Below are 250785 nucleotides of genomic sequence, written 5' to 3' on the forward strand. Positions count from 1 at the left end.
AATGCAAATCACAACTACAATGAGATATCATCTCACACCGGTCAGAATGGTCATCATCAAAAAATCTAGAAACAATAAATGCTGGAGAGGGTGAGGAGAAAAGGGAACCCTCTTGCACTATTGGTGGGAATGTAAATTGATACAGCCATTATGGAGAATGGTATGGAGGATCCTTAAAAAACTAAAAATAGACTTACCATATGACCCAGCAATCCCACTACTGGGCATATACCCTGAGAAAATCATAATTCAAAAAGAGTCATGTACCACAATGTTCATTGCAGCTCTATTTACAATAGCCAGGACATGGAAGCAAACAAAGTGTCCATTGACAGATGAATGGATAAAGAAAATGTGGCACATATGTACAATGGAATATTATTCAGCCATAAAAAGAAACGATATTATTTGTAGTGAGGTGGATGGACCTACAGTCTGTCATACAGAATGAAGTAAGTCAGAAAGAGAAAAACAAATACCGTATGCTAACAAATATATATGGAATCTAAGAGAAAAAAAAAAGGTCATGAAGAACCTAGGGGTAAGATGGGAATAAAGACACAGACCTACTAGAGAATGGACTTGAGGATATGGGGAGGGGGAAGGGTAAGCTGTGACAAAGTGAGAGAGTGGCATGGACATATATACACTACCAAACATAAAATAGATAGCTAGTGGGAAGCAGCCGCACAGCACAGGGAGATCAGCTCGGTGGTTTGTGACCACCTAGAGGGGTGGGAGGGAGGGAGACGCAAGAGGGAAGAGATATGGGAACATATGTATAACTGATTCACTTTGTTATAAAGCAGAAACTAACACACCATTGTAAAGCAATTATACTCCAATAAAGATGTTAAAAAAAAAAAAGAAGCGTCAGGTACTACTTGTTTCTACCTGTAGGCTTAATTGACTCAGAAGCGCCCTCTAACCCCCTCCTTTGTCTTTACCCTCCTGTCACACTTTCCCACTGGGCTGTGCCTGGCGACTGCGTTGACCGGGGCAGGAGCTCCTCGTGCCAAGTCTGGGTTTGTAACTCTGGGGACAAGGGGGAGGGGGAAGGGAAGATGTTAAGAGGTCCTTAATTGGGGAAAATGTCTTACAAATCTGAATTCCCATGACACCTGGGATTCTGATCAGAGCTGTAAGAACTCAGATTCTTCCCACCAGAAAAAGATGCAGCCCCTCCAACACCATTTACCATGGGCTCCACTCCAGCACCAGGCATCTGACTCATCAAGGCAGGTGAGGGGTTAGAGGTTAAAAAAAAAAAAAGAAAAAACCATAAGCACCAGACTTAGTGATTTACCAGGGCTTTTGCAAGGGTGATCTTTAGAGAGAAATATGTCTATGTAGAGATTAAGTATGTCATTCACTTATAAAAGAAGAGAAAGGAAAAAACCAGAATCCTATGAAAATTTCTTTAATTTTCATCTTCTGGAAATACATTTTTCATTTTTATTTCCACGATACAAAAATGTTAAATATCTAACAATGATCTATATGAAGCAGATCTACTGAAGTAGATCCACGAGATTCTGTCCCTGTTGTGATCTGTTTCAACAGAGAAAGGGCTGGTACATGGTGTCGATTTGTCATGATTTCACACACATGCACACACGCCACCTCACCCCCAGACACCACCAAACAGAGAAGACACCAGGCTAAGATACTGAAAACTGAAAGCAGTGCTACATGGGAAAAGAGAAATTAACTTTTCACTCGTACACTCCACCATGAGAAACTCACATCTTAGGGGAAAAACTCTAAATAAATATGCCCCAAAGATCAAGGCAGGTGTTGACAGCGGTAGACATTTTCCTACTGGGAAAATAAGCTTGAGAGCCTCATATTTTCAGGCAGCGATGGTGGAAAGCTGGCAGATGCAACCGAATTCTCTACTGAGAGACATACCCGCGCGCTGGGGCTGCCCCCAGGCCTGAGTGTGAGATGGTGGATGAGAACCTCTCAAAGCAGGAAAGAGTTCAACCCCAAATTCAGGATCACAGCACCCAAGAGTGTTGGCTCTTTCTGTGAAATCTCACGGCCAACCTTCCCCATCAGGTGGATTCTTAAACACAAATTCATGACAGGAAGGGATTCACATGAGCAACAATTAATGACCTGGTTAATTACGTACACACGACAGCCGACGACATGCTGAGCGCCAGCAGACAGGTGATGCTAAAGAGGAAGGAACACAGCCTTGACGATAAAAACTGGGATTTTTCAGGAGACACACACTTGGTTTCAAACCCCTCCTGCACCACATTGGATTCAGTTAAACACAGTATGGCTTCCAAAAATGCCGGCTGCTTCTTTCCTTCTCAGCAACAGCACCAGCGGTTTGTTCCACTCAGGTCTTGGTTACCACGTGTCAGGGACCTCAAAGAGCTTGGCTGAGCTGTCTGAGATGCTTCCTGGTGGGAGAGGACAAAACAAGGTGAACAAGGAGAGGACCACTCCGGGGGGAGAACAAAAAGTCCAGCTGCAAAGACAGCTTCTACCAGGGCCAGGGCCGGGCGGTGGCACGGCCACACGGGGAGAGAGTCCACGGGTGGGCCTTGCCTACGGAGAGCAGTGCCCAGCAAACAGAGGCCACACTGCAGAAACATCACGGCAGGGCTGAGTAAGCGCCTCCCTGCTTGGGTGCCTCTCTTGATTTTACAGGAGTGACAGTATCTCCTCTCAGTGAGAACACTCTCTGTATTCTTTGCTAGCCAGCATGCTGGGCACTTAGTTCATTTAATCTTCATAAAAGCCCAGTTCAGGGGTACCAATATCCCCATTTTACAGACACAAGACATCTAGCGAGTGGCTGAGATGGGGTCTGGATCCTTCCGCAGCACCAAGGTGGCTGGGTTCCTCTGTGCCGTGGTGACCGGCGCCCAGATGAGAAATCTCAGGGGCTGGTGGCTAGACAGTGGCAGGAAGCTGACCAGTGGGAGTTCAGAGATCCCCAAAGGGGCAAAAGCAGCTTGTAGCTTTTTCCAATTTCAGCAACACTGGCTATAGTCTTCTCAGACTGAAGGGTCTCTTCCGTTACAAACAGTTTCACCCCGAAGTTAGAAGCCCTTCTCCATTCAGCTACTTTCTGCCACAGCAGCAGCAGCAGCACTGGATCGGGGCCTGGACCACAAACGTCCAGATCCAAGTGAATGGGAATTAAATCAGGAAACAGCATGTTCACGATGGAAAATGCACAACCGGGCATTCCCGTGCCCGTGGTATCATGCATTATTTAAGCCCTAGAGCAGGGCTGGCAGGGAAACGGGCAAAGCCAGCCCCAACTGCTAACACTCCAAGAGTTCAAAAGGGGAGAGGTCTGTGATGATGCCTGAAGTGGAGAGTAACTTCTAAAAACAGAGGGGAACTCGCTCAGCTGGCAGTGGCTACTGCCAGTGACAGGAATGACTAAAGGTAACTAGGTCCAAACACATGAAATAACACAGGGAATTCCACTAGAGTGAGAATTCCCACTTCTGCTCATTTATTGAGATAAAGTCCAGAAAGACAGGATAAGAAGAGCAAGCGAGGGGTCATTTGAAGTGTTCTGCCCCAAGTCTCGTGGCTGTGTTGCACATGCATCTCTTGGCACTGCTCCTGAGAAGTGAAGATGGGCAGGAGATGGTCCATGTGACAAAGACTCCCATGATCCAGTTAGAAAAGGAATAAAGGTTATTGAAAAATGAAACAAAACACAAACACAAACACTCCCCTCTCCAGAGCAACTAAATACTACAGATGGCCCATGGTAAGACTGAACCAGCCTGACCCCTCCTCCACTACACATTCACACAACACCTACTTGTAGGGAGGAAAACAAACATCAATAAGGGCATTTTTACAATTCACATATCAAAGAAATATTACAGCAGCCAATCTGCCATTCTAAAGGTAAAAGCCACAATGCCAAATGTGGGGAGCTGAAATAAATTAAAACTAGCTGAGAGGAAAAAAGATAAATGGCTAAAAGCAACTGCATTGTGATTTTTTTTTTTTTTTTTTTTTTTGCGGTACGCGGGCCTCTCACTGCTGTGGCCTCTCCCGTTGCAGAGCACAGGTTCCGGACGCGCAGGCTCAGCGGCCGTGGCTCACGGGCCCAGCCGCTCCACAGCATGCGGGATCTTCCTGGACCGGGGCACGAACCCGTGTCCCCTGCATCGGCAGGCGGACTCTCAACCACTGCGCCACCAGGGAAGCCCTGCATTGTCATATTTATAATCGCACCTGCGGTTGGCTGGATGGGAGTATATGTGAGTCTGGTGGTACGCCATCAAATGCACAGGAGCGACTCTGTGAAGAGCTAGTGAGAAATAACAGAATAAGCAAAAGTTGGAAGTGAGGCAAGTCTTGCCTGACCATCTCATTAGCTGTAAGACTCCAAGCAACTCTCACTGCCTCATCTGTAAGATGGACTCGATGCTACTTTAGGCCACCCAGGACTTCTGAGATTCAGCCAGGTTCCTGGCACAGAGCAAGTTTTTAATGCACGTTAGGCCCCTTTCCTTAGGGATAAGGTGGCCCAACACTGAACGTGGTGGCTGCCCAGGAAGCCAACAGCCTTGCACTCAGAGAGCTGCCTAAAATGCGCAGCTACTGAGCAAGAATGATGTGTACAGAGGAAACAACTTTACGACATCTAAAGGAGATCCAGACCAGAGGGGAGCTGGAGGTCACTGCTGGTGTTTGTTCTAGCACCTTCCAGAAAGGGAGAGCTGTAGACCGTCGAAGGATACGTCTCAAAGCTAATGGATAAAGAGCTACGGTCGGTTTTCTGGGGAACTCACTTTCACAGCCCTGTTTCGTTACTAGAGTGCAAAGAATTATTCAGGAACAATTTTTCTTTTTAAACAGATACTTCAGGACATCCGCCTCCTGCTATGATGGACCATACCTTGCATCACATACAAAGATTAACTCTAAATGGACTGCATGTCTAAATGTAAAACCTAAAACTGGAAAACTTCTAGAAGAAAACACAAGGGAAGATCTCTGCAATCGAGTAAGGCAAAGATTTCTTAGATATGACAACAAAGCATAATCCAAGGGAAAAAATTGATAAATTGGATCTTGTTAAAATTTAAAACTTCTACTATTGAAAGATACTGTTAAGAGAATGAAAAGAAAAGCGCAGTCTGGAAGAATCTGTAAAACACACAAAAGGACTTGTATCCTGAATACGTTAGAATACACAAGAACTCTTAAAATTGAATAAGGAGAAAACAAACAAACCAATGAAAAAATGAGCAAAAGATTTGAACAAACGTTTCATTAAAGAGATTTAAATGGACAAATAATCACATAAAAAGATACTTAACATCATTAGTCATTAGGGAAATTCAAACCAAAGCCATAATGAGATACCAGTACTCATCACCAGAATGGCAAAAAGGACAATACCAACACTGGTGAAGGTACAGAGCCACCGAGCCCTCATGCCCGGCTGGCGGGAATGCAAAATGCTGCAGCCACTTTGGAAAACAGTGTGTCAGGTTCTTACAAAATTAAACATACACTTACCACGATTAATTACTGGAATTACCAGTAATTCCAGCCTTAGGTATTTTCCCAAAGAAATGAACACTTAGTTCGCACAAAAACTTACACACAAATGTTTATATCTGCTAGATTCTTAGTTGCTAACAACCTAAATTTCAACAGGCAAAATGGATAAACAAACAGTGATATGTCCATAAAATGGGCTGCTACTCAGCAAAAAGAAGGAATGAGCCAGTGACATGGGCAAGAACACAGACAAACGTCAAATGTGTTACGCTAAGTGCAAGACTCAAGGGGTTACTTATTGAATGATTCCATTTAAATGACCTTCTGAAAAAGGCAAAATTACAGTGATAGAAGGCAGATCAGTGGCTGCTGGGATCTATGGATGGGAAGGGGCTGATTGCAAAGGGGCATGAGGGAATATTCTGGAATAACTGTTCTATTTTTTGAGCACAGTGATGGTTATATGACTGTACACATTTGTCAAAATTCATCAACTTGTACACCTAAAAGTAATGACTTATATTGTATGTAAACTGTATCTTAATAAAGCTAACCCTGCAAAAGGTATGAGGAATGTTGTTTTAAAAAATCCAATAAATTTTAATATGAAATATTATGCCGATAATTAAAATTATTTGACCAAGAGTTTGTTTTTTTTTTTAATGGGGGGAAAACAAGATACTAAACAACATATAGAGTATGATGCCAACGATGTATAAAAATGATAGGCAGGGCTTCCCTGGTGGCGCAGTGGTTGAGAGTCCGCCTGCCGATGCAGGGGACACGGGTTCATGCCCCAGTCTGGGAAGATCCCACATGCCGCGGAGCGGCTGGGCCCGTGAGCCATGGCCGCTGAGCCTGCACGTCCGGAGCCTGTGCTCCGCAACGGGAGAAGGCCACAACAGTGACAGGCTCACGTGCCGCAAAAAAAAAAAAAAAAAAAAAAAAAAAAAAAAATAGGCAGAGTGAAATAGTTGTTAACAGAGTATCAAGTAACTGTAGAGTTTAATGTTCTTTCTAGCTTCCTTCATTTTACTGAATTTCATAGTGAGCACATTATTTTTATTAACAGAAACAACAAAAGAAACTAAAAAGTGGTAAACACAAAGAGTGATTGTTTCTGCTGATTTACCTTTCACTTAACTAGAGTTGAAAGGGAGAAACTCTGAGCACTAAGACAGCTCTTCCCTCACGTGAATCTGAAAAACTACACAGCACACTGGAAATCTGCCATCGTATCGTTTCCTACAGAGTGGAACTCTGTATAGGGCAAGATCCTTTGGGGTGCCTTACAGGAGTTTAAGTAGGAAATGCTCCAAAGGGCCTGGTCGTGGGGTGGTATCCACACCAAGAAAGCAGGGCTCCCCTGGATGGTGTGTGGGGAGCCCCCCAGGTCTGCCTGGAGGAAGAAGAAGGCGCAGCGAGTGTGCCGCCCCACAGGGCAGCGCACTTCTCGGTTAGGCTGAAATCTGCCTTTTAATTGAGGAATTAAAAAGTTCTTTGCGGGGGCTTCCCTGGTGGCGCAGTGGTTGAGAGTCTGCCTGCCGATGCAGGGGACATGGGTTCGTGCCCCGGTCTGGGAAGATCCCACATGCTGCGGAGCAGCTGGGCCCGTGAGCCATGGCCGCTGAGTCTGCGCGTCCGGAGCCTGTGCTCCGCAACGGGAGACGCCACAACAGTGAGAGGCCCGTGTACCACAAAAAAAAAAAAAAAAAAAAGTTTTTTGGGATGTCATTGGACATCCCTAGCCTGGCCGCTCAGGTGACCAATAGCACCAACTGCAGATCGTGTTCCTGACTTCAGGAGACCTCCAACAGCACAAGGAGACCACTGTTCTAGGTAGACTCCCTACTTTTATACTGTAACCCTAGGGGTTTAAGCTGGAAAGGTTCAGCAGATTAGTCAAGACTACAATAAAACCTGCGGCTCTTGGCAACCATGTAAAGCTCTAATGTGTTGGGTTTTTCTTTTTTAAAATAAATTTATTTATTTTATTTTATTTATTTTATTTTTGGCTGCGTTGGGTCTTCGTTGCTGCACACAGGCTTTTCCTCGTTGCAGTCAGTGGGGGCTACTCTTCATTGCAGTGCACAGGCTTCTCATCGTGGTGGCTTCTCTTGTTGAGCACGGGCTCCAGGCGCGTGGGCTTCAGTAGCTGTGGCTTGCAGGCTCTAGAGCGTGGGCTCAGCAGTTGTGGCACATGGGCTTAGTTACTCCACAGCCTGTGGGATCTTCCCAGACCAGGGCTCGAACCCGTGTCCCCTGCATTGGCAGGTGGATTCTTAACCACTGTGCCACCAGGGAAGCCCTGTGTTGGATTTTAAATGTAAAGTGGAAAGGAAACTTGGCACAACTCTATCACGTGACAAAAAGTCACGAGGAACAGTCCACAGCTCGGCCCTGTTCCGTGAACACTGTCTAACAGGCACTGCCGGAACTTCTGGCTAGTGGACAGTCCATCTTTATTTTGAGACTGGCCAGTCCGGTCAGTATCAGGCCACTGGAACACAATTCACTTACTTAGCAAGAGCAAGTGTGCTGTGGACACCCATCCATTGCTGTCTGAGGAACATTTCTTAGACATTTACTCCAGCATAAATGGCACACAGAGCTGTTTCCTTTATGTACCAACGAAGAATATACCTTGAATGCCCCAGTGGAGAGCAGACAGCATTACCAACCTACACTAACTGCAATAAATATAAAGGGAGGGGATTTATATTATACATTTGCTTCCTGAAAATAGGATAGAAACAACTACAGTTACGAGAAATATTTACTAAGTACATAACATGTACATAGAAAGCTCCAAAAGAGAATAATGTCTCAGACTTTTACTGCATGACTTCATCACAAGAAAATCCAGGTTGGCAGTTGTTTCTGATCTAGAACAGATGCCAGAAATATTCACCTTTGCAAAGAATCCTTTGTTTCCTCTAAAGTTTGGATAAACTTCACATTTTGCAGAGTGGTACAAGGCCTTTGCTCTGGATCAGACAGCCCTCCCTGCCACCCCCAATAACAACTGCATTTGACTTTGCATATTTGTGATTCTGTGAGCCTTGGTTTCCTCTCTATAAATTAGATATAATGATATCTACACCTTACTCGGTTTTTATAACGACTAGACCATAAAGGACATTCCTAGCACAATGTCGAGTATATAATATCAACTCAATAAATGGTCATTTCTTCTATAACTTAAGTCATTTTGTTATCTGGGAAGGTGTCCAGAACTTAACTCTTAGTGTATCTTTGATATTAAATTTTATAACTAAGAAAAATGACACAGTTTTGTGTGGGATTTATCAAGCATCAGTGTCCTGGGATTGCTACCGTACATGATATTCTATGGCCCTACTTTTTGCTACTTTCCCCTTGGAAAACAGAACATTTCCTACAGGTGGAATGCTATCTTTTATGTTTCTCATGCCTTCACTAGCAGTGCACTGGGCACCCAGCACACCCTAGTGAATCATCTGAGCACCTGTCAAGATACTGTCCCCAGTAGGAACGCTCAGGCTAGATGCCTTAGAACCCATCTGTGCAGGACAGACAGAGCCACACTGTACCAGACACTCTAATCCAGTCCCTGCCGACATCAGTCCAGGCCCTCTCTGCTCCTGGGACACTCTGAACCTTTGGGAGGTTCATACAGTCCCTTTAGAGTCTGAACTTTGTACTGTTGCTCATTTTAGGACCTCCTTAAAGTAAATGAGCGATCAAATTCAGATGACTTACCAGGTCCAGCACCCGATATCTCGACCTACATCCTGCTGATACTATTAGGACTACATGCTTAAAAAAAACCAGCTAAAGAGGATATAGGAAACTTCCAGCCTTGTGTCAGAAGGTCTTAGTGAATGGTGCTCCAGAAGAAAACTCAATGATCTCAAGTTCTCTGATTCAATTAAAAGTTGTCAAGATGCTTCTCTTTCTTTTTTAGCTGGACTGACAAAGAAGTATAAAAATCTATCTTTTTTTTTTTTTAGCTCAAATCTTGTGGCAGTGACAGCTTTACTGTCAATGGGAGGAAAGAAAAAAAACTATTTTAATGATGGTATTATAAATTACAAACCCCAAATAACTCATAGAAAGTTTTCACTTAAAATGATGAAAGTTATAAAAGGAGCTAATCTACTGATGCAATCTATTATTAGGTATTTTAATACCTTTGAGATTGTGCTGAGATAGAAGGGAAAAAACCTAAAATCCTGTCCCTGAGAAGTAATAGCTAAGTGAAAAAATTAAAGAGAGTGATATGAAGGAAAGCTATACAAGAGGGGAAAAGCGCCCCGCCCCCCACCATGCTTGGGGTGAGCTCTGAAAGTCATGCTAACATTTAATATTTAAGATTTGTGAAGCAGGTACAATGTGGCAGTGGTAACAAGTTATCAAAGATGAAGACTAAGTATGTTACAGATTAAAAACTTCTCTAATACTTAAATGAGGGAAAGGAAGGGAGACTCACAGATTCAAGAGACAGCTAAAATACACGACCCAGACTTCAAACAAGAGTTTAAGTTTTCAGTTAAAGTTAAGCTTTAGCATAATGTGTAAAAGGCATCTGTGACATTTTTGCTGCTTCTTTGATTTCATTCATATCAATGAGATTCAGAAAACGCCCTGCAGGCAGATCGAGCCACATGTAAAAAGAGGAATTAACTGAAACACAACAGATTCTTGGCTTGGGTGTGAATCAAGTTCCAGGCTTCCACTCCCATCCTTTGATTTGACTGTAGGTTCCACTAAAAGGGGTGACTATCAGGAAGCGAGATACAGGAGAGGAGTAATTTTGGCTTGCAGGCATCCCCCTCATCACGTAACTCTGCTTAAAGGTACCCACTTTCTTGCAGGCCTGACTTAAGGGTTCTGTGATCTTGGGCAAGTCACATAACCTTCAGGCCTCAGCTGTTTCCTCACTCCTTTTCTTTTCTTTCTTTCTTTCATTAATTTTTTAAAATCAAAGTATAGCTGATTTACAGTGTTGTATTAATTCCTGGTGTGCAGCAAAGTGATTCATTTATATATATATTCTTTTCCATTATGGTTTATTACAGGATATTGAATATAGTTCCCTGTGATATACAATATGACCTTGTTTACCTATTTTACATATAATAGTTTGTATCTGATAATCCCAAACTCCTAATTTATCCCTCCTCCACCCCCTTTCCCCTTTGGTAACCATAAATTTTTTTTCTATGTCTGTGAGTCTGTTTCTGTTTTGCAAATAAGTTCATTTGTATCATATTTTAGATTCCACATGTAAGTGATATCACATGGTATTTGTCTTTCTCTTTCTGACTTACTTCACTTAGTATGATAATCTCTAGGTCCATCCAGGTTGTGCAAATGGCATTATTTCATTCTTTTTTATGACTTTGTAGTATTCCATTGTATACACGTACCACATCTTCTTTCCATTCATCTGCTGATGGACATTTAGGTTGCTTCCATGTCTTGGCTATTGTAAACAGTGCTGCTATGAACACTGGGGTGCACGAATCTTTTCGAATTAGAGTTTTCTCCAGATATATGCCCAGGAGAGGGATTGCTGGATCATATGGCAACTCTATCTTTAGTTTTAAGGAACCTCCATATGGTTTTCCATAGTGGCTGTACCAACTTACATGCCCACCAACAGTGTAGGAGGGTTCCCTTTCCTCCACACCCTCTTCAGCATTTGTTACTTGTAGATTTTTAATGATGGCCATTCTGACCAGTGTGAGGTGATGCCTCATTGTAGTTTTGATTTGCATTTCTTTAATAATTAGTGATATTGAGCATCTTTTCATGTTTCTGTTGGCCATCTGCATGTCTTCTTTGGAGAAACGTCTACTTAGGACTTCTGCCCATATGTTGATTGTACTGTTTGTTGTTGTTGTTGAGTTGCATGAGCTGTTTGTATATTTGGGAAATTAAGCCCTTGTTGGACACATCATTTGCAAATATTTTCTCCCATTCTGGAGGTTGTCTTTTCATTTTCTTTACAGTTTCCTTTGCTGTACAAAAACTTGTAAGTTTGTTAGATTACACTTTCTTCTCAAGTGCACATGGAACATTCTCCAGGATAGATCATATCTTGGGTCACAAATCAAGCCTTCATAAATTTAAGAAAACTGAAATCACATCAAGCATCTTTTCCGACCACAATGCTATGAGATTAGAAATAAATGACAGGGAAAACACTGTAAAAAACATAAACACATGGAAGCTAAACAATACATTACTAAATAACCAAGATATCACTGAAGAAATCAAAGAGGAAATCAAAAAATAACTAGAGACAAATGACAATGAAAACATGATGATCTCAAAACCTATGGGATGCAGCAAAAGCAGTTTTAAGAGGGAAGTTTATAGCAATACAATCCTACCTCAAGAAACAAGAAAAATCTGAAATAAACAATCTAACCTTACACCTAAAGCAACTAGAGAAAAAAGAACAAACAAAACCCAAAGTTAGTAGAAGGAAAGAAATCGTAAAGATCAGAGCAGAAATAAATGAAATAGAAACAAAGAAAACAATTGCAAAGATCAATAAAATGAAAACCTGGTTCTTTGAGAAGATAAACAAAATTGATAAACCTTTAGCCAGACTCATCAAGAAAAAGAGAGAGGACTCAAACCAATAAAATTAGAAATGAAAAAGGAGAAGTTACAACAGACTCCACAGAAATACAAAGCACTGTAAGAGACTACTACAAGCAGCCCTATGCTAACAAAATGGACAACCGGGAGGAAATGGACAAATTCTTAGGAAGGTATAACCTTTCAAGAGTGAACAAGGAAGAAACAGAAAATATGAACAGACCAATCACAAGTAATGAAATTGAAACTGTGATTAAAAATCTTCCAACAAACAAAAGTCCAGGACCAGGTGGCTTCACAGGTGAATTCTATCAAACATTTAGAGAAGAGCTAACACCCATCCTTCTCAAACGCTTCCAAAAATTGCAGAGGAAGGAACATTCCCAAACTCATTCTTTTGAGGCCATCATCACCCTGATACCAAAACCAGACAAAGATACTACAAAAAAAGAAAATTACAGACCAATATCACTCATGAATATAGATGCAAAAATCCTCAACAAAATACTAGCAAACAGAATCCAACAACATATTAAAAGGATCATACACCATGATCAAGTGGGATTTTTCCTAGGGATGCAAGGATTCTTCAATATATGCAAATCAATCAATGTGATACACCATATTAACAAATTGAAGAATAAAAACTGTATGATCATCTCAATAGAGGCAGAAAAAGCTTTTGACAAAATTCAACACCCATTTATGACAAAAAAAACTCTCCACAAAGTGGGGATAGAGGGAACCTACCTGAACACAATAAAGGCCATATATGACAAACACACAGCAAACATCATTCTCAATGGTGAAAAACTGAAAGCATTGCTTCTAAGATCAGAAACAAGACAAGGATGTCCACTCTCGCCACTACCATTCAACATAGTTTTGGAAGTCCTAGCCCTGGCAATCAGAGAAGAAAAAGAAATAAAAGGAATACAAATTGGAAAAGATGAAGTAAAACTGTCACTGTTTGTAGATGACACGATACTATACATAGAGAATCCTAAAAATACTACCAGAAAACTACTAGAGCTAATCAAAGAATCTGGTAAAGTTGCAGGATACAAAATTAACGCACAGAAATCTATACACTATACACTAACCTATACACTAACAATGAAAGATCAGAAAGAGAAATTAAGGAAACACTCGCACTTACCATTGCAACAAAAAGAATAAAATACCTAGGAATAAACCTACCTTAGGAGGTAAAAGACCTGTACTCAGAAAACTATAAGACACTGATGAAAGAAATCAAAGATGACACAAACAGATGGAGAGATATACCATGTTCTTGGATTGGAAAAATCAATATTGTGAACATGACTATACTACCCAAAGCAATCTACAGATTCAATGCAATCCCTATCAAATTACCAATGGCATTTTTATAGAACTAGAACAAAAAAAACCTTAAAATTTGTATGGAGACACAAAAGACCCCAAATAGCCAAAGCAGTCTTGAGGGAAAAAAATGGAGCTGGAGGTATCAGACTCCCTGACTTCAGACTATATTACAAAGCTACAGTAATCAAGACAATATGGTACTGGCACAAAAACAGAAATATAGATCAATGGAACAGGAAAGAAAGTCCAGAGATAAACCCATGCACCTGTGGTCAACTAATCTATGACAAAGCATGCAAGGACATACAATGGAGAAAAGACAGTCTCTTCAATAAGTGGTGCTGGGAAAACTGAATGACATATACAAGAATGAAATTAGGATACTCCCTAACACCATACACAACAATAAACTCAAAATGGATTAAAAACCTAAATGTAAGACTGGACAATATAAAACTCTTAGAGGAAAACATGGAAAGAACATACTTTGACATAAATCACAGCAAGATCTTTTTTGACCCACCTCCTAGAGTAATGGAAATAAACAAAATTAAACAAATGGGTCCTAATGGAACTTAAAAGCTTTTGCACGGCAAAGGAAACTACAAACAAGATGAAAAGACAACCCTCAGAATGGGAGAAAATATTTGCAAATGAATCAATGGACAAAGGATTAATCTCCAAAATATATAAACAGCTCATGGAGCTCAATATTAAAAAAGCAAACAGCCCAATCAAAACGTGGGCAGAAGACCTAAATAGACATTTCTCTAAAAAAGACATAGATGGCCAAGAGGCACATGAAAATCTGCTCAAAATCACTAATTATTAGAGAAATGCAAATCAAAACTACAATGAGGTATCACCTCATGCCGGTTAGAATGGGCATCATCAGAAAATCTACAAACAACAAAAGCTGGAGAGGGTGTGGAGAAAAAGGAACCCTCTTGCACTGTTGGTGGGAATGTAAATAGATACAGCCACTAAGGAGAACAGTATGGAGGTTCCTTACAAAACTAAAAGTAGAATTACCATATGACACAGCAATCCCACTACCGGACATATACCCTGAGAAAACCATAATTCAAAAAGACACATGTGCCCCAGTGTTTACTGCAGCACTACGTGCGGTAGCCAAGTCATGGAAGCAACCTAAATGCCCACTGACAGATGAATGGATAAAAAAGATGTGGTACATATACACAATGGAATATTATTCAGCCATAAAAAGGAACAAAACTGGGTCATTTGTAGAGACATGGATGGACCTAGAGACTGTCATACAGAGTGAAGTTAAGTCAGAAAGAGAAAAGCAAATGTCGTATATTAACGCACATTTGTGGAATCTAGAAAAATGGTACAGACGAACCGGTTTGCAAGGCATAAATAGAGACACAGATGTAGAGAACAAATGTATGGACACCAAGGGGGAAAAGCAGGGTGGGGTGGTGGGGTGGTGGGGTGGTGGGGTGGTGGTGGTGGTGTGATGAATTGGGAGATTGGGATTGAAGTATATACACTAATATGTATAAAATAGATAACTAATAAGAACCTGCTGTATAATAAATAAATTCATTAAAAAAAACCCAGAAGATAAAAAAATAAAAGCATGAAGTGCAGTGCAGGGTCATCAGCAAGCACTTGGTCAGCAGTGGCTGGAATTTCTGTCACCATGACTGCTAGCTGACCAGGCTCAGACCCGATCTCCTGAGCAGGGCCTTTCACAGATGCTGGCTTCCCAGCAAGCCCCTTCCTTGCCTGGCACTCGGGTCCTGCAGAGGGTCTGTGCACCAAGGGCTGGGTTAGCTCACGGGGCCTCCACAGCATGTCCGGGGGACAGAGGGGATATGGGACTTGGTACACCTTCTCATTCTGCTCTTACTAGCCACCTGGACCTGCACGTTTCTCTGCCTCTCTGAGTCCAGACTTCTGCATCACTAAAACAAGGATGAGTCCCTATGTCAGGGCTGTTGTGAGAATGAAATTCAATCAGGAAAGAGAAGGCTCCAGTGTCTAGCACACAGTAGGCATACAACATGTGTTCATTTCCTATTTCTTTTGCTCCTTATATAATTCTGCTTACGAGAGAAATTCAGGCGGCCTGGGGTTTTGCTGGGAACAGTGAAAACTCTGCTACTGAAAATAACACATGTAGGAGTAGGCCTCTGTGCAAATTCACATATACATTTAAAATACTGAGGTGACTTTACATACATCAGCAAAACCTCTAAACCATGGAGGACAGAGAGAAGGTTACCAAAGCAGACTAACCATCTTTAACAAGGAGGCCCCCACCAAGCCTCACTCTATCAAGAGCCAGGGCTTTTCGGAGATTCCTCAAATTAAATTAAAATGCTCTGAAAAACATCTGGTCCCGTTTTAGCCTACATGGGCTTTGTTATCAACTGGAGCCCTGCTATAACCTCTCCCCCAAAATAAGAGTTTCTAGAGCATTAAAGAAGACACAGCTCTAGAACCTTAGTGAGATTCAATACACACCTGTCGGAGAAAGGTCCTTCTTCATCCTTTTAAATTTCTTGGCCTTTTTCCTTCCCTCTGAGAGGGATTCTGCACAGGGATCTGTCTGCTCAAGCTCAGTGTCAGAAATCTCCCCCGATACTCTGGCCTCCAGGCCACCTTCTGCTTGATTGGGACTCAGATTTCTCTTTCCTACTGTGCTGGTGGCTGTGAGACTGAAACGCAAGTGGAACAACGTGAAAGGTGTTGAGAGTAACTGTAAGACTAAACCTATAAAAATATTTTAACACTCTTAATTCTATTAACACTTAACTAGCAATCAAACAACATGGGTAGCTGCTGCCTGGAGGTGCAAGTTAAAGACTTTACTGTGAACTGAAGTCTAAAAGTTTACCCACAACAAGCTTATTCAGAAGAAACTTCTACACCAGGCTTGTGCACGGATATACACAAATCTAAGCTGTTCATAGTGTTTAAAAGAAAAAAAAATTTAAAGAAAATTCCTGGTCTTTATTTTGATAGAGCTACCCTAACAGAAGAGTAGAAGAGTAGAGCGACCATAACAAAATAACAGTCTGGATTACATTAAATCACAAGATAGCATTGTTACTTGCATGCTGCCGGATGGATACACAGTAGAGCATGAGAATTCTTGAGTCTGCTGGCTGTCACGCCTGTCACACCACTCGTGTATTTGAATACACTTAAAAGGTATACCCCACCTTCATAGAATTCTCTTCCATTCCAAAAACGTGACTTGTCAAGATTGTAATTAAACCTGGCTTCATTTTAAAAGCTTTATAGGATTTGACATGTTGAATTAGATCAGATTACATGTCCTGATTTTCCTTAAGAAAATATGTTCCCTGAATCAGAACTTGATAATAACAGAGACCACAGGGCCAGTGTGAGTCCTGTCTCCTCTAAATGAGTCTTATAAACAGGTTGATTTTTTTTATAGCCCCCACGTTATGAAAAGCATAAAGAATCTAGTCATTCCCCCTAAGGGACAGAGCGGGGTGCAGAGAGGGAGAGAGAGAACATGAGCAAGCCCCTGTGTCAGCCTTCCCTAGGAAGTGAACGCTTTATTTTTTAATATATTTGTAAATTTACTTTATTTCTGGCTGCGCTGGGTCTTGGTTGCTGTGAGTGGGCTTTTCTCTAGTTGCGGCAAGTGGGGGTTACTCTTCGTTGCGGTGCGCAGGCTTCTTCTCATTGCGGTGGCTTCTCTCTTTGTGGAGCACGGGCTCTAGGCATGCGGGCTTCAGTAGTTGTGGCACATGGGCTCAGTAGTTGTAGACTGTGGGCTCTAGAGTGCAGGCTCAGTAGCTGTGGTGCATGGGCTTAGTTGCTCCATGGCATGTGGGATCTTCCTGGACCAGGGCTCAAACATGTGTCCCCTGCATTGGCAGGCGGATTCTTAACCACTGTGCCACCAGCGAAGTCCCGAAGTGAATGCTTTAAAATGTTATATATCAAAAACTTGGGGGACTTCCCTGGAGGTCCAGTAGTTAAGACTCTGCGCTCGCAATGCTGGTGGCCGGGTTCGATCCCTGGTCAGGGAACTAGATCCCACACGCATGCCGTAACTAAGGGTTCGCATGCCACAGCTAAGGAGCCTGCCTGCTGCAACTAAGACCCGGCGCAGCCAAATTAAAAAACAAGAACAAAAACAAAAAACTCGGGCTACCCGATGATTCAGGTTCTGCAATGTTACTCTTCCCTGTTCTTACATCTTCCCTGTTCCTTACACTTCCTCACTCATGTGAAGAAGGTGGTGGTGCTCAGAAGCCATAGGAAGCAGAACAGAGAGAGCTCAGAGCAGATGGCCTGTGAAGCCTGGCTGGCCAGCCTCCCACTGTCATCTCTTCACCTGTGTTATATGCAGCTTTTGGAAACATCTTTTATTAAGGGGATATGAAGAAAAGGAGAAAACCAAAGGTAGTATTTTGGGGGGAGAGTTATTAGAAATTCATGCTAAAGTTTACTGTTTAAAAACTGATAATACCTTTAAAATTTTCTTAACGACTAAAACAATTTTCAGCTGGTTTCAGAAAATTTGGAAAATTCAGAAAGTATTAAGTAAGAAAGTAGTAAGGACACACCTTTCCACTGTGAAAGGGTAAGAGGACTAAATATTCCTCTGTGCTGTAAACCCTGGAACCTAGCAGCCTCTGAGATGTAAATGTTTAATGAAAACTCAGCTGGAACCATCAGCAATCAAAGTACTTCAAGAAATACAAAGTCCTGGGCTTCCCTGGTGGCGCAGTGGTTGAGAATCCGCCTGCCAATGCAGGAGACACGGGTTCGTGCCCTGGTCCGGGAAGATCCCACATGCCGCGGAGCAACTAAGCCCGTGAGCCATGGCCGCTAGGCCTGCGCATCCGGAGCCTGTGCTCCGCAATGGGAGAGGCCACAACAGTGAGAGGCCCACATACCACACACACACAAAAAAGAAATACAAAGTCCTGAAATAGCCCCAACACATAGGAATCTAGCAGATGATAAAGGTGGTATCTCAAATTACCGGGGCAGAGATGAACTTCCAAAAAAATGGTGGTGGGACAACAGGAAAAACATAAGTTAGGCCCATTCTTCACCCATAAAAAAGAAAAAAACACCAAAATGGATTGGATATCTAAATGTGAAAAATGAAACTATACAAATACTTAAAGAAAACATGGATGAATTCCTCTAAAACCTGGGTGTCGAAAAAGGCTTTACTATAACTCACAATCCAAATTTATAAGAAGATTTATAAATTTGATCACATAAAAATCCATTGCATGGCTATCAATAACATGAGCAAAGTCAAAAGACAAATGACAAACCAGGAGAAAATATTTGTAACATATATCACAGATAAAGGGCTAATGTCCCTAATACACAAGTAACACTCCAAACTGAAGAAAAAAAACCCCAAATCCTACAGGAAAATGGGCAAAGCTATGAATAAATAGCTCACCACACACACACACACACACACACACACACACACACACACACACACACACACCCCTTAAACACATGAAAAGATGTTCAACTCCATTCATGATGCAAAATAAAATGACACTGAAATATCATTTCTCACCCACTAGATTGGCAAAAATATCCAAAAGATTGATGAAATATTCTGTTGTTGAGAGTGGGGAAATAGGCACTCATACATTGCTGGTGACAAAGAAAAATGGTACAAGTCACTCTTACAGAAGGGAATGGGGCACTATTTAACAAAACTTTATATCCATTTACTCTTTGAGCCAGCAATCCCCCACTTCTAGGAATTCAGAAGATGCACCTCCAACAATGCAAAAATACTTATGTACCAGATTACTCATTGCAGCTTTATTTGTTGTCATGATATATTATTGCCAAGTTCCTAAATGTCTAAGCAGAGGAAATTGGTTGAATAAACTATGCTATGTACAGTTGATGTAACTAAGCAGTTAAAAGAAAGAATGAAGATCTCAAAGAACAGATATGAAATTATTTCCAGTGAAAAAAGCAAAGTGCAAAAGAGCAATTTATTCCAGTCTTGTGTGAAATGTCGGGGGGAATACCAAAAAAAAAAAAAATCCTGAACTATTTAGTAGGTTTGCTTCTGTAGTTGAACGAGTGAAGCAATTCTGATAATATTTGGATACATGATAATGCTCAGCAAATTAGTAAATGTATTCATGTAGTTGGAAAACAGATACAGGGGAAGGCAAGGGAGAACGCTGTGGGGATGTAATGGAACTGGAGATACAGGTCCAGGCTTGGGATTTCTAAAATAAGTATGTGTGTATGTGTGCACGTTTATGTGTACGCATATATGTAGAGAAGTATCTATGTATATCCATGCCCCTATTTCCCAGCTCTGCCCACTGAAAGGACCTAAAAAACAAAAACAAAAACCAAAAAACCCAATGGCCATAAGCACATCCAGTGTCCAGATTTTAATGTCTAAACCATACCCCACTGAAAAAACACAGGGCTCCTCGAAGAAGAGCTTGATTCCAGGGCTGGGGTAAAAGTTGCACAAAATGAGCTCGGCTGGGGTAAAAGAGGCACAAAATGAGCCCGGAATATCTTGCAATACCAGAAAGTAGGAACTGCTCAAGAAATGATGGGGCATGTCACAGGGATGTAGGAACCAGGTGGAAGGGGCTCCCACTGGCTAAATATTTGAGCACCAAAATAATTAAGGGGCAATAATAAATTCTAAACCATTGATTAAAAAACAGGAATCCATGGATCTATATCGATACATAATACAGAGAGACAGAGAGAGGAGGGAGAGCTCTTAGTTCTGGTTGAATGCTGACTAGGCAATGGTAAAAGTGGAGAGAGAGATGGAGTTGGCAAATCATCCTTTGGCAACCATCACGTGAAGAATGACTGACGCAAAAATCATCAAGAGGTGCTAAATCGGGAGATATTTTAATGAAGAGTAGGCTATTTGCATGGTCTTAAAGTGTCTCTCCTGAGACTGATAGCCTGAGAAAGACATAGCATCACTTTTGCACATTCTAGTCAGGATTGTAATAACCTGAACATAATCATGAAGAAACATCAGACAAACCCAAAGGAAAAACACCTTACTGAAAAAAAGTGGGGTGACGGGCTGGTGTCCTTCAAAAATGTTGTTGTCATAAAAAAGACCAAAGAGGGCTTCCCTGATGGTGCAGTGGTTGAGAGTCCACCTGCCGATGCAAGGGGACACGGGTTCGTGCCCCGGTCTGGGAAGATCCCACATGCCGCGGAGCAGCTGGGCCCGTGAGCCACGGCTGCTGAGCCTGTGCGTCCTGTGCTCCGCAACGGGAGAGGCCACAATAGTGAGGGGCCCACGTACCGCAAAAAAAAAAAAAAAAAAAAAGACCAGAGAGACATTGAAAACTAGCTGCAACACATGACAGACTGGATCTTATACTAGAGGGAAAAGCCATAAAGATAATATTGGATCAAATAATAAAACTGGGATATAAACAGGAGATTACAGTATTATATCAATGTTAGATTGCCGAGGTTGATAACTATACTACAGTTATACAAGAAACTATTAAGGACCATGATGTATCTAACTTCCTCTCAGATGGTTCAGAAAAAAACAAGTGTGTTGGGGGTTGCGGTACGGAGAGAAAAAGGGAGAGAAGGCAACACAGAGTGTGTATATACAGAGAGAGGAAGGGGAAGGGTGGAAGAGAGAGCGTGTGCACACAAAGCAAAAAACAGCAAAATGTTAACAATCAAGGTAGCCGGATAAAGAATATATGGGTGTTCTTTGTAATATTTGTGACTTTTATAGAGTTTGAAATTATTTCCAAGTTAAAAGCAAAACAAAACAAAACAAAACAAAACACACTGGAGGAAGCGCATGATGTTTAAACAAATAAGGAAAAGTAAATTTCATTGAGGATTATCTTCTTTTTTTTCTAATTTAATTTTTTTGGCCGTACTGCGCGGCACGTGGGATCTTAGTTCCCCAACCAGGGATTGAACCCATGCTCCCTGCAGTGGAAGCGCGGAGTGCTAACCACTGGGCAGCCATGGAATTCCCTCAAGGAATATCTTCTGATGCCTGCTTGCTGTGGCACAATCTAGGACTGAAGTCTGTGTGTGCTTACACATGACTGATAAGTATATCGCCAGCCTAGTGATACGTGGAAGAAGCTGCCTTGACCCATTAACAGAATGTCTCATCTGATACAACAGAGTCCCTTTCCAGCCAGCCAGGCTGGAAAGGATCCCTCAGAGTTGGCATCTATGCCTCTTCATTCTTCAGTGCCTGAGCTCGTCAGCTCATTCCCTCATTTAACCAGTATTCTACCAACATGATGAGCACCTCCCATGGGCCACACCTCCGAACGCCCTCCAGTCCTGCTCATTTTACTCTCAGCCACCATTCCAGCTCTTTCCTCACGCTGCTGCCGGGCGCTCTTCCTATCTTGCCCCTTGACTCTTAAAACAGGATTCTAATTGGCTAGCCCTCCCTGTCCTACTCTTCCCAGCCTCCCTTGTCCTTCAAACCCATTCCTCCCAGTGTTAGCAAACTTCTTCCACAGCAGAGATTTGATCAGATACTCCCAGCTGCAAGACTTCCACGGCTCTCTACCACCAACTTGAATTTTAACTGCTTGGCACAGCAACCAGGACCCTCTGCCATCTGGGTCCCCGTCGGCTTTTCTAGCCTCAGTCAAGTTGCAAAGACAGTATCTGTTCACCTTAATGAATTCCATGACATGCACTCATCCACCTGGTCCACTGTCCCAGCGGTGGGCTTATCAGCCCCCATACACCCTATATTTCCCATCGGACGTTGCTGCCCGTGCTCTGCAACAAGAGAAGCCACCGCAGTGAGAAACCCGTGCACCGCACTGAAGAGTAGTCCCCGCTCGCCGCAACTAGAGAAAGCCTGCGCGAAGCAACAAAGACTCAACGCAGCCAAAAATAAATAAATAAATTAATTAATTTAAAAAATTTTAGGGGTCAGCTTGGTAAAGTAAGATATAATAATAAATGTATAGGTTACTTTTTTTTTTTCTGGGCGTGGGCTTTCTCTAGTTGTGGCGAGCAGGGGCTACTCTTCATTGCAGTGTGCAGGCTTCTCATTACGGTGTCTTCTCCTGTTGCGGAGCACAGGCTCTAGGCATGCGGGCTTCAGTAGTTGTGGCTTGCGGGCTCTAGAGTGCAGGCTCAGTAGTTGTGGCACAAGGGCTTAGTTGCTACGTGGCATGTGGGATCTTCTCGGACCAGAGCTCAAACCCCTGTCCCCTATATTGGCAGGCGGATTCTTAACCACTGCACCACCAGAGAAGTCCCTGGGTTACTATTATTATGAACCAATATACTATGACAAAATTATATATTTTAAAAACATGTAAAAATAATCTCTACCTGATACAGACATTTGATAACAGAAAACATTAAAATAATAAAACATTAACACTAAATGGATGGCCAATAAATATCAGTTAAAAATTGAAAGATGTCACAGATATTTATTATTTAAAAGTTATTCTTAAATGAGATTTTAAAACACACAAGCATTAATATTTGTCACAAGACAATATTCCAGATGGAGAAAAGATTCTCTTATGTTATGCTGATGTTGATCAAACTGTTCCGAGTGTTTCCAAAGCAAATACAAGTTGGCTGTTAAACTACATATTGCTTTATATTAGCTCATTTCCTTTTTTTTTTCCATTTCCTTTTTTATTAAAAAAATTTTTTTTAGTTGTGGCATGTGGGATCTTCAGTTGTGGCATGCGGGATCCTTAGCTGCAGCATGTGGGATCCACCTCCCCGACCAAGGATCGAACCCAGGCCCCCTGCATTGGGAGTGTGGAGCCCCAGCCACTGGACCACCAAGGAAGTCCCTCATTTCCTTTTTTAGAGATGAAAATATTTTGTCTGCTTGCCTTGATTTTCATTTTGCTGTTAAAATTGATACCGCTTGTCCTAATTCAGATTTTAGATTGAATGATTTTAACACTGGAGTATTCCACAATGACATTTACATTTTGTCTCTGAATTTCGTCTGTAAAAGTATTTACCAAGAACTGTAGCCTACAGCAAATATTCAAACACTGAAACACTATTGGATTCTATTAAGACAACGTAACATTCGGATAACCTAGCAAGGTTAACAGTACATGTTTCAAAACTGCCAATTTAAGGATTGCTTCCAAAACTTACTTCTTGCAACAAGATTCGCAGGATTTTTATAAAGTGTACTGCTGTATGTAATCTTGTTAATATATTCTTATTTACAAGAATGATTCACTGTTAGTAGCAGACAAGGCCATGAACACACACTTAACAACATGGCAACAGTGACAAGCAAGAATGACTGATCTGATTGTGGCCCTTTCTCTCCTACCTGCTCCTGTCCTCATTTCAGAAATGTTGACCATAACCTTTGACACTGATTCCATGCTTGCTTTCAACTTTATGTCAGAGAATTCCTTTGAACTAGTAATGCCTATGCTGATGGTTAAAGTTTAATTCCCACAGATTTTGCCCCTTTATCTTAATTTCTCAAGATTTGGAATAACACATAAATGTTCCCAGAGATGCCAGGGAGGAACTGGTGAATGGCAACCCTATTGGAAATCAACTGACCACAAACTGGACTCTCTATTCTGTGTCATCATCTATTTGTCTTCCCTTACGCCAGCACCACACGGTTTTTAGTCCCGTAGCTTTAAAGTAAGTCTTAAAGACAGAATAAGTCCTTTAGTTGGCTGGGAAGTTCATGCTGCTGGATAAAATAATAACCACCTTTCATTTTAAAGGGCTGCCCAGTTTACAAAATTCTCTCATTTAATACTTCTCGATAATCATTTGAAGCTGAACATGTGTTTTCACTTCCATTTTACAGGCAAGAAACCTCATCCTCAGAATGAGTGACTTCCCCCAGGTTGTGTGGCTGGTCTGGTAGTTCTGAGGGTGTCTTCCAAGCCGAATACTCTTTGAAACGCTTCACAGACTTGCTCCCCACCCCATCTTCCCAGGGCAAAATGAACTGGAAAAATCTGGGGAAGTGGGAGCTAGAAAATGCATTTTTATTGTTTTCACAAACTCTCATGCTGAATTCAAATTCCATGAGCATGACTATTCCTGTGTTTTTGGGCATGGTCTGGATGGATGAGGGGAGGATGTCAGATAGCCTAGGCCCAATTCAGAAGGCAATTCCTCAGAGATCTCTGATCAACTGTGATTCTTATTTCTAATAAAGAAGTTGAGTTTGAAAAGCAAAATCAACATTAAGTACAGCATGTCTGTATGACAGTACCCAGGAATAAAGGACATCTCTTGTGGAATGAATGGTGGGGGGTGGAGAGAATATACAAATGTGTTGCATATGTGACTACTCAGTTTATTTATAAATTAGCCTAAAGGAGAGAAAACTTGGTTCTGGGTTACAAAGAAACCAGGGCATTCAATTAGAAAAACTTTTTACAAGAATGTGGTTTGAATCTGGTTAAACAATCCCTTATTGCTAACTCACTTTAATTCAACATAGAAAAGATTAATCAATAACAAACAAAAATGAAAATCAATAACAAAAAATAACAAAAAAATAACAATAACAAAAAAAATCAATAACAAAAAAAATGAAAGACATTAATACAAATTCCTAAATTTAAGAACCTATACTCAACATACAACTAATAGAAGCTGAATTCAGAACATCTGAAATTTTTAGAGGCTAGGATGAAATTTAATTTTGCAAATAAAATTTACTTTTGGCTCCGATGAAAGGATTTACTAATCATTCCAGTAATATATCAAACCAAAACGACTCCTCCCCATACCAAAAGCCCAACTACTTTAGAAAATAAACTGCTTTAAAAAAATTTCCAGGAAGTTAAACACGACCAATTGAACGCAGGTATTTATCTGTAGAGAGATAGAAATATCCTTACAAAGGCACAGAGAACAGGAGAGGCATCAGGAGAGGATGGGATGTCAGCTCACCTTGGAGACACTCTCTCTGGAGAGGACAAGTAAGGAGAAGAGTGCCAAAGAGTGTTGCATACAGGGGGAACAGAAATCTAAGTGCTGTATAAAAAGCTGGTGCACCCGATAGAGCCCTGCAAAGTCTCAGCAAATAACAGGCACCAGATCCCTGGAAGAAGCAGATGACAAGGACTGTGCTATGCCAACAGGGGGAAAGGCTGTCCTAGGATCCTCACCCCCATCCCTGTGAAGCCAGGGGACCAGCATTCCCCCAAGGCCAATAGGAGCTGGAAAGGAGGTTTAATCTCTGGAGAAACTGATCCCCTCAGAGAGGCACCAAGTCCAGCAGTGGAGAGTGGGATCAAGCAGGGCAATAAGAACTTTCTATCTGGGGAAGTAGCATCCTCCGCATACTGAGAAGTGAGGTCTCCAGCTTCCTTCCACCAATCAGTACCCAGAGCACCAGCAGTCAGGCTTATCTCCCCCAAGCTGCAAATCAGAAAATCAATTTCTAAAAGAACTGAGTCGTTACAGCTAGTATCATACTTAATGCTGAATGCTTTTGCCCTAAGATCAGGAACAAGACACAGATGTTGTCTCTTGCCACTTTTATTCAACACTGCACTAGAGGCCCTTGCCAGTGCAACAAGGCAAGAGAAAGAAATGAAATTCATAAGGTCCACTGGACAGAGATAAATACATTGCCTTTTTTTTACAGATATGATTGTCTAAACAGAAAATACCAGTCTACAAAAAGTTATTAGACCTAATAAGTGAATTTAGTAAGATCCAAGGATACAAGGTCAAAATAGATAAATCAACTGTATTTCTTTCTATTAACAGTGAATGAATGGAAATTGAACTTTTAAAATATATGACTTACAAAAGCATCAAAAAGTAAAATACTTAGGGGCAACTTCAATAAAGCATATGTAAAATTTGCATAATGGAAAATACAATACTCCGATATGAGAAATCAAAGAAAACCTAAATAAATGAAAAGATACACCATGTTCATGGGTGGAAAGACTCAACAGAGTTAATTCTCCCCAAAATGATATTATAGATTCAACACAATCCCCATCAAAGTCCCAGCAAACTTTTTGTACAAATCAACAAACTGACTCTAAACTTTTTGTGGAAAAGTGAAGGACTTAGAATACACATTGTTTTGGCTTTCCTAGTGGCACAGTGGTTAAGAATCCACCTGCCAATGCAGGGGACATGGGTTCGAGCCCTGGTCCGGGAAGTTCCCACATGCCGTGGAGCAACTAAGCCATGTACCAAAACTACTGAGCCCACGAGCCACAACTACTTAGCCCATGTGCCACAACTACAGAAGCCCATGCACCTAGAGCCTGTGCTTTGCAACAAGAGAAGCCACCGCAATGAGACGCCTGTGCGCTGCAACAAAGAGTATCCCCCACTCGTCACAACTAGAGAAAGCCCTTGCGCAGCAACAAAGACCCAACACAGCCAAAAATAAATAAATTTTTTAAAAAAGAATAAGCATTTTTTAAAAAGAAGAAAATGGTTGAAGGATCTACTATATGATTTCAAGACTCACTATAAAGCTTTAGTATAAATCAAGACAATGTGGAACTGGTCTAAGGAAAGACATATAGATCAATGGAATACAACAGAATCTAGAAATAGACAACATACAAATATGGCCAACTAGTTTCTGACAAAGGAGTCAAGGTACAGTAATTGAATAGGGAAAGGACAGTATTCTCAAAAAATGCTGCCAGAACAAATGGACATCTATATGCAAAAAATGAACTTGTACTCAATGCCTCACACTGTACATAAAAATTAACTCGAAATAGATCGTATACCTAAACCTAAAACCAAAAAACACTATAAAACTTATAGAAAAAAAAGAAAATCTTTATGACCCTAGTTTAGGCAAAGATTTCTTTTTTTTTTTTTTTTTTTTTTTTTTTGGTGGTATGAGGACCTCTCACTGCTGTGGCCTCTCCCGTTGCAGAGCACAGGCTCCGGACGCGCAGGCTCAGTGGCCATGGCTCACGGGCCCAGCCGCTCTGTGGCATGTGGGATCTTCCTGGACTGGGGCACGAACCTATGTCCCCTGCATCGGCAGGCGGACTCTCAACCACTGCGCCACCAGGGAAGCCCAGGCAAAGATTTCTTAAGTAGATCGCAAAAAGCACAAGCTCTAAAGAAGAACATAAGCCTCAGAGAAAAGATACATAATTACAAAGCTAGCTTCTCACCTCATCACTCTACAGAGCAAAACCATCAGTAAGTTCTGCCTCCAAGAACTTCTCATCCCTTTTTAGTTCTTTCTTAAACAACAGTGGATGCCCCCAAATAGTCACATTTTTGAAGAAAGGCTTCGAGAGACAAAAACCAAAACAGACCAATATTCAGAGAGGAAAAACTGAGGAAACAGAGACAACATAGAGAGCTGAGGAAAACTTTAAAAACAATAGGCAGTTCTTGCTTTGCACAGAGTACAGGACCATAAAGATGGACTAGACTACTGTATTTGCAAGCCAATGGATAAACAGAAAAATGAAGAAGTGGCAATAAGTACATTACTTGGAAACAAGGTAAATTATCAAAAGAAAGAGTTGAAAGTGGTTGCCTCTGAGGGACAGAATGTGGGTAGCAGGGGACTGCTGCTTTTTATTATAATTTAAAAAAATATTATTTGGCTTTAAAAAACAATGCTCGGGCTTCCCTGGTGGTGCAGTGGTTGAGAGTCCGCCTGCCAATGCAGGGGACACGGGTTCGTGCCTCGGTCCAGGAAGATCCCACATGCCGTGGAGCAGCTGGGCCCATGAGCCATGGCTGCTGGGCCTGCGCGTCCGGAGCCTGTGCTCCGCAACGGGAGAAGCCGCAACAGTGAGAGGCCCGCGTACCACCAAAAAAAAAAAAAAAAAAAAAAAACCCAAAACAATGCTCAAGTATTTCATTGAAAATATTTTAAAAGAAAAAAAAATGCCAAGGACTTCACAAAGATCCACTTAACGTGTGACCAACCACTATGCCAACAGTAAATCACTACTTGTCTGGTTATGTTAAATGGGTATACACAGCTTTGTTACTTAATTGGCTTTGTGACCTCGAGTAAGACACAGCTTCTCTGACAGCCCCCTCCCCAGTTCTCCTTTGTAACATCGTGGAGGGTGGACTAGATCACCTCCAGGTCCCTTCCAGCTCCACAAGTATATGGCTTTATCAAGTAACACTGTTGTTCACACAGTTATAGGTGCCGCTCATTCTTTAAAAGAATGTATCTGCTATTGTACATCAACTATATCTCAATTAAAAAAAAAAAGAATGTCCTACAATCTAGACTAATCTTCAGCCCCCACTTCCATTCACATGAATTAGTGCAGTATTACTGTATTCCACAGTTACTAGCATTTGTAAGTAGAAATGACACATAAGAAAAAAATTCAAAGACAATTACCTAAAGAACAACAAAATTTATAGCATGATAGCATGAGTATCTTAATCCTACATGTTTGGAAGACATTTCATCTCTTTGGAAATTGTCATCCTTGGTTGTTTCTAGTTTTCTCATAAACCCAGTAAACCCAACCTGAAAAGGAATAAACCCCATAATGTCAACTGAACAGGCTCAAATTTGGAAGTAAACTACTGTTTCACAAATGATGACAGAGGAAAGGGGTAGGTGGGGTTTTCTTACTCATGAAAGGATCCAACTCTCTCTCTCTGCTTGGGCACCCAAACTTTATCTGATGCCCACTGTAGCCAAATGATCTGTGCTAACGGAGAGAGAGACACTAGGGATGAAAGAAGAGAACAGAAAGAAACCTAGAGACCATGTGGACAAAGTTACTCTATATTCTAATAGCATCACTATATTCACTAATTTAGCTAACCTAAACGGACATTCACATTACATATTTAGTCAAATTAACGATGAGATGACAAATTAAAGACAAGACCCAAATCAAAACCTCTGAATTTATGCTTTTCAACTGGAAAGAATCAAAGAATATAGCTATGATTCTAAAGTAGCATCAATAAAGTAAATATTATTCTTATGAGTATTAATGGACTATACTGAAACAAGGTAAAATATAGTGCTCTTATTACTTGGTGAAGTCTTGCCACTGAAATCAGTCACAGATGTTTATCCTGAAAGATGCTACTATGAGGGTTGCAGGCTCAAATATTGTTAATGGTTATTCAAATTTAAATTTATGGTTGAATTGGAACCTGTGGACCGTTTTATAATATTCATTAGCAACAGTTTTTTTAAAGACACAGAAGGCTACTGTTTTAATGCAAATGAGTACGAGTTTCAAAATCATCTCCACTTAGTGCTTTAGCACTAACAATTTGATCTGACAAATCAACTAGGATGGCTTTACCAGGAGAAGAGAACAAGGTACTTCCTGATGGGCTGCTCTTGACATGGAGAAAATCATTTCAGCTCCCTGAGAACAGAGGACCACCTACCAGACGTTCTGACACCAAGAAACCACATGCTTCTTGCATCCTGGTTTGGCTTTTGAAGACCCTTCTGGGGGTAATCTGTGACTACAGCAAACTAGAAACTAATCCCTTCCAAGAATTTGGAATCATTCATTTCAGATGATGAACTAATGTACCTCATGGTCATTCCCAAGAATTCCCTGATTCTTTACATCAACTATTTGACAACTGATTAACACTCAAAAAAGGGTGGTCTGAATACTGATTTCTGTAGCATCACATGAATTTGACTTCCTTTAAAATTACTTTCCCTTAAAATATGTGATTAGGCAAGCATGATTGGACTTCTGACTTGAGATATTCCAAGGCATCCACAGTCAGTCTACTCCCACCTTCATGTGGCTCTTTCACTCTAAGTAGCAGGTAAGACAATAAAATCAGCTGGATGCTGGTATGATTATGAAAAGAATGTCATTCCATCCTGCCTGAACCTTAGCAAAGCAAGTGAGAGTATTCCAAGCACGGCCTTATATTGTTCAAAAGGGAAAAAGCAGTCTGCACGGCCTTCTCCAATCAGAAGCTGGATAGGAAGACGTGTTCCTAGTGTATTATGGGTTCTCTTGTTCACTTGTTTATTTAAACCTTTTTCTGAGTGACCATAAGGCATCATTTGTTAGGTGCTGGAACGTTAATATGAGTAAACAACAACTCCCAACTTTATCTTTTTTACTTCCTATAAGAGTCCCCAAGGCAAAGAAATCCCAAGGATTCCACGTGGCGTGGAAGGCATGTCAGAAGGCATTTCTGGTGGTGGGGAAGGATCACAAATGGATACGTGAGAAGACGGCAGGCATTCTGGAAAGAGCATGAATGGGATCTGGGATGAAAGAGAGATGAGGGCTTTAATCTGGGTTCTGTCATTTACTGGTTTTGAGACTCAGGGCAAGTTCCTTTAGCTTCTGTGAGTCTCAGTCTCCTCAATTATAAAATAGGTTATTGTGAGGATTAAATAAGAAAACAAAACAAACTAGTACATGTTACAGTGCCTGGCACATGGCAGACACTTAAACGCCAGTGCCTCCTCTGCTCCCTCCCTGTCCTGTGGTGGGCAAAAGGTTCACGTTGTTGGAGATGATGCTGAGCCCAGTCTTCAGAGGTAGTTGTCCCAATCTTTGCAAAGCATCAGGAAAGGAGGTGAGGAAGAGAAAGAAGAGTAGAAGGAAGGTGTGAGCAGCATAAGTAGGCTGAAGAGCATGGCTGTGATGGCTGGAAGGGTAAGAGGGGAGTGTTCCCACAGCCCCCTGGTGGGTGGGAGGGGTCGCTGGTAAGCCATCACCTAGACATCCATTTGTTAGCTCACAGGTGCCTGGAACCTGCAGATCATCAAGAACCACCCAAACTTCCCTGCTCTGTTGGAAACATACAAGGTTTCTAGAAGGCACAGTTCCATTTTCCCCCAACATTAGGAAAACATTAAATACACAGAAAAGTTTGAAGAATTGTATAGTAAACATCCATTTATCCATTGCTTACATTCTATAATTAGTTCTACATTGGAAGTGGAGATTTAAAAATATACAGCAGGTTTTAGTTCCTTTGCATTTGGGAAAAAGGGGCACAAAAGGCAGGATGTGAAGGCTCCTATCTTGGCAAGCATCTGACTTCTAAACTACCAGTGATGCAGCGGAATGAAATGAAATCTTTTCTTCAGTGATCCTTGAACGGACAAAAGGATGAATGTCAAACCTGTAGACAGTATTTAAACATGGAACTCCTATCAGTACAATGACAAACTTGGTGTTGGGTCACAGCAGCCACTATGCATCCTCACACCAGTCCCAAAAACACAAGCACACTTTGGCTTCGGCTGGCTTACAGTGTACTAGCAGAATGTTTTAAAAGCATGAAGTTGTCAAAAAAGAACTGCCAGAAAAATGAACTGCCAGATTTCTACACCTGGAAATTAAATACATGATTTACATATTTCATACTTTATTTTTGCTAAAACTATACTATAAATAGGAATAATCCTAACTGCACATGACCTGAGTACCTCAAATAGGAAATCTGTTTTGTATTTAGACATGTGAAAAATAGCAGTTCACTTCCCTATCATCTAAGTGTGTTGAGGTCAATTTCAATTGTTAGCATCATTAAAAAAAAATTATACTCTTATACAAAGAAAGAACATATAATACATCATTAGAAACACAGACAATTACTTTTAATTATGGTTAATTAAATAAATAACATGAAGCTATGGAAAGAAAACATTAATTTTCAAATATTACTGCTATTATAAAACACAAAAGCATCTACGACAGCACCAGCTCTGTGATCTGGAGCAAGACACTTCTCTCTGAGTTTTCTTATCAGAGAAACAAGACTAATAATGCTACTTAATCCACTTTAGGGTTCTTCCTCAGTCCTCTGCGAGGATAAAGGACCACTGCTTTTCTGATTATGGCATTTCATAATCCTGATGGTGGTTCCTACTGCCCTTTCCCTCCAGCTACTGTTCCAGGCTGAGTAGACTCAACGCCCCCGCTTCCTTTCATCACTAAGTCACTTTCTTCTGGATGTGCTGCAGTCCCTCTACTTAAAATCAACCAAACAATCCACCAAAGGCCACTACTAAGGGGGTGACCAGAGCTAAGCATCCTAGAAGGATGTCACCTCAGTACTTCTGATATTGGCTTGTACATCCCAGGGTCACTTCTGTTTCTTTAAAAAAATTTAGGGGGCTTCCCTGGTGGCACAGTGGTTAAGAGTCTGCTTGCCGATGCAAGGGACACGGGTTTGTGCCCCGGTCCGGGATGATGCCACATGCCGCGGAGCGGCTAGGCCCGTGAGCCATGGCCGCTGAGCCTGTGCGTCCGGAGCCTGTGCTCAGCAACGGGAGAGCCCACAACAGTGAGAGGCATGCGTACCGCAAAAAAAATAAATAAATAAATAAATAATAATAAAAAAAGTAAATAAAAATTAAAAAAATAAAAAAATTTAGGAACTTCCCTGGTGGTGCAGTGGTTAAGAATCCTCCTGACAATGCAGGGGACATGGGTTCAATCCCTGGTCCTGGAAGATCCCACGTGCCGAGGAGCAACTAAGCCCGTGTGCCACAACTACTGAGCCTGCGCTCTAGAGCCTGCAAACCAAAACTACTGGGCCCACACGCCACAACTACTGAGCCCGCACACCACAACTACTGAGCCCACACGCCGCAACTACTAAGCCTGCATGCTGCAACTAGTTAAGCCTGTGCGCCTAGAGCCCGTGCTCCACAACAAGATAAGCCACTGCAATGAGAAGCCCATGCACCGCAACAAAGAGTAGCCCCAACTCGCCGCAACTAGAAAAAGCCTGCACGCAGCAATGAAGATCAAACGCAGCCAAAAATAAATAAAATTATTTTTTAAAAAATTCAAAACCCAACAGTCTTACACTGATATCTATGGGACTAGATATCTAACAGTCTTATACTGATGATCTATGGGACTAGATATCTAAGCCTCTCCCCAAAGATATAAGTTTGAAATTCAGATGTTTTAACCTTAGGGTTTCTTCAACCTAGGATATTTTTGGTTTTGGTTTTGGTTTTTTAAAGAAAACTTGATTTATTAAAATGAGACAGCATCTTTTTCAAACATGCACACTCTTAGGTGTAGATGATGTGCCATGTTTCTAAGAGGCAACTTAATGCACTGGGCTATGGATCCAAAAGGTGTATAAGTTAGAATCCTGTGTAACTTCAGCGAAATTGTTTAGCTTCTCTGAGACTCAACTTTCTCATAGATAAATTAGGAATAAACCAAGAGTTTCACTGAGTTGTTAGAGAATTTTTTTAAATGATGTAAAGCTTCTAGCACAGTGCCTGGAATGAAGAATCTGCTTCAAAAATGAGTTTTCTCTCGTTTTTCATTGTTCTGCAGATATTTCAAAAAGCAAGCTGTGCGTCGGTGAGCTTTACATCTTTATACTGATGGAGACAGAGAAAGAGATAAGAAGATGAGAGAGGTTAAAGGAAGAATGATTCATCCGAACTATAGCACTGGTCATGCACTAATTTTTCACAAAGCAACTTACTACAACATTCATGAATTTTGCTACACGGTTGATTATTTAAACTAGGATTAAACACCCAGGTTTAGCTAGTTAGCATGTTTTATTAAGGAGATTGAAGAACAGTAAAACCATTTGTAGTGTAAGGAATCACATTTTAAGAGAAGGAGGCTAAGAGTAACTTCCAAGATACACAGCTAAAAGAGAAAAGGAAGGTGGGGAAAAGTACGTGCGGTCCATTACCATCTAACAAAAGGTGGGGGTATATATACATATAGATAGATAGATAGATACATAGTTGTTTATATATTTGTAAAAATGGAAGGATATACTGACAACAAAACTGGTCACCACAAGGCTGGGGCAAGGGTGGTGGGTACAAGTTGTTAGGAGGAGGCAGGGAGGGGGAGGCTTGGTAGATTTGACTCTGGAACCACATAAATGTTTTACATAATTATAAGGCAAAGTTAAATTTTTAAAAAGGTAATCATTAGAAGTAAAAATAAAACAAACCTAAGTGTTTACTGAGTTGGCAGCTTAACCACACAAAAAAGAATTATTTCAAGTGACTTTAAAATAAGGTAATTTGACTGTTCATCTCTATCCTCTAAGGACAAAAGTGACAGCAAAAAAATAAAATTCTTTCCAATAATTATATTATTAGTAATAATACTGAGAGTTATTTTGAAACTACTATATATGGTAGGATAAAACTATTATACATGGTAGTAAAGTTACAAATAAATAATTAATTTACTATTATTAGGAACCAAAATTTTCACCCTAAGAAAAAAGAGAAACAAAATTAAAAGAAGTTAAATAAGTCCTGGGGTCTACTGGAATTGGAAATATCAGTATAAATTTACCTGAAAAACAAAAAAGGAAGGGAGGGAAGAAGGGAAGGATGGAGGGAAGACTTTCATGCTAGCTCTTTTCATTCAAAAAGGCTGTAAACAATGACAAATCCAATATCAATAAACACCCTTTGAACCCAGATTACGGTTTCTAAATACAATTTTCCATCAAAAGGAACAGGGCCCTTGGAGAAATGGCTGATTCCAAATATAAGGTAGGAAATGTACAAAACGAGCCTGGAATATCTTCTCAAGAATATCAAAAGTCATGGTGGTCCAGTGGTGATCCAGTGGTTAACAATCTGCCTTCCAATGCAGGGGATGTGGGTTCGATCCCTGGTCAGGGAACTAAGATCCCACATGCCGTGGGGCAATTAGGCTCACGTGCCGCAACTACTGAGCACGCGAGCCACAACTAGAGAGCCTGCGTGCCGCAACTACAGAGCCCACACGCTCTGGAGCCCGCACACCACAACTAGAGAGAAGCCCACGTGTCACAATGAAGATCCCACATGCCGCAACGAAATCCCTCACAACGAAGACCCGACACAGCCATAAATAAATAAATAAATAAATAAAATTTTTTCTAAAGAATATCAGAAATCAAAGAAGCTATTAAAGACTATTGGGCTATTAGAAGACTCAAGAGACAACTGGAAATGGTTCTCACAAGTCAGAAACAAGATAATTAGAGCATCAAAAAGAATGGCAACTGTAATGTACTAAAATATATATTTTTTAAAAACCCATGACTCAAACAAACAAAACAAACCTCATTGCTCACCTTTGGAAGGTGCTAGGAAACCAGCAAATTTTTCTGAAAACAGTTTTAAAAAGGTGTTCTGGGGGGTGAGAATAAAGAGTTAGTTCTGCTTTTTCTATATGAACTATATCTGCAGGTAACCAAATAGATGATGATAAGAAATGTTTTATTTTAAATAAGAGCATCTGGAATAATAAATAAAGAAGTAACAAACTATAATATTAGCATTTTGCAACCCTTCATGAAATAATGAATCTAGCCATTGATCATTAATGGCTACTAAAACCATCAGGTGAAAAACTGCTAGGGGAACTTCATATTAGATGAACCAGGCCAGCAACATCTGAACCCACTTGATCAATCTTATCACAAAAATAGAGAAAGGAAGACTTTTTGTTTCACCCAATGTGATGCAACAGGAAATATACAACATCATCTAGGAAATAGTCTTGCCATTCAGTTCAGCCCTGAAGCTGATCAAGTGTACAGATCTAACTACCAGTTAATTACACAGTAGTAAGGTAACATGGTATACAACCTTACAAGAATGTTCCAGAATATGGGAACTTCTACAGAGAAAACAACTTGGTTTCTTAAATCTACTGCAAAGGAGTGGGGGGTAGGGGAGAATTCACAGAGAGAAGGAATTCAGCGATTAAGACAGAAATGAGGCACATCAACCAAATGTAATACGTGAATTTGTTCAGAAACTAGAGGTCATTTAAAAAAGTTTGTGAACAGAAAATCTGAACAGTGGATTAGCTGATATTAAAGAGTTGTTATTTATTTTTGTATGTGATAGTAGTACTATAGTTTTGTTTAAAAATGATTGCTGGGCTTCCCCGGTGGCGCAGTGGTTGGGAGTCCGCCTGCCGATGCAGGGGACACGGGTTCGTGCCCCGGTCCGGGAGGATCCCACATGCCGTGGAGCGGCTGGGCCCATGAGCCATGGCCCCTGAGCCTGTGCGTCCGGAGCCTGTGCTCCACAACGGGAGAGGCCACAACAGTGAGAGGCCCATGTACCACAAAAAAAAAAAAAAAAAAAAAGATTGCTTATCTTTTTTATCATGATCTTCAGACTCATGACTGAAATGATTTGCTGTCTATGATTTATTTCAAAATTATCTGAAGAGGAGAGGGAGAGAAGGAGTACTGATTAAGTAGAACTGGTCACACACTGACTGTTGACACTTTGTGATAGCTAGATAAGCCTTCATTGTGTTGTTTTCTCTACTTTTGTTTATATTTGAAATTTTTCTGTAATGAAAAGTTTTGGTATTCTTTAAAGCAGAAATTCAAAAGGGCCTCTCTTCTGCTTCCTAGGATATCACTTTTAAATGAAAAGACACAAGCTCTTAGATGTTTTCTTAGATGTGTAGTGATTACAGTTAAAACGATAGTCCCCTATTTGGCATGTACCTAGATGCAATCTGTTTGAGCACTTTCTTCCCTTGAGGATAAAGCTGTATACCAGACCTGGGAAAATGTATAGGGGGCATGATGGATAGTGGAAAGAACGGGGCTCTGCAGATACCCTGGTTTCAAGCCCCAGTTCTTTGTCGAGAATTGTTTAATCTCCCTGAGCCTCTGTGAAATGAGGATAATCTCACCTCCCTCACAGCGCTGCTATGAGCATCACATGAAAGACCTAGTTCAGAGACGGGCATTCAGGAGTTTATTCATTCATTAGTCACCAAACATCTGAGTACATCCTCTGGGTCAGACTCTAGGTTATGTGCTAGAGATATAAAGACAGAGAAAACATTGCACCTGCCTTGAAGGAAAACAGGAAAGTAAATCAATGATTATAGTGGTGAAAGCAACATATTTTAAGTTCTGAAAGGATAAAATTTTGGATCTAGAATTCTATATTCAAGCAACATTATCAATTATGAAGGCAAAATAGAGACACTGTTACAGAGTTTATTAATCATACACTATATATGCAAAAGAAAAAAAATCACTCAAGGAAAAGACTACTTCCCTCAAAGAAAATCTACACACAAAAGGCTGGGATATTTGGAAGATTCTCCTTTGGGTAGCAAAGCTTTAATAGCATAGGAATACATTTCCTTCTCTGTGGGCCCCATTATGCAACTTTTTCTCTTCAGAATACTGAATTTACACAGTCGTATTATAGATGATGTTGTATACCTGTTACCATCTCTTGGAATCAGGTTCTCAAGAAAGCACAAATGTACAGATACAAAAAAGTAGTAAAAATAAATAAATTAACAGCACTAACCAAAGAGAGAAGGGAGACAGAGAGAGACAGAATATATATGTGTTAAATTTTTAATGTTTTTTAGAAGTGAACAAGATATATTAGTCAAAGAATATGAGAAATAGAGGTATAATTTTAAAGTATAGTGATAATAGATAATGAAGAAAATGCAGTAGCTGCCACTGGGAAAGAGAACTGGGAGTGTGGAGCCAGGATTTTCCCCCCTTCATTTCATATTCTCCTGTACTATGTGAATTTTTAAAAAATTATGTGCATTTATCACTCCAATCGTTTAAAAAGTGTCACGGGAAAACACTTTTTCTGCTAAAATATATGTAACTCACAAGATCTACAGTGAATCTGCCAACACTTACTCTGCCCAAATACAAGAAAGATATTAAGGTAGCTAGACTAGATAATTTTTATAGTCCTTTCCGGAAGCTAAGGGATATGCAAATTGTGGAGATGTCATTTGGTTAATATAAAGACACAGATGTAAAGTCGGTTCCTAAGCTATAGAACCAAGAAGAGAGCAAGAACTAAAAAAAAGGAAATTTCCCCAGGAAAAGGCAGCTGAGAACCAGGAACAGAGCAGCAGTCAAAGCTAAATGGAGATTCCTGCAGTAGAACCAGGGGCAAGAAAAAAGAAACAAGGGAAGGTCAACACTAAGAGGGAGTGAGGGGCCCCCATGGTAAGAGGGGCGGGGCTCAGGCTGTAGGGAAACATTGTGAGATGGGGGGTGGGGCAGGAGGGGTGGGGTCTGAAGGTGAGAGGCCACCACTCCCAGTCACAGAAGCATGAAAGCAATGAATGTGCAAACAGGACCAAGACATAGAGGACAAAAAGGGCTGAGTACAAGTTTCTTCTGCTACAGACTGAGTGGTATCGAACCATCTAGAAATCATGGGGAGAAGGAGCTTCAAAGAAATTCTAGTATACAGATGGTAGATGGGAATTTGAAAGACAGTACACAGTGAAAGGGTCAATGATCTTTTCTCTCTTTGGTGTGTTTTCCTTAGTATTTCAGTGTAGTAAAGGGCTTTTATAGGTTCACCCAATCTTATTTTTATTATATACCTCTTAAGCAAAAGTTCTCCTGCTACAGGGATTTTCAAAAATCTAACAAAAAGGGCCGCAAGAGCTTGTATCAGTTTCCTCTTCAAGCCCTACACTGTGTACAGTGTAAAAACACTGGGAATTTAAGAGCTAGAAGGAACTTTAACATTCTTTCTGACAAAACGCCTCACCTAAGATGAGAAAACAGAGACAAATCCTGGGCTCTTGCTGGTATTCACTGAAGGGAAGAGTGAATGAGGTCTTTCCCAAGGTATCCTTGGGAAAGAACCCAAGCTAGAACCCTTGTTTGTCCAGCTGCCTAGAAATCAGTTCCCTTTCCATTCTGTGGCCTTGGTTGTCTCTACGGCATTTTTCAGTCGGAGGAGAGAAAACACTTGCTCCACAGGCCCATTTATGAACAAACGTGTAGGCAGTCTGACAAAGCAGTGGGTCCCGGAACACAGTCTGCTTCATCAGAATTCTTTGTCTCTAAAGGGCTCCCCCCACTGCCCCTATTTTCTAATGTAATATGCACATTCAATTACTAACTGCTAACTTTAGGTGAAAATTATATGAAATCTGAAAACCATAGGTTTGATATATGCCTTAGCATTTCCTACATAAGCAGGAATTCCCAGGAGCTACTACATTTTCAAGGAAGGCTGACATTTAGTTTTACAGAAAGGGAGCTAGAAGGAAGAGACTAACCAAAGGGTTTTTCCCAACAGCTGAAATAAGCCAAAGGGCACATAACCCCTAGACATGATTGAACAAATCTCTGTAAGGGCAAAGTGGCTTTGGAAAACCATTTTCTTTAATTATAGAACATCGTTAAGAAAATGAGAATGGTAATAGCATCTGTTTTTCAGGACTGTTTCAAACATCAGTGTTTATTTATGGGGACTAAATATCTATTAGTGAGATCTTAAATGTTTTTGCTTCCACTGTAAAGGAGGATTCTTCAAACACCATGCCAACCTGTACTTATTTAGAGCTCTTGCCACCAAACCAAATCTCCTTTTTCCCTTCTCAAGCAAATTTATGTCCAGCCCAGTTTCCCAAAGCCCTATCTTCTGTCCAGTAATCAACTATAAACTCCTTGAATATTCTGAATCTATTATAGAAAAGAAAAGAAGCCTGCTGCCACAATACCAATGCAAACAGCAGAAGAAATGGACATCCACCTCTATGGGCAACACTAACAGCCAACCCTAGAAGCTCGGCTGTTGTGACGTGTCTTCCAAGGTCTCAGATCAATCCTCTAGAGCCAAAGAAGTGAGTCAAAGAGCCAACCATAAGGGCCTTGCACGATCTTAACTGGATCCTTCTAATTATGCCTGAATTTTTATGTTTATACTTATGTCATCTCCCCCATAGTTTAGTCCCTTATTTTCTTAAGAGTATTAACTTTTAAAGAAAGAGAGAGAGAGAAAAGGAACAAAAAGCAACAACATATCAAGCTTACAAAATGTAGAAGCAAAATATGAGACAGAAAATCACAAAGGATGGCAGGGGGTTGATGGAAATATACTCTTGTAAGAATCTTACATTGTTCATGAGGCAATGTAATTTTTACTTAAAGATAAACTGTGATACATTAAAGAGGCGTATTATAATCTCTAGAGCAGTGCCTGGCCAACAGAAATATTTTGTGAGCCAGATACACAATTTTAAATGTTCTAGGAGCCACCATTAAAAAAAAATAAAAAGAAACAAATGAAATTAATTTTAATAATGTTTATTTCACCCAATATATCAAAAATATTATCATTTCTACATGTAATCAATTCTTCAAAATCAGGTGTGTGTTTTAAATTTACAACACATCTCAGTTTGGATTAGCCACATCTGAAGTACTTGTTAGGCCCACGTGGTCAGGGGCTACCACTGGGCAGAGTAGCTCTAGAGCAGGGATCAGCAAACTTTTCTGTAAAGGAACAGAGAGTGAACATTTTGAGTTTTGTGGGCCACACAGTCTCTGTCACAACTACCCAAATCTGCCATCGTAATGCAAAGCAGTCAGAAGCAGTATGTAAATTAATAGGCACTGCCGTGTTCCAATAAAACTTTATAAAAATATGTGGACCTGATTTGGCCTATGGACTAGTTTGCCAACCATTACCCTGGATCAATGACAAAAAATAACACAAAAACGTATAAGCAAAAAGTTAACAGGGAAGATAAAATGGGAGGCTATAATATCTGTAAGTACTAAATAACACACAATTCATCCAAAAAACGACAGAAAACAGAAGGACACAGAACAAGCAGGACAAGTAGGAAACAAACACCAAGATGGAAGACAGGCTCACCTGTATCATTCATTAGATCAAGTATAAAAGGCGGGGATTGTCAGAGTGGATAAAAAAGCAATACTCAACCATAAGCTGTTTATAAGAAACCTACTTTAATTATAAAGACAAATAAGTTGCCAGTAAAAGGCAAACACCTACAAGAAACAAGAGTGGCTATGTTAATATAGGACACGATAAACATCAAAAAAAGGTTATTTCTAGAACTGAAGAGAAATATTCTACAATGATAAAAGGGGCAATTCATTAAGAAGACATAACAATCCAAAATGGGCATATACCTATTAAAACAGTTTCAGGAAGCAAAAATTGATATAATTACTGGAGAATTAAATCCACAACCATAGTTGGAGATTTCAATACCACTCTCAGTAGCTGAAAGAAAAAGTAGACAACCACCCCCCCAAAAAAACCCCAACAACAACAAAAAAACCCCTAACCCACAATCAGTAAAGATATAGAAGAGCTGAGTAAAACCATGAACCAACATAACTGAAAATGATATTAATGGAATATCACACTCACTCAAGTCCACATAGAACACGTCAGTCCATAAAATAAGTCTCAATAATTGTCAAAGAAGTTCTAAATAACTCATGTGTTAAACAAGAAAGCACAAGAGAAATTAGAAAATATTTTGTAATAGATGACAGTGAAAAGACAACACATCAAAATATGTGGAATGCAGTTAAGCAAAAACTAAAGGAAGGGGCTTCCCTGGTGGCACAGTGGTTGAGAGTCCACCTGGCAATGCAGGGGACACGGGTTCGTGCCCCGGTCCGGGAGGATCCCACATGCCGCGGAGCGGCTGGGCCCATGAGCCATGGCCACTGAGCCTGTGCGTCTGGAGCCTGTGCTCCGCAAAGGGAAAGGCCACAACAGTGAGAGGTCCGCGTAATGCAAAAAAAAAAAAAAAAAAAAAACTAAAGGAAAATTCACTAGAAAAGGAGAAATGTAAAATCGAGGAGTTAAGTTCCCACCTTACAATGGGAGAATAACATATTAAATCCAAAACTATTGAATTCAAATAAGCAGAAGAAATAATAAGAGTATAAATAAATGAAAAAGCAAGACACAAGTATAATAGAGAAAAACCAATAAAGTTAAAAGTTGGTTCTTAGAAAGAATTAATTGATAAACACCTAGCAAGGAAAAGAGAGAAGAAACACAAATTACTAGTATTAGGAATTTTTAAAGGGACATAACTATAAATCCTACAGATACTGAAATTATCAGGGAGTTATTTTGAGCTAATAATTTTATGCTAACAAATTTGACAACTTAAATAAAATGGAATATTCCTTGGAAAACCAAATTCCTAAAAGTGATACAAGAAGAAATAGAAAAGCTAAATAGTCCCATATCTATTAAAGAAATTAAGTTCATAATCAAAAGCCTTTCCATAAAAAACTCTTATGCCCAGATGTCTTCACTAGTAAACCCAACCAATAATTTAGGAAAAAAAAAAAAAAAGTCCTATACACACTGTCACAAAATAATAGAAGAGGAACTTCTTAACTATACTAGTTTTATGGGGTCAGCATAATCCTGAACCAAAACTTGACAAAGATGTAAAAAAAGAGAAAATTACAGTCTAATATTCCTCATCCTCATGAACAAAGATAAAAAAAATATTTAACAATATATTCAAATCCAACATGTAAAAAGGATAATACATCATGACCCAGTGGAATTTCTCCCAGGAATGCAAATCCAATTAAGCATTCAAAAACCAATCAATGGGGCTTCCCTGATGGCGCAGTGGTTGAGAGTCCGCCTGCCGATGCAGGGGACACGGGTTCGTGTCCCCGTCCGGGAAGATCCCACATGCCGCGGAGCGGCTGGGCTCGTGAGCCATGGCCGCTGAGCCTGCGCGTCCGGAGCCTGTGCTCCGCAACGGGAGAGGCCACACAGTGAGAGGCCCACGTACCGGAAAAAAAAAAAAAAAAAAAAAAAAAAAACAATCAATGTCATGCAAAATACTTACAAAGGGCAAAAACCATATGACAATTTTAAAAGATAAAGGAAAAAGCATCCGAAAATATCCAACATCTATTCATGATACAAAGTCTTAGCAAACTGGAAATGGAGGGGAACTTTCTCATCCTGAAAAAAGACTTGTATGGACAACCTAAGAATTATAGTTCAAGGGGAAACACTGAACTAACTTCCCCTCTCTAATACTGGAAGCAAGGCAAGGATATCTGCTCTTCCCACTTTAACAATATACCAAAGGTGCTAGTTGGTACAATAAAGCAAGAAAAACAAATAAAAGACATAAAGATTGGAAAAGAAATAAAACTGTATAAATTAAAAACTCTGCAGAGTATTAAGAAAAAACCCAACCTATCAGAATAAGTGAATTTTAAAACGTTGCAGGATACAAGGTCAATATACAACAATTAATTATATGTCTATAGAGAAGCAGCAAACAATTTGAAAATGAAACTTAATAAACAATTCCATTTCTGATAGCATAAAAAGATAAATATTTAGGGAAAAATTAATATAAGACATATAAGACTTCTACAGTAAAAACTATAAAACAGGTCTAGTGAAGAAAGACAAGATCATTCTAAAATTTATGTGGAATACAAAGGATCTAGAATAGTGAAAACAATATGAAAAAGAACAATGTTGGAGGGTTTATGCTACCTGATTTTAAGACTTACTATAAAGTCAGAAAAAAGAAAGTGTGGTATTGGCATAAGAATAGTATAAAAATGAGTGGAACAGAAGGGTACAGAAATAGATCCAAACATACATGGTCAATTTATTTTTGACAAAAGTGCCAAGTTAATTTAACAAGGAAAGAAAAGTCTTTTTAACAAATGTTGCCAGAACAACTAGATATCCATATGGAATAAACTAAACCCTGACTCCTATCTCATACGAAATTAATTTGAAATGGGTCAGACTTAAATGTAAAAGCTAAAACTATAAACCTTCTAGAAGAAAGGTTTCTAGAAAATCATTGTAACCTTAGGTAGGCAAAGTTTTGGAATGGGGAAAAAACCCACTAACCATTAACAAAAAAAAATTAACAGGACTTCATCAACATTAAAAATATCTGCTCATCAAAATACATCACTAATAAAATGAATACACTACCCCAGACTCAAAAAACGTATTTGCAGCACAAAGGATGTGTATCCAGAATACATAAAAGAGCACCTACAAATCTACAGTAAAAAGACAAACAACCTAATTAGAAAATGGGCAAGTGACTTAAATATCAACCTCAAGCAGAAGATATTTGAATGGTCAAGAAGCACACAAAAAGGTGGTCAACAAGAGAAACGCAAATTAAAATCACAATGCAATACCATCTTATATCTTCTAGAATGGCTAAAAAAGACTGAAGGCACTAAATGTTGTCAAGGATGTGGAACAACTGGAACTTTCATCTAATACTGGAGGAGTATAAAATGGTACATCCACTTTGGAGAATTGTGCGGTTGTTCTTATATTAACATACATCTATCCTAAGAACCAACGATTCTAATTTTAGATATTTACTCAACAGAAATGAAAACATATGCCCACAAAAAATTTTTTACAGAAATGTTCATAGCAGCCTGATTTATAACAGTCCCACCTGGAAACAACCCAAATGTCCACCAACAGGAGAACAGGTTAAGGCTGTATATTCATACAATGAAGTAATACTAAATAATAAAAATTAACGTACTCGGGCTTCCCTGGTGGTGTAGTGGTTAAGAACCCTCCTGCCAATGTAGTGGACACGGGTTCAAGCCCTGGTCCAGGAAGATCCCACATGCCACGGAGCAACTACTGAGCCTACACTCTAGAGCCCGAGCGCCACAACTACTGAAGCCCACATGCCTAGAGCCCGTGCTCCACAACAAGAGGAGCCACTGCAATGAGAAGCCCACACACTGCAACGAGGAGTAGCCCCCACTCACCGCAACTAGAGAAAGCCCGCGCACAGCAAGGAAGACCCAATGCAGCCATAAATAAATAAATTTATTTTTTAAAAAAATTAACGTACTCCTGATAACACACAACATTAAGGATGAATTTCAAAAACAGGTTAAGTGAAAGAAGCCAAACATAATACCAAATGATTCCATTTTTTATAAATTCCAAGAATAATCAAAATTAATCCACAGTGATAGAAATTTGAAATAGTTGCTTAGGACAGTGGGGGCTTGGAGTTGCTTGAAAAGGGGCACAACAAAATTTTGAGGCGGGGAGATAGAAATGTCCTACATCTTGCTTTCAGTGGTGGTCACCTGTGTATATGTAACTGTTAAAACTCTCTGAACTAAACACTTCAGATCTGTACATTTTATTATGTTATAATATGAGGTATGTTAACTATACCTCAATTTAAAAAATCTCTAAAAAACCATTTAAAAAGTAGGGAGGGCAATCCAAAATATTAACAGTGTGCTCCTGGGTGGTGGGATTATGGCTAATTTTTTCTTTGTTAATTCACGCTTTTCTCTTCTTTACAATTTTCTATACGGATCTCCCACCCACCCACCCAATTTCTATACCTATGTTTTATAGTTTCACAAAGATTCTAAAATATCACCAGCATTTATCTTCTGAAAGTAGGAATACAGGTAAGTAAAGGAAGTGTGTATCAATTTCTCTTTCTACAGCAGGCATGTGGTGCAGCATCTACGTATATGAAAGGGGTTCAGAAGCTCAGCCAGAAGCAACGTGGCAGCCTGGGAAGAGGAAGAGATCAGACAAAAGAGTTCACCTCTGACCCTGGCTTTCTTACTGAATGGTGGGCAAGTCATAGAGCCCCTGTTTCTTCACCCCTAAAATGAGAATAAGATGTATCCCCTTGTCTGCCTCATCAGGGTTTTGTGACTGTTAACTGAAATGGTCTATACAGCACAGAAGAAATTAACGGAGTAGTAACTTCTGATATTATGTGAAAAGTTAGAAAAAAGTCTTTCTCACAAGTCAGATTTACTACTTACAGTCCTATAAGAAGCAGCGAGAAGAGCTTTGCTAGAATGACGCTGCCCTTTCAAATAGACAGCCAAGAACTCTTACCTATTGGCGTGGTAACAGTGATTCTGCAAAGCATAGGAAATGCACTGCGTGTTTAACCGCTTTCTCTCAACCTCCTTCCAACTATCTTCTGTCCACTTTCTCTTGATCTGCTTCTCCTCATGCTTTGTCCCCACATATTCAGCATAGGTCTGGATCCGATAGCTCTCTGCATATTTGCTGGTATTGACAGCTACAAGGAAAAGAAAAAATCCTTATCAAAGAGTCTGGCCTAGCCCCAGGGATGTCACTTCGGAAAGACGAAAGACGGCCTGAGGTAGTCAAAGGAGCCCTGGGGTGAGGTCTGCACTCCCAACCCCGTTCTGCCATTTAGAAGCCAGGTGGCCTTGGGAGTGTCCCACAGGCTCTCCACATCTGAGTTTTCTCACCTGGAAAAAAGACAGTCACTGCTCCTCAATCTCCCTTACAGTGTGAAAATGCTCTGTAAACTATTAAATAACCAGAATGATGTAAGCAAAATGTTAATTTTCAGAATATCTGCAGGTAACATTACAGCCTGAAAATTACTCCTTTTCAGAGTAAGAACATGAAAAACAAAACCAAACTACTAAGGGAAAACCGTAATACCCTCACTTATTTTGTTAAAAATAAAGATGACAAGAAAAGCAATACTGACAGCAGTGCTGATCACTGTGTCAAATACCAAAGGTCTACCATACGCCTATGTCCGGTGCTTTGCATACATGATGTCTAATCTTCACAATGCACTTGCAAGGGAGAATTGTCTTTATTGAATATGAGAAAGCAGGTGCACAGAGGTCGGGGGGATTGTTGCAGGCCGCACCGTGGGCCAGCGGCAGTGCTGGGCGGCAAAACCAGGCTGCTTCGACCCTAAGGCCAGGGCCCTGCCTGCCGTTCCGCACTTCACTTTGGACTCTGCAGATTCAAGATATTCCCACAGTACTTGAGACCTGCCTCTTCCTCCTTCTGCTTTGAAAGCCTGCTAATTCTCTGTAATCTGCCTCTGGCAGGAGTCCCTGAAAACTAGAGCTTGCTCCCTCTTTGGTGTTAATGCCTGACTAAGGCCGGGTCCGTCTTGCTGCCTCCTTCTCGGAGGGTGGGGGATGGAACATGAAGGTGGCCTGGGAGTGAGGACCCACAGAAACCGGGAGGATGGGCCCCCATGTGCTGGCTCCAGCTTCTGCAGTGTGAGCACACACTCCCCGGCCCACTATCACTGCCACTGGTTATTACCCACACTAGCAGCAAGACCGTAAGGGCTGGGCAATGCTGGCAGGGGCTGCCAGACTTGGGACCCGGGCAGCTGCAAAAGCACCGTGACGTCTGAAATAGAGTATACCCACTTCTGCATACCCATTTCTGCAAAGTTCTTGGATCAGAGTAGTTCCCAGTAAATATTATGTAAATGAAGCATGGTAGAATGCAGCAAGAGGTGATGGACACACCAGAACTGGACAAGGGACTCCAGTACTTCAGAGACCTTAAACCACAGGGGAAAGACAACCGGATGAGAGGCAGATACTCCCCACATACCCAGCCCCTGACACTTTCATCTTCACTCCAAGTGGACCGGATCTGCCTAAAACTTCTCAGCACAATAGGAGTTTATAGAATGTCACGCCCTAAACGTTTAGCCATCTAAAGAGAAAAGCAAAATAAAACAACAAAAAGAAAAATAAGAAAAGACACCCACTCTTATCATGCACCCCAATGTTCACTGCAGCACTATTTACAATAGCCAGGTCATGGAAGCAACCTAAATGCCCATCGACAGATGAATGGATAAAGAAGATGTGGCACATATATACAATGGAATATTACTCAGCCATAAAAAGGAACAAAACTGGGTCCTTTGTAGAGACATGGATGGACCTAGAGACTGTTATACAGAGTGAAGTAAGTTAGAAAGAGAAAAACAAATATTGTATATTAACGCATATATGTGGAACCTAGAAAAATGGTGCAGATAAACCGGTGTGCAGGGCAGAAATAGAGACACAGATGTAGAGGACAAATGTATGGACACCAAGGGGGGAAAGTGGCGGGGGGTGGGGGGGTGGGATGAATTGGGAGGTTGGGATTGACATGTAGACACTAATATGTATAAAATGGATAACTAATAAGAACCTGCTGTATAAAAAAATAAATAAAATAAAATTCAAAAAAAATTTTTTTTTTTACTAAGTTTGCTGTACTTTTCAAATATTCACTCTAGAGTTTAACAGGAAAAAAAGAAAAGAAAAGAAAACAACCCTAAGGGTATTAAAGAACTTTCACATTATCCCAAGGAAGCAGATTGAGTTAGTGAAATGTGAGCTCAAAAGAGCATACGCTCTGACTCACTACAAGGAGGGAAACAGAAAGTACCCAGCTCTGCAGATACACTATCGACCAAAGTCACTCAGATCAGAGAACCAAAGAAACAGGATCCTTTCTTTAAAATCTTATTCCTCAGGACAGTTGCTCTTCTTGCTTTCAATGGACTACACTTCTGACTTTCTTGGCTCATTTATCTAACCACCCCACAATCTGTATACCCAACAAACATCATCCATCCGTGCCTCTGTCTAGCAGCTGCTCACTGGGTGTCCGTCCCAGGGACGATGCTAGACATTTGGTAAAACAAGACACAATTTCCACCCTCTTGAGCTCACCCAGTCACATGCAAGCTTTATGCAGCTTCCTGTAAGTTTGAGACTACCCACTAAAACAGGTTAATCTATCAATGCGATACATGAGAACCCACAGATTCTACATGATTATTCTGTCCTGATCGTTGGCAAATGAGCATCTCCTGGATTTTCCTCTTTAAGTTTCATTCCTTACTCTGGCAGGTTGATTTGGATGTGTGCCCCACAGGGATGACATGTGCAATAATTCCTCTCTCGAGTTTAATTTGGATTACCAAGTAAAAGAGTAGGCTTGAGTCAACATTCCTCCTGAAAGCAGAGGTGATGATAGGGTCATAAAGGAGCCAAAATGATCTACTTAGCAGCATTTGATTGTTTCCAGTAATTTAGCTCTCAGCCCCATGGACAAATGTTTCAAAACTTCCCTAACCATGGTGGAGAATTTATCTGAGCACATTTGGAATTAGGATCACTTAAAGGGGGAAACAAATAACAATCCACTTTCCACGGCTGGCCTTCACATGGCAATAATTTACCAGCATTCCTTCAAGTCCCAGCAGCTTTGCAGCTCTCGGCCTTTAATCTGGAAGCCAAGCTCTGGCCCAGAGCCACCCTTCTAATGGATGAATCAGCAAAATGAATTGGCTGTCAGCTGTGTCCTCCAGTGATTCCAGCTTGCCTGTCAGAAGCAGCGTGGCACAGGCAGCTTGGTAACACTAACCTTTTCCAAATTTGTCAGGAAAATGATTCAAGGCCATCTTTTGGCCATGCCACTTTGTGAAAGCCACTGCAAAACCAAACACGGTGAAGGCCCTTCCTGGTTCCTTGTGGGTGAGTGAGATTAGCTCCTCTCCCACAGTCTCACCCACCCATGGCTTCACTGTGCCGGGTCCGCTGTCTCGACACTTTGTGCATTTAATCTTCACAACCACCCCATGAGGAAGAGATGCTCTAGTCATCACACAGATAAAGAGACTGAGCATCAGGAGAGCCGAGCAGCTTGCTTATGGTCTCATAGGGTGAGCAACAAGGCTGTTATGGAACCAAGAGGTGACTTTTTTCTGAAACATAACACTGCCACAAGTATGATATATATTTGTGTATATTTATGTGTCTGTTTAGATGGACGATTATCTTATAAAGTGCTTCCTTTAGAGGAGTTTTAAAGAACTACTTAAAATGTTGAGATTTTTTTTCTAAAAATGTAGACCCTTCCGTTACTGTCAAGAAAAAATCTCTCCAACTAAGTTGAGAGATACATAATGTTCATGGACAAGAACACTTAACATAAGACGTAGAGTCCTTCCTAAATTTATCTCTAGATTTAATGCAGTTTCAGTTTAAAAAATTCCAACGTTTTAATAAAACAATGAAAAAATTTCAAATGAGATTAAAAAAAAAAAATCTCAACAGAACACAGAGCAGTGGTAACCAGGGACTGGGGCAGGAGGTCAACCGCCAAAGGGATGAGGGAATTCTGGGAGTGATGGAACTGTCCTGTATCCTGGTTGTGGTGGAGGTTACATGATGATGTGCATTTGTTAAGGTGAAGACCTGGGCAACAGAACAGTGTATATTTCACTGTATATAAATTACACCTCAATTATTCTGTGGAATTTGAAAGGTTGATTCCAAATTTTAAAGGGAAGACAAATGGCCAATGATAGCCCAAACATTTCTGAAGAAGAATAAGGAAGGGGAACTTGCCTTGATAGCTAAAAAAGCTTACTGTCAACCTGTAGTACTTAAGACAGTGTAGTAATGGGACAGAGATAAACAAACTGACCAGTGGTACAGAAGAACCTAGAAACAGATCTATGCATCTGTGAAACTTTGATTTTTGACAGAGGCAGCATGACACTGTGCAAAAGGAAAAGTTGGAAAAATTGTTTATCCACAGGAAGAAAAAAAGAAATTGGATTCTTACTCACACCAGGCCAAAAAATCAAGTCCAGATGGATGAAGCACTTAAATGTCAAAAGCAAACTTTGAAAACTTGAAAAGAAAACAGAAGTGAATATCTTCCGGAGCTTGAAGTAGGAAAGAATTTATGAAGATACAAAAAATGTTAAGCATTAAAAAAAAGATCAATAAGTTTGGCTACATTAATACGAAAACTTTTGGCCACCCAAAGACACTTTAAAGAGAGGGAAGACAATCTACACACTGGGAGAAGATATTTGTGACACATACAACTGATGGAGGATTAGCACCAGAATACATAAAAATGCCTACAAATCAGTAAGAGAACACCTAACCGAAAAATGGGCAAAAGACACGAAAAGCATTCATAGTCGTTTCACAGAAAAGGGAGCATATAACGCCAATAATTACATAAAGAGTTGCTCAACCTCAGGCAAAGGCAAATTAGGAGCCAATAAGATATCATTTTGTAGATCTGCAGAGGGAAAGGGAGAGGGAGGGGGAAGGGGGATGGGGGAAGGTGAGGGGAAGGAGAGAGCGGGGAGAGAGAGGGAGAGAGAGAGAGAACCAAAAAAGCAAGAAAATGATCAGCATGACTTTGAGAAGAGTGACTGCCACCCACAGGGGAGGAACAACAGGTAAATGTAATTTATTAACAATATTTTAGCTCTTTGGTTGAGTGGTGGTTTCACAGATGTTCATTACATTTTAAACAAATTGTTTAGTTTTGCTGTTGTTTTACACTGTCCAACTCCTAAGGGCCATTTCTGAGACTAAGTTAGAAGGGCTCTGTAAGACGAGGTAAGAGTTACTTCAGTTTCAATGTCTTCAGTGATAAGGAGGTGTCCCTGAATGGTCCGTGTGCTGCAAACAATCACGGGTGCTGAAACGCCAGGCTTCTCAGACCTTCCGAGGGAGGCTGAGGACATTTGTGCAGCCTGGTTATTAAGTGGCTGCAATCACTTTACTGCAGCAACTGCTGGAGGGGGTGGGATGGGGGGAACATCAGGAAACTTCAGAAGCAGTCACACACCATTAGTCCTGTATTTTCTGCAGTGGCTACCCTCAGCCAACATCAGGTTCTCAGTCAGTTTCTAAGGGAATTACCTATAATGCTTATCAATCCAATGGTTACAAGAAAGAGAAATATTTATTGGTTACTTATTCTGCCAGGTATGGAAAAATCCTGTAAGGATTATCCTGACTCTATAGATAAGGACAATGAAGCTCATAAGAAGTGACCAGTTCAAGGTCTCAAAGATGACAAGTGTTGCGATCCAAACCAAAGCTACATGCTTTCCATGACACCATGTGCACTGGAAGGGTCCCAGACCGTGTCATTTAGAGTTAACACAGGCAAATGCCTCTGTCTGCAAGAGACTCAGGGTCTGTCCACCTCTCCATACAACAGTTATGTAAAAAGCAGAAGGAATCTCTCCATGATAATCTGGTATGTTAACTGCCCACCCGAAGTGACGTGTGCCGACAGTGGCCTCTGCCAGCTTTGCAGACCCAAACCCTACACCCTACCCACCAACGTGTGCTTTAACGCTCTATGGTGCCCACTTCTGACACCCTTCATGACCTCTCCTGACCCCTCCCTCAGCTGCCAGCCTGGGGCCCTGCACCACTGTGCCCTCATTCTGGGTTTTCACCCCACACCAGGAGGGTGCCAAACATCGCTTTGTGTTTGCTTGTTTATTTACATGTGAACATACCAGATTCAGAAGTTTTCTCATGTTCCATATAATTTGATCGACTTTGGGTTTTCAACAGCATGACCATTTTTTGACTTTTACCAGAGAGAGAATGGAGGGTTTTTATCTCGGATTCTACAGGAGAACTAACTTTACAAAAACACTCAACCCTAATAATGGTCAGCCCTATTTTACCCTTGCCAGTCCATCCTCTTCTATAAAACCCTACAGAGTCAAGTGCAAACCTGCTAGAGGACATCAGGGCCTTTAGCTTGGTCCAGCCCTCACTTTAACGCTGACTCTTTCCCCACGTTTACTCAGGCGCTCTTGGAGGGAAGGGACCTTAGCTTATTCATCTGGTACCATTCATCATGGTAGCGCCTGGGCTCTACCATGGTACTTTGGCAGGAATTTCATCTGACATTGTGGAAGGAGGGAAGAAATACAGCTTTTGTACCTGCTGTCAGCTTGTTTCTACTCAAGAGAAGAAAGCCAGAACCAAGATACATATACACAACATCTTCAATGAAAAATTCCATGAGGAAGGGTGGTTCAGCAGATGAAGAGCCCTGGGCTGGAAACAAGAAGAGCTGGCTCTGACTCTGAAAGGCAGGCTCCCTTGGGCAGGAGCAGTCTGTGCACATTGCCACACCTGAGCTTCACAGCAACGCTGGGAAAGAAATGGCAACGGCCCTTGATAGCAGACTTGGTGAGGCCAATGTACCTGCCCCGGGCACATGGTCATGACCCAGGGCTTGTGATTCCTTGTCCCTTGTTCTTCATACACTGCATACTTATCCAATAAAGGGTTGCTTGTTTGTTTGTTTGTACAGTACTAAGGCTAGGGAATTCCCTGGCGGTCCAGTGGTTAGGACGCCACACTTTCACTGCTGAGGGCCTGGGTTTGATCCCTGGTCGGGGAACTAAGTTCCCACAAGCCTTGCACCACAGCCAAAAAAATAAATAGAAATAAAAAAATAAAGTACTAAGGCTAAAGAGTGAAAACTAAGGCACATGAAAGAGATCCAAGCACTCTAAAGAGCACAGCAGAAATAATGGAGTTAAGAGGCAGAAGGGAACTGGGTTTATTCACTTCTGCTTTCCCCAAGCCTCTATCACAGTACCTGACATGTAGGAGACACTCAGGAAAGGAAGTGGACTAAGGCCAAGGGAGCAAGCTCAGGCCACGATGCTTAAAAAGATGTGAAGGGCAGAGTATGAGAGCAAGAACAGCTGAGCGTTCACAGAACTGGGCTCGTACCCACCCCTGGCACTGGGTGGTTGGTACCGTGTGGGCAGGTGCTGTGAGCCCTGTGACGGATAAGGACCAGAGCAAACTCAACAGGCGCCCAGAGAGGAAGTGGGTCCCGTCCTGGTTCCACCACATACAAGTCACGCCTACGACTCCGTGCCCCCTCCACGTCACCCCCTAATTCTGCTCATGGCTCCCACACCTCATTTCACCTCACAGTCTCTAATTAAGGCCAAGGAAGTGGATGGGGATTCCCTGGAGGTCCAGTGGTTAGGGCTCCACGCTCTCACTGCCGAGGGCTCAGGTTCGATCCCTGGTTGGGGAACTAAAATCCCACAAGCCATGCTGTGTAGCAGAAAAAAAAAAAAAAAAAGCCAAAGAAGTGGAGAAGAAAGCACTCTCCATAAACTGGACAAAGGCTGACATGTAGACATGGTGACATTCACTTAAAATCTACGCAAAGGGAGGCAACGAAGTCAAGTGGAAAAACCACAGGTTCTGAGGCCACAGTGGCCTAGGTTCAAATCCTGCCCCCGATCTTAACTTGCCTGAGGCAAGTCACCTGCCTCCCTGGGCTTCCCTTTCTTTATCCATAAAAGGGGCATATCTACCTACCTCAGAAAGCTATCAGGAAGGGCAGAGAGTACGTACACAGAGCTCTCAGCACAGGGCTTGGCACACAGTAGGTGCCTAAGCAATGAGGCTATAGCTGTTAGATCACAAAACATATAGTTCAGACTAAAAGAATGGCGTCTAAGCCACATAAGATATTCTACAGTGAGACAGATTCAGCGAGCTGTATAGCTCATCACACACTGGGGGGAGAGAAGTGAGGGGGGCCTCACAGACCTGAGTCTGCAAAGCTCACGTGACACTGCTACTGTTTAGAATTGGGGTCTTTCCCACGCAAAAACGTGGAAATAATGTGGAAAATACAGGAACCGATACGTCAACCATACTGGACAAGTACAAAATCAAAAAGTCTGAACTATAATTTTTAAAAATTGAAATGAGGCTAAAATTAGTCAATTAATTTTCACTAACTCTCCTGGCAACACCATAGTCCGCTTCTGAAACGTGCATTCATTAATTCATTCCACAAACACTGGCTCCAGGTACTGTGCTGGGCACCGGCGCGTGGAGGAAGGGAAGAGACGGTCCCTGCCCGGAAGAAGCTTACAATCTAGAGGAGGAGGAAAGGAACAGAAAGGATTGGTAGGGGAGCACCAGGGAGGCAGGAATTGGGGTGAGAAATGATGACTTCAGCATGAGGAAGAGCAAGAGGTTGACTGTGGGAAGGAAGCTGCTGCTTAAGCTCTCGCTCCCATGGCCTCTGCCACCTGCCTCCACTTTACTGAAGGATGTCACCAAGGAGCAGTGCTCGCATTAACCAGCCTGAGTGGTTTTTTTTTTTTTTTTCTTTTTTCTTTTCATGGTTCCCAGCTGAAAAGTCGATTAAGAAGAAATAAAGCTACCATTTATTGAGTGCTTACTATATATAAGAGCTGTGCTGACTGCTTTACAAACAGATGTATTTAGTTCTCGCTTGTTCATTTATTCACCCTTCCACCTGTTTGTGAACACGGACACTAATGTATGAAATTCTCACTTGTTCATTTATTCATCTATCCACTTATTCATGAACAAACACACCATCTTCTATGCATGGGCAACTGGGGCTGAATCAGAGACCTGGTCCTTGTATTCGCCAGGAGGGAAGGACAGGGCACAGAGCCCCACACGTGTGCTGAGGGTTAGAAAAGCGCTCTGGAGTTTCCAGCGGGAGCTAGCTGGTCAAGCCCAGGACACAGGGACCGTTTCCCTAAGGAAAAGACATTCAGCTTTTCCTGAGACTGAAGGCTGGGAGAGCAGACAGTGTCAAAGACACTGGGGGTAGGGAAGCGTGTGCCAGGCAGAAGGAACATGGAGTGAGGAGACACAGTCTTGACTGAGGAACTGAAACACGACCGTAACAGTGAGACTAAAGAGGGAGCAGGGAGGACCTGAGGTGAAGCCGGAATGATGGACACACCCCCGAGGGCTCCGGCTACGTGCAGAGGGAGAGCCACCATGGGGTTTTAGTCACCAGGAGGGTGCGAGCGTGATCGGATGTGTGTTTCTACAAGATCACCGCGATTGAAGGGGAAAGCGGGAATGGGAATGGAGAAGGCATGGAGTCAGAAAAGAAGTCCTAGTGGAACTCTGAGGTACAGCAAACATGTAATCACCTTACAGATGGGGAGGAGCAGGCAGGGGAGCCTGGGACGCTGTGGGCCGAACAGGAGGTGACTAACTTAGAAAGTCTGGGGCTGTGGAGCCCAGGAAGGAAGGATGGGTCAACGTACTGAGCAACCAGGCAAGAGGAGACAAGGGCTCAGGGGCTTTATGGCACGGAGTTCACCAGGGACCTCAGCTAAATGAGAGGGCATGATGGCTAGGGTGATGAATCCAGACCGCTGGAACTTGCAGAAGGAAAGAAGTCACGGGGAGCAAAGGGAGCTGGGATCCAGAAGTCTTTTTGAAAAGATGGATTCGATTCAGCAGGTTTTCTCACTGTTGGAAGCAGCAGCAGGTGGGCCTGGGGATAAGGGACAGCAAAAGGCCTGGAGAGGAAACGAGGCTGAGAGCACACGTGGGGACCCCACTTCTGAGAGAAGGGAGAAGCAGGTGCAGAGCTTGATGAATCTGGGGTAGGAAGCCCCACCCGGAAACCGGCTGTTTCCTGGGTAAAGGGAGTGGGTCTTCCTGAGAGCCCCAGAGCTGAGGCCGGGAGGACGGGAAGGGCAGAAAAGGCTGCAGAGCTGTGACTTATGAAGACCCAGCTGGAGACAGCGGCCTTCTAGGCAAAGTTACCAATCAACCCGTGCTCTTTTTCTCCTCAAAGCAACCCCACAAGGTGGGCAGGAACTCTGTTTTTACAGACACAGAAACAGAGGCTAAGAGAGGTTGAGTAACCTGCAGAGAGGGCCAAGATAATGAACTGGCAGAGCTGGATTTGAATCCTCACCTCCCTGGCTTTGATGCCAGGCTTCTGACGACACTTTTAACCTGCCCCTCAAATCTGTCAACACAGCAGCTGCTCTAAACCCAAGCCAGACATAAAAAGGTTTTCACAAATGCTGACATAGCTCCTTAAAAGATGGGGTAGAGAGGGGCTTCCCTCATGGCGCAGTGATTGAGAATCTGCCTGCCAATGCAGAGGACACGGGTTCGAGCCCTGGTCTGGGAAGATCCCACAGGCCGCCGAGCAACTGGGCCCGTGAGCCACAACCACTGAGCCTGCGCGTCTGGAGCCTGTGCTCCGCAACAAGAGAGGCCGCAACAGTGAGAGGCCCGTGCACCGCGATGAAGGGTGGCCCCCGCTCGCCGCAGCTAGAGAAAGCCCTCGCACAGAAACGAAGACCCAACACAGCAAAAATAAATAAATTAATTAATTAAAAAAAAAAAAGATGGGGTAGTGATGTGCAGGAGGTAAGAATGATTTTATGATGGAGTCAAACAGGAGCAGATGGAGTTCCAAAAAGTTTAGAATTGAGAGTCACTTTTAAAAAAAGACAGAGAATGCCTGTTTGTGTTTTTAAAATAAAGATGAAAACACACAACTTAAAATAGGGAGCTGGGAAGCAATTCCATACTTAACGGTCTTGACGAACTTGACAGACAGCTGAAAGACCTAAGGCAATTTGCAACATTCTTCACACTTCATGGGAAAAAATTAAGATTGATGTCTCAATTACACAGGAATAATTTAAAGTAAAATCAAAGATCTCCTCCTAGAATGTGTGAAATGGCAGATCCTAAATGTCAGGAACACTGAATAAATTGTACTCTAGGGAAGACTAAACAGTACATGTTTTAGTTATACTATTTTATAACAGTATCTTTAAGGTCCACATATATCACAAAGGAGTACAAATAAATAATAATCATGGTTTACAGAGAGGTTACCATGCACCAGATGCTGTATTAGCTCTAATCCTAATATATTACCGTATGTTCTGTAATATCCTAATATATTAATCCTAACATACACTCTTTCATCTCTAATCGTACCTCTACAAAACAGCCCTATTTTGAGTATGACAAAACAGAGACCCAGATAGGTTAAGCCCCTTGCCTGACATCACAGTGCTGGACAGTGAAAAATGGCCAGATTTAACCCACTGCTGATACAACCTCCCCCTACACGGGTACCTTTCACGCTCTAAAGGCAATACAGTGCCCAGAAGGTTTTAAGTTGCAACAGTGTCACCAAACAAGACCTATCTTTTCTAGGCAACGCACTCTGATGTTTCCTATTCTGTTTCTTTTCTCTCTTCTTTTTTATTCTGGCGTCAACTAGCACTGATTTTCTGACCCACTGATGGGCCATGACTCGAAGTTTGAAACAAGCCACAGCTCACTGACACCCACCATTCAAAGTGGCATTTCTGTGCGACAATGCGCTTTGTGTTCTAAAAGGTTAATCAACAAAAGAACTTTTAGGACACAACCTATTCACCAACCAGAGCCAGTGTGTAAACTGAACTGCTGGCTCGAGGTAGTGGCCGGGTCTGCAGTCAGAGTTAAGAAGGGTTCACTGGTTCTCGTTCGCGATGTTTCAGATGCCAGACACAAATATACACCAAATATAAATGTCCCCACATACACCAAGACAACACTTTTGGACTATTAACCTTGTCAGTTTGAGCTGTTTATGAAGCATTAAATCTGCCACAATATTAGTGCTATTGTGATAACACATAAATGCACCAACTTTTCTCCACGTCCCAAGACCATGTTTACAAAAAGCCTCACAGAGCAGCGTATTTTCAGACTTAAAGGTTTCCATAGGTGAAAAGCTTAAAGTCTGTTTGTATACAAGCCAACCAGATACGGGAGATGCTGTACTGCAATATTTACACTTTCATTAAATGTCTCTCTGTGGATGTTTTGATGTGGTTTTCATTTGATAAAAGAATTTACTTACAGCTCATGACTAGGCTTATTCATTAACCAAGTGAAACCCAGGAGGGAAGGAGGGGATGTGGGGAGAAAATGAGAATGACAGGCCTTTATCAGCCAGGCAGGGCTGAGCTATCTTACCTGCAGGGTGAGTCATTACCCCTGGGAAGGAGGGTATCAGTCCCCAAAAGCAAAGTGGCCTCTCCCAACCTAGTAAGAAGGAGTCACAGAAATTCCATATAAACTGTCCATACAGACAACTCCGTCTATGGTTCTCGTTAACCCTTCTTTGCCACGCTACCAATCTGGAACCTTTCAGGGTTCTCATGATGGCACCATGATGCTACCTATGAAAAGAACCGTCTTCCTAGTCCTGCCTTGTTCTCTACCCCACTCCATCTAGAGATGCGGAACCCCCTGAAATCTACATCAAACGTGACTCGTCTCTTCAGTGTCTCCAGGACATGCGATCTGTTACCACCAAAAAGGTGAGGAAAAAAATGCCAACACAACCTCCTTTAACACTCAGGCCAGCCTCCTTGGTGCCTGCATGGAGCCTCACTGGCACTGTGTCCAGCCTCTATTGAGAGAGAATAGATTCATAACAAAAGCAATGAAATCTGCTCTTCAGACCACAGGGTGCCTTGGGACAATGCAAGGTATTCGTTATAACCGGCAATGTCTGACTTCAGAAAAGTATACAGAAAGAATCACACGCTTCTCCAATGAGGAAATAAAGAAAGAATGACGAAGTAAGCCTTATTTTCCACATCAGTTTTACTCTTTGCCTTTGCTGACACTATGTGCCCAACGACTAATTTATTTCACTGGTGGGTTCTGTCTGTAGACCACACAGTAAAACCCTACAGATCACCAAACAGGCCAAAGGGCCAGCACAAAACTGAGTAAGCATTACTTTGGTTTTTAAAGTCCCATCCCATCTTGGCTTTTAACACATTCATTCTACACTTGTATTATTTTTCTCCTTTTCAGTCACCAAACCATCTCCCTATAGGCTTCAGGACTTTAGGAGACTAATCCATCTCTTCATTTTCTTCTTCCTTAAGTCTGTCTCCCTGTTATGGGACGTGGTCGCTGCCGTCATCAGTGGTCAGACCTACAGGCAGCATTCGGGTCTGACACAAGCATGTTAAGCTGCCAAAAGCAGCGGAAGCAGCTCAGTGTCAAGCACATACATACACAGGAGAGTGGGGGATGGAAAGATAGGAGAGAGAGGGACAAGAGAGGGACAGGGAGAGGAAGGGGGAGGGGAGAGCATGCCTTCCTGAGAGGAGGCCAGAGAGTGAGCTTCTCCCATTCGGTGAGGAAGTGCTTTTAGAAGATGGCAACCCCCCAAATTCAGAGAAGTAACAAGTTTTTCACCACTCCTGAACATTTGAAGAACCTGTGAAAGAAATATTGTGTCAGCAGAATAAGGCAGATTTTCTTTTCTTTTTTTTTTTTTTTTGCGGTATGCGGGCCTCTTGCTCCGCGGCATGTGGGATCTTCCCAGACCAGGGCACGAACCTGTGTCTCCTGCATCAGCAGGCGGATTCTCAACCACTGCGCCACCAGGGAAGCCCAGATTTTCTTTTTTAATTGATACTGGAATTGGTCAGCTTTCCTGTCTGAAGTTGTTAAGGTCTCTACATTGTTCTGAACAGTCATTTTGTTTTCTACATCCTAAGGAGAAGTAAATGTAGAACTTTTTGTGTGTTTGGACATCCAATGGAAAATCGACTGGTTAGAAAAAAAAGAGTCAAATGTTACATTTAAAAACACTTATATGAAAAAAGAAACTGAATACAGTGGTAAGTGTCGTTATACTGCTACACTTTAAAGCAGCGGTCCCCAACCTTTCTGGCACCAGGGACTGGTACTGGTTTCGTGGAAGACAATTTTTCCACGGCCGGGGGTGGAGTGGGGGGTATGGTTCAGGCGGTGATGCGAGCGACGGGGGGCAGCAAACGAAGCTTGGCTCACTTGCCTGCCGCTCACCTCTTGCTGTGCCACCCCTTTCCTAACAGGCCAAGGACCGGGGACCCGGGGACTCCTGCTTTAAAGTATTTTATAACATTACATCTTAAAATTCCCAATGGCTCAAGAGCTTCCGACAACATCAAAATGCTTAACACGAATTAGGAAATTGAAAAGCAACTTTTGAAAGTCATGTATGGGTAGAGCAGAACACAGAATGCTTTCTGATTGATAACAGAGCATTCAGGGATTTTAAAGTACTCTCTTACTTTTCCCTAGAAAAATATTATCACCCTTTAAATGATAACTCTTCAGTCCCACATCTAATGCCTCTAACATAAGTCAAGTCTCATCTTAAAGAAGGTAAACTTAAGTTTAATGAATGAATTTACTTATCCTGCCTTTGCACAGCATTATGCTATGATTTCAATGAAGAAAAATATGAGTATCTGATAGCAACTTGCATGGGACAGAGCTGCAAAGCTCCACAAACCACGTTTCTGCAGGGCACTCACAGACAGACTGGTCCCGCACCAGGTTAGGGCAGCAGTTAGAGGGCTTCGCCAACAGGAAATGCACAAGCCATGCTTGCTTCTAAGGCTACAACTGGATCGTTTTGTCAAAACCAAATCAGCAGCAGGGAGGTGCATGGCTATATACAACACACTCAGTGAAACAGTCCAGGTGTCTGACTCACAGATGAAACAATTTTGACTAATGTGAAAAAAGAACATGTTTTCAGTAACGAATCCCCCGCAGGGCTTGATTTGGGAGGCAAACTGTCCAGCTTCTACCTTTAAATGATAGACAAATGAGAACAGAGGAGAGAACAAATGTTAAGATTCAGGCAGAGGTGTGAAAAATAAAGGAGAAAGTCGGCTTGCAGAGCCAAGTTTATCTCCTACTCCGCCCTGAGTAGTCAGCCAAGAGCTGATAGAGGGCTTTTTCCTGAAGTAGGTAGAAAAAAATCCCCACCAGCTGGGGGTTGCCAGGCAACCTGCCACATTTTACTAAAGCAGGAGCAGTGAGAATCCCCAGAGGGCAGCTGGAATGCTGCGTAATACCTTCTCCCAAGATCCAGGTGCACACTTGCCCCACAAGCCCACCCTGGGGCGGACGCACACATGGGGAACAGCTATCTGAGTGCGGCCTGAAAGTCACAGACATGGTGCAAAACTCACTCCAATCTCGGCCCGTTCTTCTCCAGCTCAGGCCAGGGCGCAGCCGGGATTCACTGCTGTTGCCAAAAAAAGCACAAGCAGACCCTGTAACTTGGTTCTCTAGAAGTCTGGACTAAATGCCGTTGGGTTTTTTTTTTAAGCCGCACTGTGTGGCTTGCAGGATCTTAGTTCCCTGACCAGGGATTGAACCCAGGCCACGGCAGTAAAAGTGCTGAGTCCTATCCACTGGACTACCGGGGAACTCCCTGTTGGGTGTTTTTTTAAAATTTTATTTAAATTAAAAAAAATTTTTTTCTTTTTGAGCAATTCGTGATTTAAAAGATTTTAATACAACTGTAGGAGCAGAAAGGCCTGATGGAATGAGTGTACGCTCTGGGATTGGAAAGTCCTACCACTGGGCTCCCCCTTCACCTCTCTGGGCAACTGCTGCCTTGTCCTTGAACTGAGGTGCTGTCCACAGGTCATTTCAGGGAAAGCACCTAGCACGGTGGAGTTGCAACAGCGTGTGTGCAACCGTGTGTCTGTGTGGAGAAGACCGGCAGGGAGGCTAAACGTGAAAACCACATTTAGTCAAAGTTACCCTTGAAAATTCCCTCTGAAGGTGTCATGCCAGCATCCAACTTGGCTGTTTTTCCCTCCAGTGTCAGAGCACTCCGCTGCTTCTCCTCTTGCACATCAGGCTTGCATGTGACGACCAGGTTACTGAAGACACACATGGGTGATCACACTTAATTTCTAATCGGCAGGGGTCACCTGATAGGCGGAACTTGAGAATGGATATTCTCGTGGGAAAAGCAGATCCCTAGCTCCCATTTCATCACCGACTCACTCACTTTCACTGAGTGTACTGACAAGCAAAACCAGTCTCACTACTGAGAAAATAATTTCCCCAATGAGTACACTTGAATTCATGCAAGTTTAAACATTTTATGATGCTTCTCTAGTTGCAACCGAGTGAATACATAATCCAGGCCTTTGTGCCTGTCCTCTGAGCGCACAGATCCCAGCTAGTCCTTCTAAATAGGAACATGTTCCAGTCACTTTATGTCACTGCTGATATTTCTCCCAGAGAGAGTATCTAACACTGCTATTTCTCTCTGCTTCCCAGCAGCCTGGGACTTGTGATGATTTCAAGCCACTGAATAACCGTGGCTTGACGTCCCAGAGCATGGATTTTACTGGAGAGCAGGGAGGAAAAGTTAAATAATTAATCTGGTCATTTAAAACATTTTAATATTAAAATAAAATGGATGTATTATAGAGTGGAATTTTTCAAATTTGCGAGGATGGTTTAAATAAAACACGAGCCTGCAGAGAAATGCCAACTCGTGCTCCCCCCCGCGCTCCCCTCCTCTCTCCCCACTGCACTGCCCCTCCAGGTGCCCTTGCGCATCCTGTCCGCTCCCCTTTGGTGTTAGGGGTACTTTGTGGAGTTTAAGAATAGCCTCCTCCCACAGAGGCCCTTCATAATAAATATTAACTGAATGAACGACCCATTCTTTCTGGTGTAGTGAGAGCATCAAAAGGGGAAAGAAACCCCTGCCTCCTCTACTTGGCAGCCAGGTGGTAAATGTCATGTTCACAAGTGGTTTACACAAGACAACTCATACTCTCAATGTGCACACGACACTCACGGACCTGTTAGTTCTTCGTGAATAGGAGCAATCCTGGAAAGAGCTGACTGGTGTGAGAAAAGGGTAATGCGGTTCTCTATTTTCTCCTGCGAAGGTGACAGAAATGGATGTATCATGTATGAGCAAGGAAAGACGAGGGCAGCCTCAGGTGAGAGGGTGTGCTCTCCCAGTTCAAATCAATCTGTCTGAAAGGGGTGATAATACCCCTCTTTCTCTGCATACCTGTGGTCATAATGGGAAGGTGGGAATCCTGTCCTGTAAGCTCACAGTGTGACCCTCGTTCACCTGACAAGTATTTCTTGGCCAAAGTGAAGTGGTCACCTTGCATCCGTCAGCTCATCTACCAAATGATCTGGACCAGGGACTGGGTGAGCTTCGAGCAGCACAGGCCACCTGCCCCTAGAGCTGCAGTTACCACCTCCTGAGACTACATCCCATGTGGTACCCCCGTAGGCTCAGCTACCATCACTGTCTAGAGAAAACGGCAATCTGTTGAATGACTTGCTCAAAGTTCTACAACTAGTATAAGGAGAGGAACTGGCATTCAGACCCGAGGCATCTTGGTCACACTACCAACCAGGAAGAATGATGTCAAGGAAGCCACCAGGCACTCGCCACCTGGTCTGCTAGCTGTTCTCCGAAGCAGGGAACACAGGCGATGGTGTTGGTCCCTTCCATGTGCCATCTTCAGCAGACAGGTCCACTGACTGTCAGTGGGTGTTCTGTCTGAATGTGAGGGGCGCACCCTTTGACCTAGTATTACTCTTTTAGGAAACCAGTCTATGAAAACAATCTGAAATGAGGACTAATTTTTAATGCACAAAGATGTTTAAGGATAAAAAACATATATATATATATATATATATAAAACCACAAACATAAACCTCCAAAATGTTCAACAGTAGTGGAATAGCTAAATAATTGCACTATTCAAATTCATCAAAAATTACACTTTTCAGGGGGATAAGAACCAAGCAATAAATAACCAATAAATTCTCTCACTAGTTATTTGGACAAAAGTAACCTGAATGTCTACCTAACAGGATACATCATTGAGTCATTCAACAAATATTTGCTGATTACCTACTATGTGTCAGGTACTACTTTAGGCATTGAAAATACATTGAGAATAAAAATCTTCGCCCTCCTGGAGGGTGGTTATATGGGTGTGCTCACTTTGAGGTAATTCATTGAGTGGTATACTAACGACACGTGCACTTTTCTATATGTATGTTAAACCTACGTTTAAAAGTTAAAAAAAAGCCTGGTATCATGGAGTTTATATTCCAGTGGTAGAGTGCAGACACTAAACAAAAAAGTAAAATACATTGTGTATATATAGTGCTATGGAGAAAGAAAAGTGGGGAGTGCTGAGATGGGGGCTGCGATTTTAAATAAAGTGGTCAGAGAAAGCCTTACTGATAGGATTGCCAAATAAAAATAGAGGACACCAAGTTAAAGTTGAATTTCAGATAAGCAACAAATCATTTTTTAGTATAAGTACATTCCATACAATATTTGGGCCATGCTTAATTTAGGCAAAATCTGGCAACCCTACTTACTGATAAGATGGCATTTGAGCAAAACTCATTCCTAATGGATTTAATACTTAATGCTTCTAAATAGGACACCAAAGGCAAAAACTATAAAAGAATAAACTGATAGTTGTTACTATGATAATATGTAAAGCTTTGGGGTAGCAAAATAGACTATATTAAGACGTATACAACAAACTGGGACAAATATTTGCAAAATACATAACCCAGCATTAGTCTCTCTAAGCTTCAATTTCTTCTGTAAAATGAAGGGGGAAGATGGTACCTGCATTTCATAAAATAGTTATGAAGATTTCAGAGCAGTGTCTAGTAGCTAATAACTAATGGCTTACTAAATGTTAGAAATGAATAATCATCATAATAAAAGTATACTCACAAATCAATAAGAAAAGCACACAACACACAAAATGAGAAGAACCAATTAAACTTCTCAAAATGATTCTAGTGTGCACTTTGCAGAACATAAACTAAAATCTGAATGGCATCCTTGCACAAGTATTACCCATAGAATACTTGTTACTACAAAGGGGGAGAGCTACAATGGAGATTTCTGAGGCCACCATTTAACAAAATTATCAAACAAAACATCAGTAATAATGGAACAAATAGACAGTGTGTGTCCCTCAGTGTGACGTGCTCAGAGGACATCACCTATGTAGCCCTCCTGTCAGACACGTGTAATCCCAGGAGACAGACAAACCCGAATCGAAGGATACCACAAAACAACACCTTGTCTGAACTCTTCAGAAAGTGTTAATGTTATAAAAAACAAAAACAGGCTGGGGAACTGTTCTAGATTAAAGGCGATTAAAGAGCTATGACGACTCTACTAACTTAGAAGATGAAGGAAGGGGACCAGGAGCCAAAGAATGGGGGTGGCCTCAAGAAGGTGGAGAAAAAGCAAAAAAACCGATTCCCCCCTCGAGCCTCCAGAAGGAACACAGCTTTGCTGACACCTTGATCTTAGCCAAGTGAAACCAATTTTGGACTTTTGCCCTCCAACTGTAAGATACTCCAACTAAACTGTAAGATAATCAGTTTGTGTTGTTTTAAGCTACCAAGTTTTTGGTAATTTGTCACAGCAGCCATTGTTTTTTTACAACCTGTAGAAGTTAAATTGTAGAAAATTGAGAGAAATACAAACGCTTCCTGTCCCTAGTTATGCAAATGATATCTGTTCACAGAACTGTAAAAATACATTGTCTAGTGTGTTAAATTCTCATTTGAATTGCTTTTAACATCTTATTAGTTTTTTCATTAATTAACGAGTTGAATAAAATCTGACACTTGTTTAAAAAAGAGAATTATGATGACTAAATGTAATATATGATTTTGACTTGATCTTGGATCAAAAAATAAAAAAATGTAAGAGACAGTGTTGCGACATTTGGAGAAATTTTATTATGGCCTAAACATTAGATCATATCAATATCATAAATTTACTTTAATAAAAAAATAATAATACATATATACGTGCTTATACATATATATATATTACGGATGCGTGTGTGTGTGTGTGTGTGTGTGTGTGTGTGTGTGTGTATGTAGAGTGAGGGGGAGATAAAGTGAGGGGGAGATAAAACAAATGTAATAAATGCTGCCATCTTACCTATAGGGTTATAGGTTTAAAAGTTTTCAAAGTAAAAAGTTAGAGAAAATACCAAAAATAAAATGAAAAGAACTGCTGATAAGAACAGTTTTAAAAAGATAAATACCTAACACTGGATGGATTATAAACTGATATAACCTTTATACAGGGCAACCTGACAATATATGAGAAATTCTAATTTTTAAACCAATTCTCTGGCTCTATCATGTTATAGACAGAGGCTAAGTGAAATTCCAGAGATTTTATAATTTTGTATTTGCAGTTCCTCCTTTCACACAAAATTCTTCTGCCCAAAGAGGTTTGAGAGTGTTGTTAAAATTAAACAATGCATTAAAAATGAAAAATCACCTAAAAATTCTATAATAAGAATATTATTGAGTAAATTATGGTATATCAACTTGATGGTTTATTTAACTAATGCAGCCAGTTAAAATTTTTTCATAGAGTTTGTAGGGGAGCAAAATTTGCCTCCCCAAAACGTGTCTATTTAGCATGAGGATTATTTTAAGCTGATTATTTTTAAGAAACAGAACCCTTAGGAAGTCTTTGTTTTTAACCCCTTCTCCTCCTTTAACTGCCTAAAAGAATTTGGATAAAGGGCCTGATCTAGGAAGAGCACTACCGCCAGAGATGTCTGCAAAGATATGGGCAAAGTGAGGGGAACTCAGCAGGGCCTGGAGACCACAGTCCTGTCTGTGTCCCATTGTCTCTGCAAGGCGCAGCAAACTTTGCTTACCAAACATTTATTTTCCCATCTCCATGTGAACTGCCTTCCTCCCCCTTTGAAGTCTCAAACCCCTACCCCTTTCTCCTCCTCTCAGAAGGCATATAAGCCTCAACTGCCTAACTTATCCTAGGGTCTCAGGTTTCTTAGGGAGCCTCTAGTATGTACGCAATTAATTTTGTTTTTCTCCTGCTAATCTGTCTTGTGTCAATTTAACTCTTAGACCAGCCAGGAAGAACCTAGAAAGGGTAGAGGGAAACTGTTTCCTTCCCCAACAAGCTTAAATAACTTGAGAAAACTTCTCAACAACTATTGTTAAAAATAGAAAAAACTAAAGCATGCACAATTATACCCACATAAAATAAAGAGGCAAAATACCAAAAAAAAAAAAAAAAAAAAGAAAGAAAGAAAGAAATCAACAGAATGTTATGATGATTATTGATTATTTCTAGGTGATTTTATTTCATTTGTGTGTATGTTTCCCTCCAATTTTCTGTAATGAACATGTATTCATTTCATTTTATAAAATACTTTTTAAAAATAAAAGAAAAAATTTGGCATTCTTAGACTTACAACAGAGTGGAATACTTTTGTTACTGTAGTTACCCAATTAGACAACTGAAAGCTGAGTGCAGGGAACACAGGCTCATAGTCCCACAGTGCTGTGTCCTCTGTAATAACTAAAAGACAGCCCTATTCAAAAAGAAAACTTTTAAACTGACCATGGATAGCAAAGTTTTTGATAATTACAGAGGAAGGTTATGAGCTATGAATATGTTTACACTTTTTCTTTTTTTTTTTGCGGTATGCAGGCCTCTCACTGTTGTGGCCTCTTCCCGTTGCGGAGCACAGGCTCTGAACACGCAGGCTCAGCAGCCATGGCTCACGGGCCTAGCCACTCCACGGCATGTGGGATCTTCCCAGACCAGGGCACGAACCCGTGTCCCCTGCATCGGCAGGCGGACTCTTAACCACTGAGCCACAAGGGAAGCCCTATTATTTTTTTATTTTTAAAATATCTTTATTGAAGTATAATTGCTTTACAATGGTGTGTTAGTTTCTCCTTTATAACAAAGTGAATCAGCTATACATATATATATATATCCCCATATCTCCTCCCTCTTGTGTTTCCCTCTCACCCTCACTATTCCACCCCTCTAGGTGGTCACAAAGCACCGAGCTGATCTCCTTGTGCTAATGCATACTATTATTAATACGCTGAAACTGTTATACTCAAAAGGCCTGATTTGATGCCAGCAAACACCAAATAAATTTTCTTTGAGACAGAGCAGTCTCAATATTTTATTTAATTAATTTGGTGTTTGGCTATAGCTCAACCTCAAAAATCCTAATCTAAGGCTGAACCAAAATTCCACAATTCATTTCATTTTTAACTATACGCTTAAGAGGACAGAGTTATCACAAACTAAACAAAAATCTCGATATCATTTCTGAATGTAGGCAAGTCAACATCTTAAGCTGACAACTTTCAACGTTCAATAGAATTTAAAAATTATTCTTGAAAGTAAAGTGTTCTGAGAATAATAAAATTATTCTGAGAATCCAGAACGTAATTTTTTTTTTTTTTTTTTTTTTTTTTTTTTTGTGGTACGCAGGCCTCTCACTGCTGTGGCCTCTCCCGCCGTGGAGCACAGGCTCCGGACGTGCAGGCCCAGCGGCCATGGCTCACGGGCCCAGCCGCTCCGCGGCACGTGGGATCCTCCCGGACCGCGGCACGAACCCGTGACCCCTGCATTGGCAGGCGGACCCTCAACCACTGCGCCACCAGGGAAGCCCCAGAAGGTAAAATTTTTAAAAGGCAAAATTTCCAAAGAATAAGCTAAATTATAAATAAATAAAATTATTCTGAAATAAGTAAAATCATTCTGAGAAATAAAATAATCCACTTAGAAGACTTCACCTACCTGGAATGACCTCTCAAGACAGCCATCTCCATTGAGAAAGGAACCTCTCCTACAAGGCTACAATCTTCCAAAGAGATGTAAACAACATATCGATCTGCTTATTCGACCTTACTGATCAGCCCCTGATGTGGCTTCCAGACAAGGTCCCCACGCACGGATGGGCACTCCAACTTCTAGCCTGCATCTTAGAATACTCATTCAGATGGCTCTGCTCCCTCACAGAACGCACAAACAGTGCACTTAAGAATTACCGAATTGAGCGTGGAGAGAAGAGGAAGAGCGAGCTTAATTCAAGAAATAGGACTTTCTGCATGGTTGTTTAGTAATTTTTTCTCTGGCTATAAGTAAACAGATTAAAATGTTGTCAGGGCTTCCCTGGTGGTGCAGTGGTTGGGAGTCCGCCTGCCGATGCAGGGGACGCGGGTTCGTGCCCCGTTCCGGGAGGATCCCATGTGCCGCGGGGCGGCTGGGCCCGTGGGCCGTGGCTGTTGGGCCTGCGCGTCCGGAGCCTGTGCTCCGCAGGGGGAGAGACCACCGCAGTGAGAGGCCCGCCTACCACAAAAAAAAAAAAAAAAAAAATGTTGTCACAAATGACAAAACAGTGTAATTACCAATACATTTTTTAAAAATTGTATTGAAGTATAGTTGATTTACAATGCTGTGTTAATTTCTGCTGTACAGCAAAGTGATTCAGATATACATTCTCTTTCACATTCTTTTCCATTATGGTTTATCACAGGATACTGAATATAGTTCCCTGGGCTATACAGTAGGACCTTGTTGTTTATTCATCCAATATAAAACAGTTTGCAACTGCTAATCCCAAACTCCCAGTCCTTCCTTCTCACCACCCCACCCCACCCCAGCCCTGGCAACGGAATCTGTTCTCTATGTCTGTGAGTCTGTTTCTGTTTTGTAGATATGTTCATTTGTGTCGCATTTTAGATTCCATATAAAAATATCATATTTGTCTTTCTCTTTCTGACTTACTTCGTTTAGCATAATAATCTCTAGATCATCCATGTTACTGCAAATGGTGTTATTTCATTCTTTCTTATGGCTAATATTCCACTGTATATATGTACCACATCTTTATCTATTCACCTATTGATGGCCATTTAGGTTGTTTCCATGTCTTGGTCACTGTAAATAGTGCTGCTATGAACACAGGGGTGCATGTATCTTTTCGGATTATAGTTTTGTCTGGGTATATGCCCAGGAGTGGGATTGCTGGACCATATGGCAACTCTATTTTTAGTTTTTTGAGGAACCTCCATACTGTTTTCCATTCCAATGTTTTCTTATGAAGAGATATTTGGGGGATCAAAATTTTAAACACTATACCCCATCCATCACTTAAGAGAGCTATCAACTGTATAACAAATAATAAAGATAAACTTATATCATCATCATTATTGTTTAAAACCCACAAATATGAAGCTCAAATACTTGGTCAAATTATCACTAACATCTAAGAGCATGTGAAAAGCGTTTTTATATGTAATATTAACACAAGTGTTAGGGCAAAATGTATTAAATCATAGAGATTTTTATAGCTGGAGGGGAAAAAAAGCCTACAGAAGCAATTGTTTCAGGTAGAATCTTGCTACATGAATAAGTGCATTTCCCAACCCTTGGGGGAGGGTGTAAATATTTTTCTATTCTTGAAGGAATAAACATTTTGGCATCCTATTTCTTTAGTAAAGAAGGAAGAATATGGTTAAATGTCCTTGTTACTTCTAGTCTCTAAGAAATGGGTTTCACAGCTCACCAGAGTTGAGATATATAACTTATCCTGCTAACATATTCCTAACAGTTTTCTTTCAGAGGAGAGTTTAAATCCTCACCCAGAGCCAACAGACAAACAAAAACACCCCAACAAAACAATGACAAAAACAACTGGTGGAAACATTCCACTTCAGAAAAGATTCCCAGACACCCAGCAAATAAATTTAACCTGCTCAGTGTAGCTTCAGGCTTTTCAAGCATCTCTGCAGCTGAAGACTCTACCCACAGGGGAGAACACAGGCAGAGGGTTGAAAGAATGTGTTCATTTGTGAGGAAAAGGAAAAGGTCAGGGCCATTTCCAAAGTATGGGGTAATGAGTTTCACCAAACAAATTTCAACAAAGGCTGCAGGAAAACCAAGTGAAACAACATATCCTCCTAAAGCTGTAAACTGCCATCCAGGGTAGCTTTTAAAATCAATACATATGCAATAGCCAACTTAACCAGTACTGTATTTTTCTAACATTTTCACAAATTCTTGAAAAAAATGAAGGCTGGGAAAATGATCTACTTAGAGATAATTAAGTGCCTGTACAGAACCACAAATTATGTAGGTTTTATAAAAATGCACTTTTTTAAAAGCACAAAAAGAAAGATTAATCTTTATGATATGAAGATGATCAAGGCCTTAAAGAGAAAGGAAACAGCTGCTTAATCAAAATGACAAATAAGGAAACTGAAACCTTGAGCTGGACTTAGTTTCTTAATTTGTCATTCTGCTTTTCCAAAGACCATACCAGGTCACTGCATTTTAAACCCAGGTCTTCACTGACAACCACAGAAGCACACAACAGCAGACCACCTAGCTACCACCATCCTGGCACATGGTGTTTTGACTTGCTATGCAGACAATGCTTATCTTCTAGCCAAGCTTGCTCTTCTGCTGTGCTAAACCAGGAAGGAGGAGAGACAGAAGAAATCTAGACAGAGAGCAGAAAATGTAGAAAAGAACTGAACCACAGAGGGGGAAAAAAAAATTCACCGATGTCAAAAGTTCTGAATGCCACCCAATCATGGGGTTGCTCAATAAAGGTAGTTTCTGGAGGGAATTCCTTGGCAGTCCAGTGGTTAGAACTCTGCACTTCCACTGCAGAGGGGCCAGGTTCAACCCCTGGTTGGGGAACTGAGATCCGGGCAAGCTGCTTGGTGTGGCCAAGGGGAAAAAAAAAAAAGGAGTTTTTGGATCATTTCCCCTTCTTACCAGTCCCAAGGACACACAAAAATCAGATGACAAGTTCTTAACTCTTCTATTATCTCCAATCTATACACATATTTCCTGTCAATTGTACATTAGTTTTCCCTTATTTAAAAAAAAAAAACAAAATTAAAAATTCACTGCTAGCTCAAACCCTAAAAGCACACAGCTTGCTTATCTCCATGAGTTGACACAGATGATAAGTCCAAGGTTCCATTATCTGTTAAAGGTCAAGGATGAAACAGCGTGGCCTGTTCTAGGGACACAGCCTATAACCCACACCCCTAATGCCCTGCTCAGAAGTGAATGCTGTTGTTCACAAAGGAGAGGGAAAGAGAGTCCAGACACATTAACAGAAATCCTCTCCAACTCCTGAGAAAACCCCAAGCCACATCCTATTTGATGGCTCATTTAAAAAAGGAAAAAATTACTTGGGAAGTGCTCAAGCAGCAGACGAATTCCAACACTAGTCAGAGAGGGAAGCTAATAATACATCACACATAACGTAAGTTTGAATCACCATGCTGAAATCAGGACAAAACTATGAGACGAGATATCTTTGGCTCTCTTCTGCCTCCTGAATTATTAGGTTTAACAGATTCAAGTTGAGATCCATATACTCAGAGGGTTAAATGCATCTAAAAAAGTAATTCTGAAAAGCCTTTAAGAGCTAAAAATAAGTGATTTTTCTTTTCTCCTCCTGGAAGGCATAAGTTAAAAAGCCACTAATTGTGTATAAAACACAGTAAGACAAATAACATTATCTTCCACACTAGAGGCAGAGCTGCCATGGAGGGGAGCACTTCCTAAGCGCCAGGCCTGTACCAAGTGTGGTACCAACAATCCTCTCAACTCGGCCTCATCCATCCTGGGGGGCCGGCAAATGGGGTCTCCGTGAGGAGGAGGCTTGCTGACTTGCTACAGATGGATGAGCAAAGGACTATTTCAGCTTCATTTTCCACAGGAGGAAACCTAGGCTCAGAAAAGTCGGGATAAGTAACTGGCCAACACTGGTTAAGCGTGTTAAGAACCAGGCCCCGGAAATCAAAGTGAGGCCATGACACACCAAAGAGGCCTGCTCTTTGCACTCTGCCTTACGGTCTCTGATATCTCTTTTTATCCATAGGCTTCTACAAAACTTTACCTTTCCAGGTGAAACTAACAATAAAAGCACTCATCTTGTTCATTTTAAAGAGCTGTTTTTCTTTCCTCTTTTTTTTTATCTTATAACTAAAATAAATGCTTCTCTTCCAGGACCACCTAAAACATACTTACAGAACTTCAGCAAATATACTATTGAAAATAAAAATATTACAGAACTGTAACCTTGTTAGTAAATAATACAAATATGGACTATTTATTATATATATTCATTTTATCTGAGGTCTCTCAAAATCGCTATGAGGGAGCCATTCGTAGGCCATGACAAATGGGTCCCATCATTAATCATTCTAGTTCCCTGCTGGATATCCTGTAAAATCCTGTATATACCATATATACTGTGATACACCACACTGTCTTGAGTTATGACCCAATCTTTGTGGCTGTGACTGGTACTACTGTTTAGACAGCTCACTAAGAACAAAATCTGTAACTTGGCCTAAGGCCCTGCTTGATGGGACCCTGCCCAGCTGCCCAGCTGCCCGGGCACCTCTTCCCCACTCCCGCACAGCGCTGGCCTTGCTCCCTCTTGCTGATAAGCCTTTGAAAAAGGTGCTGCATCTGCCTAGACTGCTCCCCACCACAAAGCTCCTACTCACTACTCCTTCATTTGTTAGCTCAAAACTCTCTTTCTTAGGGAAGCCTCCCCTAGACTAGCTCTGTTTCTCCTGTTCTGTGCTCTCATCTAGCACTTTCCACACTTTATTAAACTAATTTCTGCCTCTCCCACTAGACTCCAAACTCCACGGGGGTGGGGTATGTGTTGCTCACCCCCTGCATCCTCAGCACCCAGCATATATGCACTAATTTGATAAACTGTTGAGAGCCTTGTGTGTGCCAGTAACCGTTCTAGGCACTGGGGATCTATCGTGGACCTCTGATTCTAATAAGGGGAAACAGACATGAGGAAGTGTACAAACTAAATGAAAAATCAAACAACCACAGTGCTTTGGAGACCAGTAAGGCAAGAAGTAGGGGGAGGTGGAAGAGTGACTTTCAAATGGAGTGGTAAGGCAAAGAAATGTGGGGCAATGGTGTGACAGAGGAGAGGTGAGGGAGGGTGAATCACTACATATCTGGGGAAAGATCATTCCAAGTGGGGGAAGCAGCTTGTGAAAAGGCCTGCAGCAGGAGTATGCCTGCAATGAGCAGGCATATAGTGGGCACTTGATAATGATGTTTTGTGTAAATGAGATGGCACAGAAAAGCTACATAAGATCAAGCTGTTAATTATCACAGATGCCAAGGGGAAGCTAAGTTTTCATCATATAACTTCTCTGTTGGTAATAAAACACCATGTGGTCCACAGAACAAACACAGAAAGCATCTTTACAAATTCCCCAAATCAACACTTACCTGTTCCTTACTGTCTCCTCAAACCAAACTTGCCTTTGTTACTGTGTTGGTCAAATTCTAAAATATATACTTGCTCCTGTCTCTCACAGCTCAGCCATAAGCAACTCATACAAAACTTGAACCTAAGTACTTGGAGATGTTAACTTCCTTTTTAAACCAATGTCCCCAATACAAACATGAACTGGCTTTAACTCATCTCAGGTAGCAAATTCTATGGTATGCTGCATTGCCATTAAATCACTAGGACTGACAAGTGAACTCAAATACATATACATGAAAATATTTTATTGCCAACATAATGTTTCTCCAGAGGTTTTAATAGTTAAAAAAAAAAAAAAAAACAGTCAAAATGAGTAACAGAAAAGGATTGTGTTCAAATCCCATAGGAAGTTATTAAAAAAGAAGCAAAAAAATTATCCCTATGGCCAAAGAAAGCATGCCAGAAAGACATGCCTACAAAGGGGATGAAAGCTGTGCCTAATATTTTGAAGTGAACGGTAAAAATTTAAGAGAATGATATAATATATGTGAGAACAAAATCAGAACTAGAAATACTCAGAAATGAGGGGATGATACTCAAGAAAACATTAGAACTCAAGAAAGAATTCGATATGAAAGAAATCATTTTATAAATGCAGACTAAGTTAGAAAGAATACAAGAATGAATAGATGCAACATGCCTTAAGAAACAGAGATGATGAAAAAGAGGAAAAATTTTAAACCCAAAAGAAATGAAAAGGTTAAAAATGATTAGAAACTAAGTGACAGAAGACAAGCAAAGAAGATTCAAACAGATACAATAGCAGTTCTCATGGACAAAAACAAAAGCAATGAATAGAACAATACTGAAAGTTAAAATTCATGATAGGGCTTCCCTGCTGGCACAATGGTTAAGAATCCACCTGCCAATGCAGGGGACGTGGGTTCGAGCCCTGGTCTGGGAAGATCCCACATGCCGCGGAGCAACCAAGCCCGTGCACCACAACTATTGAGCCTGCACTCTAGAGCATGCGAGCCACAACTACGGAGCCCATTAGCCACAGCTACCGAGCCCACGTGCCTAGAGCCCATGCTCCTCAACAAGAGAAGCCATAGCAATGAGAAGCCCACGCACTGCAACAAAGAGTAGCCCCTGCTCGCCACAACTAGAGAAAGCCTGTGTGCAGGCAGCAACGAAGACCCAACGCAGCCAAAAATAAAAATAAATAAATAAATTTATAAAAATAAATAAGTAAAATAAATTTCATGACATGACAACTTTGAAGTAACCAACCAAACAAACAAACAAAAAACAACAAAAAAGGCAATACTGCACACTGAAAGGACACACCACATACCTGGGAAAACTGATTCAAAACGACCAGCCTGAAGACATATCCTAGCAAAACTAGTAGACTTTAAAGCAAAAAATCTTTGGGGCATCCGTTCAAAAAGAGCAAGTCATTTAGAAGGGAAAAAAGTCAGACTGCCTTTGAGAGAAGTACTTCAAGCCAGGAGAAAATGGAATATCATATGTAAAATACTCAAAGAGGGCTTCCCTGGTGGCGCAGTGGTTAAGAATCCGCCTGCCAATGCAGATTGAGCACTGGTCTGGGAAGATCCCACATGCCGCGGAGCAGCTAAGCCCGTGCGCCACAACTACTGAGCCTGCGCACCACAACTACTGAGTCCACATGCTACAACTACTGAAGCCCACACGCCTAGAGCTCGTGCTCTGCAACAAGAGAAGCCACCGCAATGAGAAGCCTGTGCACTGCAACGAAGAGTAGCCCCCGCTCGCCGCAACTAGAGAAAGCCCGCATGCAGCAAAGAAGACCCAATGCAGCCAAAAAAAATAAATACATAAATTTATTTATTTATTTTTAAAAAAAGACAAAAAGAATTCCAGAAGCATTCTTCCCATGACTTCCTAAAACATGTACTAGAGAAAAAGCTTCAGACAACCAAACTGGCTGAAGAAACATCATTATAAGTACTGATAGTGAGCATTAAATATACATTTACCTGTAAGACTAACACTAAATGATGGTTATAAGGGATAGAGTATAGTGCATATGGCTGATGGCTCTGACAATGTAGATATTAAAAGAGAAAACATAAGAATAAGGGAGGCATACAAGAATAGTAGAATGTGCTGCCTTCTTTATGGTTAGTAACGGTGAGTAAAAGGGTATTTCCTCAAATCAGATGCAGAGGAGAGGGAAGGCAAGGAAAATAAGAGATTATTTGCTAATTTCAATATTGCTCATATTGACAGGGAACCAATAAATAATGACTAAAAATAGACAAGATTAAAATATTATATAATGTTAGTTGTGGCAGACTACAAAATGGCCAAAAATTCTTCCTTCTTTTTATGTACACCCTTTGCAGTGTGACTTTTCTGCTCTTCCCATCAAGAGGTGCAGTGAGTTTACTGCTCCCCTTGAATCGCAGATTGACATGGGACCTGCTTTGGCCAAAGGTGTTTTAACAAGCACAATGCAAACAGAGGGAACTAATGGACAGTGAAAAGGGGCATGGCTAAGGTATTACATAATGGCATTAGAATATGGTAGCCCTCGGGACAAAAATGTTAAGTTGCTCTTAAAAAAAAACAAACCCACAAAAACAATAAGCAAAACTTGAAAAAACATACTAAAGGGGAGAGAGAATAAATAAAAAAGACATACAGAGAAAAACTATCCATATAAAAGACTTTTATACCTACATATATACTATAAAACAATGACAGAACCAAGGCCAAGCATTACTGGTTATATGAATAAATTTAAATGGGCTTAAACTCACCTATTAAAAGAAAAAAACTGATTGGTTAGCAAAGCAAAATCCAACTCTGTGCTGTATTATTGTGGTACTACTGTGATGTTATCTCCCAGATATCTTGGGAAATTAAAAAAGCAAAGTTGAAAAAAAAGTAAATATAGATTACAATTTATCTAAGAAATAGAAGAATATAAATATGTCTATTTACCTGTTTATATTAAGAAAAACAAACAATGGAAGGATAAAACACACACTTTTAAAAAATAGTTACTTATAAGGGGAGGGAGAGAACAGGGTAGAGGAGACTGGGATAAAAACTAGACTTTTCTGGATACAGGTTATCTTGTTTTTTAAATTTGACTTTGGAACCATGACAATATTTTAAATAATTACAAAATAATTGTATTTTGTAATTGTATTAAAAGAGATCCTAAGAACTAAAAAGAAAACAGATGAGTCTAAATGTATCCAGCTTGGGGCATAAACTCACAGAGAGGGAACTAATCCAAAAGGCTTTAAAACAGCTATCAAACTGTACATACCTCAAGGGCAACAGCCCAAGCCAAACAGAACTGCAAAAGTCTGAACTGCTCTCTATCACACTGGTGGTGACTGCACTGGTTGGTTATTCAGAGACTGCTGGGTATATACCATGAGATAAAACAGATGAATAATTATATGATACTCTATTGCCACCCTTCCCAGTATCACTGAGAACCAGGATTCTTGGTATGCGAGAAAGAAGATATATGTAAGACCAAAGAGGTTAAGTAAAAAAACTTTAGTCCTGATGTTGAGTCAGAAATGCCAGTTTGAACTCATGATGTATTTTTATCTGAAAGAAAGGAAGATGTTTTTCTTAGCTCTGTCTATTGTAAAGGCTCAAAAACAATTGTCAACTAAACACAATGAGCACTCTGGCACCCTGACTGTGGTCTTGAAATACCGTTTTCCATGAAAAGTAACCAGAGCTCCTTAGAGGAGTGTTGACTCCAGGCCTGGGGCAGAGCATGTACCAGATGAACCTGGAACATCTCATCTATCACAGGGCAGGTCAAAAGGACTTGGCCAATCTCAAGAGGCTCTCACTTGCAAAGCTGGGAGAAATGGATCATTAGTAAGGGTTAAAACTGCACCTGGGTGAATTGCATTGTAGGTGTTTATGTGCCATTACGTCCATGAGTTCACAGTGATAGCAAACCAAAATAGCTAACCGACTGGTCACCACTGGACAATTCTAGTACATCAACTCACTTTTTAAAAGAGCAATAAATGAAAGGAAAGAATCAAACACATATTCTGCTTTTCCTATACCAACTGTAAACCACATATAGCAGATAAGTGAGAGCTCCTCTTTATGAATGTATTCCAACAAATAAAGGAAACAGGAATGCCAGAATTACAGTATCACCCTATTGCAACCTCTAATGAAATAATGGATCTAGGTTAATCATTAACAGCTGTCACATCACAAAATGAGAGATACCCAACACTCCATGGGCTTCCCAATGGACGAACACAATGACAGTTATGAAGCGGTCTTACATCCTGACCAAATCAAATCTTATTTGGATCAAGCCTCTAGATTTAATAAGTAGTTTACAGGAAACAGGAGGACAGAATAATATATAAGACAATACAAGGGGATACAATCAGTAAAATCAGAGCTGCTAGAATCTCTACAGGACAAATGACCCTGTTCCTTCAACAAATGAGAGAAAGAGAGCTACAGAATAAGAGACATAATAGACATTTCAACAATCACAGTGTGTGGCCCTTATGTGGATCTTGACTCAAATGGAAAAAGAAAAACTCACGACACTTGTGAGATAATTAGAAATTTTAACAGTAAGTGAATATTTGACGATGCTAAAGATTTATTTTTTAAAAAAGCAATAATAGCATTGTGGCTATGTTTTTTTTTAAAAAAGAACCTGTCTTTGAGAGATACACTGAAATAAGAACCAGTGAATATGATATGGTGTCCAGAATATGCTTCAAAATAAAACAAAAAGGGAGAGAGGAGGTATTGGTGGACATGAAATAGGACTGGCTATAATAGTGGCTGAAAGGGGAGGGGGTGAGTACACAGAAGGATTCATTATATTCTTCCATCCTTCCTGTGTATCTTTAACAGTTTTCCTCAATAAAAAATGCAACCACTGGACCGCAGGAGCCTCTCCCCTCCCCCACACCCCTCAGAGAGCCAACGTGAGTTTACCGTGGCCTGAGACTCACCATGGTATTCCCCTGTCTGGTGACTATGCCACAATGGGTTACCCTCTGGTTTCCTAGCCTGGCTCCCCAAATGGCTTAATGAAGGTAAAAGATTTAACATAAATTCATTTCCACTTCCATTGCTTTTCCAGCTTTCTCAAGCTGCTATAACAATACACTTTGACAAACCTAAATATGCCCTTTTCTTTTTCATATGGAAAACAAAGTAAAATAGAACATCTGACATGCCATAGACCAAATTCCTCTATTTTTTTCCCCCAAACTCCTAATTTATCTCCCCCCCTTCTTCCCATCCCCCCAGCCCCACTATCCCCTTTGGTAACCATAAATCTTTCTATGTCTGTAAGTCTACTTCTGTTTTGTAAATAAGTTCATCTATACAATTTTTTTTAGATTCCACATGTAAGTGATCCTGTATTGATATCACTTATATGTCAAATTCCTCTAATTTTTTTTTTCTGGGATAATTAAGATGAGGTCTAAGCATAAGCTAAGACATCTCGACCAGAATTTGGCCCCTTTGGAACTTTCATTCTCATGGAGAGGAGGAGTTCAAACAATAAACAGAGCAAAGATATCCCCAAACTCAAGATTTTGTGGCTGTTCTCTGAACGCAAACCAGGGTTGCCAAAAAATTCAATGACCCACAGGTCCCATTCCCCCACCCCCAATCCTCCAGCCTGGCAAACATCTGACACGTGGTATAATCTGGACAGAGTCACACATCAGTAAATGAACACAAGGAACCACACCAATCAGTTCACACCAACAGAGAAATGTGTCTGCCTTCCACTTGAAATATGTGTTAAATAATACAAAAGAGCTAAGTCTGAGGTAAAAGTAGTCCCCCAGGTAAAGACAAGAAAGGCCTAACACCAACATTACAGAAAGATCTTCAGCCACAGACGGGTGGGGGAGGGTACCAAGCTGGTGCAAAAACGCAGAGCCTCCTCCCACTAGAACTGCAGGGAGCACTCAAGAAAGGAAACCAAGACTTTTTTTCTTTTTTTTTTTTTTAAATGTACAGCTGAGCTTAAAGGGACGAAAAAGAAATCCTCAGGTGTCAGAAATGAGCAGGAATGAGCGAGAACTTGAAGCCAGGGGTTAAGAACAAGAGCGGGCTGGGGCAGCCCCCAGGGAGGATGAGACCTGGGCACAGGCCCCAACAGCAAGAAGCCAGAGACTCAGACACTGTTTCAGGCCCATGTGGGGCAAGAAGCAGGACTGAGGGCCCTGCACAGAACTGGGCACATAAAAAAGACTCACTAACTGACCTGGAGATGTGGCAACCAAGTCTGTCCCTGCCTAAGGCTGTGGGTGGGAAGGGAAAAGTCTGTAAGAGAAATCACAACTCAAGCCTGCTCCACAAGGGGGTGCTAAGAACAAAGAAGCAAGCGTGATGAATAGCAAAGATAACTTGACCAAATTCACCATCTAAAAGACAGAGATTCTCTGACTGAAGAAAAGCAAGTGTGCACCTCTTTGCTATTCACAAAAGACACATCTAAAGCAATGCAGAAGGGTTGAAAGTAAGAGGCTAGAAAAGATATGAAGCAAATACTAACCAAAAGGTGAAAATCTGGGTCTAATTAAGTTATATCAGACAAAACTGAGTTCAGGGCAACACCAACAAACCACTAATTAGAACAATAAATGCCCCAAACCAAAAACCAACAGAATTATAAGCCAACAATTTCAAAACCACAGTAGGAGCTCAAAAAAACCCCAAAAATCCCAATTATAAACTTATAGATCAAGCAAAGGAAAATAATGAGTAAATAAATAAAAGATTAGAATCACATATTTAACAAGCTTGATATGGACGTATGGAACCCTATACTTCAAGATCGGAAAACCGTACTCTCCTTTCAAACACACTTGGAATATTTATAAAAACTGACCAGGTCACAGAGCAAGACTCAACAAATATCATGGACTATCTTAACCACATTCTCTAACTTCAGTGAAGTCATAAAACCAGAAACTCTACGGTGGGGACTGGGGTGCAAAGAAAAATAATCTCCACTTTCTGCCCCTTTCCTCTGAGCACAGAGAATCTACCCTCCCACTAACCCAAACTTAATACTGTTATGTGTGTAGGGAGTGAGCTGGCTTAGGAAAAGCTATACATTTCTGGAGAACATGGAATGATTATGCCACTTAATATCAAAGACAGAGTAGTAGCTAACTGCCTGGCCAAACAGAACCTGCTTGACGCTGTGTGCCTCCTGGGAGTGATGTAAGGATTAAGGAGATAAAGGACTAAGTCATTCAGGGGAGCCCAGATACAACACGGTAGTTGATTCTAACCTGTGAGTTTTAGTTAAGTTCTCTGTTTTTTAGCCTAAGAAATTGAAAACATTTCATGAGCTGTTGTTTTCCCAAGGCAACTACCTAGTTATGAATTCTGTTTGGGTTTGTTTTTCCTCATCAGTAAGTAAGCTCTCAAAGAAGAGCTGGGGCCTGAGGGCAAACCAGTATATTATCATACCCTTGGTCCACCCCTAGCAGTTTAGATAATCAAGATTCATTACCAGGTACACTTTCCTGTCCAAACATGAATTATGAAGAAAGATCTTGACTCTTAGGGGCAGCTGTTTGCTGCTGCTACTAAATTGCAGCATTAGGAGTATTCGATTTATCAAGATAAGGAAACAAAGATCAAGCTCTAACATAATCACTTTTCAAAATACTTGCAAGCATTTAAAAGGGGAGGGGAGGGGAGGGGAGGGGAGGGGAGGGGAGGGGAGGGGACAGGACTTCCCTGGTGGTGCAGTGGTTAAGAATCCGCCTGCCAATGCAGGGGACATGGGTTTGAGCCCTGGTCCGGTAAGATACCACATGCAGCAGAGAAACTAAGCCCGTGTGCCACAACTAATGAGCCCGCAAGCCACAACTACTGAAGCCCACATGCCACAACTACTGAAGCCTGTGCACCTAGAGCTCATGCTCCACAACAAGAGAAGCCACCACAATGAGAAGCCCACACACCACAATGAAGAGTAGCCCCCGCTCGCCACAACTAGGGAAAGCCCGCATGCAGCAACGAAGACCCAATGCAGCAAGTCATTATAAAAAAAGGTAAGGGAAGGACTAGACTAGGAGGGATAAAGCTCCCTTTACTCGAATTAGAAATCCAATGAAAATTTAGAGGAAAGTCTTTAAATGTACCTAAAATACTTTACTGAAAACATTTTATCTCCACTTAATATAATTTTCCAAACAGCATTCCATTAAAGTGTTTCTGTAGCAATACTAAAAATGACTACCAACTGCCTGTAGAGTTCTCTAAGGAGTTAACATCAACAAAATATAGCCATCAGTGCCGTTCAGGTCCTGCCCCGTGGTTTTTATGTGTATCTTTCCTCATTCAGATGCATTAAATCTTTGTACCACCAGATATCATAGTAGAATCTTATACATATATATAAAAACTGAAACTCTTACTTTATTTGTATATCAAAACGAATCTCTCCTTTAACTATAACCCAACACAGTACAAGTACAGGCAATGGGGAGGAAGGAAGATCCTTCCTACATTAATTCTCAGTAATTTCATGAGAAAGAAGAGGATAATTTAAAGAACAACAGATTTTTAAAAACAGTCTATGATAGATATTTTCCAGAACAAGTACTACTACTCCTCCTTAAAAAATGTATATGTGTGTATACATGGTGGTCTCAAATGAAGTATTTCCTTGTTTCTGCTTGACTGAAGTTGTCCAGAATACTTAGAGATAATCTCACTACGGAATTTCAGTTGAAAGATTTCTCAGAAAAACATGCAGATGAAGTTCCTCTGCCACTCTTACTAAATGTGACCCTCTACAGATGAGGAAGTAAAGGCACCAATGGATAATAGCTGTTCTCTGCCAAGAAATGAAACAGATGACTCCCGCCCATCTGAAAGATAAGGATGTGTCTGGAAAGTGCAGGAAGCCATGTCTGAAGTTGTCCAAGACCTGTCAGTTTCTGTACTTAATACTGATACAGTCCCGTCAACACAGCGGTCACAGAAGAGGATAAGCCCTATGGGCCAGCAAGGCAGGGCATCCATAGCTCTCAGCCTGACGTAGGGCACACACCCACCCACATGAAAGTCAGAGTGGCCGTGTCTATGCAACAAGCTCCCAGGCAGGTATGTGACAGTAGCAATGTGCCAGCCATGTGATCTGCTAGGGCACAACCTGTCCACCACATCTACTGCTGCCTGTCTTCACTGTCACCCAGCCATGAAGGTGTCCCTATACCAAATGACTGGTCAGAGCTGCTCAGTGAATCCAGGGATCTGATTAGCCTAACAGATCTAAAAGTGACACTTTCCTTAACTGTGGGCTCCACTTGGGAAAGACTGGACTCTATGTGTTACATGTACAGAGGTGAAAAGAAAGACTGCGTAATGGGATGGCAAGTGCCCTTCAACCAAATCTGCTGCACGTTGCTTTCTCCAAGTACCTGCCAAAGGCATTAAGTGAATCTTCCATAGCTTTTTACTCTTCTCCCATCCCAGGCCCCTTCTCTTCTAAAGGGACCAATATGCAAGTTAAATTCTCCTGAAATGAAGAGGCTGCCAAGGTGAACCCACATATCCTGGGTTTTCTCAAACCTCCTCATACAACGGAAAAGGTAAGATGGAAATCTACAACGAGAGGATTCATCTGCAGAAATATGGTATCAAGAAAAAGAAGAAATAAAGACAAATCACCTTCAATGAAAGTCAAATTCAACAGCTGTAGGAATTATAGGCACAGATGTTCAACATACAACCAAATTTAACCACCCTCGATCCTTTAGCCATACAACTGTAATAATAACAAATGCCCAAAGTCACGATAAACTGAGGAGACGGCTCCTGGTTCTCATCTCACCAAATGAAGCTCCTCGGTCTCCATCCACCTAATTATCCAGCACTTGGAGAAGCCCACCGCCCCTGTGCCAGTTACTGCCCGGGCTGCCCGCTGGGCCAGGCAAGGCTGGGAGCCCTGCAGCAGCCCTTTTCTGCAGCAGTGTTCCTATCGGGCAGGAGCCAGGACTCTCTCGCAGCTCTCCCTGAAAAACAAAGTAGGCAGCCCAGAATCCTTTTGCCTAAGGGCACTGGGTGGAACACCGAGGAGGAGAAATGAAGGCAGAAAGGAACAGAGTCTCAGTATTCACGCTCCTTACAATGCTTTATCAAGCATCCTCCAACACTGAACCACTGCTCCCCAGGGGAGACTAGAGCTAGGTTCCTGCGAGCCTTCGGCCACAGCACTTTCTTAAACCAATCAACATACACTCTTGTTTTACGGGTACTTCTGTTTAAAGATACCTCATTTAACATACTGTTGCTGACTCACTACTACTGAACTCAGCAACAACAGACTCTAACTCATGCCTGAATGCGGCTTCTCTAACGCGTTTTCTCCGTAAGGCACATCGGTCTTCTCGTGCTGGAGAACACAGACAGCACTTTGGGCCCATGGTTGGGGGGAGGGGGCATTTCAAATGGCAAAAATCGCCAACAGAAAGCACAAAAATGTGAAAAAAGTGGCAATAAATAGACTGTGAAAAGGACCCTTGTTTACAGTACAAACTGCAATGAGAAGCATCGCCTTGTTCAACCTCAACTGGGGACCGCGTGCGTTGGGAGACTCACATTTCCACCGCTCTGCGCATGTCCAGGAACGACCACAAAGGCTCCGTGAGTGCTGATTTTGAGGTTACGAAAAAATTTTAACGAGTAGGTGAATTCACAAACACAGAATCTGTGCGTAATGAGGACTGACTGTACTTTTAAGACCATGTCCAAACTAGCCTCCCAAACTGACTCGGAATAAATCCATAGACCGACCTTACAGCAAATCTTACAAACTTCTGTGTCTGTGGAGTCCTGGTATTACATGCAAACCTACTCTAAAGCTGACCTCTGTAACAGAAAGAGGCTCCAGGAACTAGTGAAGTGGGAACCCCGAGTGGGCTCCAAGGGAGACCCCTAACGGCAACTGATAAACGATGAATTAGAAGAGCAATGGAGGAAGCCATGGGAAAGTAAAGGACAGACAACTAAAAATCATTTTGGCAGCAGTTTTGGTCTTGTGTTGAAAAGGTGCAGGTGTTGAAAAGGTGCAGGTGGGAGAAGACTTTAACTGGAGGGCACTTCTATCTGAGGGACACATCATTCTACGAGGTTTACACCACAGTTTCCACGATGCTTCAATGCACGCTTTTTATAAAATCAATTCGGTAATGCTATTTTAATGTCTGGATTTCTGAATGGGGATGGGATATGGCAAGAAGTGCACGTTAAATAAGCAGCTAGTGCCAGGCATTGTGTGAGAACATTACCTTTATTACCGCCACCAATTCTTCCCAGCCCTGACAAGTGCATTTTCTCACCTTGATTTTACAGCTGCAGGTTCAGAGAAGTTAAGCCAAGCACCCAAGATCACACATCCAATTTTACTCCAAGTCCATCATACCATCCGGGTTTCTTCCAAACGGCTAAAACAAGCTGGGACGTTGCTTGGGTAATTCAATTAATTGAGTATCCAGTGAAACATTGAATTGAGCACAGTATTTCTGGTAAACTTTAATTCATGAGTTTTCCTCTAGGTACTCAGATCTTTTCCAAAAAGAAAAGAGGAAAAAAAGTTTTCTCTCTATTCATAAATCTTCAAACCAAATCATGGAAGACTACACATAGATCAAATAGCCTGACTCCTACAAGAGTGTCACTTTACCCTGAGTGCAAAGGTGGCCCTGAGCAAGCACCTAACGGAGACCCTCGTGGTAGGTTTCTCTAGGCTCCAGACTCTGAAGGTTTTTGATCCCGCAAATGTTGCTAACTGCTGCCTACTGCATGAGGTTTACATTGTGAAAAGGGCATGCTCTAAGTGTCCTCATTACTTAGCATTAATAAGCATTTAGATGACAAGTTTTACTAGAAGAGGGAAAGGTGGATTCGTTGCCAGCACGACAGCACCATCTTCTGGTCAGTGAAATGGAACTAAGACAGAGAAAGTCACACTTGGACTTAAAGAAGCACTTCAACAGTTTAGTAACACAGAAGAGGGGCAAGCTAGAAAATTTAGGGTCTGCAAAATCCAAATACTGTCAGTAGTAAACAAACAGCCTCACGAACCAATCACAGAACAGAAAAAACTTTAACTGTAGGTCATTACTGGTTGGCATTCTACTTCTGGAAACAGTGCAGCCATGGCCAGCCTCTCAGTTCTCCCACACTGCAGAACCCATCATCCTTACGAAAGAAATTCCTTATCATGTCATCACTCACACTCACACCCACACACCTCTGGGTGCATCAAAAGGCTCTCTCTGCTGCTCACACACAAAGTTGAAATTTGATGAGGCAGCGATCAAGGCCCTCAGAATCTCATCTTTTCCAACCGTATCTCCCACTAGTACCAGTTGGCAGTTAGGGAGCATCATCCTCTCTTATGCGTTGTAACAAGTTGTTGGAAATATGAAGGAACTGATGACAACACAGCATCATCTTTATGTTCCCCCAAAGCATAAGACCCCTTAGTAGATTGTGTTGGAGATGGATTTGGGGCCTGAGGCCCAAACAGGGCTACCTACCATAGCCAATACCACCCCTACAGAAATCCAGACCAGGAGACCCCCATCAGTGAAAAGACCTGACAGTTGCAAGAAGCCTCTAAAATCTAAACTATTTCCCAATCTCAAGATTAGGAAGAGACCCCAGATGCTGGTTTTCTGGGCCTGCCTTCTTCAATGCAGTGACCCCACCACTGGTCAGAAAGGCCCTCGGGTGTCAGCCTCTTCCTAATTTCACCCATCAGATCCACCATTGGCCTCCTTCCATGAGGAGGACCAAGCAAGGGGGATGGGGGTGGGGGTCAGACACTTTAGCCAGAGTGTTCCTCTCTGGGTGAGAAGTATGGATGTCTCCTCCTGGTCCACGGAGATGGAAGAATGAAAGAATGAGCACTCCTGCCAGATGCTGCCCACACAAATCCCCAGCCCCACACTGGTCTAGAGATAGGAAGCACCTGAGGATGGAGATCTTTGTCAGTCTCCTTTACTTCCTCCCTACTGCTAACACCTGCCACAGTGCTCTGCACAAACAGAAGACTCTCCATTACATAAAAACTTTACCTGTCTCCTAAACCATCTGAATTCAAACTTTTTTGACCATGAGCTACAATGATACATTTTTATTACAACCCAGTACACATACATGTATTCCTGCATGTACAGATTTATACCTGGAAAAAACTTAACATTAAAAAAAGCAAACCTGGGCTCCCCTGGTGGCGAAGTGGTTGAGAGTCCGCCTGCTGATGCAGGGGACGCGGGTTCGTGCCCCGGTCCGGGAAGATCCCACATGCCGCGGAGCGGCTGGGTCCGTGAGCCATGGCTGCTGAGCCTGCGCGTCCGGAGCCTGTGCTCCGCAACGCGAGAGGCCACAGCAGTGAGAGGCCCGCGTACCGCAAAAAACAAACAAACAAACAAACAAAGCAAACCTGGGCTTCCCTGGTGGCGAAGTGGTTGAGAGTCCGCCTGCTAATGCAGGGGACGCGGATTCATGCCCTGGTCCGGGAAGATCCCACATGCTGCAGAGCAGCTAGGCCCGTGAGCCATGGCTGCTGAGCCTGCGCGTCTCGAGCCTGTGCTCCGCAATGGGAGAGGCCACAACAGTGAGAGGCCCGCGTACCGCAAAAAAAAAAAAAAAAAAAAAAAAGCAAACCTAAGCTCTCAACACAAGGGTTTGTAAAAAAAGAGAAAAAAAAAAGCGCAAACCTATCTTTATTAGATGGGACTCACTCTGACATTTTCTAATTTTTTCCTTTCATAAAAAAGCTGGTCACACTCACTAAAATGATTTCACAGCCCAGTTAGAGGGTGAGCCAGCCTGACAAATTGTGTCATAAACATCCACTTTCCTGCCCACATCGGCTCTGCCTGCACCATCATCTTTCTTCTTTGCTAACTCAGAATCAGCGTTCTCTCAAGGACCCCATCAAGGCCTCTTCTCAAAGCCTTCCCCAACTCTTCCCAGCACTGTCCCAAATACCAAGGATGTAAAATAATGACTAAGAGGCAGTCCGCACTTCAAGAAGTCAAGTCTCCTGGATGGGACAATTGAACACTATATGATAAGGCCTAGGTAAGCCATCTTCCCTTCCTCTGAACACAGAACACTTGCCATCTGTATGCACTGATTCATTTATTCATTCGATTATTCTCTCCCACCTTGTCTTGCTCCAGTATCATTTGTGTAAACAACATTTATGTGTTTGTCCAAAGATGAATCCATCAAGCAGGATTTCTTTTCTTGAAATCTTATTTGTCAAGGGATAATTTTTGTGAACTCTAAATTAGGAACTGAAGTGCACTGTCACCGATTCTTGGAAGCCAATGGCCCATTTATTATTCTGCATAGCATTTATAAATATGGCAGGTTCCCAGATAAATTCAGTTTGGCCTCAGTCTCTAAGAGAAGGCTCTGAACTAGAGTAAATGCAAACACCAACCTCCTAGACACTTAAAAATAAACGGAACCTGCTCGAATATATCCATCGATTTTTGACCCTGTGCTACAATGCCACCAACAGACGTGGAAGAGTGCCATCCAGGATGCCACCTCTGACAGCAATCAGGCTTACAAGAACAGCTCAAGTTGACAAACTAAGCACTCCATACCTGGAAATTCCTTTGAAAGCCTCAGACTTAAAAGAAAACCAGTGAGATGCAATATATTATTCTGAAACTTGAATTAAAAGACTACCCCAAATCAACATTACAGAAGGCTTGTACAAGGGATAAGATGCAAACTCCTAATTTTAACACATACATTTCATGTTTCCACCTTCTAACTTCCTCTCCAGCCACTCCACCACATGTACCCCCTGTTCCAATCAAACCAAAGGATGTGCTGGTCCCACTCTTTTTTTGTGTGTGTGTGGTACGTGGGCCTCTCACTGTTGTGGCCTCTCCTGTTGCAGAGCACAGGCTCCGGACACGCAGGCTCAGCGGCCATGGCTCATGGGCCCAGCCGCTCCGCGGCACGTGGGATCCTCCCAGACCGGGGCACGAACCTGCATCCCCTGCATTGGCAGGCGGACTCTCAACCACTGTGCCACCAGGGAAGTCCTCCCACTCTTTATCAGAGCTTTCTCAGGCTTCTTCTACTAGGCTAACTCCAACTCATTATTAGGATCAGCACAGGCACCACCTCCTCCAGGAAGCCTTCCTTGTTAACCCTCTTCTGCGTCTCCATGTCAGCCTGAACTGGTTCTCCCTCTCTGAGCAGTGTACCTTATCACAGCCCCCAGCATGTACTGATGCACTAGTTGTCTAGATACCCGTCTGCCTCACTAGATCATGAATTCCTTGAGTGCAGAAATGCTTATTATTTCATCTCTATTCCCCATCTAAATTCAGTCCCTTGGTTCTTCAACAGTAGACAGGCAAATATTTATGCAAAGATTAACACTGCAGCTTTCAAATGAAACCCCCCCCTTTTTTTGGTTGCACCACTCGGCTTACAGCATCTTAGTTCCCCGACCAGGGATCGAACTCATGTCCCCTGCAGTGGAAGCATGGAGTCCTAACCACTGGACCACCAGGGAATTCCCAGAAACATATCTTTTTAAAAAAAACTTGTGAAATACCTCATAATTATTCTCTTCTCTGTTGTTACTGTAAAGAACACTGAACATAAAAATACAAGGTACCTAGCAATACACATTGATAAATTAATAAGGCTTACATCCATCTGGACCTATACTTACAAAAATGCACACCTAAATGTGACCTTGCTCACACTATAATGCAATTCATATTTAGGGAAACAACAATTACTAAAATCAGTAGATGTCCTATAGGTAGCTCATACTTTTTTGCTAAATAATCTGCTATAAAATTTTATTTCCTTTTCCTTTAAATTATCTATATAATGCCAATAAAGGATTTGTGAGAAAAAAAAGTCTCAGTTTCAAAGTTTTATTTTCATGTGTTGGTGTCTTTTCTATGTTCCTTTTCCTTAATACCGTAGCAGTTTGCTCCTCTGCCTTTGAAGCAATTAGAAAACAAATCTCTATGATGTTCCCCACGTTACTCCAATTCACATTAAGGAAGAACAAAAGACATTCCTACTAGTTGGACAGCGTAATATAAACCTTATTACTAAACAGTTATTTTAATCCATGCTTGCTTTTTACAATCATGAAACCTAAAAACACTCTTAAATATCTAGATATGTTGACATGAGGTGACATGAGGTGTAGAAGTTAAGGTAAAACCTGGTCTGAAGTGCTAGAGTAACCACCACCTTAACACTTCAGTGGTCTAGCATTTTCTGGCATTTTTGCTGAACATGATGAAGTGACATTTACCCTGCACTAAAGTGATGTTTGGGCTTCTTTCCAGGATAAACAAAGACAGGTTGCAAAAATACTCAACAGTGGAAATATTATCAACAAACATCACAAATCAAAAATGTTTCATATCCACCTTCCCAGAATAACAGATTTAAACCAAAAAGTTGAAGAAGGAAAATCCAGAGAAACTAATTCCATAAATTTCATGATTAGAAAAAAGATAACCATAAAATAATTACAGTCAACAATATGCTAGACGTCTAAGCATTTCAGAAGCAGGACGTTTCCTTTTGCTGTGCCCCTGCACATATAAAAAAGAAAGTACTATGACTTTATTCTTAAATTTAAATATTTTAGTACATACGTAATATCTGTCCTAAAGAAAAACAGAAGATAGAAAAAAAAAATACACGAAAGTAAAATTTTCCTGTAATTTCACCACCCCAAGAGATTCGCTGGTAACATTTTTTGTAACAATATAACAGCCACTGAAGTGGTCCAAAATCATTTCACTTATAGTATTTCAAATTTGCTAATACCAAATTTATTTTATTTCTTTAAAATAGTAAGGTTGTAGACAATAGGAATCATGTCTGAGAAAACAATGCTAACATGTAAAGACTAACACAGCTAGCCTATTTAATCAACCTGTTCATTATTTCTGGTGACAAAACAACAACAAACAGCATTTGAAGCCTCAAGAATAAGAATCAGAGACGCAGGATCTGTGCTGAATTCTCAAACTTAGTTTCTCAGTGGCCTAAGAGCAAGCAGGCTGATTAATCTCACTGCTTCAAATTTCCTAAAACCACCAGCATCCTAAAATATTTCCCGAGAGCTGACTATGGCTGTGGTACTAAATCAGGCACAATGGAACCTGATTTCCAACTTACTCTGCATAATCTTCAAAGGTATGTATGATAAAAACAACAAGAACAATGAAACATACAACTACATTCAAAGATGCACAAGGGCTTCCCTGGTGGCGCAGTGGTTGAAAGTCCGCCTGCCAATGCAGGGGACACGAGTTCGTGCTCCGGTCCAGGAAGATCCCACATGCCGTGGAGCGGCTGGGCCCGCAAGCCATGGCCGCTGAGCCTGCGCGTTGGGAGCCTGTGCTCCGCAACGGGAGAGGCCACAACACTGAGAGGCCCGCGTACCGCAAAAACAACAACAATAACAATAACAACAACAACAACAAAAATCAGATGCACAAAATTTTCTGAGTAAATGAAAAGATACATATTTCTGGTCATAAAGACTGAATATTTCTAAATAACGATGTCAATGGAATTAATTTGTTAAAATAGCAGTGAAAAATCCCAGTGGGCTTTTTGAATGACCCAGACAGAATGATTCTAACACTCAATACAAAGAATAAATAAAAGCTTATTTTGAAAATAAAAGCTTATTTTAAAAGTGTTTAAATTAAGTGTTCAGCAAAGAACTGGTTAAATAAATTATGATACCTTCATATGATGAAATGTTATTCAACTAAACACAAAAAGAGAGCTTATTACATAGACATGAAGCACTGATAAGTTAAAACAACACACAGTAAAACAATGTGCAAAGAATAAAATATTATAAGATGAAATATATACTTAAATATAATATACACAGTTGAAAAGTAAATCTCAAATACTATAGCAATTATCTTTGTTAATAAAGAAAGGGGCACTAAGCAAACTTTTAATTTTTTGGTACTTAAAAATTTTTCCATTAACAAAAATTATCACTGTTTAATAAGAGGTACAAATGAGTTGTTTCAGATTTTTTTTTAAGATCATCATTATGGACCCAATGATTTCATGTCTTCAGAATTTATTTTAATAAAATAATCAGAGATATAAAGAAAGACAAAGATGCTCATTAAAGAATTAACTTAAGAACTTCCCTGGTGGCACAGTGGTTAAGAATCCGCCTGCCAATGCAGGGGACTGGGGTTCGAGCCCTGGCCCGGGAAAATCCCACATGCCGCGGAGCAACTAAGCCCACATGCCACAACTACTGAGCCTGTGCTGTGGAGCCCACTCGCCACAACTACTGAAGCCCACATGCCTAGAGCCCGTGCTCTGCAACAAGAGAAGCCACCACAATGAGAAGCCAATGCACCGCAACAAAGAGTAGCCCCCGCTCACCCCAACTAGAGAAAGCCTGCACACAGCAACAAAGATCCAATGTAGCCATAAATAAGTAAATAAAATTTTTAAAAAAGAATTAATTTAGGGCTTCCCTGATGGCGCAGTGGTTGAGAGTCCGCCTGCCGATGCAGGAGACACGGGTTCGTGCCCCGGTCCGGGAAGATCCCACATGCCGCGGAGCGGCTGGGCCCGTGAGCCATGGCCGCCGAGCCTGCACGTCCGGAGCCTGTGCTCCGCAACGGGAGAGGCCACAACGGTGAGAGGCCCGCATACCGCAAAAAAAAAAAAAAAAAAAAAAAGAATTAATTTAAAATAGTAAAAATTTGGATATAACTTAAACATCCAAAAGGGATATAGTTAAATAAGTTACATGTACCTATACAATGAAATATAATGCATCCATTAAAAGGAAACTCTTCTAGAAAAATGTGTAATGGCATGGAAAATGCTTGTGACATAATGTTAACTAAAAAAGCAGATCCAGGCTTCCCTGGTGGCGCAGTGGTTGAGAGTCCACCTGCCGATGCAGGAGACACGGGTTCGTGCCCCGGTCCGGGAAGATCCCACATGCCACGGAGCGGCTGGGCCCGTGAGCCGTGGCCGCTGAGCCTGCACGTCCGGAGCCTATGCTCCGCAACGGGAGAGGCCACAACAGTGAGAGGCCCGCCTACCGAAAAAAAAAAAAAAAAAAAAAAGCAGATCCAAAAATGCATTTAAAGTCAGGTCTCAAGTAGTATTAAAAATGTTATGAAAACACTCATCTAGACAGAGTAAAACAAGTGACAGGAAACACTAACCAAAATATTGTTAGTATTCATATCTACATGGAGAGACCATGATTGAATTGTTTTCTTCTTTGTAATATCAAATATTTCTCACGTTTTCAACAGTGAGTTTAATTTACTTCTAAAACTGGAGGCAGGAGACCATCACAAAAGCAATTTTTTAACAAATGACATTAGAACTAAATTTGATAGGTTTTCTGAATATTCTGACAAAGCAAACATTCTTAGATCCAGATAACATGGCCCCTAAAACACAAAACACAAAAAGTCAAACCCAATCCTTTGGACAACAAGCAATTTAACAGAATATGAAGATTCAGCCTCTGAAGCACAAACACTGCATTTCTCCCGGTTACATTCTAACTGCCACAGGACTCTTCCTCATTGATGCTTTAATGCTGGCAGTTACATTAAGAACCCGGGAAGCCTTATCTGGCAGTCAGGAAGTTTTCTGCCCCATTCTCACACCAGCTAATGCCTTAATTAGGAAGAATACAAGTTACTGTCACGCTCTTAAATAAATCTGCCTGATACAGATTTCATAGCAGAGATGCATAAAGCTGCTAATTCTCACGATTAAACACATAAGGGAATTAGTAAAACAAGAAGGTTCTTAATAAATATTATTTAAAATTTCCACAGTGCCTTTTGGGGATTAAGCAATTTAGAGAGGGAAAGAAAAGAATCAGTTGCTCTTACAAGTTTTCAAATGAGAAGATATCTACACAAAGCATATAGACATGTATGCTTCTCACTAATAACGATTTTCCTTTACCAAACTAAAGTACTCCATAAGCCAATACTATAAAAAAAATCTTGTCTATATAAAAACAAATATATTGTTTCCAGGTTTCAGTACTTATAGAATAAAAATCATGTAGCATTTTAACCTACAAGTTAAGTCACCCATTGCCTCTCTCCCAAACAAGCTTTTTATTTAAAAAGTCATGTCATAGTTGAACTCATTTATTTATTGCTATAAATTTATAATTAATATAATTGTTGTAAGCCAACTCTACATACAGTTTAAGATTAGGAAAATTAACATGCAAGAAAAAACATCATTTGTTTTTTGGTTCTTTCTTGACTGTTTTGTGCATTTCCTCTCCGACAAGAATAAATATACAGTAACACACTAGCCAACTATGAATAGTAGCACAGATGGAAACAAAGCACCAAATACTTTGTCAGGATATTGTCCCTCAGTATATATGTGTATTTGAAAGGAACTGAACTTAAGTCACTTTTAATTGGTTAAACGAGGTAAGTAGCAGGTTTTTAATGAATTAACATTAGATTTTCTTAAAATGTTATTAAACAGAGAAAGAGGTAGTACAGCATGGTGTAATACGGCAGGAAGTTTTGTGTCCAATGTAGATACTATTAGGGTAACAACTAAAAAGCAAAGGTAAGGCATTCCACCTCCTAACAAACTGACCTTTCCACTGATGACAACATAAGCTCTGGAAAAAGATGCTAAAAACAAGTATCAAAGGGCTCTGGAACAGAAGCAGAAACAGGGAGATTTTGGAGGGCAGTCAAACCTTGGAGGAAGCAAACTGCTACAGAGTGAATTTCCTGGTTTTTTTTTTTTTTTTTTTTTTTTTTTGGATGTGATTCTGCCTTAAAGGGAATCTGTAGTAAAGAGGGCAAAGAACAACTAAAACTCTGATGGAAAAATCCCATGTCTTTTTGGTAGGAGGAGTCAGGGGAAGACACAAAGGGCAACCAGTGGCAACACAGAATGAGAAAGGAATCCTTGAAGAGAGGAAACCAGAGAATGGGAACTCCAAATGTGGTGTAAAGATAGCCCACGTCCCTGGCTGACCCTTAACCATGCATGTGGCAGACTGAAAGCAGCCTGAGCTAAGATCTGAGCCACTTCCCACAAGCATGAAGGGGTTTGTAGTTTTAGCTAATTGCCCGCTAAAACTAAAACGAAAACATCAACACTCTTCTGAGGAATATAAGTGAATCCAGAGTCCACAAAAGAACATTCAAAATGTCCAGGAAACAATCCCAAATTACTGAACATATGAAGAGCCAGGAAAATGTGGTCTATTCTCAAAAGAAAGGTAATCAATAGGTACCAACACCTAGGACACAGATGTTGTAATTATTAGACAAAGACATTAAAAGAGCTATTGTGAATATGTTCATTGAGGTAAAGGAATATAGGCTCAAAATAAAACAAAGATAGGAAATCTCAACAAGAAACAAAAAAGGTTAAAATAAACTGGATGGAAATACAGAACTGAAAAATACAATATATGAAATTAAAAATTCACTGGATGGGCTTAATAGCAGAATAATGATGATTGAGGGAAGAGTCAGTGCCCTTGTAGATAAACAGAAATTATCCAATCTGAAGAAGAGAAAAAAAAAGAAGGTGGAAAAAAAATGAAGAGCATCAGGAAACACAGGAACAATAGCAAAAGGTCGCCCACATATAGGTAGCTGAAATCCCAAACGGAGAGGCAAGAGAATAAAGAACAGGAAAAAAATCTTTGAATAACCTCTAAAAACTTCCCAAATCTGGTAAAAGACATAAATCTGTACATTCAAGAAGCTCAGTCAACCCCAATAGGATAATTACAAAGAAAGCCATGCCAAAGTACATCATATTCAAACTGCTAAAAAATCAACGTAAAGAGAAAGTCTTTAAAGTACCCAGAGAAAAACAACCTGTTACAAAGAGGGCAACAATGATTCAAATTTCAAATGACTGCAGCCTTGTCATCAGAGACCATGGATGCCAGAAGACAATGGAACATCTTTAAAATGCTGAAAGGATTTCAGAATTCTATATCCAGCTAAAATATTCTACATGAATGAAGGCAAAATAAAGACATTTTCAGATAAAGAAAAACTAAGAGAATCTGTTGCCACCACACCAGCACTGTAAGAAATACTGAAGGAAGTTCTTTAGGTGATACCCTGAAGAAACTTGGATCTTCAGGAATGAATGAAGACATCTGAAATGGTAAATATTTGGGTAAATTTTTTAAATTATCCTTTTAATTTTTTAAATATTTATTTATTTATTTAGCGGTGCTGGGTCTTAGCTGTGGCATGCGGGATCTTTAGTTGCAGCATGAGGGATCTAGTTCCCTGACCAGGGACCGAACCAAGGCCCCCTGCACTGGGAATAAAGAGTTCTAGCCACTGGACCACCAGGGAAGTCCCCCTTTTAATTTCTTAAAATACATATGACTGCTTAAAGCAAAACTATAACACCACTTTGTGGGATTTATAATCAAAGCACGTGTAATACATATGCCAATTACAGCCTGGAAGACAATAGGAATTGGAGTAAATGGACCTATATGGATGTAAGGTTTCTACCTTCTATGTGAGAATATGAACTCTAAGTGTACTGTGAAAAGTTATGGCTATATATTGAAATATCTAAAGCAACCACTAAAAAATAATGCAAATAGGTATAGCACTAAAAAGCCAATACAGAAATTAAAATGGAATTCTTTTTAACAATTTCAAATAATCCAAAAGAAGACAGGAAAGGGGGAAACAAAGGAACAAAAAACAGAGGGACTAAACAAAAAACAAACTTTAAAATGACAAGCCTAACCATATAAATAATTACATTAAATGTCAGTGGACTAAATACTCCAAAAAAAGCCAGAGTTATCAGAATGGATTAACAAAAAGCAATATCCAACTATATGCTGTCTACAAGAGAGTATTTTATATATACACAGATGGGTTGATAGTAAACGGCAGAAAAAGGATATACCAGCCAAACATTAAAAACACAAGGACGGACTGACTATATTAATATCAGATTAGACTTAAAAATAATAGTAATACAAAAGATAAAGAAGGGCATTTCATAATGATACAATCAATTTACCAGAAAGACAAAACAATCATAAACGTGCACACAGCCTCAAAATATATGACAGGAAAAATGACAAAATTAAAGGGGGAAATAGACAATTCCACAATCATAGGAGATTTTAACACCCTCTCTCAAACACTGGCAGAACTGCTAAATAAAACATCAGTAAAGACACAATATCTGAACAACAGTGATATTTATATCGACAGATCAAACATTATACTGCAGAATTCACATTCTTTACAAGTGTACATAGTACATTCAGCAAGATAGGTCATATCTTATGCTAGGCCATAAAGCAAATTTCAGCACATTTAAAAGGACTAAAATCATTTTTAAATTTCTAGTCACAACAGAATTAAATTACAAATTAGCAACAATAAGAAATTAGGAAAATTCTAAGTACTTGGAAATTAAACAACACACTTCTAAATAATCCAGGGTCAAAGGAGCAATTAGAAAAACGTATCTAACTTAATGATAATGAAAGCAACATATAATTGATGGGATGCACCTGCAACAGTGCTTACAGGATAACTTATAGCTTTAAATGCTTGTATTAGAAACAAAAAGAGGTCAAAATCAATGACTGGGTGAGAGTCTTAGCTACACACACACTGTTAGCTGGGCTTGAGGCCTTGTGCCCTCACACAGGAGAATGGAGATACGGTGGAGATACGGCTGAAAGTGAAAACTGGGGCAGACTGGGAACTGCTTGAAGGTTGGATGCTGAATGTTCCCCAACCTCATTGGCAAAGGGTGAGAGCCTTACTGGCTCCAGGTGTTCAAGCACAACACCTGACCAATCACAGGCTGACTGCTAAACTATAGGAAGCCAGGCTCAAAAAATTTTAAAGACTTAAAAAAAAAAAAAATCACATAACGTTCTACCTCAAGAAACTAGAAAAGAAGAGCAAAGTAAACCCAAAGCAAGTAAAAAAAAAAAAAAAAAGAAGAAGAAGAAGAAAACAAAAAAGAAACCAACAAAATAGACACCAGCAAACAACAGAGAAAAACGAAGTAAGCCAAAAGCTGATTCTTTGAAAAGAGCAACAAAATCAGGAACCTCTAGCTAGAGTGATTGAGGAAAAACGAGAACACAAATCAATCCCACGAATGACAAACAGTTATCACTACAGATTTGGTAAACATTAAAAGGCTAACAAAATGCACAGGTAAAGTTTAAAGTTATAAGCAGCCTTTTAACAAATCCAATACCGAATAATCGCCTCAAAAGTCGTATAACAACTCTAATATTTATCTGTTCAGCACAATCAAAAGCTATGCTTTTAAAAGGATGATTTTATATAAGCACACTCATACTGTGGACTAAAGTGAAGCTGTGAAGCCAAGTACCTCCCCCCATCCCAACAAATCATCCTGAACAAGCTACTAAGGCAGTATATCGGGAATTTCTATAACTCCCTGAATTGGGGCTGGCTTTACAAAATAACCAATAGGTTTTTACCTCTACTAAAGTGCCTTCATCAATTTGTGCTTTTTAAAATTTTCCTGTAGTACTCATGGTGTACTCTAATCTCTGGCTTTTCAAAACAAATAAAAAGGTTATTTTCCTCAAGCTATTTCTATAAAACTTACAGGCAGAGAGATAATGCCTTATATCTAAGGACACTCAAGACAATGTCTAACTATTGAGAGTATGATTAGGAAGGGCTAATACATTTGAAATATTGTTGAGCTCTTTTCCCCATTTAACAAAACTATATTAGATATATAAAAATCCTAAATGTGTCTGAGGTATTCAGATGTGACCATTACGGGTGATTTCTTATTCGATTACTCTGAGAAAAATTCTGAAACGGTGAGGCTAAGTGATCTCCTCCATGGCATCAAGTCCCACACTGGCCACGTGCTGTCTTCCCTGAAAAGCCAGAGGGGAAGAATATGAAAATATGGCTTGGATGGGTTTCCACTATCTGAACCCCAAAGCAACCAGGGACTCTTCTATCTTCACAGCAGCAGCAAACAAAATGCAACAGGAATTGAACTAAATTGAACCCAGTAGAAGAGTTTTAATAATTTCAATAGACCTGAAAAAGAGTTTTCATATTCATGAAAATGGCTTTAAAGAAATCTTGATTAGAATTAGCACTACCAAAAGAAAAAGGCAGGTGTCCGTTAAAAACCAACTCCGTAAGTGTAAATCAAAAATAGTTTGTAACCGAGCCAAAGAAGCCATTACAAGCTGCTATATAAATAGGCATTTAATGATTTTTCCAACATTACGTTATTGATCTAACAAGCCCTCTGTTTCCGCTGAAATGAATAAGTAATTTGCTTAAGATAACATTAATAGGATTTGCGGCACATTAGATACCCTGGGTCTCTCTCATTGGTAAAACTACCACTATAAAAAACAAATTTTACATTGTCTTTCAGGGAAACATCTGCATAATTTCAGAAATCACAGCAAAAGGTGAGACACGAGGTACAACCATCAGGCACAAAACGGCGTTTCTAAGTCGTAACACCTTGAATGTCATTTATTCAGCTCAACAACTATTTAACACACACTAACATCAGACATTACGTCTCTAAGCACTGAAAACACAATGGCAAACAAGAGATATGGTCCCTGCTCTTAGTCTATCTGGGAAGACAACCAAGCAAGGTATATTAAGAAAGGATACCAGGCTAGCACAGAGAACGGGGTCTGATCCCCTGCAAAGGGAGCCAGAGAAAACATCTGAAGACACGGATGTTTAGGCTGAGATGAGGAAGCAAGTTAAGACGAAGCCAAGCCCTGGGGGTGGGGGATGGTTGAGTAAAAGATGGCTGCTGGCAAAGAAACTGCAGTCGTAGGCACAGTACGTGCACCACCAGGGATTTATGTTAAGAGTTGTCGTTTGTGTCAGAAAAGAGACTGTCATGGAAAATTAGACTTTACTAGTACAGCTGCATGTATCAAAAGACAACAGTCATCTAACTTCTTCACCTAGGAGGAAAAAAGGTAAGAAGGTCACAGTTTTATCTTGGCCTACTCCCCACATTGCCCATTCACACACACATCTATCTACTCACGCCACGGCATGTGCCAGGCACAAGAGGAGGATCCAATAGAGAATAAGATGGGCAAACAAGCAAATCAGAGGACTTCTGTGCCTACATGATTCTGAAATGCAGCTCCCTGATTTCAGGTATCATTGAATAAAATACTGAGCTTAAAAGCTACTGTACTATTGAAAGACACTTTCAATAATAAGTAAGGGAGTAATCATTATTGCATGTCAAATATGGTATAACAGGAACAATAAAAGAAGCTCTGACACCTCACACACATAAACAAGGAATTATGCTTGTATTTTCAACTAAGCACTACTCACTAGTGTCTTACAAATTTCAGATTTACACACACATGTTTACTGTTCATAGCAAGGGAGGCCAAGCAAGTATTTCAATAATTACTACCAATTGTCAAGCACTGCTGGTGGAGTGCCAGGCTCTTTGCTGGGAACTTAACATTCATGACCTCATTTCACAAAGGAACTAACTATCATCATCTGCGTCGCTCAAACGAGGAACCTGAGGCTTAGAGAGTTTACGTAACATGCCCAAAAATGCATGGCTGGGGGCTTCCCTGGTGGTGCAGTGGTTGAGAGTCCTCCTGCCGATGCAGGGGACACGGGTTCGTGCCCTGGTCCGGGAAGATCCCACATGCCGTGGAGCGGCTGGGCCCGTGAGCCATGGCCACTGAGCCTGCGCATCCGGAGCCTGTGCTCTGCAATGGGAGAGGCCACAACAGTGAGAGGCCCGCATACTGCCAAAAAAAAAAAAAAATGCATGGCTGACAGGCAGTGGAGGCAGGTTACTACTCCCCGTATCAGCGTGGCTTCTGCATCCCCTTCTCTCCCACTGCATGGCTCCTGAGAGTGACCAGCAAGGAAGCTGAAGTGTGACACTGAGCGAGCAGGGGAGGCAGGACGAGATTTCGGGTGGGGAGTTAACATTCAGTGTTCTCTCATCTACACTGAAGTCTCACTACAGTCTTAATCTCAGGGTCCCTGCCCCCCCACTAACAATTCTCTAATAATTCAATCCCTTTGAATTCCAGGTAAACTGTCTTTCTAAGGATTGTGGGGGGATGGGTCACAGAAATAAGCAAATATTAAAAAACATTTAACTAGCAATATCATTCACACCCTGGATCCAACATTGTTCCTGGTGTCATGAGCTCCTGAAGTACATTTCACATTGAAATCTACTGCTAAATAACCATAATAAAAGTTCATAGTGATGCCAAGCTTTATAAACATAATCATCTCATGCAGTCCTCATAATAACCCAAAAAAATCCATAACATCATCCTCAGTTTATAGAGATAAGCAGAAGCTTATCACGGTTAAATACCGTGTCCAAGGTCACACAACCAAAGGCAGTGTAGTAATATGACTCCAGAGCCTAAACTTTTCATTTGTATAACATAGCATATATTCCTGCAATGGTTATATAATTTTTTTTAATACCAAAAATACTCTGACCTGAATTTGTGTATTTGTAGAAATTTTCATATAATTGCTCATATAGCTACATTATCAGAGTTGTATAGTTTTAATCTGTGGCACTTCATTTAATAAAAAGAAAAATTACATTATTAAGCACCAGGGAACTTGAAATCTGTCTGAAGAAGCAGCTTAACAATATATATTTTCTTCAATATTTAACTCATTAACTTTTTTTTTTTTTGGTGGTACACGGGCCTCTCACTGCTGTGGCCTCTCCCTTTGCAGAGCACAGGCTCCGGACGCGCAGGCTCAGCGGCCATGGCTCACGGGCCCAGCCGCCTCGCGGCATGTGGGATCTTCCCGGACCGGGGCACGAACCCGTGTGCCCTGCATCCGCAGGCGGATTCTCAACCACTGCACCACCAGGGAAGCCCTAACTCAATAACTTTTTATCCTAAGAAAACAGACTGTTTTGTGATGGTTAATATCAAAATCATTTAGGGTCCAACAATAAGAGAGGTAGCATTCCACCTTTTTACAATCCTAATTTAGAAGCAAATAATCTTTCAGTTTATTTGTTCATAAAACAAGTATTTGACACAAGTTTAATGGAATAAATAAACCACAAAAATTTATAAATAAATGGGGAAAGTACAGAGGCAAACAGGTCAATACAGGGATCACCTTTTGGTGTCTGTCCCCTATTCCTCTCAATTTGCTATTTCTAACCCTCAAATAGTAAACATACGAACCATTTCAGAAAAAGGGCAATGGGAAAGGAATAGAAAAGTAAAAAGTATATGATATAGTATATCTAAGGAATCAATACATTGGTCTTATTTTCTCATCTACACATGATACTTACTAATTATTTCCTTTATTTTAGAGACAAGCTCAAAACAAACGGGGCAGCAATGCTTGTAAATCAGCTGACTGAACCCACAGCATTTAGACTGGGAAGTGGGCAAGCTCCCACTTTTCATTAATACACAAAACAAAGGTCCAAAAGACTTACCAATTGGTACTTGTTCAGGTTGGCTGAGAGAAACAAATGCTGATGTGTCATTGATCCAGGATATCTGAATGTTACCTGTAACAGTGAATTAAAAGTAAGCATTTAACCATTTAGATAGCTATCAGATTCCATTTGTACATCTGATATATTTCAGAATATCCATCAATTTAAAGAGAGATGAGGTGCTAGTTTAAAATTTGATCAAAATCTCAGCACTACAGAGAACTAAAACTTAAATCTACCACTGCAGCTATTTCAGTTAAAACTTCAAGAAAGGGGCTTCCCTGGTGGCTCAGTGATTAAGAATCCACCTGCCAGTACAGGGGACACGGGTTTGAGCCCTGGTCCGGGAAGATTCCACATGCCGCAGAGCAACTAAGCCCATGTGCCACAACTACTGAAGCCCACGCACCTAGAGCCTGTGCTCCACAACAAAGAGAAGCCACCACAATGAGAAGCCACCACAATTAGAAGCCCGCACACCACAATGAAGAGTAGCCCCTGCTCACCGCAACTGGAGAAAGCCTGCACACGCAACTGGAGAAAGCCTGCACACAGCAACAAAGACCCAAGGCAGCCAAAAATAAATTTTTAAAAACAAAACAAAAAAACCCTCAAGAAAACAGACAAACCAGAAAAAAAGAAGCAGCTTTAAAAATTTGTTTTAAAAACAAAAGAAAGATCCTTCTGGATTAAATCCTGAGGCAGTTTATCATTCAACACAATCTCATGCCAGGGCTGGAGACTTTTTTCCAATCAAGATCACTAACAGGGAGTTCCCTGGTGGTCTAGTGGTTAGGATTTGGCGCTTTCACTGCCGTGGCCTGGGTTCAATCCCCGGTCAGAGAACTAAGATCCCACAAGCCATGCAGTCAGGCCAAAATAAAAAAACAAACAAAAACTAATGAAGACCTAAATAAATTAAGGAATATACCACGTTCATGTACTAAAAGACTCAAAATCCATGAACCTGGTATATTAAAAAAAATCACTAATAAAAATCAGACACCACGTATGCTAAAAAAAACCCACACAACTATTTCTTTTTAGAGATTCAAACTCTGAAAATTATGAATGGGGAACATGAAATAAATCAATGTAGCAAGAAATAAGAAAAATTCAATAATGATCTCAAGGTCAGGTAAAGAAACCAGGTAAAGGCAACAGGTAGGGGATAGAGGACGAGGTAAAGAAGGCATCGGAGAGAGGAAACCAAGACAGACTAATAGAGAAAAGAAAAACACAGAGGGACAGAAAGCAGTATAGTGGAACAAAATGATTTTCACACACAGAGACAAGTCCTCGATAAAGGTGAAAGGCGGGACTTCCCTGGTGGTCCAGTGGTTAAGAATCTGCCTTCCATTGCAGGAGACACAGGTTAGATCCCTGGTTGGGGAACTAAGATCCCACATGCTGCAGGGCAACTGAGCCCACACACAGCAACTACTGAGCATGCAAGCCACAACTACAGAGCCCATGCACTCTGAAGCCCACGTGCCACACTAGAGAGACACCCACGCTGCAACGAAGAGCCTGCATGAAAGATCCCACATGCCACAACTAAGACCTGATGCAGCCAAAAATTTTTAAAAACAAATATTTTTTAAAAATATGTGCCATTAATTACCAAAAAAAAAAAAGAGAAAAAAGCGAAACACAAACAGAATGGAATGCAGGAGACTTGAGGAGAGGCAGGAGAGCAGTGGGACAGGGAGCTGGAGAAAACCAAGGAGAAGGCAGAGATCTATCCGCTACCACTCTTCCTAAAAAAATACAGAAAACTGGAATTTTGTAAACTGTTGGTAAACATCACCAGAACTTAGCAATGAAAAAAATCTTTTAATATCTACTAAAATTTTCAAAGGCTAGGAATACTTCATAACTGCTTTGTTTCTCCACCACAGGAAAAAACTCTCACTTCCTGCTGCACAGTGGGGTGCCAGGACTTTCTCAGTTATAAAATTTACTTACTATTATTTCCTTACCTCTCTACCCTGTATGTTTTTTAGATAAATAATAATATTTAACATTTCATAAGTAGTTACTATATGCCACATACTATTCTGAATGCCTTCCATGGATCAACTCATTTAATCCTCATGACACGCCTATGAAATAGGCGGTATCATCATCACCATCATCATCTCCAAGAAGGAAACACAGATACAGAGAGTTACCTGTTCAATATCTCACAGCTAATCTTTTTTTAAATTAAAATGAAAAAAATTCTACTCAGAGCATTCTGCTTAATTTAGCTAATTAAAGTTTGACTAAATCGGGGTAAGAGCAATACAGAATGGGAAACAACATTAAAAAGCTTTACAAAGAAATGAGCTGTGAAATTCAACTGCATTTCTGTACCTGCATTTAAATTAAAAAGCAGGACTAGGGGCTTCCCTGGTGGCACAGTGGCTAAGAATCCACCTGTTAATGCAGGGGACACGGGTTCGAGCCCTGGTCCGGGAAGATCCCACACTCCGCGGGGCAACTAAGCCCGTGTGCCACAACTACTGAAGCCCACGTGCCTAGAGCCCGTGCTCTGCAACAAGAGAAGCCACCACAATGAGAAGCCTGCGCACCGCCATGAAGACCCAACTCAGCCAAAAAAAAAGGCAGGACTAGAATTTCAGAAGTCATTTAGACTATCTGCAAAGATTAGGATAACTTTCTAGAAATAAACCTACGTTCACTTACTTTCCTGAAAATTAAGTGCGTAACGTTTTGTACTTATAAAAGCTAATATATGCTTATTTTAGGAAATACAGAAAAGCATAAACAGGAAGAAAACAACCCTATCTAAAACATTCAGTGATAAGAGCATGATGCTTCCTTTCAGTTTGATTTCTACACAAAGTTAAAAAAAAAGTTATATAGGAATCCTACTTTGTATCTGCTTTTAACTATAAATGTTAAAATATAAACACTTTACCATCTTTTAACAAACTCTTCAACTCTTTAAAATGGCTACATTCTAGTCTGTTGGGGAGACACATAAACATTCACTGAACATTCTTATTATTGGACATTTAGGTTTTTGCTGCCTCCACTTTATTCACGAATTTCCAAAGACGATAGCTTAAATACTTTATTTGTTAAAATAAAGAGACATTGCTGAAGACTTACAATCAGAATGGCCTTTATAAACCCTAATCAGAAGACTGTTCAATTTAACCTAATCACCTCACCTGATAAAAAGGTAACAGAAGAACCACCCTACCTCATACATATCACATATCTCGGTCCTCTCAAACATATGCGCTTGTCTGCTTGGACTATTCAATGTCAAGCAGCAACTGCCTGCCCTTATGAAACAGACATTCTCTCTGAATTTAATCTTAAAAACAATTTATCCTTAGCCCAGACTTATTTCCCATGGTTGGCAGTAAGGGGCAGTCATAGTAACTGTATCTTGCTTTCTTTCCATGGATTAATAATAGCAATCTATTGTAGGATGCTAGCAAAAGTTCCTCAGATCACATTAGCACAAAGACAGCAGCATAGCAAACTCCAGAAATTCCATGAGTGAGATTAAAACCTTGCATATTAATCCTTATTTATGCCCAAGCTAAAGCCATCTGTATACCTTTGACCATCTAGACCAAAAGAGGAGCAGGATCCTAAAAGTACATCTGTACTTGTGCTTTACTTACCAAAGGCACTGAAAAGCTGGTAAAGGTCACTGGTTTTCCATTCTTTGGGGAATGTCACGTGGAGGACATGATCACGTTTAGGCTGCACTACAAGACACATTTTTGATGAAAGACTGACAGCTGAAAAGTGGACAACAGACCAGTGGTTCTTTGACGAAACTAAGCCCTGGCTAACTTGGGGAATCGTTATGAATGCCTCATGGTTACCAAATGACTCCTGAAAGCATTCTTGGGATTGACTGGAAGGACACTGCCATCTGAGCTTAGGCCTCATGCTCTGATACTTTACAGAACCCACAACAATTTGAACCCTAGCAATTCTATGCAGAAACATCTTTGCTCATGAAGTTCCCGGGAAAATTATTTAAAGAAAAAAAGAAAAAGACTGCTCTGTTCAAGAAGTTTCACTAAACATTTAACTTTCTCCTTTTAATCTAGTTGTCCATATGTTTATTTAGTTAAAATAATAATAATAATGCAGTGTCCAAGTTAAATGGACTGTGTTTGAGCAGAGGCAGTCCTGAGTCACAATCTTGTTTTCTAATCCCAGACCCCACCACTTAACTGTGCAACTCTAAGCAAGAGACCTAACCACTCCAGCCACTCATGGTTATTTATAAATTGGGGATGACGATATTCAGCTCGTAGAATTGCTGTTAAGAATGACAGATTTAAACGTAAGTCTAATATGGAGTGCAACACGGCATGTCCTCAAACTATTATTACAATGATTATTATCATCAAGTATAAAGTGTAGTTCACCCATTTCTCTATGCCTATTGGCATATATTAAGGCAAATAAACTAGGCTAGGAAAACAGCAATGGAAAAGAATAATTAGAAGACGAAGAAACCACCTCCCAAATAGACTGGCTTTCTGAGGTTTTCAATGAAAAAAAAAAAAAAAAAATCCACCCACTAAATGTAAATATATACATACTCAAATAATTAGAAAATAGAAAATGTACTTACTGACATGGCTAGCATATCTTAAAAATCTATTACATATATATTTATAAAAAATTATGAATTTAGAGTTCTGAGTGAAAATGAAGTAATGATGAGAAGACATATTTTTTTTAAATTCAACTCATGTATAAACTGGAAAATATAAGTAAAGAGAGGAGTTAATCAAGGCCCAAGGGTAACATTAACTTAAGCATACTATTCATATCAACCACAAAATCACTGGCTATTTTTAAGTGAATAAAGCTCTTTCTTCAGTAATACTTTTCCTGTTATCCCTTCCAGACCACACACTTAAATATGCAGATCCAACGAGAAAATAAAAATTCACTTACAGTCTGGTCCTTCCAAGTTTAGATAGGGGATATCCATGACTCTCATGAGAAACAGCCTACCAAAAGAAAAGAAAAATGGATAATTGACTAACTTCGGTTTTGTTTTTTTTTTTGTGGTATGCGGGCCTCTCACTGTTGTGGCTGCTCCCGTTGCGGAGCACAGGCTCCGGACGCGCAGGCTCAGCGGCCATGGCTCACGGGCCCAGCCGCTTCACAGCATGTGGGATCTTCCGGACCGGGGCACGAACCCGTGTCCCCTGCATTGGCAGGGGGACTCTCAGCCACTGCGCCACCAGGGAAGCCCTGGACTAACTTCTATTAAAAAAAGACTGATATAGGCATGTTTATTTAGCTAAAAAAAAAAAGATATAGGCATCTATTAAATTCTTTTGTAGAAGCTTCTTAATTATATTACCCTATTTCTAAAATCATTTTAAAGGGTCTTAAGATTCACTTCACATTTTTCTCTAGGGCTAAATATTTATCACAAATAGAAGAAAAAAACTGGTACCCCCAACACCTACAACAGCTCCTGACACTCAGGAACTACTCAGTATGTGTTAGCTAAATGAAAAAAAATTAGTAAGGAGTCAAAGAGCTGCCTTGTTGGTCCAGAGAAACTGAGAGAAAACAAGTACTACAGAGTGCTAACCATCTTAACCTCTTAAGAACAACTGTTCCCACAACTGTAAAGGTAACCCCTATGGATTGGTGTTTTGTGAGCTAAGAATGTCACTGATTTTTTTTTTAACTGAATGCAAGTCATTGGATGAATACTAATCTTACTGGGTGAACTGCACGGTCTTAAATAAGTGACCGTTTCAAAAGCTCATGTCACTACTGCCATTTAAAACATATTAAGAGCACAAAGCAAAATAATCAAACCTATCACACGGATGGATATAAACCATAGCAATCATTTACGTATACTTCCAAAAGGGATACAAAGACACTTTTAAAAGAGTACTTCTGGGGCTTCCCTGGTGGCACAGTGGTTGAGAGTCCGCCTGCCGATGCAGGGGACGCGGGTTCGTGCCCTGGTCCGGGAAGATCCCACATGCCGCGGAGCGGCTGGGCCGGTCAGCCGTGGCTGCTGAGCCTGCCCATCCGGAGCCTGTGCTCCGCAACGGGAGAGGCCACAACAATGAGAGGCCCGCGTACCACAACAACAACAAAAAAGAGTACTTCTAAGTTACAGCTCTCTGTAATGCTATTTGATTTGCTTTTATTTGCAAGATTATGGACAGGATATCAGGCATTCTGTTGTTTGTAAGATGATTTTAATGAGCTTTATTTAGATAACATATTGTGCATTTCTGGTAGGGACCACATTATACAGCAAATTAAAAAGGCAATCCAAGTGCCCAACAAGCAATTAGTTTGGCTTCACTGACCCGCAATTAAGGCACATTATTAACAGGCATTCAAAAGCCAAGCAGGGCATGATCTAGTTTACAAATGGAACCATCAGCATGAATACCACTGTTCTGTTAATGCCAGAAAAAACGAAGACCTGGTACTCTGTGGCTTGAGAACTTGTTGCCTAGCCTACAATTTAATAAACCAAATCCTATGGCTAAGAAACCAAATTTATTTTTAGTTCACTAATTTAGTCTCAAGTGTACTATTCTGGTTCTGGTAGCTGGTTTACCCAATTTAATGAATACTGCCTGCAATGCCGGAAGACAATGAGACATATAAAGCACGCAGCACATAGTAGGTTCCCCTCAAAAGTAACTGTTATTACTACTGACAACCAGAACCTGAAAAGTTAGTCCCGGGTTATAAGGATCAGTATTTTTATGCTTCACATAATTTTCAATTCTCCATCTAGTAAATTTAGAGATGGCTCCCAGCTTTAAAAACCACATCAAGAAAACTTTCAGTAAAAGTTAAAGGAACATATAAAAGTCAAGCACCATAAAAACAATTTTAAAATGTGTACCCAAATTTCAACAGAAGAATAAAAGCTGAATCAATAAGATGTTCATTGCTATACCGTCAAATGCACCAATAATCAAAATCAACCTCCAGGTTCAATTTATGTGCGGGTTGGTAAATTACAGTTCATCATTTCAACAGAATATTAAACGATCAAAGTTAACTTCAAGATAATTTTCAAAAACTTCAAAACATCAATAACTTGTGGTACAATTTTAATTTTTAAAAAAGCACGAAATTTTATACTATTTTGACAGCTTTGTAAAACACCGATGTCATTAAACCAAAAATAAAAACTACACCCCCCCCCCCCAAAAAAAAGCCAATCGTTTTGGGAAACTTTGTTTTTAAAAATTCCTTTTACTATTATTTTTTAAACTTAAAAAAGAAAATAGAGGGACTTCCCTGATGGCGCAGTGGTTAAGAGTCTGCCTGCCAAAGCAGGGGACATGGGTTTGATCCCTGGTCCGGGAAGATACCACACGCCGCGAAGCAACTAAGCCGGTGCACCTCAACTACTGAGCCTGCGCTCTAGAGCCCGCGAGCCACAACTACTGAGCCCACGTGCTGCAACTACTGACGCCCGCATGCCTAGAACCTGTGCTCCGCAACAATAGAAGCCACCGCGAGGAGGAGCCCACACACCGCAACGAAGAGTAAGCCCCCCGCTTGCCGCAGCTAGAGAAAAGCCCAAGCGCAGCAACGAAGACCCAGTGCAGCCAAAAAAAAAGAAAAGAAAATAGAATAAGCAACAAGGTTCTACTGTATAGCACAGGGAACTATATTCAATATCCTGTGATAAACCGTAATGGAAAAGAAAATGAAAAAGAATGCATGTATGTATAACCAAGTCACTTTGCTGTACAGCAGTAATTAACACATTGTAATTCAACTAGACTTCAATAAAAAATAAATTTAAAAAAAAAAAAAGAAAGAAAGAAAATAGAGGCTACCAGAACCAAGAGGCCCAGGGGAAATAACCAGAGATTTTCTTAGAGAAAGTCCAACTGAAAATGCTAGTAGAATCAATCTTGTGTACCCTATGCACTACCTCACCTGCTGTGGGGGAGACGAATACAAAGTGAAATCACAAGGTTGAGTCTGCAATTGCTTTATTTCTTTTTCAAATATTGTTTTCCTCCTAAGATCATGTGGCCTCAACGAGTTTAGAAAACCTACTGTCCTATAAATACAAACAAGGATGACAGTTAAAAAGCAGACTTTCCCAATTCTCTCACCATGCAAATATTTTAAAAAGAATTTTTTAAGGTATCTTTTGTCAAGCATTATACTGGCTATTTGTTCTCTAATACTTCATCTGGATTTTAAGTATCATTTCTGCTTAAACTAAGTAAAAATTTATTCTCAGTGAAAACACTCAAAAAGGTTTTTTTAACTTAGTTAATCCTACACTACCTTGTTTGCTTACTGAATACTTTAACTAAATAGAAACCCCTTTCAAATTTCAGATGAATTATATTAATAGCCCTTCTCACTCATTCCCTACGCCTCCACCTTCATGCCTGGGCTTTAGAGAGAAGTGAATCACCCCAAACCCTGGAAGAACAGGAAAACCAATTCTGTGTGTGACTTGGCAGACCGCACCCCATACAATTGGGAAACCAATTCTAAAACTGTAGCTGAGCGTCTGTGGAACAGAACCAAAGTAAACTCGCCAGGGCCTCCCTGCCCCCTTAGGTCAGACGGTTTGCAAGCCACTGCTCTGGTAGCACCCCTGCCCTCTTGAGGGAAAATTAAAACATTTCATTGCATGCATGCCTCATAAAAACTGGCTGTCAAAAGGCCTACGCTGACTCCCTAGAGTGATTTGATAAAATACCTCACGTGTAGATCATCTGACTGGACAGTTTTCATTTTAACATAGGAGGAAATGCACTAGGCAAGCAGAAATGTTGATAAACACAAGAAAGGATGTTCCTTCCCTGTGACTGTATTGCAGAACAGTCTCTTGCAAGTGGCCTTTCATCTGCAGATATCAAAAACACATTCGGACCAAGGCTTGCATGAAACGTTATTTTTATTTCAGTGATGATTCAAGACGACTGTAATTTGGTAAAGACACTCAAGGCTGTGTGGGGCCCTTGCCACGTTCCTGTAAGTTTCCTGGTGAAACATTATTTTAGCACTTATTCTCCAAAGGACTGTCACGAACTCTGTCAAAGACTAAAATTAAAATCCCCATTTGATACAAGGGCCAATTTTACATCAGGATTCTATCCTGGTAAACTACACGACTCAAGTTCATATTCTAGATGCTATAACACAAATTTTACTCTTTTTGGCATTTGTCAGTTTTTTAATGTTCTATGATAATACTGGTAATGCTGTTTATCTCGGCTTTCAAACATGTCTAGAAAGATCCAAGGGCAGAACACAGCATACTCGGGGTCATTCACTCAGCAGGCTGGGTGAATTCAGCTCAGCCTCTTTAATAGGCTACACAGAATAGGCTGTGTACAATGGCTTTATGTCCCAAACAGCTACCCACCTCTGCTGCCCATATGCTGCATGGCACTCATGAAAAGCCATCTGCTAACATTCTTTTCTGACCAGGGAGATATGACACTGTGACCTAGACTTTGTAAGAAGGCCCGTAGTCACAGAAGAATTTCATTTCAGACATAAAGCTCCTTAGGAGCCTAGAACCTTGAGCACTTATCAAAATGTGCTTCCTTAGTCCCCAGATCGGCATCTGGACAGAAATGTAAATTCCTAGGTCCCACCTAAGCCCTACTGACTCAGAATCTGGGAACTGAAAATCGCTGGGTTCACAGAAAAAGAGTATGTTCAAGGCTGTGTTAATTGCCATTCGTGATGATTCATTGGTCAGCTGGATAATAATGACTTGTGTCAACCTGTCCAAAAAAGTATTAGTCTTAAGGATTTGTTTACAGTAAATCATTTTTGTAAATCACAAAACGATTACAACAAACACCAAGGACTACCTCGAAATCCAGGAAGCAATAACCTAAGGCTTCCACCACTCCCGGAAACCAGGAGCTGAACTGTGGCATGCAACTAGGTTCTCTGCAAGAGACAAATTGGGGAAAATTATTGCTGACAGCTGTTTTTCTCATTTTTAAAAAGAAAGTTAAAAAAAAGATTACTTAAACTACTCTCTTGGCAACTCACTGGCAAAAGTCCAACCTTTTCTGTGACTTGGCCACAAATCAGCACCTCCAGCATCACAAACTTTAACCACTAAAGCAGCACCCAAGGCTGGCCAACATTGGAAGGAGGAACACTCACATACATACAAAGAATCAGATGTCTCCAACCTTATCAAAATTCTCCGACCTTACCAACAAGTTTCAGAGCCAGATTCTGGCAACCACAAAACACACTGAGCAGCTGGAAAGAAGTACACTAAGATCAAATGTTATTCTTTGATGACACAATAGCTTGCCTTGGACTATGGCTTATCTGAACCATTCCCTAGTTGTCCAGTGAATAAAAAAGGATTGCAAAACAGTGCCAGTATTAACCCATTTATGTAGCTGTGCTCAAGAAAGCAAAAAGGGCAAAGGTGATATTCAAAAATGCACACAGGGGTACTTCCCCGGCGGTCCAGTAGTTAAGACTCCATGCTTCCACTGCAGGGGGTGCAGATTTGATCCGGGGAACTAAGATCTTGCATGCCATGGGGCATAAATAAATAAATAAAGTGCTATGGAAAAGAAATGGCTGGGGCTTCCCTGGTGGCGCAGTGGTTGGGAGTCCGCCTGCCGATGCAGGAGACGCGGGTTCGTGCCCTGGTCCGGGAGGATCCCACATGCCGCGGAGCGACTAAGCCCGTGAGCCGTGGCCGCTGGGCCTGCGCGTCCGGAGCCTGTGCTCCGCGGCGGGAGAGGCCACAACAGTGAGAGGCCCGCATACCACAAAAAAAAAAAAAAAAAAAAAAAAGAAATGGCTGGATATATCCTTTGAAAAAACAAATGCACACAGGAAGTCCTGAAGGTCAATCAGGAATACTTTGTACGTAGGCTCGATCCTCGGGGAATCGAAAAGATCATTACAGCTTGTTAAAATTCTGCATGACCGAGTCTATGTGTAAAGCCAATAATTCTATTCAGAAATGAAATAAAATATTTAATTTTGCTCCTGCAGCAGCATGCTTTCCAATGCTGTTAACTTATGGCAGAGAAAGACAGTGAATCAGTGAGGTGCACTGAGGGCCACTTTAAGAAGCAACTGGCAGAAAAACCAGTAATGCCCAGGGCAGTGCAGTGGACGTGCATCTGACAAAAGGCCCAACACAAAGGTTAGATTATAAGTGGACAATGATATATCCACCTGACAAACCACTGAAGGCCAGTGACATGATGCTGCTAACCACTAGTCTTACTGTCTTTTGTAAAATCCTTTACTGTACTTTTTTAAGTTACAAAATTATATAAATAGTACAACTCAATTAATAAATGAAATAGAGATAGAAAACACACTAGTAGGAAATAACACTAAAATGATAGCTTTTTTTTTTTTTTCTTTTTGGCTGGTGGAATTACGAGTGGGTAATTTGTGTTTCGGTCAGGAAAAACACAGATTACTTTTTTAAAGGACCAAGTCCCTGACTAAAATAACAGTATTTATTATGGCACATTCAGCCTCATTTGATCCTCTGGTGTCTGGAGGACAGGCAGGCAACAGTCCTGTCATACAAGGAATGAGGAAACAGGTTTTCCCAAGGCCCATGGCTCACCCTTGGCCATCACGGGAGCAGAGACAGACTCAGACCCAAAGCTTCCCCACTACAAGCCCTACACTAAAGGCTCCTGCCTTCTCTCTGCTGGGTACCCACTCCCATAGGGCTTTAACCTGAGCTACTTCCAAAGCCTCCATGTGAAACAGTGAGACTGCTGTCCATGGGGTTTTTTGGTAATGCTTTAAGATCTGATTAATGTATACCTTTGTGTGATGGGGCAGAGTCCAGATACAAGAAATGATATTTCTGTCTGAGAAGAGCTTTGGGTACACTGAGGAAGGCAACCAGGATGACGGAGCAGAGAAGAGAGCCATTTAGCCACAGGTCAAGGACAACCTTCCCGTGTTTGCAGTGCAGAAAGAGCTGCTATCTGGGCTACCTGGGAATCAGGCCTTCCAGTCACACCTGCCCCCACACACCAGATCACTATCAGGAAAGCCAGTGCATCAGCACATCTCAGGGTTGAGCAAGACACTGAGGTGTCTGAATGCTTATTTTACGTAGGTCAGATTTGTACACAGACACACAGGCCTGAAGGATCTAGAAGGATGTCTGATGTTATGGCATGTCTTCATAAAGGAGAACAGGGTTTATTCTGGTGTCTTGCCTGAGCAAAAGGAAAATCCTCCAGCCTCCAAGCTTCTCATTCTTCCATCTAGAAACTCAGTATTTCAATAAATGAGTAAAAATTTGTATTTGCTCATCTGCTTTCATCAAGACTACACATCTCTTTCTAAAAAGCTTTACATCAAAAAAAAGATTTCCAAGTAAAACTGCACTCCTCTTATACCATTGAAGACTGGAATACAGAAATGTCGAGTAAAATCTAATCTCAACACAATTTGAGCAGTGAATTAATTTGTACCTCACCCCAAGTCCCAAGCCTTCCAAAGGAAAATTGAAACCTTTAACGACTGCCAGCTCTACTGTACTTGCAAATGGTCTTGGTATTTCCTTCAGGGCACAGCAGTAAAAGCACTTCATAAGAACCCTGTATGCAAGGGCTCATCATTATACATATTTATGCGCTATAAAAAACTGATTTTATCATCCAGGGTAGGAAGCATGCAGACATCTCTCACAAAATAAGCTCATTTGTTTTGCTCACTAAAGCACTCGTGTAAAATAAGAGGGCAACCGCTGGCTACAGGAGCGTTACTGGCGCACCAGCTATTTCCATTTCATGCGGGGGGTGGGGCGCGTGCAATTTCCATCTAGCCACTTGATGTTTTGACAAATACGCATTACCCGACATTTGTCCCAAAGCCAACTCATGTCCCTTCTCAAGCAGAGAAATAACGCAAGCAACAAGGAAGGGGGAAAGAAAGGAAAGAAGAAAGAAAGAAAACCAGCAGCTCATGTAAACAGTCTCCATCAAATGAACCATATCAAAGTACATCAAATAAAAGTGTTAAACTAAACCTTGTACAAAGGCAACGTCCGCAGGGCCTATAAAACAGCAGATTGTAAAATGTCAAAGGAAACCAGTCCCCCACAATCCAAGGGTCAAAGTCAACGTCTTTTAGAATCATTGCTCAAGTCAAACACAGAGAGAAAGAAATCTTTCAAAGATACTAGCATTACCTCTTAAGAAAATGTGCCACTAACTGTAGAACTGTGTCTTTTAGAGACTGTTGCTGTGGAAGGAAGAATCCATTCCCAGCTGCGGACAGACTTGGGTTATCCCTGACTCTGCGGTTTCTGGGGCCCTCAGCAGATGGCCTCAGCTCTCAAATGGGGACACTATTACCTACCCCCTCAGGGCTGCTGTCAGAAGTTACAGTCAATGCGGGTGAAATCCTCTGAACCGTGGAACATGTTCATTGGAGAAGATATTTGTTAGCTAGTCTAAATTTCTTAGAGTACGGCTAACCTTTTTTTAAAAAAATATTTATTTATTCATTTATTTGGTTGCACCAGGTCTTGGTTGCGGCAGTCAGGCTCCTTTGTTGCAGCTCCCTGGATCCTTAATTGCGGCATGTGAACTCTTAGTTGTGGCATGCATGTGGGATCTAGTTCCCAGACCAGAGATCGAAACCAGGCCCCCAGCACTGGGAGTGTCCACGCGCCAGCGTGGAGTCAGGTGCCATGAAGAGTAAAAATCACACTGTTACGAACGCTTAGAGCAGCCTCCCAGATTCTGGAAGACTTGAAGCCAATTGCTCCCTAGTTTACCAAATGTATTTTTCCCTGGTACACAGGATGTATTTTATCCTCATATCCCTTAACCAAAGCCCTTTATTTTGCCCCAACTCATGTTCATTTTACTTTGGGTTTCCCAAATTACTAGGATGGAAAGAATCTCCAAGGATTGGCTTGGTTTGATTGTCCTGAAAGCTAGTACACTGATTTTCATAAAAGTGAAAGACAAGGCAAGTCTAGGGCACATTATAATATCCTGAAGTCTTTAGTGTGGGGCTTTTCAAGACTGGGAACTTAGTGCTTGTTTCCAAACTAGTTGTTGACTTCTCCAGGGCAGGGGGTGCTTGCCTCAAGCTGATTTTGCCTTATCTAATTTCTGCCTTGCAATCTTGTTTGCCAAAAGATTTATCAGGCAAGCTGCTACCGTGGCTTTGTCAAAAGGCTACTTTTTAGAGAAAACTTAAAGGGCACCCACTCCACATACCTCTACTTGGCATGCCAGCCCTGTGGGCCCCCAGGGGCTGTCCATATGTGGGCCCGTTCTAGCCTTGTATTTGCTCTGGTTGCTTTAAAGTACATGTCCCTCTGGCTTAATAACTTGTTTATCGTAACAATAAACAAGTAATTTGTTGAGGTTAAAAAAATCAATCCCTGGATATTTGTTTAAACAGCTTGCCTCCTCCATAGCAGGATATCATATCAGTTTCCTATGATTCCTATAACAAATCATTGCAAGCTTGGTAGATGCCTTAAAACAATAGAATTTATTCTTTCACAGTTCTGGAGGCCAGAAGTTTGAAATCAAGGTATAGGTACGGCTGTGCTCCTTCCAGAGGCTCTGTCTCTCTAGCATCTGGTGACTGCTGGCCCTCATTGGCTTGTGGCCGCATCACTCCAATCTCTGCCTCCATTGTCCCATTGCCTCCCCCTCTTGTGTGTCCTGTCTCCTTCTACCTTTCTCTTACAAGGACAGTTGTGATGGCGTTTAGGGCCCACTTGGATAGTTCAGGATATGTCCTCATCTTAAGGTCCTTAACCTAATTTCTAGTTATATCTGCTAAGATCCTTTGTCCAAATGAGGCAGTGTTCACAGGTTCTGGGAATTAGAATGTGGCTATATCTTTTTGGAGGCCCACTGAATAGATATGTTGGTAGTGAAGTCAGCATTCTTAGGTATTCCTTGCCTTGCTTTGGCCCTGGCTATGAACAAGTAGGTAACAGTTATTTCCAAGACTATTTACCAGTTAATTGATACGATTCAAGGGTTAGCAGTGAGGGACTTCCCTGCTGGCACAGAGGGTAAGTTGTTGTGGCTCATGGGCTTAGTTGCCCCCTAGACTCTTAATAATTAAGAAGCAGTGTCCAGGGACTTCCCTGGTGGTGCAGTGGTTAAGAATCCGCCTGCCAATGCAGGGGACACGGGTTCGATCCCTAGTCCCGGAAGATCCCACATGCTGCGGAGCAACTAAGCCCATGAGCCACAACTACTGAGCATGTACTCTAGAGCCCACGAGCCACAACTACGGAGCCCACGTGCCACAACTACTGAAGCCCACATGCCTAGAGCCCGTGTTCCACAACAAGAGAAGCCACTGCAATGAGAAGCCGGCTCACTGAAACGAAGAGTAGGCCCCACTCGCTGCAACTTGAGAAAGCCCACGTGCAGCAATGAAGACCCAACACAGCCAAAAATAGTAAATAGATAGATAGATAGGTAGTTAGATAGAAGCAATGGGATAATATATTTTTTTTAAAAAAAGAAGCAGTGTCCACAACAGTTCTAACTGGTTTAGGACGAGGGATGAGCTACGTTCCCTATCCCTGGTTCAAGACCCATTTTTGGTAGAACCGAGGGGACAGAGGACATTGCTCCTGTATTCAAGCACCATTAACATAAAATTAAAGGACAGCTAATACCGAGTTCTTGGGAACGCCAGCCCATCGGAAAGGAAGGGTCCCATGATCGGCACTGCTATTATTCGCCTCCATTCTGCCTCCCCTGACCTCCTCGCTCTGGCATGACAGGGGGCTCCTGGGGAAAAGGATGTGCTCAATACAAATGCTCCTGGTGGCAGACGAATGGAGGAGGTGTCCGCTTCGCTAACCAACCACACAGCCTCACCAGCACCCTGAGGCTCAGCGCACATAAGCGCGACCAACGCACACACAGACGTATTCTCTTCTCAATCACAATCCAACCTCGCTGCAAGACCTTTTTCAGTAAGATACGAAAACAGTTATGAAGTGCTTTCTTAAGAGGACTTATAGGTTGCTGTTCTCTATAAAAAAAGATTTTATTGGCACCACACACTTCTGCCTCTTTCCTCCTGTCAACACAGAGAGACTGTCACCCAAGGATCTGAGGTAAGCCCATACAGCCCTCTTTGTTTATCTACCACTGTCCCCAGTACCGGGAAAAACGAGATTCACGTTATCTTCTTGGAAGTTCACTGTGGTGACGGTCACAGCCGCACTCGGCACAACAGCTCCACGCCATGTGCTATGCCAGCAGCCTGACCAACGGGACTCTGCAGGCTCGGGGTGGCCCCCCAAGGTGGATGTTTACTACCCCCACTTCACAGAAGCAGACCTGGCTTCAGAAGGCAGCGTAATGAGAACCCAGGCGGCCCCCGCTGAGGCCCCTGCTGCCTTGTCTGTGAGCAAACCTTACGGAGGGTGTGGCACCACTCCCCAAAACAGCAACGCAAATAGAAAAGAAAACTCCTCCAGGTGTTTGCAAAATAGCAATCGTTTTAATAGATTAAGATCTCACCGAAGCAATGAGTTGCTGAAAAAGAAACAGCTCACAAAAGGACAAATTTATAGAGACAGAAAAGCAGATGAGAGGTTTACCTAGGGGAACGGGGAATGGGGAGTTATTGCCTGATGGTTATGGAGTTTGTTTGGGGTGAGGAAAAAGTTCTAGAAATAGATAGTGGTGATGGTTGCACAGCACTGTGCATGTAATTAATGCTACTGAATTGTACACTTAAAAATGGTTAAAATGGCAAATTGTATGTTACATATATTTTACCATAATTTTAGAAAATGCATAATGTCATGTACCCAAAACCACTGAATTGTACACCTTAAATGGGTGAATTGTATGGTATGTGAATTTATATCCCAATAAAGCTGTTTAAAAAAATAAAAAAGAAAGAGCTTTCAAAGGGTCACTTATACATGTTATTGCTTTACTTTCCTCTCCCAATAAAAATCTACAACTGAAAATGCTACCCAGCCCAAAGACTGAGATATGAACATATGCCTTGGGGGAAAATAACAAGCAAAAAAGATACGCATGCAAATGTTCTCCCTGAGCACCATTTAGTTACAAGCATGCTTTTTCCTCCCCTCCCCACCTTTTCTGATCAAGGCTCATAATTGAATACAAAGCCCTACTTATAGCGGGTGTACAGTACTAAAGGTACAATTATATGGTATTTTCTATAAAAAGAAAAAGCTCCCAGCACTTGGTCAAAGAAGCAGGTCTTCAAAGTATAAACGTCCCCACAGCAGTGACAAGCTGACTGAGGCCCACGACATGCCAGGCGCTGTGCATTTTACATACATTCTCCCATGTCACCCTGATGGCACACCTGACGGCACACCTATCAAATGGGTACCAATGTTCTCAACTCCCGATGAGGAAGCTGAGGCACAGGGAGGGTAACTTGCCCAAGGGGGCCCAGGTATAAGGTGTGGGGCTGGGATTCAAATCCAGGTACCTGAGCCCAGGGACCACAACTGCTCTCTACTACACGATACCGTGAAGTGAAGCAGTTCTACTGTAGAAATTAATCACATGGTTTTTAACATGTGAAACGCAAATAGAAACCAATTATGTGGTGCACTGTGACCCTCACAGCTAGGCTTCCCAACAGCACAAACTGTGTTGTAACTCTTGCTTATGTTGGGAAATTGGAAGTCTCATGGGGGGAAATTACTGTAACACTTAGAACAATAGACTTTATTGATAACCAGGCTGAACAGGATCTCAGTAAAGACACATTTGCTCCATCACCCAGGATGTTAAAACCCGACAGCAACTGCTGGGAACCAGGACAGATTAGCCTTGCCCTCTTGTTGCCCCAGTACCTTCTGCTCCTCTGTAAAAGGAGGGGCAGGCAGGACAGGAGAAGGTGAGGTGAGGGCCTCCCTGCAGGGGGTCGGGTACCACTCTCATGGGAGACAAGCAGGGTCTACACTTCCGGACATATGGGTCACCTGGCGAAGGGCAGCTGCTGGTAAATGAGGCAAATAAGCATGGGCCTGTCCAGTACCAGTGAAAGGAAGGAGGTTCAGCACAGATCTTAAGTATTTTGTTTTCCTACAGTCCTTCAGTTTAAAATCTCTCTGATGTTACATACGAAGCACATGCGTATTGTAAGAAAAAACCTGCTGCTGGAACATGATTGTTTTCCACAGAGGAAAAGGGAGAAAGTATCGGTGTGCTTTATCTCAGGTGCCGCAATGATTCCTCCCACTCTACACTTATCACTGTTTTATATACCTATACAACCTTCCACAAATTGCTGTTTTCATTTGAATAACAAAACTCTTTAAAATGCTCCATATCAAAGCAATCTGGCTCCCGTTATGTACCAATCTGACATACTTCATCATCATCTGATTTTTCAAAAGTAAACACTAAAAGGTGAGTACAGGAAAAGTGGACACTTCACATTTGCTCCAGTTTCATATCTGCATGGTAACAAATTTTCTTCTCTATCATGAAACTAAAAACATAAAATACATTCTGCTATAACATCTATTGTTTTGAATCTCCCAGTATGTTAAATTCTCTTGTATTTCAAGAAAGGAAAATAATATATGCTAGCCACCTACTAAGTTCTAGGAACTATCAAAATCCTTTTGCATCTCATGCGATCTTTATAACTTCTGTGGGAAGGGAATAGTTCCACCCCTGTTTTTACAGAGGAGGAAACAAATTGTCTTATGGCTTGTCTCCTCACCTACAGCTTAGAGAACATACAGCCCTGTCATCCCAGGAAGACCCAGATTTCTACAGGACTCCCGTTCAAATTCAAACACTTGTGTCAAGCACCAGGCAGCCATCCTGTACAGTAAAGTGCAGGCAGTTCTTCCTTTTTAACTCCACTACTTAGAAATTAGCCAAAATAAGATACATGCTCATCTCCTTCCTCCTTCTAAGAACTGAGGTAAATAGAAAATAACCTTCCCCCAAAACCCTTCAGGAAAAGTTATCTACAAAAGAGTTCAAGGTGTCTTGCAGAAACAGATGGCTGTTAATAAAATGTTAAGGCAAAAGTCTGATTTTGTGCTTTCTGTGGTGCAATAAAAAGTAAAAGCAGAGAGTATTTTTAGCTCCTTCCAGACTAAAAAGATTTCACCATAGGCTCTTCTCTAAATCTGGTTTTCCATGCATTGATAAAAACTGACCAAGGTCATAAAAGACGGTAAACCACTTCCTGAGCAGAAAGCCCATGACATAAAGGAACAGCACAGTGCACACAGCCCATCATTAGCAGTGGTCTCACCCTGATTTCCGTCGCTCAGCAATCTTAGGACTTTCATTCTGAGTCCAAAAACGAAGGGAGAAATATGGGAGGCGCCAAGGCCATGAAAGAGACAAATGGTACCATGTGAAGTCCTGCTGGGAGGTTCTCCTGGACAAACAGTGCTCAGAAAGCACCCTGTACTGCACTCAGTCTGCATTCTGCTCAAGCACCAACTGTCTCGGGATCTTCTCAACAGCTGAGACTCAGTAAAGCTTCCCGAAAAAGCACACCTAACACAGCCAGATGCTAATTTAGAATAATGCAGAAATAGGTGGAGTTTATCTCCCCTCAAGGTCTACTTTTTAAACATAAATCTGGTGAGAGAAAAACAAAATATTATTTGCATGTGTAATTGTCTCATGTCCATCCAAATTTATATTAGGGCTATGCATGTTTGGTTAAGCTTACATTGAGGAAAGCCTGGTGCCAAAACAAATAAACCCTCAGAAAAATTTACAGATTTTTCTAAAACCAACCACTTGAGATAACATTGACGGCAATTGCTGGATGTTTTTCTACAAGGGCAATCTTGAAGAAAAGTAACAAAATCAAGGTTTAATGTCATAAATGAAACCTGCATTTAAGTAAGAATGAGGTTAATATTAACACAGAAAGAGATGTCAAAAGAAGCAACTGCTTTTCCCACTTTCTAAATGGGTTAAGAATGGATGGTTGACTATGGAGAACAGTATGGAGGTTCCTTAAAAAACTAAAAATAGAGGGCTTCCCTGGTGGTGCAGTGGTTGAGACTCCGCCTGCTAATGCAGGGGACGCGGGTTCGTGCCCCGGTTCCGGGAAGATCCCACATGCCGCGGAGCAGCTGGGCCCGTGGGCCATGGCCACTGAGCCTGCGCATCCAGAGCCTGTGCTCCGCAATGGGAGAGGCCACAAGAGTGACAGGGCCCGTGTACCGCAAAAAAAAAAAAAAAAAAAAAAAAACTAAACTAAAAATAGAACTACATATGACCCAGCAATCCCACTAATGGGCATATACCCAGAGAAAACCATAATTCAAAAAGAGTCATGTACCACAATGTTCACTGCAGCATTATTTACAATAGCCAGGACATGGAAGCAATCTAAGTGTCCATCAACAGATGAATGGATAAAGAAGATGTGGCACATATATACAATGGAATATTACTCAGCCATAAAAAGAAATGAAACTGAGTTAATTGTAGTGAGGTAGATGGACCTAGAGTCTGTCATAGAGAGTGAAGCAAGTCAGAAAGAGAAAAACAAATACCATATGCTAACACATATATATGGAATCTAAAAAAAAAAAAAAATGGTTCTGAAGAAACTAGGGGCAGGACAGGAATAAAGACGCAGACGTAGAGAATGGACTTGAGGACACGGGGAGGGGGAAGGGGAAGCTGGGACAAAGTGAGAGAGTGGCACTGACATATATACACTACCAAATGTAAAACAGATAGCTAGTGGGAAGCAGCTGCATAGCACAGGGAGATCAGCTCGGTGCTCTGTGACCACCTAGAAGGGTGGGATAGGGAGGGTGGGAGGGAGATGCAAGAGGGAGGGGATATAGGGATATATGTATGCATATAGCTGATTCACTTTGTTATACAGCAGAAACTAACACAACACTGTAAAGCAATTATACTCCAAAAAAGATGTTAAAAAAAAAAAGAATGGATAGCTGTACTTGACCAAGCTACTCCAACACAGAATAAAAATAGTCCTTATTTTGCACTTCAAATCCTGCTGGAAATTTTTTTCCCTTTGAAGATGAAGATTCTTCCTTTACAGATGGGGATAAATAGAGCAAAAAAATTAAAGTGGCCAAGAATTTTCAGAGCAATATCACAGGAGGATTCCTCAATCCTCAACTATTTTTGATATGCATCTAGGTTTCAGCAAAAAATAATCTGAATAGACACAAGTCCCAATTTAAAGTGAAGTTATGTGTTTACTGCCCAGTTCTTCTGAGTAATACCCTTGCACATAATTAGCAATAGTAAATTGATCTAGAAATATATAAAGTCTTATTTAAACTTTTAAATCAAAGCCTATTTTGACTACTCTTCATTTTGGTCACACAGATGACTGATAAAACTAGACAGCCTCTATCTAACCCAGTTTGTATCCATCACTTGATTTTATTAGAAGCTGATTTTGGTGGAGAAGCAGGATTGTTGTTTTAAATATTTAAACACGAGTAAACATCTCCCAGTTGGAAAATATTGTTAAACAACGAAATTAACATCAAGAACACAAAAATGCAGGACTTCCCTGGTTGGTCCAGTGGTTAAGAATCCACCTTCCAATGCAGGGGATGCGGGTTCCATCCCTGGTCAGGGAACTAAGATCCCACATGCCACAGGGCAACTAAGCCCACGTGCTGCAACTACTGAGCATGTGAGCCACAACTAGAGAGCCACGTGCCACAGTTACAGAGCCCACGCGCTCTGGAGCCCATGCCACAACTAGAGAGGAGCCCGTGCACTGCAATGAAGAGCCCACGCACCGCAACGAAAGATCCCGCATGCTACAACGAAGACCTGACGCAGCCAAAAATAAAATAAATAAATATTTTTTTAAAAACATAAAAATGCAAGGAAAGGCCACGATCCAAACAATATTTAGTGTCACCTGCAGATTTCATAGTCAGTGACATAACTGTCTTTCCTAAGATTTACAAAGATAAACACTACCCCCAAAATTAGAATTAAGAGCTAAGAAAAACCTATTTTGAGCTGGATAGACATCTAGAACTCAACTGTTAGCAGAACTAATTTCCCATGCAGAAACATTCAACTTAATTTTCAAAATACACTACATTGTTACCCAGTCCTCTTTGAAAGATGTGTTGAAAAGTCAAACACATTTACCTCTGAACTTCCACAGAAAAGAGAAACGAAGATTAAAAAAATAAGAAGCCACAGTATGATAAAATTCACTAACTCAGACTACACAAATTCCAAGCCTATAGGAATCCAGATGGTTGGAATTAACATCTGTCTCTGCAGCATGTCACCTACAAACAAGCACTGTGATACTGGTATTTATACAGACTCTGAAGGAGACAGCATTCTTACTCGGTGCAGCACTGATGGAAATGTAAAGTGCTGCATATAATGTAAGGAAATGATGTAACCAACCCAACACTGAAACAGTTCTTTCTCTCAGTGGTAGTAGTGATCAATGTGGGCTGCCCTATTCTGTCTGGCTTGCCCTGAATCTCCTAGAACCAACCCCATGAAGAGAGATGGGGTAAAGATGAAGCTTTAGGGCTCTGGCACGGAGCCAAACTGTGGCCAGCTTGAGGATCACATCCATAACTTTAGCCTCAACTGTGCCAAGAAAGCACAAACCACACTTTGAAATAACTATCTGAGATTATTTGGAAATGCTCTGAACTTAGATGTTTCCCTGAATCACACTGACTTCCTCCAACAATGAAGGTAACCGAGCAAGCTTTTACTTCATTGGATCCATTCAGATGAGGGCTCGGGATGCAATGATAATCAAAACTTCTCCATAGATTATCTTAAAAGCCATCTGTGTAACCAACATCATCTTAGAAAGAACATTATTTAATCATATAATAATACAAGCATAAATAATAATCTCACACAGAAAGCTTGTTAGGGGTAAGTTAGGTCTGACTGTGTACACAGACACATACACACAGTCTCCCTTGTGAGTCATTTAAATTCCAAAACCACCAGTTCTTTGTCTTGGAAGAGATGTGCTATTACCTTCGATAATGTTTTCTTTCTTTCTTTTATTTAGCCAATATATTTAATAAATTATTTTTGAAAAGGTCAATTTCTATTTTTCAAAAAACATCTGAGTCACCAGAGATTAAAAATATCTTATCTAAAAATGCCCTAGACCTCCCAATCACCCCTAATAGACATCCCAGATACTGGGCTCTTCCACAGTGAGAGAATGCTTGGGGACTGGGGCCCTGATTACTTACTTGTTAAAAAAAGGTTCGATGAGTTTGGATCTGGCAGACACATGAATCTTTGGAGGACTAAGAAAAGAACCTAATGAAAAAAAGCAGAATATTATATACAGTCAAGTAGACAAAGCCTGAAAAATATCTTTAAATCAATGGTATGGTTCAGCAAGGGTAAAAGGCACTTATCCAGGCCAAGTGCACCACAGGTAAGTGGTGATGGTTCTCCCCGTGTACCCTCCATCCCCCGCCCTAACATCCTCCCCCTCCTCCCACTCCAACCTCAAAACCCTCCCACTTCTCACTGGGTGAGTGGATCCCAAGGAAAGGGCAGACAGGGAAGATCCACTCTGGACCACAGTGTGTCTAACAGAAACATGTATAGTGAGTACCTAGGTAGTTTGCCATGGAGATGAAACATAGTCCTGTGATATAAGCATCATAGCCTGCCTCGTGGAGCTGTTCAGAAGCTGTGTCATAACTTGGAAAACCTTCTGCACTTTCTAAAGAGGTAAAAAGAAAAAAAAAAGAAAAAAAAGTTTTCCCAAGATCATCACAAATCATGAAGACTGGTAAGTGCACTGCCCTGCCAAATCCAAATGGCATTAGTCTGTGCTGCAGAAACATCCTAAATAGGCAGAAAGAAAGCTATCTATTTCTTAATTCTCTCCACACGAGACCTTGAGATAACAGAGTCACTGAAAACAAGGGCTTTGGTCTAGACTAGAGAAATGCCTCCATTACATTATCAAAGACTCAGCCACAGGCCTCTCAACTCCACGCAGGTGGGTGCTATTTACAATCACGCATAACTCGCTCTGTGACAATGATTCCTCTTCTGATCAGGAAGCAACAGGTATTTCAGAGTAATGACTAACAGCATGGCCTCTGGCGTCCCACTGTCTGAGTTTGAATCTGTGCTCCACCACTTATTTGCTATGTGATCTTGGGCAGATCACTCCCCTATGGGCCTCCGTTTTGGTAGAATGGAGATGATAATCAAAGCTCCCTCATTAGGCTTTTTGTGAGGATCAAATGAGCTAATATAAGTAAAGCTCTTACACCCTGCTTGGTACACGGTAAACGCTCTGTAATTGTTATCTGTCAATACCCCAGGTAACCCTCCCCAAAAGCAAAAGACTCCAATCAAGATTGGCAGCTCAATTCAATACTATCCTTTACTATGTCTCCAAGCTTACAGATCTAAAGATGAAAGCACAACTAAGTCCAAAAATAGATCAGAACTTGCTGTAATGCTGCCCTTGGAACACGGGGCCACTTCATAGGAGAGACCATTTTATAACATGACTCTTTGGTCACACTGATATACACAGATGCTGAGAGAATGAGGTCTAAGAAGAGAAAGATGCTTTAGAGTAAACTCTCTACCAGAATATTATATGGAAATAATAGGATAAAACTTTAACTCATAGATAATTATTTCCTAGAACCATTCTGGAAATGAATATCAAAAAGGTTACAACAGAATCAAAAGCATGGGTGGAAATTAATAATGAAAAGGCTACAATTGTTTTTACATCAATACAGTGCTCTTTAAGCAAGAATTCTTTAACCTCCGTAAGTATCAAATATTAGACTTTAAGCTTAAAATAAGTCTTTTAACATGAGAGCCAACTAAGTCATAGCCTCCACCCTGCCACCAGCTGAAACACATATTTCCAAAATCAATTATTTCCATTATATAGTTAGAGAAAAGGTCTAGGCTTTCTCCCCTCCACCACCCGCCCCCCCCACCCTTTACTTAATTCCTTTTTTGGACTATTCCAGAAAGGGAAGCAAATAACTGTAGCCTTGGCTGCTTTCGTATCTTCCATTGTCAATTTCTGAACCATCAGTCCTATTATCAAGGTCTTGGGAAGTTTGCAGGCTGCAGCTAAGGGAATGTGAGTTACGGTATCAAGCAACAAAACGAGGCTAAGAGGAACCAAGGAAGTAACACCTGGAAGGTTCACCAAATACCTGGGTAGGGGCCATGGCCAGATGTGGCAAAACATCTCCGCCCCCAAGAAACATTCCTCCCTTTTTGGTTTTCCTCACTGTTGCTGTTGGGTGCCTAAGCCACCTCTGAAGGAGGAAGGGGCTGGGGCCCCTCCTTCTTCAACTGTAAACCGAGTTCTTGGGCTTTCCTGAGACAGAAAGCATATTTTCGCTCTAGCCCTTGCAATCAATCACCAACTTTGTTTCCTCTGAAACAAAGCACCATAAAAAAGAAAGACACATCAAGTTTAGGGAGAATTCCAAGCATTAGTAAAAAAAAAAAAAAGCCCTGAAGCTTCCATTGCTAAACTTCTCAATGAACAGGCTTACCCAATCCTACTCACATAAAACAGATGCAGAATTAGGAGACCACCTTTACTCAGAAAACAGTAATTCAACCCAGGGCATAAGCAAGTTAATTTAGCCAAAATCTACAAATGTACAATATACGTAGTTTCTAGAACAGTTCCACCTTTCTTCTACGATAGACGTCCGTAATTATCACCAAGAGTTTGGGGCTTTTCAGGATCATTTTATATTCTTACCAACTTTAGGAGGGTTGAAAGGTGTCTCTTTTAACCGCTTTTCCAATTCCGCAAGGGATGTGTTGTTAATGATATCCTGCAAACCAGTAAGCAGAGAATGATGAGCCTTCATCATCTCAGTGCAACATACATTAAAGAGATTCACTGTCAGAAAAAAAAAAAAAAAAAAAAATCTAGTACTGCCCCCTTGTGTTCTTTAAAGAAACACAGGAGTTGTTTTTTTCAATGTGAAAGAGAAACGGCAAGTTTAATTTCCACCATATGGAAAGTACAGCCGTATGAAAGGTTTTTACAGATGTGTTAGATATCTACAGACCTTTGGGCAGAAAGCTATACTGTTCTGGCATTCATTTCACTCAGCCATATAAAGTCACTTCAGAAAGTAGCAACTGATTATACTTTTACCTGAATTCTCTTGATTAGAGTATATATTCAAAATATGTAAAATAAGGAAAAGAAATGAAGGAGTGTGTGCATGTGTAACCTATTCAAAAATACATTATATAATATTAAAAATTTAATTCAGAAAGAATAAAGGAGAAAAAAAACCCCACAATTCTATCACCCAAAGACAACTGTTATTCACATTTTGATATATTTATTTCTAGTCTTTTTCCAATTTCTTTTTTCCTTTTTTGTTCCTTTCTTTCTTTTCTTTTTTTTTTGAGGGGGGGGGGTTGAAAACGACATTTCAATAGACCAGAATTCCAAAGCTCTTAGAAATAATTCAGAAAATTTCAAATTATAGCTTGATAGTTCAGATTTTTAAAATACCTTAAAAGGTTGTGTGCTGGCCATCAATTTTGTATCCAAGAGTCTAAAAGCAAAAGAATTTTTAATAAGGTAAACAAAATGTATAGCAATGTTCAAAATGTATTTTACTCAAATGAAAGTCTTAAAAGTGGACAGAGGAATTAAGCACATCAGCCATTCCAACCTAGTGCTGGCATCTCTGCTACATTAGATGAGGACTCAGTCCCCTCATCCAGGGACTTCATCAAGAGACTGTGGGAAAGTCCACACCCAGAGCACAAGTTCTAGATTTGCTGAGAGGGCATGGGCTACATTGACCTCAAGGGTAAGTTAAATATCCTCATATGTTTTTACATGGATCAAATACTGCTGCAGGTCTAACACTCTCAAGCTGTTACCATCTCCTACCACTACCCAGATTTGTATGACATAATTTCTTAGAGGGTCAAAATTTGCATTTGGCAGTTTCATACTATTGTTATTTCTTACTATTCTGTTTCAGACACTGGAATACTAAAAAAAAAAGAGAAAGACACTAATATGAAAACTGTTTCTTCTCACATAAATGTGAGCACTGCAGATAACAGGACAGAAATATCCTGGCTGAAAGAGCAACTGTCCACCAGCCCTCTTCAGACAGGTCCTCAGATGCAGACCCTTGCTCTGCGGACTCCATGTGGCTGACGTGGACCTATCAGAACACACAGTACTAACCGTGGACATTATCAGGTTAAGGCACTGACTTAAAGTTGAGAAAAAGAAACTCTCTAGGCAGACAGTTCTTGACTGACTACAGAATATTCTCAACTGGACGTATTCAACTCTGTCCAACTATACATTTAACTGTCTCCAATAGTCAACTGAATACCCTCGACTGGACACTTCACCGTGACAAGGTTCACCCGACATATAAGACAGACAAGAGCCAACTCAAGAAGACCTCACCAGTTCCTCAGATAGCGGGAGGTGGGATGAGAAAAAAGCAGCCACTGTCCATTTTCACCCTCAGGTCGTTTCTGATTTTTAATTTTTAACAACAAAACCAATCATCAATTGTAAAAGCAAACCATCACAAAGGTAGAGCTGTTAAGCCATTTCCCAGCTTATGTGAATGGGACTGTCATCATGACCTAATGGTTTTAATAAATTACTGAATACCTGTTTGTATTATGGATGCCCTGACAACTGTTTTAAATGAAAGACAGGGGCTTCCCTGGTGGCGCAGTGGTTAAGAATCCGCCTGCCAATGCAGCAAACACAGTTCGAGCCCTGGTCCGGGAAGATCCCACATGCCGCGGAGCAACTAAGCCTGTGCACCACATCTACTGAGCCTGCGCTCTAGAGCCCACGAGCCACAACTACTGAAGCCCACGTGCCACAACTACTGAAGCTTGCGTGCCTAGAGCCCATGCTCCACAACGAGAGAAGCCACAACAATGAGAAGCCCGCGCACCACAACGAAGAGTAGCCCCCGCTCACCACAACTAGAGAAAACCTGCATGCAGCAACGAAGACCCAACACAGCCAAAAATAAATAAATCAAATAAATAAATTATTAAAATATAATAATAAAAATAAATAAATGAAAGACAAATCCTCAAAGAAAGCTTACCTGGGGAAGACACATGTTGTCATCTCCTTAAACTCATTTAAGTCCTAAAAAACAAGAGGATGACCTGTTATGATTTTACTCATACACTCACAATATTTAAAACATAAATATTTAAAGTCCCATAGCTCTCTTCTCAAACCGTGATATCTCAAACAGGCCCTTTAGGCTAAACTGTCAGGCCCATATCTCGTTAATAATTACTTTCTAAAAATCTTGTCAATTTCCTCACTGACTGGGAATCATATGACCTGATTATTAAACTTCTGCATAACCAAAATAGACAAATATGAACATTTTATGGCTGAAATAGGAGAGGAAAAAAGGTTTCTATTATATGTAGATAACTGTCAGTAATAGCTCTATTATACAACTCATCATAATAGTGAGACTAGTAGAGTTATTTAAATAAAATGGTTCACAATATCCTGTAATAACCCATAATGGAAAGAATATGAAAAGGAATATATATGTGTATAACCAAGTCACTTTGCTGTACAGCAGAAATTAACACACATTGTAAATCAACTATACTTCATTAAAAATTTTTTTAATAAAATAAAGCGGTTCATGCAGGAAACAGACATATTGTAAACTAGGTTACACTTTTAATGGAAACACCACTGAAATACTGGTTAAAATGGCCACTAAAACACAGACTTTCCAATACATATGATTCTTGTTTAACTACTCAGAAAACTGCTTAAGTGGCACCAAGAGCAGGCGACTAAATTAGACAATTCATTTCCCGAGTTTATTTGCTCAGGGTCTAGAGCTGGAATGAGATTGCTCTCATTTTTTTAAAAAATAAATTTATTTATTTATATTTTCTTTTTGGCTGTGTTGAGTCTTCTTTGCTGCATGTGGGCTTTTTATAGTTGTGGTGAGCAGGGGCTACTCTTCATGGCGGTGCACAGGCTTCTCATTGCAGTGGCTTCTCTTGTTGCAGAGCACGGGCTCTAGGTGCGCAGGCTTCAGTAGTTGCGGCATGTGGGCTCAGTAGTTGTGGTTCATGGGCTCCAGAGCACAGGCTCAGTAGTTGTGGTGCACAGGCTTAGTTGCTCCGCGGCATGTGGGTTCTTCCTGGACCAGGGCTCGAACCTGTGTCCCCAGTATTGGCAGGCCGATTCTTAACCACTGCGCCACCAGGGAAGTCCTCTCATTTTGAATTAACTCATTTACATCCATAATTGCCACACTGTACTGCACAGTCATACTCCTGACCCTTTGTAACTATACTTCTCTTCAGTGTTATTCATGCTTCATAGGCAACTGCCATTTCCCATTAGCTTTTCAAGCCTGTAAATACAGACTATATTTAGCTAGCTTGAAATATTTACCAGCTTTTCAATGGCTCTCATTAAATTAATGAACAATACATGAATAAGCGATTTCAATGCTAAGTCAAACAAAAATGCAAAAAGACTATAACCTCTCAATACCATTACAAAGCCTAACAAGCAAAAAAAAATTAGAATTATGGCAACTTCCAGGGCCAGCATATAGCAGAGTTCTAAACCAGTGCCTTCTAAAGGTTATGCTGAATGAAATAACAAGAAGACTTTTAAAAGGAGATTCTCCCCTAAAAGGCTGTTCCAAAATATGGATTCTTTAGTATACTTTTAAATGCAACATTTGACAACAGCATATGTTAAAAGTTCTACCATTTTAAATAGGTCTTGCTCTTTATTGTCATCGCTTCTTCTAAAGGTAGATGGAAGAAAACCATTTTCTCCTTCCAACAATACAGAACACAAAGAAGTTAAATAACATACTCAGGTCACCTGAGTAATAAAGCAAGGGATGAAAACTGCTTATCCTAACCCACCTCCTACTTTGCAACAAATCATATGCTCTTTCTAGAATTTGATTCAAAACTAGTTACATTCAAGATAACATTTATTAAGTGCTTACATACTAAGTGCTATGCTACACATTTAGACACAGATCATTAAAAACTTATATTACTTGTCCAGGACTTCCCTGGTGGTGCAGTGGCTAAGAATCCGCCTGCCAATGCAGGGGACATGGGTTCAATTGCTGGTCCGGGAAGGTCCCACATGCCACAGAGCAACTAAGTCCGTGTGCCACAACTACTGAGCCTGCGCTCTAAAGCCCGCGATCCATAACTACTGAGCCCGAGTGCCACAACTACTGAAGCCCACACGCCTAGAGCACATGCTGTGCAACAAGAGAAGCCACCGCAATGAGAATCCCATGCACTGCAATGAAGAGTAGCCCCTGCTCGCCGCAACTAGAGAAAGCCCATGCGCAGCAACAAAGACCCAACACAGCTAAAAAGTAAGAAAAATAAAATTTTTTTTAAAAAAAGGTTATATTCCTTGTCCAAAGAGCGAATCACCTAGAAGGAAAAGGGGCGTAAGTTGTAAAGACAAAATTATGCAACAAAAGAGGTAAAGGAAGTTTCTCTGAACTTCTGTGGGAGTTCAGAGAAAGGAAAGATCACTTCTTGGGCAAGGCAGCAGGCAGGGAAAACTTCACGGAAGAGGCGTAAGCTGGACCTTGGTAAGACAGGTAAAGCTGTATATAGCAAACATTGAGAAAAGCTAGAGAAAATTCAAGTTGGAGGAAATTATATACCCAAACCAAAGGCATACAGAGACACTTTCCAGGGGAAAGAATGAGCCAATCTTGCTGAGAATAAGGATGGTAACGAGTGACTAGATTACACAAGAAGGCTGGGCCAGATCAGAGAAAGTTTGATATGCCAGGCTAAAAAGAATCAACTGTATAGAAAAACAAAGAATGTAGGATTAATTCAGAATTTTGAGCAGGGTTAGTGATGTGAACAGAGCCATACATCAGGAGATCATAAAACTGACACAGTCGGAAGATACGCATTTGTTAAATCAATATTTAATGCCTCTTACATGCCAAGCTCTGTTTGGTGGTCAAAACACAGTATTAAATACTTTCCCCTTTCCTTACAGATACCTTCACTATTTTAAAGGTCAAAAAGTCGTGAGAGAGACTGCTACCATTCGGGCAATAAGGAGTGAATGATCTGAAATTAACATTAGCTCTTTAGATGTACACAATGCAAATTCACACCCATCATGTTTGTTTTGAGACTCACAACTATAATGCCTTTGAGTCCCAGAGGGTGATAGAGTTGTTATGAAAAGCAGGGACAATCTGAAGGTTGCAGAAATAAGACAAGGGAAGCAACAGACCCGCTGTATTCAGAGCTGTGCTGTGTTATAGACTTTTCCAAAGAAAAGTAATCAAGATGCTGATGGAATGATGTCTCGTAAGAAATGTGAAGTAACTGAGGCTTTGCAGATGTATAAAAGGCACTGAACTCTAAAGTAGGTATCATCCAATCCAGAAGTCATAAAAGATCAATCTGGTAGTACTTTAAAGCAGAGGTTGGAAAACCATGGCCTGCAGGCCAAATCTAGGGCCTCTCACTGTTGTGGCCTCTCCCGTTGCGGAGCACAGGCTCCGGATGCGCAGGCTCAGTAGCCATGGCTCATGGCCCCAGCCACTCCACAGCACGTGGGATCCTCCCGGACCGGGGCACAAACCCGCGTCCCCCGCATCGGCAGGCGGACTCTCAACCACTGTGCCACCAGGGAAGCCCCCATCACCTATTTTTTAAATAAAATTTTACTGGGACAAAGCCACACCCATTTGTTTATGCACTGCATTCTATGGCAGTTTTCAGGCTACAATGGCACTGTTGAGAGTCCTGACAAAGACTGTCCTGCCTGGAAAGCCCCAAATATTTTACTATCCGACCCTTTATAGAAAAAGTTTGCCAACCTCTGGTTTAAAGGATGGGCTGAAGGTTAAAGCGAGACAGAGAATCCTGCCTGGAGTTTGCTAACTCCAGATGAGAAATAAGGCTACTTGCTACTTGAAAGGAAAATAATCCAGATGTGAGAGACAGCCTGGAGACAAAATTGCCAGTATTTTGTAACTGGCCAAATCTGGGGCACAGAAGAAGAGTCAAAACCAATGTTAAAAACAGTATTGGTGGGCTTCCCTGGTGGCGCAGTGGTTGAGAGTCCGCCTGCCGATGCGGGGGACGCGGGTTCGTGCCCCGGTCCGGGAGGATCCCGCGTGCCGCGGAGCGGCTGGGCCCGTGAGCCGTGGCCGCTGAGCCTGCGCGTCCGGAGCCTGTGCTCCGCAATGGGAGAGGCCACAACAGTGAGAGGCCCGCATTACGCAAAAAAAAAAAAAAAAAAAAAAAAAAAAAAAAAAAAAAACAGTATTGGTGACTGGGCATCATTTATAGTAAAGGATCCAGGAAAAAGAACTGAATTGGAGACTAAAGGAAAGAAAGGTTGTGTTAAGTTACACGTCTTTTTTGCGACATGTGAATTTTAAACACCTCTCATTCTGAAGGCTATCCAGGTAGACACATGTGGGGTCCAGCATGAATTACGACCTAGATCTGAGGAGAGATCCCAGCTGGAGAAGAAGATGTGGGTGTCTTCAGCTGAAGCCCTGGAAGTGGGTGAGATGACTAAAGGACAGAAAATATGGAGAGAAAATACAGGAGAGGAGAGGACAGAGTGACGAGGGGTAAATGAGATGAGGCCATGAGCAGTCAAGGAGCAGAAGAGGAGGAGATAGAAGAGAAGCTCTTTTCTCAAAGCTCAGGCTTTGGTGTACTGAGATGGCTTGGCTCCAAGAGTAAAAACAAAAACAAAAAAACACCGAGGTCAACAGAGAACCTAAGGGAAGCAGCCTCGAAAGAGGTAACCAAGACTTTTGCACAACCTGATCCAGTCTAGATGACCTCTAGCACCATCCCACCTTCAACGGCCCTGCTATGTCTCATGTTAGCAATACCAAACTAGAAGACCACACCTGCGGCCCAGGAAACCCCCGCCCAGCACTAACTGAGCAAACCACTGGCGCCATGATGAAAACAAATGTTTAACCATGCTCCAGCAATGGCAGATCACCAGAGATCCCTTAAAATGGCTTGTAGGTACATCTCTTCAAAAATGTACAACCAAGCACAGGAGACTGTCCCTCTGGGAGCATGTTGCAGACAAGGAAATGGCACCTAGCAGAGAACACTTTCTCAGTAATAAAGACTCATGAATTTTTAAAACAGGCTGACGAGTCACTTACCGAGGGCAGAGGGCAGTAGAACTGATGAACTGTGTGCATGACATCCAAAAGCATATTGTGTCCAATGACAAGTTTCCCCTAAAAAACGTGAAGATTAGGAAAAGACTTCTTGGTACAAAATTATATCAGGACTTGAGAGTGAAATGTATGGTTCAGTTCCATAAGGATTTTGTACTAAACTTACTTTTTGACGTTAAGGGAAAAAAATGTATAAAGATATGCAAATAAAGAAATTTGGGCTGGCTTCATTCCTCTTCGGGTGTTCAATCCAAAATGCAAAGTAAAACTCCAAATGACTTTGATTTCATTGATTTTTTTCCTCTGGTTTTTATTCATCTTGCCACCCACAAGAATCAGTTGTAAAATTTTTATTGAAGAGCTCAAGAAAGTAACTGAAAATGCTAGGTAACTTGAACTGGCGAATAATTTGTGAACGAACTCCAAATATCTATTTTAGGAGTGTATTCTTTAAAACAACTCACTTATTTTCAAAAGATACATTCATAACAATGCTAAAAGCTAAAAATAACTAATTTCTAATTTTATTAAGTAGAATGAGTTTTCGTTTCCTTCATTATCTATATCAAAATTCATGGGGCTCGTTCTGAAATATTTCCAATGAAATTCACTGCTTTTCAACCAGTAAGGTATAACATATGTGCAATAAATTGGTCCATTTTAATAAAAATTAAACTACGAAAACAGAATATCAACTTGGATTTAGCTAGCCAGGTGATAGCATTTTTAACATAAAGCATCTGGTCACTACAGTGGAGCTTTTCACTATGTCCCAGTGGCCCTTCAGAGTAACACTCCTTGACTCACAGAGCTAAACATAATTATTTGAAATAAATAATTTTACACAAAATCTCCCAAATCCAACAGACAAGCCGTCCTTTTGGCTCTGTGTGGGCACATTCTGAACACCTATACAATGCTAAAATACCAAATATGGATTAAAACCACAGAGAAGACGTGGAAGGAACCCAAAATGGAATACAAACCTGAAAGATGAACCTAACTGTATTATAAATGAATCCCTCAACAACACTGAAGGAGGCTGATAAGAACAGAACTATGAAAACAGCATATAATAAGAACTACATTTCCCAATGCTGGAGAAAAAAATGTACAAATAAGAAAAGAGAGTGGGCTTCCCTGGTGGCGCAGTGGTTGAGAGTCCGCCTGCAGATGTGGGGGACGCAGGTTCATGCCCCGGTCCAGGAGGATCCCACGTGCCGCGGAGCGGCTGGGCCCATGAGCCATGGCCGCTGAGCCTGCGCATCCGGAGCCTGTGCTCCGCAATGGGAGAGGCCCACGTACAGCAAAAAAAATAAAAAAATTTAAAAATAAAAAAAATTTTTTTAATTTTTTTTAAAATTAAAAAAAAAAAAGAGAGAGTAGGTTGAAAATAAACCCTGGGCTTCCCTGGTGGCGCAGTGGTTAAGAATCTGCCTGCCAATGCAGGGGACACAGGTTTGAACCCTGGTTGGGGAAGATCCCACAGGCCGCAGAGCGGCCTGTCGCAGTGCGACACAACTACTGAGCCTGTGCGCCCGCGCCCCTCAACTACTGAAGCCCACACACCACAGCTACTGAAGCCTGTGCGCCTAGAGCCTGTGTTCCACAACAAGAGAAGCCACCACAATGAGAAGCCCAAGCACCGCAACGAAGAGTAGCCCCCACTCGCCGCAGCCACAACTAGAGAAAGCCCACATGTAGCAATGAAGACCCAACGCAGCCAAAAATAAATAAATAAATAAATAAATTTTTTTAAAAAGAGAAGAAAAGAAACCCTGTGGTGTTAGACTACAATCTGAGGTCTATCAGTATAAAGGCATTTTTTAAAATATATATACATATATGTCAGACATGGAAATATCAATGTGTGTATACATGCATGGTTACACACATGTATCATTCTTAGCTCTGTCCAGTGAGGGGAACTAGAAGCACTAACACCACAGCAGTAGCCCAGGACCAGATCTTGGTTTCTAAACACCATTCTCCAATAAAAGGAACCAGGGCTCCTTGGAGAAGTCATTGATTCCACAGCTGAGGCAGGAAAAATAGAAGATGAGTCTGGAACATCTTCTGATGTCAGAAAGTAAGGAGGTGCTCAGAAAAGGGTGGGGGCTTCTTCCAGGGGGAGTCAACCTGAAGAAACTCCAATGGCCAAGGTGGTACCATCTGAGCCCCAAAATAAACAATAAAAAAAGTAGATGAAAATCTGTAGAATGAAATAAATTTCCCTGAGTCCAAAAAAATTTTAAAAAGAATTAACAAATAAACAGGGGAGCAGGGACAGCTCTTCCTTCTAGAAGAATTCCAAGAACGAATGGAGAAAGAAAGAGGGAAACACAGACTCGCCACTAGAAAACCATAGCAATAATGGCTGCAGGCAAGATCCACCGACAGATGCTACGTTACAGGCAAAAGCTTGAGGAAAAACAGGATTTTCGGGACTTCCCTGGTGGTCCAGTCGTTAAGACTCTGTGCTTCCACCACAGGGGGCAAGGGTTTGATCCCTGGTCGGGGAACTAGGATACCGCATGCCACGTGGTGCGGCCAAAAAAAACCCAAACAAACAAACAAAAAAACACAGGATTTTCATTGTCTCAATCAAAGTATCTCCCCCAAAATATTTATCAGTCACAAAGGAGGTAATAGTAACTCTACAGTGCACAAATCCAGCAGACATAAACTAAACCAAGTGATCCAGGTCAATATCATGAACCATCATTTCTGTGGTTTTCCTGCCTCAATCAATGTTATGTCCTCAATCCAACATGAGAAAAGATCAGACAATTCCAAACTGAGAGACATCTGACAAAATTACAGTCAACACTCTTTAAAAATATCAAGGTTGGGACTTCCCTGGTGGTCCAGTGGTTAAGAATCCACCTTCCAATGCAGGGGACATGGGTTCGATCCCTGATCCGGGAACTAAGATCCCACATGCCTGGGACAACTAAGCCTGTGCGCTCTAGAGCCCACGCACCACATCTACAGAGCAGCCCGAGTGCAGCAAGGAAGAGCCCACATGCCGCAACGAACACCTGACATAGCCAAATAAATAAATAAATAAATATTTTTAAAAATATATCAAGGTTATAAAAGACAAAGAAAATTACAGATTGCAGAAAACTAAGGAGAAATAACAAGTAAATGCAATGTGGTATCCTAGACAGAATTGTTAATAGAAAAAGGACTTAGTGGAAAAGGGTGAAATTCAAATTAGTTCATAATATTGTACCAATGTTAATTTCCTGGTTCTGATAACCGTATATTATGTAAGATAATAACATTGGGGTAGCTAGGTGAGGGATATATGGAAACTCTGCACCAGTTTTGCAACTTTTCTGTGGGTGAAAAATTAATACAAAATTTTTAAAAACAGATTCACTACCAAGAGTGATGGGAAAAGAATTTGGTCTGATATAAAGAGAGTCTACTGTTCTCTGGCTCTACAGAGCTTAACTATGTTAGTATTTTTAAGGTACATGACTTTTAAATTTTAAGTGTCTGGATCACTAATAAATAGGGCTTTTTTTGCAGTATGTTTTGTGACGTGAACTACGAATGGTCAGCAACATACTATGAATCACTCTGCAGAAGAGAGACAACAGAGAGAAAAAATAAACAGAGGCACAGCAGGCTAAGGTATCCAAATTGTTTGTACAAGGCAAACAAACGTCCCAATCTTGGAAAAGCTACCTAAACCCTCACGGTGGCTATAAAAGGGCTCAAAGCCAACTGCCGCCCCACATCTCTGTGTTTCAGGGACAGCCTCAGTCAAATCAACAACTGCTCTAAAGGCTGCTAAGAGTGTATAATGTAAGTAAATGTGACCCCTCTCTGCTTTTCTGGATACCCGTAATCTTAGCCACTTCTCAAGAGACTCACACTTTGGTTTTTCTCCAGGCTCATCCAACTTTCTATTCCGTTCTGATGAGGTCACTTACTTCAGGGAAAGAGCTCCAGGTGAGCCAGCCCTCCTCCTTCACAAGGCTCTCTAACTTCTGTTTACCGGCCATAGCCCCCCGCCCCCACCGGGGACAGTGGCTGCCTCTCCTCAGATGCTCCTGTTTGACAAGCCTGCACCTGGTGGTGAGACATTCATGGACTCCTGGAGTCCGGCCGTAAAGCTTCCCTGATGCAGAGTTCAGCGTCTAAGGGACAAGATGACTCCTCCTCCAGGGGGATAATTTCTTCTTCCTAGGCCAGATACTCAAGTAAAGAAAAGTCTTGGATTCCAGGCAACTTAGCATCCAGGCAAGCAGTCTGACTCGGATGCATAACTCACGAAACAACCAGCAGCAAGACCCAGTTTAATCTATTCAAGATGTGGGTGCCTCTTTTCTGAAAGGACTTATGAAACAAGGGAAAATGTCTATCCTATCTATTACAGAACCCTCCAGCATATTTACACAAATGGTCAACACATTTTTTAAAATGTATCAAATGTTATTAAGGCTATGAGATATAAGATTCAATCACAGTTATGCAGAGAACGCAATTCAATTACTTTTACCCTCTAGATTCTTCTAATTAAGGAATAAAACGCTTCAAACACTAGATTGTTTCTCACCATATTCTTTAGTTTTTTATTCTGCTTCTTACTGGTTTTGAGAATAATAAATATTAGTTCCGTGGAGCCACATAAGGCCATCATTGTATAATCCTCCCCTGCGTTTTACAAGAAATGCTTTCCAAAAAAATGGTTTAATTATAATTAATTCCGCAATTACGATGTCACACTAAGCGCCTTATAACAACAATTTGTCTTTATGAAGTTCTAAATTCTCCCTCCAGACCAGGTAAACATTCTAAACGTGACCAGATGATTAATTTGCAATGATAATTGGGCATTTCACCTTAAATGTTCATGAAATTAGTTAAAAAGCCTGGTTCACTTACCGAATTAGCAATGGCATGAATGACTCTAGAAAACCCCACAGCATCATTCAGTTCTTCCTAATTTAAAAACAAAACAAAACAAAAAACCACTATTGACGTATACATATTGCTTATTTGAACGGGTTAAAATCTAGGCCAAAAAAAAAAAAAAAAAAACGACTGAAGTTTTATATGGAGTTAGATAGCTTTAGCTTCACGTGCTTTGAGTCTATCACCCCAAACAACTGCATCTGAAATGACCTATGCACATAACTTTCTTCTGTTTTAAAATGAGCAAAGTGGCAAATTATTCATTAGTTACTAAAATAACAGTGCTAGGGTTCACCCATCACTTCCCATCAACTGTTGAAATTTTGTAGTCTCTCAAGTTGCCTTGGAAACACAAACTTTTAAAAGCTGCCACCTGCTGGCCAAACTCAATACTGCATCCAATTCGGAGGCGACCCACCCAGCAGCTGACTGCCAAATCAAGAATGCTCAGACTCTTATTATCCTGGTCAAATGCATTTTAATAAAATTTTTATAGCACAGCACTGAGACTCATCTCCATTCATTTTCGTCTCTCCTGTTTTATTCCCCATGCACTTAAATGGGCTCAATTTCTCTCCTACCTTGAAACCCCTTCCTTTAATCTGAGCTCCACAAAACCACTCTCCTTCTTGTCTCTTCACAGCTAAATTCCTTAAAGACTCCTCTCCACTCACTAGGTCCAGTTCAACTCCCAGGGACCCGCAAGCCCCCTGCTCCCCCGCTTCACCCGCACTGAAGTTGCTCACCTCTTTAAACTACTCTCAAGTCTAACAAGCGTTGGCAGGGATGTGGAGAAATTGGAACACTTGTGCCCTGTTGGTGGGAATGTAAAATGGTACAGTCACTGTGGAAAACAGTGTGGCTGGTCCTCAAAAAAGTCAGAGACAGAGCTACCATACGAGCCAGCAATCCCACTCCTCGGTATGTGCCCCAAAGAACTGCAAGGACTCAAAGAGATACTTGTATACCCATGTGCAGAGCAGCGTTATTCACAAGAACCAAAAGGTAGAAGCAACACAACTGTCCATCGGCAGATAAATGGATAAACAAAATGTGGTACATACGATATTATTCAGCCTTTAAAAAGAATGGAAATTCTGTCACATGCTACAATACAGATGAACCTAAATGACATTATGCTAAGTGAACTAAGCCAGTAACAGAAAGACAAATACTGTACGATTCCACTTACATGAGGCACCTAGAGCAGTCAAACTGACAGAGACAGAAAGTAGAATGGTGGTTACCAGAGGCTGGGGGATGGGGGAATGGGAAGTTATTGTTTAATGGGTACAGAGTTTCAGTTTAGCAGGATGAAAGGAGTTCTGGAGATGGATGGTGGTGACGGTTGCACAACAGTGTGAATATGTTTTACAGTACAAAACTGTACAGCTTAAAATGGTTAAGATGGTAAAGTTTATGTTATACATTTTTACCAGAACTAAAATGTTTTTAACTTTTTAAAGAATATTCTTTAAAAAAGAAGAAAAAAAACGACTCCCAAGGCTAAACCCAATGGCCATGTCTCAGTCCTCATTCTACTTCTCGAGAGCATCAGACCCTGTCAACATCCCCTTCTTCAAACACTCTTCCCCTTGGCTGCTGTGTCACAATAACCTCAGGCACATTCTGCACTCTCATCCTGTCCCAGTCTCTCTGCCAACAACAACCAAGTCCAGCCCTTACCCCTCTCCTGCACTCCAGCACGACAATCTGCTGACAGGACATTGATGCTCAGATGCCCTCAAAACATCGAAAACCTCATCTGCTCAAAAGCAGAATGTAACACCTTTGTCCACTATAGGGGGACAGCCCTGCCACGGTGTCCTGGTGACCTTGCACACATCCAAATAGTCCACGCAGGCAAAGTCTTGAGATATAACTAATGTGCATCTGGGTGGAACACCCCAGGAGAGCACAGGAGGCCACCTCCCTCTCTCGCCTGGAAGGCTGTCATGAGACAGTTTCTCACTGCTGCCCAGGCTCTGATGAGGCCTGGGGCTTCCTGCGCCACGGTCTTTTCAAAATAGAGCTACAGAGTATGAAAGCACTTAGCTGCAGTCTAGAGTTGGCTGCTTGGCGATGGGGCATCCACAGCTCACTCTGCAGTCACGTGGCCCCTTTTGTTTCAGTGTTGTCTTTTTGGTTTGTGGGACAAGCACCACGTGCAGCTGTCACCTTCTCTAAGTCATAAACTGTCTAAATTTAACAGAGGCTTGCCGTGTCTTTCCTAGTTGCATCAGTCTGATGTGGCCCTGCTTTATGCATGGGTGAGCTGGATGTCCACCCTTGCCCAAACCCACTCCTGGCCTCCTCCACCTGCGTCCCCCCACCAACACCACTCTGTCACCCCATCTAAGTAGACTGATGTCAGCCTACCCAGCTGCTCAACTTCCTGGCTTGAGCATCTTCTTTCTTCTGCCTTCCTCTTTCACCACCCACATCCAATCACAAATTCCACTGATGCTACCTTCTAAAGATGGCCAGATTCCACCTTAACTCCTACTAACTTTCCTGTTCCAGGGCACTGACATCTCTTAGCTGGTTACTCCACAGCTGAACTGGTCTCCCTGCCTCCAGACTTACTCGAATCCATTCTCCAGAGGACAACCAGGGCAAGGTTCTTACGATGCAAATATGACCGTGCATCCTAATCTGTTGAATCGTATCATCTAAATTTTGTTTTAGGAAAACTAGTAACTGCGCCTAAAGTTAGACACAGCAAGATTAGTTAATGGGCTGTGAAGCTCAGTGACACACAATCTGAATGATAACCACTAATTCCTTCTCCAAGACTGCTTCATGGAAGTGAAGACTGGTCAACCATGATGCCAGTCTCACTTTGTTGGCTGCATCTAATTACTTAACCTTAGGTTCCCCTCATTCTCTTCCAGGTTTTGCTACCAATTCGATTCTTCTCTAGTAGAAAAATATTCATTAAATTGAATCTATCACGGGATCTACAACTCTGTAGCCATTTCTCACCCAAAGGAAATGAACATAATCCAATCACCTGTTCCTTAGCGTGTTTCTGCTGCTCTCTCCTTTTACGTTCCTCTTCATCTACTTTGCTGATAACAATATAGCGCTCTTTCTAAAAGACATAAAGCAGATATACAATTTTCTGGAAGCTACCTGACCCCTACCCCCCAAAATTCAGATTCTACCAGTAGAAGTTACAATTTTTCTCACTGCACAGTCCTTCATGGGCTAAACACACTGAAAGTATTTTGAAATGCAACCAAAAGTTGAGTTGATGCTTTATAAACCAAAATTCCACCTCCGTGTTTCCATGACATTTTCCCATGGTTTATTAATCACCCCAAAAGACAATTATAAATATCAACAGACTGTGAGAATAAGACACTCCATAATGAACACTAAGATGCTGCATTTGACCATGAATTTCTAAATAGTTGGTTTTAAAATAATTTCTATATAATCTATAAAAATGTTGAGTCACTATGTTGTACACCTGAAACTGTAATACTGTAAGTTGACCACACCTCAATAAAAAAATTTCTACATTTCATTAACATAAGAAAAAAATCCTGGAGAATTCCCTGGTGGTCCAGTGGTTAGGCTTCTAGGCTCTCACTGCCAAGGGCCCAGGTTCAATCCCTGGTCAGGAAACTAAAATCCCACAAGCCGTGTGGTGTGGCCAAAAAAAAGGGAAAAAGAAGAAAAAAAATCCTGGATTTTCTGGTAACTTGTCAGATAACTAGCACCTTCTTTCTCACATACTGCATTTTGTATCAATCAAATATACTACAAAACCTCCTGTGTCAAAGTTTGAGATTTTTCTTCTAGCAAGACTTAATTTACTTAATCTCTTATTAAATTAGACATCTGACTTAACAACAAGAACTAAATTCTAAAATTCTGTAGAAGGAACACACCATTAGCTCCCCATCAGCCCACCTTTACCCATCACAGTTCTATCACTGCACCCTGGGAGTACATGATGATAGCTATGTTTATGCCCCAGATTCTAAAATTTAATTTTACTGGCCCACATAACAGGAGGCAATTATTACATGGATACCATGTATATCAGCTTTCTGTGATGATTAAGAACATGTACTAACATTTGCATACTTTCAAGTTTACAAAGCATGCTCACTTCCATCTACCCACTTGATCACTATTTTTTAAAAAGCTGTGAGATAGGTATAGCTCATCATTACCATGTTCACGCCCAATGCACAAATGAGGAAAACGAGGCTGGCAGAGGGGAAATGACTTGCCCAATGTCACCCAGTTCATATGTAGCAGAGCCAAGGAGTAATCTCTGACTTTCAACTGCTCGATTTGATTGCATTTTGCATTTGCATATTGTTGCATGGGTTTAATGCGTTTGATGTTGGCCCTGGATAATTCTTGAGGTTACCTTTTCAGTTTCTAAAGTCTCAACATGAATGCCTTTGGGATACCTAAAGAAAAGAAAGAAAACATGACATCAGTAGATGAGACAACAGCTAAAACCCTACGTATTTTAAAAACAGCTACATAGCTATAATTTCATTACTTAAATTTTATTAAGTATGAAATAAATACCACTACTAGGAAGACTTTAGAGTAATTTCAGCTGCTAAATGTTTCCCTCTCTCTCCTCTTAAAACACAGGAATGTAACTGATTTCAAATTAATATTTTTAGGACTCAGGCATCTTCTGAAATGTCAGGCATCCTGTAATACAGTCAACTCATTACCACACTGTCAAATCGTGCTTCTAAATATCACCATGTTTACTTCCTAAGTAAAATTCTGAAGGTCTCTTTGGATGATCTAGGGCATGCACAGGGAAGATCTGAGATGAGTAACTCTGCTGTAATCTGGCACAGTAGTTACATCTGCCCAGGAGAGGAATCTGGAACTCTGGTAGAGAATGTGGCAAGGATAACGTGAGAGGAAAGGAGCCTGGTCAAACAACAATGGCCCTTTTCCTGTTTTGGTCAAAGTAAATTCCCAGTATACATGCCACTGGCAGACTCTAATGAAAGAACAAGAACCCCAAACAAAGTCAAGTGCAAACATCCATCTGTGCAATCCTGATACTCAATTTTTGAGTTAGAGATCCACTTGAAAATATAATTAAACCAATAGAAACACCTCCAGAAAGATACATGCACACAATTTTGGATACTGTTTCAGGGGATTCATAGGCCTCCTGAAACCTACCCATGGCCTAACCCCTGTTTTAGAAAAAGCATTCACCTGAGTATTTACCAGGTCTTAAAACCAACTCTTTACCATATATTGATACCTTCAAAGAACAAAAACACTACACATCCAGAAGTTAATGGACAGGCCAAAGTGATAGTTAAAAGAAAATTGTTAAGGCTTTACAACATCTACTAAGAAGGAATAACAAGGAAATAAATTAAATGGGTATTCAACTTAAGAAATTAGGGGAAAATAATAACAAAATAAAGCATGCCCAAGAACACGGTATGGTCAAATCACCAAGAACTGCAGAATATCAAAAATGAAATAAGAGCTAAAACATCACATTTAGTTTTTAAATCCTGGGTCCCTCACAGAGCTCTTGTGTATAATATAAACACTTACTTCCAGCTCAAAGTCTGATAAATTAGTTTTCTTTGGAACCTATAAAAACAAATGAAAAGGTATTAATTTTGGCTCATTAAAGGAAAATTCAAACTGACCAAGCACTGGTTGGGAAAGACATTTACTTTTTTTTTTTAAAGATGGATTGGGGACTTCCCCGGTGGCACAGTGGTTAGGAAACTGCCTGCCAGTGTAGGGGACATGGGTTCGATCCCTGGTCCAGGAAGATCTCACATGCCACAGAGCAACTAGGCCGTGCGCCACAACTACTGAGCCTGCACACCACAACTACTGAAGCCCGTGCTCCTAGAGCCTGTGCTCCGCAACGAGAAGCCACTGCAAGAAGCCCACACACCGCAACAAAGAGTAGCCCCCGCTTACCGCAACTAGAGAAAGCCCACGTGCAGCAACAAAGACCCAACGCAGCCAAAAATACATAAAATTAAAAATAATAATGATAATAATAATGGATAAAGATGGATTGAATTTTTAAAAACTTTTTATTTCATATTGGAGTATAGTTGATTAACAATGCTGAGTTGGTTTCAGGTGTACAGCAAAGTGATTGAGTTATTCATATACATGTATTTATTCTTTTTCAAATTGGGAAAAATATTTAATTTTTAAAGGAGACTTCATTAGAAGCGACAGGTAATGTGCAAACAAGAGCAGACAGGATGTTTGAGGTGGGAGGATTCCTCGCCACTTTTCTTTCTCGAAATGCTCTTTATTATTATTATTATTATACTGCCTTTATAGAAGAGGCAGAAGTTCTTGTCTAACCAAAGTATTACTTCCTGTGGCTGTATGAAGAGAGTTTTAAGTAGACAGATGCATTAAAACACTTCTATGAAGCTAGTCACAAGGTAAAAGGAAGGAAAGCAGGCTGTTTCAGTCAATGACTCTATGAAACACTGATGATTTTTTACTGTAGAGAGAAATTAAAAGGACAGGAGTAGCCTAACAGTAAATTCTGCTCTTCTGAAGCCTTTATGTATGAAGCACAAGTCGAGGCTACAATAATTATGCCACTCTTGAGCATGACTTAAAGCAAAGGTGCACAACAGTTTTCTCCCCTCCAGCACGGAACAAAGCATTCATTCAGTGTCTCTATATACCATGGTCCCAATTCTGTTAATGCTAAAGTTAGTGCTGAAATATTGGGAACATACCTATAATAAAAAGACTATTTATGAAAGTGTTTTTAAGCGACCAAATGGAGCACATGCCAGAAATCATCTACCTTTCCAAAAAAAGTACACATGAAAATATTCAGGGCAACTGACCCAGTACATGGCTCTAAATTCAAGTTCTTGTTTTCTTCACTTTGTAATAAATCTTCTATTTTCTCTCTGAGGAATTAGAATAAAAACATGACCATCAGCATCATTAAGGAATGAAGTTGTCAACCAACAGAATCATCATACTCAAAAGCAATCCAAATACAAGAACATACGACACTGTAATTTTACCAAATCATGTTATAACTTTTTAGTTCAGTAAGGCTTAAAGAAAAATACTTTATTTTGGCATTTGTTGCTGTTATTAATGAGTTCGCAACAACTTCTCCAGGATTCAGCAATACAAGTGATTTGCATTTTTACTTTCCTAGTAAAGCAGTTATACTGACAGCTAAACAGAGCAAAACCAGACGCTCCTCCAAGGGCACGTTTGCTTGTCAGAAACTTCACTGCAAGAGAAAAAAACATGGATGTGTTGCAAATATCTGGATGGGCCTCTGCCTTCACGGGGACTGGACGGTGGCTGTCAGGCCCGTGGTCCACTCAGGAGGTCTGACCACTTGGCCAAGATAGTCTTTTGCCTGGTGACACATGGGAAGTCTAAGTACAGTACACAGAACTCGACTTACAGTTGACAGCTGTGACACAAACCCAGATACACCACAGTTAAATCCTGCCCCTCAAACATCACGCCCCTGTGTGCACTGTGCATGTGAAGCACGAGCCTGAGACACAGACATCACCCCTGCCCCAAGACACGTGACTCAACGCACGTTTGGTTTCAGTTTAGGAACTTACACCACTTGGTCAATAAACTTCTTCTGATCCTCAGGAATCGTCACGGGACATTTTGAAGTGTTAGGAGACGCGTACGACAAAGCGCCTGCACCATTGGACTGTAAACGTTTTTCATCATACTGCTCTCTTAACTGTCTTTCTTCTTCCTGGTTTAAGTATGGAATTCCTGAACAGAATTTTTTAAACAATGCATTAGCAGAAGTAACAGTTTATCATAAAAATTTTGTAACAAACCAAGGAGTCTAAAAGACTCAGGAAAGGCCATATTTAACTACAGCTCAAAAAAATCAATGGAAAAAACAAATGATTTTGAAATGTGTTTGTCTATTCATTCATTCCATTCACTCGTTCATTCATTCTCCTTTCAACAAACTGTGATTTGGCTCTTATGCTGTGCCAGGCGCTGTTATCAGGCACTAGTGAGCTAACAGTGAACAAGGTCGACTTGTCCTGCTCTGTAGTGAAGCGAATGACCTTAGGAGGACCAGAGAAGGCCACCAGGAGGGAGGACCTCAGGGTAAGAATAAATCAGACACGAAGGAGCTGGGGGAAGAGTATTTCAGGCAGGGAACAAGCATAAATGCCCAGAGGATGGAAAAGGCTTGGACTGTTCCAGAAACAGCAAGGAAGCGTAAGCAGGAGAATGGCATAATGTCAGGTTGGAGAGGATGGGGCAAGATTACATAGGCCCTTGCAGGCCACGGTAAGAATTTACTCTATTCTACGAGCAATGGGATATCATCAGGTTTTAAGCAAGATAATCATATTATCTGCTCCATGTTTTTAAAAGATCATCTGGACTCCTGTGAGAGTTGAAGTAGGGAGGTCAACTGGAAGGAACTGTCCACTGCAGATGTCCAGGCCAGAGACAACCGCTTAGATCAGCAGACTTTTCCTTAAAGGGACAAACAGTAGATGTTTTAGGCTTGAGGGCCATACCGGGATCTCTGTTGCAACTCCTTAACTCTGACCTTTGTAACATGAAAACAGCCACACAATGGGTATGGCTGTGTCCCAGTAAAGCTTTATTTATAAAATAGGCAGAAGGTCATAGTTTATGACCTTGGCCTAATCTACAGAGATAGAGAGAATGATTCTAGAGATAGGAGAGCTAGAACTTGCCAACATACTGGGGTTGAGGGAGAAAGGGAAGGGCAAAATAAAAAACGACATCTAACTATTAGGTTTAAACAGTTGGGACAGCAGTAGGGCCATATACTGAAGTGGGGAAAACTAGGCAAAGAATAGACTTGGGGCCCAAGGGGTGAAAATCAAAAGCTACCTCCTAGATATAATAAATCATCTAGGGATGTATATATAAATGGAGAGGTGCAGGTATAAACCTAAAGCTCCGGAGAAAGGTGCTGAGATATAAATGTAGGTGTCAGGACGTGGGGGGCATTAAAAGCCATGTGATGCTTAAAAAACTTTGTAGAAAGAATGATGGAATTAGAAAATCACCACTCATCAGCAATAATTGTTTCAAGCAAGAATTATCAATGGATGCTAAAACTAATTGGTGAAAAAGTGATCCACATTTAAAACACCAACAGCTGCACAACAATATTAGTGTACTTCATACTTTACAAACTACAAAAAAAAAAAGTTATCATCGTCAGTAATGCGGCTAATTGATGTCATATGCCTCCTGATATGATGCACTGAGCAGCACAGACATGCACATCTGCAGTATCCCTGCCCGAGATGAACAGATGCATTTGGACTTGTCTGACGAAACATCAAAAAAATCCAAATTGAGGGGTATGCTACAAAATAACTAGCCTCCACGATGCAAAAATGTCAAGGTACCAAAATCACAGACTGAGAAACTGCTCTGGATTTTAAAAGAACAAAAAGATATGACAGTTTAAAGGCAATGTGTGATCCTGGATTGAATCTGGACAAGGGGGAAATTATTTTTCTTCTTTTGCTATAAGTAGCAAAACTTATATTAGGTTTGCAAATGAGGTAACAGTACTGTAGCAATGTCAATTTCCTAATTTGGATTACCGTACTATATAAGAGAATGCTCTTGTTTTTAGGAAAATTCACACTGAAGTAGTTAAGAATAAAGGAGCATCATGGGTGCAACTTACTCTAAAATGGTTCAGGAAAAAAATTATATATATACATATATAATGAGAGAAAGAACAACAAAGCAAACATTATAATGCTAACACCTGGGAAATCAGAGGGAAGGTATCAGGAATTCTTTGCGGTATTCTGGCAACATTTATATTAAGTCTGAAATTATTTCAAAATAAGAATTTAATAATAAAAAATAAATAAAACCATGGAATATATGAGACCAACTAGGACAAGTAATATTGAGAAGCTGATGACATGAGAATGAGCCAATCAGGACGTGGAGGAGTCCAGAGGGAGGTGGGACGAAAACCAGGAGAACGAAGTGTCTGAAAGCCAGAGGACAGCTTCTAGGGAAGGAGGGAGCAATCCACTGGGTCAAATTCCTCCAAAGGTGGAGCAAGATGAGGACAAAGAAGGATCTATGGGGTCTGAGATCATGGCAGGCATGGGGGACCAGCAGTGTCCTTGGAGGGGTGCAGATGGTGGGCCAGCTGGGGATGGGTGAAAAAAAAACTAGAGAGGAAGAGGAAGGAACAGTGAGAACACACATCTCATTCAAGATGCTTTGCTCTGACTAGGAGGATCACAGGCCAGAAGTGGAAAGGGGATGTGCAATCAAGTGAGGGGGGATGGTTTTGCTTTGGTTGGAGTTATTTCAAGACGGAGATGTTCCTGCAGGCCTGCTTAAATCTTCACAGGCCACCAACTCCTTTGCCAGTCGGGTGAAATCTACAGACCCTTCCCCAGAATAATGTTTTCAAATGCATAAAATAAAATATGCAAGATTGTAAAGAAAGGTAATTATGTTGAACTAGTTACCAAAAATTCTTTTTCTTTTTTTTTTTTCCGGTTCGCGGGCCTCTCACTGTTGTGGCTTCTCCCATTGCGGAGCAGGCTCCGGATGCGCAGGCTCAGCGGCCATGGCTCACGGGCCCAGCCGCTCCGCGGCATGTGGGATCTTCCCGGACCAGGGCACGAACCCGTGTCCCCTACATCGGCAGGCGGATTCCCAACCACTGCGCCACCAGGGAAGGCCCCAAAAATTCTTTTTTTAATCTATGATATAATAATATGGGATAGGGCTTCCCTGGTGGCGCAGTGGTTGGGAGTCCGCCTGCCGATGCAGGGGACGCGGGTTCGTGCCCTGGTCTGGGGGGGTCCCGCATGCCATGGAGCAGCTGGGCCCATGAGCCATGGCCGCTGGGCCTGCGCGTCCGGAGCCTGTGCTCCGCAATGGGAGGGACCACGGCAGTGAGAGGCCCGCGTAACGCAAAAAAAAATATATATATATATATATGGTATAATAATATAATAATACAGGAAATCAGCTTCCTGGTCAACACATTAAATAATAAGACCTAATGGCAGGTGACATAACTATGAAAATTTCAAAGTACTGATGAAGGTAAACAATATTCAAGATATCTGTCACAACTGAAATGCCATTTGAAGATACCTGGGATTTCACTGAGGACAAACTTCCAGCTACTGCTAACACTGCTGGGTTGTTGCCTACTTTCCTAACAGAAGAAACAAACAAATTCAGTTCAAGGTCAGAGAAAATATAGATTTGAATTCCACAATGCCCTCCCCAAGTTCACAGACTTCTGAATTCTATCTGTGGCAGGAAGGCGGCCCATGGCCTAGATTAAGAAGCTCTGCACTTTCACAAAGCATGTTTACAAAGGTTGATGGAATGATCAGCAGAGATGGGAAAATATCCAGGAGAGAGAAGGGCAAACTGGAAAAGCCAGTGCCTGACTAGGAGGCAGGTACTAGCCTCTGACCGGTGCAGGGACTCCTTTCTCTGTAAGGAGAGATACGAAAAGGCTGAGCCCAGGCTCGGGGGAGACCTGTTGGTCTGGTGGTGAGAACACGAAGTGGCTCTTCCCTCATGGCTTCTATTTTCAGAGAGGCATGGTCATCAGCTGAGTGGGACAGACATCGTAGAGAGCTGGAAAGGGAATCTCTAATTCAGAAAAGTAGGATTTTTGAGCACGACTGAGTCCTTTTCTTGAAGCTTGTGGTCATGAATTTAAAGTGACAAATTAGCTCAGGTGTGTCACATTTTCCTGCCATATTCAGATGCTCAGAAATAGAGAAGGTGGATGATAAGATCCAACCAGGGCTGGGACTTAGCTAGACCAGGGCAATGGAGGGAAAGAGGAGCAAGGGCAGGAAGAAAGGGTAATGATGGACCAGGTGGACAAGGAGAGAAGTCAAGACAGGAGAGTGGTAGGTAACCGATAGTGAAAAAGCAATGGAGGTCAACTGATGGCTAAAATGAGGTACTCAAGTAAGTGGAAGAGAAAGACAAGAGAAATGATGGAGATGGGCACAGTTATTGCTAATAAGACCCACGATGCTACCAAGGGAGTGCAGGGATAAGGGGAGGCAGAAGCGAGGACTGCTGACCGCCTGGCCAAGAAACAGACAAGACAGAGCATTTGCTGGTTGTCCTGTGGATGCTGGAGTCACCCAGAAGGAGGAGAGAGGTAGGAGTGGAGAGAAAGACGATGAGCCAACGCCAAGGCTGCTGGTGAAGGCCACGCCCAGGAAGTCAGCAGAAAGAGGGATGGCAGAGCTGGTGACGCAGCCCTGGGAAGAACTGTGGCACCTGAGAAGAGGGAACTCAAATGGATTGAAGGTGGCATGCCTACCACTGCCTGGCTGCAGATACAGAGACAGAGCTGAAACCACCTGTGCTTGCGAGGGCTCTAGGGGGAAAGGTAAGAGGAGTCACCTGGTTCCATTTCAGACAAGGAAGTCAAAGGCACTTCCAAGAAGACTGCCAGGAGAAAAGGGCCTGGCATTTGCGAACCCTGAGTGGGAAGGTTTGATAAGAAAGAGAAGTGAAGGTCTAGGTCAGAATTACAGAGCATCTACAACAGCACGGGGTTAGAGTCTCGGTAATAACAGATGGCCTGGGAGCCCGGATGCAGCTGTGACTAAAATATTACAAGGTCTGACTACAAAACTAGAGAGTGAGGCATCCTCCAATTTAGCTGTTTCTCTCCTTTTATGAAAATAAAACCATCAGGCTGGAAATTACACACTCATATAAGTCTGGGTAAAGTAGTTCATTCAAAAGATTTCTGCAACTATTCCATTATAGGGCTCTAATTACATTTGGAACTTGTGTTTTATAATGGCTTTCAGGGCCAAGTATGAGCCAAAGCAAATAAATTATTTTATTATACCCAAATTGTGTTACGCAGCTGGTTCACCCACCAGGTTCAGCAGTTTGGATTCCAAATTTTTTTTAGTATTTCCAAAAATCAAAATCATCACTAGACATGAAGACGCAGTACCACTAAAGCAATTAAAAAAACAACATGACATAGGTGCTAAAGGCCCTGCAAGGATATCATGCTGAGGGGAAGAGACTTTAGCTGAAGTCTATGTTCTAGAACCTTTGCTGAGAAAAATCTTTCTTACCTCACTCAATAATACATTCCCCATGGGAATGAATACAATTTACAAGAATAATTAAGTGAAAAGTACCTATTGACCTTAGAGCAGCAGGCGCTTAATACTGCTGAGAAAACCAGAGGCTTTCCCCAGTACTTTTCGGGAAATACAAGAATGGAGTAAGGAAAACTACTCTGGTGTGGTCTAACGTCCGGTGTTCGTTCAACAGATATTTAACAGTCACCTCCCTGATATGGAAGAGGAATCGTGCTCTGCTCTGGGGATAAGGAAGGGACGTAGTCCCTCCCTCTAGCCTGCTTGCCAGCCTATCATGCCAGCAAATTAGCCATCAGGATTGTGCAGACTATGTAGACTTTTTTCCTCCAAAGACCATCTCTGTATTACTGGAATATGGCTGCTTTTTAAAATGCTACATTGTAGCACTTGTATCACTGAAAGAAAACTGGGATGCATCCCCCCCGCAGGTGGTCTGCCAGGAAACCAAGTCACACCAGCGACAGAAAAGCTCCACTCAGTGAAACCAGGAGCTTGAGAGGCCTCATTAGAGCTAAATGAAGTAGCAGCTCCTCTCCTGTTCAGTTCAGGCCTTAAGAAAAGAGCACGATAAAAACTCTATGGCTGCACACGATGGACTGGGAATCCGAGATCCTGTCTCAGACAGCAGGCACAAAAAGATAATTCTCAACCAAATCCAGATTTACAAGCTCTAAAGAGAGGTCACACATAGTCTTACCGTTGCGAAAAACTTTATTAAAATCAAATCCTTGGCTTGCTAGAAAGTCAATGCTTGAGCTCTGAAACAAGAGTAAACAAAACATGCATTTCGGTGATGTTCGTGGCAGGTGTGTGAATAGAAGCAGAGAAAGAACTCAGGCAAGTAAACAAAGGCAACCAGGCAAGGAGGCAGCATGCCAAAGGTCAGAGGACAAGGCATTTCTACTACACGGCTGCCAAATTATCCATTAATTCACTTAAACTATCTGGGCTCTTCTCCTTTATAGCCTATAAAACAAATATCCTTTGTTTCACAACATTTAAGAAAATTTTACTTAGTGAACATATATTCTCCCAATAGGCAGGAAACTCCTGGTGGCTGTACTGACTAGGAGACTATAAATAAAAATTAAATGTATTTCTATTATCTCACCCCAGGTTCAGGTTTAAGGTAGCAAACATGTGCAAGTTATAAGGTATCAATATTCACTTCAACTTAGATTCTGAAAGCCCCAAATCTTTTCTTTCTCTTTTTGGCCATGCCGTGTGGCATGTGGGATCTTAGTTCCCCAACCAGGGATCGAACCCGCACCCCCTGTTTTGGAAGTGCAGAGTCTTAACCATTGGACTGCCAGGGAAGTCCCAAGCTCTTAATTGGATGTTCTTTACTTTCAAGATCAAAATAGAGAAAAATTCCCAGTAATGAGACTTATTAAATACGTATCTCAAGCCTAGGGTAAGTCAAAATATATAAGTAAATGTTAGTAAAAATATTAATTAAATAATACTACAAGAATGGGAAAATTTTCACCAAGTTCTTACTCAACTGACTGAAGAGTGGGAAACATCACTGTAGCTTCTCTAATTCTATTCTTGTTTTAAGTCAGAACATTAGAGAGCAGCACACTTGAGTCATTTTAATCTGACCCCTCATAGAACTACCTTCCTGACCTGTACTTGACATTATACCATCAGTCTAGGCTGAGGGATGCTGTACAAGTTCTAGTAAACTCATTACCATATTCTCTTTAGAGATGCCACTGAAGACAAGGTCTTCTTCATTAGTGATTTCTTTATGATAACAGAAGGGGAAATGGTCTGAGGTCTCTAGTCCGAGAGAAGCTGAACTTCTCCTGAGCTCTGGCCTATTTCGATCCTATGGGCCACAGATTCATTGTGTGTTCCCCCTATTCTTGGCTGGTAGGAAGCTCAGAGACAAAAAGGTGAGACTTTCTTTGACACAAATTCTGTGTTCTAATCATAACACAGTAATCATATCCTCATTTTTCTTTTCTTCCAACTTTTCACTTACTTATCTTTTTAATCTCATGTTAAAAGGTTTCATATACTGTATATACTTTTATATATATATATATATATATATATATACTTTTTACCCAACACAAATTCTTTTTAAAATATGATGAGATATAAAAAGGCAACCTTACCAAATACACACACACACACGTGTGGGTACAGGCACATCATTTTCCATCATGTCCAGGTTTCCTGTGGTTTCAAATAAGCAACCAGTCCCTGCCCATATCTTCCTTTTTTATCTTGTTCTGAACAAGACCCAATGACTTCTGACTTGGGCCACAAGCCTTTTTATCTACCATGCCTGAGTATTCTTATAACTCTGCCCACCTAATATTCCATCACTGACAGAGGCACCAAAAGATGGATTATGGAAAGGCATTTTTGTCCCTGCTGTCACTAGACTCCAAAACATCCTAACTTCCTTCATTAAAAATCCAGAGTCAGAGATTCACCTATCCCCTTTTTGAAGCTATTTACTTTCCACTCAAATAATACCCTCTAAGTTGCACCCAAAAAATGTACTTTATGCCACTGAACTGAAAGCCTCTTAAAATGATAAATTTTAGGTTATATATTTTTTACCATGATAAAGAAAAAAAACCATATAGAAAAATGGTACAGACGAACCGGTTTCCAAGGCAGAAACAGAGACACAGATGTAAAGAACAAACATAAGGACACCAAGGGGGGAAAGCGTCCAGGGATTGGTGGGGGGAGGGTGTGGGATGAATTGGGAGATTGGGATTAACATATATACACTAATTTGTATAAAACAGATAACTAATAAGAACCTATGGTATAAAAAAAAATAATAAAAGAAAATAAAGAAAAAACACTTTGAACCAACAAAATCTATTTGTGGTTTACTAACCACTATCTTTGGTTTGTCCTAAATTTACCATTTTCAGGATTCAATAGATGAGCACGGCTAATTGGGAGGACAATTTGAGGCAGCTATCAAAATGTTAAATATATAAGCTCTATGAGTCAGCAATTCCCCTTCTAGGAAATCTATCCTATAAAAATATTGCTACATATAACCAAGACATGCTGCACATAGACGCTGACTATAGCATTGTTTAAAATAGGTAACCACTAGAAAACTTCTAAACTCCAATTAAATAAATTATAACATATCCATACTATGAAATATAAAGACAGTGTGTTAAGTAGAAAATGCAAGTTATATAAAATATGAATATTATGATCCTGTGTATATTACATAAAAAAGCTAAAATTATGTATATATATATATGTAGACATAAGAGTATATGTACATATGGACATAAAAAGAGTGAAATGGGGAAGGAAGTGGCATTTGGAAGACGGGATTAAAAAAGAAACTCGTTCTTTACTCTACAGACAGCAGCAGAGTCTCGATTTTTCACGACCTTGTATGTATTTTCTTCCATGAATTTGACTACAGATGTTCGGTCAGAAAAAGGAAGTAGAAGAGAAGAAAAAGAGGAGGTGAAGACAATGCCAATGCCATGCAGTTCTGCTGTCGCCCCACTGGACAGGCACGTGCTCCAGGAGTGTGCCTGGCTCTCAGGCAGCTCACTCCTCCAAATCCCACCCAGTGTGAGCAGCTCACTATGTATACAGATGCTTATTTTTCAAAGAGCATATTAAGTTATTTTGCCCCCAAATTCTCCCTGCTTTAAGGGTAATAAGAGCTTTTCAAGATTGATTTTTGACCAGACACAATTTTCACCCTACTCACTGACTCCAGAAACTAATAAGTTCCTTGTAAGATGCAACTCTGCTGTCATCATAGAATTTTAAAGCAAAATCCACCTTAGATGGAGGACAAAAGAAAAAAATTCAAAGATACTATCATTTACCATATCCATACGATTCACAAGTTTACTTACTGAGTCTAAACCTCTTCTCTGCTTTTGCTTTTCCAGAATAGAGAATTGCACTATTTTTATCCCATTGTCCATTTTAGACATTAGTCTCTGGCCTGTCTTCAAGTCTGTGATGTCTTTCTTTGTTTTAAGGAGTGGCTGGCTACTATAACTGCATTAAGTGTTCCAGGTGTAGCCCCAGAATGGCTTTGTACAATGGGTAGGGTTCTTTTGATCCCTTTCCAATTCATTTCCTAGAATAAATGTGTTTGTGTTGGTCTTTTAGAACAAAGTACCATCCCCAAGGTGTCTCATTGCCACTGTCTGCATTTGTTTGATTAACCCCTGGCTAAAGCCACTGAAGAATCTACTTTAAATAATTGTCTTTTTCTGGTACTGTTGGAAAACTACATCCATACAAATTTCCCAACTGAGCCTATTTTTCTCTCAGTGAAAATCTACAAATACTGTTTAATTAAGTATCCTATACTAAGGTGACTGGTAAATAGCTGTTAACTGGTTGCAGGGTCAAGAAATATCAACTATGGTTTATTTGCTAATTTAAGAAAAATTCAGGTTTACAAGACCAAAATTACCTTCTCTTCAGCCCTAGATATACACTTACTGCTCAATTTCATTTGTTTATATCCTGCCTTATTACAGAAAGAACCTGACATGACTCAGTCACTCAGAAGCCTATCCTCCAGGCTTTCTTAACTGCATTGCTACTTACATGCAGGAAAAGTGAAAGATGGGAAGACTCAAAGGAACTAATGTTGCTACAGGGAGAGAAGCTCAGGCATAAGATCATAAAGGAGAAAAGGCCAACATTCAGCTTTCATCACATATCCATTCGCTATACACTTATTCACATTCACTTTATCCACTGTATCAGATTATTAAGAGAGCAGAAAGGGGAAACTGATATTCACTGAGTGACTATTAGATCAGCTACAACTCCAAATAGGGTGTTCTAAAGGGGAACCTCCTTGTATCCTTACCTTGGTTCATAAAGTCAGCCCTCTCCTCCTCAGGAGGAAACAGTGGTCTTTATCTACCCTCTCTTTCCTAATTGGTGAGCTTGGGAAAAGAAACTGAACATATATAGCTTAGCCCCTTTTGGGCTCTCTCTTTCCAAACAGAATATACACATATCCTCCTCTTCCAGAAAATAAAGCTCTACCCTTGGAGACGGGTACAATGAGAATGGGGTGGGAAGAAGCCTGAAGGTCCTGATCTGTAGGTTCAATTCAGGGGTAAGACACTAAAAATTCCCAAAAGAGTCACACTATGAAGCCATGGTCTCAGAGTCAGCTTTACTAATGATAAAGCTCATGTTCTCATTTCCATCTACCTGTCTCTTAACATCTCATTCCTTAACTCATTCTCAAGTAAAAGGGAAGATGGGAGTGTCAGTAACTTACAACCCTAAAACTGAAAGTCAGAGAGGTGAAATGATTTGTGCAAAGTGCAAAGTTAGTGGTAGAACCAAATTTTAGAGAGAATTCTGATTCCACATTTCCACACTGCCTCATCAGCAATTCATAACAGAAAAAAAACCCTCAATTATACTACTAACCTGACAAACAAATTTGACATCTGGTGAAGATCTATTGAAGGGTTTCGGGAAAACATAGAAGTTAAAAGACTTTGTTATATACCTAGGGAAAATAAGATAAAAGGAGACTTAGGGTGTTACATTATGCCATGACAAAAGAATTCCCACCACTTATTAAAACAACCTACTTTGAATCTGTGTAGTCATACTTAAAAGTGCAAAGGCCAAACTGAAACAGCAAAAAGTCCATGGAATGCTGGAAAAGGGAAATAAAATATCTGTCAAAACAGTGCTCTACAGTCGATATCAGCAATAGTATTCTCAATCAGGTGGGTTTTCTGATTACTTAACTTTGGAAGAATACTTCCAATTAGAACAGATTACAGATTATCTATCAGACGCATTTTTTAACATCTTTATTGGAGTATAATTGCTTTGCAATGGTGTGTTAGTTTCTGCTTTATAACAAAGTCAATCAGTTATACATATACATATGTTCCCATACCTCTTCCCTCTTGTGTCTCCCTCCCTCCCACCCTCCCTATCCCACCCCTCTAGGTGGTCACAAAGCACCGAGCTTATCTCCCTGTGCTATGCTCTTCTTCCCACTAGCTATCTATTTTATGTTTGGTAGTGTATATATGTCCATGCCACTCTCTCACTTTGTCACAGCCTACCCTTCCCCCTCCCCATATCCTCAAAGTCCATTCTCTAGTAGGTATCAGACGCATTATTAATTTATATACATTTCTTAATATTTTTCCCAACTTAGGCACCTATCCATCATCCAGAGTATCATGGTAAACCTATTTCCAAATGATTAAAATAACCACATCACATTTCCTGTAAATCAAATTAACACTGAAAATACTAAACCTTCCCCAAAATGTTTTCCAGCTAACAATTATTTTTACTGTTCTTTTAAATACCACTAAAATATCATTTTATAGCTGGGGCTGAGACATAAATGAACAAGTTTAATGATTACATTCCTCTATAATTCAACATATGCAGGACCGACATAGGAAAAAAAATTTTTTTCTACCACATCCACGTACCTTTTTAAGCTTCTGATACCTTTCTTCTGGAGTGTCAAAACCATTTGTTAATGCGGTGACCGAGGGTCCATCGCTGATTCCTAGATTTTAAGAAATAAAAGTTTTTAACTTGTTAATAAATGCTAATGGAAAAATGTCAGTCAACTATTCAATGGTGCTATAATTTCATATTTTTATGAATTAAAATTAATTGGAAGTGCTCCTTTCTGCACTTTTTCAAAATTAGCATTAATTTCACTGGCTACCAAGCTAAACTCTATAGTAATGAATTTAGAGATGTGAATGTTTCAATTTGAGAATGGGCAGTTTCAGTGTCTAAAATAGATTTCAAATATAGAAAACACTATAGAGACCTCACCAAAAAACTATTGGAACTAATAAAGGAAGTCAGTAAAGTTGCAGGATACAAAATTAATATACAGAAATCTGTTGTAAATTTCTATACACTAATAACAAACTATGAAAAACAGAAATTAAGAAAACAATCCCATTTACAATTGCATCAAAAAGAATAAAATACCTAGGAATAAACTTAACCAAGAAGGTGAAAGACCTGTACTCTGAGAACTATAAGACATTCGTGCAAGAAATTGAAGACAATGGGAATAAATGGAAAGACTGTGCTCACGAATCGGAAGAATTAATACTGTAAAAATGTCCATATTACCCAAAGCAATCTACAGATTCAAAGCAATCTCTATCAAAATACCCATGGCATTTGTCACAGAACTAGAAAAAATAATCCTAAAATTTGTGTGGAACCACAAAATACCCCAAACAGCCAAAGCAATCTTGAGATGCCACCTCACGCCTGTCAGAATGGCTATTCTCAAAAACACAAGAAATAACAAGCGTTGGCAAGGATATGGAGAAAAGGGAACTGTTGTGTACTGTTGGTGGGAAGGTCAACTGGTGCAGCCACTATAGAAAACAGTATAAAGCTTCCTCAAAATATTAAAAATAGAACTAACATATAAGCCAACAATTCCACTTCTGGATATTTATACGAAAACAAAAATTATTTTTTCTTCAATAATTCTAATTTGAAAAGATATATGCATCCCTATGTCACTACATCATTATTTACAATAGCAAAGACATAGAAGCAACCTAATTGTCCAAAGATAGATGAATGGATAATGAAGATGCCATATATACACACACATACACATACATATAAAGAAATGACTCAGCCATAAAAAAGAATAAAACCTTACCATCTGCAACAGAGATGGACCTAGAAGGTATTACGCTAAGTGAAACAAGTCAGAAAGAGAAAGACAAATACCATATGATTTCACTTATTGGTGAAATCTAAAAAACAAAACAAAACAAACAGAACAAAACAAAGACATTGATAGAGGGAGTAAACTAATGGTTGCCAGAGGGGAGGGGGTGGGTGGAAAGGCCAAATAGGTGAAGGGGTTTAAGAGATACAAAGTTTCATTTATAAAAAAAGTCACAGCATAGGGAATATAGCCAATAATATAGCCAACAATAACTCTGTAGCTAACAGATGGTAACTAGACTTAGCATGGTGATTTCATAGTGTATAAAAATATCAAATCACTATGTTGTACACCTGAAACTGATATAATTGGTCAATTATAATTCAGTAAAAAAAAAAATTAGGTTTCGAAACAGGCATGATTTAAGAAAACAATCTCTATGACTGAATAAGTTTAGCTGCTTTCAAAGACTAATGCATACTCAGACATCAACAAATACTGATGTGCATTATTGTTAGAGTCTTGGTCAACAGTTTGGAGTAACAACTACACAACAGAGGTATACTCACGATCAAGAGACAATTATTTGTGGTGAAAACTCTTAGCTTTCCAGGAAATTGACTCCAACTAGAAACTGCAGGCTTAATTAAAGCCAAAGATTACCCCCAGCATGGAGTCCTTTAGAAAGAGCTAAAGTCTTAGAAACATGTTAAGCTTGTAGCAAAAGTGTTATCTATACCAAAAGTGGATATCTTTGATCCAAAAACAGAAAAAGAAAAAACCTTGCAATTATAACTGTTAGTTAAAGTATTAGACACACATGCACACCCATGCCAAGGCAGGCAATGAACACTTCCACTAACACCTAAAGGAATACCCTCATTTATCTGCAAAAGTCCAACCCTAAAGTCGGTCACAAAGGACAAATATTGTATGATTCCACTTACAGGAAATGTCTAAACTAGTCAAATTCATAGAGACAGAAACAGTGGTTGCCAGAGGCAGAGGGGAGAGAGGAGTTGGGAATGATTGTTCAATGCCTACAGTGTTTCAGTTCTGAAGATGAAAAAGTTCTGGAGATGCATGGTTGGAGATGGATACACAAAAATGTGAATGTATTTAATGCCACTGAACTTTAAAACGATAAATTTTATGTTATGTGTATTTCACCACACACACAAAAAAGCCTGACCCGAACTCCCAAGCTGTCTCACACACATCCAACAGTTTTTAAGCAGCACCAAAACCTTAATCTCTATCTGCAACCCTGAGAGGTCCAACAACCACAAACCCAATCACAAAACCCACCGCACCTCTTCCCTGCTTTCGAAACGTTTAAGAGGAAACGTGGAGACCCATGCAACTTGCCCAAGGCTACAAACAGGGAGGAGCGGCCAGCAGGCAGAAGTCCGGGGCAAGGGAGGAGGGGGTAGGGGCCAGGAGTTTTGGCTATACACTGCAAGGTGCCAGCCTCAAGCTTGCAAGCGAGGGATACCTGAAAACTCCCCATCGATGGCGAAGAAGTCCGCCTCCTCTATGGCCTGGTACACTTTGTGGAGATTACTCTTAAAATCTGCGGAGAAACCGAGAAGAGGCTCAGAACCGGTGGCCTAGCTGCTTGCCCACGAGCTACTAGGTTGGGAAGGAAGGAGGGCCCGCGGAACTCCTACGTCTCCTAGGGCGGAAGGACAGGTCCCTAAGGGGTGCACAAACAGAGGCGGAAAATAAGCCCGGCGGGGGCACAAGCCTGAGAGGGATAAGGCCCTGGGGGTGCCCGGGTAAGAAAGACGACAAGGCCCCGAAGGGTGTACGGGCCAGAGAGGAATAAGGCCCCCCAATAGGCGCAAAAGGGGAGCAAACCCCTGAGGGGCTGCCTCTGCCCCGGACCCCGCCAAGCCGACCAGCCGTGTTCCGGGCCTAGCAGGCCGGGTGAAGGGGGCCGCGGGTACGCGGAGAGGTGCAAGGCGGACACGCACTGCTCCTGATTATCTCCATTTTGCAGAGTGGCCAGGCCCCCGGCCCCGTCCGGCCCGCCTCTGCCGTTCCACTCGCGAAGTTCCACTGCCAGCAGCTCAGGCAGCAGCGGCGGAGAGCGCGGGGTTGACTTCCGGAAACAGCGCGCGCCGGCGCGCCGTCACGTGTGCTGCGTTATGGCAGGGGCGGGGCCAAGGCTGTGTTCCTTTCCCGGGACACAGGAGGGGCGTGGCTATCGAAGTCCTCCAAGGCGTGGTCTAACTGGTCCAGACTTGGACAATTTACTTTATTTATTTATTTTTGGCTGCATTAGGTTTTCGTTGCTGCATGCCGGCTTCTTCTAGTTGAGGGAGCGGGGGCTACTCTTCGTTGCGGTGCTCAAGCTTCTCACTGCGGTGGCTTCTCTTGTTGCGGAGCACGGGCACTAGGCACGTTGGCTTTAGTTGTAGCACACGGGCTCAGTATTTGTGGCTCGCACGCTCTAGAGCACAGGCTCAGGAGTTGTGAACCACGGGCTTAGTTGCTTCGCGGCGTGTGGGATCTTCCTGGACCAGGGCTCGAACCCGTGTCCCCTGCATTGGCAGGAGGATTCTTAACCACTACACCACCAGGGAAGCCTGGGCCATTTACTTCAGAAGTTTGCGTGACATGACATCCATCCAGTTGATGAATAAATATTTCTTGAGTTCCAGTTATGTGAGAGGCACCCTGAAAGGAGTGGGGATACAGTGAGGAATGGAAAAGACAAGCTCCCACTGGAGCTTAACTTGAGGGAAGAGGGGAAAGTCAGGCAGGAATCGAACTTGCCACTTGGAAACCCAAAGTTCTCTGTGAAGAGAAAGAGCAGGGTGCTGCAATAAGAATAATTGAAAAGAGGGTTACTTACAGAGGTGACGGGGATCACAAACCTGAGACCTTTATCTACTGCACTAGCTACTGGGAATACTACGGTGGGCAAAACAGATTAGGTCTTGCCTGATGGAGTTTTATGTTGATTTGTGGTTTGCAGTTGATTCCCAGAGCCTACGACACTGCTGACACGTCGAGATGCTCGATAAACGTGGGTTGAATGAATGAATTCACCTTGGTCTTTCACAAAAGCCTACTATGAAAGTTGATTAGAAGATCTACTTTCAAAGGCTAGCTCTGCCATTTATTAGGTCTGGAATTATTCAATCTTCCTAAACCTCGATTTTCTCATCCACTAAATAGGGCTGAGGGTCAGTGGTGATAATGTATGTGAATTGTAGAGCACTATAAAAATAAATGTAAGATATGATCAGCATTCTGACCTGCTGTCACATTTCCCTGCATTCACACCTTAGGTTTGAGAGAAATACTGAGTATGAACCACTTGTGCTTTTTGAAAAGCAGATAACCATTTTCCCCAAAAAGAAAATATTAAGAACCCAAAAGAACAAGTAAGAGTGTGACCATATTTTCCCTACCAGGTGCCACAAGTCCGTTTTCCTCTACTCATTCAAAGGAAATTTATATATAGTTAATTAGGCCCACTATTCCTAGTGTGAGCAGCAGAGAGTAAATGTGAAAACCAATATGACAAGTAGTCAAACATCAAACTTGAAATGTCTCTCTGCCTTCTAGTATCAGCTTTAAAAGTCCTAGATGGAAAGTACTGGTCACATATGGCCACTTAAATTTAAATTTTAAGTAATTTAAGTTCAATAAATATCAAAACTTACTTCAAAACTACAGTAATCAAAACAGTGTGGTACTGACATAAAGACATAGAGACTAATGAAATAGAAAGCCCCCAAATAATCCCTTGAATATATGGTCAAATGATTTGCAACAAGGATGCCAAGACCATTCAGTGAGGGAAGGATACTCTTTTCAACAAATGGTGTTAAGAAAACTGAATATCCACATGCAAAAGAAAAGTTAGAACCTTACCTAACACGGTATAAAACTTAATTCAAAATAAATCAAACATCTAAATGTAAGAGCCAAAAAGGGTTTTAGAAGAAAACATAGGGCAAAAGCTTCATGATGTTGGATTAGGCAATGAGTTTTTGCTATGACACCAAAAGCATAGGCAACAAAAGAAAAAAATCGATGAATTGAATTACATCAAAATTTAAAACTTCTGTGCATCAAAGGACACTATCAGCAAGGTGAAGAGGCAACCCACAGAATGGGAGAAAAAACTTGCAAATCATATATATGATAAAGCGTAAATATCCATAATATATAAAGAACTCCTACAACTCAAAAACACAAAAACAAACAATTCAATTTTAAAATGGACAAAGGACTTAAACATTTCTCCAAAGAAGATATAAATGGCCGACAAGCTCATGAAAAGACGCTCAACATCACAAATGCAAATCAAAACCACAATGAGATATCATTTCACATCTATTAGGTAAGAAATTGGAACTTTGTGCACTGCTAGTGGGAATGTAAAATGGTACAGTCACTATGGAAAACAGTATGGTCCTTCTTTAAAAAATTAAAGGGCTTCCCTGGTGGCGCAGTGGTTGAGAGTCCACCTGCCGATGCAGGGTACATGGGTTAGTGCCCCAGTCCAGGAAGATCCCACATGCCGCGGAGAGGCTGGGCCCGTGAGCCATGGCCGCTGAGCCTGCGCGTCCGGAGCCTGTGCTCAGCAACGGGAGAGGCCACAACAGTGAGAGGCCCGCATACTGAAAAAAAAAAAAAATTAAAAATAGTATTATCATATAATGCAGCAACTCCACTTCTGAGCATACACCCAAAATAATTGAAAGTAGAGGTTTGAATAGGTATTTGTACACGCATGTTCATAGCAGCATAATTCACAATAGCCAAAAAATGGAAACAACCCAAGCATCTATCATCAGATGAATGGATAAACAAAATGTCACGTATACCTACTGTGGAATTTTATTCTGCCTTTAAATGGAGGGAAATTCTGACACATGCTACAAAGTAGATGAACCTGGAGGACATTTGCTAAGTGAAATAAGCCAGTCACAACAAGACAAACACTGTATGATTCCACTTACATGTGGTACCTAGAGTAGTCAAATTCTTGAACAGAAAGTATTATGGTGGTTACCAGAGGCTGGGGAAGGAACTATTGGTAATTGTTGAATGGGTATGGACTTTCAGTTTGGGAAGATGATAAAGTCCTAGATGGTGGTGATGACGGCACAACAATGTGGATACAGTTAGTGCCACTGAACTGCACACTTGAAAATGGTTAAAATGGTAAATTTTGCTTGTATCTTTCACGGCAATTTTTTTAAAATACGCTGATACCTATTGCCAGACTATCTTCCAGAAAATGAGTCATACACTCCTGGCACTAGCACAGAACATTACCAATCTTTTTACTCTGCCCATTTGATTGCTAGAAAAAAATAATCATCCCAAATTATCGATTTAACAATCTCCAGGCCAGTAATTTAAAACAGGCAATCCTCATGAATTCTTAACGAACCAAGACGCTGGGAAAAAAAATAACGTGGTGATAAGAAAGTCATTCTAATTCCGATTCTTCTTAATACTGCAAATGGAAATCTAGCCATGGTTCTCTGATTTTCTGCATAAAATATAAAGGCAAAAAAAAATTGTGGCGAGTACAGTACGGTCTTGTAATATAATTTTAATTTCCGGGCAAAGCTGTTTCCTGCAGATACAATAACAGCCACTCTGGAGGATCAAATACACACAACAGCCTCACCTTCTCGTTGTAAAGCCCTGGCATCCAAGAGTAAGGGGCGGGACCGGCGGTAGTACGCCTGCGCGGACCTCCCCTGCCCAAGAGTGGCCGCTCTAGGCAGCGGGGAGGGCGCGGGGTCGAGGGGGTTAGGGAACGAGTGCAGCCTCTCCTCTATGGTCGCAGGCCGGGAGAACTCTTTTCCGCAGTTAGTCGTAGGTTACTTCCGGAAGTGCAGCCGTTATCTCTTCCTTTGCTTACGCTGGGGTCCAGGCGGGCGTCGATGGCCAGTTCGGCCCCGGGATGAGCGCGGCGGTAAGCAACGGTTTGGCGGAGGATGGCCAGGGGGCGGCCCGGGCTCGATTTGGGGGTGGGGTGTGGACAGCGGATGTGGAGGACGGGCTCCGAGGGGTGCACGGGCTTTCTCCTCCCAGGCCCCGGTCCTGAGCAGCCGTGGTCCTGGCCTCGGGGAGTGGAACCCCGCTTATCCAGCTTCTCCATCCCTTCCTGAGAGCCCACCTCGGCACGGCCGGTTTCTTGGCCTCACCTGTGTCCCCTCCAGGGTCAGAGTCCGAGCCTGTAGTTCCAAGATCTCCCTAGGGCGAGAGGGAGGGGTCGTCGCTTCCACACACCTTAGAGGGAGACGAGCGTGCGCCCGCCCCCGGGAGCGCGGGTCGCAGCCTGCGACAGGGCGTACAGATTGACCAGGCTTCTGATAGACGCCAGACTGGGCTTCAGGTCTGACTGGCCGGGCCCGTTCCGGACCCAAGGCTGAACGATTGCTCTAATTTTAAAAGAGGGTAACGGACGCACAGAAAGGGGAAAGTGAAATCCCGGAGTCACAGTCCCAGCTCTTGTGATTCTGAGCTCACGGCTCAGAAACCTGGACTTATGCAAAAGGGAGTTTAAAAGCAGATAGCTAAGGTATGGGTTACCTTACCTTATGGTTAACCACCAGTAGTTTTTGATCACTTTCTGAGTCATTAGGCATCTCCAGTGTTTCATACAAGATAGGTCGTTGAATATATGCCACAGAGCAGACACGAAAGAGGAGAGACCAGGACACACTTCCCTCTGTGCTCTTATCTTGCCCAACACCACTCACAGGCAGTAAATCACATGGTCTCAAATTGCAGGCAGCTAGCTGCCTTTGCCCTAGTGATTTCTGACCCTGTCTAGAAAGAAAATCTGTCTATTTGGAGTTGGAAAAACACAAAGTTTTATACAGTAAGAGCCTGGAAATGCTTCTCTTATGTTAATGAAAGCCAGTTTCCACCACCTGCAAGAAGTACATATCATGTTCTGTTTTATTTGCCGTTTCTGACATTTGCCTTGCTTACATTTGGACACATTCCTTTTTATCTCATAATCACTAGAAATTGGTGGTCCCTCTTTGGACATTTGATAATGTCTGTAGCGTTCTGCTAGTGTTTATAGTGGTGTCCGCAGGAGTGGACTGGGGGAGGGGTGCCTGAAATTGGGATTCACCCAAGCACCCTCACCCCTATTTCTCTTGTGAATATTTCTGCTTATTTATCTCATGAGGAACAGCATGCTCACCCTAACAGCCACAAGCTGGAGTTCACATGTTCCAAAATGCAGTGATGTCAGATTCTAGTTTGGATTTCTCAGCTTCACAGTGGCCCCTCTATGATGTGGCCTAGACCAACGTAGTGTTACGAGGACAGGCTTTATGTCAGACCATCATTTAAAATGTGGCTCTGAATTTCCTGGTGGTCCAGGGGTTAAGACCCCACGCTTCCACTGCAGGGGGCATGGGTCTGATCCCTAGTTGGGGATCCCGCATGCTGTGCAGCTTGGCCAAAAAAAAGAAAAAGAAAAAAGAAAAAATTGTGTTGTTGTTGTTTAAAAAAACAAACAAAACCTGGCTCTGTCCTATACTAATTAGGTCTCCATTTTCTCATTAGTAAAATGGAGATGATAGTAATAATTATCCCATAAGATTGTTGTGCCTCTCACATTATATAAGGGCTCAGTAAATATCAGCAATTGTAATTATTCTCTGTTGTCAGGTAATATGTAATGAGAAGAAATAACCTAACTAGAGACCCATCTAAAGCCAAAATCTTTTTATTCTTGCAGGGAACATCTCTGGTAAGAAGTGATTGAGATCATATTTTTCAGGCCAGAATCCCAATAAATTAGCTCTTCAAATGATTATTCCTAAAACGTTAGGTATGTATTATAGTCACAATCAGTGTTTTGTTGAGTGAAGAGGTAGAACCATAATTATATAACACTGAACCAAACAGCTTGATAATTACACTTTCTAAAGAGTTAACAGTCATCACATAATGAAGTCTTCAGAAGCTAAGGTATAAAAATTCTTAAACTCAGAATTAATGCAATCTTCTTTGATAATCTCAATAAAAATTATTATATTAATTTTCTTAAATGTGAGTTGAGTGATTAAACAATGAAATAGGTTACAGCAGTGCCCCTGCCTCCTCCTGGAGAATAACCCTATGGATAAATCCACAGAGAAGCACTTGACCAACAACTTTCCTTCCAGGGACAAAATAGCCAAATTCATTCTAGGGTCTTCAGTTACATAGAAGTATTGGGACAGGATATGTGTCCCAGCCCTTTATTTTTTTCCCATGGATTTTCGGATAACTATACCATGTCAGTTAGGTATTTCTTTGGGAGAACATACATAGGGTCATGGTGATAGATATCTTGTGATAATTGTTTCCTATCAGACCTAACCCATGAACATTCTAGAAAAAGTCAGCTGTACAGTTTGTTCATATGTGCATATTCATGTCATATTTCACATGTTAATGCTTTCTAAGATTTTATGCCATTTCTTGACATTGCCACTTTAGAGATGGTGTGCTCCTCTGGAAGTAATATCTCTCCAGGTGTTTTAAAAGTTACATGGTCGGGACTTCCCTGGTGGTCTAGTGGTTAGGACCACGCTTCCACTGCAGGGGGCACAGGTTCAACCCCTGGTCAGGGAACTAAGATCCCACATGCTGTGTGGCGCAGCCAAAAAAAATAAAAGTGTCCGTGTTTCTTACAATAAAAGCAAATGGTCATTTCAGTAAATAAATAAATGTTACATGGTAGAGGAAGTTGTTGGTTATATGGCATGGGCATGAGAACCACCAGCTTAGGGGTACCTTACTTGTATGGATTGGGAAATGTCACCCACTGGAACGTGCTGCGGAAGAAGGGACCATGTTTATTGAGCACTTCCTATGTGCTGTGCTCTTAATGCTCAGGACAGTCCTGTGAGATCAGGAGCAGTAACCCCATTGCTTATATATGCTGATGTGAGCCTTGGAGAGAATGAATAATTTGCCTGTGATCTCACGGCTCGTAGTGAAGCTGGGAATCAGAAACTGTCTTCTGATTTTAAAACTGAGATGCATTACACTGTCTCTCAGAACCAGGAAGTAAGTAATACATCCAAAAAATTAAAATAAGTGTTTTAAAGGCCTCTACTGAAATATTTGATAAATAGGAAACCCCCGGACTCTCACTCATTTTGAGCTAGCTCTGTGAGAATATGATGAGAATAAAGCTGACTTAGAAGTTTTAGACTTGGCCCCTGCCCTCAGGTTCATCCACAGCCTTTCACACACACAATCTACTGAGCCTCTGACGCTAAAGCAGAATAGAAGCGGTAATGTAGAAAAATGTGTGGGAAACCTATGAGTTTCCCTCATAGTGAAAGCAATCACTTTCTCAGCAATAAGTAAGCTGATAGAACTCCAGAGGCTTTCTCACCTAAGGCCAGTCAACCTAGAAATGGCATACACTCATCGATAGACCCTGAAGGTATCACCTTATGGAATAGGTTGTGAAAACACAGCTATCCACAGGGGTCAGGCAGCTAACGGAAAGGAGGAGACCAGCTGGATGACGACTGCAGCAAACTGGAGCCAGCTGGCCCTGTGTGAAGGGGGCAGCTGCTCAGATACTCAGCTTCAGCCGATTCTTGTCACACAAAAGGAGAGCCCAGTGTTGCCAGATCTTCTGGTTTGCAGAAGCAGCCAGGAATCTGGGTTTTTATGTGAAATGAGATTTTTTTAAATGCTGGCGCCAAATTCAATAGAAAAGAAGAGAAGAAGGAAGAGGAGGAAAGAAAGAGAGTGCAAGGGGGAGGGGGAGAGAGAGAAGCACCATGTGAAGAAAGAGACTAGATGTCACCACCGAGCAGTGGCTACCACGGTTGAGACTGAGAGGTCGCAGAGGATGGCTGCCCTTGACAGTAATGCAGCTATGCTGTGGAAAGTCTCACCTGGGTTCATTACAGGCACTCTAGGAAGCCAGGGTGGTGGGTACTTTAAGAAAGCCCTTATCTCACTGAATAAACAATGATTCTTAACCTAATTTGGGTCTTGGTCCCCTTTGAGATCAAATAAAAACTATAGATTTCCTTCAGGAAAACACTCGTGTGCACAAACACAAGCTTGGCAAGTGATTTCAGAGTGCCCTAACACCCTGAAGTGCTAATCCGGACATCAGTTGAAGACACAACTTCAACTTTCAGAAACTGCAGCTCTTCAGAGTGACTCAGTCCAGTGGTTTCGCTGTGGTCTTCAATTATGTGGTGTTCCAGCCATCATTTTATTTTATTTTTAAATTTATTTATTTATATTTTGGCTGCATTGGGTCTTTGTTGCTGTGCACGGGCTTTCTCTAGTTGCAGCGAGCGGGGGCTACTCTTCATTGCGGTGCACGGGCTTCTCATTGCAGTGGCTTCTCTTGTTGCAGAGCACGGGCTCTAGGCAAGCGGGCTTCATTGGTTGCAGCACGTGGGCTCTAGGGTGCAGGCTCAGTAGTTGTGGCACACGAGCTTAGTTGCTCCACAGCATGTGGGATCTTTCTGGACCAGGAATTGAACCAGTGTCCCCTGCATTGGCAGGCAGATTCTTAACTACTGCACCACCAGGGAAGCCTCATGTGATGTTTAAGCACAAACCAAAGTGTCTACATGTGAACAGGGTGCTGGGAGTGGGAATGGAATGATTCTCCTCGCCCCTGTCCTAACCACGTCGCCCAAGTCTTCAGTGAGGCTTTGCGACGAGGTGGAAAGAGCAGTAGGCTGCGGGCATGTTCTAACACGTGCCTCCTTGTGAAGGAGCTCAGGCAGCGAACCAGCTCTGACCTGCTGGTGTGTGTGCCGAGTTTGTAGAGAACAGTTATAAACATCCGCAAAGGAACATTGGGCCTTCTCCTCAAAGAAGGCTTTAACCATTGCCAGTGCAGGAGGGTGTGTTTATCCAAGTCAGAAGGCCACAACTTGGAACTCTAGTATCTGAGCTAGATTTTTATCACCTAAGAGGCACTTTCCTCCTCTAAAAGTACTGCTTTCTTTAATAGAAAGAACCCAAATACTTACAGACAGAAATAGCAGAAGAGATCACCTGAATTCAGTTCAGCTGTGCATTCTTTCTCTGTTAACTTCCAGTTTTTGAATTTAGGGTAAAATGAAACGAGCAAGATTCCTAAGAAGTAATCAAAGTCCATGCAGTTTCTAGTTTGTCAAAGACAATTAAAAAACAGTTAGTGGCCACCTCAGCTTTTCAAAACGTGACTTATTTTTTTAAAAATAGATCCTTAGTGTTTTGTTCCCTCTACATTTTTTTTTTTAGTATTTATTTATTTATGTGGCATGCAGTGTCTTTCGTTGCGGCACGCAGGCTTCTCTAGTTGTGGCAAGTGGGCCTTAGAGTACACAGGCTCAGTAGTTGTGGCTCGCAGGCTTAGTTGCCCCACGGCATGTGGGATCTTAGTTCCCCAACCAGGGATCGAACCTGCGTCCCCTGCATTGGAAGGCGATTCTTAACCACTGGACCACCAGGGAAGTCCCAAAACATGACTTATAAAATGCACTTCTGATGTCTGCGTGTGATTTGTCTTCTCTCATGAGAAGAGATCTGGTAAACAAAGAATTATTAGTACATTCTAGTTTTAAAAGGTTAATTTGTGAGAAATTAATTTCCACATATGTTGTCACTTCAAATGACTCAGAGATCCATACACTTGTCCTCCCCCTTAACTCCCAGCTCCAGTTTCAGATCTCCACCTGCTCACTAGACAGTTCTACCTGGAGATCTGGTCATCACCGCAAACTCAACTTTTCCGAAAGTCAACTTACTTCTCTTAAAGCTGGGCTCCGTTTGTTTACAGTGACTCATTTCTATCAGCAGAACTATTCTTATTCCCCAGTTCTAGAACCTAGACAACATCCTTAATCATTCTGCTCTCTAATCACCAAAGCCCATAAAGGAATTTTGTAACATCTCTTGGATAGATTGATCCCTTTCTTTGCATTTTCATGTTTGCCACCTTAGTCTCAGAAGTGACAGCACCTCACTTCTACCTTGTCCCAGCCCAGCCCGCCTTCCTGATGAGATCATCCTCAAGGACAGCTTTGCTGATCTCAATGCCTCCGAAACCTTTATGTGCTCCCATCTGCCCACCTCTCATTAACCAGGCACGCAAGACCCTGTATCAGACCTGTATCTCCAGGTATATCACTCACTGCTCCCCAGGAAACACCAAGAACAGCGCCCAATGCAAGCCCATCTCTTCTAACCTCTGTTAGAAGAGAGGCCGCCGCCGGGCCCCCCACCCTGCCCACCATGGCCACACCCCGCGCTCTAGCGGCAGGGGCGCCCGCACCCAGGAAGACCACCCTCACACACCCGGGGAAGGCGATCCTGGCAGGTGACATCGAAATCTGCATCACCTTCCCCACCGAGTACGTGAAGACGCAGCTGCAACTGGACGAGCGCTTGCACCCGCCACGCTATCAGGGCCTTGGGGACTGCATGCGGTGGACAGTCCACAACCATGGCGTCCTGGGCCTGTACCGCGGCCTCATCTCCCTGCTCTACAGCTCCATCCCAAAGGCAGCCGTCCGGTTCGGGATGTTTGAGTTTCTCAGCAACCACATGCAGGACGCCCAGGGACGGCTAGACAGCACGCACAGGCTGCTGTGCGGCCTGGGTGCCGGTGTGGCAGATGCCGTGGTGGTCGTGTGCCCCATGGAGACCATCAAAGTGAAGTTCATCCATGACCAGACCTCCCCCAGCCCCAAATACAGAGGATTCTTCCACGAGGTCAGGGAGATTGTTTGTGAACAAGGGCTGAAAGGGACATACCAGGACCTCGTGGCCCCTGTGCTGAAGCAGGGATCCAACCAGGCCATTCTTTTCTTTGTCGTGACCTCCTTGCGCAACTGGTACCAAGGGGACAACCCCAACAAGCCCATGAACCCCTCTGATCACTGGTGTGTTTGGCGCCATCACAGGCACAGCCAGTGTCCATGGGAACACTCCTCTGGACATGATCAAGACCCGGATGCAGGCCTGGAGGCGCTCGAGTACCACAAAACGTGGGACCGCGGCCTGCAGATCCTGAGGAATGAGGGCCCCAAAGCGTTCTACAAGGGCACCGTCCCCCGCCTGGGCCGGGTGTACCTGGACGTGGCCATCGTGTTTGTCATGGTGAAGCCGCTCAACAAAGTGTGGAAGACGGACTGAGCCCCGGGGTCTGCACATGGGCTGCCCCCAGCGCCCCCTTCTCGTGATTCCAATGCAGTCGTGCCAGAAGGCCCCCTTCCCCTGTCCCTCGCAGTCCATGGCCCAGGGCTTTCCCCTGTGGCCGTTGAGTCCATGTGTCCCCTGTGGTCTGTATGACACCACCATGGTGTCCATGTGTCCAGCTGAGACCAGGTGTTCCTCTGGCCTGTGAATCTGTGCTCACTTGTCCACGTGCTTACTTGTGTCCCTGTGTTTCATGTTTCGTGTCCTGTGACCCTGTGCCCCACATCCTGCGGTGCCCCTGTGCCCTGGGTCATGGCCCCGTAGCAATGGCCTGGTCCCAGCCTGGTGCTTTCCACCCTGGGCAGCAGGGACATCGTCCCGGGCTACCACAGCTGCCTCTGGGCCTCAGCCTGGCCTCACTGCATTTCACAGGCTGCCTATCCCCCTGCATCTCCCACCACTGGCCTTAACCAGCCCTTGGGCCCTCCCTCTCTCCCAGACAGGGTGGCACCTGCCACACTCAGGACCACCCTTCCAAGACAGAATAAACCGGATCCTGTTGCAGCCTCCTGTCCCTGAGTCAGCCCATCTGTGGGTGGGCAGTGGTGGCCATGCCTCTGCTGAGGGCAGGCCCACTCCTCACCCAAGGACACTGTCGGGGCCAGGCAGGCTGGTGGGCAAGGGACACTGTCGGGGCCAGGCAGGCTGGTGGGCAAGCGAGCTGTGGCCACAGTATCAGCCCTCTGGGAGGCCTGACACTAGGCCAAGGAACATCTGGCCTCCATCCAGGCCTTGCCTGTGGCCTGGGGGCAAGATCCTGCAGGGTCAGCTGGAGGGTGTGTCCTTGGGGGTCACCTGGTAGGCAACATCTAGCAGGCAGAGGAGAACTGCCCCACACTGGTGGTTGGGCCTGGAGACAATGCTCTCGGCCTCTTGTCTGCGCTGCAACCTGTGGCCCAACCCAGCTTACTCCCTCATGGTTTCCCTGTGAAATGGTCTGCTTGAGGGGTACTGCTTTGGGGTGACCAATTTCTGGTCCCCGGAGACTCTGAGCAGGAGGCCCTTTCTTAAAAAAAAAAAGAATCCTTCCAACACTGAATCAAGATGTGCTCATGAATGTACTTAAAGTGCCCGCCAGTGCCCAGCTCCCCAGAGATGGTCAATAGCTAGCAATGGTCCAACTATTATTTCCTGGGATAATACATGGTAGTTGTTTAATCCATAGTAGCCAAATAAAGGAAATACTTTATCAAAATGATGATTCCTTTTTCTAAAAACCTATACATGAGATCTCCTACTTCCTTAGTAATTTGAAGAGGCTGCCCAAAGGAAAGCAGTTAGAAAATGTTTAAATGTTCCTAAACATACAAATAATGAGCAAATATGATTGCTTTTTATAATTTTCTCTATATTTTATCAGTTATCAGTTACCTCTGTTACCTCTTATCAGTTATCGTAACTTCATTTTCATTAAGAACAGCTTGGTGAATACAGAAAACCAAAACCAAGAAAATCACGATCCTCCCCCACCCAACCAACTACTAATACTTCATTGTATTTTCTTCTACTCCTTGTTTATAGATTTGCTTGTTTAAAATATAGTGTTTTCATGCTCTATATAAAATTTGTGCCCTGTAAAAGGTGATAAAATTCCCTGAAAATCAGGGAAATTACTACCATTTATGGTCTACTTAACCATATGCCAGGCACTTTACTTGCATTCTCTTACTTAATTCTCAAACCCTCCCAATGGGGTAAATACTATTACCATCCCTATTTATATATGAGAAACCTGAGACTCAAAGAAATGCAGGGTGCAAAGCTAGTAAATGGCAGAGCTGTGGTAAGAATGCAGGCAGCCCAGCCCTGGGACCTGTGTTCTTAACCACCGCCTGCAAAGAGCCCTTCTCTGCGTGACCAGTGTGGGTGATTGAGAGCAATTTACCTTCTTTCCTTTAACAACAGTGAGATTGAGAAACTCTTCCCCACCAGTGCCTATGCCATACTAATTCCAGTAACAATCTGAATAATCATTTCTTTAGCCCCCATCCACCACCCTAGTTCACTATCTCTGACCCTCACAAGAAGCTTTGAAGGTTTGTGTACTGTAAGCACCATTCCACAGCTGAGGAAACAAGGCTCAGAGAGCCCAGGTAACTTAGGCACCATCCCAGAGATGGAGAGTTGAGCTTCTAACTCCGTGGCACCATCATACTGCTTCTCAATAAAAAACTCCCTTAAGACCCAGATAAGGATGAGAAGAGAATGGTCCTTAGCCATCCCACCTTCTGGTGGACTCCAGAAGGCGGGATGTGCATATTTGGGTTGATTTGGGGGGTGGTGGTGGATATTAAGCCCCAGGCAAGTGGACGTGGCACAGGGCACCTCAGAGAACCAGGCCTCACTGTCTTCCAGGTGCTGTTCCTGTGGAAGACTCTGAAATCAGGTGTCAAAAGAAATAATTACCTGAGGGGAAGGCAGATTTGTTTGGATAAACTCTGTTATTTATATGAAGTACATTTGTTGTTGCTGACTCCCGACATTTTCATAGGCCAAGAAGCTGGCTTATTTAAACTTATGTACGTTGAAAGGACTTTAGAAATTTCATTGAGAAAACTGAGGCCAAAGAAATTATATGTTCAAAGGAAGTTAGCAGAATGGAAGGATCTGGAATTCTCCAGCCTCCCCCATCCAAGTCCATTGAACTTTCCACTACACTATTTTGCTTTACCTAATTTTTGGAAGCATGACTATAGGTCAGAAAAATTTAGTGATGTTTATGTGGTTTATGGAATGTAAATTTTTAGAAACCAAATTTGTCACATTTAAAAATCAGAGCTTTAATATCAATAGAATGACTGTGATCGCAAACACCTACTATATTATTTTTCCTATTTCTGTTGTTATGTCTTTTTTTCTAGATTTCACGATGCTTTGCAGCAGTTTTCTGAGTCTGGAATTTTCTATGTCTGTGGATCCCAGAATTTGCTGAGAGATGGAAGAGTCTCCGCAGAATGATCTGAACGCGACAAGCCTCGAGGAAGAGGACCCTCTCCAGAGCAGCAGCCCTCAGATTTCTGTTAGGGAATTTTCCTGCCACTGCTGTTACGACATCCTGGTTAACCCAACCACCTTGAACTGTGGGCACAGCTTCTGCCGGCACTGCCTAGCTCTGTGGTGGGCCTCTTCGAAGAAAACAGAGTGTCCAGAATGCAGAGAAAAATGGGAAGGTTTCCCCAAAGTCAATATTCTCCTCAGGTAACGCTCAGCCCATGTGAGTAGCTCATTGGGCCTGTACAGTGTGGTTTCTCTTACTGGGAGCAGCCACATCTGGACAGGCCAGAGAGGTGGAGCCCACTGCCTCAGGGGGTCATTCCGGATCTGCTGGCATGTGAGTCAGGGAGCTCGAGGACCTGGAAGTCCCGATTTGTTTGTGTATTATAAATGAGGGAAAGAAAGAAACGCTGGTTATCAGACCACTGTCTGTAGCCCTTTGTGCATAATACTTCTTATTGATGTGTATTCACTGAGAACACCCTAGGTCTCATAGAGGAAGTGGTCTAACTGTATGATTCTCGAAAACTGGTTTGATGCTGGTTTTCATAATCTTTGACTAAACTCTGTTGCACGTATCACGTTAATAGAGTTTCTCATGCATGACATCACACAACAGTTGTTAAGACCTTCAGATAGCAGGGTTGTTTCTGCTTCCATTCATAATGTTCATGTACCTATGAGGTCTTTGAGGCTAAAATCCTTTTCTCTTGCCTCTTGTTATCAACAGAGTACCAGGACGTTCCATGAAAACATTAACGCAGCATTCTCTTTTTCACAGGAGATGTATTTACACACACTTTGCTCTGACCTTTCAGCCTTGGTTTACCTGCAGGTTAACCTTAAATTGAAGAAGAGTTCTCTGATTGTGTATAATCGAAAATGAAGAGCCTACAGTATGACCTGAGGGTTGGTCTCACTCTCACTAGTGAACTGCACCTTTTTTCTTTTTTATGAGTTAATTTTTAATAACATGAGCAGTACATATATAGTCATTTACATTCTTTTAAAAACATCAGAACATTGCTGATAAAGACCCCTTCAACCCCTCCTCCCCCATCTTACAATTCTTCCTTCCTTTTTCTCAGAGTAATTTCAGTTATGACTTAGTTGTCATCTTTCAGATTTTTAAAAATACTTTTATACATTTATGTGCCAATAGGAAATGTAAATATTTCCTCGCATCCGTGGTGTACTGTGTTTCTGTAGTTTACTATTTCATTCAGCAACGTGGATAAATTTATTCATCTTGATACACAGTGATATCCAGTAAATTCATTTTTAAAACTATGTATGTTTCCACTGTATGAATATGCTATGTTTTATTTAGCTGTTGCCCTAACAGTGGACATACAGGTGTTTCTGATTTGTTGCTGCTACCAACAGGGCCATAACCAATCTTTATGTCCATTCTTCTAGAATCCTTGTATATTATTAAATGTTGATAGTAGTTTTATTTTGGCCTCTAAATATTATAAGTATATTTAGTCAAACAACTGTCTTGTGATTATTTTTTCTGTTCTCCATAGGGATGCCATTGAAAAATTATTTCCTGATGCAATTAGAATGCGATCTGAAGACATTCAGCAGAATAATGACGTAGTCCAGAGTCTCGCAGCCTTTCAGAAGTATGGGAATGATAAGATTCTTTCAGTTCCCAACACCCGAGTGAATCAGCAGAGGGGAGGGGGATTCTTTTCCGGAGTGCTCACAGCTTTAACTGGTGTGGCAGTAAGTTTACGTCTCTCTGTCCCCCTCCCTCCCACAGTTTCCTGTGAAGTCAGTTCTGTTGAAGTACCCCTAAATGATTAATGATGTGACTATATGTGGTAATTCACTATGTACATTGAAACCTGGGGATGTTGCCTATGCCAAGTATATACAACATAATATTCAGAGCCCAGTAAATGTTAGCTTTGTCCCTTTTCATCCTCTTCACAACCTATGCAATAGGCACTGTTATTATTCCTGCTGTAGAGAGGAGCAAACCGGTGCAGAAAGGTGTTAAAGCTGGAACTCAAGGCCATGTCTTGAGCACAGCCCTTCACTAACTTCCAGTGTAGAGACTATTTTCTTTTTAAATCTATCCATGCTACAAAAATCTAACCATTACAAATTTTCAATAGAAAAGGCACGCAAGTCAGTTACACTGGCCAAATTGATGGGGAAAAGGGTGCAGTGCTCCCTGGTGCCCTGCAGTGAGTCCTCTTCCTGTCTCTGTTCCCTGACGACCCGAGACTCAGCAGAGATGAGCCCACCAAGGCTTGCGCTCCCCAGATCTCAGTGCCAGTGGTGTCACCAGCTTCCGTATATATGGACTTGGTATCATCCCCTTCCAGCTCAGCTTTTTCCTTCCCGGCCCCACACTCACATATTTAGAAACTGGCATCTCTGATCCTGCTGTGGAATAAGGGCCATGTCACTTTTCCCCAGGTGGTCCTGCTGGTGTATCACTGGAGCAGCAGGGAATCTGAGCACGACCTCCTGGTGCACAAGGCTGTGGCCACATGGACAGCAGAAGAAGTTGTCCTCTGGCTGGAGCAGCTGGGCCCTTGGGCCTCTCTCTACAGAGACAGGTTTTTATCTGAAAGAGTAAATGGAAGGTGAGGAGCAAAATCTTCTGATACATCACTCACATTTTTTAAACAGTTTTATTGAGACACCATCCACATAACCCCAGAAGTCACCCATTTAAAGTGTATAATTAGTGGCTTTTAATATATTCACAGATATGTGCAGCCATCGCCACAGTCTGGTTTTAGAACATTTCCATCATCCCCAAAAAGAAAGCTCCTGCTAAAGGCAGTCAATCCTCATTTTCCCCTCCCGCAGCCCCCGGGAATCACCATTCTACTTTCTGTTTCCTGGATTTGCCTGTTCAGAGTATTTCCATTCTTCATTCATCCATTGTTCAGTTGATGGACATTTGGATTGATTCCATTTGGGGGCTGTTAGGAACAATGCTGCTGCGATCATTTGTATATAAAGGTTTTCGTGTGGACGTATATTTTCAATACTCAGCACTCTCTTGGAGTGGAAATGCTGGGTCATAAGGTAACTCTGTGTTTACCTTTTGGGGAACCATTGAACTGTTTTCTAAAGCAGCTGAACCATTTTATGTCATCGACTGACATTTTAATTGTTTGTTGCTTCCTGGTTATAAAAGTAACATGTGTTTATTTATTTTAAAATAATAAAGTAGAATTGTAGGACATTAGAAGTGAAATACCTTCATAATCCTGCTCGTCAGAGAAAACCACTATTATCATCTTGCTGGACACCTGTCCAGATTTTTTTCACTGTTTACACATAGATGTGTTAAATAACATGTTATTTATTTATTTAAACTGGAAATACGATTATACTAAGCAGACCTGTGTTTATATCTCTGTGTATAGGCTAGAGTCTATTAATCGATCTCTACCAGCACACATTTGGTGTTTCCCTTTTTTCTGCTCCAGATGGTACCAGACTACATTGTGCAAATGCTCTGAGAAACCCATTCGTTTGAGGAGCTCATTCATCGCTGAGCTGTGCCTCAGCCTGCTTCTGCCCATCAGCAAATCCCCTGCCCCTTCCTGAGCCCTGTCCATCTTTACTGGGGCCCCTCCCTTCCTTGAAGGGGGACCACGTAGGGGTGTTACTTAGACCACCAGGCAGCCACTCTCTAACCCATTTGAGTCACACGTGTAGTCCGCTCACTGCTAGGCTGCCTGACTGCCCCACCTCCCACCTTGGTCCATTTTCTCCCCCTGAAGTGAGCTTTCAACACTTGACTTTCTATTGAGGAAGCAGAGTGCTCCCACTTTGTCTGTTTTTTGTAAGAAGTTGCACCACCTCCCCACCCTCGCCCCGAATTGTGGTTAAAAAAAACTTCTGTACCCACTTAATACAATGTATCTTTGCGTAACTGTCTTCCTTCCAGAGGAGAGATTCCAAAACTGCAATTGTTGAGTGAAAGGGAATAAACCTTTACGGGGCACTTTTAACAAGGAATCACTGTGGAGGTGAATTTGTGACTTCTGATGAAAGGGAACAGATGAGGGATCTACAGTTATCTTTATTTAATCACTATTCCCAAACACCTACTCTTTTTTTTTTTTTGGCTGCATTGGGTCTTTGTTGCTGCGCGCAGGCTTTTTCTAGTTGCAGCGAGTGGGGGCTACTCTTCATTGTGGTGCGTGGGCTTCTCACTGCTGTAGCTTCTCTTGTTGCAGAGCATGGGCTCTAGGTGCGTGAGCTTCAGTAGTTGTGGAGCACGGGCTTAGTTGCTCCGCAGCATGTGGGATCTTCCCGGACCAGGGATCCCACCCGTGTCCCCTGTGGATTCTTAACCACTGCACCACCAGGCAAGTCCCCAAACAACTACTCTTAATGTCATAATGTTTTATTGGATTTCTTCCCAATTTTTTTTTCTATACACACACACTTTAAAAAATAGAGGGACTGGCAAATAGTAAGCATTCAGTTGTTTGCTGTTATTAATCTTATTTCATATGTTAGGTGTCTTACCTCAAGCCTAAAGTGTTTATCTGTGTTGGTAAGGTGGAACTCCGACTGTGTAAAGTTTGCTTCCAGGATGTAATCTCAAAAGACATCTCCTCCTGTCTCCTCGCCCACACCCTAGGTTGCTTTTAACTTTGACAGAGGAAGAATTTTCCAGGACACCATATACCATAGAAAATAGCAGCCACCGAAGAGCCATCCTCATGGAACTGGAGCGAGTCAAAGCACTGGGTGTGAAGCCCCCGCAAAACCTCTGGGAATACAAGGTGAACTCTAATTTTTCAATGGAAAATAAGTATTGAGCACCAGATATCAGTTATCTGCCTGCCCACTGCTCATGAATACATCAGACAAAAGCGAAGCCCCCTGCGTCCCCACTTTCCCTATGCCTGTGCATCCTTCCTGAGCCTGTTTTCCTACTTGTGTTATGGGTATATATCCACAGCTCTAGGAACAATGTTCTAGGTTTTTAACCTTAACATAAAAGGCATGAACTGAGCTTATTATCCTTCTGCAAGTAGCTTTTGTCTCTGGCTCTTTTTCTCTTGTGCCATATTCCACTGCACAAGTACGTGACCATTTATACATTCTCCCAATGATGGCCAATGAGATTATTTCCATTTTTGCTATGAGAAACACGCTGCTGTGGACATTCTTGAAAAGTTCGTATGCTCATGTGTAAGACTTTCTTTGTGCTATACACTGAGGAACAGGATTACTGGGTCACAAGTAACGCACATCTTCAGCTTTACTAGATGCTGATAAATTGTTCTTCAGTGTGACTGTACCTGGTTCTCCTTCACAGAGAGAATTTAGCGAATACTGTACTGTAAAACAAATACTCTGTTTTTTATTAGTCATAGAATGTCTGGAGTACACAGACCTATACCCTAAAAAAGACATCATGGAGAAAAATAAATACAAATAACCAATAAGTTTATGGGGGAAAAATGCTCACTGATAATTATGGTACAAATGAGACAACCTGCTGGCATCATTCTCACCTATGACATTTTCAAGGATAAGAACTTTCATAGTGTGAGGAAAGAGGCACTCATGTTTGCGGTTCCTAAATTGGTGCAGTCTCTTTGGAGAGCGGTTTGTCAATAACTATTAAAATTTAAACGCCCCTACTCTTTGGTCTACAATTTCACTTCTTTGCATTTAGAGCACAGGCAGCATAGCGCTGTGATCAAGAGAGGGCTTGGCAGCCTGACTCCGGGGCTCCTTGCCAGGCTCCAGGACACACTGACTGTGGGAACGCCAGCAAGTCCCTGGGCCTCCTGGTCCCGTTTCCTCGTCAGCCAATGACCTCAGAGAGTCACAGTGACAATTGAATGTTTGAGTCACAGAAATTATTAAACAAGATATTGACCACAGTGTCATTGGTAATAGCACTTGGGAAACAACCTCAGCACCCATTGTTAGGAACAGGTTAAATAAATACAGCTCACCCATACATGTAGCCATTACAAAGGAACGAGGTGACCCTGGGTGCGCTAACAAGAAATGATACCCAAGTTTTTAACTGAAAATAAAGAAAAACACGTTAGAAAACCTACACATTTGTATGTGTCAAAGAAAATCTCTGGAAGGATACACAGACTGTTAACAATGTTTTCATCTAGGGATTGAGACTTGGATGGAAGGGTGAATTGTATTTGTCATTTAATATAATGCTGTGCCGTTTGAAAAAAATTGTGTTTATTTTATGCGTGTATTGCTTTAATTTTATGCGTGTATTGCTTTAAAACTGAAAAAAACACTAGTTTCAGAATTTTTGAAGAATGGGGATAGGGTCCTAATACAGAAGATTTGTTGTTTTCTGTGTTGTTGCTGTTTGTCAGTTTTTAAAAAAAATCCCTACTTCTCTTTTATCATAAATTATTAGTTTTGTTAGTGCAGTCAGACTCTGGACTTCTTGTAGCCGATGTTAGTCCTATGGTGGGTTTTAATATCTGACAGAACCTTTCTGGGTCCTGTATGCAGCAATGACCCTCTATTTAGAATCTGTCAAAGTAAACTTCATATTAACCAGAGTGAATGGGGATGGTATTCTGGTCCCACTGTAAAGAGCAAGCAGAATCTTATCATCAGTCTGCTCCTTCAGGTCTGTGCTTCAGCCCCTCCCCAAGGGCGGCCACTTGATGTTCAGCCTGCAGGCTGTGTGGTAAGAGCCCTGGGTGTGGCTGCTCCTGAAGGCCACTGTTCTCGTCAGACTTGAGAGGGACAGCTCCCCACAGCAGTGCTGTCTTCGTAACCACCTAACCGGGAGGTTGGTTTATCCTCCTTCTCTGATAGAAGGTAGCCCCAGAGTTGGGATATTTTGGTCCAGCTGATCCCAGCCCTACAAACATGTAACCCGGTCATCTCCCTTTCTCTCGTACAAACCAAGATGTGGCTGGGTGCCTTCGGGCTCTATTTCTGGGACCTGTGTTCCTTTAGAGCCTGCACACCCAATAGGAGCGCATTGCCCCCAAGGCCATTGGTTCTTGAGGCGTGAAAAGCGTTAAGTATTGCAGTGACTTGTGGCCCTCCAAAGACCACAGGACATAAACAGATACACGGTATATCTGTGGTATTAACGTTTCATGGGGCAGGGGAGGGCTTATGAAAAAAACGTCTTTAAAAGGCTCCTTAAGGGGTAATAATGAAAAAAAGCTTGGGAAACATTGCTTTAAAATGAAGAACTACTTCCATATTTCTATGTCTCATCTAAGTTACAATATAGAGATAATTTTTAGAAGTTAGATTTTTCAAAACACTTTTACTATGGAAAATTTCAAATATACCCCAAAGCAGGATAATAGTACAAAAATTCCATCAACCCATACGACAATAACTCATGGCTATGTTTATTTCAGTAATACCTACTCCTGCTACCCCTAATTATTTTGAATCTGAGATAGCATATATTCCATAAGTAAATATTTTATTGAATCTCTAAAAAGTAAAGACTTTTAAAAAAAATTTATGTGGCTGCGTCAGGTCTTAGTTGTGGCATGCGGGATCTTTGTTGTGGCACTCAGGCTTCTCTCTCTTTGCAGAGCACGGGCTCCATAGGGTGCAGGCTCAGTAGTTGCGGCACGCAGGCTTAGTTGCCCTGCGGCATGTGGGATCTTAGTTCCCCAACCAGGGATCGAACCCGCGTCCCCTGCATTGGAAGGCAGATTCTTATCCACCGGACCACCAGGGAAGTCCCTAAAAAGTAAAGACTTCTTGAAAAACAAAACTAAAATACCACAATATATCCCCCCAGGATGAATAATTCTCTGATATTATCAAATAATTTGTCAGTATTCAAATACCCTACTTTTTTTTTTTCAGTTGATTTGTTCCACCCAGGGTCCCAACAAGGTCCACATTTGGTTGTCAGGTCTTTTTTTTTTTTTTTAATTGAGGTAAAGTTGGTTTTCAATATTATATTAGTTTCAGGTGTACAACATAGTGATTCAATATTTTTACAGATCATACCCTGCTTAAAGTTATTATAAAAATATTTGCTATATTCCCTGTACTAAACAGTATATTCTTATAGCTTACTTATTTTATATATAGTAGTGTGTACCTCTTAATCCCCTACCCCTGTCTTGCCCCTCCCACCTTCCCTCTCCCCACTGGTAACCACTAGTTGGTTCTCTATATCTGTGAGTTGGTTTCTGTTTTGTTGTAGGCGTTTGTTTGTTTTATTTTTTAGATTCCACATATAAATCAAAATATACCTACTTATTTTTCTGTCTGACTTACTTCACTAAGCATAATACCCCCAGGTCCATCCATGTTGTTGCAGAATGGCAAAGTTTCATTCTTTTTGTGGAAGGGTAGTATTCTAGTGTGTGTGTGTGTGAGTGTGTGTGTGTGTGTGTGTGTGTGTGTGTGTGTGTGTATTTATATGCCACATCATCTTACCCATTCATCTGTTGATGGATACTTAGGTTGCTTCCATATCTTGGCAATTGCAAATAATGCTCTTATGAACATTGGGGCGCCTGCATCTTTTCAAATTAGTGTTTTTGTTTTCTTTGGATATATTCCAAGGAGTGGGATTGATGGATCATATGGTAGTTCTATTTTTAGTTTTTTGAGGACCATCCATACTGTTTTCCACAGTGGCTGCAGCAATTTACATTCCCACCAACAGTGTACAGGGGTTCCCATTTCTTCACACCCTCTCCAGCATTTGTTATCTGTGGTGCTTTTGGTGATGGCTTTTCTGACAGGTGTGAGGTGATATCATTGTGGTTTTGATTTGCATTTTTCTGATAATTAGTGATGTTGAGCATCTTTTCATGGGCCTATTGGCCATCTCACTGTCTTCTTTGGAAAAATGTCTCTGCAGGTCTTCTGAATTTTTTTTAATTGGGTTGTTTGTTGGTTGTCATGTCTCTTAAGTCTCTTTCAGTCTGTAGATTCTCCCTTCCTCTTGTCATTACCCTGCATTTATTTGTTGAAGAAACCAGATCATTTTCTCCTGTAGTTTTCTGATGTTTTGTACTTTGCCAGTTGTCTCTCTGTGGTGTCACCTAACAGGTCCCTTCTTCCCCTGCATATCCTATAATCTAGGAGTTAGGACTAGAGGCTTACTTTGGTTTAGGTTTGGTGTTTTGGCAAGGCTGCTTTATAGGTGTGGTATTTTCTTCCATCAAGAGGCTTATAATGTCCCATGATCATTGATTGTTTAGATCCATTAGTTCATTAAGGGTTGCCAAATGGTGATACTGTAACTCTCTCATTTCTTTTTCATCTTGTTCGCTGAAATAACATCTTTAATAAAAAGGAAGTCTTCTGTCAACAGCCATTTTGATTATCCTAAGTACAGTTTATACCAGAAGGGCAGGTTAAATGCTTGATCTTCTCCATTTACTTTTACCAGTTTCAGAATTTGCTTCCCTGTTGTCCTCCAAAAGTGACCGATTTCTTTCTTTAGGATTATTAATAACTGAGTATTTTGACACTCTTGATGTATTTGAATACGTTTCAATAGTTATTCTAATTGATGCTCCGACCGTCTCATCTTTTTTGAGTAGGAGTCTCCTCAAATTATTCTCTGAGTCCATTTTTTAAATTTAACTTTTGAATTGAGGTACAGCGTACTTGCTAATGAGTCCTTTTAACATGATTTATTAGTCTTTGATAGTTTCCATTCTCACACGACAAGATGTTCAAGTTACTCATGTACCTTTCCTGCCCCAGACCTGGAATCAGCCATTTCACAAGTTGGACCTCTTAAAAATTTTTTTAAATATAGAAAATGTTAGGTACATACAAAAATAGAGGGAAGAGAGTACTCATACCCAGCTTCAACGAGCATCGACTCATGGTCACTCCTAATTCATCTGTACCCCTCCACCCTCTCCCCACAGCCCCAGTCCTGGAATTATATTAAAGCATATCCACACATCATATTATTTCACCCCTAAATACTTTAGTGTGAAGCTCTAAAGAGAAGGACTCTCTTCTTAAACGTAACTGTTGTCACACTTTAAAATTTTTATTGGTAAGCCACTAATAGCATCAGATAAGTTGAATATGTTTTAACAGTTTTGTTGAGCTATAATTGACATACACATATTTAAAGTGTACAATTTGCTAAGTTTTGACATATGTACACACCTGTGAAACCATCACTACAATCAAGATAGTGAACGTATACATCACTCCCGAAAGCTTCTTCCCGCCCCTTTGTAAGCCCTCCTTCCCATCCCTCCCCTTTTTAATTAGTGTACAGTGCTATCTCACTGGCTTAATTTGCATTTCTCTAAGGATTAGTAATGAGCATCTTTTCATGTGCTTATTTGCCATCCTATCTTCTTTGGTGAAGTGTCCATTCACATCTTTTGCCCATTTTACTTGATGCTTAGTAGCATCACGTAAGTTGAATCATTTTTAAGTTTCTTTTATAATCAGGAAAAATATAAATGTACATTCATTATAGCAAAATTTACAGAAGTGAAGAGAATGAAAATAAATTGACCCTAATCCCACCTGAGATTCAGACATGGGTAACATTGCTCTGTTTTCTTCTAGACAATTTTCTGAGTGTACTTAAAACAGCTGTTTTATTTTTGAATTCATTCCGCAAACATGTACTGACATCTCTTGTGAGCCAGGTGGTCCTTTAGAAAAGGGATCTCAGTCCTGAATCAGGCAGGCCCTGCTTTCACGGCACTGACACTGTGGAGGTGGATGGCTACACATCTTAGATCTTTTCTTCACCTAACATTGTAACATGAGCATTATCCAATGCTCCTCCTACACATTCCTCCAAGGCTATATGAATTCTGGGCTAAATATCTACTGTAACTTCAGGACTGAGGTCACAGATTTCACTTTTTCTCTTTTATGCACAGTGCAACACTAAATATTTTGTGCATGAGGCCTTCTGATTTTTTCTATTAAGTAGTGCCCACTGATTACTTTCCCGAAAGGTTGTGTTCTTCTAAATGTGCCTAGGAGCTTGCTTCTCATCCCCCGTCCCTCCCCACCCATGGAGAGAGACTGGATCTTTCTATAATGTAGCCTAACAGATGGATTACTTGGCCTCTTCTTCCCATTCATTCATTCATTCATTACCAGTGCATACCACGTGGAGGAGGGTGTGAGACTGTGGAAGGAGCATGGGTGGGGAGCGGGCAGCTATTGTTGTAATGAGTCCCTGCACCCGCCTCATCCTCTTCAGGCCGTGAACCCAGGCAGGTCCCTGTTCCTGCTGTACGCCCTCAAGAGCTCCCCGAGACTCTGTCTGCTGTACCTCTACCTGTTTGACTACACAGACACCTTCCTGCCCTTCATCCATACCATCTGCCCTCTGCAAGAAGACAGCTCCGGGGAGGACATCATCACCAAGCTTCTGGTGGGTCTTGAGAGGGCCTTGAGAGGCTTCATGCTGCCATTCCTCAGTGTGGGATGGAATTGGAGACATGCCTGGGGCCTGTCAGGGAAGAGGAAACAACGTGAGACTTCATTTGAATTTTGCAAGGAGAGCCCCTACAAAAGAAAATACAGCAGGAACTTCCCCACTCCCAGAAGGCTGTTTTGTTTCCTGCATTGCATAGCAAGAGGGGTTACCCTCTGGACTTGAAATACTTAGGGGAAAAAAACCCAGCTTTGCTTCTGTTATAAAAGAAGATAGCGTAGGTCCAGATTGCCCAAGGGTTAGATCTGTGGGCCCTCCAGCTTGGTAATCTGTCTCTTAACAGGATCCCCAAAGGATGATTATTTGTCCTACCACAAGGCAGGGTTAGTATCCGTCCTGTTGACCTCAGAATAGTAAGCCGTCATCCAGCTCACTGATGGGAGTCATCACGTCAGCTGACCACAGGGCCTTTGGCAGGGGTAGTTACCCACCACGGCTCTGATGGATTCCTTCAGAATTGTCAGTGGATCCCATTGACTCAGGATGATTGTGTCTAGGTGGTCATCAGAGGGTAATGTCCTTCACATTAGTACTTTTGGGGCAGTCCCTCTGATCCGTTTATATCGAAAGTCACATGGATATAGGAATCGTTGTATATGATGTTGAAACAGAATTCCTAAATCTCCAAAGACCCTTTTCTAAACACTTGAAACAAGTGCCTACCTAACTGACCTCAGCCTTGGGTATAGTTTTAAGCCTGCAGGTTAGCCCCTTTGCACACTGTTTCTCTAATTACCCAGTTTTCAGCTGTTCCCTGCCCTTGCTGGACTGGGAGCACAGAGACCCCCTGACCTTTCTGCTTTAAAAAGCCCCATCAACCCCTGCCCGCTTATCAGGCTGACTTTCTTCTTGGGATGCTCAGTGTCTGCTCCATTGTACACAGTCTTGCTTGGCTTTCATTAGCCTCTGGATGCCTATGAGTTGTTTAAATACTCTTGTTACAGATTACCTGCTAATTCTGTAATGAAAGTTTTTCATTTTCCCAAAATTACTTTTTAAATGTATATGTTTAATTTTCCCATGACCTGTTATCATTCTACCACAGATGAGCTGTTGAATTGAAATTGTTTGAGCTACCCTTGCAGTGGTGAAGAAATTGTAAAGTTGGTTAATTTTTATTCATTTCAACCTCATTATTAATAATGCTTAGATTACTCATGCTTAGATTTTTTTACTTCTGAGCTTCCACAATTATATAACAAGCATCTCAGTTCAGCCTCTTTGGTAACATTTATCCAGTGTAAGATTAATTATTACAGGGTGAGTTTATGGATGGAAATCTCATTTTAGATTGTTGCATATGTGTGTATGTGTATGTATATTTTAATAAATGTAAAACTCACTGGGATAACCACAGTATTTTGTGTAAAACTCAATCCTCATGATTTTTTGTGTCCATTTTTATGTAGTTTTATTTACTTGTGTGTTATTTTTACAGGATCTTAGAGAGCCCACATGGAAGCAGTGGAGAGAATTCCTTGTCAAGTACTCCTTCCTTCCATACCAGCTGATTGCTGAATTTGCTTGGGACTGGCTGGAGGTCCATTACTGGACGTCACGGTTTCTCATCGTCGATGCCATGTTACTCTCAGTTCTGGAATTATTCTCCTTTTGGAGGACCTGGTCGAGAGGTGAACTGAAGTAAGTGTGTTTTTATGTAGGAGACGGTTGGAGCAAGAGAGACCGGGAAAGAAATACCAAGAGGAGGAGAAATCCTCTGTGGAGTGTTGTTCAGACTTGAGAAGATGCCCCGGGCTCTGGTTTAGAAATACTGTTTAAGCAGCAAACAGGAAAATGCCTTTGTGTTGGGGCTGGGGTGGCTCTGGTGGTGCTCACTGTCAAAGTGCGTCCCATGCACCTTCTCCCCATGCGATATGCCGGCTAATTCCTGCAGCGTGGGGCGTGAAGGGGTTCAGTAATTGAGTAATAAACAAGTGAGAAGAAGAGGGAACTTTACGGAAAGCAGCAGTGTGGCAGAGCATAAAGGGATCTGATGAGGAAGTCTGGAGGCATGAGTTGTAATCCTTCACTGCCACGAGCTGGGACAGTGATAATTTCTCTGGATTAATGCATAAAATGAGAGAATTGGACTAGACAGTCACTGAGTCAAGTGACTCTTGGTTGTAAAGTGAGAGAAACCAACCTAAATTGGCTTTCCTACCAAGGGACATGCCCAGTTCTCTCTCTCTGTCTCTCTCTCCGTCTCTCTCTCTCTGTCTCTCTCTCTCTCTCTGTCTCTCTCTCTCTCACAGCTCTGCTCTCTTCAGCCTCAACAGCATCTTTGTCTGGGAACCCTTGATCACTCTGGGTGTCGATCTGAGCAGCTTAGCAGCCCTGGAGGAAAGAGAGCACTTCTGAGGCTTGTGAAAGCCTGAGGCTCACATGCCTTTGCTCTGATTGGCCCAGCCTGGGTCACAGCCTCCCCCTGCCACCCCAAACCCATCACAAGTGCAGGGGTTTGTGGGCTCCCCTTGTCCAGATGCAGGTGTGCACTCACAGCCTCTCCCCCAACCAGGGGCTGGCTGATGCCCCAGCCAGACCACATGGAAGAGAATAGGGGAGGGAGACACCCTTAAAGGGAAACTCAAAAGGTGCTTCCAGAAGACAGGGTATGGCTGCTGGGCAGGCAGAAGTAATGCATCAGCACACCAGCATCCTTTCAGCCTGAAACAGCCCATGACATGAAGGGATCTTGGCCTTATCCATCAGGAGCAGTCTTATAAATAGTTCTGAGAACCTGACAAGAATCTCCCTCATTTATTTCAATTCTGTGAACTCACTTATTCAGGCACAGTTGATTGAGCCCCTACTCTGCCCCTGGTTCTCTGCTGGATACCACAGATCTTTTGGTAAAGAAAACAGTTTATACTCTGAAGGCCTGCAGCCTAGCAGAGAAAATATTATGTTAAATACGTACAAGAGCGACCCAGCGAAGCAGCGGGTGGAGTTGGGACTGTGCTGGGGAGGCCTCGCCTGGGGGACCAGGTATGGGGACTGAGTGACAGTGCCCTGAGGAGGCACCCTCTAGGCTGCATCCTGGGAGTTGAAGGTAGAGCAGTCAGGAAAGGTAGCTCTGGGGCACTGGGGACAGCAAACAAGGTCTCTGCAGCACTGGCAGCCAGACTGCATCAGGGAAAGGCCCAGGGTCTGAGCACCTCGGCGCTGTCGTTAGAAACGCCATCACTCTTCTGCCTCTCAAACGCTTCTCTTCCTTTTTCAGGACTGTGCCTCAGAGGATGTGGAGCCACTTTTGGAAAGTATCAACACAGGGGCTTTTTGTGGCCATGTTCTGGCCCCTCATCCCTCAATTTGTTTGCAACTGTCTGTTTTACTGGGCCCTGTACTTTAACCCAATTATTAACATCGATCTCGTGGTTAAGGAGGTCCGACGGCTAGAAACCCAGGTGTTGTGACTGACACTGCCCAGGCTCTGAGGGACTCTTCCAGCCTCCCTGCCAGCCAAGCTCTGATGCTTAAGTGTGGCAAAGGGGAGGGGGAGTGGACATCCTATTTTCTGCCCCTAGTAAACAAGGTGCTGCTTTGTCTGTCAAAGGCTACAGCCAGGCCTTCTCCCTCTGCCTGTGGCAGCAGGGACTGGTGCCCCAGTGCTTGGCTGACAAAGCCGCCGCGCCTCCCACCCAGCCACCTTCCTCGTGGGGTCTTGGGAGGCCCAGTCCACGACACCTGGCAGGGACCCAGGCTTCTCAGAGGACATGGAGTGGGTCTCAGTCCCGCTTGCGCTAATAACCTCAGTGACTGACACAAGGCTCCCAGAGCAAGTTGGAGCCCTGAGACTGAGCCCAGAGCCAGGCCTGTCCTCTAAGTTAAGTTTAGGAGAACAGAAGATTTCGTCATACGCATCGCATGGCAGTTGCATAGATAAAACAGAGGAAAAACCAAACTCCGGTTGACGACTCTGTCTTATTTAAGAGTTGCTAGAAGGTTTCAGAGTTAAACCTCTGAAAGGATTCAGTTCAAGATTAGAATGATGGTGGTTAGACTTGCCATCACTGTTTTCTACTTGGAATCATTGAAAGTTTGGATCTCTTTTTCTGGGGGAATTGAGTGGGATGTCAGGCAGTTAATGGAGAGAAATTCACATCAGGCTGAGCTGCTTCAATGCTACTTAAAATTGTTGTTTTGGGGTTTACTTTGTTTTGTTTTTAAGAATTTAATTCGTAAAATCCAGGCTTGTCGATTTGTTTAAGGAGACATTTTGTACATTGACCTCCCACTGTACACTCTGTTCTGATGTATAAAACAAGTATAATTACACCAAGTGCTGTAATTGTAAATATGAAATGAACTGTGGCCTTTGACTCCCTTCCAGTGTGACAGCAGCAGGTGTGAAAGGCAGTCAACCTGAAGACTGGCCCTGCAGAGACAAGCTTGCATCCAAAATGTTTTTCTGTGACTCCATGAACCATTCATTAACCCTCTGTATCTATGAAGATTTCACTCAAACTTTGCTTCTGAAAGTTTGAAGTTACTTGAAATAAAAATAAAGATTCTTTTATACAGGTAAAAAAACTTCTATGTAGAGAAAAATAAACTGTTTAGGAAGCATGAAGAAAATCTGCATTGCTCAGTACGACCTACTGGTCACACTTAGTCCCCCAGCCTGATGTGGACATTGAGCCAAGGAGGAGCCACGGAAGGTTTCTTAAGTGAAAGGAGGGAGAATGTTTTCTTTCCTCCTGTGTCTGCTCATCAGGCCCTGAGGCTGCCTGACTTTACCTGTTAAACCCTCGTGACCTGCCGGATACACTGATAGCCTAGCCGATCTGCAGTACCTGCAAGTCCCTGGCCTCATGCTTCACAAGGTTACTCTTCTCCTTTTCAGATGAAGAGATGGAGGCTGGGTGGCACTGGTGGAGCTCCGCCCAGGCCAGACTCCCAGTCCAGCACTCCCCACCCACCCCCCTTGGCCTGCCCCCACACCATCCCCACCCACTCCCCAAATCATGCTTCAAAGATGAGTAATACCCACAGGTGCTCTGTCTGGAGAGGATTGTAAAGCAGTCTTGGCAGAGAGCAAACAGGCTGGGCTGGGCGCTCCCTCCTTATCGCCTGCAGGAGGGACAGGCATATCAGAGCCAGGGCAACGGCTGCCTCTCCGCCGCCCTCAGACCCTCTTGACTTGGTGTGTCAAAATGGGGAGTCTACTTAAAATATTCAGACCCTTTAATGCAAGAATTCCATTTCTGCAAATCTCAGTTAAGGAATAATAAAAAGGTGGGAGGGGAGCAAAGATACATTCACAAACATCCTCATCACATCAGTAATTGATAAAAATAGGAAATATCACCAATGTGCAAAAGGTAGCAGTCTATAAAATAGTATCTAATACATTTGGAAATGAAGTTTCCAAAGATTTTTTTTAAAGACATGGAAAAATGGAAAAAAGCTTATGAAAATCATACAGTATAGAGTCTCAATTTTTAACACATGGACAAGACCAATGGGCAGCACACGAAGATACTAAAAGTGGTTATTGTGGACTGAGAATTGGAGTGGGGTGTTTTCTCCTTTATATATTTCTCAATTTTCCTTTTTTTTTAGCAATGCATAGTACTACTTTTGTGATCAGGAAATAAATTTTAACAAAGGTGGAGTGGGATAGGGCAGAAGACTCGAGCTAACAACTACTAGACTTGAACTTCACAAGGTTGGGCATCATGTGGCCATTTTGTTTATTGCTTCAGCCCAGAATCGAAAGCAAGGCCAAGCGCATGGTAGGTGTTTGCTCACTTTTGACTACCATCGGGAGCAGGTTAGAAGACAAGGCTCAGCTCTTTTCATAAAGGTTGAACTTCAAATGGTACCAAACCTAATATAGTCATAAATACAGTTGTGGTTTTATAAAATAGACATGGGGCTTTTGACGTTAATCAAGCTGGAAACAAAACTGGCTCTAGCCCCAAGTTGCGGGACAGGAGTGAAAGCAAACACAAGGGTTTCAGCTTTAACAACTGGCCCCAGCTTCCTCCTGCAAAGAACTGAATAAGGCTGTTGATCCACAAAAAGAAGTTTTATTCCCTTGTGCAAAAAAGACATTTCAAGTCAGGCTAGTCAGTCACACTTGGGTGAGTCCTTCCCACACAAGAAACGGGGGTAAAGGAGGTACTTTAAGTTGTACTCAGTTTTGGCTAAACAGTAAGCAATCTCCTGGTCACACTTGCACATGAGTTCTTGGCATTTGTCCTCCACTGGTCCTGGAAAAAGTGGAAAAACTGAGGTTAGAGCAGAGACTTGAAGATAAATGCAAGGGAAGCCAGTAAAGCCGGGGACAAGGAAGGGCATAAATTGCATCTGGGTGACACATTGACAGTTCACTGCGTGATCCCTCTCCCTCTCGTCATAACTCCCTAGGGAGGTGATGTTCAGCCCATTTTAGAGAAAAGGAAATTGAAGTTGCCAGGGGTGTGTTTTCAGAGAGGAAGTCCAAAGTCCATATGCCCTTTTAGCTTCTCTTCTGCATCAGTATTACACAAGTGCATTTAAGGATCCATTTAGATAAGGAGTAGGTGCCTGGGAACCATCCAGGCTTTTTTTTTTTTTTTTTTTTTTTGGAATGCCTTCTCTGCTAGTTCCTAGCTGTGTGGTCTTACCTAAACTTTCTGGGCCAAGTCCTCATGTAGATGGGGGCACCATCCATTTTGCAGGTTTATTGGGAAGCATGGGTGAGAAAGCCTATGTAAAGTGCCCAGCAGGGGCTTGGCCCTACGTGTGTACTCCACCAATGTTGGTTCTACCTGCATTTCTCCACCTTTTCTCTCCAGGTCTCTTTCAGATGCTCCTTCAAGAAAACAGTTTGTTCCCACAGCCAACATAATACTCAATGGTGAAAAGCTAAAAGACTTCCCTCTGAAATCTGGAACATGACAAGGATGCCCACTCTTGCCACTTCTATTCAACATAGTATTGGAAGTCCTAGCCACAGCAATCAGACAAGAAAAAGAAAAGGTATCCAAATTGGAAAAGAAGAGGTAAAATGTCATTATATGCACATGACATGATACTGTATAAGAAAACAGTTTGTTTTAGGTAACAATCATATTCCATATCTTCCTTCCATCCTGAGCCTACCTTATACAGAGATGCAAATGTTGCCACCCAAAGATAAATCTCTGCCTTGGGAATTCCACTGCTAGAGAGTCATTCCTTTGGGTTGGAAAGATTTTGTGATCTTCAGGTTGAATCTTATTAATCTAGAAGGTATAACAGCTATGGATATGTCATCTGCCTTTGACTGTGGGTTTTTAATTATCCACAAAATGGGGGGAAAAAAACACCCACTATTAAATCTTTCCAAATTTCTTCCAGAGGCATAGTGAAGCATGAACTTTGGAGTTAGCCAGCTCGGCCATGGATATAGTTCCTTTGGACACATCACTTAATCCTTCCCAGGCTGTTTCCACAGGGGCCACTTTTAGGATACTAAAAGTACCTACTTCTAAGGGCTGTTGGGAGAATGAAAAGAGACCAAGTCAGTAAAATGCAGGGCATACAGCAAGTGCTTATGAGCTGCAGCTGACCTCCTTAAGCTGTCAGCTAATCTTTAAAGATCCCCTCTTAAAATGCACAAGTTCCATGGAGATCCTAGCAAGGTGAAGCATGAGACTCAGAAAATTCATCAGCTTCTCTCAGGGCAACACTCAGAGAGCTTGGCAGCACCAGGAGTGGACGAGCGATGAGTGGGGGAAGGGTGGGGGATGTCAAGCAAGAGGCAGGGGGCCCGGGACCCTCTGTAATGAGCTGAATTGATTAAAGGTGTTTATCTGCATGACTGCACACAGGGTTTCCCAAACTCAGACCCATGGCAGCTTCAAGATGCTAGCTTTAAATCCCCTTTATTTCTAATAGTAAGTCAATTATTAAATAAATTATGATTTACTTATATTAAATGGTATTAAATTGCATTAAATAAATTCTATCACTGACATAAATGAAAAACCAAAATTTTATACCACAAATATAAGAAACTGACTAAAAAACAACAAAAACCAATGAAGATAAAATCCTAATATCAAAGTCTAGTTAAATGCTGTTCCCCACCTGAAAGCTGTGAGCCCCCAAACTGGAGTGTCTTGGTTTAAAAAAAAAAAAAAGAGAGATTAGCAAGTGTAAGAGAGGTTTACCCTCTCTAGCAGTCAGACTATTGTGCAATTGATACTTCCTCCTTGCCTAATTGGAAAAATTAACAAAGGACTGAAAGGGAAAATCTTTCTCCCTTAAATTCATTTATTAAGCTTCCCAGGGACTTCCCTGGTGGTCCAGTGAGTAAGACACTATGCTCCCAACGCAGGGGGCCCGGGTTTGATCCCTGGTCAGGGAACTAAGATCGCAAGCCACGTGGCGTGGCGCGGCCCAGAAAAATAAACTGCCTTGGTTATATATAATTCAGTAAATGGGTAACAACAGAAAAAGTCAGGATGATGGGAGCTGGCGTTAACTGTGCAGTTATGTGGAGCCAGGCACTGGGCAAAGGGCTGGCTCCATGGTCCCCATCTCACCCAGTCCTCTCAGGGCAGTGCCATTGGCACCCCAACCTTACAGAGGAAAAATCCAGGAAGGGGTGTGGGGACTGGGCCCCAACTCAGCTCTGCCCGACCCCAGGCCTCCCGGCTTGTCTGCAGGAAGGGAGTAGGGTGTCAACTCGAGGCACTCGCCCACCCTTACAAATTCAAGTTTGTAACAGAGGATTGTTTAATAGAGGTTTTTTTAATTTTTATTTTATATTGGAGTATAGTTGATGTTTAGTTAGTTGATTTTGTTAGTTTCAGGTGTACAGCAAGTGACTCAGTTATACATATATCTATTCTTTTAATAGAGTTTTAATGACATGGAAAAGAGCTTATACTTAAGAGGAAAGTAAGGGTTACAAAACACACGGCTATGTTTTTTATGTATTATGCACTCAAAAAAGACAAAACAACAACAACACCACCACCAGAAGGTTAATCAAATGGATGTCTGGGTAGTGTCAATGGGAGTTTTATTTCCCACCAAACTTTTACATTTTGTAATTTGAAACTCTTCTACTTTGAGCCATACGGTGCTTTCATCATGGAAAAAGCAATCTCAATTAACCAAATTTGAAGGGCAGCTATTTCAAAGGTTAGTTTACGTTATTTGTTAGACTTAAAATATCTATACCACTCAGTGCCAAAAGGAGGTGGCTTGTGGGGACTTTGGACTTTGGTGGCCTTCCTCCTCCCTAATCTCTACCAGGTCTCCCTTTAGCCCCTCCCCAGCCTCTACAATAAACACCATTTACATTTTTTAAATGCTCTTGCTGAGTAAATACCCTCCGGGACAAGTTCTCTAACCCCCTTTCAGGCTGCTCTCCAGTCCTTTCTACATATAAATTCTAAGGGCACCTCGGATACACCATTTGACCTAACAGTTCTAGAACTCCATGCTACAAAACCCTGTCACAAGTGCACAAAGACTTAGGAACAGCCATGGTCTCTGCAAAATTAAGTACATTCGTGTCACTGGCCATTCTCAGTTGGGGCCCCCGGGGGGCATTTGGCAGTATGCGGAGACATCTTTGGTTGTCACGTGGGGGATTGGGGGTGCTACTGGCATCTGGTTGGTAGAGGCCAGGGACGCCGCTAAACTCTACAATGCCCAGGACAGCCCCCTCACCGGAGAATTGTCCAGCCCCCAATGTCCAAAGTGTCAAGATGGAGACACTCTGCCATAGGTGATTGTCTGGCTTTAAAAGAATGAGGCTGACCTAGATGTTCCAAGATGTCCAAGACACTATATTAAGTGAAAAAATATATATACGTAGTGTGATCTGATTTTTGTTATTGTTTGTTTGTTTACACATGCACAAATCTGGAGGAAAAGGTGCCAAACTTAATAGAAGCTAGTTAACTCTGGTGGATAGAGTGTAACTTTCTACATTACAGTGTTTCTGGAATGTTTTAATTTTTCACAACAAAGGTGGATTAGGTTTCAATCAGAAAAAGCATGTGGATGAATGGATGGACAGATGGATGGATGGACAGATAGATAGATAAAAATAATATGTAAAAATTGCTAAAGGAACCAGCTGGTACAGGAGCCAGCCCTTCTGCCTGTAAAATTTCCATGGGCTGCTGCACAACAGAGACACACACACCCTCGGAGCAACATGACCTGGTAGGGTAGGAACTTCTGAGGAAAGAGCCATTGAAGCTCCAGGGTTGCAACCGGAGGACAGCTGTCTAATGACAGGGTGACTCGCATGAACATTCCAGCTAGCTCCCCTTCCCTCCCCCATCCACGAGCAAGTCCCCCAGCTCCACCTTCCAGCCAAACATGTCCAGAAGCCCCCCTTCCACCATCTCCACTGCCACCACCTGCCCAAGCCACCTCTCACCCAGATCCCTGGGACAGCTTCATACAGGTGCCTGGCTTCCACCCTTGCTCCCACCAACATATGTTCCATGCAGCAGCCAAAAATGCACTATGGTTAAAATGCAGATTGGATCATGTCCCTCCTCTGCTCAAAACCCCCCCTGGCTCTCCATCTCCCTCAGAGGAAAGCCTCCAATGCCCTGGGAGATCTGGCCCTCATCATTCTATTACCACCTACTACTCTCTCCCTGGGTGACTCTGCTCCAGCCTCACCCTCCTCAAACCACCCAGACATTCATCCCTACCTCAGGGCCTTTGCACTGGTTGTTCCCACCACCTCTTCCCACGGCTCCTTCATTCCCCAAGTCTCTGCTTCAATGGCCTCTTGTCAGTGAGACCTTCTCTGACCCCTGAGCATTCTGGGGTGAGGATACATTTTTACTGAGGCAAAATTCCCATAACAAAATTTAACACTTTAAAGTGACAAGTCAGTGGTATTTAGTACATTCACAATGTTCTGCCACCATCCCCTCTATCTAGTTCCAAAACATTTTTATCAGCCCAAAAGAAACCCCATATTTATTAAGTCACTCCCCAATTCCACTCTCCAGAGTCCCTGGTAACCACAAATATGCCTCCTGTCTGTCGATTTGCCTAGTCTGGACATTTCATATACATGGAATCATACAATGGGTGACCTTTTGTGTCCGGCTTTTTTTTTACTGAGCTTCATGTTTTCAAGGTTCATCTATGTTGTAGTTTGTATAATACTTCACTGCTTTCTCTTCCGACACAGCACTTGTAAAAACAATTGGCACAGATGCTATTTACTGCTCTCCTCTTTTTACAGCACAGAGCCTTGCTTCTCTGTTTTGCCCAAAACCTAGCAGGAAGCCTGACACAGAGCAGATTCTCAATAATAATTTTTAGGAGAATACAGAAAAGCCATACATTGTTTCTGATTCTTATACAAACACAGCACCAGAGTTTTATTATTCCCATTTTACAGATGAGGAAAGTGAGGCTCAGAGGGATTTAGTAAGTTGTCCAAGGCCACAGAGCTGACCCAATGCCTATGCCTCCTTTGTGCTCCCACCCTTTTCCCTGAGCAAGAAAGATCCTTTCAAAAGCAAGGCTGGGTCTCACTGCTCCATGGCCTTGGGAGCCCAACAGCTTCATGTTATTCAAGAATAGTAAAAACTGAAGAGGAAACCTAGCTCCCAAGGGTTAAGTTTAAAATAAAGGCCTGCCAGTAAATATTATTATATGCTTAACATTTAAAATAAATATATTTAAGTCAGGCCCATAAATGGAAAATGGGCCACACCTATAATTAAGCAAACAACTATGTTCAGAATGTTTCCAAACAGAATAGGAATATTTTTAGCAAAAAAAAAATGCATAATAGATATTTTGGTTCTCTTCATTTGGTTCAGGGAGGGCACTTCTGTAAACAGTCACAGACTCCACCAGCAGACACACCAATAAATATTTTACAAACATCATTTTTACATGGTTAGGGGCAAGCAGAACATGCAGATTGAAGGAAGAAGAGAAAGGTCTTTAACACATTTCCCATTCAAGGCCCACTTCTCCTCTCCACCCACAGTGGAAGGGGGCAGTTTGGGGACAGGGAATATGCCCAGAAGTGGGCTTATCACCACCATGTTAAGCAAGTCACTTCTTTCCCTGGGCTTCATTTTCCCCAATTCTAAGTGAGAGGGTTGGATGAGATGATGTCTGGGGCATTTTCAGTCCTTGATGCTATGTCTCCATATTAATTCAGTTTTGCTCTGTGCCAACTCCTAATTCAGACTCAGAGGATACAGCTGAGAATCCATGCATATCTAAGAACATCTTTCTATGTAACCCTTATGATAGCCTCCTTCCCTCTAGAGGAGAACAAGTCTGCAGAAGCTGGGGTTTTAGTGGAGAATCACACCAGATCCTCAGTTCTCTCAGGTGGAGGTAGTGGGGGTCAGAGAGAGGTTCAGATGAGGATGAGGGATGAAGAAGAGGGTAGGGAAGAAAGTGACAACTTCCTGTTATCACATTATAAACCTTCTTCTATCTTTGCAACACCCATCTTCCAGGTAAGGAAACAGGCTCAGAGACATCACTGATCTAAGAGCCAAGTGATTTTCAACAAGAGTACCAAGATTGGGCTTCCCTGGTGGCACAGTGGTTAAGAATCCGCCTGCCAGTGCAGGCGACACGGGTTCAAGCCCTGGCCCAGGAAGATCCCACATGCCGCGGAGCAACTAAACCCACGCGCCACAACTACTGAGCCTGTGCTCTAGAGCCCGCGAGCCACAACTACTGAAGCCCTGGCACCTACAGCCCGTGCTCTGCAACAAGAGAAGCCACGACAATGAGCCCACGCACCGCAACGAAGAGTAGCCCCCGCTCACCGCAACTAGAGAAAGCCCACGTGCAGCAACGAAGACCCAACACAGCCAAAAAAAAAAGAAAAAAGAGTACCAAGACTACTTAACTGGGGAAAAAGAGTCTCTTCAACAAATGGTGCTGGAACAACTGGATATTCACATGCAAAAGAATAAAGCTGGACCCCTACCACCGACCATATACAAAAATTTAACTCAAGGTGGATCAGTGACCTAAATTTAAGAGTTCAAACCATAAAACTATTAGAAGAAAACAGTGGTAAATCTTCATGACCTTGGATCTGGCAATGGCTACTTAGGACACCAAAAACATAGTCAGCAAAAGACAAAGTAGATAAATTGGGCTTTATCAAAACTAAAACTTTTGTATATCAAAGACATTATCAAGAAAATGAAAAGACAACAGAACTGTAGGAAATATTTGCAAATCACATATATGATAGAGTCCAGTGTCCAGAACAGATAAAGAACTCTTAGAATTCAACAACAAAAAGACAACTCAATTAAAAATGAGCAGAAGACTTGAATAGACATTTCTCCACAAAGATATAAACATGGCTAACAAGCACATGAAAAGATGCTCAACATCATTAGTCATTAGGGAAAGGCAGATCAAAACCACAATGAGGGGCTTCCCTGGTGGCGCAGTGGTTGAGATCCGCCTGCCGATGCAGGGGACACGGGTTCGTGCCCCAGTCTGGGAAGATCCCATATGCCGCGGAGCGGCTAGGCCCATGAGCCATGGCCGCTGAGCCTGCGCGTCCGGAGCCTGTGATCCGCAACGGGAGAGGCCACAACAGTGAGAGGCCCGCGTACCGCAAAGAAACAAAAACAAAAACAAAAACAAAAATCCACAATGAGATACACTAATCACCTCCACTAATTTAAAAAAAAAAAGAAAAATAGCAAATGTTGGCAAGGCTGTGGAGAAATTGGATCCCCTATACATTGCTAATGAGAATGTAAAATAGTGCAGCATCTATAGAAAGGTTTGGTGGTTCCTCAAAAAGTAAAACACAGAATTACCAGATGAGACCTAACAATTCCACTCCTAGCTATATACCCCAAAGACACAAAAACAGGTATTCAAACAAATACTTGTTCACAAATGTTCACAGCAGCACTATTCCCAGTAGTCAGGAGGTGCAAACAACCCAAAGTCCACCAATGGATGAATGGATAGACACCATGTGGTACCTACCTAGAATGGAATATTATTCAGCCATAAAAAGGAATGAAGTTCAGATACATCCTATAACATGGATGAACCTTGAAAACGAGATGCTAAGTAAAAGAAGCCAGACACAAAAGGCCACATATCATATGATTTCATTTATATGAAATATCTAGAATAGGTAAATGTATAGAGACAGAAAGCAAATTGGTGGTTGCCACGTGCTGGAGGAAGGGAGAATGGGGACTGAGTGCTTAATGGGTACAGGATTTCTGGGGAGGGATGTCGATGCAAATGTTCTGGAACTAGATGGAGGTGGTGGTTGGAGGACATTGTGAAATGTACACTTTAAAATGGTTACTTTTATGTTATGCTATTCTCTATTAAAAGTAAAAGAAAAAAGTTATGGAACCAGTTGTCTGCAGTTTTCATTTCTAACTCCTCAGATAACTTGGAGGCTCACTGCCCAAACCCCAGCCTTACCAACATTGTGCCTGTACTACTATCACTTCCTGTTTTTTCCCTTGATTCGGCTTTTTAATTTGTTTGAAAAGAAACTGTAAATACAAAATATCATCCATCAGAAGGTAATCTTAAAAACAAACACCTCACTCCTTTTCTTACTGCTTTGTTTTAAAAACCAGTAAGGGTGCCCCAAGGGACACAACATTTTTAACCACAGTTTTATTTTTCTTTCAGCTTCAGAAGTGGCGGGTCAGGACTTCCCTGGTGGAACAGTGGTTAAGAATCCGCCTGCCAACGGGTTCGAGCCCTGGTCCGGGAAGATCCCATATGATGTGGAGCAACTAAGTCCGTGCACTGCAACTACTGAGCTTGCGCTCTAGAGCCCGTGAGCCACAACTACTGAAGCCCGCACGTCTAGAGCCGTGCTCTGCAACAAGAGAAGCCACTGCAGTGAGAAGCCTGCACACCGCAACGCAGAGTAGCCCCAGCTCGCCACAACTAGAGAAAGCCCATGCACAGCAATGGAGACCCAATGCAGCCATAAATAAACAAACAAACAAACAAATACATAAATAAAATGATATGGAGCAAGTTAACAATAGTTTAAAAAAAAAGAAGTGGCCGGTCATGTAAAATGTACAGTGATATCAAATTATGTTATAATTATCCTCATTAAATACACGCTGCTTGTGGTTAAAGACAGATGACAGATAGATAGATAAACAGATAGTTAGATAATGAAGAATTTTTTTAAGGCCAGAATTAAATTTAGGAATAGAATGGGTTTTGAATAACATTATAAGCCAGAAACCTACTCTCTTGGTTAAAAAGGACCAGCAAGTGACCCAGGCATGTTTTATTTATTTTATTTATTTATTTACTTATTTTTTTCAGAGATATTTTTTATTTCATACTCTCACTAACGCTCTTTGGAGATAAATCATTTCATTTATATGGGCCTTAGTTTTTTTGGTTTTTTTCTTTTTAACATCTTTACTGGAGTATAATTGCTTTACAATGGTGTGTTAGTTTCTGCTGTATAACAAAGTGAATCAGTTATACATATACATATGTTCCCATATCTCTTCCCTCTTGTGTCTCCCTCCCTCCCACCCTCCCTATCCCACCCTTCTAGGTGGTCACAAAGCACCGAGCTGATCTCCCTGTGCTATGTGGCTGCTTCCCACTAGCTATCTATTTTACATTTGGTAGTATATATATATCCATGCCACTCTCTCACTTTGTCTCAGCTTACCCTTCCCCCTCCCCGTGTCCTCAAGTCCATGCTCTAGTAAGTCTGTGCCCAGGGATGTTTTAGCTAACGTAACACTGAACTGAGACTTTCTCCTAATTTCACAAAATTAGAAGGGTTAAAAGAAAATTGAAAGAGAAATTACTTTCTCTTGCGGGGTTCAGGGTTACACAGAACTGTCTTCTTGTCCTTCCCCAAATCCTGTGCTCAGTGAAATAGTGCCTGGTCATCTTCACCGGAGGTTCTTTGTTGGGTCATTTCTTCACCAGACATTAATGACATCATTAAGCACAGTGACACTGTCACTTCATCCTTACAATAGGCCGGCTTGATTTCCGCCCTCAGTTTACCAATGAGGAAACTGAGGCCCTGAGAGATCAGGGCTTGGCAACGTCACAGAATCTGAATCATGGACTAAGCTGTTGGCCAGAGGCCAGGGTTTGCAAACTCAGATATCCCCTGGGGCAGGCAGTGCTAAGGAGGGAAGCAAAGGGGATACATCAGACCCAGGTGCACTCTTCATTTTGACAAATAAATGGGCTCACCATTCCCATTTTTCTTGAAGCATTCAGCCTTTTGACCTACCTTCTATTTTCCTGGGTCTGATAGAATTATTCCTTTTCCATAACAAAATCAACAGCACAGGAGAAATGAACTATAGTAATTGACACTTGGCCTCAATGTCAGGCAGACAACACGGCATGGTGGAGACTGGGGCAGATGGGGAGAGATGGGCCCTGCCTACGCTTGGAAGTCCCTCTATGCTCCAGCCAGTGGTTGCTACCAGGTCTGATGCTGGGAACTCACCACACAGGATGTGCTGATTGACACACTGCCAGGAATAGCGCTCCATCTTGGGACTGCAGCCAGCAACCTCAGCACGTTTGTAGCAGCAGTCGTGGGAATGACAGCACCTGTGGGTGGCAGACAGGCAGACCGGCGGGTGGGTGAAGGCAGGGATGCTCTCTTGGCCATCCTCCTGTGCCAGGACTTCAGGTGAGTGAGGACCCACAGGGGGACAGCATCTTCTGGTCCAAGCATTCTCCCTGAGAATCCCCATCCTGGGAAACAATTCCACCGCCCCCAGTGTGTCCTGCGCTGCCTCCATCCCTCTGCCACACTCGAGCCTGGCCCCCGCCTGCCTCACTCTGTGAGTCTCCGAGCTTCAGCCACAGCGGTCTCTTTTCTGTTCCTGGAGCGAGCCACACCATCCCCACCTCCTGACTTTGCCCACACTCTGCCCCCTGCCTGGGAGAACTTCATGCCCACTCTTCCTGCCTTAGGTCTCAGCCCGAGTACCCGCCCCCACCCCCAGGATGCCATCCAGATCCCACATCTCCCCAGGCTCTGACAGTCTCCTGATCACACCCTCTCCTAAGCCCAGGTTCCTTCCCTCCGGGCAGGTTTATGATGAGACCCTAATTAGGGAGAAGACTGATTAGCAGCTGTCCTCCCTGACCGAGACCTCTGTGAGGGCAGGGCCATTTCTGTCCTGCTCCCCACAGTGTCACCGGTGTCCAGCCTGCCACGTAAGAGCACCTCGAAAACAACAGTAATGATAATAATAACATACAAATTCCCTGAGAAACACCCACCAATGTCTGTAAACTTGTCCATCGTGCAATCATCCACTGCTCTTGCTTCCATCCAGCCAGCAGCCCCACCCTGAGCTGAGCCCTCAGTAGGGTCTGGCAGGGAGACGTCAGCCAGATTCCACTCTGCCCTCAAGGAGCAGAGTAGAATCTGCTGGAGGATTCCACTAGGGTCTGGCGGGGAGAGGCAGACAAGCCACCAGATGCCACGTGTGTGGCGAGAAGTGCTGGGATGTGGGGTAAGGAGAGGGGCTTCTGGGAGCCAGAGAAGTGCCAGGCCCAGCTGGGCTGCAGGGAAGGCTTCCTAGAGGAGGTGAGGCCTGGGCTGCACCTGGAAAGATGTGCAGGAACTAGACAACCAGAGCGTGGGAGGGAGGACAGGGGCCATGGCAGGAGCCTCCAAGGCACGAGGCTGGATAACGACCTGTCAGTGACAGCTACATCCTCTGAGCTCCAGAAGAGACAGTCACATTCCACGCCCCTGCCCCCCACCAGCACTAAGTGGAAATGGTGAGTGGCTGTGTCTCTTTAAGCCTCAGGGACCTCATCTGTAAAACGAGGATCACCATCATACCATCCGTGGATGGCCATGGCCCTGAGGGCAAATGAAAGGAAGTCGTGGCAAGATCCAAGCCCACAGCCTGGCACAGAACAGGCCCTTCTCCCACAGCAGCAGAGGGCAGTGACGGGGGCATGAATCTAGTCAGGCTGCCTGGGTTCAAATCCCAGTACCCACACCTCACTCTCTGTGCGGCCCCAAGCAAGCTGATCTCTCTGTGCCTCACTTTCCTCATCTCTGAAATGGGGTTTTGTGAGGACTCAAAGGGGTTCTCAGAACAGTTCTGATGCATAATAAGTCTGATCGATGATGTGCAATTTTTTTTCAGCTAACATAATCAATCACTCCATGGCCAGACGGGGCAGTGGGGGGGCAGCTGGCACCACAGTTTGGTCTCATTGGCCGTGTTGCCCAGGAGGCCCTCTGCCTGCAAGTAGCACCACATGCTGGGATCTTCCTAGACCAACCCCCCCAACCTCATTTTTGGGTATTTCCTCATAGGTGATATTTCCTTAATGACCCCAGGGGGTGGGATCTTCTGGCCCCAGCATGCACTCACCAGTCAATGGCATCCCTGGGCTGGCCATGGCCACCCAGGCCACAATAGCAGCCGTAGTTCATGTAGGCCATGGCGGTGCGGGTGCCAGCACACTGCACAGTCCCTGCCAGTTCTATGAGCCCGCGTCGGTGCACATGTGACCTCTGGGAAGCTGGGGTAGGTAGGCAGAGACAAAGGTTAGAGGCTGCAGGTGGGGGCTGCCCTGGCCCTGGGGAAGGTCACCAGCCTGAAAAGGGCCTGGATGACTGTATCAGTTTGAATCCTGCTTCTTATTCCTTGCTGTGTGAACTTGGAAGCTCAACCTCTCTGTGCCTTGGTTTCCTCATCTGTGAAACAGGGGAATAAGGGGATCTCACTCCCAGGAATGGAATGAGATCATGCATGTAAATCACCTGGCACACAATGAGCTCTAACTATTGTTATCCATATATTCAAGGCAGCCATGAAGGAGAAAACAGGTCACAGAGCCACAGCATCTGAAAAAACTCTCACCTCTGGGCCTTTGCACAGGCTGTTCCCTCTTCCTGGAATGCCCTGATTCCCAATCCTTTGCCCTTATCAACTCCAGACAGAGTCAGATTGCAAGTCGCGCATCAAATGTCTGTCCAGTTGCCTGTGCTGGGCACTGGACATCAGAAATGAGCTGAACAGAGTCCCTGCCATCAAGGTGGGCTCCTCTGCAGGGGCTTCCCTCTCCCTGGGTCTCCACTGCCTCCACCACTGCCCTCCAGACTCTGGCTCAGGGCCCTTTACATCTCTTATTTTCACTGCCCGGCACAGCTTCCTCCCACACGAGGAGGCCCTGCGGCCACATCCCAGCCATTTTTCTGGATCCCCCACGTGGCTGTGACACATAGCAGTACATAGTTGGTACGACTGGAACCCCTGCATCTCACATGGAAGAAAGAGGAGGCCCAGGTGGGAAGGACAACTCTAAAGTCACACAGCCCACAAGAACCTGACCTGACAGGGGGCTTCTGACTCCCAATCCAGTGCTCCTTCCTCCTTGCCCAAGGAGGAAGGGAGCCCTGCCAGGGTGACAGAGCTTAGGGGCATCAAGGGGTCCACTGCTCCGGGTAAGGGGCCTCCAAACCTGCTGTGAGCTGGGCATCAGAGAATCCCAGAGCCACTCCTTCTTCTGGTGAGGGCCATGAGTCCACTCTGGCATTTAGTCAAAAAACACAATCAGAGCCACAGTAAGGAGATGCTATCACTGGGACTTCGCCCTGCACGGGGCACTGTGCTCCCCAATTTATAGGCGACATCTGTTGTCAACTTCCTTGTCTCGCGGGTGGCTATTCTCCCATTTACAGATGGAGAGACTGAGGCTACGAGAAGCAAAAGGACCCACCCGAGGTCTCAGAGCTGGTGAGCTGCTGAGCAGAAACTCGTGCCCAGGCCGGCCTGATTCCTGGGAGCCCGCTCTGCCCACTGCACGAGTACTGAGCACCCAGAGGAGATTTTTGCATTGCCTTTAATCATCATGTCTGTTTCATGTCTTTTTATCTAGAACAAGAATTTATCACGCTGACATTTTTGAAGAGTCCAAACCAAAATTCAATTCAATTTTTTTTTGTGGCCGTGCCGCATGGCTTGCGGGATCTTAGTTCCCTGATCAGGGATAAAACTGGTGCCCCCAGCAGTGGAAACTCGGAGTCCTGACCACTGGACCACCAGAGAATTCCCTCAATTTTGTTTTTTTCTCAGTGGGAAAAGCAGCATATTCGTGTAGGGGAGTGGAGATAAGTTAAATAGAAACAAAATGTAAAAACGAGTTTAGAGTTAAAAGCTTTGCCTTCCTCTCTGATGACTTGTCCTCCTCTCACAGGACTTCCTGAGTGCTGCTCCCAGTTGCCCACACCTCTGCTTGAAACCTCCCCAGGCTCCCATCCCCCTCCAGGTAAAGCTCAGGGTCCTCACTGATCAGAGGCCCTGCAGGAGCTGACCCTCCCCCCGCTCCAGCACCCTCTCTCAACATGCCCCACATGGACCCCATTCATCATGTCCTGTTCCTCCAGTTAAACTGCCTGTCACATACACCCTGCACTGCAAGTGCCCTCACCCCATCCTCACCCAGCTCACCCATCACCTCCTTCTAGAATCTGCTTCACCCCCATGTGACCACAGGGGCCCTTGTCACGCTGTGCCACTGTCTGCTCATGGGCATGACCCTTCAGCCTGGACAGATCTCTGCCACAGGCAGCTCCGGATCCCCTGGCATGCAGTGGGCTTTCAGAAAAGCTTCCTTGACCCCTGGATCCACCAAGCCCCATGGAACACTCCCTGTCTAAGCCCATCTGGGGGCTTCCCTGGCGGTCCAGTGGTTAAGACTCTGAGCTGCCACTGCAGAGGCGTGGGTTCCATCCTGGTCGGGGAACTAAGATTCTGCGTGCCACGTGGCACAGCCAAAAATAAATAAAATAAAATAAAAACTTGAAAAAGAAATAAGCACATCTGACAGGACCCCAGTTCCAAACCCACACCCCAAAGCTGTCCCCAGAGGTCCCCCCACCCTGACCTGACCCATACCTGTCCTGGACTCAGCCCTAGGGAGAACCCAGGCATGGGTGGACACCCAGCACTGGATTTGTAACCAAGGCAAACACTCCCTCCGTGCCAGCTTAGGTGTGGCAGGTCATTCTGGGGGCTGTTTGCTGTGTCTGCCCACGACAGCCTCTGCTGGGAGTGCCAAGGCTGTCCAGGCTTCCTGTGGGCCTGAGGGTGTGTGTGTGTTTGTGTGTGTGTGTGTGCTTCTCTCTGTATGTGTGTCCATATGGGGCTGTCTCGGTATCCCTGAGTGTGGGTGTATGGGTGTGTGCATTTCCCTTGCGGTGTTTTTGCCTGTGTCTGTGTGTGAGCCTGTCCGTGAGCCCAGCACCTGAGCGCCCAGATGAGTTTGGGGGCGTTCTGTGCCTGTGTGTCTCTGTGCTTGTGGCGTCCACACATGTCCCTGTGGGTAATATGCCAAGGGGACCTATCCAAGGGTGACGTTCAGGGGTGGTTGAGAAGGGGACATTGCGTTCTTCCCCAACCCCAGGTAGGGCTGGGCCCCTTCTTCCCCTGCTCTTTTCAGCCTCTCGTGTCCCCCTGGTGGTCCTACTGCAGACCCCAGCGACAGGTGGAGTGAAGTCTCAGTTCACAGGGCACCAGGCCAGGTGGATGGGGAGGTCTGGTCACTGGAGAGGGTGCCAGTGAGTGGAGAGGGTTTGGGGGGAGGACACTGAGGTCCTGGGGGAGGACTGGGCTAGTTCTGGGTCCGTGGAAGCAGTGAATGAGGGGGCTCTAGGGGAGGACGAGGGTGGTGGTGGAGGGGGACAGGGCTCCCAGGAAGCTGGGAAGCAACGTGTGGGTGGACCACAGAAAGGAGGGCTGGGGGCTGTAGGGCTCCTGGGTCCCCTGGGAGGGCTGGGGAGGCAGTGCTCCTGGCACCCTGGGGAGGACTGGAGGAGCCCCAGGAACTCCTGGGTCCTTGGAGGGGGCCCATCCCTCACTCACCTGAGCTGAGGTCGAGTCCGGGTCCCAGTAGCAGCAGCAGCGACAGCCCTACTGGCGGGCACAAAGGCAGTGGACCCATCGGAGGGTGGCAAGAGTGGGGCGGTCTGGCGGGTCAGTGTAGTCACCGAGCCCAGCCGAACCCCCTCCCGGAGGCCCCGCGCAGCCCCGCCCCCTGTCTCTCTCTCGCGCGGGCCGGGGCAGAGCCGCCAGGGGCGGCACGTGGGGCGGTGCTGGGAGGCCGTCGGGACCTCTGCATCTTGATCACCGAAAGGGGGCCGGGCCCGCGGGGCGAATTCGGCCCCGGGATGTCTCGGATTGGGGATTGTGGAGAATTACGGAGGAAAGGAGTTTAGCACAGGTCGGGTCGCGGAGCAAATGCGAGGTACTCTGTTGGTATTATCATTACCTGCGGGCAGCTCCCAGAGCTCACCTGGGCGTCCGACGGAAGGAGACTTGGGGGAGGGGGAAGGACTGGAACGCTCTTTAAAACTAAATGTGGGAAGCCTGGCGTCCCTGATTCCCCTGAAACCAGCTCTTCCGAGGGGGGCAAAGACTTGCTCAACGTCACAGTTGAGTTCTGGTAAAAGACAGAGCACCAGTGGTGGGAAAGGAGTGTGAGCTGCAGCTGGGTCTGAGCAAGCCCCCCACTCCGCTCCCTCCGCTCCCTCCGCTCCTCGGGCTCTTCATCTGGTCGAGGGCAACAAGGCCTCTGAGGGACCTTGTGAGGCCGGGAGGAGGTACACAGTAGGTGCTCAGTATCAAAAAGAGATGACAGTCGTGGCACACATCTGTCCCCCTTTGTCCCTGGTGCTAGCCCTACCCAATTAGTCATAACTACTTCTGAGAGTGGAACCCTAGACGCCTCCCCATCCCCACTGCCAAGCCCTCCTAAAGATACTGGCACCTAAGGTGACGTCACATCTCACCTGCTACAGTGTGCTAAGGGCATCAGGTGCATGATCTTATCACAACCTCAGACCCTGGTGTCCCCATTTTCACAGGAAGAAACTGAGGCTCAGAGAAGCTAAGAACCAAGAAGCAGGGGAAGCCAGACTCAAATTCATTACTACATGGTGCCAAACCCCTGTCTGCCTCCTATGAAAACCTGCGGCATCAGGGCATCCGTGTGCCACACTCTGAGGTTACTCTCTCCCCACGGGAGTGAGCTCCTCAAGGCAAGACCTAGGTCTCTCCTCTTGAATGCCCAGCACTGGCTTGCCTGGCACAAAACAGGTATCCAATTAAGGCTTGTCCAAACAGATTATGGGTTTCAGACTCTCCAAAACATGGGGTAAAAACCATTTTCTTTCTTCTGAAGGTCTCCATGGGCAACAGGGGATAAAATATCCCACAAAAATCTAGGGAGAAAGACTTTTTTTTTATGAATCAGAAAAGCAATTTAGTGTCAATAATGTATTAATCCGGGGACTTCCCTGGTGGCACAGTTGTTAAGAATCCTCCTGCCAATGCAGCAGACACGGGTTCGATCCCTGGTCCGGGAAGATCCCACATGCTGCGGAGCAACTAAGCCCGTGCACCACAACTACTGAGCCTGTGCTCTAGAGCCCATGAGCCACAACTACTGAGCCTGTGTGCCACAACTACCTAGAGCCCATGCTCCGCAACAACAGAAGCCACCACAATGAGAAGCCCGCGTACCACAATGAAGAGTAGACCCCACTCGCCACAACTAGAGAAAGCCCGTGCGCAGCAACGGAGACCCAAAACAGCCAAAAATAAATAAACTTTTTAAAAATATATTCTGGTTGATGAAGAGTCCATACCTTGCACTGCCCTCCTTCAAATGCGAAGATGCTGCTGTGTCTGTCTCACCTTTGCAAGGCTTTGTGCCTGAGATCCTCTTCTGGTTTAAGGAGAAAGACTTTTGCTTTCAGGGAGTTCCCAATCACTATGCGTGGAGGAAAACTCATTTATACTGATGGATCCATTATAATTAAGAAGTCAGGAAATCTGTTCTCAATATTGGAACTTTTGTACCCCAAACTACTGCTTTAACTGGTTATCCTCAATCATCTGCAAAGCTCATTTATGCAGGATAATTTGTTCCCAAATATGTTAAATAATTGGAGCATTGAGACCATCACCAAATATACTAATGACCTACTCTCTCCTTAATTAACATATTTAAAATAACCTAAATTATAAGTCTGGTCCAGAGGTGCCTCCGTTGAATGTGCTGAGAGATGAGGGGAAATGACACAATGTGAATGGAGCCAAATCATCTCACTGCTAAGGGTGAGTTAAGCATATCAGTTAACTGTGTCCTAGTGTTGGTCTCAGTCTAACTACATCTTCAGTTTTCATCCTGATCTATGACAAAAGGTAGCTACAGTGTTTGGTGAGTAAAATGATTTCTTCTAGGTGATCGAAGTGGGTGCTCTTCTATGGTGAGAAGATAAAATAACTCTATACATACAGTGGAGCATGTGAATCTATGCACATGCTCCAGCTTTTGAGACCACAAATAATAGAGCAGTGAATCCTGATACAGACCGGCACACCCTTTAACCCAGCAACCCATTTCTAGAAATAGCTCTAAGAAAATAAACTCCTCAGACAAGATTTATACACAAAGTTGATCCTTAACAAAGAGTAAAAACCTAGAAACAACCTAAATATACAACAATTAAAAGGTAGTTAAATTATGAGATTTTTATATGGTAGAATATGCATTCATTCTAATACAGAGTGGTTTTTTTTTTTTTTTTTTTTTTTTTTTTTTTTTTTTTTTTTTTTTTTTTTTGCGGTACGTGGGCCTCTCACTGTTGTGGCCTCTCCTGTTGCGGAGCACAGGCTCCGGATGCGCAGGCTCAGCGGCCATGGCTCACGGGCCCAGCCGCTGTGGGATCTTCCCGGACCGGGGCAAGAACCCGTGTCCCCTGCATCGGCAGGCGGACTCTCAACCACTGCGCCACCAGGGAAGCCCTACAGCGTGTTTTTGAAGAATATTTAATGGTCACTTTAAAATACTTTTTTTTTTTTTTTTTTTTTGCGGTATGCGGGCCTCTCACTGTTGTGGTCTCTCCCGTTGCGGAGCACAGGCTCCGGACGCGCAGGCCTAGCGGCCATGGCTCACGGGCTTAGTTGCTTCGCGGCATGTGGGATCTTCCCGGACAAGGGCACGAACCCGTGTCTCCTGCATCGGCAGGCGGATTCTCAACCACTGCGCCACCAGGGAAGCCCTAAAATACTTTAAAAAGTAGAAATTTACAGTATAATACTGCCTTTATACTTACAGATCATACAACAGAAAGAGAGTCATATATAAACATATCTATATGCATATACCCACTACACATGCTTACATGGGGCTGTATCTGGAACAAGCAGAAGAGTGAAGAAGAAAAATCTGGAAAATGAATGAAGCATATCGAAACGGTTACTGGTTATCTTCTGTTGGTGGAATTGCACGATTCTTATTTTTATCTTTGTATCTTTATTTTCCAAATTTCTATAAGAACCTAAACTCTTGTGATTCAGAGAAAAAAATTAAAATTAAAACAAAATCAGATTAATAAACTGTAATTCAAGGAAGCTTGTCTATTGAAAAATTATCTTGATATTATTCTGAAAACTGAGAGACACGGATATAAGGATAAAGATACCCATCCGTTTTGGGTTTCTGTTTTGCGGTTTTTGAAAAAACTTTATATCCCTGTGGTTACCAGGGGCTGCAGGGAAGAAGAGGGGAGTTGTTGTTTAATGAGTACAGAGTAAAAAAATATGCATTTACCTCTTGATTCAGGAATCCCATTCTAAGAATCTATCACAAAAGTATACTGGCAAAAAAATGAAATGGCATATGCTCAAAGCTATTCATTTTAACAGTTTTATAACAGCAAAGTAATGGAAAAAACATAAATGCCTATCAATAGGGGAATAAATAGGGTACAACCTTACAATTTTAATAAGTTTTCATCAGAAACAGTACAGTTTCTTAATTGAAGTAGAGTTAATATACAATATTATGTAAGTTACAGGTGTATAATATAGTGATTCACAATTTTTAAAGGTTATACTTTATTTATAGTTATTATAAAATATTGGCTATATTCTCCATATTGTACAATATATACTTGTAGATTATTTTATACATAATAATTTGTACCTCTTAATCCCCTATCCCTATATTGCCCCTCCCCCCTTCCCTCTCCCCACTGGTAACCACCAGTTTGTTCTCCATATCTGTGAATCTGTTTCTTTTTTGTTATATTCACTAGTTTGTTGTATTTTTTAGATTCCACATATAAGTGATATCATACAGATCCTGCATAGCCAAAACAATCCTGAGAAATAAGAACAGAGCTGAAGGAATTATGCTCCCTGACTTCAGACTATGCTTCAAAGCTACAGTAATCAAAACAGTATGGTACTGGCACAAAAACAGACACATAGATCAATGGAACAGAATAGAGCCCAGAAATAAACTTATGCACTCATGGTCAATTATTCTACAACAAAGGAGGCAAGAATATACAATGGAGAAAAGACAGTCTCTTTAATAAATGGTACTCTGGAAAACTGTACAGATACCTGTAAAGGAATGAAATTAGAGCATTCTCAAGACCATATACAAAAATAAACTCAAAATGGATTAAATACCTAAATTAAAACTGAAAACCATAAACCTCCTAGAGGAAAACACAGGTAGAACACTCTTTGACATAAATCATAGCAGTATTCTTTTGGATCTGTCTCCTAAAGCAATAAGGAAATAAAACCAAAAATAAGCAAATGGGACCTAATTAAACTTAAAAACTTTTGCACAGCAAAGGAAATCATCAACAAAACAAAATGACAACATACTGAATGGGAGAAAATATTTGCAAATTATATGACCAATAAGAGGCTAATATTCAACGTATGTAAACAGCTCATACAACTCAACATCAAAAAACAAACAACCTGATTTTAAAATGGGCAGAAGAAATGGATAGACATGTTTCCAAAGAGGAAATGCAGATGGCCAACAGGCACATGAAAATATGCTCAACATTGCTAATCAACAGGGAATGCAAATCAAAACTGCAATGAGATATCACCTCACACCTGTCAGAATGGCTATCATCAAAAAGAATAACAAATAACAAATGTTGGTGAGGATGTGGAGAAAAGGGAACCCTCATTCACTCTTGGTAGGGATGTAAATTGGTGCAGTCACTATAGAAAACAATGTGGAGGTTTCTCAAAAAACTAAAAATAGAACTACCATATGACCCAGAATTTCCACTCCTGGGTATATATCGAAAAACCAAACAAAACAAAAACACTAATTCAAAAAGATACATGCACCCCAATGTTCATAGCAGCACTATTTACAATCGCCAAGATATGGAAGCAACCTAAGTGTCCATCACAGATGAATGGATAAAGAAGATGTGGTATATATACAGTGGAATAGTGCTCAGACCTATATATACAATGGAATGAAGTTTTGCCATTTGCAGCAATGGATGGCATTGGAGTGTATTATGCTAAGTGAAGTATGTCAGAGAAAGACAAATACTGTAAGAAGCAGTACAGTTTTAATGGGAAAGAACTCTGCATATAGCTATGAGTGATCACCAGGATATACTGTCAAGTGAAAAAAAGCAAGGTGTAAAAGAGTATGTATAGTAGAACCTGTTCTGTTTAAGGGGAAAGGCTATAAATACATCTACATATGAATTTTTCTATATATAAGAGTAACAATGGAAAGATGAAAGAGTCCCCTTAAAACCAAGTTCCTTTACTGAGTTTATGATTAATCTCTCTATCCAAAACTTTATTCCCTTTCTTGTCCCCTCTTCCCTCAATCCTGTGCTAACTGAACACTAATCAACCAGAGTCAGATGACTAAAATTGCTGTTGTCAATAACATGGTTAATGACTAAAATTGCTCTCATAGATGTCATCATTAACCTTGTTTCTCCAGGGCCAGATGAGCTCACAGACCCCAGAGCCATGAACCATCTGGCTGGAGAATTGTAAACCAGAGATATCCTGACTTCCAAAAAATGAGTAAGAAATGTCACAGAAACATTATATGAATGACAGTGATTAATCCCAGCCTCTTTGTTCTTCCCCTTAAAAAAACCCTAACTCAAAGACCAAATTAGAGTGGATCTGAAGCTTGTTGCCCATTCCCTTGCTCGGCACCCTGCAATTAACACTGCACTTTCCTTCACATCCCCGTGTCAGTAGACTGGCTTTGCGTGACCATGAAGGCATCTCGCCCATGGCACATCAACCCCTGGCCAGTGGTGGCTCTTGGGATCCTGCCCAGCAGTTGCCTGAGCACCCTTGTCTCAGGACCTGCCCCGAGTGCTTGCCACTGACAGGGTGTCATTGGCCCACAGCACTTTTGATTTTGTGGTGAAAGAAACAAGGCATTGGCTGATTGAGATGTCTCCGGTAAGTAGTGGAGCCTGTGTGTGACAACACCAGGGTATTCTTCCCTATTGCATTTGGCTTCATCTTTGGTGAGGCACTGGTCAGGATTTTCCCTTTTGCATTAGGGAACTGTGACCCTGATAAACTACTCTGCATTGGTCTGTTTGTTTGCTTGATATTTGACAACACCAGCCTTGAACAAATAATAGCTGGGTAACCAGAGTTTTTTTCTGTTCCATCTTGCAGTCCCCTAGAGTGTATTTTGCAGAAATGGGAAACTTTTACTTATGAAAATGAAAAAAATGGTATTTTATTTTAACACTACTTAACCTCAGTACTCCTTAAAATCTGGAGAACAATGGCCCTTAATGGCTCTCTAAATTATAACACCATGTGTCAACTAGAACTGTTTTGTAAAAGGGAAGGAAAAAGAGATGAAATTCCTTACATATAAGCTTTTATGCTATTGTATAAGAGTGAGCCTTTTGGAATTGGTTTGGTTTTATCTTGTGCGTGTGTGTGTGTTTGTGTGTGTGTGTGTGTGTGTGTGTGTGTGTGTGTGAGTGTTTATTTGTGGTAAAGAAGGTGCACTATTCTATTTGACAAGCATGGGGAAGAAGTGTTCATTTCCTAAAAATATCCCTTTAGGATGTTTCCTATAAAATTGGACAACCTTTAGTTCCGGTTCCAAGACTAAAGCCCAAAAGATAATTTTTGTAACACCACATGGCCACAATATTTTTTAGACTGGAGAAAAATGCCCAAGGTGAGGTTCACTTGACAATCCAAAACTGATTTTTCCAGCTTGTTGAAACATCTCTTCAGAATTCTGACCCTAAAGGAACAAGACTTCTAGGAGGAACTTGCTTTTCTCTCCTTGTGCCTCTGAGATGTAAATGGTCTATTAGGGCTCTCAGGAACTCATCTTAGTCTTATCTAGACCACCTCCAATTCCTGAGACTGAGGGGGAATTTAACCTATTCCAACTGTTATTTATAAACTATTGAGTTTTATATTATAATACCTGATTCATAACTAAGTTTTAAAATGAAGCTATGAGATCTTTGGCTTTGTCTATCTATCTGTGTGTGCATTATAAATATGTCTTTATGTTTGGATGGTCTTACCAAAATTAATTTCTAAATGAGCTCTATTTAACTGACTTAAAGGAAATTAAGCACTTAAATAAATTCTCAGAAATATAAAACAAACTAACCGGAATGAACTTCAGGTTCATGTGACCTGGGAAATATTCAGTATTAAATTAATATCTGGTATTAAACCTTATTGAGTTAATTGATATAGACATGTCTTTAGAGTCATCAGCATTAAGTATAATACCTTTATTGTACCTAGGTTTACTAGAAGTCAAATAAATCTTAATATTCTGTTGCAAAATTGGTTGACAATAAAAATTAACTTGGCAAAATGAAAAGACAACCTGCAGACTGGGAGAAAATATTTGCAAATGATACAACTGACAAGGGCTTAATATCCAAACTATATAAAGAGCTCATATAACTCAACAACAAAGAAAAAATAAACAACCCAATTAAAAAATAGGCAGAATACCTAAATAGACATTTCTCCAAAGAAGACATACAGATGGCCAACAGGCACGTGAAAAGATGTACAACATTGCTAATTATTAGAGAAATGCAAATCAAAACTTCAGTGAGGTATCACCTCACAACAGTTAGAATGGCCATCATGAAAAAGTCTACAAATAATAAATGCTGGAGAGGGTGTGGAGAAAAGGAAACCCTCCTACACTGAGGGTGACAATGTAAATTGGTACAGCCACTATCGAAAACAGTATGGAGGCTCCTTAAAAAAGTAAAAATAGAGCTACCATATGACCCAGCAATCCCACTCCTGGGTATATATCTGGAGAAAACTAATCCAAAAAGATACATGCACCTCAATTTTCATGGCAGCACTGCTTACAATAGCCAATACATGGGAGCAACCTAAATGTCCATCAATTGATGAACAGATAAAGAAGATGTGGTATATATATACACAATAGACTATTACTCAGCCATAAAACAGAATGAAATAATGCCATTTGCCGCAATATGGATGGACCTAGAGATTATCAAACTAAGTGAAGTAACTCAGACAGAGAAAGATAAGTATATGATATCACTTATATGTGGAATCTTAAAAAAATGATACAAATGAACTTATTTATAAAACAGAAACAGACTCACAGACATAGAAAACAAACTAAGGTAACCAAAGGTAAAAGGGGTGGGAAGGGATAAATTAGGAGTTTGGGATTAGCAGATACAAACTACTATATATAAAATAGAGAAACAAGGTCCTACTGTAGAGCACAGGGAACTATATTCAATATTTTGTAGTAAGCTATAATGGAAAACAATCTGAAAAGTCATATATATATATATATATATATATATATATATATATATATATATGAATCACTTTTCTGTACACCAGAAACTAACACAGCATTGTAAATCAACTATACTTCAATTTTTAAAACAAAGAGAAGGAAAATCAACTCGGTATGATGATATTGTCATTAAGTGATGAAATACAGGTAAATGAGTTAAGAGTTTTTAGATGAACTCTTTAGGAATAATTACATTTTAGGTATGTCTATTTAAAAATATTTTCTTTCTTTTCTTGGTTCTTTTTTAAAACAAAGTCTAGGTTTTATTCACCACCAGCTCCTCCTTCTTCTCCCTGCCTGCTGCTGTGCCCCCTTCCACATTCCCAATCAGGGGACAGCTTCCCTGGCCTCCTCAGCTATAATGTCTTGGGAGTAGAGGTTAGTGAAGAGAGCTGGCAGCCAGGAGTGGGCCTCCCCTGGGGCCTGCAGGTCCAGCCAAGCCAGCCCTTCCTTCAGCAGGTGTTCCAGCCCTTGCTGCATTTGCTCCATCTCCCATTTAAGACTGGCTTTGATATCACTGACAATCACATAGCCATTTTTCTCTTCCAGCTGCAGCACCACAATGTGATCCATATTGAGCTCAGCTGGAAGAGACTGAATGAGGTAAGTGTCACCCACAGGGATGATGCTGAGGCCAGTACCAAGTGCCTTTAGTTTCTTCATGGCCCTTATCAGGTTGTATTGGCTGACATCCTGGGAGAATCTGCCCCTTCCTTTTAACACCTGTTGATGTAGTTCCTCCAGAGTTATCAGACCTCCATTCCGGTGCTTCAGGGCCAGGCACACGTCGATAATCTGGACACCCAGCTTGTAAAAGAAGTCTCCCATGCCTAGCATCTCAGACCTAAATCCTTTTCCACAGGCCAGAGGATCCACCCCCATGTTGGCACACATGTCCTGGAACTACATCCAGAACTCAGGATTCTTCCAGAACTCCTGCTTGTGCTTGCTGACAAATTCTTCCAGGTTGGTCTTGAACATGTCCAACTGCTTCGACATCTGGGCCAGATGGTCCTCAGCCAAGACAGTTCCCTCACTCCTTATACTTGGCCTTGGCAAGCTTCTTCTTGGCAATGGTGCCAGCTTCCACTCTGCGGTGGTGCACCCCCACTGTGGCCTGCAGGCCACCCTGCTGCTGGGACCCGGGGTCTTCTCATCCCAGGATCTGCTGCTGGCCTAAAAATATTTTCTATTATATATTGAATGGATAAACAATAAGGTCCGGGCTTCCCTGGTGGTGCAGCGGTTGAGAGTCCGCCTGCCGATGCAGGGGACACGGGTTCGTGCCCTGGTCCGGGAGGATCCCACATGCCGCGGAGCGGCTGGGCCCGTGAGCCATGGCCGCTGGGCCTGCATGTCCGGAGCCTGTGCTCTGCAACGGGAGAGGCCACAACAGTGAGAGTCCCGTGTACCGCAAAAAAAAAAAAAAAAAAAAAAAAAAAGAAAGAAATCAAATCTCAAAAGTTCTAGGCTTGATACTGAAAAGATTAGCCCTCTGAGTTGTTTCCATTCTCATACTTGCATGTACTTCAGCTTTAGAATAAGTCCACCTGAAAGTTGTCAGATGAGATCTCCAACTCCTTCCCTGGCACCCGTGCCTCAGTGAAGAATCTGACTTGTTCAGAAAAATGGTAGATAAGGACAGATTTCACCTCTCCACTCAGCTGGCTGCAAATTCTGGCTCTATGGGAGACAGGCCTGAAACAAGTTAATAGACATTAGCTGTTATGCCAGGCACTCTCCTAGGCCGGCTAATTTAATGCTCTCAAATGCCAAATGAGGTGGGTATTGTTACTAGTGAAGAAACTGAGGTTACAGAGGTAACTTGCCCAAGTGGATGGAGTTCCTCTGTTCTGTCAAATCCCCATGGCCTGGTGTGTAAATACGGCCCCAAGGAGCCTTTTCCTTGCACTGAATTTACTCAATAACCATTCTATCTCGGCTGCCTATCTGATTGTTTAGCAACAAATACCTGCTAACACTGTGAAACCTTAGGACCTGTTTGTATTTAGAGAAAGTTCAAACCAACAGGGTCCTACTGTATAGCATAGGGAACTATACTCAATATCTTCTAATAACCTATAATGGAAAAGAATCTGAAAATGAATATATATACATATATGTATACACATATACGTATACATAATAAAGAAAAAATATATATAAGTGAATCACTTTGCTGTACATGTAAAACTAAAACAAGTGTAAATCAACTATATTTCAATAAAAATTAAAAATTAAAAAATGTTTTAAATCAAAAATAAAGTTCAAAGTGGCAAATCCTATAGACATTTCACCCACACGAAGTAATTACAGATCACTATCCAGATACACAACGATTGCAGCTCAAACTGATGGTTTTTAAGTTCATATGGACTTTACTTTCTGTTGATCATATGTTTGTTTTTATAAAGTAGAAAAGTTCACTAGGATTTACTCAATAACAGATTACTTCCTGAAGTTGTCTAAAGCCATACAGAATTCAACCTGGGCATTCTCTTCTCTTGAGCATCTTTCATGGGAGATATTCAAGATGATCCTAGAACATTATCTTCTTTATCGACATCCAGAAGACTAGATAGAGTAGAACTCTAGTCGGATCAGTCATGCTCCTTATGGGTACAAATAAACTTCATACTGAAAACAATGTCCTTCTGAAATGAGTTCTTCAATCAACCTTTCAATGGTAATTCTTGCAATTCTTTGTAATTCTTTTTCTCTTCTTTCTGCCACCAGCAAAAATCCGCTGTGGCTGGGATCCCACGTGCTCCTATTTTAACCACCTTGTCACAGGAGATGCAGCATGAAAGGCATTTCTTGATTTTGTACTGCCAATTCATCATTCACTTATGTCAGGATATTTGCTGTTATCGATTGGAATGGCTCTGTCAGCTAAAGACTGGATAAGTTTTATCCTTGGGCTGCTCCTTCTCTGAGTTCTGATACTCAACATATGAATATTATAGCACAACAAGAAGGTGAGTCAAAGGCAAGCAAAGCATTATGGTGTCTACCTGAAGAAGGAACCTCCACCTTCATCTGGGAAGCAAGAGCCAGAATGAGCCTATTATCCATTTTTGTGTGCAGAGCCAGGCCTCAAATGTATCTCCATTTCATTTATTCTTCTTAAACCTGAAAAAAATTTTAGTTTTTAAGCTATAGCAACAAAGACCTTGCTTCTATTCAGTTCATTTCCATTTTCAGAAAAGCTTTTCTTAGATTGTGTTTGGGGTAGAGGGAAAAATTCTGCTTAATAATTCCAAGTTCTCTCCACATGTTAGAGATACAATAAATAACCAACCAAAGAGGTGGGTTTAGGGAGAAATTCTTCAGAGCCAGTTTACTAAAACCAACAATCAGTGTTCTCTAGAATAAACAGGGGAAAATTCCTATTCCCATTTATCATCAACCAAGTCATCATTTAAAAGTTAAAGATGACCCAGTTTTAATAGCTTTTGCTACTTATAGAGCACAAATTAGGTGGGACCAAGAAAAAATCAACAAAATCAATACCATAATCCCGGTTCGTTAAACAGGAACGACGTGGGTAGGATGAATATGTCTTTTTTCCATTCTCAGGATTCTGATATTGCCTGATAACAGAAATGTGGGCTGAAGCCTAAGCTCTTTGCCTCTTTCTCCTACAGGATATTTTTCCTTCTCTCACAGCCACCCACTATGAAAAGTAAAGAAACTGAGCCAGGACTTTCAGGGCCGGATAGACATGTTTCGATTCCTCTACATCAGTGGTAATCCACTGGGACAGTTTTGCTTCCTAGGAAACATTTGGCTATGTCTAGAGTCATTTTTGGTTGTCACAACCTGGGGGTGGAGAGGAAGGTCCTACTGGCATCTACCCACAAGTAGAGCCCAGAGGTGCTTGCAAAACGTCCTACCATATAAAAGACAGCCCTCCCACAACAAAGAATTACCCAGGATAGTCTGTATTAGTCTGCTTGGACTGCCATAACAAAACACCATAGACTGAGTGGCTTAAATAACAGAAACTTTCGCAGTTTTGGAGGCTAGAAATCTCATACTGAGATGCTGGCAGACTTGGTTTCTGGTGAGGATTCTCTTCCTGGCTTATAGGTGGCCACCTTCTGGTTGTGTCCTCAAATGCACTCCTCTCTGTGCATGTGGAGGGAGAAATCTTTGGTGTCCCTTCCCCTTCTTATAAGGACATCAGCCCTATTGGCTTAAGGCTTCACCCTTATTACCTTACTTCATCTTTACTACCTCCTTATGGGCCTTCTCTCCAAAGTCACACTAGGGATTGAACATATGAATGTTGGCAGGACATAATTCAGTCCATAAGAAGGGGCAAATGTCAACAGTGCCAAGAAGAAAGCTAAGATAGCCAAAGGGAGAAACAGCCCAAATATTCATCAGTGGATGAATGAATAAACAAAATGTATATCTATACAATGGAATATTTTTAGCCTTAAAAAGGAATGAAGGGACTTCCCTGGTGGCGCAGTGGTTAAGAGTCCGCCTGCCAGTGCAGGGGACACGGGTTTGAGCCCTGGTCCAGGAAGATCCCACATGCTGCAGAGCAACTAAGCCCGTGCCCCACAACTACTGAAGCCCACGCGCCCTAGAGCCCACCTGCCACAACTACTGAACCGATGCACCGCAACTACTAAAGCCCACGTGCTCTAGGGCCCTCATGCTGCAACTACTGAGGCTTGCACACCTAGAGCCCGTACTCCGCAATGAGAAGCCACCGACCGCAATGTGAAGCCCGCGCACCGCAATGAAGAGTAGCCCCTGCTCGCCACAACTAGAGAAAGCCCGGGCGCAGCAATGAGGACCCAACACAGCCAAAAATTTTTTAAAAATAAATAAATAAAAATAAAATTTTAAAAAAGAAAGAAATTCTGACACATGCTAGAAAATCAATGGATCTTGAACAACATGGATGCTAACTGAAAAAAAAAAGACACAAAAGGACAAATATTGTATGATTCCTCTTAAATGAAAGGTACCTAGAATAGTCAAAGTCATAGAGACAGAAAGTAGAATAGTGATTACCAGGTGCTGATGGGGAGGGAATGATGAAGAGTTACCATTGAATAGGTATAGACTTTCAGTTTGGGAAGATAAAGTTCTGGAGATGGATAATGGTGATGGTTGCACAGTACTATGAACATACTTAATGCCACTGAATTGTAGACTTAAAGGCAGTTAAAATGGGGTAGGTGATGTTGGCATCAGAGTGACATAGACATTCCTCATTTTTGTCCCTTACCCTAACCTACAACAAAAATTTGGCATCTATCCATGGACAAAAGTGCCATTGAGGGAGCTGTGGGATCCAGCACCATAGGCCAAGGGATGCAGGAGGAGTCTTGCCAACCTGTGCTCAAGTAATACGCAGACAGACCTTGGTCCCAGCTACAGACCCTGCAGTGGCCCATGAACTGGTCCCAGATTCTCTCTGCTGTGGTCTGGGAGTCCCTAGAATCAACCATGGGTGAGAGAACTTTTGTTGAAGTCCAGCTTTCCAGAGGAAAAGTTCTCGGACATGAAAGGAGCAAAAAAATAGAAGTCTGGACCAATGGAGAGGGTAAGAGGAACCGCTTGACTTTACCCACATCATTCCTCCCCCAAGGCAGCCCAACTTGGTGCCAAGAGAGACCTCCTCGGCCCATGATTAATCTCCTGCAGGGGAAAGAGAGAGCATATGAGTGAGTGCCCAGCCTTCCCAGTTGTGCAGGATGCAGCCCAAGGGGCTCATTTCTTTCTTGCCCTATCCACAGTACTGAATCCAGAACTACATGACTGGAGGGCGGGAAGAGGCCGGGAGAGTGGAGATAGGATTCTGAGGGCTTTAAAGGGATGCAAATCCTACTAGCTGCAACGGGACTCCATTGGGAAGCCCACCCATTCGTCACTGGGAATGTCTCACTTGCGAACTGGCCCACCGTCACCCTCAGTGCCCCAGGTGCCTCACCCACACCACACCACCCCTCTGAGGCCAGGTCCCTGTGTGTGCTCCTGACAGCAGCAGCAGGGAGAACAAACTTTGGTGCATAGCTAGTGGACACACACAGAAAGCCAGCCTGAATCTGTGCGCTGGGGACAGACCACAAGCTTGGTGGTGCTAAAGCTTTAGCGCCACCTTTGGGAAAACCAAAGAGAAGTGGTCAGAACTTTGCAGCATCCAGAGAAGGCAGAGAAGCATAAGAATTCTGCCACAAGAGGGAGCAAGAAGCATGGAGCATGTGTACCCATATAAGGTCTGAGAAAGCCTCAGAATCTCTAGCCTGGCCAATAGAAGGTATCTGTCTTCAGAAGGCAGTTCGTAAAGGCTGGAGAAGATGACTGCTACTTCAAATGTGAAGATAGCAAAGCAAAACTCCAAGGAACATAAAAGATCAAGGTAACATCACACCACCAAAGGATCAAAATAATCTTCCAGTATCAAGACCCAAAGACATAGAGATCTCCAACTCACCCAGTAAAGAATTCACATAGCTGTTTTAAGGAAACTCTATGAGCTTCAAGGAGGACAATTCAACGAAATCTGGAAAACAATATACAAATAAAATGAGAGGTTTAACAAAGAGATAGAAATCATAAAAAAGAACCAAACAGAAGTTCTGGAGCTGAAGCACACAATGAATGAAATGAAAAATGCAATAAAGGGACTTCCTTGGTGGCACAGTTGTTAAGAATCTGCCTGCGGAGGGGCAGGGGGGAATGAATTGGGAGATTGGGCTTGACATATATACACTGATATGTATAAAAGAGATAACTAATAAGAACTGCTGTATAGCACAGGGAACTCCACTTCACTGTACAACAGAAACTAACACAACATTGTGAAACAACTATAACCCAATTAAAAAAAAAAAAAAAGAATCCACCTGCCAGTGCAGGGGACACGGGTTCGATCCCTGGTCCGGGAAGATCCCACATGCCTTGGAGCAACTAAGCTCATGCGCCACAACTACTGAGCCCATGTGCCACAACTACTGAAGTCTGCGCACCTAGAGCCCATGCTCCACAACAAGAGAAGCCACCGCAATGAGAAGCCTGAGTACTACATCAAAGAGTAGCTCCCGTTCGCCACAACTAGAGAAAGCCCGCATGCAGCAACAAAGACCCAACACAGCCCAAAATAAAAAATAAATAAATAAATTTATTCAAAAAATGCAATAGAGAGCAACAGCAGATGGATCACACAGAAGAATCTGTGAGATAGAAGAGAGGAATTCAGAGATTATCCAGTTTGAGGAGATGAAAGAAAAGAATGAAGAAAGCCTATGTGGTCTATGGGTTACATCAAAAAAAGAGAGAGAGAAACATTTTTCAAATTATTGGAGTTCCAGAAGGAAAAGTGAGGGAGAAGGAGGCAGAAAGCTTATTTGAAGAAATAATGTCTGAGAACTACAATAATTTGTTAATGAATACACAAAATAAAAAGATGTAAATTGTGACATCAAAAAGATAAAAAGGGAAAGTAGAGAGGTAGAGTTTTTGTCTGTGATTGAAGTTAAATTGTTATCAGTGTAAAAGAGATGGTTATACCTACAGGATGTTATATGTAAGCCTCATGGTAAACACAAAGCAAAAACCTACAGTAGATTCACAAAAGATAAAGAGAAGGGAATCAAAGCATACCACTATAGAAAATAATCAATTCAAAAAGGAATGCAGCGAGAAAGGGAGAAAGGAAAAAGGGAACTACCAAATGTCCATAAAACAATTAACAAAGTGGCAATAGTGAGTCCAGAGCTATCATTAATTATGTTAAATATAAATGGACTAAATTTTCCAATCAAAAGACACAGAGTGGATGAATGGATTGAAAAACAGCACAACTACATGCTGCCTACAAGAGGTTCACTTCAGCTTTGAGGACACACAAAGGATCAAAGTGAAGGGATGGAAAAAGACATTCCACGCAAGTGGAAACTAAAAGAAAGCAGGGATAGCTACACTTAAATCAGACAAAATAGACTTTAAGTCAAAAATGGTAACAAGAGACAAAGAAGTTCACTATATAATGATAAATGGGTATATAAGAGTAAAAAGTTATATTCCTCCCTAACAATCCCATTTCCCATAGTGGATACCTCTAACAACCATTTGCACATTCTTTAAGATTTTTTTTTTTCTTCACAAGATTTCTTTTTACTCATAATGTAAAAGTTTCCTGATTAATCACTTAATACTTTACCCCAAAGTGCAACTTCTAATCCTAATGGAAATGCACCCAGCCTCTGGTACTAGCTACAGATTTGAGGACTTGATAGGATGAACTTGGGAGTGAGGAACCTCAAATCTGAAAGCCACCAAGGCCTTGATAATGCTTTCAGGGGCCTGGTTATTAGCCCACAAGACACACTCCTTCTTCCCAAGTGCTCTTCAGGGTTCTATATGCCCAATAAACAAGTAAAATAATAAATACATATTTGACTCCACTATCTGCATCATCCCATGTCCAATCAACTACCAAGTCCTATTATTTCTTCCTTCATTCAAAAATACTTCATTAAGAGATTATATGCCAAGTTCTATGCTAGGCTGTGGGGATACCAAGATGAATAAGACTTAGTTCCTGCCCTCATGAAGCATGTAGCTTGGAATGCAGGGAAAGACAAGTAATCAAATAAGTAAAATAGATTCAACTTTTAAATCTTGATGGTTGTTCATTCCACTCTTCTAGACTATCAGTTGACCTCTGAGGATTGTTTAAAGCAAGAGTTTTCAATTTTGGTTGCATGTTAGATTCACCTAGTAAGATTTTTTAAAATATGCTGATGCCAGGGCCCTACCTGAGAGCAATTAAATAGAATCTCTGGGGTTGGGGCCCAGGCATCAGCATTTTAAAAAAATTCTCCAAGAGATTCTAATGTGTAGGCAGAGTTAAGACATCCAGCTTACATTTGCAGCAACATGGATGGACCAAGAGATTATCGTACTAAATGAAGTAGGTCAGAAAGGGAAAGACAAATACCATATATCACTTACACATGGAATCTAAAATATGACACAAATGAACTTATCTATGAAACAGAAACGGTCTCACAGACATAGAGAACAATTGTGGTTGTCAAGGGAGAGGGGGAGTAGAGGAAGGATGGATTGGGAGTTGGGATTAGCAGATGCAAACTATTATATATAGAATGGATAAACAACAAGACCCTACTGTATAGCACAGAGAACTATATCCAATATCCTGTGATAAACCATAATGGAAAAGAATGTAAAAAAGAATATATATATTCTTTATGGAAAAACCTGAACGAACTTTTTGGCCAACCCTATATATATATCTGAATCACTTTGCTGTACAGCAGAAATTAACACAACATTGTAAACCAACTATACTGCAATAAAAAAAATTGCAGCTTAAAGTATGTCACATCATTTGTCATGGTATATTAACAGTATGTAAAACCAGAGACAGACCAACAGCTCCCAGCTAAAAGGCATTATCAGTGTAAAAGAAATCTATTATTTCTGAAATTTAAACCCAGTTAGTATCATGTTGGCTACTGGACAGTTAACAAGTAGTTGCTCATGTTTCCTCTGGTTAATGAATTCCTTCTTAGCCAATAAATGAATAATTAAGTTCATTAAGTTATTGACTTAAGAAAAAATACTAATCTGAGGTGTGAAAACATCTTCCTCTGAGAAACTATATTCTTATAATGACCCAATCAAGACCCTACCTCATATCAAAGAGCAGCCACACTTGTTGGTTGTGCTGAAAGGCTTTGATCTGTGTTCCTGTATAAGAACTACTTTTTACTATCAGGTAAGTAAAGCAAACACTTCTTTCATAAACAGAGTAACTTTTAAAAAATTATTTACTCAGAAATATCCTGTGGTTTGGGAATTCCCTGGTGGTCCAGTGGTTAGGACTCGGCGGTTTCACTGTTGGGGCCGGTTCGATACCTGGTGGGGGAACTAAGATCCCACAAGCCCTGAGGTGCAGCCAAAAAAAAATAAAGTTAAAGACAATTACTGGCTCATGAAAAATTGTAAAAAGAAGACAATCTCCACTGAAAATGAGATATACTAAGAAGTATATTTTAATAGTATTATTGATGTTTGCTTCCATTAAGACCAGGAATGTAAAATTGTAATAAATTCTGGTTTTGGTACAAATACTTAAAATACTGTTGTGAAGTTTTTTTAAAATAGAATGGTAATAACTGAGCACGACTTTTTAATATTAATATTTATTTGGTTGCACTGGGTCTTAGCTGCAGCATGCAGGCTCCTCATTTGTGGCATGCACACCCTTAGTTGCGGCATGCACGTGGGATCTAGTTCCCTGAGCAGGGAGTGAGCCTGTGCCCCTTGCAGTGGGAGCCCGGAGTCTTAACCACTGCACCACCAGAGAAGTCCCAATGTTTTGTGGGGGGTTTTAAAGTAATTTTAATTTAATTTATTTATTTATGTCTGTGTTGGGTCTTCCTTGTTGCCTGCGGGCTTTCTCTCTAGTTGCGGAGAGCCGGGACTACTCTTCCTTGCGGTGCACAGGCTTCTCATTGGGGTGGCGTCTCTTGCTACAGAGCACAGGCTCTAGGCGCCAGGGCTTCAGTTGTTGTGGCTCACAGGCTCTACAGCGCAGGCTCAGTAGTTGTGGCACATGGGTTTAGTTGCTCCGCAGCATGTGAGATCTTCCTGGACCACGGCTCGAACCCCTGTCCCCTGCATTGGAAGGCGGATTCTTAACCACTGCGTCACCAGGGAAGTCCCCCAATGTTGTGAGTTTTAATACACCAAATTTTCAATATTTTTTCAACTACTTTAACACTGTAAGGAAAATAGAATTCCCTGGCGGTCCAGTGGTTAATATTCCGTGCGTCCACTGCAGGGGGCAGGGATTCGATTCCGCATGCCACAGGGAGCTTGAAAAAAACTTTGTAAGGAAAACTAAAAGGGAAGAAACTGAAGACACGGGGAGGGGGAGGGGAATTCACCTCTAGGCCAGCTATTAACTAGCAGAAGTATGTAATAGTTCAGTCACTAGGAGGCAAACAGATAAGACCGGAATTAAGATATCTATCAACAGACCCTAATCTAGCCAATTCTTCATCAAAACAAAGGAAAGCCTTTAACTCTGAAGGTGGCAAAACCTGAGACCAAGCTGTACTCCTAGCTGAGAAGGGGAAATTCCTAGAAGAGGGTCCTTGCCTTTTGCTCTCCTTCAGGATGTCGTCCTCGTTCTGGAAGGCGGGGGCGAGGGGAAAGGAATGTAGATACGGCCCTCCCCCGACGGCGGGGACAACAGACGACGGTCAGGAGAAGTAAACGGTCTACTCTCTGAGGAGCCCAGAGGGAACGAACACGCGAGAGTAGCACAAGGAGGGAGCACTGCGCATGCGGAGAAGGCGGGCCCGCGGGCGACGGGGCGTACCGCGCATGCGCCAGGATCTGGGGACGCGCCCCTTTTTTTTTCCTCGGGACAGGTGAGCGGCGGCCTCTCTTTCCCGCCCTCTCGCCCCGCCTCCTGCTTGGCTCGCCCCCAAGGCGTTGTCATGGGGACCCAGCGGCCACAGCTGGCCTGTGGCGGTGCCGCCTGCCTGGTCGCTTTTGCGGACCTGGTGGCGGCGACGGTGGGAGCTCATGGAGCTTTCGATTAACGACGTCGACAGGACCAAGAAGCGGTCAGGTCTGGGCCGTTGCAAGCATTTCTTTTGGTTGGGCGTCGCCTTCGACACGGTGGGCGCGACCGTGATGTTCACCGGGGTCTTCGCCGATCTGCTCTTCTACGACCTGTTGCTTTACCTGGGTTCCATCATCATCTTCCTCAGCCTCCTCTGGTGGGTTTTCTGGTACAGCGGTAACATCGAACTGTCTTCTGAAGAGCCCTTGAACAGGCCCTACCACGTGCCTTCCGCCACCACGCTGGAAGTCCTGAGCCAGACCATCAGCAACCGTTTCTCTTTCAGCATGGGCAGCGTTTCCAACACCTTTATGAGGATGCGGCCGCGGCGGCGGCACCGCAAGAGGTTCCTGCAGGGGAGTGCTCTGGATATGACCGTCGCGGGCCAGGTCGAAAACCAGCTAGACCAGGACAAAGACGGGATGGAAGGTGCCAAGGAGAGCGAAGACGCTCAGGGCTTTGGCAGCGAGGATCTCCCCAAACCTGAAGCTGTCAAAAGTTTAAAGGGAGTTTGCTCCTTGGGCCCCAATGCGGGTCCCCTAGGCACTGAGGCTAGTCTCCCAAGGTTTGCTAAAGGACCATGGACCCATGTGGTGCAGCCATTCACTCCATCTCCTCTGGACCAGCCTCTCACTTCAGCCATCCTGGCTTTTAAGAGCCTGCCCGTAGTCCCTGTGGCCTCTGCTAACCAGCCTCTGCCTATTCTGAACTCTAAGAGCCAGCCTGTAGTTTCCTTGGCCTCTACGATCCAGCCCCCTGCAGTTACTCTTGCCTCTGTGAGCCAGCCTGCTGCCCCCTTGGCCTCTACTAGCCAGCCTCTACCTATTCTGACTTCTAAGAGCCAGCCTGTAGCTTCCTTGGCTTCTACTACTCAGCCTCCGGTCCTCTTTGCCTCTAAGAGCCTGCCTGCTGTCCCTTTGTCCTCTACAAGTCAGCCTCTGACCATCCTTACCTCTCAGAGCCACCTCCTGGTGCCTGTGGCTTCGCAGAGCCAGCTCCAGAATCTTGCTCAGACCTGTCAAACTCAGCCACCACCTCTTCAGGCTTCCCAATCCCAGGGTCTGGCCACCCAGGTCTCTCTGCTCCAGCTTCTGCCCACCCAGTCTTTTCAGACCCAACCTGTGGACCCTCAGGTGGCCCAGGCTATCCAGCACTTTCAGGCCATGTATCACACCCAACAGACCTCCCAGAGCAGCTCTTTAGTCCAGAGGATTGGACCAAGCCAGTCTCCATCTGCCCAGGAGTTTCACAGAGAGCCAGTTGCTTTCGAGACCCCACCACCAGCGGTCCAGGAGCTAAATCGGAACCCCACTGACACTGCATCCCTGCTCCCTGAGTCCCCAGCTCCAGCTTCTCAAGCCCAGCAGTCAGTGCCCCCCGGCAGGGCTCCCACCCCCGTCCCGGAGAGGAGGAGTCGCTCTCTCTAGCACAGAACCAGACCCCAGCCCTCTGAGTGGCCCTAAGGCCTCCACCAAGTAAGTGACTTTGGAGGAATACCTGCAGTATTCCTTAACTGTTGCCGGGTCTATGTTCTGGTGGTTTCTTCTCTCTTCAAAAACATTAAGTTACTGGAGGTGAAGTGGCCTCTTCGAAGCTTCAGGGATTAGATATTTGAACTTTGATCGATTTTTGAAACCTAGTGCTCTGAGTGGATGAGTTGCTGTTAAGGTTTTATGACTCTCCCAGCCTGATATTTTATTTCGACTTCCTGGGGAGAGGGTGTTAATTACCTTCCTTCAGGACCTCTAAGGTGGGGGGACTCTGCAGTGTTACTGAAACAAGATGGTTTTAGGTGGTACAGGACACAGCACAAATAGCAGTGAGCCTTCCAGTGGGAAAGTTACTCCCTTTTCAATTCTTTTTTCAATCTTTCTGATTATACCAAGGAGAATGCCCTTAGTTTGGGGTTAGTTATCTCTAACACCTGTGGAATGCTTTGGTAGGCAACACCAGCACCCAGCTAGGATTTAATACCATTTGTGTTAACAAAGTTATTTCAGTGGATAACTTATATTCATGCCCAGTAATACTGGTTTCTCTATTTATTGATATAATAGTGATGGTTCCTTTTTGAAATCCACTTATTTAAGTAAAAGTACTTTACATGAGTCAGTGTAAAGGTAAAAATTAATTGTAGAGCGAAACTTGGAAAGATTCTGCGATTTGGAAAACATTTGGTTATTTGTTCTAAATCATATGTGCTTTCTATTAAATCCCAATACCCTTTATTCTGACCTATTGGATGAATTTTGTGGTTAAGGTTATTGAGGAGGAAGTTCACTTAACTCCCAAACCCTTGTCAATTGGAATGGTAGAAAAGATCATGTGAAGGTCAAAATAGGTGACCCTGCTTCTCAGGGGGTTAAGTGCTGAGTGTCAATATCCTGGTCTTTCTCTCTAATCCTGTTGATAAGTTACTTGGGGGGCAGGGAGGAAGAGTATGGGGGGCAGAGCAATACTTTGAAATTAGGTTAATTCTCCTTGTTTAAATGCTACCAACATATTCAAGAAGGTGTTCATCCTTATTTCATATTGGTTGGTTTCATTTCCAACATGAGATACAACTGAATATTAGGTGGAAGTCAAACTCTTAACTTCCTTATGATTTTCTCCAATTTGCCTTTAAGAGAATGTGTAACACCCTCTAGGTATATAACACATGTATATTCTATAGATAATCATAGGGGCAAAGCATTTTAGCTCTTTTGATTTTGTACAGTTTGGACACGTGGATTCTAAAATGAAATACATTCCGTGATTTATGTTTATCTCTTAAAAAAATTTTTTAAGAGCAAAACACTGACAAACCATAATAATTCCAGAAGTTAAGGATTTAGTATTATTGAAAAAGATCATTTTTTCCCATTAATTCTTTCAAGTAATTCATATGATCGAAATAATTCTCCATGTAATTCTTGAAGGAGCACTTACTAAGTGCCAGGAATAATGGTAAACACATACACACATGAAAGGATGCAGACCTTGCCATCAGAAAGCTTAGAGACCCTGATCTCTAAAGAGGAGAAAATTTTAGACAAGGAGGGAAAAGGGGTAGGCTGGTGTCTACCTGATAATTTTTAGTGGAATAATTATTTTTGACAGGAAGAGCCATGCAGTGCCTTTCAAATAATTAATTCACTGACCCGGCATTTACTGAATTTCTAGCAAGTGCCAGGCATTCCATTAGGCATTGGGGATTCAGAGAGAAGGTGCCCCTGCTCTCCAAGTGCTCACTGTTGATCAAGGCAGACAGATCTAAGAATAACTAACACAGTGTGCTGTAACACAAGTCTACTCACAGTCTTCCAGAATACAGGGTGAGGAATTTTTGAATTGGCTCCTAAAGTAGGTGTCTGTTGGTTGAGGAAGATGAGAAGAACATTCCATGCATGGGGGAAAATCATCAACAGAAAGGCACAGAGGTTTAACAGTCAGTCCATGGCTTGCTGGCAACACATTTGGGAAAGGATAATCCGATGCTGGAGTCAAAGAGTGCTTGGGGTTGGGTGTGAGGAAGTGGGAGACTTGTGAAGGCTTTTTAAGAAGGGTACTTGTAGGGCTTCCCTGGTGGCGCAGTGGTTGCGAGTCCGCCTGCCGATGCAGGGGACGCGGGTTCGTGCCCCGGTCCGGGAAAATCCCACACGCCGCGGAGCAGCTGGGCCCGTGAGCTATGGCCGCTGAGCCTGTGTGTCCGGAGCCTGTGCTCCGCAACGAGGGAGGCCACAACAGTGGGAGGCCTGCGTACCGCCAAAAAAAAAAGAAGGGTACTTGTGTTCATAATTCTACCTGTGGGCTATTTGCCAAAGTAATGGCAGGAGGCCAATAATTAGAGAATAATTGCTAAACTCTCTCCCAGTTAGTTCTAAGGGGAAAACAGTCCTCTTAGATGTTAGCAACAGTTTCTTATTAAAGTGTAGGGGACTTCCTGGTGACGCAGTGGTTAAGAATCCACCTGCCAATTCAGGGGACACGGGTTCGACCCCTGGTCCAAGAATATCCCACATGCCACGGAGCAACTAAGCCCGTGCGGCACAACTACTGAGCCTGTGCTCTAGAGCCCACGAGCCACAACTACTGAGCCTGCATGCCACAACTACTGAAGCCTGCACACCACAACTACTGAAGCCCACACGCCTAGAGCCTGTGCTCCACAAGAGAAGCCACTGCAATGAGAAGCCCGCGCACCGCAACAAAGAGTAGCCCCTGCTCACCGCAAGTAGAGAAAGCCCGCCTGAAGCAACGAAGACCCAGCACAGCCATAAATTAATTAATTAATTAATTAAAAAATAAAGTGTAGGCTCCATGGGTATTCATCCTGGAAAACACTGTCAGGTGTTTATTTACTTGTACATTACATTTTTTTGCTACAAAGATTGTTGCCAGCCCCTTTCCCAATTCTTGGATGGCACTACCATAGTAATGATATTGTTTCCATAAGACCCTTAGGCAAGCAGAGGTTTTTATTCAGAGGTAGCTGTGCACAAGGGAGAGGGCGGAAAACTACAACAACAAGAAAACAAAGCAAAGCCAGCTCCTAGAGTAGAAGGGGTGAGTTGCTTTTATAACAAAAGGGAGGGTTTGTCTCATGGATCACTGATAATTTCCAGAAATCGTCAGACTTCTTTGATCATCAGCAAGTGGCTCCATGATGGCTGTAAGGAATAGAGAGTTGTTTCTGTGAGGGGGAAGAAATGCATGAGAATTTTCTGCAAAAAAACGCACAGGAACAGATAAGGTTAGTCTCTGGGACTCAGACCCCCGGGGGCCTTTGTTCTTTAGCTTACAAGGCCTGTTTTGCCCAAGGCCATTACCCTGGTCCTTTTTCCGAAGTGGCTGTGCTCTTGTCTTCCTGTCTCATGATGACATCAGGTAGAATGACACCATTTTGATGCATTTCTCTGTACTGATGATAGGATAAGTACCTATCTAAAATGGAGGTTGACAGATTTTTTTCTATAAAGGCCCAGATGGTAAATATTTTAGGCCCTGTGGGCCAAAAGGCAAAATCCAGACTATTATGTGGCTGCTTATATAACAAGGGAGTAACTACTCCCACCCCACCCCACCCCCTTTTGCTGGGGGGTGGGCTGTACAGCGGCTTTGACTCCAGTTGCTCGGCTGGAGTCATCCACCTGACCAAGAGCAACTGGCCCGAAGCAGAGGGAGACCAGCCTGGCTGGCCAGGTTCGCAGCCAACACAGTGTATTTCATATAGCCCCAGCGACATCCAGGCCCGAGGCTGTCATTCTCTCCTCTCAGAGAACCTGGCTGTCTCATCTTTGTCTGCTGGCCTGAGGAGAGCTGATTTGCCCAGTCCCTGACCCCCAGGTTGAGATTCCACCGTTGTATGCCTGCCATCTGCCATAATATTCAGGCCCTGAGGAGACTGCTGGCCAGACAGGCAGGCACAGGGAGGTCTGGGGAGAGCAGGAGTGGAAACCGACCCCCGGAGTTTGGTCTTGGAGGCTCCCAGCCATAGACCACAGCAATGTAAAAGCGCGGAGTGGGGAGAGGTGCTGCTGGCATCTAGTGGGTGGAGGCCAGAGGGGCTGCCAAACACCCTATAGTGCTCAGGCAAGCCCCTCACAGCGCAGAATTATCCCACCCCAAACATCGTCATTGTGAGGTTGAGAAACCCTGATCTAGAATAATAAAAATTTGCTCTATAGTTCATTAGGCACTTAAAAAAAACACCTTATTTTGATCCTCAGATGATGCATTACCTCTTAAATAGTAATGGTATCTTCTCCACTAGACCATGAGGAATCTCATTCACCTTTGTTTTGTTCATCTTTGTGTTCCCATTTTGTATAATTCTGAATCAACACACACATATGGGGCATTTATTAATATAGCTAACATTTATTGGGTGTTCATAATACACTACCCACTGTGCTAAGTAACTTACAGGCTTTATCTCATTCGTCACAACCATCAGAGATAAGTCACCATTATTATCTCCACTTCAAGGAAGGGAGATATGATATTAGAAGGTTATGTAATTCTTTCAATGTCACATAAATGGAGGAGCTGGAATTGATGTGTAATTGATGTATAATTTGTTATAAGGTGTATATTATAAGCTTTCCTTCCAAGCAATAGTTATTAAAGAGCCTTTTTCTTAAGCCTATTAGTCATAACTTGGGCTGTAATACCCCAGGTCAGTCTAGGGTTATTTCTCTGTTGAAAGCTTTATTTCCAGAGAGAGAATGCAAATCAACAACTCTTTCATTTTTTGGTTGCTCTCTATGTTTATAAGTCTCATCTCAAATAAAATTGCTTTTTTCTTTCCAGAACTCACCAATGTTCCTACAGATTTAAGTGCCAAGTTTATAAAAGCACAAATACTTACCTTAATCTCGATTTGGAAACCTCCATCTGGAGCCCTGGCCGGTCTCAGCCCCGCAGACTTGACCAGCTGCCTCCACCAAGTCTGTGCTGCAGAGTGGGGAGAATTTTCCAGCCCCAGGCAGTAAAGATGTTTATTGCCAGAATTTGAAGCCATAATAAACTATACTGTTCCAAATGAACTTCATTTTAAAAGAAGTTGGTTTTTAAACTAGACTTCTCTTGTGAAAGCATTACGGCATTCTAAGCGGAAAATCATGTCTCACGTACTCTGGGTGAATGTGTCAGTACAAATCCCACAGAAATGGACATTGAAAATTGCAGCTCCTTGTATTTAAGGATGCTTTGTGACCTCGTTAAGCTATCAGAAAGGTTAATACAATCAGGGTATTATAACATGTTACAGTTTATTTGTATGTTCATTTGATTTAAGCAATATGAGTTTCCCTTTTTCCCAAGGATTTAAAACCTGCTGATTTGATTGCATATTTTAATGATAATCAAATAAAATTCATTTGGGATTGCTCTCCTCTTATGTTCTTTCTTTGTATCAGTGAATTGTTTATGCAAGAATGGTCTAATATAGGGATAGTTTGCTTTTAAAATTTCCAGTTATAGGCAAAAGTACATTTTTAGGTGGTACGGTACTTTGGATCAAGACTTCCGAAAATTTAGTTGCTTTTATATTTCTTCCCCTTTTCTGCCCTATGCTTCAGCATCTCTATGTTTATAATTTTTAAAAATTAACTCAAGTTGGAAGACTTTATGCATTGCAGATACTCGGAAAAAGAATAAGGAAAGGACATTATTCTAAGTGAAATAAGCCAGTTTCAACAAGATATATACTGTATGAGTCCACCTATATGAGATTTCACATATCAGATAACCAAATTCAAAGAGACAGAAAGTAGAATGGTGGTTGCCAGAAGCTGGGGAGAGTGAGGAACCAGGAGTTGTTTAATGGGTACAGAGTTTCAGATGAAAAGAGTTCTGGAGATTGGCTGTACAACGATGTCAATGTACTTAACACTACTGAACTGTACACTTAAAAATGGTTAAGATGGTAAATTTTATGTGTATTTTACCACAATTTTTAAAAAAGAATAATTGGATTAAACCAGCAATTTATAAACCATGACATTTATCAATTTATTTTTAAGTAATAATATATGCAACAGTTGAGCTTCTGTATATAAAATGAACCAGGTAAGCACAGTTGTTTTAATAACACAAGAACTATAGTTAGGAACTAAGAGAAAAATCAACTTTAACGTAGTACAGAACAAGCGACCAGGTAAGTGCAGAGGACATTGTTGGGGGGTGTGCCCTCATGCACGTTTCAGGAACCTACAGAAGAGCCTTTCATCTTGCAGTGTCTAATCAATATTCGTATGGTTGGATTTTATCTTGGGTAAATAGAGGTGGTTCTCAAGAACTGTGATTAGTGAACCTCAGGTGCTACCACAATGCCAGGAAGCAGATAGTCACCTTGAAAGAAAGATAGAAACAACTTTAATCATCTTAGTAAATGTAGATGTTTATGTATTTTAAAAACACAAGGTCCCAAAATGACCAACTGCCTGGAGCAGAGCTGCCCACCAGCCTGGACTCCACACAGGCCTCGACATGAAGGAAAAATAAATCTCATTATTCCTAAAAAATAAATACATAAATCAACCAATAAATATAAAATAAAAACACTGTCTGGATTATTTTTCCCCCATTTCAAAAAAAATGTTTTTATACTACCCAGCCATAAAAAAGAATGAAATTTTGCCATTTGCAACAACATGGATGGACTTGGAGGGTATTGTGCTAAGTGAAATAAGTCAAAGACAAATACTGTATGATATCACTTATATGTAGAATCTAAAACATGTAATGAACTAGTGAATATAACAAAAAAGAAACAGACCCACAGATACAGAAAACAAATTAGTGGTTACCAGAGGGGAGAAGGAATGGGGGGAGGAGCAAGATGGAAGTAGGGGATTAAGAGGTACAAACTATTATGTATAAAATAAGCTACAGGGGACTTCCCTGGGGGCACAGCGGATGGGACTCCACGCTCCCAATGCAGGGGGTCTGGGTTCGATCCCTGGTCAGGGAACTAGATCCCACATGCATAGCACAACTAAGAGTTCGCATGCCACAACTAAGGAGCCTTGGAGCTGCAACTAAGGAGCTTGCCTGCTGCAACTAAGACCTGGTGCAACCAAATAAATGAAGAAATAAATGTTTAATAAAATAAGCTACAAGGAAATATACAACACAGGGAATATAGCCAATATTTTATAACAACTTTAAATGAATTATAACCTTTAAAAATTGTGAATCACTATATTGTACACCTGTAACTTACATAGTATTGTACATCAACTATACTTTAATTAAAAATGTGATATTAAAAAAATATATAGGATGAACAGATTTTTAAAGTTTAAATCTTTGGTTAATATATTTCCATATTACAAAATCCAAAAAGCATAAAATAGCACATAGTAAAGTCTCTCTATAATCCTTAGCACAGTGCTACTGATAGACATTAAAAATGTTATTAGGACTTCCCTGATGGTGCAGTGGTTAAGAATCCACCTGCCAGTGCAGGGGACATGGGTTGAGCCCTGGTCTGGGAAGATCCCACATGCCGCAGAGCAACGAAGCCCGTGTGCCACAACTACTGAGCCTGCGCTCTAGAGCCCACGAGCCACAACTACTGAAGCCCATGTGCCTAGAGCCCGTGCTCCGCAACGAGAAGCCACTGCAGTGAGAAGTCCGCACACTGCAACAAAGAGTAGCCCCCACTAGCCGCAATTAGAGAAAGCCCACGAGCAGCAACGAAGACCCAACACAGCCAAAAAGTAATAAATAAATAAATTTATATATATTTTAAAATGTTATTAGTTTCTTGTAAATCCTTTCATTCAAATACATATATATAATACATTCATTATATAACATTCATTTATATATATAACGTGCTTATACTGTACATTCAAGTGTTTTTCTTCAAATTTTTTTATCTCAAGCTTGGTTCCCGTAAATCTGTCCTTTTTTTTCCCTGAGAGCAGTTTCTTTTTCTTTCTTTCTTTCTTTCTTTTTCTTTCTTTCTTTCTTTCCTTACTTCCCTCCCTCCCACCCTTTCTTTTTTCTTCCTTCCTTCCTTCCTTTCCTTCTTTCTTTCTTTTCTTTCTTTCTCTTTCTTTCTTTCTTTCTTTCTTTCTTTCTTTCTTTCTTTCTTTCTTTCTTTCTTTCTTTCTCTCTCTCTCTCTCCCTTCCTTCCTTCCTTCCTTCCTTCCTTCCTTCCTTCCTTCCTTCCTTTTTGGCTGGACCATGAGGCATGTGGGATTTTAGTTCCCCAACCAGGGATCAAACCCGCTTCCCCTGCAGTGGAAGCACAGAGTCTTATTTTTTTTAATGTAATACTGTTTATTTAACTTCAAAAACATTTCAACATTCTAAACACACAAAAATAAAAATAACAGAACGTTGCAGATTGTGTTTAGTATAGAAGGTTCTTGAACTTTCATCAATGCAGTGGCTCTTGGCTTTGCTGACAATGAAGAGTTCTATGGTTTGTTTAAAAAACAGTTTAAAACTACTGCACTTCAACTAAAAAGGATCCAAAACACTTCTCATGCCAGCTGACCCACCCACCCTTTCCACAGCTAAGAATGCCAGTGGACGCTATGTCTCTATATACAGAAACAAGACAGCCTGAAGCTAAAAGCATGCCCACTTCAGTGTCCACAGGTCCAGCCCCACAGTGCACACCCTGAGCTATGGTCCCTCCGGAAGGCATCGCCCCTACAGCCGCCACGCCAAGCAAGGAGCGTCAAGAGTGTGTCTCGGTTGCTTTGTTCTTTTTACAAACTATAGATATGTACAGTTGAGAACTCGGGATTCCTAGCCAATGACCATAGAGTTAACACACCACCTCACAAATTAAAAAAAAAAAGAAAATGCCAGAAACATCTTTAAATGCCTTGTCACACCAACAGCAAAGTGCACAGAGTGAGGAGAACAGGAGAGCCTTTTCATTTTTAAAATGTTTGGAAACGTGTACAACTTTGATACAGTTTCCGGGTGCTCCAGACACCCATGGCCACTTCATGTGAACAACTGACAATTGCTAGAGCACTCTGAGAGACTACGATATGATCATGATCCAACTGGGTAATTCAACCTAACGAGGGCAACAGACACGTCTTGGGCGAGAGGTGTGTCAATCACGGCGCTCCCTACTCTAAGGTATTCACAAGGAGACAGATCAACAGTTTTTTTTTAATTCATCCTCCTCCTCCTCCTCCTCTTCTTCGTCCTCGTCTTCTTCATCTTCCTCTTCCACCTTTTTCTGGGCAACTTTAGAAGGACCCTTGGCTCCATCAAACTTCCCTTTAGACTTATGGTCTGCGACATCCTTCTCCTATTTCTCCTTCAGCTTCGCTGCCTTGTTGATGTATGGCTGCTTCTCGCTGTCGCTTAAGTTATTCCACATCTCGCCCAGCTTCTTTGCCACATCTCCAACAGAGGTGCCAGGGTTTGTAGATTTGACCTTGGGGCGGAATTCGGAACAGAACAGGAAAAATCCAGACGGTGGCCTCTTGGGGGCATTCGGGTCCTTCTTCTTTCCTCCCTTAGCCGGTCCGTAATTCTTCATTTCCCAATCATAGCGCACTTTATCTGCCTTTGCCATTTCATCAAATTTAGACTTCTCTTTCCCAGACATTGTCTCCCACCTCTCGGAGCACTTCTTGGAAAATTCTGCCAAATTGACAGGGACCTCGGGGTTTTTCTTCTTATGGTCCTCTCTGCACGTCTGCACAAAGAAGGCATAAGCAGACATCTTGCCGTTTGGTTTCCTGGGATCACCTTTAGCCATTTGACTGTATTTTTCGCTAGCCTGGGCAGCTGCAGGGCAGGACGCGCGGCTCAGCGCTCCACAGCCTCGCGCTAGCTGCCTCCACGAGAGCTGCCTCGAAGCACAGAGGCTTCACCAGTGGACCGTGAGGGAAATCCCTCTAGTTCTTCTTCACATACAGCTCAATACCTTGCTTTTTTCACTAAATATATATTTGGGAGAGCTTTCCATTTGGGGCGTTAAGGAGCTTTCTAATTCTTTTTTATGAACACAGAGTATTCCATTGAGTGGATGTATCATAATCAATTTTGTGTGTGTGTGTGGTGCCGCACAGCTCGTAGGGTCTCATTTCCCCGACTAGGGATCGAACCAAGGCCCATGGTAGTGAAAGCACCGAGTCCTAACCACTGGACTGCCAGGGAAGTCCCTATCATAATCAATTTAACTTGTTTCCTTTTTTTAAAAATTCAATGTTTTCTCTTATTTATTTATGGCCACACCCCAGGGCATGAGGAACTTCCCCAACCAGGGACTGAACTAGTGCCCCCTGCATTGGAGGAGCAGTCTTTTTTTTTTTTTTTACTTTTTTTTTGCGGGGGGATAAATATTTATTTGTTTTTGGCTGCATCGGGTCTTAGTTGCAGTGCACTGGCTTCTCTCTACTTGTGGCTCACAGGCTCATTAGTTGTGGTGCGTGGGCTCAGTAGTTGAGGTGTGCAGGCTTAATTGCCCCGCAGCATGTGGGATCTTAGTTCCCTGACCAGGGATTGAACCCATGTCCCCTGCATTGGAAGGTGGATTCTTAACCACTGGACCACCAGAGAAGCCCTGACTTGTTTCCTATTGATGGACATTTTGGTTGTTTCTATTATAATAAATGTTTTTAAGCAATAATAAATTCGGACCTAATAAATAGATATGGACCAATTGGCTGCTAATGATTGACCACTGACTTTAAGAATCCCGAAGGCTATTTAGTCTAGTTCCCCCACCCCAAACAAACAAATAAAAATCATAAGTGCCTTGCCTAAGATCTTATAGCTAGTTAGTGGCAGAGGCTAGACTAAAATCTGATAGCCCTGAGTATGAGTCCTCTTTTCAGCAAATCAGTATAATTATCATTTCATTGCATTGTAAAGAGTTTCCTTAAAAAATATATCATCTTAGAGATTTGAATTTGAGCTGAGAAAGGATAATGTAGCATTTTACTTTCCCCTCACCACCAGAACATTTTAATCTTTTTTAAGAAGTAGTATATGAACATGGTTAACAAAGAAAAAGTGAAATAGGACTAAAGGCTATACAGTGAAAAGTAAGTCTTCCTCCAACCCATGACCGCCCAGTCTTTGATGGCCCTTTCCCAGAAACAATCATTGTTATCAGTGTCTGGGATACTTATTCAGAGAGTCTGTGCAAAACCCAGCATATTTATTTATATGAGTCTGTGTGCATGTGTGTGTTTTAAGTAAATGGTAGGAAACTACACATCTTGTTCTGTACCTTCCCTTCTTTGTCCCACCCTCCTTTTTTTTTTTTTTTTTTTTAATGGTATGTGGGCCTCACTGTTGTGGCCTCTCCCGTTGTGGAGCACAGGCTCCGGACGCTCAGGCTCAGCGGCCATGGCTCACGGGCCCAGCCGCTCCGCAGCATGTGGGATCTTCCCAGACCGGGGCACGAACCCGTGTCCCCTGCATCGGCAGGCGGATTCTCAACCACTGCGCCACCAGGGAAGCCCGACCCTCCTTTTTTTAAAACATCTTTATTGGAGTATAATTGCTTTATAATAGTGTGTTAGTTTCTGCTTTATAACGAAGTGAATCAGCTATACATATACATATATCCCCATATCTCCTCCCTCTTGCGTCTCCCACACACCCTCCCTATCCAACCCCTCTAAGTGGTCACAAACTACCGAGCTGATCTCCCCGTGCTATGCCGCTGCTTCCCACTAGCTATCTATTTTACATTTGGTAGTCCATGTCCCTCTCTCACTTCGTCCCAGGTTACCCTTCCCCCTCCCCACGTCCTCAAGTCCATTCTCTAGTAGGTCTCTGTCTTTATTCCTGTCCTGCCCCTAGGTTCTTCAGAACCATTTTTTAAATTCCATATATATGTGTTAGCATACGGTGTTTGTTTTTCTCTTTCTGACTTACTTCACTCTGTATGACAGTCTCTAGGTCCATCCGCCTCACTACAAATAACTCAATTTAGTTTCTCTTTATGGCTGAGTAATATTCCATTGTATATATGTGCTACAACTTCTTTATCCGTTCATCTGTCGATGGACACTTAGGTTGCTTCCATGTCCTGGCTATTGTAAATAGAGCTGCAATGAACTTTGTGGTATGTGACTCTTTTTGAATTATGGTTTTCTCTGGGTATATGCCCAGTAGTGGGATTGCTGGGTCATATGGTAGTTCTATTTGCAGTTTTTTTAAGGAACCTCCATACTGTTCTCCATAGTGGCTGTATCAATTTACATTCCCACCAACAGTGCAAGAGTGTTCCCTTTTCTCCACACCCTCTCCAGCATTTATTGTTTGCAGATTTTTTGATGATGGCCATTCTGACTGGTGTGAGGTGATACTTCATTGTAGATCTGATTTGCATTTCTCTAATGATCAGTGATGTTGAGCATCCTTTCATGTGTTTGTTGGCAGTCTGTATATCTTCTTTGGAGAAATGTCTATTTAGATCTTCTGCCCATATTTGGATTGGGTTGTTGGTTTTTTGATATTCAGCTGCATGAGCTGCTTGTAAATTTTGGAGATTAATCCTTTGTCAGTTGCTTCGTTTGCAAATATTTTCTCCCATTCTGAGGGTTGTCTTTTCATCTTGTTTATGGTTTCCTTTGCTGTGTAAATGCTTTTTAGTTTCATTAGGTCTCATTTGTTTATTTTTGTTTTTATTTCCATTTCTCTAGGAGGTGGGTCAAAAAGGATCTTGCTGTGATTTATGTCATAGAGTGATCTGTCTATGTTTTCCTCTAAAAGTTTTATAGTGTCTGGCCTTACATTTAGGTCTTTAAGCCATTTTGAGTTTATTTTTGTGTATGGTGTTAGGGAGTGCTCTAATTTCATTCTTTTACATGTAGCTGTCCAGTTTTCCCAGCACCACTTATTGAAGAGACTGTCTTTTCTCCATTGTATATTCTTGCCTCCTTTATCAAAAATAAGGTGACCATATATGTGTGGGTTTATCTCTGGGCTTTCTGTCCTGTTCCATTGATTTATATTTCTGTTCTTGTGCCAGTACCATACTGTCTTTATTACTGTAGCTTTGTAGTATAGTCTGAAGTCCAGAAGCCTGATTCCTCCAGCTCCGTTTTTCTTTCTCAAGATTGCTTTGGCTATTCGGGGTCTTTTGTGTTTCCATACAAATTGTGAAATGTTTTGCTCTAGTTCTGTGAAAACTGCTGTTGGTAGCTTGATAGGGATTGCACTGCATCTGTAGATTGCTTTGGATAGTATAGTCATTTTCACAATGTTGATTATTCCAATCCAAGAACATGGCATATCTCTCCATCTGTTTGTATCATCTTTAATTTCTTTCATCGGTGTCTTTAGTTTTCTGCATACAGGTCTTTTGTTTCCTTAGGTAGGTTTATTCCTAGGTATTTTATTCTTTTTGTTGCAATGGTAAATTGGAGTGTTTCCTTAATTTCTTTTCAGATTTTTCATCATTAGTGTATAGGAATGCAAGAGATTTCTGTGCATTAATTTTGTATCCTGCTACTTTACCAGATTCATTGATTAGCTCTAGCAGTTTCCTGGTAGCATCTTTAGGATTCTCTATGTATAGTATCATGTCATCTGCAAACAGGGACAGCTTTACTTCTTCTTTTCCGATTTGGATTCCTTTTATTTCTTTTTCTTCTCTGCTTGCTGTGGCTAAAACTTCCAAAACTATGTTGAATAATAGTGGTGAGAGTGGACAACCTTTTCTTGTCTGATCTTAGTGGAAATGGTTTCAGTTTTTCACCACTGAGGACGATGTTGGCTGTGGGTTTGTCATATATGGCCTGTATTATGTTGAGGTAAGTTCCCTCTATGCCTACTTTCTGGAGAGTTTTTTTCATAAATGGGTGTTGAATTTTGTCAAAAGTTTTTTTCTGCATCTATTGAGATGATCATATGGTTTTTCTCTTTCAGTTTGTTAATATGGTTTATCACATTGATTGAATTGTGTATATTGAAGAATCCTTGCATTACTGGGATAAACCTCACTTGATCATGGTGTATGATCCTTTTAATGTGCTGTTGGATTCTGTTTGCTAGTATTTTGTTGAGGATTTTTGCATCTATGTTCATCAGTGATATTGGTCTGTAGTTTTCTTTGTGACATCTTTGTCTGGTTTTGGTATCAGGGTGATGGTGGCCTCGTAGAATGAGTTTTGGAGTGTTCCTCCCTCTGCTATATTTTGGAAGAGTTTGAGAAGGATAGGTGTTAGCTCTTCTCTAAATGTTTGATAGAATTCGCCTGTGAAGCCATCTGGTCCTGGGCTTTTGTTTGTTGGAAGATTTTTTTTTTTTCTTTTGCAGTACGTGGGCCTCTCACTGTTATGGCCTCTCCCGTTGTGGGGCACAGGCTCCAGGTGCACAGGCTCAGCAGCCACAGCTCACGGGCCCAGCTGCTCAGCGGCATGTGGGATCTTCCCAGACTGGGGCATGAACCCTTGTCCCCTGCATTGGCAGGCAGACTCTTAACCACTGAGCCACCAGGGAAGCCCTGTTGGAAGATTTGTGTGTATGTGTGTGTGTGTGTGTGTGTGTGTGCAGTAAGTGGGCCTCTCACTGTTGTGGCCTCTCCTGTTGCGAAGCACAGGCTCCAGACACCCAAGCTCAGAGACCATGGCTCATGGGCCCAGCTGCTCCACGGCATGTGGGATCTTCCCGGACCGGGGCACGAACCCACATCCCCTGCATTGGCAGGCGGACTCCCAACCACTGTGCCAGCAGGGAAGCCCTGTTGGAAGACTTTTAATCACAGTCTCAATTTCAGTGCTTGTGATTGGTCTGTTTATATTTTCTGTTTCTTCCTGGTTCAGTCTCAGAAGGTTGTGCTTTTCTAAGAATGTGTCTATTTCTTCCATGTTGTCCATTTTATTGGCATATAGTTGCTTGTAGTAATCACTCATGATTCTTCGTATTTCTGCAGTGTCAGTTGTTACTTCTTCCTTTTCATTTCTAATTCTGTTAATTTGTGTCTTCTCCCTTTTTTTCTGATGAGTCTGGCTAATAGTTTATCAATTTTGTTTATCTTCTCAAAGAACCGGCTTTTAGTTTTATTGATCTTTGCTACTGTTTCCTTCATTTCTTGTTCATTTATTTCTTATCTGATATTTATGATTTCTTTCCTTCTGCTAACTTTGGGTTTTTTTTGTTCTTCTTTCTCTAATTGCTTTAGGTGTAAGGTTAGGTTGTTTACTTGAGATGTTTCTTGTTTCTTGAGGTAGGATTGTGTTGCTATAAACTTCCCTCTTAGAACTGCTTTTGCTGCATCCCACTGGTTTTGGGTCGTCGTGTTTGTTTTCATTGTCATTTGTCCCCCTCCCCCTTTTAAAGTTTCTCTAAAGTTGTTAATATGCAAATTAAATCTGACTTTACATGTTTGTAAACTCCTTGATGGCTAAAATCATCTCTCTCTTTTGTTTCTCCCACAGGTCATATAATATACACTGAAGTATTTTGGACTTAGTTTTATTCTTCTAATAATTAAGGTCATACTTGACATCATCCTGAAAAAGAATCAATGTGTGATCTGTTCAACACCATTCTAAGCATTTCATTTAATGTCTCTGGCATAGTCAAAACTCAGTTGTGAGAAGGCTAGAGATAGTGACAGTGAAAAACAAAATAGCATTGTTCAAAGAGTCTTATTTTTACCTTTGGTCTTACCCAAGGCTTCTAAAACTGGAGTTACTAAAATTGATATTATTTTTTATTTAGTACATACTAAGTGCCAGATACTATATGAGGCACAAGGATGATTCAGTCTCTGCAGAAGTCATTTCCTTTCTCTCTGTTTTCAATGTTGTACAGCAAGAAATTAAGGGCTGAGTAGTCCATAACTAGATAATCAAGCCCAAAATAATCAGGCATTGGCTGCAGTTTTTAAAATAAGTTTTAAAAGCCATAGGAAACAAACTATAAGTAATAAGATGCAAAATATTCAAGGTGTTACTGCTGGGAAATTTATGAATTATTTTCTTCTTTTCTACAATAAATCCATCTCTCTATCTCACACGTCAGTTTTCACCTGACTGCAACTACATTTCTCACATTTACCTGAAAATAAATGGGCAAATACTACTGTCATTTAATTAAAACCCACTCTGTAGTGCTCACTGTGCCATACTCTGTGGTTTGTGCTTTACATGCTCTAATCTAATCCTTACAATAGCCCTAAAATAGCTCAAAAAATTGTTATCCCCATTTTATAGATAAGGTAATTGAAGTTCTCAGAACATTTAGGCAGTTGCCCAAAGTAATAGAGTAAATGACAGATCTGGGGTTTGATTCCTATTCTTTGTGACTCAGCTCTAAAGGGTGAAACTCCATCAGTAAAACCCATGAAACTTTTTTTTAATTTTAAAATTAATATTGTTAATGTGATTATTTACCCATCCCCCATGTTCTATGACTTAATATACTTCATTAAATTAAATAAGCATGGAAGACTATATGCCTTTTAGTCACTTGCACAAAAATAAGGAAAGAAAACTGCATTTTGACAAGTGCCAAATATCATAAATTATATGAGAGTATAATTATAGACTGTATGTAGTATAAGGCTTCCAATATTACAGTCTGCAAAACTAATGTGAATTCCCCACCATGTTAAGATCTCTCATAGTTTGACTCTGCTAGACAAAATGGCACAAGGGTCATTACTTATGATTAACAAAGTGATGCAGAACTTTTGGAAAAGTCGAAAGGGGCTGTAATTAGGAGATTAACTCATTATTTCTGCAGTAGTCTGGTTTGATCAGCCTGAGAAAGGGTACTTTTCTAGTTCTTGTTTCTGAAAGGAGTGAGCTGAAAGTTTAACCCTGTGAGCTAGGTCAAGGTGTACAGCTCTAGAGCCTGATGCTGTTTCTGCGGTGCCACTCTTTCTCCTCAACGTGCTTTTATATCACACAGTATGTATTTGCCACACTATTTTAATAAACAGGGAATGGATACTACAGCAAAATATGGTTCTAAGGCTTTCTTTTTTTTTTTTTTTTTTTTTGCGGTACGCGGGCCTCTCACTGTTGTGGCCTCTCTCATTGCAGAGCACAGGCTCCGGACGCGCATGCTCAGCGGCCATAGCTCACGGGCCCAGCTGCTCCAC

General features: G+C 42.0%; 4 protein-coding genes, 1 long non-coding RNA gene and 3 pseudogenes across 8 annotated transcripts; 3 read left to right on the plus strand and 5 right to left on the minus strand.

Moving 5' to 3' along the window:
- Positions 1 to 1404: 1404 nt before the first annotated feature.
- PARN (poly(A)-specific ribonuclease) lies at positions 1405 to 165664 on the minus strand. 2 transcript variants are annotated; one of them, XM_059038327.2, is made up of 24 exons: positions 164280 to 165664; positions 163799 to 163876; positions 161075 to 161154; positions 160205 to 160272; positions 160038 to 160119; positions 155308 to 155368; positions 149055 to 149220; positions 148302 to 148367; positions 147016 to 147054; positions 145835 to 145877; positions 144458 to 144538; positions 141415 to 141471; positions 136495 to 136572; positions 131389 to 131432; positions 129798 to 129840; positions 129024 to 129099; positions 126873 to 126983; positions 126499 to 126568; positions 108207 to 108262; positions 106907 to 106993; positions 103257 to 103331; positions 46112 to 46301; positions 15946 to 16139; positions 1405 to 2417 (listed from the first exon to the last, which is right to left on the minus strand). In XM_059038327.2, the coding sequence occupies exons 1-24, from the start codon at positions 164296 to 164298 to the stop codon at positions 2365 to 2367; spliced, it is 1917 nt and encodes a 638-aa protein (XP_058894310.1). In that variant the 5' UTR covers positions 164299 to 165664; the 3' UTR covers positions 1405 to 2364. The 2 variants fall into 2 exon arrangements, with proteins under 2 accessions (XP_058894310.1, XP_058894309.2); XM_059038326.2 differs by lacking the exon at positions 1405 to 2417 and adding an exon at positions 4011 to 4303.
- Positions 165665 to 166611: 947 nt separating this feature from the next.
- Positions 166612 to 169027, minus strand: LOC136792582 (uncharacterized). Its single transcript, XR_010836555.1, has 3 exons — positions 168882 to 169027; positions 167966 to 168537; positions 166612 to 166943 (listed from the first exon to the last, which is right to left on the minus strand). It is a non-coding gene; the product is annotated as an uncharacterized lncRNA (long non-coding RNA).
- On the plus strand, positions 168019 to 194459 carry BFAR (bifunctional apoptosis regulator). 2 transcript variants are annotated; one of them, XM_059038332.2, is made up of 8 exons: positions 168019 to 168256; positions 178389 to 178725; positions 180051 to 180252; positions 180955 to 181124; positions 183149 to 183293; positions 189707 to 189880; positions 191382 to 191584; positions 193164 to 194459. In XM_059038332.2, exons 2-8 carry the CDS (start codon positions 178463 to 178465, stop codon positions 193354 to 193356), a joined length of 1350 nt encoding a protein of 449 aa, XP_058894315.1. In that variant the 5' UTR covers positions 168019 to 168256; positions 178389 to 178462; the 3' UTR covers positions 193357 to 194459. The 2 variants fall into 2 exon arrangements, with proteins under 2 accessions (XP_058894315.1, XP_058894317.1); XM_059038334.2 differs by lacking the exon at positions 189707 to 189880.
- On the plus strand, positions 174434 to 176544 carry LOC131741411 (tricarboxylate transport protein, mitochondrial pseudogene; annotated as a pseudogene).
- A 1500-nt stretch (positions 194460 to 195959) lies between the features above and the next one.
- On the minus strand, positions 195960 to 212437 carry LOC136792581 (group 10 secretory phospholipase A2-like). Of its 2 annotated transcripts, XM_067013305.1 has the most exons (6): positions 212228 to 212437; positions 211798 to 211845; positions 209396 to 209463; positions 208303 to 208453; positions 206400 to 206506; positions 195960 to 196158 (listed from the first exon to the last, which is right to left on the minus strand). In XM_067013305.1, the coding sequence occupies exons 4-6, from the start codon at positions 208371 to 208373 to the stop codon at positions 196016 to 196018; spliced, it is 321 nt and encodes a 106-aa protein (XP_066869406.1). In that variant the 5' UTR covers positions 208374 to 208453; positions 209396 to 209463; positions 211798 to 211845; positions 212228 to 212437; the 3' UTR covers positions 195960 to 196015. The 2 variants fall into 2 exon arrangements, with proteins under 2 accessions (XP_066869406.1, XP_066869405.1); XM_067013304.1 differs by lacking the exons at positions 209396 to 209463; positions 212228 to 212437 and having other exon boundaries at positions 211798 to 212203.
- Positions 212438 to 220730: 8293 nt separating this feature from the next.
- On the minus strand, positions 220731 to 231929 carry LOC131741415 (vacuolar-sorting protein SNF8 pseudogene; annotated as a pseudogene).
- Positions 231930 to 231997: 68 nt separating this feature from the next.
- Positions 231998 to 239117, plus strand: LOC131741598 (protein FAM186A-like). The gene is made up of 2 exons (XM_059038632.2): positions 231998 to 233716; positions 238536 to 239117. Exon 1 carries the CDS (start codon positions 232202 to 232204, stop codon positions 233666 to 233668), a length of 1467 nt encoding a protein of 488 aa, XP_058894615.1. The 5' UTR covers positions 231998 to 232201; the 3' UTR covers positions 233669 to 233716; positions 238536 to 239117.
- A 3742-nt stretch (positions 239118 to 242859) lies between these two features.
- On the minus strand, positions 242860 to 243486 carry LOC131741599 (high mobility group protein B3 pseudogene; annotated as a pseudogene).
- Between the last annotated feature and the right edge of the window lie 7299 nt (positions 243487 to 250785).

Source organism: Kogia breviceps, chromosome 14 (assembly GCF_026419965.1).
Source record: "Kogia breviceps isolate mKogBre1 chromosome 14, mKogBre1 haplotype 1, whole genome shotgun sequence".
In the NCBI taxonomy this organism is placed as follows: domain Eukaryota; kingdom Metazoa; phylum Chordata; class Mammalia; order Artiodactyla; family Physeteridae; genus Kogia; species Kogia breviceps.

Bases quoted from the DNA above. Each gene is read 5' to 3' on its own strand.
- LOC136792581 (XM_067013304.1), bottom strand. From the start codon at position 211,876: ATGGGTCCACTGCCTTTGTGCCCGCCAGTAGGGCTGTCGCTGCTGCTG. The intron at 208,454-211,797 runs GTGAGTGAGGGA...TACCTACCCCAG, and splicing joins CGGACTCGACCTCAGCTCAG to CTTCCCAGAGGTCACATGTG. The intron at 196,159-206,399 runs GTGAGTTCCCAG...CACTTTTTCCAG, and splicing joins CAATCAGCACATCCTGTGTG to GACCAGTGGAGGACAAATGC.
- PARN (XM_059038326.2), bottom strand. The intron at 160,120-160,204 runs GTAGGTTGTTTT...TATTTTCCCTAG, and splicing joins TATGACTACACAGATTCAAA to GTATATAACAAAGTCTTTTA. The intron at 136,573-141,414 runs GTAAGTGAACCA...CACGTTTTTTAG, and splicing joins TTCATGCCATTGCTAATTCG to GGGAAACTTGTCATTGGACA.
- BFAR (XM_059038332.2), top strand. From the start codon at position 178,463: ATGGAAGAGTCTCCGCAGAATGATCTGAACGCGACAAGCCTCGAGGAA. The intron at 178,726-180,050 runs GTAACGCTCAGC...TGTTCTCCATAG, and splicing joins AAAGTCAATATTCTCCTCAG to GGATGCCATTGAAAAATTAT. The intron at 191,585-193,163 runs GTAAGTGTGTTT...TTCCTTTTTCAG, and splicing joins TGGTCGAGAGGTGAACTGAA to GACTGTGCCTCAGAGGATGT.
- LOC131741598 (XM_059038632.2), top strand. From the start codon at position 232,202: ATGGAGCTTTCGATTAACGACGTCGACAGGACCAAGAAGCGGTCAGGT.